At 42.2% G+C, this 223,303-nt stretch overlaps 4 protein-coding genes across 10 annotated transcripts; all 4 read right to left on the bottom strand.

Moving 5' to 3' along the window:
• Window positions 1–9,283: 9,283 nt before the first annotated feature.
• Window positions 9,284–131,135, bottom strand: EML1 (EMAP like 1). Of its 7 annotated transcripts, XM_066551512.1 has the most exons (24): window positions 88,802–89,016; window positions 61,166–61,348; window positions 55,873–56,005; window positions 50,221–50,268; window positions 46,826–46,960; window positions 40,456–40,484; window positions 39,034–39,060; window positions 35,820–35,949; window positions 31,502–31,651; window positions 30,415–30,484; window positions 28,493–28,603; window positions 26,680–26,775; window positions 26,031–26,165; window positions 24,476–24,575; window positions 22,245–22,399; window positions 20,864–20,989; window positions 20,471–20,602; window positions 19,086–19,153; window positions 17,482–17,570; window positions 16,853–16,950; window positions 16,641–16,728; window positions 16,362–16,457; window positions 11,117–11,247; window positions 9,284–10,833 (listed from the first exon to the last, which is right to left on the bottom strand). In XM_066551512.1, the coding sequence occupies exons 1-24, from the start codon at window positions 88,866–88,868 to the stop codon at window positions 10,708–10,710; spliced, it is 2,523 nt and encodes an 840-aa protein (XP_066407609.1). In that variant the 5' UTR covers window positions 88,869–89,016; the 3' UTR covers window positions 9,284–10,707. The 7 variants fall into 7 exon arrangements, with proteins under 7 accessions (XP_066407609.1, XP_066407604.1, XP_066407602.1 ...); XM_066551507.1 differs by lacking the exons at window positions 50,221–50,268; window positions 88,802–89,016 and adding an exon at window positions 131,003–131,135; XM_066551505.1 differs by lacking the exon at window positions 50,221–50,268.
• A 36,343-nt stretch (window positions 131,136–167,478) lies between these two features.
• On the bottom strand, window positions 167,479–178,120 carry LOC136558229 (extracellular tyrosine-protein kinase PKDCC-like). The gene is made up of 9 exons (XM_066552552.1): window positions 178,117–178,120; window positions 177,049–177,150; window positions 175,810–176,549; window positions 175,516–175,638; window positions 173,075–173,346; window positions 171,874–171,953; window positions 171,675–171,779; window positions 170,342–170,518; window positions 167,479–168,345 (listed from the first exon to the last, which is right to left on the bottom strand). Exons 1-9 carry the CDS (start codon window positions 178,118–178,120, stop codon window positions 168,242–168,244), a joined length of 1,707 nt encoding a protein of 568 aa, XP_066408649.1. The 3' UTR covers window positions 167,479–168,241.
• A 3,344-nt stretch (window positions 178,121–181,464) lies between these two features.
• CYP46A1 (cytochrome P450 family 46 subfamily A member 1) lies at window positions 181,465–195,170 on the bottom strand. Its single transcript, XM_066552597.1, has 15 exons — window positions 195,001–195,170; window positions 193,110–193,187; window positions 192,520–192,601; window positions 191,906–191,979; window positions 191,142–191,228; window positions 190,433–190,571; window positions 189,742–189,852; window positions 188,838–188,994; window positions 188,447–188,509; window positions 187,133–187,205; window positions 186,627–186,711; window positions 184,695–184,805; window positions 184,353–184,441; window positions 183,379–183,445; window positions 181,465–182,584 (listed from the first exon to the last, which is right to left on the bottom strand). Exons 1-15 carry the CDS (start codon window positions 195,126–195,128, stop codon window positions 182,423–182,425), a joined length of 1,506 nt encoding a protein of 501 aa, XP_066408694.1. The 5' UTR covers window positions 195,129–195,170; the 3' UTR covers window positions 181,465–182,422.
• Window positions 195,171–200,514: 5,344 nt separating this feature from the next.
• Window positions 200,515–222,168, bottom strand: HHIPL1 (HHIP like 1). The gene is made up of 9 exons (XM_066552551.1): window positions 221,902–222,168; window positions 216,612–217,258; window positions 214,118–214,261; window positions 212,340–212,668; window positions 210,003–210,129; window positions 209,555–209,700; window positions 206,643–206,724; window positions 204,713–204,795; window positions 200,515–201,997 (listed from the first exon to the last, which is right to left on the bottom strand). The coding sequence occupies exons 1-9, from the start codon at window positions 222,166–222,168 to the stop codon at window positions 201,432–201,434; spliced, it is 2,391 nt and encodes a 796-aa protein (XP_066408648.1). The 3' UTR covers window positions 200,515–201,431.
• Between the last annotated feature and the right edge of the window lie 1,135 nt (window positions 222,169–223,303).

The following is a 223,303-nucleotide window of genomic DNA, read 5'->3' as shown; positions in this document are numbered from 1 at the left end:
GGCTCCGCCGAGCTCCTCGGCCCGTGCCGGTGCGAGGTGCCGGGGCTTGGCCGTGCCGCGTCCCCGAACCGTTCCCGGCTGGAGCGGGGCAGTGCCGGGGTTGGAGACCTCCCCTCTGCACAGTGGTGTCCTGTGCAGGCACAGAACCGGTGCTTTTGTGGGTAGAAGCAGGAGCAGAAATGGCATTTCCAGCTGACACCGGAGGGCAGCTGTGGTTCCTGCTCCCTCACCCTTTCCCACTTGTCTCAAGGAGTGTCCTTGCGAGCTCTCTTGCCCTGCTCCCAGCCTCGTCCTTTCTCCACACTCACCACCCACCCCGGGAACCCTGCGCTGCCTCCAGCTCCTGTGCTTCTCCCACCCAAATCTCCTCCTCGCTCCACATCCCAGTGCCGTCCCTAACCCGCTGCCCTTCTCCTTCCAGGCGCCTCCTGCCAGCTCCCTTGTGCAGCCCAGCCTGTAGGGTGGTGATATTGACAAGGTCCAGAGCCTGGAACTTCCCTTGTTCCTCTCCATGTCTCTTCACCTCTTGCCATGCATCACCCAGTAGAAAAAAGATTATGTTGAAATTGGTATCACTTGAATGTCCTCAAGGATCTGCCATGATACGGGACAAAATTATGGAGTTGTTTCTCAGGTCTTCCATACATAGGTCACCATAACTTGTTTGCCATTTCTCAACAGTAAAGGCTCTTCACTCTGAGTCTGTGGATCATCTTCCACTGATCTCTCCCTGCTCTGCATTACCCAGTTTAGACACAAAAACCCCCAGACAACCATGTCATCCAAGAGCAGGCAGTGGCTTTCCAGGCAGCTGGCACATGTATGCACATGGTCTGTCTGGAATAGAAAAGGCTTTTGGTCCTCTCCTCTCTCCCCCTGTGTGTCTGTATCCCAATTAACACCATCCCCATCACTCCCTGAGACCCACCCACATCCATCCACGTGTGCTGTGAAGGGCAAGGGAGCTGTAGCCCCTGTCTTTGTGTGGGGGTGGCTTTGGGAAGGTGCAGCCAGTGTGGCTGGGAAAGGTGGGCTCTGGGCAGTGTGGCTGGGAGGGTGGGCTCTGGCAAGGTGGGCTCTGGCCAGTGCCTGTGGTGCCAAGTTGTGTGAGGGCTCAGGGGAATGTGCCCATGGTGCAGAGCAGACTGTGGGACTGCACAGGAGGCAACCAGCTGTGGCCCAGAACATGCAGGAGATGAAGAGCAAAGCAATAGGGGCCGTTTTCCACATAAATACTTTACATTTTTCTTTCAATTTCTCTGAAAAGTTTATATACTCATGCCAATACAACACTTACTTTTACTGTAGTGGTAACCTATGCCACCAGAATAAATGTTGCAAAAATCAAGCCCATAGATTTGATGCCCTACAGAGCTCTTTCACCACTGGCTTGTCAGGCTTTGCTGCTGTCCACTGCAGCTCCACACCAAATAAAATATACTACAATAACAACAACAAAAATATGACAGCAACAAACCCCATGGTAGTAATCACGTATACACCTTTTATTCAAGGCCATTCTTGTTTCTTGGTAGCTAATATATATATCTGCTATTTTCAATGATCATTAATATGTTAAAGAAATAATCAGAGACAGAGTTACTGAAGGGCTGGGGGAGGGAACCCCAGCACTCCTGTGCCTCACAAGCACAGCTCCCAGCTCGTGCTTTCCCTGTCCCACAGCAGGTCTGCTCCATCCTCCTCCCAAGCAACCCCACCAATGGAGCTAAGCTCACTTCAGATAGAGAGGGGCTCCTAAAGAAGCTGCTTCCCCTATATCTAAGAGGCCTCCTTGTTTGTTTGAAACCAAAACTTACAGTCCTTTCTTATTAGCAATTATCCTAAATCTCCTAGGATGCACAATATGTTGTTTGTGTAAAGGAACAATTGTGTCAGACCACAGATCTGATATGCAGTCTCCCCCAAGTGACAGTGGCTTGGAGAAACTCATTCACATAATTTGTGATGAGGTTGCTGAAGGTATTAAGCATATGAAGAAATAATGAGCAAAAATAAAACCTATTCTCTTATTACTATCATCTGACTAATCCTTTAGAGTGTGGGTCACTGACTAGCTCGTGGGACATATGGGAGACAGCATAAGGCAGGGAGGACACTTATTAAACTAGAGTTTCATGGTGACACTAGAATTTAAGACTTGATTAAAATAAAATACTCATATGTAATTTCACTGATAATCTGTTTTTTAAGAATATAATTTCCTTAAGATAGGATTACACAGGCATAAATCAAACAGGCAAATTTATGTAAATCATACTATGTTTGAAATATAAAACTACAATGTTTTGTTTTATAGAAGCAAAACTGTCTTCTGCAAAGTCTTTTATCTCTGCACCTTGGCTGCACAGCACAAAGGGGCACAAAGAGCTGAAATCACAGCCACCATGTGCCCCAGTACTGACACATCCAGCCCTGGCAGCTGCCCACAAGGGACTGCAAACCACTGGGTAAGGACAGGGGGGGCTTCTGCCACTCACCACTCTGTACCTGCACTGTCTCCTGAGCACAGCTATTCTCTGTCCCTGGGCAAGCTGCAACACCTCACTGGATATAAACTTGTGCAGCATCGACCCTTGCAAAGGGTTGGGAGGCTTAATTGCCCATGAGGTTGAGAAGTGATGCAGAAATGCAGTGAGGTTACTAGACTAGACAATTGTATTTGCTGTTTTATTTATTCTTACAGAAAGAAGCAAGAGAGGAATGACAGATACCAATCTTGCTGGCCACTAATGGCACAAAAATAGAACAGCATTAAAAATCTTTCTTGTATCAGAATCCATGAGGCTTCCTTATCAACATTCATTGGTTGGCCAGCAGATCACTGTGTTGACAGAAAGACATGACTGGACCGTGTAATAATTGCTTTGCTGGGACAAATCTGACATTACATTACAATCAGAACTGTATGTCTTCCAAGAGACTTAAAGCTGCAATTTGTATTGACAGTTATATAATCTTTGTTCTCTTGGTAATTCACCTGCTCTTTGCCCAAGGGGAAATCCTGACCCTCCAGTGTGATCTTGCTGGATTCATTGTGAGTGACTCCATCACTCTTCCCTCTTCCCATTGCACCTCTCTCTGTCTGCAAATTCTCCTGCAGAGCCCAGCACAGACCTGCACAAGAGAAGTACTGTCCCTACAACTGCACCTTTCCCAGCTGAGACCTCCTGCATGGCAAACCCTGATGGATCTGCTGCCAGGCCCCTGGGTCCTGTTGTAATAACTGCCCCAGGGCCTGCTCTGTTTGTTGTTTCAGAGATTTCATGTTAGGAGGGGAGGAGGAGGAAGAGGATGCCCTCCTTATGCAGTCACACAGCCTGGGGCAACATCCTCTGTAAACATCCTCCTATCAGGAGCTCAAGGTCATCCAGCTGTTTTTCTCAGACACTCCATGCCATGTCCAGGCTGGTGCAGCAAGAGCCCTGTGGTCATTTTTTCCCACTGAATTTGTCCAGTTCAGAGCCTTCTCTTGAAACTCTGGCACTTTCCTGTGGACTTGTCCACAAAACAACCTCTTTTCCCTTGAAAAGGGAAAACAAATGTCCACAATAGCTTGTTTTACACATTTATTACTGGAAGGCTCTTCCTAAGCAAGGAGGATTTAGCCTTGTGAAAGTCTCCCTTGGGAAGAATTAATTACATCAATTCATTATATCATATCCAGTAATATATATATGCTTTTATTCCTAAAAGAATTGTTCCTCAGACAGTAACATGACTCAGAACTTTTGCCAAAGATGAAGTTGTACAATTTCATAGACACTTCACTGAGAATGAAAGAACATGATTTCCAATTTCAGGTGCAAAGTGAGATTCAAAGATCCCCAAAATTCAGAGAGGTTCAGTCCTGGATGTTGGGTTTTCACCACCACCACATCCCTACGATCTTTGGCACCATTGGGCAAAGGTTCCACCTCAGGTTTGTGTGGCAGGCCAAAGGAGCCATGGTGAGGTCACTCGCTGTCTGCACCTGGATTCCCTTAGCAATACTTCATCCAGTTCTGCGATGAAGAAAAGATGAGAAGAGAGTGGAACAAAGAATCAAGTATCAGAAGAGTACAGCAGGTGCTAAAGGGAATAGGAAAATGGAGACTACAGAAAAATGAAGGAATTAGTAAGTTTGGAATTTTGATTTTTACAAGAAAAGGAGAGAAAAGGAAATTACATGAAAAGGAAAAATATGAAGAAATCATGAAGGGAAAGAAGTAATATAGGAAAGGGCAGAGAATAAGTAGGAAAAATTGACTGTTGATATACTTTAATTCTATTTTATTACACTTCCTCCAGTGAAGATGGGAGTCCAACTTTGCTTTCAGGGAGATGGTCAGTGCCTCCTCTTGGAAAGGGAGGAGCTCACTGGCACTTTTATTTTTCCTGTTATGCCTTCTGAGAGCAGGGTTTGCAATCACTGGGGAGGCTGGAGCAGGAAGCTGCAGACTTCCAGGCAGCAGGGAGGAGCTCTGCCTTGCAGGCAGACCCTGGGGACCTGTTCCAGGCCAAAGGTGACTTTCCCTCTCACCCAGAGCCAGAGGGAAGGGAGTTGGCACAGGGGTGGTGCTGTGCTCCCCGAGCCAGAGGCACTGGGGCTCTCCAGGCTGCTAAGGCTGCCTGTGGCCACGTTTTCTGCTGAGCAGGAGCTGCACATATGGGAAATGCCACAGGGCTTTTCACTGGGGCTGAGCCTCCTGTCAGCTCACTCTGCAACTGTTCGAGCTGTAGACAGAGACTCTCAGACAGAGCTCAGCTTCTGCTCTTTTTAGGTGCTGTAAAGAGGCCAAAACACTTGAACCTCTGGTGCAATAACTTTCCCTGTGGTTATACACTGATGTCATAAATTTGATGTTATAATGCCAATGAAAGCTGATGAAAAGGAGAAGCAGGGCAGGGAGGAAGGAACCCTAAAATGATGACATTTATCTCAATGAGAAACTGAATCCAGAAAGAACAGCCAGGCAATTGATTTTGTAGAGAGGAGCTCTCTTCAGGCTCGTGCAGACTGTTTCCCCTTCAGCACATCTCTGCAGTGCAAGGGCAAATCAAGGCAACAGCAAATTACAATAATCTAACGTGGCTGCAGAACTCACCCAGGCTTTTTATTTTCTTTCTAACCATAATGGCTGAACAGCCTGAAGGAGATTTCTTTATCCTACTACTTGGAATTTGGAGCAACTGTAGCTCGTGTAGCACGGACAGTATTCACAGAGCAGATGAATTTGCTTCCCTCTGGCTACATGCTTATTCTAGGTAATTCCAAAGGGCAGATTTAAAAAATGTTCACCTCTTACAAGCTCATGATAAAAACCTATTCAGTTGCATAGAGACCCAGAAAACAGGTCACCATTCCTATTGTTCTGAGCTCAGCACCTCAGACTAGACCCAAAAAGGCAGCCTTTAAGGACAGGTTTGTCCACTACAAACAAACAGAAATGTCTGAATTCCTTTAGTGTAGTCTGTAGTCAGCCAGAAGATGGTAGAATCAAACCTCTGTGAAGCTGGTGGGGAAGAACCCCTTGAGTCTAAAACATGAAGCTTTCCTAACGAGACAGACAAAATGTGAGGTCCAAAGGAGTGCCTACAGTGTTAGGTGACACTGACAGGACCTTTTGAAAGGAGGCCCCTTCTTCTACACTTGGCAGGAAAGGGGGGGATCCACAGTGCTGTGACCCATCCTGACTGACACAGGTCTCTGAAGTGGCTTTAGAACATTAGCCCATTGCTATTGCTGCTGACTCAAACAAGTTCTGTTGGACTCAGAGCTAGATGGCAGCTTTGGCTGCACTGCCATTCATACCTCCATGCAAATTATCACTTGGTCATCTGTCATTATTTAATGAATTCAGGGGGCAAAGTAGTTCCATTAAGAAAAATGAAATTGCCACAGAAGTTCATGACTAAGGAGAACCATAAATCTCTCCCAGCAAGAGCATGAACCGCTAATGTCCTCACTCAGCCAGCAGCCTCCATCCACAAGCAGACATCTGGGAGTGGCTCTGTCCTTGTTTCCCAGGAGCTGGCTCCTCATCTCCCATCCTCTGCATGAGGAGGTGCCCTGGCTTGGGGCAGCTCTTGTGCAGGGCAGGCTGCTGCAGCTGGGGCTGCATGGCAGTGACCAGACTGCCCTGGCACAGCTGTGAATCCCGGCCAGCAATGGGAGAAGAGGATTTCAGTTCAGGCTTCCCATAAGTCTGTTCTTTCCACAAGTAATTAAAGTGACATTTTCCTTGCCATCTGTAGGATTTTTTGAGGATGCAATTGAGTGATCTGTCAACATCCTGTTTCCAGTAGAAAACAGAGCAAAAGACTGCCTGCTTCCCTGAGCAGAACCAGAAGAAATTAAAAATGCCAACTCTTGCAAAAATGGGACTGTTTTGCCTTTGCAAGCTCTTGCACATGAATAATTCTGAAGGAAAAAAATATCCTCTAATATTAAATCTTCTGAAGAATAAAAATCATCCAAACATTTCACATAGGAAATCTGACCTTGAATTAACTAACCCCATATTAATTACAATAGTAAAAAATCCATTTTAACAAAATTTATTTGCTCCACAAGGAATTTTTAAAAAGAATTTGAAATGGTAGGATTTTTTAATTCACCAGCATTACAAAAATGATTTTCTTTTACATTTATCCCCTTCTTTGCTTTTTTTTTTAAACTTCTTTTTAATATAGTGACTGGTTTTTGTAGAGTTTGTCTGTTGGAAATTAGTAGTACCTCTCAGGTTTCACCAACCTGTCCAAACTGAGCACTATCAGAAACATTTATGTAATAATCATCTTCAAGGAAATAATTAAAATATTACATATTGGATTAAGTTGAAAAAGGCCATAGTTTTGATATCATACAAATATGCATCATTTGTGAGTAAAATAAATATATGAAGACAGACAGAAGAGGCAAACAAAATAATGAAAATCTCTACTTGGAATTGGGCAATGATCCTAAAAACCAGATTGAGTCTATGTTTATTTTATAAGTGTGTAAAAGAGGAAGAAGGAAGTATTTTGAGAGCATTTGTATTGTTTTCTGAATAACTTAAGACTGAAGAGAATAGATAGTACCAATTTTAGTAGCTAACCACTTTGAATGCACTCTAACAGAGAAGCATTACCCAAATACAGGCTCATCAGTCTGGACAAATATGACATAGTGTTGGAGTGAGTATAGGATCCCAAAATCCCTTTCCTGAATGCCACAGAACAGAGAAAAAAAATCCCTACCCTAAAAATATTTCAAAATCTATGTACATGATGCAAATTAGAAGCTGCCCACAGAGAGACAATCGAGAAACAACAGGACAGTGCTGGTCCCCTCAGTGTCCCCACTCAGGGAGGTGGCAGGGCAGGGAGAAGGGGCTGAAAGCAGATGCACTCACTGATATCCAAAGCACGAGTCACAGAAGAAGTGTGAACAGAAATACAATAAGGAACCAGGAACACAGCCCCAAAACTAGCAGAGAGGTAGTCAGGCCACTGGCTTTATGAGCAGGTAAGGGCAGCAACCTGTGCCAGTCATGGATGCAGTCCTGGGAGCTGAACAGCAATGCGAGAATGAAGGGAAGAAAAGCAAGAAATGGGAACTGAAACCAAAGGAAGTTGAAGGGGAATATCTGAATGCTTGGTAGACAATAGCAATACACGAAAGACATGAAAAGATGAGTCTTTTCTTCAAGAAACACTGCACTTCCTGCACTCAGGATGAGGGGAGGGAACAGACAGAAGCAGAAGCCCAGGAGTGTCTTCAGCCATGGACTCCAGACCAGCCTTATGCTCTGTGGCAAGGCAGGAAAAGACAGCTGCTGCAGACAGTGTGTCAGGTAAAGAATTCAGGTGGTTTTGAGAGAATAAAATACACAAAGCTCTTTCTTTATTTTATTTTGTTCTCTTTTTCTTGTAAAGTGAAAAAGAAGACACTCCTGAGAAAACAAATAAATGCAAGAACAAAGGAACAAGGATTGAAGAGAGGAGAGCTGAAGATTAGCTATAACAATGGCAAAATTGTGTAGAGTTTCCTGGATAAAGAAAGGAGAATAACAGTCATCAAACGGATATTTGGCTTAAGACATTACCCACCATTTGCCAATTCAGCTAATACATTTATCAGGTTTTCATAGAGGAACAAAGACACATTTAACAGCAAAAGTTAGAAACAGAGGAGCAGCAGAGGCACAGATGGGATGGGATTGTTGAAAAGCCCTTTGATCAGTAACCCTAGGGATGAACTTGCAGTATTCCTCATCTATTTCTTCTAAAGGATAACAGTTTAAAATGAAGAAAGGGATCACAAATGCTTTACTATATCCCAAGAGTAGCACCATGTGAGAAGGATAAAAGGGAATGAGCCAAGCCAATTTGCAACTACTGTTTTCTCTGCTGCATGTAATGACAAGTCACCTACAGTTCCAAAAGCAGAAAACCTGAAAGTACCCCATTTGCAAAAGCAAATTAAAAAAAAAAATCACCAGAAGGCATTGTGGATAACCAAGCATCCAGACACAATGAAAACCTGTCACTTGTGTGTTATGGACTCTTATGACTGAGTTAACCTTAGAAAGGGTAAGGGTATTATGCCTTAGCTTCACACACTTGAAGAAGAGGGAGATTAACATCAATATTAAAAAAAGTTGTTCCAGTGCTCCTTTGGCCATTTATTTTTCACATTGCACAGCTAGATCAGAAACTGAGGAAACAGGTTTTTTGTTTGCCTTAGTTGTTGTGTCCCAGCTGGGTTCTGCTTATGGCCACAATAACTCTTGTGCTGCTGCACGGGATCAGAGTAACCAGCTGGGATCAAGACCTCTGCCTTCAGTGACAGTGCCAGGTAACATCAGGGCAAAGTGACCCTGAAACCATGGCCTTCAAAGGTCTTGCCTGAGGACAAGTTCCTAACACAGAAATTGTCAGGAGCTCTTGCCACGAGCATAAATCTGAGCAGTGGAACAACATTCCACCAGCTGAGCACCCAGAAATGGGAGATGTGTACTGGGAGGCAGGACCAAGGCAGTTTGTAAGTGAGAGCATGTGGGGTATCCTTCCTGCTGCAAAGCTGGAGTTTCACTCTCCAGGTATAGATTGTCACCATGTCCCCAGGGTCATGGGCACACATAAAATTATGTATCCCAAAATCTAGATTTTACTGCCAAATATTTTCAAATGCATCTCTAATTGAGAAATCACAAATGTATGTTGTTAACTAAAAGCCTGTCTCTTTATCATGCTTAAACAAAGACACCTTACTAAACAAGAAGAATGCATTGAGAAGTCACTTTAATACATGTTTATTGGTGTCCTGCACTTTCAGTGTAGGAGGTTGGAGATGTAATAAAAAAGTTTCAAAATTTATTGGTTCAATTTCATTTAAATCACTCTAAACAACCAGTGCTTTAGAGTTCAGAGAATTAACATTTACTGTCCATTACAAGCAAAATTTTAATATTACTTTTTTCGAGTCCACTTAGAACTCTTCTTTTAAAATTCTTCAGATACATTCCTCATAGTAAACAATACATTTCAATCTGTGTCACAATCAACATTGATAAGGCCTTCTTAACCATTTTATACCACCTCCACTGTTACTTCATTGCAAAACACAATCTTATTTCATACTATAAATACCCATCCATGCACAAAACACAGGGGCCAGAAGTTACACATTAATATTTCATGTAGGCTTCCAAGTCTTCCTTTACCCTCTGCAGGTTTATGGTACACTTAAAAAGATATCTTTAGACTTGGTCTACTTGGTCTTAAAATACAAATATACAGTATCCATAAGCATAAAAAAGTAAAGCTAGATGGCCTTACCATTTGTTATGAACTGCTAAAATCTTATACATGTACAATATAGCATCATGCTGATTAATATACATATTAGTTAAATATATGAGCCAATAATGGGGATGTGGCCAAGCTTTATTGGTTTGTTTTCAAAAAGAAATTTTTCATATACAAGTAAAAAGATTTTTAATTTAAACTCATATGGACTACCTGAACCACACAGACATCTGTAAGCCCTGCTGAAAAATTCAGGTCAAACTGGGACAAAGCTTGCTGATTCATTGGAAAAGGAACACAACTCCTCATTGGTGACACCCACAGTGTGCTGTTACCAAGAGAATGCAAATTTACCAGCATTCACATTTTCAGGTCTAGAACACTAATTTTTGCATCTTAAATTGCAGTTTATACTTTATGTATCTATTCATCAGCCTCCAGCAGAAACAGTTCAGTACCTTGACATTGTCATAGATTTTTCTATATAAGTAGATATATAGTACAAAGTGTAGATAGTGAAACGAATAAGCACATATATACAGTCTTTGAAAGGCATTTTTGTGACCAGTTTAGCAGTGTTTATAGAAAACATTTAAGATAGTCACATTCTGCTGATACCACTGTATTGCAAACTGTCAAGCCACATTTCTTATATTAAACTTGTACTGCATTGTATATTGTACAACAGAGAACGATCAATCTTAAGGTGTGACACAATGAAAAAAAAATACTAGACTGAGTAAGGTAACCAGCACAGGGCTTAATTTTCCTGAGGTTTGTAAGAATTTTTTTAACAAAAATCACAGTGACCAGGCTAAACTGCAAACATACTGTTAAGTTTTAAATATACAGTTTATACATAAGTTCTGTGCATGGTCGACTCAACTGTGTATGTTCATGCTGCTGTTTCCTTTAAATGACTCGCCACTGCATAATACTTGTGTCCTTTCCTCCTGTGGAGATGAGGTGGGTGTCTTCACAGAGAAAATCTACATTAGTTACATGACTACTATGTCCACCGTACACATGGCTTGGAGCCTAGAAAACACCATATTAGTGAGAATAAAAGCATCTCATTAGAACATTCATGCAACAATCAAACCAAGGCATCACGTCATTCTCTTGAAGTATTTTAGTATTAAATTAACTTTTAAATTTTATTGTTGTCTCAATCAACTTTAAATAAGTCCCTTCGATATATAAACACTCCCATTCTTCCTGTTCTAATGTGTTTTGGGGATGGTTTTTTTTTGTTCAAAGGAAAACAACAATTAATGCATTTGTGCAAACTACAAGAATAAATTTTTGGGAAATACCTTACCCTAAACTGTGAGCATGGATAGGAGAAGAGATGTACTTTGCCAAAGTCATCTCCTGTTGACAGCAGTTTTCTCCCGTGGGATCGACAGACAGCGTTGATATCTGTGCCATCTGAACCTTCAGGCCACACACCTGAAACACAGAGGGACTAATTAAAGGCTTTTATAGAGGAAATAAAAGTGACAGCCTAAGTTTCTGTTAAAATATTAATAAAGGATTACTTGTTTAAGGAAAAGAAAAACATATAAAAATAACTGCATCTGAGTAAGAATGTGTACTGCCATACCACCTAAAGACCAAATCCTAAGAGGTAATCAAACACATAAAAAACGACTTTATTCCCTCTAGTCAGCAAAGTGCTTTGTACTCTGAGAAGATGCATTCTACTGAATTACAGTCACGTGTCTGAGCCTGAAAGAATTTTCATATGGTTATGTGGAAAAGTAACAGTTACTGCTTTTATTTTCCCTTCTCCTTATGTATGAGTTAACACACTTTTTTCATATTACATGGGTATGTTTTTTAAACTAGAATATGATCCAAAAGTAATCTCTTCATATTACTAAAGTCTAAAGTCTATGAAAAAAGACATTCTGTAGTTTAAATTATTATTTATTAATTAATAGATCTCTTGAAAAGGAACTGAACCTACTATAAGGTTTTTGAATGCTTTTGTTCTACTGTAAGTGCTTCTCTTCCTTCCCCACAGACTGTACTCTTTGCTGTTCATGCATGAAGTAGTGTCCTAAAATCAAACTGTAAGGTCAACAGTGCAGAGACCAAATCTGTACCACATCTTCAAAGCCTTTGAATACTTGCATGTAATAAATTGCAATTTTACTAAAATCCACCCAGTTATTGAAATTTCAGGATTTTGTATGCAGTACTGCAGGCTTTTTCTGGTTATGATTTTCTACTTTAGATTTTATCTAATCCCTACTCAACATAAAGGGCAGCAAGCTTTCAGAGACCACTGTCATCTTCAGTTATACTGCCTGTTCTGCCATCATGACTTGGCAAAACCCCTGCCCTGTCTTGGCTCTGTGACTTTCAGTGCCTGTCCCTGTGTCACCTGCCCTCTGCAGTGTGTCCCTGTGTCACCTGTCCCCTGCAGTGTGTCCTGTGTCACCTGTCCTGTGCAGTGTGTCCTGTGTTACCTGTCCTCTGCAGTGTGTCCCTGTGTCACCTGTCCCCTGCAGTGCGACTTGTGTGTCACCTGTCCCCTGAAGTGTGCCCTCTGTCACCTGTCCCCTGCAGTGTGTCCTGTGCCACCTGCCCTCTGCAGTGTGTCCTGTGTCACCTGTCCCCTGCAGTGTGTCCTGTGCCACCTGCCCTCTGCAGTGTGTCCTGTGTCACCTGTCCCCTGCAGTGTGTCCCTGTGTCACCTGCCCTGTGCAGTGTGTCCCTGTGTCACCTGCCCTCTGCAGTGTGCCCCTGTGTCACCTGCCCTCTGCAGTGTGTCCTGTGTCACCTGGCCTCTGCAGTGTGTCCCTGCAGCCCTGCCCACTCGAGGGCACGCTCCTCCTCTGCTGCTGCAGCTCAGGGTGAGAGAGTTCCTACTCCCCTAAGAACTCCCAAAGCACAGTCCAGTTCCTCCTTCTTTGGGACACTTCAAAACCCCACAGTGGGCACTTGCCATGCACTGTGGGAACAGCTATCCTTCAGTCACTGGGATTCTTCCCAAATACAGCCTTTGTATCACTGCACAGCAATTCACTACCAGGTCATTCCATGTCTTCATAAGGAATTACAAATTGCTGTAAATCAAATGCAAGGTCTGATTTGTAGACTGCTCTTAATTTCCCTGATATGTGTGGAAACACCACATTGCTAGATCAGGGATAGTAAAAGAGGCCCAAATAAATGGAAGCTGCAAAGAAAAATAATAATTGCTATTCCTGGAATTATGAATATGCAGAAAAAAGAGAAACAGAAAAATTTCCAATATCTGCTTTGACAAGAAGGAGGCTATATGAATATCAAATGCTAGCTGAAAAGAGGCAGGAGTCTTCCCAAGAGGTCACTATGACAAGCTGAATATTTAATATATATATCCCTGAATATAATATATTTTTATATACATATATATATATATATATATATATATCCCTGAAGGATAAATAACCCCTGAAGGAAATGGTTAAAGAAACAAGACTGCAATTTTGAAATGGGGAAAGGATAATAGCAGGATTTTTCTTTGAATCTCTTGGTTCTTTCAAAATTTGCCCCAGTGCCTCATTCAGGTTTTATGAATATGCAAAGTGAATCCCCCTTGCTGAAAAAGTAGTCCTTATTTTTTCCCATCCTCTGCAGGCCTGTAAAAGAGACCATTTCATTTCTCTCATTTGAAGACTGATGCCATGCTATTTTTTCCTCCTCTTCTCTAAAATTCATTCATTACATCTCTTCTCCCAGAACAATATTTAGATGGATAATTAATTATTCTTGCTAGTCAGCACATTATCTCTTGGTCCAATGTGCAAAACCAAGAAGCAGCCATTCTATCTGAAGCCAATACTGATAAATGGATGATTACTTTACATTTTGCATGGCAACCTTTTCATTACACATCTCACTAATGTATCTGCCCTTCCTACAACAGCATAATGCTGTTGACTCATGTTCAGTTTGTATGCAAAAGTAATCTGATCTTTCTGTGCAGATCTTGTCTCAGCTGTTCTGCATTTGTACAACTGGGTTCTGCCATTCTAGTGGGGAGCCTCCTCTTTGACTCTATTGAATTCCTTCCTTTTTTCATACCACTCCTCTGTTTCTCATGATAACTTGCTAATCCTGCAGCTTTACACCACCTACAAACTTTACATGCTGATTTATGATGCATGCTGTTAATGAAGATATTCAAACATAGTAATCCATTTCCAATGTTCTAGTCAGTTTTGAACCCAACCAGTCTGAGTTCTGCTTTGCTTGCAATGTTGTCAGGCTTTGTACAGTATCTTAGATTTCTTCTGTTTCTGTCCTTCACCTCAAATACAATTTTTTTCAAAATGGGCATGTGCTATGAACTGATACCTTACTTGTGTATCCAGCAGCACACGGCTCTTGAAAGAGCTTCTAGATCAGTAAGTGTTTTAAAGTCTTTGCTCCTTCACATTTATGTGTTTGTATCACTAAAACATTCCCCCTCAAGCACACTTCTTTACATGCTATTGACTTTCAGTTAAATCATCTCCAAACACTAGCAGGCTGACTAATCTGTTCCCATGCTCAAAGACAGGTGTTCAAGGGACCAGAGTTCCCTTTTCCCCCTGCATTGGTTATGCTGAGCTGTGGGTGCTATGCATAGTTTGGGATTTTTATGTTCTACCAGAGAGAGAAAATATCCCTGCCTTCAGTCAGCCACAGCTACTGAAAAATTAATATACTAGAAGCCACACATCCTGGATGCTGTGATTGCTGCTTCTGTGTCCATTGCTGCTTCTGTGTGCTGCTTCTGAGGCCATCCCAGCAAGCATGTGAAGACTGCTCCAACTGGCTGCTCTGAGGCCCTAAAGTACTGATTGACTTAGAATAAAAATGGACTGGTTTCCAGCTCATAATCTATGTGCTTCTTCAATTTGTTATTCTAGCCACTCACTTTGCACTTTAGCCTCTCCATATGGGCTCTGAAGGCATATATATGATTGTGCAGATATTGCTTTCATTCTCCAGTTGTTCAGTACTTTGCCTGTTCTCTGTGAGGTGTTGAAAATAAGTACTAATAGTCTCAAACTGACACTAACCAGTTGTTTTTACAGATACAACAAGGCTCATCACACTCAAATACTTTGAAAATACCTGACTTATTTCAACTTTCTAAACTACTCCTTCCCTACTGAAAGCAGTAGGCACTAACTGGGTTTGTCATTAAACTGTAGTAAGTCTGTTATTAAAGAAATATTTTTAAAAGCATTGGGCTTTGTAACACTCCAGCTTTAGCAGTGTCATGTCTCCTCCCCCCTCAGCAGATTATTTTGTCCCATGCTGTGGCTCAAGAAGCTGATCTGCTGCAAGAGGGAGATTCCCCCTCAAGTGTGACATGCCTCTCTCCTCTTTCAATGCATCAAAAGTAGCCCCAGACTCTAATAGGACTGTATTTTGCAGGAATCTGAACTAAAAAGTAAGGAACCCTCACAAAAAGTATTTAGTATCTCAGAGTATCTGAACCTGTGATGCTAAATGCAAGGACTTCGTAGCTTTGTAACTATGTGTAGGGTGTACTCAAACCCCAGAAATATTTTAATAGTTCCATAAGAGCCTCTATCCCTTAAATGAAACATACATCATGTCAACATGCAGCCAATCTTGCAGGATTTCCTGCTTTTACAAAATCTGTGTGCTGTGATATCCAAGTGCTATCCAAGCACTGCTTGTCAGCTAAATGACAGAAAACTTGAAGGTGTTTTCCCAGCATACTGCTACTGCCACAGCATCTTCAGGCCCTTGAAAATTGAAACCATGCCCTTTCTGTCTGCCTTCAAACACATCACTGCAATCTATTCTACTTGAAACATGGGTGCAAATATTCCTTGTTTACCACTTATACTAAACCAGACTCTGAACTTCTACCATGGCTTCCTATTTCCTCTTGAGGACTCAAGAATTTGAAGCTTCTTGTACTCATTTTTTGTAACCATCTGTCCAGTCCTGCACATATTGTAGAATGAGTACAAAGCTTCAGACTACATTGGGGAAAGTGGATTATTCAAAATTAGCAAAAGAGAAGTCCCATGGAAACAAACCACTGGATTTTGTTATGTTTTTCTTTTTGAATTTCTTTCACTCAATTTAATTGCTACAGACTCTATCACAATACATGATAAGTTCTTAATGAAGGAGACTATCATTCATTTTATGCTTGCACAATAACCAGAGCAAATGAAACCAGTTTTGGTAAGGGGAATCGACCCAGTAACTGCCTAAATACATGACAATTTCACAGAACTGGTACTTTAAATTAAACATTATGAGAAGCTGTCCACTGTGACAGAAAGAGCAGTATGTGATTTTTTCCTTATCTCCCACTTATGTTGTAATATGATATTTGTACTTGAAGCTAGCAAGAATATTAAATCAGAGTCTTTCTGGATTGAAATAAGGAGACAGATTGTAATAAAAATGGCATAACAGAAGTTCTGTATTTTTCCCTGAATTATGAATAGTCATGTTTCATAAGCAAAAGTTGGCATTCCAAGTGTTTGCTAATAAGAAGAATGGTAAGAACTTATAAGAGGAACTATACTTACCAAAAACATGGAATCCTAAAGTACAGGTGTAAGTGGCCCATTCTATATCCCTAGTTGTTTCAACGCTCACAACTTGTTTACAAGCAGAGGGGATCCCTAGAAAAGAAAAAAACCCACATAACAACATATTTAATTCTCAAATTGTATAGATTTCTGATTACACCAGATGAATTAAAACATATGGTTGATCTTGGCAGTTATATGGTCTCATTTAAATTTTAAATCTGTGTTAGACTGCATGAACTTTGCACAAAAGGACTAAATATAATTCTTACTCACAGTATAAGATTTCATAGTCTCCTGAATTAGACACGAGATATTGTGAATTAACAGACCAATCCAGATGAGTAATGAAGCTGGAATGACCCTACAAAGAGAAAATGCATTGTATCAACTGCACTAACAGTGTGCCACAATGTGACAGTATTAATACAGTGCTACAAAATACACTTTGGGTGTTGATACTGAACCAGGAAAAAAAGGTTACTTACTGAACACTTGCCAATTCTAGTGTACTTTCTTCCATTTTCACTTACACCATATATATAAATACAGTTGTCATGGGAACCTATTGCCAAGAAGTTTCCATCTATAAACAGAAAAGTGAAACTGCAATTATTCTGTAAGAAAGAACTTCGGCTAATTTTGAAAAGTTTGTTTGAAAAGTCACAGACAAGAGGAACTGTTCTTAAAGGCCTTGATACTGAAAAATGAATAAATGAAATTTTATTTTTAATTTTCCAGTTGCATATTAATGTATTTATCAAGACTAAAAACCAGCAATTTAATACTAACAAATATTACTGTTAAAAACACATGACATTTTTGGAAGCAGCTACAGTTCATTTAGGGCTAACCTGATTGCAATAACCAGCAGAGTTAAGTCTTTTTTTTCCCCCTTCTTCACAGTGAAACCATATTGAACATGTTGGGGAGGGAGGGAAAACAAAACCAGAGCTTCAGATACCACCCATAAAGTTCTGCCAATGTTTCATGGCACAGTTATTTTCAACTTCAGTGTGGCAAGCAGGGACTTATTATAAAACAAGCCAATCCCTAATTTAATAAAAAATAAAAAATTCAATGCCTTTTTTTTCCCAGTAAATAAATGCTCTCAAACCTGGTGAGTAACGCATTACAGACAGCTGTTCGTTTCCATCTGTGTGTACAGTGACCAAGTCTTTTGTTTCTGTGTCAAACACAAACCACCTGTTGTAAACACAGAAATAGGCCAATAAATCATTCCAAAAGGAATTTAAATCTAATGTAATCTTGACCAACTTTTCTTCTGTCAAAATAGCATAAGTTTTATACCAAGAAGAGAAAAACAGCAAATGCTACTCAGTTTGGTCTATTTTTACTTTAACAAAAGGATAACTTCTTTCACATGTTTTTTATCTGTAAAAATGCATGGGCATGGACCCCAATATTAGCCTTCAGATTTCAGTGTGTTTTAGTATGTCATGCATAAGAATAAAATAAGCATTGCTTGTGATGTCTCCTCCTTTAAAGACCTTCCTCTATGCTATGCTGATGTTTAAATTGATGGCTGCATTAAATCCTAGAGCAAGGGAAAACACAAACAGGCATCAGGACCATTCTCTTCTGATAGAAGAAAGAGATGAATTAATTTATTTTAAAGTGAATTAATTCATTATTTTTTCAGTAGTTTAGTTTAATTGATTAATTTTAATGAGCCAAAAATTAGTTTGTGAAAACATGTAGAAAGGACAAAGACAAAATCTGCATTTCAATACTTGCATCAGATTACTAAAGATAAAGAGAATATTCCTCTCAAAGTTTCTCCTTCTGTTTTACTTTATTTAGTAAAGTACATTCAGTAAAAAATGTAAGTCCTTTATTTAGGGTTGATATAAAATCTGAAATAAGCTTGCCTCATAACCTAAAAGCTTCCTGTATGTTCTCAGTGAACTGGAACTGTTTTCAGTACTAACAGCCAAGCCTGCCCTCAAGTGACACTAAAGGAGAGGGAGAAGTTAGGCAAAGGCAGTCCCTCCTGTGAGAGACAGCCACAGATAAACTCAGCAGCTGCCACTGATGTCACCAAGGGCTCAACCTGCTGCCTAAAATACTCTCCTGCACCTCAGTTTCCTCTGCCTTGTTTATCCCTCACACTCTGCAAGCAGAACAAGTCTCTTAATGTGCATTTTTACACTATGTCTAGCACAGTGGAACATTTGCCAATTTTTTTAAAACCTCTCTGGTTGTCACTGCATTAGAGATCATGAACCACTCACTGCATTTTCCAACACACAGAATTTTTCTATGGGATTTCCTCCATGCAGCCCTAAAGGCCTTGGAGGAAATCTCCCTCCACTACATCAAACTCCCCCTTTAGCCTCTCCTTTTTCCCAGTGGACACAAAGATTTAACATTTAGGTCACTGGTATGGTGAAAGTACTTCCCATGCCAGGTCTCACAGCTCATCTAGATTTTCTGCCCTCTCTAAATGTCCTCCCACTGATCTACACTGTCTCTCTCCCAGGGCAGAAACCATCCCTTTGCTCCTGCAACACTCAGCAAACACAGGGTGCTGGCCCAAGCCTAGGGTTTCTAAGGCAATACAAATAAATTTCACTGTGGAATTCAATAGAAATCAATAGTGAATGAAGATGTGTGATTGCATACATCTACATGAGCTTGGATGTGAGCTGGAAAAATCAGATTTTTTTGGTGCCCAAGGTGTAGCTCTGCACCTCTTACCTTCCAGTTAGTGTCCCTACTGCAACAACAGATGCTGAAGGATGAAAACCTGAAGACTGTGCTGGATCCTGAAATGTTTCAGAAAGAAGCATGATTTTTTACCAGTCCATGCTATCAAGTTATAACAAAAATACAATTCAATTATTTGCCTCTGGAACACAGTAAAACTATCTTGTTGATTTTTAGGGGTCATATTTTCTCTTTCAATATAAACTTGAGATGTAAAAAAGCATTTTTAACTAATTGAAATATTATCTAATTAACTTATCTTCCCTCTATACAAGGCCACTCTTTTCTTTTCCTTACTCTCTAAAAATAATTTGGCAAGTGATTTCATGACAAGAACATTGGCAATGGCAGCTTCTCAACAAATCCCAAAGAAATAAGAGATAAAAATAACTTCTTAAACTAGAGCTGACCTTAGAATTAAGCTTCAAAGCTGCAGTTTACCTGCAGTCTGAAGGACAAGCAAGTCCCTTACTCAACAAAGGTATGTGGCACTCTGCAGGAGGGGTAAAGCCTAACTCCTACACACCAACACCTTTTCTCCAGCACCTGCTAAGCTGCAGCTCAGTGGGAGATTAAGGGCATAAACTGGGTTTCTTATTTGGATGTGCAATTTTAAAACATTTTACCTTGTAAAACTCTAGTGTTTTTCTTGCAATTTAAACATATGCCTAAAAAAATAAGCATTTTCTTTCTAATACCTGTCCAGTTACAAAAAATGAGATCCAGAACTTTTCAGGTTATAGCAGAAAATACCAATATAGCTTTTTTTTTCCTTATACCATTAAAACATAATTTTAAAATGCAAGCAAAAAACCCAGCCCGGTGATCCATCTCATGGAAATGCTTGTGTCCTTAATTTTCTGTATTTTAAAACAGTATCACATTGTAGCTCTTTCAGTAAAGCTGCTGACATTTTTAGTAATTGGTCATTACAAGCCCTAGAGGGTAGGTGGAAAGGATATTCTCATTAATTATAAGCAAGTGACAAATTTAAAAGAATTACTAACTCTAAAGAAAATTTCAGAGAATTGTTGAGATCCAGGATTTCTATGCACAGTTTCTAAAACACTACAGCATTACAGAAAGGAAAATTTCCTAATGTTTTCAAAGTATAATTTCATAGCAAATGCAAAGATATTTTATTGAATAAGCCAGAGGTTCAAACAGTGCATTTAATCTAACTTTTACTCAGGATAGCTGCATTAAAAAGCTTTTACATTGATTTCTATAACAAAAATAGGTTAACATGAAATGATTTTTTTCTCACAAGTTAATATTTTAAGGTTTATATTTTAATTTTAAACAATAATCTTAAGAAAAAATGAAATAACTAGAGAATTTCTGTAACAGGAGAGCTGCATTTAATAAATGTATACCTCTATAATCTTGTTCCAGATAGGATGGTGAGTGGTTGCATCCCAGAGTGTAATGTGTTTGTCATGTCCACATGTGAAGAACTGAGGCTTAGAGGAATGGACTGCAAGTCCCCAAAGCTCATCGGTGTGGCCCTATGCAAGCAGAGATGGTTTTAGACAAGAAGGTCAGGCCATGAAAACTAAACATGTTTAAACAGTATTAAAATGACCAAAATATATATTAAAACATTCCAAAAATATGTTAGCTCTACATAGATACATATTTATAATTATTCTTACTGCTGAAAGTACTGTAATAATAAATCAGAAGCATATTTATGAAAATTAACTTTAAACAGGATATTTACTGCTCTTACACACTTAGAAGTGTTCCTGTAAGGAAACCCAGCTTACCTGGGTAATAGGGAAAAAGTCTCCTGACAGGGTGCCCTGTAGGACAAAGTTTCTGGTGGTTCCTATTAATACAACGTCCCCTTTTCCCTCTGCTACTGTTCTTATTGGACCAAACTGCTCTGGAATCTGTGGTCAGAACAGACAAAAGGACAGGAAAGTCAGACAATTTGTTAGGTATTGCCATTTTTAAAGTGGTAAATGTGTTTTAATAAATATTCCACAGCAAAGAAATGAAACAAATTAATATATGTGCCTGTCTTGCAAAATTTTATAACAACTTGCAGCTCAGTAACTTCTATAACACTGCAAGACAAGACATTCTTATCTACAGAATACTCAGCTAAATCAAGTATTTCAAGAAACACAAAAGGCTCCTTCATGCTGTGTTAATTCAATAGTATTTAATTGCAGCTGTGATATCAGAATAAGCATTTCTACTCTGAACATTTTCTGGCAATGAATGTTTCTTTAATTGCAGCCTAGGTTCTGAAAGAGCCAGTGCAAATCTCTAAAATAAAGTTCAAGGGAAGATGTAAAATAACAAGGAATACCAGAATATGAACAAATAAGAGAAAAAAGAAGGACAACACAGTTAGAAACAGCACAACAAGCATGTCCCTTGTACTGTGTTAAAAATTGAATTACAAAAAGAGACATATCAATTGCATATATATTTGCAACATTAAATATTATTAATATTATAAAGTTAATTACATAGTATTATTATTTAATTATTATTTAATATTATGTAGTAGAGTTGAAGCCCTTCCTCAGACTTTTCTGCTGATTCTTCTCTTACATTCAGTATGTAAACAAAGTGGTTCTGTCCAAACAAATTCTGCTTTAGTATTTTAAGTTCCTACATAGCAGCTGGAGTAATTTTCAAATTTTGTTTAAATTACATTTTAAAAACAACAACATCAACCAAGAAATAAATGAAATACTTTAAGTATTAAAACCCTAAAAAGATCCTGACATCATTCTGGGAAAGAGGAATGTATAAAACTACTTCAATACTGTAATACTCTGAAGTTAAACATTACCTCACATTATTAAATGCAAAGAAAGGAAGAAATGATATGGAAGATACACAAGATTTGTTTTCCAACTACCACAGACCTTAGAAAGGAAATATTATGTTAATGAATAGGCAGTCACAGGAATGACCTGAGGACTGAAGACTTGAGGTGTCGTGTGCAGGGCCAGGAGTTGGACTCCATGATCCTGATGGGTCCCTTCCAACTCAGCATATGAAAATACTGTATTTTACCACTGATTTGCTCTCCCATAGAACACAGATCCATAAGAAAAAAAAATTAAAAATATGCTCAGAGGACAAGACTTTTAAGTAGCAGAGTAATTTCAAGATAGGCAATATCACCTCAGTTTTGTGAATTTTTTGGTAGTTTCCATTCCAAGATATCAGCTTTCGGTCCTTTCCTCCCCCTGATACCAAAGTGCCATCTCGCAGCATACACAGGGCAAAGATTCCACCCTCGTGTGCTCCTTGAACTGCATGGCTTATTCTGTTGGTACCTGAATAGAAGGGAAAAAGGCATTATTACTGAAATACTCAGCTTAATAGCTCCTTTCCCCCTATTTTTTTTCTCCATTCCTCTACTGTTTCTCAAGGATTGCATTTAAACAATAACAGTGGGCATGGGGTGCTGGACCAAAACACACAGACCCACAGAAGTGGATGAATTAGTACATTTTATGATATATTCTCCCCAGCTCAAAAATGAAAATATACATACTCAGTCTAGGTCAAGAACAAAACAAAATAGGTTCATTTAAACCTTTCAAGGGCATTTAAGCAAAATAATTTGACATCAAATCTGACCACACACCTTATCAGCAAAAACCCATAAGCCAGTAACTTTTATCCTCCAGATATAAGATATTCTACAGCCTCCAGGTCCTGAACTTGTACCAAAATCTGAGTAAGCTAGAGGTCCTTGTATATCTAGTAGAATGTGCCGATCACTCTCCACTCTCTGTACTTCTTTACTGATGAACTTGGCTTGTTCAAGAAGCTTAGACTCAACACTGTCAAAACCAACTACATTAGATTAATTTGGTGAATTGTTACTATTATGAAGTACAAATAAATGATTACTGGTGATTCTATTACTGAAATGTGCACCTTGCATCAAAGCTTGGCTAACTTGATGTTTAGCCCAAGTGAGGGGCTGATGGAAGTTAGGAAAAACCAATTGCCTTTCCTTCATCCATGTCTATGGATATAATGTGTCAGGCACAACTGACTTCTATTAAGAGAAGGTTTTGCTAAGGGTACTCTGACCTGGTGGAAGCAGCCCTCTCTTGCACAGAGAGCTCTGAATCAAAAGTAGTGAAGGCAGAGCAAGTACACTGTACTGAGACAGAAAAACAAGAAAAATATTTTTGTTCAACTCTAAAGAGCTGGCAGAAGTTGAGATCATGAGCACACAGAGAATTCCCTTTTATTTCTGGGAGAAAGGGCAGAGGAGGCTGCTTGCAGTCAAGGCAAAAATTGATCTACCAGCATGATGGCAAACTGGCCCCTGAGCAGTGCACTGTCCCTGCCTCCCTTGTCTGCTGGCAGTCCAAAATAAGAATAAAGAACAAGGACATGGGACAGTGCAATTTCTAAAGTCAGTTTAGAAGGAAAAGTGTTGAAGTGCCTTGCTATAAATTACCATAGGAAAAAGGAAAGGGAAATAAATGAGAAGCCAAGTTACAAACACCATATCCACCCCTGTCCCCAGCAGTGTACTGGCCAAAGAGATAATTAGCTGACAGTCCTTGGTTGAAAAAGAAAAAACAAAACAACTCAGTAAGGCTCAGCTGTATAACTGATCCACTGTATTGTTTTCAGGATCTTATCCCTTTGAGTAGTATCTTGGGAGAAAGCACTGAGTAAATAGGAAAAAGCTGTCATCCATATCCCTCCTTCCTTTGCTAACAAGGCCTCCTTTAAGGGATCCTCCTTATCCCTATGCATGGCATCTCAGGCACTAAGCACACATTTAGGATATTGCTGCTGTTTGCCCTCTGGCAGGCATTGCCTTCTGCTGCCTCAAAAAAGGTCTCTTCTTACTAGAAAATGCCTTTTAAGGAGTTCTTCCTATCCATCTGTTCTTCTGGAATAAAGCTGAGGAATACAATTAGATCTGAATACATTTTAGCTTGACTTCCTAGGAAAACAAATACTGCTATTTGTTGTCTTTTTAAAAGCATGTGTCAATAGGCATAATTTCTGCAAACAGTAGAGAGGGACAGGATAGGAGACTGGAGATCACCAATTACATTAACAATGTTTCTTTCTGTACAGTGATTAAAGAAAGAATTTTTCTTGGCATCTCTTACATCAGCAGGAGCCCCACATGCTGGCATAGCTCTGTGATTCAGTATTTGACCATGGGAAACACATTTGACAGAATTTTGTGCTCTAGCAGTTAGGTACAGATATTCTTCAGCTTCTTGTAGAAAAGAATCCAGGCACAATCTGCTGGATTGTAGGAAAGAGCTCAAGATAAAATTTATTCTTCTTAAAATGAAGCTCTACATTCAAGTCTACACGCACAGTCTAATATTTAGATGGAAGTGAATAGTGAAATTTTATCTTACCTTTCCCCCAAACCAAAATGTTTCCACTTGAGTCTCCTGTAATAGTATCACCATTTTCAGAAAAGGTCACACACAGGACAAACTTTGGCTTCTCTTGTTTCTGCATGGTTATGAAAAATATACATTCACAGCAATGCACAACCCATGGATTTTAACTTTATGCATTTGGTTAATTTAGTTTAGTCTTATACAGCTCTATTATCACTTAAACATCTACAAGAGTTAAACACATTCCTACAGTCTAAACAGAATAATCTGTGCAAGGGCAGAAGATGCATCCCCTGAGGTTTGTGGCCCAATCCTGCACCCTTTAATTGCAAGCTGGGGACAGAGTGAGTGAGAAGGCCTGACAACATGTAACACATGACCAGGACTGCTCTGAGATAAATCCAATTCCCCAACTACTGCAGAATGCCAAAGACTTGGAGTATTTAGAAGTGGCCATAGTTTCAAACAAGCTTTATTATTATAATTCTTAACTCCAAAGTTTTTAGGAGAAAAAATAAAATATTACTAGAGAGTTTGGCCATAGTGTAAGAATGAAAGAATCATCTCTTGAAAGAAGCCCAAGTTTCAGTAATGAAACTCTGCATTTAAAACATTGACAGCAACAAAAAAATTAAAAGTGTAAGGGAACAAAAACATCACTGGTAACTTCTAAGGACATTATATATTCCTTGTTGGCAACCTGTGTGTATGATCCCTTTCTCCCCCAAACTAAGAGCTGTTCTATGCAAGGACCACAACCCTTTTCCAGCTCTAACCATCATCAAGACCAACAGAAACAGAAGAGGGAGAAAAATCCATTTAAAATGCATGAAAAATAAAATGTGACAAAATTTACATGCATTCTCTCAGCATCTCCTCCTGATTTCACACAAAGTATATGAACTGACATTGTAAATATTTGTTCTGGCTATCCTTGGGAGCCACGAGGAGCCTCCACAAGCAGTAAACTAGCACTCACTGGAGTTATCTGCAGTCACTGCAAACATCCCTCAGTTGTGCATACAAGTGCTGTACAGCTTAGTCTATATTCTACAACAAAACCAAATCAAACCTTGAAATGAAAATTATATTTACCAAATAGCGGCCAGCTCAATCTGTATTTGAATGACATATGTGCATGTGTCTGAGCAGAACAGAGGAAAAGGGAAGAAAATTCATACAGATGTATTTTTTATGGGGTCTTTCCTCTTATAAAATAAAAATCTCCTCCATCACACATTCTCTCTCTTTTTTTTTAATCATAGAGAGTTTTAAGGTAATTTTATTTTCCACAGGTTGTGAGTGGGAGAGTGGGGGTATGTAGCAAAAAGAATATAGGAAAAAGAATACAAGGAAAAATGGGCAATTGCATTTCAAAATTTCAGTGTGGAAGTTTTACCCATGGAAAAGTTCTCTGTGCCATACCATGGATGCCACCTGAGCTTCTGCAACATTTTGAGTTTAATAATACTCACTTCTTTTGATTTACTCAAACCTTATTAAACCTTATTTCTGTATGACTGTATCATTACTATAAACATCAAATTAGAGAAACATTTTATTTTACCTCAAATAATCCTTGCTTTTTAATAAGGGAATTTCCTTCTAGTGTCCAAAAATAAAGGTGTGATTTTCCACAGGTAACTATTATATTTGTATCAGTAGGGTGAAAATCTGCAGCAAATACAGCTTCATTAGAGCACTTGGAAGGAAAAAGAAAAACATTGTATCAAAATCTAAAATGCAAAGGAAGGAAAACAATATTACATGGTTCTCTAGTTAGGTAAACTGATACTTCTGATATAAGAATAATTCTGAGCTATTCATTTACTTACATAGACTGGATTACTTTGTAACCAAAACATGTTATGTCTTTATAAGTTAGTATCAAAATGTATCCCTAAAAATCATGTCAGATAATGAGCACTTCTACACAAAAGATTAGTTTTGGATCTTTTTCCTGCACATGCTCCTATCATTGCTGCCTAAAATTTTCTAACCAATTCTAGAATGACAACAAACAACAAAATTTTATAAAAACCTAAACTATTGGGATAATCTTAATGGAGAGAAAATATTCCCTTTCTTCATGTTCCTTGCCTTTTATACAGTGAAAGTGTTAAAAATGCACAAAAAGTTAAATACAGAAAGATATTTTATTACAAGAAACTAGATCTACATACAAGCAAGTAGTACAAAATATCTTATTGCAACACCTTGACATCTGCCAGCTTTTCTTCTTTCTGCCAGTCCCACACTGAAAGCACATGGTCATTGGAGTCATCCACAGAGCACAGGCTGCTTCCTCCATTCTGAGGCAAAACATGGGAAATATTAATGCATCATCCAAACAACAAGAGGAACATGTAAATACACATTCAAAATAATGAAATACTAATGTGTAAGTGAAGATATTTACACATATTTACTCTCTAACTGTTATACTTGTAGTTAGATCTCCATAAAATATAATAATTTATAGGGTCACACTAAAAAGGGACCTAGAAGAGAAACTCTTGCAAACTGCAGAGAAGTGTCAGGAATGTGGTAGATATCTCTTTACAAATATTCAGTAGTGGAAATTCCAAAGGCAAACTACACATCATTATCTATTTTATTAAGAAAGCTTTTCCTGATAACTGTACTGGATTTCTTTCTTTGCAATTTAAACCAATTATTTATTCTCAGATGTCTGTTAATACAGGAAACATTTTTATCCTTCATACTGGTATAATGGACCAAAATCAGAAAACATAGTAAGGAATTAGAAAACAACTTATTCTTGACAGGTGTCTTATAGTTATGACATTTATCACTCTTTCTAATCTCAATTACCCTAATTCCTTCATTCTTTCTTCATTCTTCAGGCCCAAAACAAGTGTCAGACACAGCTACAAAAACTGTGCCTTAGCAGCCCATGAGGTGGGGCAGAGGCAGGATTAAGGAACCTGAAGAGAGGGCATCTAAAGTGAGAGAGCTTCTGCTACTCAGTGGGAAGTGATGCTCAGAACAGGCCAAGCTGTGACCAAAATCACAGAGCAAACATATTAAATACTGGCTTTCTTCTGGCAAATGCCAATAGTGCTCCTGTGTTATTATGCATCTGTTTCCCTCCAGAGGGGTATTTACAGAGTGTTTGCTTAAGAATCCTTTTTATTTTTCCTTCAAAGTTGATGTCAAACTGTGTTAGCTTTCACCTTTGTATTCTTAACTAGTTCTCCCAGTACAGCCCTCTCTTTTCTACTTTCTAGAAACATAATTATCAATGGATTTCCAGTGTTTGTAGAAACTTTCACTGAAGTAAATTTTGTCTAGGGAATACAACAGGTAGTCTTCTCCTATCTAAAAATGCTGTCAGGACAACCAGACACCACCACATACACTGCTTACAGATTTGGTTGGGCACAGGGGGCTTTGCAGCTTGCACATGCCAGGTCACAGACTCAAGTTTTTATATGGGACTCAAATGCTGCCTTTATCAGCATGTAAATATTTCCTTTATCTCTGTGACAGATTAGAGTTCAAAGGATGGTGCCAAGAGGCAAACAACAGGATTTTACTATTTTACAGTCCTTTATTCATATGCCTTTGCTGCTTTTTAACAAAAGATTTTGATTCTCCTATGGGAGACTCAATTTTTAAAAAGTCTTTCATCAATCATTTTGGACACAGTGAGAGGATTAAAAGGTGCAGAGAGAGTAAATTTCTTATGCCGGGAGAAACAGAATAGGATGATTCAAGAAAAGTAGGGATGCTAAAATTTCAAGTACACAAGTATTTCTTTGACTGCCAAAGAAATTAATTGCAGTTTATTTTAAGTACATGGTAAATCTCAGAATGCTGAGATATTGTCAACTTTAATAGCAACCTACGCTGTTGGAAACAAATGGGCCACAAGCTTTGCTCCTCTACAGAAAAACATGGGAGAAAAGACAGCTTGGAAGTATGTTTTGGTCACCTAAATTTGAAAGATTTCAAAGATCTTTCCAGCAAACAGTCTTGATATGACTACTCATTTACTTTACTTACAGATTTAGAAAAAGCAATGCAAGTGACAGCTCGGTCAAAAAACCCCATTCCGATGACATGAAGGGTGTTCAGAGTCACAGAATCCCAGACACGCACGTGTGGTGGCAATTGCTATAAAACACACACAGAAAACATCAGCTCAAACAATGATGGAGAAAACCCAACAGGATTTGAAAAAATGAGAATGCATCTGAAAAAAAAAAATCATAATTGAAGGTATAAAAATTATCAGAACTTCTCTAGAGTCATCCATGTAACAGATACATCACAACAGATACATCACAAATGGTTTGCTGATTATTGTGCCTAGGACCAGTATCTGGAACTGACTATGCAGAGTGTACAGCATGTCAGATATCAGTTTGTTCACTAAAGTTCAGGGCCACTGAGGTACTCAGCATGAACTGAAAATTGTTGATGACTTTGTGACATGGGATTTACTGGTAGGCCCAGGTAGAATTTAAACAGTACCAACTGAGATAACTCTGGGAAATGTAAAAGGTAAAAATGTGAAAAGAAGCTCAGGAATTTTTAAAATGTAAATAATTTCAACATTATAAAATGGCTGGGGAAAATAACTTTATGTTCAAACTCTTCTTTACAACTGTAATCAGAATGAGATTGCATTTTGTAAATAAAATTCCAGATGTACATCCTGGCCCCAGATCAGCTCCTCCCCTCTGCCTTTGGCTCCGGGCGCCCCGCGATGCCCCCCAAGGCCACCAGGGGGCAGCCCCGGGCAGCTGGTGGAGTCCCGCGCTCACAAGCAGCGAAATCGTCCTTTAACATAAATAAATATATCTAAAACAACCCCAAGGGCGCAACAATACCTCAGTTATATTAGTGGCTTTTATATACCTATATGCTGTATTCCACTCAAACACAGACCTCAGACTTTTATGTTTTATTTCATAAATACATTGGTAAGTTAAAAAAAGCTCCAACACATAATAAAAATTAATAGTTTGTGTTACTCAGCTAAGTTATCTTTATATAAAACTTATACTGCATAGCTGGTATTTCCTTTTTTTTCCCCACTGTCCTGGTTTGGACTGGGATAGAGTTCATTTTCTTTTGAGTAGTTGGTGTAGAACAGTGTTTTGGACAAGAATAATGTGGATAACACAGATGTTTTGGCTGTTGCTGAGCAGTGCTCACCCTAAGTGAAGGACTCTCCAGTTTCCCATGCTCTGACAGTGAGGAGCAGATTTCAAGCCAGGAGGCAGCATGGTCCAGGCAGCTGATCTGAACTGTCCAAAGGGATATTCCACACCATAGAATATCATGCCCAGTACATAAACTGGGGAGTTGGCCAGGAGAAGCCAATTGCTGCTAGGTAGGGGATGAGCTGGCCATCAGTCAGTGAGCCATTGCATTGTACATCACTTTTCGTTCTTGGGTCTTATTTATCTCTTTTTGTTGTCTTTGTTGTTGTTATTATTATTTAATTAAAATGTAATAATAATAACAACAACCATACTTATTTCAATCCACAGGGTTTGTCCTTTTTCCAATCCTCTTTTTTTTTTCCAGCAAATAACTCAAACCTGTTCTTCATAGTTTGGTTTTGGTAGCTGTGATCAAAAATGACGTTGCACACTGTACAATTTAATGTCCTCCTTTCCTCCACATCCATCCACCCTCTCAGGTCTCCTTTGCAGCCTTACCCCTCCATTCCTCCCAGAGACCAGCTCCGAGTTTACCTTCAGTCTGTCATGGAACCAGAAACCATTGAGCACTCTTGATAATGGAGCTGGGTAACTCTGAGAGTGTGCAATAGGAACACTCAAATTATGTTTTGCTTCTGTTCAGTCCAAAAATGTAAGACCAATTACAGCAGGAAAAGAATACAGCATGTATCTTCTTAATAACCTGTTCTTATGAAATATAAACAATTATACATCATTAAAGAAGCCACTTACTTTCCCATCCTTGGATGTCCCTGCAACTTGACCTGTTGCTATAGTGATCCTATCAGGATGAACAGCCAGGCTACAAAAAAAAAAGAAGAGGCCAACTTTAATCTATTGACAATCTATTTCAACAAGCTATTACTTGAGATTGTAATAAATAGCCCTGTTTTAGTCATATAAAGCACACAGTACAAGTGTAAACTTTTAAAGAATATAAAACCAGAACTGACAAAACAATTGTCATACTCTTGTATTTTAAAGTCCTCTGAATTCTTTTTTCACTGCATCTGTTTTGCATGCCATTCTAAAGGCCAAGTACCCTACAAAAGGAACTGCTGCAATAATTCATTTAGCTTTACAAACCAGAAAGGCATCCTCTTTCCAGTAAACTTGATAGCTTTGAAATATCTAGAGACAGAAAATTTGAAAGAAGGAAATGAGATGGAACAGGTCCAAGGTAAAAATCTCCTTGTAAAACAACCAGATTATGCAAATAATTCAATTTATGAAACATCCTTACAATTCAAGCTGATTTGGTTATCAGGCCTATTTTTGGCTTTGAGGGACAATAGGTGTTTCATAATGCCTAATCTAAAGAAGGGATGTCAAACTCATTTCACCCATCAGATAACCCAGGTGCTCTTTTTCAGCTACACTGTGCAAACAGACTGATACCATCAAGATAAACCATATGTTTATTTAGATTTCAGTTTAATGATTCTGATATTTGCTGGTATCTAGTATCCTCTGATCTTCAACACACTTAAATCATTTTGAAGCCCAATCTGGGCTGTGTGCATGGCAGCAAACAAACCAGGTCTAGTTTACAGGCTATCTGCCATGGGTTCAGCATGCCTGAAGACTACCAGGAAGGCCACAGGTGAAATTTCTACTATTTTGCTGGTTAGGTTGAACCTAAAGGGACTGTACACCTGGTGAAGGGCAATAATTCAACCCTACTTAAAAAATGCAAGGAGAAGATTCTAAAGAAGAAGATAATGCTCAATCATCCTAAAAGAAGAGTAAGGAAAATGAGTGGCTCTCTCTCAAATAGATGTCTTATGAAGAAAAAAAGAACTGCTATTAGATGACTTACCACTTCACATCATCATTGTGACCAGTGTAATGTCTCTGGAGCTGCTCTTCCACGTTGAAGAGCACGACCACAGATGCGATGAAGTACACAGTCTCGCCCGTCGGCAGCAGGTACAGATTGCTGCGGCAGTCCCGACCCCTGTAGCCATAGCTAGAGTGCTGGTCAAGCTGCAATAACATCATCTACCCATGAAGAATGTTAAAAACAAGAAAGAAAAAAAAAAAAAAGGATTCTCTGTCCTTGTAGTTTGTAGTCTCTGTCCTAAAGTCTCCATCTCTTGGCTTGAGCACAGCTTTATTATTTGATAACCTTGAGAACTCTTTCCCTTACTACAGTAGAGAGTTTAAGCACTTTGCAGTTTTAAAACCTACATATCCTACAGAAAATACATAGCAAAGAATAGGGGAAATTTCAGATGTACTTTTCCTTCAGCATCCTCTAGAATTTGCTAAATACCAGACAAAGGCAATACTAGTTTTGTCCCAGGTGTATTTACTATTTACACTGCTTGACTAATTAAAATAAAAAATTAGACTTGATGGAAACACTGATAAGTCATTCAGCACATCTCCCTGCACTACACAAGGATTGATTGTATTATCCTGTGTGCAGGTTGATTCATTTCATTAATGTGGACATGACCTGCCAGATGGACAAAAACCATAAAAGGGTTACATCATCCATTCCAATTTATTTTTGTAGTATTTAAAAGGCAGTGGCTCAGATTCTGATGGTAGTCATATCAATATGAATGTAAAATTAATTCAATGAAATGACTGGAATAATAATCTCATTTAGACTGAAAGTTAAATCAGCCAAATTTTGTAGTTTTATTCTTCTGAAGAGTCATTAGGGACTACAACTATTTTGGCTTTCTTTTTTTTATGGGAACAGAAAGAAACAGCATTAGCAGAATCTTGGCAAAACAGAAGTGCATTCTAATGCAGTCTAGTGCATTCTAATGCAGCCAGGAGGAACTGGCTGTGAAAAATACATGGGCAGTTAATGAAACCCCATTTACATGATCTAAACAAGATACTTGTGCACTCTTCTGGATGGTCAATGACAAGCCACTCAAACTAAAATAGTCATTTAACGTTGTTGAAGTAATAAGGTCAATAGTTAACCTATAAAAATACCTATTTTAGAAGAAACAGCTTTCTGAGTTTTTCTTATAAATGCAATAGAACTAGTGCAGCATACCCAATTATTAAAGTGTGAATTCAGAAATAGAGCTTTTAGTCTTATAAACTATGTCAGCCAAACTTTCTTGAGATATTAAAGTGGGATGACATTGAAACAATCAATATCTTAAATTGGAAAGAATTTACTATCAATTTGAATCTGTCTGTGATGGTTGGTGTTACTACTCTAGATAGCTGGACAATGATTTACTTGTTTACATTCATTTTTCTCTCTAAGGCCAGAGAGCATTATGAATTGAAGCCAACATAATGTTTCCCTAGTTCAACAACATATAATCAAATTTATAGTGAACCAGCAGCTGAAGTTAGTGTAAGGAATTGAACATCTCAAAAAAGTGGAGAACATTACACAAACATGCATAAGTAACAAATCTCAGTGCACAAAAATAGCCATTAAATGGGAAAGATTACATTCTTTAGGGAAAAATCTCCTTTCTTTACTATTCTTCTTGCAGGGAACAATGCTGCATTCAACCCTTCACATGACTGCTGTTGTCGAACACTCAATTTCTTTCTATCAGCGTTTCTTCTCAAATGCAAACTCCTGGGGTTGATCCCTCCTTTTCCTCACTGTTTCCCACACTTGGATTTGGTGGCTTTGACTTGGATTTGGTGAGCTGGCATTTCAGGGAGTGTTACCTTGACCTTTTCTTTTCATTTGGCCTGCAGTTTTTGTTTCAAACCTCCTGCCTGCCAAGTGAGTTGCTCTTAAATGGATCTGGGAAGGCCACTGCTCCCACCCTGATGTCCCTAGTGCTGATTTCTCACTTGGATTTTGCACCTCTGCTCCAGCCCCCCTCACACTTCATCACTCACTGTTTTTGTTTTTTCATGTCCTAATATATATGATAATATATCAGAGGTGTGAACCTTTTTCAGCTTGCCCAGAGAACTGCTAAGGCGACTGTAATAACCCTTTATGGTTCTGGAATGCCCTGAAATCTGTACACATTAGATTTTCTTCCTGCTGTTTCTCATCATACTCTGCTTTCCTTTCCATTTGTCCACACCACCTCCAATATCTTGTTTCCCTATCCCCATTCTTACATTATAGAGCATTTCTGGCTGTACTCCCACAGCTGCACTCATTTATCTGTTACAAAGATGTTTTTTCCTATTCCAGTTCTGTTACCCTCCAATCAAGCAGTGCAGCTTCTCCAACTCAACTGGAATGAATGCCTGAAATATTGCTTGGTTTTCTTCTGTATTTGTTTTTCTTCTTAAATGATCTTATGCTCCTGCTCACAGTTTCTCTTCCCCTTGTTACAGTCTGTAAAGTGAGCATCACCTTCTCCTTTTTTTTTAAAAATTATTTTTAAAGTGTCTTTCTAAACCTTCCATATACCTAGTCATTGCTATAAATATTAAGTATGGATATCATGATTGGATTTAATTGCAAATAAATTAGAAACAGAAGAAGCTAGCAGAATATTTTTGGAAAAAACTACCTCCTCCTCAATACCATTTAGAATAACCATCTAGGGTTAGTTAGATTGTTTCATTAATTCACACCTCTTCTATTCTTAGACAACCTTAGACAGGATTCTGCTGGGTAAATGGACACACACCTGGAAGGACATATGAATATTCAAACTAAAAATAATAATCCATCTGGCAAATATTCAGTCATTCAAATAAGCTTAACTGAGAAACTAATGAGACTGAAATCATGACCTACTCTAATGATAATTTCTTATAATAGTCTGAAATATTGACGTCAGGTTCCACCTACATGCTGCTAATGACATTTTGCTTTGTGTCATGCTTGGGTGTTCTGTTGTTTCAGTGAGCTTTCTAACATTTCCTCCTTACCATCCTTAGGCCCCTTGAGTGAGGAGCTCCTTACAACTGCAAAAGACATCATTCAGTTCTGTGGTGATAAATAGTGAAAACCTGTAGAACTAGATGGTAAAGTGCTGCAAGCAGCTTTTATCACTGTAATCTCACCTGTTTTATTAATTTTATAAATTTTTTGTCTTTTTAACTCATCTTCACTTAGTTATGCATGCATTATCTATGCAGTTCCAGCAGAATGGGATAGAACATACAGGCTCAGCTGCAATAGGAATAATAAGAATAGTGTTACTAAATCTGTCATTAATCTCTTGTGAATACAAAGGGACTTTTGGAAACTCTCTGAACATTCTGAAACCACATGCAGTTCTATTTATACAACTTTGAAAAAGACTATGCAGTCTGTCTTCTTTTATGAAGTCAAAGTAATTTCCTATTTACACTGCAACCAGAAAAGAGATTTTTCTTTCAAGAGAAAACCTTATGATGATGTCATCTCTCTAAAGATAATAGATATTATAAATAAACTCAGATCTTCTTGTGTTTATATTTTATCTTGAATCATCTATTATATATAATAAGATTACATAAAAGTGAAATGTCTTTTTTTAAGTAAAGAATATATTCTATCATTATACTTAAATGTGAAACAGGAAAACTTTCATATGTCATGAAACACTGATTGCTTTCAAGTTAGATTTCTGCAATTGTGTCCACTCATAGAAGTCAGTGGAAAAATCTGGTTGTTCAGTATTTGTGGTGTTTAAGCCCCCTTAAGATACAAATCCAAATATTATTTTATATATTATATTGTATAAATTTTATGGCTAAGCACGTATCAGTTGCACAGCACTACTCAATTCAGGGCTTATTCCAGTTGAATGTACCATCCTCTTAAGGACAATGGTGTACATTTTATAAAACAGTTTAAAATGATAAATTACTCCTAAGAACTAAACGAATGATTTTACTGCTGAGAAAAAAAAACCTGAGCTTGTCTTATGCATATTATAATTAATTATCCCATCTCACTACATTCTTATGATATGCCTAGTTTAATCCTTGGCTAATTAGAATGCTTCAGACTTAACCTTCAGGCAACATTCAAGCAAAATCTTTCTTAAGCTGCCACCCTGTACTTTACAAGGTGAAGAACAGCAGTCTCAAGAAATTAACACCTATTTTCAATGGAATGTCACTTCAGCAATTAAATGAACCCTATGACCTTAATCCTGCTATACTTTAGCTCGAGAAGTTATTTAACCCAAATCATTATGGAATGATTGATTTCCAGTAGTCCTCCAGCACAGAAAGGATACACCCATTCCAGCTTAAGCCTCTTGGCTGGTAGTTCTACTTTTGCTTCCAAATTGTAAGATTCCACTTGCTCTTTGGGCATGTACATGGTAACAGGACGTCCACGAAGAAACATTTTTACGTATCCTTCCTCTACAAAAGGTCAGAAATGTTTAATGTTACACAAAAAAGCCATTGGGGAGAATTCCAGTGCTCCTCCATCCCTTCCCACATAACAGTTTGGTGCATTACAATTATAAAATGACATGCAATCTCAAACTTAGAAATTTAGCAGGTTTTTTTTTCCTAAATCATAATCACTAAGCAGACTTTTTAAAAAACATATGGAGTCCCTTCTTCCTCTAAATATTCTGAGTAGCAGAATTAGAACTAAACAATGTCATGAAGAACTACAAAACAGAAAGGTCTGAAATTGAATTTTTAAAAAAATGTTACAATATTATGGTTTTTAAATATTAAAAATGAAGGGGAATACATCAAAGATTACAATTAACGCAGAAATGCCACTTAAAATTAATTTTATTTTTTAATCAATGTTTACAGTTGAGCATCAGCATCTAAATTATTTTCCAACACTCAGTCGCATTCTTTGCATCCCAGTGTAAAGATATGCTTTACACTTGATACAGTGTTAGAGATACATTCGAAATAAGGAACACAAACAATTAGTAAGAGGAATCATGCTGATGTACATGCAGAAAAGATATGTGCTTTAAGAATTACTAAACATTGAGAAAAGAATGACAACATTGAGAGCACATTAAAAGAAAGGAAAATGACATACAGGAGAGAAGCTACAAAAACTCAATTGGCTGACAGAAGTAAACATTTCTAGAAGAAAATACTAAAAGTAATCTGTTGAACTGGTAAGAAATATTTTTGGGGCAGAGAAGCAGAGATTAATAACAGATCTGGAAGTACTGACTTGGGGACTTCATGGGGCTTATAAAACTAGGAGATCTGGGAAATGCCATGAAGGTCTGACTAGGACTTTTGGGAAGTGGCAAGGCCAAAGTGGGTGTCCTGTGAACTTCTGATGAAGTTTGTCCAGATTCAGAACGTGCTGGCTCTTGCTGCTCCATCGGCAGATCAAGGGGTTCAGCCTTGTTCGCATGCGAATCAAGCAGTTTTGGAGTCAGTGACATCTGTAGAGTTACTAGACAGAATAATCGTGGGCACAGAGGAAATGGAAGGGCAAAAGTAACAAAAATCATGTAAATGAAAAAAAAAGATACAATTTAGGACTTTTAAATTATGCTATGAATTTTTAAGTATCATTACAAATATACCACTATTTTTTAAATTTGTAAGCTAAGGCTTTATTTTAATTTGAAATATGCATATGCTACAAATCCTGACTAAATTAATAAGATTTATTGATTGAACAAATAAACATCATAGCAATGCTGTATTACCTAACTAGATGTGTATTTTGTCTTTACACTAAGTTATATGGGAAAGAGATCTACCTGACCTGTCAAAGTTACAGTTAGGTCTCTCTAGCTTCATTTACAGAACACATACATAAAGTGAAAGCAACAGAAAACTTAATGCTAAAAAGAAGAAATAATAATGATGAAATAATGGTGACAGAAGGTTGGAAGTTCAAGATGTTTGTTAAAATGATAGAATATTGGAATTGTTTTAAAAATCTACTCCAATATAGCTGTATTGGAAAATAAAATAGAGGGTAGAGCATTAAATAGCAAAGCATTACAGCACTATTTGTATGCGCATGCAGCATCTATTTAATGAGCTTCAAACACGTGCCAACACTGCTGATGCTGGTGCACTGGAAGTCAACAGATTTTCAGCAATGACAACTACTGGCTGCACTTATCAAAGGCTGTGAATGAACCAAAGTTTAATTCACCAAGCTGCTTTTCTCATCTGAAGCTTATGGGACTCATAAAACTTGCATTTAGCTATCTACAGCAGGAGCATTTGACCTAGTCACACCAGACTAGGAAAACAAACTACATCAAGTATATTACAACAAGTATATGAATTATGCCTTCAGAATGTGTATATGTCTCTCTCCTAACTGTAAAGAGGAACTTAGGCTGATTAGGTCAAGTACAGAGGTCATACTGTGTACTTATTTCTAACGTCTGGTAATATTCCATCTCTACTAGTTTTCATTCCTAACCCAAATACATTATCTACACAATCAATCTCCTCTTTTTCATACTTTTCTTAAGTAAGTTTATAAGACAGCAGAGTTCTAAATGTAAAGATACAGATGTAAAGACAGACAATCATCAAACTACAAAGACAGACAAAGAGTGAAACTTTTAGACAAATGTATCTTTTACATCTGCGGTTTTGTAAATTTCATATTGTTGTTGCATAAACGAACAGTTAATGAACTGAAATAAGAAGGACATCAATGCCAGTGGGATCTGCAGAGGAGACCACCACCGATTGCAGGTATAAATTTGTACAAAGAATACACAGAGGTAGAGACTCTCTAACAGACTTTGCTTTGAGAACAAACATTTTTGCTTTGTGAAATTCACATTTATTGCAAAGCTGAAAGACGCTGATTAGTGGAAAAACTGTTAGGATATAGCTATTTCTAAAAAGCACATAAATCTGTGATCAGATCACAGATATAAACATGCATCAAAAATGTGCATATTTACACTACAACTTAACTAAAGCTTTAGACACCAACGTGGTATGTTTACCAATGTAACTCTGCTTTATGACACTAAGCAAAAAGCAACGAGAAATTAGTTGTAGGCCTAGGTCTGTTTATTTAAGATTCAGAAAAATCTACAATCTACTCAATAAGTAAAAGCAAGAGAAAACAAAGGCTTCTATGATTATGTTAGGCTAACAGCAAACAGCCAACAAAGGGGCAAATTCTATACAAATTTCAGCAGAAGTGCAGAATGCCATTTCAAACACAGTGAACATCCACGTGTTGCCATATAGCTCTCTCAACATTTTTTTTTAAATTCAAATTCTTAGGACTAAGTCCGCAGGAATGTAAATTATAACCCGTTATTACAATTAAAGTGCACCTGAGGGTTATAATTCAGTAGATTATATAATAAATGATATAACATTTTGTTTCACTCAAAAGAACTAGAAAAGTTTTAACATTGCAAAATGCACACAAGTTAGAAAACAGCTGTATATATAGTGAGTTTTTATCCCACCAGAGCCATTTTGCTTTGAGAGCTATGAGGTTTTGGAAGTGAAGCCTACCTTTGCAGTGTGTCACACGGCGCTTCCCTTGTGATTACAGAGACAGAGACAGAAGGGCTAGATAAAGATGTGTTTGAATACAATAACTCTCTAAATACCTGCTCTAGAGGCTGTCCAGTCTTAGTCTGCTGCAGGCTAACCTGGGGCTTGACAAAACACTGAGCCATACACTGAGTAATTACATTCTAAACCTCCTTCCTCAGTTAGGGGCCTCTGATTCTACCATTAAAACACTGGCTTAAACTCCATTATGTAACCATATACTTAAGTAAAATACCAAGTATAACCTTCTTGGAAAAGTATTCATTTCAGTAGGAATTTTGTCTAGGTGAGAAGGACATCAATGTAGTGTCACATCTGTTTAATTACTGACTTTATCTATGGGAAAAGTGGCAGAAGAAAAAATATTACAACACCTTTTTTTACATGGTGTAACGGAAGGAGAAATATTAGGCAAGGAAAGCATATTATGTGCAAATCAGAAGTTTTCCTTTTCTAAACCATCAGTTTTTATGGAAGGGGCATGAACCATGAATATATTGTCACTAGAGATTAAAGTGCTTATTTAATTTCATGTATTTTTGACTTCAAAATCAGTTACATTAAACCTTGAAATATGGCTTAAAAGCTTTATTGGATGCTGATCAATCCGTGCAGTAAACAAAAGATCTCCAACTTTTTCAGCTTAATGTATGATTACTGTCACAGAACTATGCATAAAAATAATACAATACATCTGATAAATCAACACTTTTTCCCCCTTCCCTATTTTGCTAAAAGGAATCTTTATTTTAGTTATTGTTGACTTTTCAGAACAAAAATCACTGTGGTATACACTACTCAGCTTCATATTTTTATTAAGACTCTTCAAAACTTTTAACTGCTTAATGACAAGAACAAACACTGCTTTCACTTACACCTACTATTTCACTTTCAAAATCTTTCAGCAGGGATAATACCTAAGTTGGAAAAAATTGAAGTGCTTTTCAAATTAAAGAGAGATTACCAAAACTGTAGTAACAAACCACCTTTTTATTTGTAATTTGACAAATTACATTACAAGGCTTTGGGACAGATGTAGCAATCTTTAGAGGAAACTGTTTTATGATTAACATGAACTTGGCACTGCTTTAATTACCAAAACCTTAATATTGCTTTGAAAGAGAAAACATATATGGAGTAAGAAGACATGGTCTTTTTTGTCCTTGTCTTCTTACAAAGAATATCAACTGTAAAATAAATCTCTAGCATCAATAAAATCTAAAGTGAACTGATCAACTTTTTAATACTATATCAGCAGCAGCCTGTAAATATCATGTTTAGATTCCCAATACCAATTTCTAGGCAGCCACAGAAGAAAGGGGGCTAGTGGGGGAACCCAATCACAGTTACTATCTGCTTAAAAATTTGAAAAGTTCCTACCTGCACTGAACATTGGTTCCTTGGGTTTGCTGTGAAAATAATGAAGAAATTACTATTTTAAAAGCATGCACATACAGTCTGCACATGTATATGTATCAATATGACATAAAACTAAAAATAAAATAAATTTTTGTTGAATGTATGTATGAATAAAAATACTTTTTCAATTAAATTATTTACAAAGTAACTCCCCAGGCAAAAACAACTGAAAACAGTAAACATCCTTGATTGCACTTTATATTCAATTCTCATTACATTCTCAAAATTATAGATCTTCCTCTACTAACTACCAAATTCTCTTCTTCTGTGAAGTTAGTCAAATTACAGGAGAACACAGAAACTAGCCATGAGCAGCTGTATCATTTTTGGTTTCCAGCCTGAATTTAAGGAGCAAATCAAAGTCTGAATCCTGCTTTTTCCAAAGACTTCACATAAAACATGGAACTGCCCCGTTGTTCCTGGGTGAATGACAGTACTTGATAAAACACAGAAAGCACATAACCATGATTAAAATGTCTTCTATTTGTCACTGCACAGCTGCCTGCAAGACAACTGGAAATGGGTTTTTTCTTTTTGTCTTGAGAAAATATTTGGGAAAACTTGAGGGGAAAATACATACAGCATGTTGAGAAGCTCTCTGGATAGTATTACCCTGGCCAAAAGGAAAGAATCTTTGTCAAGAAATTTGTTTCTAGTCATTTGTTGTTTTTGCCCTTTGCCCCTGTAAATCAAGTTTGAAAATGTTGTTTCTGATGAAGAATGGAAGGGACACAAAGTTATATTATGCACTTATTTCTCTTCCCAGTTCCCTCTTTTTTAATGCAATAAAATTTTTGAAGTATAAGATAACTGCTCTAAGTTTCTTAGGGTGATCTCAAAATGGGTGAACCCCCCATCATTCTGATGGAGAAATGCTGAAGTATGGAGCATTCCTAGAGCTTGATGCCATCTCAACACCCTCTTCTAGACTGCAGTGGGCAGTAAGGAGAAATCAAAAAAAGAAACAAGACTGTGTCGGATTTTTGCACACAGGTTTTTTTAAGCATAAAAGATTCTCTCTCACTAAAATGAAAGATGTAGCAAATAATTCTATCGTATTTTTCCCTTTGCTTTAGTTTGACACTTATATTGAGAATAATATTTTACTTAATGATAAACCCAAAGCAAACCAAATTAATTCTGATTCTACTCCTGATTTAGCAACTTTCCATAATATCAGCCTTTGTGTTAATCATGCATCAAAATACATGCTTCAAGCTGGCATACACAGCCAATGTCATTTAGATAAATAGAATGATGTGCTGCCATTGTAAACACCAAGATGAACATTTTCTCTTACAAATGAATATATTTTTAGAAAACAAAAAAACTTTATGGGATGAAGCATTAGTCAGAAATGCTGCCATATTAGAGACCAAACAGTCCCTAGCTCTGAACAGACCGTGCTGACCTATTCAAGCTAATCAGGCAAATGTGAAAGGCTGATTCATGACAGTAATAAAGCAAATCATCTGTACTTCCTAATTATACAAACCCTAACCACACACAGCTCAGAGCTCTGACTACCCTTTTCCCTGAACTTGAGTCACATCCTACTTAACTAGCCCTCAGGAAGGCTTACTCCTGGCTGACAGCTACAGGAGTAGGGACACTTCACAGTAGCATGGGAGATTATGGTCATCTCCTTATGCTTAAAGCTTCTTGAAAGAGCTTTCTATAGCATTCTGGCTTTGCATAACAGCCTAAAACGCTACAGGCTTTCAAAAACAAAGTCATGGAATATCTCAAGCTGGAAGGGATGCAAAGGGCTCAAGGATACAAACAGACTGTGAGTAGATGGTCAGGTTAACACACTCTTCCTCACTCTTTCACACATACAGTCAGCTTTCAGGGACAGTCTTAGTCCCAGTGTACAGAATCATCTTTTTCCTTCCCATAACTCTTGCTTTGTATTTTGCATGGTTGCTCAGTTTCGAGAGGAAGCATGAGGCAAGTCTTTAGCCAGCCTCTTCCACAGGATAAGGACACTCATTCTTCAGGGAGGTGAAAGCTGGGGTGCTGAACAGGCTGCATGGGACAGAATGAGGGGAAAAGTCTCTAATCATACAACGACTGTTTTCACAGTGGTGCCAACATCACAAACACCAGTTGAGGTAATCTAACACGTGCTCTTGATTAGTTCCTTGGAATACTTGCACTTTATTTAACCATTGCATGCCTTGTGTGCTGGACCTTCTCCCCAAATCCTGAGTGATTTCAACCCTCTGTGGCCTAACAATTGCAAAATGACATAACCATTGAGTTTCTGTTGAAATAGTGTATAAAAATTAAAAATGCATCTCAAGTACAGCAGTCAACCTTAGAGGAAAACCAAAACATTTTGCAGATAACCATTATTTTGTTGCAATGTTTTTATTTGTCAGCTATTTTGGAATAAATTTTCAAGCATACAGTATATCTATATAGCTCATAGAAGTCATAGCTTTCCTTAATTTAAGTGAATAAACTAATAGTCTCACTTCACCTGTTTAGTAGCTTTAACATATAACTAATTTCATATAATTGTCACCTTAAACAGGTAGCAGGATCAGAGATATATCCATAAACCTGACTTTGCAAAGCACTGTATTGTTTTAGATTTTGACCTGTAGATCTTCCACTGCACAACACACACTGAATTCATCTTTTGGGCACTTGATTTAATGCAAGTTTTTATATAAAAATTTATATAAAAACACAGAGCAAGGACACTGTAAGATCATGTTTGTTAAAACTTTTACAAAAACTTTACTAAATTACTACAGCAAATTGGATAAGCAATGAGATTCCCCATTGGTAGGTGAAATAATCACTTTTCATATTCCAGAAAAAAGTCTACCCATCTAAGTATAGAAACTAGGTTTTTTAACAAAAACTATCCATAAGATGTTTGTTTTGTTTATAGGAGATAAAGTTATTTTAATCAACGAGGTAATCACATAATGGCTGTTGATACAATTTGATATGTGTGAGAGCAGAAAGTTATACACAGATATAATATAAAGATGTAATATACAGATGTAATATAAAAAGCAAAGCCTTAGGAAAAAAAATCCAACCATTTAAAGGAGATCAATACAGAAAACAGCAGCTCCATGCTAATAACTTCACCAAGGCAAAATAGCTGCATGAAGTTACACACTATTGCAACACTTCACAGAATTTGAAGCTTAAATTAGAGTGAGCTGGCTTTTTAGCTGTCCCTTCACTGGTCATTATGGATTTTGCTTGGTTTTGCCTTTCAAACCTTTCAGGCTCGCTTGTCCCCAAGATTGTTGATGCTTGGTTTGCTGATTCAGATGTGTGCAGATATACATTCTCTACAAGGGTAGAGAGATTTTGTTCAAATCTGCACATGCAGAGAGACACTTTGTTCCTAAGTAAACTAATAATAGATTGTTTTTCCTCTCAAAATTAATATTTATTTATGGATATTATGGATTGCTACAGTAAGTTTTTTTCAGTTACATTTGTCTTTTAGAAATCTTGAAGTACAAAAATCTTAGAAACAAAATAAAACCCACATCTATTAGTTATTTTTTCTTATAATTATCTTACAAAAATGTTAAGGGAAAAAAAATTCAGATGCTAAGATAGAGTCAAATTTCCATAAGTACCAGAAGGCCCAGTCCTTTGGAATTCTGTTGGCTTATCAAAACTTCATTCTCATGCATAGATGCAGAATGCAAAGAAGGTATTAATTTGCGTAAATATTACATCTTCCTTAGCTACAATTTAATAACATTTTCTCTGAGAGTATTTAAATTTTTTCATTATTCCTTTAATTTTCTAAGCCTTTCACTGAGTCACAGGTCAGGTTGGAAGGGATCACAGTTGTTCACCTGGTCCAACCTCCCTGAGCAAGCAAAGTTGTACCAGAGCACATGGCACAGAATTGTGTCCAGATAGTTCTCAGATACCTCCACTAAGGGAGACCCCACAATCTCTCTGGACAATCTTTTCTAGTGCTCAGTCAGTCACCCACATGGTAAAAACATTTTTCCTCCTATTTCTGTGCATCGGTTTCTGCCTATTGCCTCTACTTATTGCTTGGCATTACCAAGAAGAGCCTGGCTCCATCTTGACAGCCTCTGCTCAGATACTTGTAGACATCACTGAGGCTCCCTCTCAGTTGTCTTTTTGAGGCTGAACAGGTCCAGCTACCTCAGCCTTTCCTTGTAAGAGACCTGCTCCAGTTCCTTGATCAACTTTGTAGCCCTCTGCTGGACTCACTCCAGGAGCTCCATGTCCCTCTTGTATTGAGGAGCCCAGAACTGGACGCAGCACTCCAGATGTGCCTCACCAGGGCTGAGTAGAAGGGCGGAATTGGATGGTTGGACTTGATCATCTAAAAGGTCTCTTCCAACCTTGACAATTCATGATATTTTTTAATTGGATTGCCTCCCTCAAGCTGTGGGCAATGCTCTTCCTATTGCATCCTAGGATTCCACTGGCCTTCCTGGCCACAAGGATGCACTTGGACACGACCCATGGACAGCTTGTTGTCCACCAGAACACCTTCTCCTTTATCCATGCATGCAGGTCTATTGCCCACTTTTTCTGATTTCTTGCTTATCTGGATGCATGGTTCTTGAGCCTGGAGGAAGTGATCTTTGAATATCAGCCAACTCTCTTGGATCCCTCTTCCCTGCAGGTCCTGTTCCCATGGGATTCTTTCTAAGATTCTTGAGCAGGCTAAAGTTAACTCTTTTGAAGTCCATGGTTAAAATCTTACTTGCTGCCCTGCTTCATCCCCTCCTGGTACTGAACTCCAGCTCTTGGTCATGACAACTAAAGCTGCTTCCAACCGTCACATCTCCAACAGGGCCTTCCCTGCTTGTTATCACAAGGTCAGGCAGCACACTATTCCTTGTGGGATCTTCCACTACCTGTGACAGGAAGTTGTCATCAATGCTTTCCAGGAACCTCCTGGACTGTTTGTGCTTTGCTGTGTTGCTTCTCCAGCAGATGTCCAGGTAGATAAAGTCTCCCATAAGAACCAGGGCCTGTGACTTTGAGGCTGCTTCAAGCTGCCTGTAAAAGACCCCTTGCACTTCCTCCTGTTCAGGCAGCTTGTATCAAACAGCACAAAGAGCCACTCTTACTAGTCTGCCCTTTTATCCCAATCCATAACTTATTCTAAGTTCCATAGTTTGCACACTTGCTGTCTTGCTTCATAGCTGAAAACATAGGCCAGAAACCAAGCTATTAATAATGTAATCACCCATATTTGGGTTGTAAAATAGTACACAACCAGCTCAGTCACTCCTTACTCAAGCAAATATGCTAAAGGATCATTTTGTGCCACAACATTGACAATGACTCGTGTAATGGCATTGATGCCCAAAGGGAGCAGGTAAATTAAGTTATTAGTCAAGATTCATTAACAATGTGTTTTTGTGGCCACATCATCAGTGAGACAGTGAAACAGTACCATCAACACCATTTCTTGCAAAGGAAACTGCAATAGAACAGGTCAAGTGAAATGGCTGAAACTAAATTCTGACTAGGAAATACAGGAGAGAACTGCTTGCCCTATACTGACAATACTGATGAACCTCAATGAAACAGCTATTTGATCTAGGCTATCCTAAGTCTGAAACCCTCGGACAAGATATCCTCTTTTCTCTGTGCTGTCAGCAATACAGAGAAGCATGATCAAAGATACACAGAGATAGGCATCACTTCATTCTGCTTCATTGAACAGTACTTGCATGTAAACCTCTCTCTATGTTTATATTTCATCTGGCTGTCAGATCAAGGCATTCATAGTTCAGAGACTGGCTGGACATCAATCTACATGTGGGATGGGGTAACTGAATGCTTCTCAGCAATTGTTTTGGTTTTTCTTCCTCTTTCCTTCACTTCTTAAACTACCTTTATCTTGATTTATGAGTTTTCTCACTTCTGGTCTTCCTATTTTCTTCTCCCACTGGAGGACAGGAAGTGAATGGCTGTGTGATACCTAGATGCCAGCTGGGGTCAATGCACCATGATCAGAAACTCAAAGAAGTACTTGTCAGGAATATAAAGACCAAGGAAATCCATTAAGATATCAGAAAAGGCATGTTTAATAATTATGAACTTTCCTGGGAAACTCTAAGTTCTCACACTGTTTATAGTTTAGAAATAAGGCAAATAAATTTAATCTAAATATGAAAACCTGTTTTATTTCAAATGTTTTAATATATACTTTGGTCCAAGAATTGGAGCTTTGTAAAAAAAAAAGCTTCCAATATTTTAAACAAGAAAAACTAAGTTCACTAAAGAAACTAATTTCATTATTAGAGCAGGAGGCAGAGAAAGGGGATAGGTACTTAGATGACATTACCTTTCACTGTTCTTTTTACCACTAGATGAACTGCTGGTGGAACCAGTGCGGTTGCGACTCCCTTTGGAATCTCCATAGCTTTCCCTCCGACCTCCTGGGGACACACGCTCAGCTGAACTGGTTCTCTTAATGGTGCTAATAAAACAAGGAGCAAGTTTCACAGTGGCACTTGTAAAATTATATATTCTACAATAAATATTTATGAAAAATGTATCAAGTAGAACACTAACCCTAAAAAAATAACTATGATTTTAAAAAAAATCTTTACTTGATTTGGTAAAGAGCCTATGTAAGAATTTTGGTGAGTATCTCATGCAACAGAGACAAACATACTACTTTTTCCTTAATCATAAAACAGAAGATGGGCTAAACCAATTTCATAGAGTAGTTGCAATCACTTTTCTGAGTCACGTTTCAAATCTCTGACTTCCGCTCCATACTTCTGAACTTTTGGATTCTCTTACGAAGAAGTGAAAGATTTAAAGAGAAAGTATTGCCTGACATTTCCAGCCAGACTACAGAGAATGCCAAAAGTATGTCAAAATTTGAACACAAGCAAGCTAACTTTGGGTCTTCATCCAATATCAATTACTCTGTGGTTCAAAGCTAGTTTTAACATATTCCAAACTGCAATTAATGGCGAGCTAGCCTGCATTTTTTATTGTTGACAAAAATGTATGCTTCCTAGTTACATCTATGAATAGATTATATTCCCCACATGTCCTGACAGGAGGTTTCTCCAAGGCTTAAAGCTCACCCTACCCTCTCACTCTTCAACCATCCTTCCTGCCAAGATAGCTATCAAGGGAACTCCTCTGTGACTTTATGGCACCCCTTAGACACCCAGCTCTCTGTGATGGAAAAATGGGAGCCAAAACACAAGCAGTGCTACTTAGTAAATTAAAAGAAGCTCATTCAGAACTTACACCTTATAGGAGACAAATTATTGACCAAAGCACTTCTCCCTAAAGCAGTGCTTCCTAGCAAGAGAGGGAGCAGCTAAGGGTGAGGCCCCAAAGCAGGTAATGCTTTACAGGTTGCTGCAGGCCCTTTGCAGCACAGAGGCTCGGGCAGCAGTACCCAGACTGAGGCAGGAATCACCCCCATGGCAGCAGGCGAATGACAGGACTCAAGCATGGTCTCATTTCCCCCCATTTCAGTCCTGTACTATTTTCTCCTCTGCAGAAACAACAATGAAAATATCCCCTTTAAGTTATAAAATCCCCATGCTAAATAACCACCTTCAGCAGCTCTCTCACCCCAGAAACCAGGGACACAAATGATTGCTTTCCAGTTCACATCTCTCCACCTAAATCTCAACCACAACCTCCATCCCCCCACTGTGAAAACTTCAGTACTTGCTCCTTTAAGGCCAGCAGCATCCTAGTCACACTTTTTTTCATCCCCAGCCACCTTCTCCTTAGCCTCCATTCACCCTCAGGGATGTTCTGCTTACCAGAGTACTCATCTCATTCTTGAGGACTACTCCAAACCTCCCCAGCAGTCCCTAACAGCTATCCCTACCCTGTCATCTCAGTCAGCTCCTCTGGCTCTGTCCTACTTCATGTATGGTGTAAGTTGGCTCTCCATAACTAGAGGAACCAAGATAGACTTTTCTGTCTGATCAAAAAACACCTAGCTTAGCAACTGTACACTATCTGCTTTAAAAAACCCCAAACTTATTTCTGCTCCCCCATGTCTTTTTACCAGCAAGGAGGGGAATAATCAACTCAGACTCAGCTACAGAAACGATGGGAACACCTGAACCAGAGTCTTTCTGGAAAGAAATGGCTCTTCTGAAAAGAAGCCAGTGCCCATCCAGGGCGGATCTGCATGTTAAGGTGCATCTCAGGCAGCTTGACAAAAAAACCTTCTGGTACATGCGATGGTAGGACAGATGTTCAGTGCTGCATTCTTGTAATAAAAACAAGCTTCAAATGATTAGGCTGAAATTAAAAAAATAGTGTTTCTGTGGAGAAAGAAATGTAAGAGAGCAAGCAGAATGCAAAATTACACAAAGACAGAACAGAATACATTCATAGGGGAAGAGAAAAGGCAGCAATAAGAATTTAGTTCTGTCTTAATTTCAGAAGTGTACTTCCTACACTAAACTAACATTATCCAAGCCATCTCAATGTCAAATGCATGAAAAAACCTTCTCTAGTAAATTAAAGAATTTACTGTTAATATTTAACTATTCTTCCCACATCTCATAACATCATCCAATTTAATACTACTCCAGTTAAAAAATAAAATTTTGATGCTGAAAATGTTTATTCCAAATTAAATAGCTTTATTAGCATGTGCCTTCCACTATTAAATACATTAATTACAGAAACATCCTGTGTGATTTGTCAGGATCAAATCTTTATTTTGACATCCTTTCCTGGTTAGGAAAATTTCAGTGTAGGCTGATGTTGACGCATATTTTCTTCTTTAAGGATAAGAGGCGTCAACATCAGCCTACACCAAAATTAAATTAAGGACATTATCAAAGTATACTAATCTTAGAAAAAAAATAAGTTACAGAAACAATTTGAAACTAATTTTAATGTTGCTTGGGGTTTTATTTTTATAGCTGTCAACATTCAAAAGATGAAATGGAGGATAAGAAATGAAAGGGTGTGACTAAAATTTAGAAGTTTAATTCTATCTTCTTTCTGAATAATGAAGTCTCATATCAGTATAAAAAATACTTTAACCACAGGTGTAAAATTCTTTTAAACTGTAATGATTTATGTCCACCACTGCTTAAGCTAATTAGTAATCCTATCTTCTGACAAATTTTATTTTAAAATTTCAACAACAACAAAAGCCCAATGAAAAGTATTAGTGGTTGGAAACAAGGATTATAACTCCATTATATTAACTCAGTTTTGGCATTATACACATTTTGTTAGGTAGACTGTTAAACAGCAGTGATTATATCCACAGCTACAGTAGAGATACACTGTCACCCTAGAAAGAATTTTAAATGACAGAAAATACTCATTTAACTTACAGCTTTGTAAGAGTATAACTGGATCCCAGAATTTGACTTCCACATTAGTGATATGAAAGGAGAGCATTTGCAATTATTTAAGAAGATAACATTTAGTTGCACAATTTTTAACTTATTTGAGACAGCAATGTCGTCTAATACTCCCATAATAAAATTATGTTAGTATGAAATAATGCAGATACTGTCACTGACGTTATTATTATCTAAGTTGTGTGATGCATTTATCATTGATGAGAAAGTTTTAGACATGTATTTCTGGAAATGTTAAAAATGGCAATAATAATTACAGTTCTATCATGTTAATGCTTTTACTAAAACAGCCACTTTCTATGTGTTGAATGGAAAGGAAAAACAACTGAAATTCAACACTACAAAGCTATTAAGGATCCCTCACCTTAGAGCAGGCTTTTTCAGTTTGCATGCATTGAGAAGATTCACAGACCTGCTTAATCCAGATTGAGAGGTGCATAAACAAAGCAGAATAAAAAGTGAATGCAACGATAAAATGTGGAAACAAGACATTTACAAGACTTACATTAAAGGACAAAATTGCATGCTTTCAAGATATGAAGTCACGTGCAAGAGTAAACAACAAAGTGCTTATTGACTCAGTTAGATGTTTGATCATTTCAAACCATACATTTAAGAACACCAATGTATCTTTGAATGACAAAATCTCAGCAGTGCCCCAACAGACTGATCATTTGTAAAGCGACTCAAAAATAAAACTAAAAAAAAAAAAAAAAAAATCAAAGAGGCTATCTGAAGGAACACAACAGATGATCCAGCTAAAAGACAAAGACTATTAAAAAAGCAACAACAAAGACAAGAAAATAAATCCTCATATATACATACATATACCACTGCATAGCATGAATGTTTCAGGCAGTTGCATTACTGAATTGTGGTGAACAAATCTGGCCAAAATTAAAAAGATATATACCTTATTACTAAAATTACTTGGGAAAATATAAAAGCTTTTTAATAAAAGAAATTAAAAACCAGTGCACAATGCTCTTAAGACAGAAACTGATGGCATTAATATTTTGTCTAGCACTCATTCTGACCCTCATTTAAATCAATTAGAATGAACTCAGGAATAACATATGACGTTAATTTCATTGCGCCTCTGAGCAAAATGCACTAATAACTTTAATTGTTAGAGATATTGTGAAGTGGTGTAATAGTTTTCCCACCCTAAGTTCAATGGAGAGGGATTTCTTTTTTAATTTATATTCTAAATATTTTAAAACATTTTCTTTGAGAGATGAGTGTTACACAGAGCATTTAATTGAAGGTTTGATTCAGAATTTGTGTGTGTGCCAGTTACAAACCCTCACTGCCCCCCAACATTAATTCCAGGCGACTGAACAATTTCCTAGGGGCCATGTGTTTAGAGTTTAGAAGAACAGGAATTTATCATATTAAAGTATTTTATTCTCCCTGCAAAAACAGCTCTTTATGTTTTCTTTGTTCCTGCTTCTTCCTTTTGATCTCCATTGTCAGAGTTTTGTGCCATTGTAATACTTTGCAATCTACTGGAGGAGAAAGAATGACTGATTGTCTCCTTTTGAAAGGCAAAGTATGTGCAAGCCTGCAGCCTGCACCAGCATCCCTACTGGGAAAGGTACTGTCTGCATTCTCCTCTCTTACTTATTTTTTCCCCCTCAACTCTTGGAAACAAAGCTATCCTAGATGAGTCACAAAACCTTAGATTTTAATAAAGAACACAAAACACCACTACTACGCACTGGCCAAATTCCAAAGACAAATTTAGTGTTAAGCAGCAAACTTCAAGCCACATTAAATGCCAGAAAAAAAAGTGCAGGGGGAAGGGAAAGTTCTGCTCACAATACACTAATCTTATTCGGAATGAAAATTTCAAATAATTATTCTAAGCACAAAGTTTGGAATAAAACTATGGCAGCATTCAGAAAGCTGTTACTCAAAATAGCTCATATACTTCTAAATCACAGAATTAGTAAATATTTTAAAATTTCAATCAAATCCTCTGATGGAAGGTTTCTTGTGAAGATGACGTGGAAACACTTTTCAAAGCCAGGCAATTCTTGATTGTCCATCTGTGTCAGGTGATTGTTCAGCCCATCTCAGAATCACTCCAGCTCTCTGTTAGCTGGCTGGCACCCAGAGCTGTGTTCACATGGTCCCCAGAGCCTGAGTGCAGCAGCTCCTCTTGGTGCTTGACCACACTTTTTGGTCCCAGTATCACCAGCATCACCAAGCTTTCTATCTTGCACTCTATTACCACCATATACTTTTATAATCCAGTTGATCCATGTTTTGGATTTGTTCTTTTGTTTTATTCAAGGTATTTCAGTCCTTCCTTAACCTGGACAATTGGGTATTGACTGTGAGATCTGAATGCTGACGCAGGGTTTGGTGCCCTCAATTCTAATTGAACCTAGAGTCAGTTGAGGTTACTCAACGCTTTGCAAGATCTGGATCTAATTATCACATTAGGCCCTATAAGAACCTACTGATATCCAGAGATACATGTTTTACATAAGGAAAAGCAATATGCATAGAGGTTAAATGATTTGCATAAGGTCACTGAGAGAATATATGACAGAACTCAAATAAAAGCCTGCTAGTTCCACCCTTTCAGCCTCAAGCATTTTTTATTACCTCCAATTTTATATTCCTGCCAGAAGAAGTCATTTCCATTTCAAATATTAAATGGGAAATCAGAAAATGCAGTGAACTCTGAACCACATCTCCTTGGTAATCCAGCAAGGCAGATAAGCCATATACCAACCTGTGGGTTCAAATGAGTTAACCAGCACATTTAATACAGCTATTGTATGAAATGAGATTGTGTCTGCAGACATACCAGTAAATACTTCTATCTCTAAGCAGGAGAATGTATGGATGTACACTTAGTCCCCATGCAGACTATTTGCGTATATTTACATAAATAATGCACAACAAACTGTTTCAAGGGACAGACTGATGTCATTTCAATTGGACATCACACAGTCTCAACCCTAACAGTGCCAAGTGTAGGAGAAGAGAGGAATCAGAAGATATTTGATTGTAAGCTCTCTTTTCATAAGGCAGTAAAACATTTGGTAAAGACTCAATTCACCTGCACTTTCTCTTGCATATATGGTCACAGGTAATAAAAAAAAATGGAAGATGCTATTTTTTACTATTTATTTTCTAGAAGATATTTGTCAGTCTCAACAGCAGATCAAAAGTTTAGAAGATGACTCAGCAAAAAATATTTTTTCCCTTTCTACTGTTGTTTTTAACTTTCATTTTTCAAACTCCACCACCTTTTCAATTGTGCATCTGTGTTGTATGGAAAAACTATTAAAAGCATTCACGTAAAAATTAAGTTTAAAAACATTTATAAACACTTAATACTATTTACAGCTGCTGTGTCACATGATCATACTTTGGGCTAGACAATACCTACACAACAAATTAGCCACCGTTCTGGAAGCAGTTATAAGAAAAGAGCACTGCCTAGCAGAAATCAGAACTAAAAAAACCTTGAAATTTCCCACCATCTGTAAACTGTGCAACATGGAGAGAAGCTTCCAATACAAATAAACAAGTCCTACCCCTTGAAAAGGAAGCTCTTTGATTTTGCTGATGTATTTCCATTACTGTTTTATGCATAAACACATGCATTTCCTGAAGGTAAAAGGGTCCAGTATAAATACAAAGTATGATTGAATTCATCATCAAGAATGCATAATGAATTATTCTACTTGACTGTATATAAGAAAGATATTTGGAGCACTTACTGTATTATCTTTGAATACTGAATATGTGGAATACCATTTACTATACCATTTACTATAAAACCCTGAAATCCAACCAGTTATTTCAAGGTTCTCTATTAAACGATTACAGAATAATTTACCAAAAAAATGTTTTGTACAGTAATTAATCAATGAGGTTCTTACCGCTCCACTTTATTCCTCTTGAAGTACATTTATAGGCAAAGCATAGAAATGCGCTTTAATATAGTTTAATAAAGGTAACAATAAAGTACATTTTCACATTAAAGACACCAATACAGAATTTTAGAGCATTTGAAAGGAGCAATAATTGTACAGCACCTGAATTTACAACTGCTTTTTCCAGGACATGAAACAATCCCACCCTCCTAAGCACTCTTAATAAGTGCTCACCTATTTCAGCAAAACTGTCCATATATTTTTTTCTTTTCCAAAAATGAATACACATTTTCATGCTGCATATTTAAAGCACCTTCAGCCTAGCTTCTTCAGCAATGTGAAGAGACAAAGCATAATAAAAGGACACTAAATACTTGGCCTGTGGAAGAATTTCTCACACAGGAATCAAGACAGTCTAAAAATACTCCCTAATGATGCTCTCTAAGGACTTTCTCACTGGCATTCTGGGTATCCAGGCTGCACGTGGGTCAGGTGGAAGGGATACAGGCTGCTACTTATCTACAAGGTCCTAAGCTAGGATAATGCCTACAAGGCAACACCAGATGAAACACCTGAACTACATAAAGGCCTCCATGAATAGAGAAAGCATGAGTATGGTCCTGAGCTGCACTTCATCCACCCTACTCTGGGGCAGAAAGTCCCATGCTGAGACCTAGAGACAGAGCACAGACTCAGGAATCACACCCTCTGTACACAGGTGAAGTCTCCCAATTCTCGTATGTTTTATAACCACTAGTTGAAACTTAATTAGGAGAATGAAATTATGATAATTATTAAGAAAAAATAATTTGTGAAGAACAAATGTGGTTTAAAATTCAGCACGTACTAAATAGTACTCCTTTGTAAACATTAATATCTCCCTTTTCTAAAAGGAAAATCTTTCACCCATCTTCAAACTTCTACAAATCTAATAACGGAACAGCTTGGACAGTATTTGATTTCCTTCTCTTCTGTTAAGGGCTGATTCAGACCAGCCTGCCAAAGCCTACAGCTGCAGTAAGCTCCAGCTCATAGGAGCTGACAGGAGTTCATTTTTGTGACATAAACAAATATGGTATTTTCCAATTTTAATTGTGCACAATGTAACTTCTCTCTACTCTACAATAACAGAACCTGGAGTTTCTTGAAAATCAGTCTCTTTCAACACAGTAACAAAAACTGGCATATCCTTAGCCACCATTTCCCCTTTGAGGAAAAAATCTTTTTAAGAGAGAGACCTCAGATCTTAGCAGGTTAATGCTCCCATCGCTACAACTTACCCTCCCTCAGAGCTGACAGCATCATCACTATAAAAAGATGAGGAGACACACAAAAGAAATGTACAAAAAAATCCCCCAACCTAAACCCCAAACCCCACACTATTATCTTTTACACACATACCACACAGCAGATTAGCACCACAATTACTGCCACATATAACTTGAACTTGCTTCACCCAATCCACTCCATTCCTTATAACCCAAATATATAAAACATTTAGTATATTTAAAAACAGCTACACACAAAGCAAATTGGGACAGAGCAGTAATTTTTAAAAGGGCTTAATACATGCTAATGATAAGATATCTAAAGATGGATGTTTCCATTTGCATAAATATGTGCTAGGCATAGAATTTTCCTCCTCCCTAAGATGCTGCTAACCCTGTGCATGCAGTTTATATGATAATTTTGTTAGTGAGAGAAAACCACCAAAGATAACATACTGATTTGCAATGATAACACTGTTTTTCTGCACACTATATATTTTCTACTAGCTACTCGAAGAATTCTTGCACCACTTTTCACATTGTGTTGGGGAGCAGCACAGTAGAAATGCTTTATTCTCTCTATGCTAAATGCTTAAAAGCAAGAAATGTACACAAACCAGTAAGACCAAGCATTGTGCATTCTTTCAATACTCATGGCAAAAACCTTAATTGTAATTAGAATGAATAAATTAAAAGCCTCTTAGAATGAAATCCATCTCCTTTTCTTTCCAAACTAAATATTTAGTTTGCTGCTTTGCAAGTAAGAAAACCTACATATCTAGCAGGTTAAGACAGGAGCTATACCATGTTTTCAATTCCATGGTTCTAAGGTTTCCCATGGACACCTACCTTTTTGCTGCTGGTGTTACAGTCTCCTTTCTGCTTCCTGATGGAGAAGGTAAAGAGCCACTTGGTTTCTTTGGTAATACAGTTCCATTGTTAACTGTAGTCCTTAAAGGCAGGGTTTGAACCAGTGGTCTTGCTGTAAAACAAGTGTAAGATGAAATCATTGCCTTCATTTTCCTTTCTGTGTTTTTTCTTCAGCAAACAACACTAAAATATTTTACATTTTCCATGTAGTGTGCCGTTTTTGTGTCACTATGGCCAAATTCAGCATAGATGAGGGTTTTAACATTGAGGAATTTAAAAACAATATTATTATTATTATTATTCATAATAATAATAGTCCTATCAAGTAAAAACTCTGTCCTAGATTAAGGAGCTTAGTGGTAAGCACAAAAGTAGTTGTTGTCCTCAAAACCAATCCTGCTCTGTCAAAAGAGCATCAGTCTCTTGCCCACCTGGATAGCATCCAGAGGAGTGCTAGAAATGAAGGCAAGTTGTCACCCCAGAAATTCCTGCTCTGTGTCCCTCAGTCTTCTTGGAGGTTTTCCATAAGCAAATTATCTATTAAGAAATTTCTACTTCCCCCAAAAGGTCTTTTTTCAAACAAGGTGGGCTTATGTTTGACAGAAAGGATTTGTACCCTTTATTCAGAAAAAGCTACTGAAATCAGCAGAGGAGTGAAGGTAATAAGCTGGCATTATCTACCTACATTCTTCTGATCAAATGTTGGCTCAAAAAAAGGATCTGTGTGTCATAGCTGTAATTAACATTAGAATAACAGAACAGTCCAATTCAAGTAGTTAGAAGTTAGTTGCAAAAACAGTGTTTAAAACTGCAAGCAATAAGTACCAACACAAATACTACTGTGGATCATAGCCTTGAAACACAAACATGACTAGTGCTCTCTCTGCAGCAGAGAAAAAAGCTTGAATCACTTGAAATTTGACAGGATTTTGTATTACAAGACATTGTAAAGATGCCAAAAGCCTCTGGGTTCAGAGAAACACCACCTGAGAGAAGGCAGCAGTAACAAGTCACTTTAGGAACATAAAATTTCATTGAACTTGGAGAGGATGGCAGGGAGAATACCTATGAAATGTTCTTCAAAAAGATTGCCAAGGATAAAAGAAATAAAAGTCTAAACTGAAACAGTACCAATTGTATACAATTATAGGTCATATTGTAAAAACATCTTATTGGAGCACTGAGCATTTATTGACTTGTTCACCCTAAGTTCACCCATACTGAACAAAAAGATAGATGTGAAAAACTGTGCCTTCAGAAGATTGTCAGTATATATGGTCTACTAGAGAATGCAACTTGCAAGACAAACTTTGTCTTGAAACTTTGTTAGATTACACATTTGTTATCTATTTGTCGTTTATTTGTTCAGAGGAGAGAAATTCAGAAAACAACCTATAAGGGAAATACTGAAGGAATGAGGCTTATTTGGCTTAGAAGAGTGAAGTATGACAGGAAACAAAGTCAACAAAGGAGATAAAAAGAAAATTTTCTCCATGCTCACTGAGGGTGCCTTCCAGCCCCACCTTCCCAAGTAAACTCTATTTATTTTTTTAATTAATGAATTCAGATATAATTCTATTTACTTCTCCTTTATTATTTTTTTTATATTAAATTCTTTTTACAGTTTTGTGCTGGAAGCTCTGCTGCTTCTTTCCTAATTGCTGCAATCCTGCAATTAATCCATGTATAATCCATATGATTCTGTTGCGTTCTACAGAATCACAGGTAACTACAGTTGAGAACTTGTGGACCTGTCTCCTTGCAAGCTTTCTGTAGCTCACAAAACTTTAATGAACTTTGAAAAGACAATTAGAACAGCAATAGACGTTTAAAAAAATTATTAAAATATTTTTCTTATTTGTAGTTATTTTAAAAGAATGCCTACTAAAGAGCAGCTGGAGTGAACTAGCTGGAGTCTATTTACTCTCCTAACCTTATGAAATCAAAACTAGCAGCAGCCAGGAATAAACCCTGCAACCTTTAACAGAAGTTTTGCTTCAGATCCAGCACCAATCCACAACCCACACTTCTGGAAACAGATTTAAATGGTCAGCTATTGAAGAAAGCAACACCATGAAACTCTTGCAAAACATAGAGAAAAACTGTGCATTATTGAATAAATCCACTGTTTACTCAGGAGCTATTTAGTTTTACTTACAAGAGCTAGTTCACACCAGTGGTAACTGGCATCACAGTCACACAATCCCAAACTTGTCATTGCTGTTAGAAGTCAGTAACACACCATTACTGCTTTGTCAGTAATGTTTATTTTTGAAGTTCTGGTGCTTCAAGGTCTTACCTGTGGCAGCAGGACTGACAAGTTTATCAGCCTCAGCAGCAGCTTTTTTAATCATACTCTGATCTATGGATTAATAGGGCTGTTAAGTTTACAAACAAACCAATAATTGCAAAAGGAAAGAACAACAAACACAAGTAAAACAAAGGCAGGAAGCCATACTGAAACTCCACCAAGTAGTAGAATTAAATAAGGAAAGGGAAAAAAAAACCCAAACAACTAAACAAAAACTCAAAACACCATTAGGGAAGGAGCTCCACAAATGGACAAGATAAGCCGCTCCCTTTCCATGATGTATGCTGCTTTTAAGCTGCTTAGCTCAAGTTTAGAACAAGAACACAAAGACTGAAAACAAGCTCAAGATTTTTCCATTATAGATTTGAAAGTTTGAAACTTGAAATCTTTAAATTAATTTTAAATATGAGGTACTCAGAAAAAATGAAGGTATTTGTCCCATGAAGATTATTATTGCAGACTTTATACAGTACTGGGGTGATGCTGTTTTTCCAAAGGCACAGACCTCCCCCAGCACACACACACTTAATCCTGATCTACTTCATCTATAGATCAAATGATAACAGCAGCATACAGTATGCTTCAAGCCCCAGTTTGCATGGACACAATTTCTGTGACATTCTGTGGGATCAAATTCCACTTTTTAAAATTTCAAATGTGGAATTAGTAATTAAACAATATAGGGAGAATAAACACAGGTTCAGTCCATGCAGCCCAAGGGATATAAGAAGCCACCACTCCAGCTCCTCCCATGTTTAACAAAGCTCCTCTCCTAACGATATCCATCAGAAGCCTTCATAATGCTATTCCAAACTAAAATCAATCTTGCACACAATTTTTAATAAGGTAATTGTGCCTACTAAGGAATAATAGGTGATTATGTGAAATAGACCATATTTGACAGAACATCTGGGAAAAAACAAGTATTCTGAATACTTCAGATTCTCTTTCATGTTTATAATTCATGTTTAATAAGATTGACTATACACTAAATGATACAGCTGATGTACAGCAAAGTGAAAGTTCTTTACATAAACAGTCACAGTACTCATCTACAGAAATTAGGTGGGTTTTGTTGGCAAATATCAGGACTTATTCTGGTAATTTGCAGTGGAGGAGCAATTGACACCTGTAGTCCTCTATTTGCATTATTACAGTAAATGTTCTACTACTGTAATTTCACACACACATTAAGAACCAGGCATGCCATACATACATTAAAAAAACCTCCAAACCACACACACACACAAATCCCACAAACAAACAAACAAACCCCTACAAAACCAGCCATAAAAGACAGGGGGATAGGCTTACAGCAGTTTTTCTTCAATGTACATTGAACTATGGCTCTAATGGTCTGCCATGACCAAGAAAACCTCTCCTGACGTAGAGTTCAACTCTGCTCACAGAATCCATGAAAATCTGGTTTATATTTTGCTAAGTAAAGCCAGCAGGCATGAAGAACAGATTTGATTACAACTCAGTAATAATTACTAGACTTTATTTCCTCCATGCATCAGATAATATCTGTTTTACAGGCAACATGAAGCCTCTTAATCCCTTGTAAAACCAGATTTGATGGAACATTTTATCACAGTAGAGGCTATCTTTAGTAACATTTAACTTATCTGATATTTTAATTTTTTTCTCAATAAAACAAAGACAAAATAAGAAGATTACAACAGAAAGAGAAGAGAACATGAAGACAAGATCTCAGATATTTTAGTGTCTATTTCATCTGACAACTAACATGAGACACAACCAACTCATTATTTGGCTCTCTAATTCTGTCCCTTTCAGCTTTCCTCATCTCCTGACACAAAACTTTGTAATGAACATGTCATCTCAGTTAGCAAATTAAGTAGTTCCTACCAAGTCTGTTAAATCAGTGACTAGAACTAAATATTTGTTGCAGGGTCACAAATATATAACAGAGATTAAAGGAAGTCCTAACTTTAAAGTGAGAAAATTATGAATCCATAAATATGTAGCATAATTCTCATGTAAAGTAAGGTTTTAATTAATATTAATACATATCAGGATCCCCAAAAAAACAACTTCCTAAGTTAGACAACAGAGAGCCTGTGAAGTCAGTACTTCTTTCCACATCTAGGTTGCCACCACTCTTACTCCTAAGACCTAAAATACCTTGTGTGTTTCTCTAAGTAGCACACAGGCAGCCTCCCAGGCCTCTACATCCTCACACACTCCAGTAAATCACATTGCTTGGGTTCTACTAAACCTTTGCCCCTATGAAGTGCTCAAGTTCAGCTTTTCTGAATTGTGCACAGAAAACCCATTCCTGTAGAGCAGGAGCCACAGGAGAGCACACTGTGGCCCGTGGGCACAGCACAGAATTCTGCCAAGCAGTGACATCTGTCACACCTTGTACTCACTGGCTCTGGCTCAGCTGCTCTGGAACATGGTCAGGTAACAAGCACAGCTCTGCCTTTCTTTTGTAGCTGAGCAGCTGGTGTTGTACCATCTCCTCAGTCATGTCAACTCTGTGCTAGCTTAGAGCTCTGTCTTCTGTCTGTATGATCCACAGACACTTAAGACGTTTTAAATTAAATTTAAATTACATTTTACTTAAGTTTAATTATTTTTTTAGGATAAAAACACCCCAACCTATTAGGAGTTTCACTCACAGAAGACAATACTTTCCCTAAAGAGTTTATAAAATATCGTGATCAGAAGTAGGTTGGTTAAATGTAGATTGTGGATTAAGCATTAAGAAAATGCAAATGCTTTGCTGGTTCATGTAAACTGTAGAAGGTTCACAGATTTAATCATCTGGATTTCTATGTGTTCTTTTTAACAGGTTGACTGTCAAATGTATTTTATTTAGAGTTTGATTTGTAAATTTTGAATATTTCAAGATCTAATGAACAACCTATTTTAATACATATGAAACACTCATTGAACTGCACTATCTATTTTACATCTGTCTGAAATGCAAACCTTTGGTAGGTCCTTTCTTGTTCTGCATGGCCTGCTGCTCCTCTGTGATATTCAAGCGTCGGACCACATCAGCAAGGGCAGATTTGAGCAGCTGGATGTCATCCTCCTGCATCTGCACACGCTGCTCCAGAGAGGCAATGCGATCTGTGACCTCCATACTGCTTGCAGCAGAGGCACTGTCATCTAAACAAAGCAGCAGAAAAAAAAAAGTATTATCAATAATGGATAGCCATCCAAAAGTACTCTATGCAAGGCTTTTCTCAGACTTGATGACTTCTTGAGGAGGAAAGTTTTTGAGCGACCAAAAGGAAGAGATGGAAATAAAAATAAATAAATAAAAGATACATACTTAAGTAAGATGTTATGATGATGTTGGCTTCAGGGCCAGTTTTTAATTGGGTTCCACTACCAATTATCTGCATGTCAGAACTGCAGTGATCAATCATCACCCTTCACTGTTCTGCTCAACACAACATTCTGACACTGCTGGGCATTCACACAGAGAGCTACATTTTCTGATATGCACACACCCTTCCAGAGTTTTCTGTCTCACATAGGTCATAGAGATACTTTACAAATACATAAGTAACAGATAGGCTTACACTTTTTCAAGCTACTATACACAGGCTGAAGAACAGATATTGACCCAATCTGCTAACCCCTAGTTTATACCAGCAGCTTTGAGAACATTCCCTCTAACTGAAATAAAACCCCAAATAAGTTCAGAATTACTCAGTAACTATACTCTAAGCCTGCAAATTATTAAAAGGGTCATTACTTTGATACAATTCACCCATTATTTGGAAGTAACCCATAGAAGCTTCACAACTGCGAATCCATGATGAGGAGTACACGTTCTTTCCACTCAAAATTAGTAATAAGAATATTTTTCCTAAATGAGCACTTTTGTTCGTATCACATAGAAACACTGTCTCTTTTTACAATATTAAGTTAGGAGAAATAAGAAGAAAGCAGCACCAAAGACATCAAAGTCTGTATCAAATAGGAAAATAATGCACAGTTTTTAAAGAGAATTGCAAAGTTTTATTTAACTAGGTTTTGAAACCTAAAAAAAAAAGCTAGTATCTAACTTACTGGATGATCTTCAGTAATGTTAGTCAAGGATCATAGCTTTCAACTCATGACTTAGTAAGTCATACTGTTGCAAAAATGGATACTTATGCTGCTATCTGCAATCATAATTGACTTCTCCTTCATTCCCAATGCAAGCCTGTAGCCTTTATTTCTTTATTCCTTCTTTATTTCTTAAAGCTGAGCTCTCTTTGTGAAGAAGGTGGTATTTGTTTTCATTTCTTGTGTTCTTAATTCTCCTCTGTTCCAAACCAGAGTTTTCCACTTCTTTTGTAAAAGGGCACAATGTGAAAGTTAAATAGTTTGTGTAAAATAATAACTCCTCTTGAATCTTAAAACAAAGTTAAGTGTTTAAAAAAGGAAAACAACTGTTTCTGAGTACATCTAAAAGCATATCCAAAAATGCTAATGCATACAAACTTTTAATCATAACCGTCTAGGAAAAAAAGGCATTAAAATTTTTAACAAAAAATCTATTGATCTCCAAACCACTCCAATACAGACTGGTTTTAAAATCTGTTCATCAGATCAATTTTGGCTTCCTCATCTCTCACACCCCCAATAGCTATCTGTGGTTATCAAAAGCTGAATTAGCATAACTAAGAAACAATGTAACAATATTGAGAGTCCAGAAATAGCTACAGACTACTATAGTTTAAAATGCTTGTTAATTCTGTTATAGGATTTTCAGACCTTATTTAAAATATCACCATTAGGATATTATTAGACTGAATATAGTAGTAATGCAAGTATCTGGTTCTGAATGAACTAAATCAGAGCTCAAGTTCCTGAAAAATATTAAAAAACTTTCCCCATGACAAAGCTTCCCAAACTTTGGCCTAATCAGACTTCTGCTCAACACAGGACTCTGTCCTGTAGCTATTACAGGTAATTAGTCCCCAAACTCAGATTAGCAGCTATGCTGGCAGCAGTAAGAGCTGCCTGCAGAACTTAACCTTTCCTCTGCAAACAAAAGCCCCACGCTGCTCTAATGACTTTACACTTTAACTCAGCTGGAAATAACATGGATTAGCATACTGGACAATAGGCAACCAAATCAAAAGCTTGATTTAACCAATACAAGCCAAATTCAAGCTTCAGCCATTCTTCCAAATTCAGTATCATCAGGAATAGTTTTCCTCTGAATTCAGTCAACAAGAAATAGCCAAATCCCAAAACCAGGGCAGCAAAGGAAACCCAGGGGAAAATCAGTTGGTGTTGAAAGGATCTACATTTGCTACAAAGGAAAACATCCTCATTGAAGTATCTATTTCACTAATTTTTAAGTGTGTGGAAACAGTAATTTCACCCAGACATTAATCTTCAAGTGGTAAATCAGTGGCACTGGTTTATTTACAGTCCTGTAAGAAATCAGTCCCACTAATAACTATTAAGATGCACAGTTCTGTCCCTTCTTCCCCCTCCTCCCATCTGTCACTGTGACTCTTCCCCTCACACCCTCACTGACCAACAGGCCCCAGCAAACCCTTTCTTGGACACAACATCTGTATCTTCCACTATAATCATTTTTGTAGGGTCCTGGCAACATAACCCTCATCCTTGCTGTAACCTACAGTTTGTTTGGTTTTTATGGTGGTTACTTCACTGGGTGCAGTTCCTTCCAAGGATGCAGAAAAAAAATAAAATTTTAACAGCTTTCTGTAAGATTGCAGCTGGAGACAAGATTGCTCACAGTCCAGTACCATTTCACATTACCTCCTCTTTGCATGCATGTACAAGTAAGCTAGAAAAGAGACACAGAATACAACAAAACTACATTTCATGAAGAATGCAAAGTTCAATTATTAAATAAGCATAACCTGTTTGTTATGCAAGTTGAGGGTGGAATATTTTTGCCATTGAGATCATTACATCCCAGTATGTTGAGCAATAAAGTTGCACCTTCAACACAGCCAAATAAGTGAAATGGTACAGTATCAGAAGAGAAAAAAAACAATTAATGCTATAAACTAACAATAGAACAACTAAAATGTCACTGCAGATGTCACCTATTCTGTCCACACATGCAAGAGTGGTATTGTTAGCCTAATTTGTGACCTGCCTCAGCAGTGTACCATTCATCCTCACAGCAAAGGACATCTGCAAGGAATATTTTAGCACACATTTGTAATGAAATTTGGAAAGGCATATGAAGGAGACTGCAAATCCAGACAAATTGCCTTTAAGTATTAGATCTCCTTATCAGTCACTACCACCCCTTGCCCACGGATGGGCAGAACAGACATCACACTGCCTACATGGGCAGCATCAATAGCACAACAGAATTAATCTTTACCTTTTTTCATCAATGGGAAGAAAAAGGACTTTACAGTGAAATTTATGCAACATGTTTTTAGAAACCTGAAACCTGAGTCACTTTCTACAATATTAGTTTCTTTTCACCAATTTTGAGGCAAGTCTAAATCATTGTCTCTAACATGTAAATCATAGAATGGTTTTGGTGGGGAGGGACCTTAAAGATTCTGCCCATCTGCAATGGGCAGGGAATTAATCTACATCTCATGAAATAAATGCCACCTACAATGTCCAAAATTAGATAAAACAATGAGGTATCAATTCAGATGCCGCATTTTTCATTGCAATAGGCATTTCTGGTAAAACTTGGAAAAAAGAGTCATTTATCATTTTTGCTTTGCTGAGATTCTGCAAGTTTCAAAGGAAAGGCAGCAAAAAAGGGGAATGTACTACATGCTTCTCTAAATTGTCCAACCAGCTAATCCATGATCTCATAGATTGGAAAGATTTCTTATGGCAAACTAAAAGACAATACTGAGTCAAATGATTAATCTGCTTCCAGAGCATATTCCAGTTTTACAGCAATTTAGTACTTGAGCTTAGCCAAACGTGAAGAAATAGCTGAAGCAAAGCCAACAACAGGATGTGTATGCTGTTTACAAGAGTGATTTCAATACTATTTCATTGTATGTGGGCTAAAGCTAAATTACATACTTACACCATTAGTTAGAAGGAAGCCTATTAGATGCATACTATTTTCTATAGAAAAACCTAAACCTTCTGAAAAACCTAAATCTTACCTGTATGTTAATGTGTATGAAATAATTAAAAAAGGACTTGGCATTCTCCCCCCTAGAAGAACTACTTTATTAAACATATTCCACCTTTGCATTATGCAGACATTAATTTTGAGGCTATCTTGTCCAGCTCAGACCACAGCAGTTGACCATGCAGTGCAAATATTAGGTACTGATCTCAAAAGACTGGCAAACAAATTTGAATTTATTCAATCTACATGGCATATTTGGAGCACCAATTAACAGGATAAAACTGTACATGAAGTACTTCCAAAACTGATTGCAAATGTGGTTGCTAGACACTTTCTTTATAATACATTTTAAAAGTGGCATCTCAAAGTCTTTGCAGAGTTGTTCTTGCATTTAGACACTCTGCAGGACATCAGGAAAGAAAATGCAAGCCTTCTGAGGACAGCAAATGCCAGCAGAGGTCTTTGGCAAAAACTAAAGATAACCCACATGATGGAAAACATGGCAAGGGATGGCAGAGGAAAGGCAGCATCACCCGCACACAGAGCAGCTCTTCTTCGAGCATAAAGACATAGATTGTGCCAGCAAGCCTGAATTGAGCTCAACTGGCAGGAATACTTTCTGTCACTGAGAGATTTCATTAAGTGTATCACGTTCTGTACTTGTCCTGAAATCAGTTGGTACAAGTATTTACATTCCTTGGAAATAACTATGAACTTCAGGGCCACTACTACAGCCTTATGAAAATGTACATGGACAGAAGGGAATTCTGCATCCTCAGCATGCAGCTAACTCTATAGCAGAACATAGCAGCTGCTGAGAAAGACATGCCATCAAAGGAGAAAGAAAGTTAAAAACAGTAGTTATGAAAAAATAAGCAAACAAAAAAAAAAAAGCACAATCCTGCAATCCTGCAGATTAGGAGATCCATAGCCTGAATTTGACCCAGTATAGTAGCAAGCAATTAAGAACACTGAAGATCCTACACTTCCAGAAACTAACTGCAAAGTTGTCAGATGTGGCACATGTCACTCAGCATGTCACACATTTGGCAAGTTCCCCTTCTCCTGCCCACATCACCACTGAGATCTCATGCAAGTAACTGAGATACTTCAACAACTTCCTTCAAGCATCCTGGGAATAACACTACCACTAACTTTCAAATGACCTCTCTGCTTCACCTCTCTTGATACCATGTTTAGCTTAACACTCTAAGAGAGCAGAAAAATATCTCTCTGTGGCAGGCCTCTCCTACACCTTCCAAATCCTGCCCTCCCTATTTGGTTCATTTCATGCATCTTTGGGTCTGGGTCACAGAAGTCAGGCAGACAAGCTATTGGATAGAAACAGTTTCTCTGAGTTGACAGCAACAAAGAGAAAAAAAAAAAATTGGAAGAGAGACAATCATCCAACTTTTCTCAGAATAAAAACAGGCAATTTACTGTAGCACAGAAACAGGGGAATGCAGGCTCAACATTGTTGCCAGGCTTTGAAGCAAGATTGGAAAGTACCAAGTATTCTCCTTGTATCAGTTTCTGTGGCATAATATCAGTGGTCATTCGCAGACCAGAGCCTCTGTGCAAGGGAACAATGGGAAAATAAAACAGCAGGTTTAGTTTCCTTTGACAACACCACGCCAGGCTCCTTTGTTTAAAAGATTAATGTCAACAGTATTTCACAGACTAAATATCTTTCCTCTGCTCACTTTTCTAATGCAAAACACTGTACCATACCTGAAACACAGCAGCAGCCCTCCAGGCTTGTCTCCTGGGGACAATGACAACACATATGGGCAACAGCTTATCATAAAGTCTGGTACATACTAGACTGGTCTGCCAGATTAGAGCTTTCCACTGTGAGAAGCAAGTGGATTTAAAGCCCAAAATAATGTTATCCTATTTAATCTTGTTACTTTGTGTGGTTAGGGGAAAAAACCAGGCAGAATCTTTTAACTACAGGTAAAACTGTAAACATTGTTGCTTTATGTGAAGTTTTGGAAATCAAAACTTGTTGCCAGCTGAATGTCTAATCCTCTAACTGTATTTTGCTATAAATGTATATATAATAGGATAAAAGTGCAAGCATCATATATACTTTTTGAGATGGAAAATTTGATCATGAGGAACAAGAAATCATATCTAATATTTAAATCCAATAGCCACAGGAACAATGCCATGCCTATCTATAAGCTTATGTATGTACACACACATACCATTTTTGAACAGGTAGGACAACTTTTCAGTTCATTCTGTATTCTGATGCATGTTCTTAAGATAAGAGTGATTAGCAATGTAAGGAGATGCCCTAGTTGGGTACAATCAGGTACATCTCACATTAAGTAATCTGAACAGCCCAGATTAGTTTTTCCATGTCCTCACACGATATGTATGTGTAGGAGGAAATGGAAAGAAAACTCTGCCCCACACATCTGCCTAATGCCCTACTCTGGATGTGCTGGGAACCACAGTAGCAGAAAAGTAAAGCATCATCTTATGAGAACAGATCGCTTCTAAACCATTTTAATTAAAAAAAAAAACAAACCAAACCAAAAAAAAACCCAAATATTTTTGTCAACTAATATGGACTACAGATGGTTGTTTTTGTGAACAGTATTTTCCTCCTCTAATACAGCTAGCTATTGCAACCCAGTACTTTTATTACTTTATTTCCCAACACTCACTGAGGAATAACTTGTCCTTTTACAGTTTCACCACTAGAAACCTAAAGACAGGGAATATAATTTCCTAAAATTAGAGGCAGAATTTGAAAGGATAAATCCATAATAGCAATCATCACTCAGGGCCTCACAGCTGGGAGCACTGCATTCATTAACAAAATGGGAGAGAAGAAAATGATCTAACAGAACATTTTCAGAAAGCTCCTCGTGGCTAATTAGTTAGGAATCACTGCAGCAAAATTATAAGCATGTGCCCTTGACCTGCCTGTAGCTGTCAAGCTATAGCCAGCAGCTTACTATTTTTTCCCAAGCAGATGGTAAATGAGCTTCTACTTGGAAATCAACCAGTTAAAAATTATCTTCCCCAATAGCACTTTAGAAGAAGACGGAAGAAATTTTTGACACACCAATAAATTAGAGGAATTTTACTCAGAAGAGGTCTATCAACATAAATGCTTTAACAGTTCAGAGCTACTGTCTTGGCTCTGTTGAACACAGAAGCCAATAGAAAATGTTTTAGCTAGTTATGATTCCTCCACATTATGCTGGGATCAGCCCATACCATTGAAAAAAAACCTTAAACCCCAACATTGCAAACAGAAACCAGGAGGGTAAAGATAATATTCTGTAGCATAATATGAATGCAAGGATAGTAGCTTGAAAAGGAAGGGACTCCATGGTACCTGCCTGGAGTTAAGAAACTGAAGATGCAGCCTAACAAGAACTTGCTAATGAAGGAACCAGTAGGGTAATTAAGCTATTAGGGCAGAATAGCTGGGCTGTGTTTTACTGCCTTATATTCTCAGTGATGTGCTGAGACCTGTATCAAGAGACCTGTATCAATCTTATATTCTCAATGATGTGCTGAGACCTGTATCAAGACCTTAAAACAAGAGAAGAAAAATAGATTGTGGAACATGGGAGAACATCTCCAATGACTCTCCATCTCCATGTCACAGCTATGGCTAAATGTCCAAGTCATCCAACAACAGCTAGGAAGGAATGAATGCAAATTCACCACGTGATGTAAGGCAAAAAGCCTTCAGCTTTTGTTTAGCACTACTAGACAAAAAGAACCAATTCAGAAGAGATTTGCTTCTCCTAAATATACTTTAAACCACATGCAAATAGACACCACACATCAGTTCACAAAAAACTTTCTCCTTGAAACTTTAGAGTGTTTAATTCAATACTTTTTCACTGCTGTAAAAAACTGGATGTCTCCATTTCATTCTTCAACTATGCCATATGCATAAAAGCAGAAAGATTTACTTTTACTTGCAGTGAGGAGAGATTCCAAAGGCAAGAAAACTGATTTTAAACACCTTTTAAAAGTTATTGATGTTAGCCAGTGGTAATGCATTACAAGCCAATTTTTTTTTTTTCTTCTTTGTTGTGTTTTTAAGTCATTTTAAAAAAGAAAAGTTGATTCATAGTCTCAATAAACCCTAAGATACATCAGCCAGTAGCTGATCTGCAGTTAAATGCATCCCTTATGTTACATTAGAGACAGGAGCATTTAAGCACTTCAGAAACTACTTGGGTCAGCATACATTTTGTCATTTTCCTAATTTCCATATTCAATATTAAAATGACAACTGATCCTCAAATTTACTTGGACTATTAGCTTTTTACCTATATTTTTTTATAATCTACAGTTAAATGAAAATTATAATCTTACATATCTATGTTTATTTAAAAATAAATTGAAAACACTATTAAACTTTAGAAATACATAATAAATTAAAGACTTTTCCACTTAAGAAATTACAAATTTACTAAACTGAGACTACATCAACAGCAAGTAATCCATAATTATCAATTTGAAATAGTTTATGTTTTATCTTATTTCATAAGTGTATCCTCTGAGAAATAAGAATTGGAAAATCTCAGCCTCTAATCAATAGCATTTATTTGTAAAATAAATACCACTTCCATTCTACATTTACATTTCTTAAAGGCTAATCAGCTTTATTAATTATTTTCTGTAGACTCAAACTAAGGGACACAATACAAAGAGAATAAAAGATTCCTCCTGCACCTGCAGAAGGGGCCATTGATGTCTAAAGCAGATTTATCACTTTCACAGATTCTGGCTACTTGCTCTCAGCTAATGGCTTTACTTTCAGCAGCGGTCTGACTTTTCTTTAGAACTCTGTACCTCGTGAATATTTTAGTTTCTGAAATTAATGCAGTGTTAGGCTTCATTACAGGTTGTCACAAAGACAAATCACAATCTAAATATTTAAAGGAAAAAATATTTCAAATTTAGAAAACTATTAAAAGTCATCTTTTAAAACCTGTCTTGTTCAGTACTGTCTCTAACAGAAATACAAAATTTTTTACTAGAATAGGCAGTAATCTAGTGCATGTGAGAAGTACTTGAATTAACTAGTGATAGCCTTGCTTGGATGGTAGAAGTAAAAAAGCATCCAGAATGCCCATAACTGAATGGAATTTTACCCACACTGTCCATCCTCATCTTCAGTTAGGATTAAGTCTTCCCTTCATTTAAGTCTGGCAAATATAATACGATATAATAATATAATTATTAGCAATATACTTTCTTACTGTAAACTCTTCCCAATACATATTCCCATTCTCCAGCAAAAAAATCTTTGCTGACATAAATGCAGAAAGAACAAACTGCCCTTGCCAAGGACTCAAACATAGCCAGAGATACCATATTTGAAACAATATTTGATGTCCTGGCATTAACCAGGAAGATGACGGCATTAAGGCTATTTAGGAGAAGGAAGAAAAAAACCCCTTTATTTGCTATCCTTAAATAAAAAATGAATTCAGGTTTATTTCAGGAAACAGAGAAGCACACATAATCTGAAAAATTATTTGGTTAAAAATGCGACTCTTCTAATTTCCATTAGGGACAATTCCATTAGAAGACAATTTCCACTCTTTTTATTTTTAATTGGGTTCCCTAGCATGAGATCATATTCTTATTTCACCACAATAGGGTGCACAGCATTGTCACAAATGTCACCCAGCTGCGATGCCATTCCCAGCACGTTGTGAAGTGTGGTCCTGCCACCCTGTGAGAATGAATGAGTTGTATTCTAAGGCTTGCCCCATCCTCTGCAGTACTTGGCAATGCCACAGCATTCACATTGCCTATTTTTGAAAGAAATTCAGGCTTTCATGGAGGAGGAGACAGAGATAAACTATTTTATATCTTTCATATTGAGTGAAAAAAGTTTAGAAATACGCTTTGATCAATGAATGCAATATTGTCTCTCCCCAGGGCTATGGAGAGCCCTCAGTAAAAGTGACAGAGTCAGCAGATGTCTGGTCTGCCCTTGGCTGGGAACAAGCCCCAGGCCAAGGTCCAAGCTGAGCCTGGCTCATGACTGTTCCTCTCCTTCAAGGACTTTGTGGGACTGATTTCCTTCTGGCGGCAGCCAGTACTTCTGTATGAGTTTTCACTCGAGAGATTAGATGGATGACGGCTGTGCAGAGTAAATCCTTTCCCAAAAGCCATCTCCTAATAGCACTGTGCTGAAGGACTAGTGTGAACAAACCCTGCAGAAAGCCTGGCTGATAAGGCTCTTGGAGCCCTGTGATTATGGGAATCTGAGCCTCAGCCTTCATGATAAGGTGGAGCCTATCAGCAAAGACAAACCTTTAAGGCTAATATGGCCATTCAGTTTTAGGGCAAGAGCTCTCTTATGCTTTCTTAGCTCTGGATGTGGGTGGAAAGCACATAAGTCAGACTTCTGTATGCAAGAGTACAGGCACAAGTTAGGTCAAGTGCACCCACTTGAATTAAATGGGTTTAGCATTTTAAAGGCACTGTTTAACAATACAATCTTTACTTACAATTCAAGAAGGAACATTTTTAAAGTGGTCCTGAACATAGATTCGTGGTCTACAAGTATGTAAAGATTATTGCAATGATAAGATTTGCCCTAAACAACATTCAGATACAGTAAATTTCCTCAATACAGCACAGAGCAGTGATTTCCATGGGCTGTAAACTGAGCACCACATTGAACTTGAAAATCACTAGATTTACAAGAGACAGAAAAAAGTTGAAACTGGTTGGAAGACATTTCTCCCAACTCCACTGAAGAGATAGTTCAGAAAACAATATCTGCTCACATCACATCAACTTTTTTACGTCAGCCAGGAGATGCCTTTTTCAAAATATCCTTCATTTTAGCATGAGAGAGTCAAGATTAAAGCCTAGTACAGTACAGCTTCTTCACAAAAATATTTAGTTACATAAAAGCAGCAGGCTTAATACATAGGCTCATGCTAAGATACACAGATCTCCATGGCAGAGGTTACAGCGTCCCTGAGCCAGTGACCCAACACCTCCCTCTCAATGGCCTTATTTGTAACAGTTTCCAAATGTTGATTCTTCACCAAAAGCAAAAGCATTCAGTATTTGCAAAGGCAAAAGTTGAAAAGAAAGGAAAAATGATCCAGTTGATCAGGAATCCTGTTACACTTAAGCCAACAAGCAACTGCTCTAGCGGCGAGTGCCACTAAGACAAAGGGGTCACACAGTCAAGTAAATCTATCCACAACTCTCTTTTTCTTCCTTTTAGATGGGAACAAGACAGCTTTGTAGGCCCAAGTAAAAATAACCAACGAAACAAAACCCAAAGCAAAGAAACAAACAAGTTGCTCCTCAAAAGATCCACACAAGAATAAACCCAAACCCAAATAGTTAACTGAAAACTACATTTTGAGAAGTCATTCACAGAGTGTGATAGTTCCTGCTTTCCTAATCATTAAAAAAGAAAAATATTTTTTACTACTGTATTGCAAAGTAGCTCAATACCCTACTAGCTCCCCTTGCATGAAAAAGAGGCTTTTGAACTGGACATCAAATTTACTGGTTTCATATTTACTGCATTTCAAAATCACATTAAATACACTTATCAGATTTATCTGATGCCAGGAAAGTCTGTCTTCTGAAAGGAATGAGGCCTAATTCCTACAAAAATTATACGGAATGATTAAATAATTAAAAAAAAACTTATAAAAATGAATAAAACAGTTTTGTTTTAAGTTTCATTATTCAGACTTAGTTCATACATTTTCTTACTCCCCAGAGCTTAAAAAAGCAAGCCTAATAATTTTTCTAGAGGTGCTAGAACTTTCTATCTGTTTGACATTTCACCAACAAAACAACCAACAACCAGGAAAGTGCATTGGCATCCATGGATCTGTACCAGATGATTTTAAAAAAACCATTTTGTTTCATGGACAACTGCTTACAGCAGAAAAAAGGCAAGTCCCAAGAATTTCAAAGCATTTCCTCACAAACTCTGCAGGAGGCTACCCTCTCATGGTGCAGGTTCTGGAGTCTTCTTCTCTTCATCTGCTCAGTGGCTGGTGGGGCACCAGCACAGAGAAGCTCCAGATGCTCCATTATTAGAAATGTTCAAGGTCAGGCTGGATGGGATTTTGAGAAACCTGATCTAATGGAAGGTGTCCCCTAGCTCTATCATCAGTGAAATCTACCCAGCCCTAGTCCTGCAGCCCTCAGTCAGGGCTGTCCTGTGGGGATAAAGACTACTCAGTCAGGCATGGCAAAGGCTGGAGGACATTCAGCTGTGCTGCTGAGACCTGTGCACAAAGCCTGATCAGCATCAGTGCTGTGAGAGATTACAGCACACTCAGCAGAAACATCTGCTATTTTGGCAGCTCCCCTCTGATTTCTGAAGGACTTGGATGCTGGCAAACAGGATAGAGCAGCAGTGGGGTGGGAAAAGGGTCCCCCCAACAGTGCTGATCATCCAGAACTCAGCCTGACCTTCTCTAAGGAAATCAAAATGGTACTAAAAATCTGCAAAGAAAATAATATCGAAAAACTGCCAGCATATACCAGGCCCTCACAACTGCCTCTTGACTGCCCACAGACAAGTGCCTGCACACAGGCAGCTGTGGCTGCTCCCTCCTTCATGGAAGAGATTGCCCCATATCTCAAGTCAGTACATGCAGGGATACCTTCACATCTGAGCTGCACTCGGGAGTCGTGGTCCCAGGGCACAGGGTGAGTGACCATCACCACCAGATACTGGAGAGAGCTGGCAGCACTGCCAGGCTGGGAGCTCAGGGGTCTTCAGCAGGTAGGAGTGGGTCTCTGTTTGTTGTGGGAAAGAGCTGGGATCCACTGTGCAGGTGGAAAGTACAGAATCAGGCTCCCAGATGGCACAGGACACAGAACATGGACAAAGTCCAATGCAAGCAGCCAGAAACATGGCAATAGGAGAGGGGCAGTCGCCTGAACCCAATTCTGCTGCCACCAGTACATTTGGCCTGCTGATGACACCCTGCCAAATTAAGCTGAAGATCCCCAAATCCCACAGGAATACTAAATGCCATGTATTTTCTTCTGCCTTATGTGTATCTCCCCATATATAACTTTCCTGTGGACTAATCACAAAATTCATACACTATAGGTAGGTCAAGGCCCTGCTTTGTCTTCACTCCTTCCCATTCCTCCTTTTCAATGCAAATTACAAAAATCACCTTCTCCTTTAGCTTTTTTCCTGCATCCTTGACAGGTTGTAAAGGCAGTAAGGGTAATGTTCAGAACATACAGTGCAAGAAAAAAGCTTATTATTTCTGAAAGTTAATTTGAAAGTGAATAAATAAGACACTTGGTAAGCCAATGCACACAGTTCTAAGATTATACCCATAATATGCTGTATTAAGAACTTCTTAATGAGGCAAAAAGTTATTCAGAAAAAGAGTGCCAGTAGCTTTCCATAGCTTCCCTTGAATTATTTCAAATGGATACAATCCATTTTCACTTTAAAACCTCTGCTTTACACAACTGTTCAGAGGCTTCATCTTCAGCACAACATTGCTTAAAGAGAAATGGATACGAACATGCATATCATTCATATCTAATGCAACCCACACCTTCTTTTTACTATCTAATTATCATGTGCAAGCCTGTCAAAAGTGTCAAAAGCTTTTTTTTTAAGCTGCTACTTTTATCATGTGAAAGATGTCATCACTTTAACAACACTCATTTGTTTCCCAAGGTTTGTGCCTCCAAAAGGTCAGAAGAATTCCCTGGACCTCACTGCACTGCACCAGTCACCTTGGGAGGAGCCTTGAGGGACTGAGTTTATTTGACTGCTTCCCATTTCTACTCCCGCAGCTGTGGAAGTGGGAATTCTGCTCATACAGATTGCACAATATGATAACTGACATTTAGTATGCAGTGCTCAACCACAGCTTGCTAAAGGACAGGTAACATGGACTTGTAAGAACAACATGTCAATTTTCCCCAGTCATAACTGGAAAAGGGAAGATTTCACAACTGTGCAAGTTGCTGACTTGTCAGCAGAGTTACAGAATTGCTGTTTGCAGCACAAAGTGACTTTAAATTTTTATATAGGTCTACCTATTTATGCAGCAGAAGAAAAAGTACTCCAATAAACTGCATGTAAAACCAGATAATTTACACTTCTTAAAATAAATTAAGTTTCTACAAAAAAAATCTTACTACTACATTTACAGTAAAGATAAAGCTTCCACAGTGCACAGTCTTTGCAGCACAGAGGAACACAGCTTGGTAAACTGAGCAATGGCTGCATGACACCAATTGTTTTAAAATCACTGTATGTACTTTAGCCACTACTAAATCTAGAAAACCTAGTTAATACAAACCAGTGTAGTGTCAGAAGTGCTCTGTGCCAGAAACAGCTGGAAACACCCAAACAGAAAGAGTTTCACCATGCCATAATCAAGATGTTTGAAATAGCTTTTTTCCCTCCCTGATGTATTGTCCTACTTCTTATTCTGTACAACAAGACACTTCTTTTAAGGGAGCCAGACTGGAAGAAGTTAGGAGTAGCCAGGAGAAGGTGGCCTGTATCTATTTCGTTCTTGGGGGAAGTACAGGAGCAGTGCTGGGACTGAGCCTTGCTCAGAAGGTGAAGGTGCTCACTCTTTGGGATACAGACTGCCATGGACTTGGCAATTGGTTGCCCACTGAGCATGGGGCTGGCAGACGCCACACAGAACCAGAATTACAAAGAGAGAGAAACTTCTGCTGGGGTTTTTGCCCCCACCCAAATATCTCTCTTTGCCTTTTCTGGTATTTGTCAATGGTCCATTGGGCAACATCTAAGATGTTGGGCTGGGCTGCAACATCTCCCTCTTGAATCTCTTGTTCCACTTAAATGGATTAACCAGTTCCTAATGCCAGATATTAAAACACTGACAAAATGCATGTGGCTTTCCACACCACTGATTTTAGCAATTGTTCTAAATTAAAACCAAACCACAAAAGAGACAATCTTAGCAATTCTGTAATTTTAGAGTCTTTACTAAAAATCAGCTGTTTCACTTCTGTTAAAATATCTGCATGACAGAAAGAAAGAAAATGTCAAAACTTTATTATCCTTCTCCTTGCCTCCAGAGAGGCTTCAGCCAGGCAACAGCTACTTCAAAGCTTCACATGACACATGCCTAGAGATTTGAACCAAGAGAAGCAACTGCCAAATTCAGGAGGCAGTAAAAGGCTTAGATTTTGAGGGCTCCCTGAGGCTAAATATTTTTTAAAACTAAAAACTCAAATATAAAATCTAGAAAGGAGGAAAATCCCTGAAGTTACCTTCTAGAACAATATGCACACAAATCTCTCATAACCTTCTGAGTCACAACTATCAAGGTTAATAACCCAGCATCAACAAAATGGTTTCTGGGCTTCACAAAATCCTACATAGCCTTGCAGGAATCACTGGAGCTGCTTTAGGCCCATTTAATCTTCTTGGAAACAACAAAGAGTAAACAAACAAAAGAGTAAACTCTCTCTCAAGCACAAAATTTTTAATCCAGGCCTTCCTATATGGGACTGCCAAAGATGATTACTAGCTCCTGCAAGAGTATTTGTGTTTAAATTCCTCAATGCACAGAGATCTTGTGGACCTTCCTCTTCTCTTTGCAATGATTCTCCTGTAATCAAAAGAATGCCCAGATTTGGTTCTGAGAACACAGCAGCAGCATCACACTGATGATGTTTGTTACTGATTAATTCTGGTTTTAGGTTATGTCTTTTCCTGAAAAGTTATGGAATAATCTGATGAGCACACCCCTGAAACAAGTATGTTCCCAAGTAAAGTAATGTAAGAAAGAAGAGATTATTGTTCTTTTGATAAAAATTTCACTTCTATCTCAAAACTATGAAGGAAAATTCTAAGAAATACAAAGCTAAAAGTTTCCAAAGTGCAAGAAAAAAGGTAGGTGATATTCAATTACTAATTAAAATTTCAGTTAAAAAAATATTGAGTACACCTGTGTGCCTGGGGCTAACTATGATTCTTTTTTTAATTGAATGTGATGTCATATTCTGAAGAGCACATTAAAAGGATTACAAAAAAAATTGAGGTCTGTCGTTTCCAGGGAGGGAAAAAAACCAACAAAACTCACACAGACACACATGAAAAGCAATGACAAAACCAAAACATTCACCAAAGAAAGAGAGGAATCTTAATGGTAAAAAATTTATGTTCATTCACTCTGCTTAGAATGGGTTAGGTGGATGGAAATTAAATTTATGATGCATAGGTAATTTTCTACTTCTATGTACCTTAATTCAATTTTCAATCATATTTCCAGCAGTCAAAAAGTAGTTTCCCTCTTTATTGGTCCTCAGCAGCTGCATGTCTCTCCCTTGTACTGCCATATGCACTGTTTTAAAAGTTTGCCTACCACCACTATGCCTGGCACAAGACAGAAAGAAGGGGATCACTTCTACCTGCTACAATACATAACAGATGGGCAACACTTCTAACTTGGGTTAATTTATTGATGCTGTGCAACACATGGTGCCACAAGCAGCTGCAATGACAAAAGCAAGGGTCCAGTTCCACAAGACACAATGGCCATTCTAGAAGCCCCCAGCCTGCCTGCAGCACCCTCTCTCCTACAATTTATCTTTTGCTGCCTCTGGAAACTGATTTAATTCTCCAACTTGGCAGAAAACTAACCCAGGAAAAACAAAACCAAAATACCACACACAGATACTGCCTGGTTTAAATTTTTTTTCTGTTAGGTTAGCATGTTAAACTAACTCCTGACAATTTAGTCCATCAAGTAGGTAAAACCACAGACAGCAAGTGAGGGAAGGGGAAATGAGACCTTCCTTCAGCAGCTGCACACTGTGGTGTGGTTTATCAGCCCCAGGTGAAAATGGAAATGGGCAGTGGGGCAGGGACAACAGGTTTGCCCTCAAGATCAGAATCCACTTAACCTCTGTCTTCTGAATTTTACAGTGCTATCTTCCAGCTCCCACAGCTCTCTGGTTTATTAACCTTTACTCCTAAGGAACACTATACACCCTCTTATCACATAACATCTGAAGGACTGAGCCTGTCATCTTTAACATCCCTTTGTCTCCCCATCTATGTTACTTTGTATCCTTTCATTTCATTGAACCAGTTGAAACATTATCACATAGTATTACTCATCTTCAAAGTTAGAAAAATGATTGTATTTCATCCCTATGCATCAGAAACAAGGTACATTTTATTTTAAAAGGGCAGATGAAAGGAGAAAGAGTTCTTTTGATTCATCTTGTCCCTGTGGGAGCGTGGGAAGTGGTAGGTTGCCCTGCTATAGACTCCCCCTATCTAAACAAAATTTAGAAATAAACAGGTCAATCACTCAGGGGTATGTGCTCACAGAAGAAGCTAAAATACAAGCAACAGTATCTTACCCAGAACTGACAGCTACAGAACAGAATCTCTCAAATAATTTACACATGAGGCAATGCTGGAATAAACCACACTGCTGTAAAGTTTCACCCTAATGCCTAAAACCCTCTGCTCCATAAAAAACGAGTGAGTAGATACAAATATATTGCTCTCGTGAGACCACACCAACAAATGTGTTTTCCAACTTCCATGAATTTTAGTTACAAAGCATTCACTTAATACAACAGCAACCATTTTTCAATTCCATAGCTGAACATTTAATCCCACAACTCAGTTTTTTAACTCTTTCCTAAAACCAAAACAAAGCCTCCAGATCATAAAAGAAAGCTGAAATACCATCCAAATAACTAACGATGTAATTCAGCTATAAATTTGTTCTGAAATACTACTGGTGTGATAGTCAGAACCATATTTTTTCAGGTTTGCACAGATAACATGCTTATCCTAAGTCTTTCAAACAACAGGTCATCCAATACAGCAAAAACTAACTAAGCAAAAGCCATCACACAATAATCAGCCACAATCTGGGGAGGGAACCCCATAACCAAAACCCTTATGATTTGCATCCTGTTTATTCAGCTTTAAAACCAGAGATGGAAACACCAAGCTATTAAATAATAAAAAGGACAGGTAGACTGATACACCCATATTCCTTCCCCTCTTTCTGCCTTAAAAATGACTGGGCTTAGATTTTTCAGTAAAGCAGAACAATTGTAAATGCAAAGCCTTAATTTTAGCTCTGTCTGATCCATTAAAACTTGCTCAAAATAAAGAAGTCCAGAGTTTTCAATTTTTTGTTCTGAACATGATCAACACTCATAGTGATCTTTCTGACAGAGAAACCATTTAAAAAAATCTTCAGACCTAAGGAAGTGCTCAAGACCAACACAAGTCCTGTTGTCCCTTGTTCACAATATTAAAAATCTCTTCTCAAGAAAACCAGGACAGAACATCAAGGAAGCAACTTCTATGTTGGTGTACTGACCATGTTATTTCCCAAATCAGAATGAACAATGGTTAAAGACTAGAGAGTGGGAGAAAACATCTCTAAAAGACTATGACAATTCAACTGCCCCAGCTCTAGCTGCCACAGCTCCCTATACATATTTCAGTTTGTTCCCAAAGATGATTATTCAGTGTTTGTCACCCATCGCCCCTCTTTGGCTCATAGAGAGGTCAAGTCTTGGGAGAGCACTCCAGCAACACAGCTCCAGTGCTGAGGTGTGTTTGGTACATGGCATTAGGTTAGAGCTAGCCCACAGTGAATGCAGAGACACTGGATACCCCAGCCCTCACCACAAACTGTTTTGCTTTACAGATTTCTTTCTCTTGTCCCACAGTTCCTGCTAAGGTAGACATAGCAGGTGCTGAAGTGCAGCATCACGGAGCCAGTGCACCTTATTGCTCTTTTAAGAATGCAGCCCTTCAGCTGCAAGAGCCTGCAGTACACCAGTCAAGAAAAGGCTTATCTGTATGCCCCTGCACCAGGGGTCTGCTGGACCACACACCACCCCCCCAAGTTTATAAATGGATCTTTTCTCACTTCTCAGTAGAGAAAGACCTCGAGCCTTGCAAAACATAGAAATGCTTAACTTAAAAATCGTGTAAAATGTTTAGTTCCAAAGGACCCCTCATTAGTTCATTAAAACCTCTGAACACAAGGGAGATCACTTATTTCCAAACTGAAATACAGCTACCACAAGGACTTCTCACACTATCTAGCATGAAAGGGAGAAAAAGCAAGAACCTACCCTCACACCTCCTTCCCTGCATGGCATTTACAGAGTTCACTAAATTACAATAGATACATATTTTACTACGAGAACCAAAATTTCTAAGACTACTCATTTTTTTAGATTCAACTGGACTTTGCCATGATCATTTCCAGAGTTTCAAAGTTCAGTCCTACTGAAGTCCACAATTAAATTTCTATCACCTGCATGTTGTCTGGATTTTGCTTCTTACCCCATCATCACATCAGTAATTATTTACTGTGTTACACTGAGGTTTATTACACTGCCTCATATAATACATGGATAGAAACTCATTAAATTCAATTTTAAAATTTAATTAATTCAAAATTCAATGTTTAGGTTCACAGTTAGTAACCTAAAAACGATGGCTTGATTTTTCAGATCATTTAAGCATAGTCCTGTCTGCCATTGCCCCATAAGTTTGGCTTGCATTTGGAAGCTGTAAAGCAAAAAGGCAGGAATGCAGACACTGGCTTGAATAAAGACTGGCCTGAGCCTCAGAATATGCTAATGCCTGTAAGGTTTTTATCAGTTTAGATAAAGACCTCGTTGCCCCCTGTGGCCCAGCCAGCCTTGCTGGACCACCCATGTAGCCACAGAGCTCGGTCACCTCCAAGAAGCCACCCTGGGGCACCGTGCTGTTCATGGGGCACTGAGCGCTGGGACAACGTGGGTAACGCACACTGTACCTGCTCCAGGGCCAGCACAGGGACCCACCTGCCACATCCTGCAAGCTCTGTAAAGCAGCATCTCCACGTGGGAGATGGAAGGATGCTTTCCAGGCAGCAACAGGTCTGGGTAAAACAGCTTGTGAAATGCTGCATAGGGAAGGGGAAAAGGAAGCAACAAACAGTAATTGATTTTGGTAAGCATAAAATAAATATGATACTCTCTGTCAGGATCTTTCTCAGGTTTCACAGGGATTTTTTTTCACCAAAGGAAAAAAATAAAGTAAGAGCTGCTCCTAATGCTTCTGACTTCAGGGTACAGAAATCTTTAACAACCTCAAGGAAATTCTAGACACCAGTGCCCAGTTAGCCTCACTTGAGTGTACAAGAGATGCACTGGGAAATGTCAAAGGCTGTTTCAGTCTGCTGTTTTTCAACACAGTTGTAAGAAACAGAAAGATGTAATTTTCATAAAACACAAGGTTCATGACAAAGTTTAATTTGAAAATATTTGCCTTTACTAGCTTGAAACAAAGATTGTTTCTCTATTTACATATCAAAATGTGTTCATCTATTCTGCATCTTAGGAACCTCACTTTTCAAAGCTTAGCTTAGGCTCCTGTTCACACTCTATTCTCAGATGACTAAAAGCCAGTAGCAATGCTTCACATATTGGCCTGCAACAGATTATAGAAGTCATACTTAAATCCAGAAAACATTTCTTCATTCCTGTTTGCAGGAATCTTGATGTAAGTTTCCAATCAAATACTGGGCCTATACTGTTAAGAATGCAAACCACTTTTATCACAATGAAGTGTTTATTTCAGATTTTAAATCCAAAAAGGCGATTAGTTTCTACATTCCACAATACCTAAAAACAGTGCTAGAGGTCTCCAATGCTAGTTTTCAAATGAATATAATATATTTATTCAACAATCAGTCATTTCAAAGCAAGATGAGAATATGATGGACCATGTCAGATTTTACCCTTTGGAAGTAATGGAGTGTGGACAATCTCACTTAATTACTTTCTAAAGGATTAATTTAGTGAAATCATGTTAACATATCATTATCCCCACCCCATCTCCCTAAAAAACCTCAGGGAGCTACTTCCACATTTTAATTATGTAATGGGCGAACATTTTAAATTGTGATTCATGGAAGAAGAGCATCATCCACAGCTCCTTTTGCACTCCCTTTAAGCTTTCACAAGTCCTTATGGTTGCCCAATTAGTGTCATTTGCAAAGAGCAAGCACCCAACATAAAATGTACTCATTACACCATTTCATACAACCTTCCTACTTATTCTCTCTCATCATCCCCAAGATTTTAGAGATCAAAAGACAGGTTCTTTATTACAGCTTCACAAAACTTCTCTTGACAAAAGAACTGCACACCAACTTTAAAATTTTCATCTTAAATTCCTAAGGAAAGGAGAAAGAAGAGGGAAGTCAGAATAAAACCTATTAAAATGTATGTCACTGACTGGTGCACTCCCTTACTGTCTCCTCACGTATATTCACTTTTTAATAATGCACTTTTAATATAATATTAATCTTATTTGAATTATTTGCATGTGTTTTAAGGTTCAATAAAGGAATTTCAAATTTGCTACTTTTAATTAGAACTTAAAACATATATTTTACCAGCTCCGTAAAGTACTATTAAATTTTTTAAAAACTCCTTGAAGATCAGATAAAGCATGTTTTTCTGCTGAGAGCCCAATGCTTTAATTTGCAATTCTGTATGTTGTTTTATTCATGATAAAATACTTGATACTTGTAGTTTCTCTCCATATTGCTAACACTGACACAGATTCTCTGTTGAGGTTTAACTATCACTAGAGGATTCTCTCATGACTGGTCTACATTTTCATTTGTTTTTAGAAGCTTAGTTAAAAAAAGAAAAAAAGGAAAAAAAATTAAATTCCAGTAACTATAATTAACACCACTCATGACTAGCACAAGTATTAATAATTCATGTTTTGGAAATAAATAGCTAATTAAAGGGCAACAAATTCAGTTTACTTATATAGTGTCTTATTAGCAATAATATTTTGAGCTCTAATAGGCTAACAATATATATTGTGCAAGTGTCCATTGCAGCAAGTTATTTTTAATTCATAGCATACTGATTTATTCTGCATTCAATTACTGCACATACCAACAAAAAAAGTGTTTCTGTATGCCACCTCTCCCTCCCCTTTACTCCAGTAGCGAAGAAAATTATTCTAGAACCAATTCCACTCCGTATAGCCCAAAATGCATAAAACTGACACTTAATGTAGAGTCCAATTCAGCATTTCCTTTAAGAGCTTGACTGCAAGAGCCAGAACAAATCTCACTGAAAGAAAAATTAAGAAAATGCTGTCTAAGCAATGCTGTCTAAGGTAATAAAATCTTCTGTCCTACAAAACTGGTAGACACTTCAAGTGGAGCATGGCCTCCATTCCTGAGTTCAAAACATGCTGCTGTTCTGGAGAGAAGAGGTCTAGAGATGAAACATGGGAAAGCCTGATTTGTTTCTCTGACTGTGTTGTTTTTGAACTTCTGAGAAAAACAACATGAGTAATGCTATTAACATATTTGCAACATCTTTTTGAACATGCTTGCAACACCTTTTCCTACACAGAGTGCGTGAATCTGCCCAGTGAACACTGAATTAAATCCAATTTTGTTTTGCCTTATTGCTAGGAAGTGATCACAGTAAAACAAATTCCAGTCTCTTCCAGCCCTTGACAGATTTGAACTGGTGCCCTGAAAGCTACAAGGCTCAACTTACCATTGTTCCTTCCCTAACCCATTCCATATTGTGTGACTTTGGTCCAGCTGTAGGAAGATGTGGCTGCATTTAGGAAGGTTAAGGAGAGGAAGTGTGAGAGTCGAATGGGAAAAAAGAGACAACCACCAGAATAATACTGTCCATACAGATTTCCTGTTTGTGGTACTCACTTCCTCGCTGACAGGCACTGCTCCACTTGCAGATACAGGAGTCAGAGGGAAGAGGTACACATGTTCAATTTGTTTTCAGGAATGGAGGAGATTCAAGAAATCTTCAGAAACAGAAGATTCAAACCATAAATAGACTGGAAAGAACTGAGTCACACAATTTACTTTTCGTGACTTAAGTGTGACTGACAGTTATCAAAGCTACTACCTGTCAAAAATCTTAATGTGATTTTGGGGGGAGGGAGCCAAAAGGAGCCATTAATTTTTAAGAAGTTTTTTATTATTGGTCTATTCAGCCTGGAGAACAGGAGACTGAGACCTCATCACAGTCTACAACTTCCTCATGAGGGCAAGAGGACAGGCAGCCACTGCAGTGAGCAGCGTCAGAACCAGAGGGCAGAGCCTGGAGTTGTGTCAAGGGAAGTTTGGTTGGATATCAGGGAAAGGTTCTTCACCCAGAGGGTGGCTGGGCACTGGAACAGGCTCCCCAGGAGCCTGACAAAGTTCAAGAAGTGCCTGGACAATGCTCTTGGCACATGGTGTGGCTCTTGGGGATGGTCCTGTGCAGGACTAAGAGTTGGATGATCAGTGATCCTTGTGAGGCCCTTCCAGCTCTACATATTCTGTGATTATTCTGCTCTTTTAAAAAGATAAATTACAGCATAGTTTGTATCAACTTAAATTTTTCTCTAAATTTTTTACTAACAATTAAACTTCATGTAATCTGTTAAACAGAACTGTAATTAATATTATGGAGTCCCTTGCCAAATATATAAATTTCATTTAGAAATAATGTTTCACACTTTTTTTTACTGCTTTACCCAGATACTCTGAAGTTGAAGCTTCTGTCAAACAAGGTAATTGTAGTTGCAGGAATGGCCATTTGACAGCTATGATTTTCCCAGTAGCTACATGAAGGACATTTAAAAGATGCTACAAGTTCCAAAGAAATCATGGATAAATTTTCACTTCCATCTTTAAGTCTACCGAGGCATTTTGCAGGAATCTCAGATTTCACCCTTTACATTTCAAATACCTAATAATCCTGCCCAGAGCAATTACTGTGCTGAAGGCTGTGTAAATAGATGGAGAATAGATAGATAGGGATTTGTGGTCAGAGCACCCACAAAACTCTGCCCACACCCTTCGTGTCTTCCCAACCTGTCTGTAATCAGTACTGATCACAGCTGCAGCTTAGTAAAGCAGCTGGGGGTGAGATGAGCACTGTCTCTAATTCCAGTATGTGTCTTGTTTGGCAGTGTTTCATGTCCACCATGGTTCTCTCCACCAGTTTTTAAGCAGATGCTAAAAACCTCAACACTATCTTGCCTTATCAGTATCCTTCCACTTTTACCTTCAGCTTAAATAACACATGACTAACAACCTGATTGACTGTAGATAAACATACTGGCTTTCTACCTAAAAGTAACTTCTATACCAAGAAAGGTATCTATAACCAGGCACACTTAATATTATCTAAGCTTTATTTTACAACATGCAAAATAAACCAACAGAGTCCTTCATTACCTGGAAAGTGACAAGTAAGTTGAGAACTGTCCTTGAGCTTTAAGAGGAGTTATTTTAGTGTCTTTCTTAAAAATAAACAGAACAGGCAGAGCAACTAACAAAACATTCTGTGCATCTGAAGACTGTCCTCTGAAACTGAAGAGGGAGATACCAAACTAATCAATAAATATGATAAACTCCTCCAGAACAGGCATGTACTTTCTGCTTAGTTTACAACTAAGGAAACTAAGGCATCAATAATGAAATAAATTGCCTAAAATCACACTGGAAGTTTGTATTTCTTGCTTTGATGTTATCTCAGACTGACACTTGTGTTCATTAACACAATGTTTCTCCAATGCCAACTGTAGCTTTACTATTCTGTAAAAAGGAGTTTGAAGAAAGTAGGAGTCTTTGAACTAGCTGTGCTAAATATTTGCCCTAGATTTTAGACATGCAGCTCAAAACTAACATATTTGCTTCACCCTCTTTCTTCTCTCCCTTCTTTCTCCATTTACCTTCTTTTTTACACATCACAAGCCGTAAAAACACATTACTAAATAATCATGCAAACTAAATCTGCATATGAGTGAAGACCCAAATTCTTCTCCTGAACCCAGTGCCCTTTCTAGAAAGACAGGAGCAACTCTGGGGCAAGTCTGCTCTTGTATTAACTTTTTTCTCCCTGACCAGGCCTTCCACCAGTCAAGGTCCTGCTCCCTCATCCCCATCACAGCCTCCTGCCCATTACTGCTCCCTCCCTCCCTGTCCCCTCTTGGGCTCCCACCCACTCCAAACAAGGAGAATGTACTGACAAGTGGGAGAAGCTGCAGCCATCCTTGGCCCAGGACAGACCTTGCTTACTACCCTAGAGGTGACCCACTGATATTTTTTCAGGAGCACAGCCTTTACATCCTCATCTTTTGAAACAATACATACGGGCAATCTCTTTATCTTTTATTCTGTTTGAGAGCACCAGAAAATTCCATCATGTCTTTTCTTGTACAACTAAAATTAATCCTATTCAGAACAGGAACCTTTACAGCATACAACAGTGACCACTTTGAGTGCTTATCAGCCATTCTGTATGTCACTTTACCATATACTAAAATCATATTGTCTTTCTATCTCTACCACTCACTTGCTTTGTTTGGTTTCTTCTGTATGTCTGCCCCACTCCCAACTTCACATCATTTTTCATACTGCCCATTATACATGCAAGAGCTTTCTACTTTCCTGTAATGCAATTTTATTTACCACTTTTCAACCTCAAAACCCTCACTGGCATCTTCTATTTGTATTTTCTTCCTCATGGGTCATGTGTGAAACACCTGATTACCTCAAGGCTGTATTCAAAGGCTTGATTATCTTTTATTTCTCATCTCATTTAATATAGTCTCACTAAGGGTAACTTGCAAAATGAAGGGCTTCTGAACTCAACCACTTTCTTTTATAAGCAGAGAATAATACAAACTTACAACAGCCCTTGAGGTCGCTATCTACAATGAGACAAAGCTAAGCAAGTGATTTGTTCTAGAAACAAATTCCAAAATATAATAATAATGAATTTGCTAAGATTTTAAAAACTATGTACAGTATAAATACATATGGTTTATTTCCATCAAGTATAATAGGTGCTCAGAGTTACCAAATCAACATGAGGGACAGTCCACAGGAATAAGCTACTCTATTTTTCAAACTATTTAGAAAGTGATGCAACTCTTCTTCTGCTCCCACATGCAGGCTACTATCATGACCACTGTAAAAGCAAAGCCCAGGGATTTTGGTAGGAAGATAGCTTGCTTATAAATGGATTAGAGTATAAACTTTGAAATACATTGCTGTATGCTTCCTCATTAAAAACACTTACAATGAAATATTTATTAAGTTTAGGCAAAACAGGCATCTGCTATTAGTGTACAACCCCCATACATAGTCATAGTTTTCTCTCCTGAGGAGCTCCAAAAATAGGGTGTCACTGCACAATGCCCACACACACAACTCCTGCTGCCCTAAAAAAACTGCTCCCACAATCTCCAGGTCCACACATATCAGAGTTTTCTGCAAATCTGTCCCTTTATTGCACCACACCACAAAGAAAATAATGTGAAATTTGTCATCTTCACAGCTTCCAAGGAAAGAGGCAGCTATGTCTGATGCAGTTGCTGTCATGAAGCAATTTTGTATGAACCTGACTCCAGCTGTTCAGACAGCAGTAGAAAGCAGAGACCAGTACTGAAATGTAGAGCAATAAGAGATCCACAAATATGAAATATGAGATTATGAATGCTCACAATTTTGCTGCTAGAAAGCAGTAACTCGTACCAAAGTAAGGTATTTTGAGATTACAGTTTACCATGAAGAACTCTCTGTAATATTTAGAATAGCTGATTTATTTCCCTCAAGGAAAATATCAGCTACTTGAATAATCCCAAGTACTATGCAGGCCAATCTCCAATACTGCCTGTGAGGACACTTGCAGTTCCTCATCTCCTTGCTATTTTATGACCCATCACTGCAGCCTGGCAGCTCCCCTGTCATGCTGCCACCCAGGTGACGCCACCACTCCAATAACCCCTACCTTAAAAAACAGCAGAAAGAAAAATCAGTAAGTGCAGGCCAACTCCGGTAACTCCACACAGGCACCTCGCACCTCCACACCGCCCTTCCCTTCGCCGGTGAGAGCGGCGCCGGGTGGGCTCCGGGAGCGGGGGCTGAAGGACACCTGCGTCCCACTGCGCCCCCGGGGTCACGGGCAGCTCGGCCCTACACATGCATGTAAATACAAGTCTTATACACATAGATATATGTTTATTTGTATATATGTACATATATATATTTATATGTATATGTGTGTATGTTGGCATACGCGCAACGGAGACACGCAGCGGTGGGCGATCGCTTGAGCTGCCGGATCTGCCTTTGGGGAAGATGCACACAGACATCTCTACCGTCCACACACGCACACGTATCTCCGCGTATTCCCATGAAGGAGGTGCAGAAGTTGCTCGCAGAGGCGCCCCGAGGGCTGGCAGGTTTCCCGCCGAATAACGGGGGAGGCTGAAGGGGGTGAAGTTTCCTCCCTCCTCCTCCTCCTCTCCCCGAGCTGCGCCGCGGAGCCGGGCGGCCCTGGGCGGCGGAGACGCCGCCGGCAGCCCCGGACCAGGCCCGCTCCCGGCGCTGCCTTCCCCGCGCCGGCCTCCGCCTCCGCCCCGCCGGAGCGCCGGGACCCCGCCGCTCGCCGGGGCCGGCCCCCGCCCTTACCGTTGCAGAACTGGAGCAGCGAGGAGGTGTCGTAGAGGCTGCTGTAGCTGGAGAAGCCGTCCTCCATCCTGCCGCTGCGCTCCCGGCGTCCCCTCGGCTGTCCCGGCGGCCGCCCGCTGCCTGCTCGCCCACACGCTGCGGAGCGGAGGCGGCTGGGGCCGCGGCGGCCTCGCTGCCTGCCTCACTCAGTTGCCATGGCAACCCATTCACTCTGCCGCGGCTGGGGCGGCGGCCGCTCCGCTCCGCTCGCCGCCGAGCGCGGGGGGAGAGCCACGGGGCGGGCCGGGGCGGGCCGGGGCGGGGCGGCCGCCGGCACGGCGCGGCCCGGGAGGCGGGGGGACCCCGGGGCGGCGGGGCGAGAGCGGAGCCGCGTCTCTCGGCCGGCTCGGCCGTCTCTCCTCGGCGGAGCCGCCGGCTCCGGGCCGCGGCTGAGAGAAGGACGAGCTGCCGAGTCCCTCTGCCTTGCCCGGGGCCGGACGCGAGGCCCGGCGAGACCGGGTGTCCCGATCGGGCCGGGGCGGAGCAGAGACGCTGCCCGACCCTGCGGCGGGAGATGCCCGCCCATAACCCGGGGATTAACCCGAAGTACCACCGTGGATGGGCTCGGTCAGGGCGGAATGCGGGGCAGGGGTTTTGCAGTGCAGCCGGGCAGCCCCGCGGACACAGCCTCAGCATCCCTCCCTGCTGCCTCTGCACTCGGCTGCCTAAGCCCTCCTCTCGTTTCTTCCTCTGAAGCAACAGCCTGCCTGTATTTGCACCTTATGCCCTCCGCTGATGTCAGCGGCGATTCTCCTGGCTACAGGATGGAGCTGTCACGATAACATTGTAGTTGATACTCTCTTACAAAACCAAAAAGAATTATACACACTGTAATTCCTTATGCCACAGTTTAAACTATGTAGTTCGAAGAGTGATACCCTTTCCCAATACAGGATACTAAAATAGCTTTCACTATTAAAAATATTTTTGTCTAGGTATATTCATAATGTCCGTTTGTGTTGAGGTGAAGTGGTGGTCCAAAACTGGTGGCTAGTAATATTGTAAAATTATTTGATGCATTTTGGGCTTCAGTTTCTGTGCCAAGAATGTTGAATTGTCCAGAGACTGAAAGACATTTTTCGTCCAAGCTCCTCAAGAGACACAAGAGAAATAGTTCATTGCACATGTATAGCACCTTTCAGCTTGAAAAATGCCAAAGCACTTAACACATCATGCCTTCAGTCCCCAGTCCTTCCAGGAGCTTTTTGCACGGCAGTTCCATCATGTGGATCCACTTACAGGCGTGGGTTTGGTATATGTGAGTCTTTTCACCAACCACTAAACCATGGCAGTGCTAACACAAAAGTATGCTATAAAATTAGGCAGAGATATCAGTTCCATGTTAAAGCAGAGTGAAAAGTGCTCCCTCCTGAATTGCCAGTGCCAATACTGGTAGAGTTGAAGTCATCTCCAGCACAAGCACTTACCCAGCCTGATGTGCTTAAACTGTATCAGACAAAACCAACTGCATTTTATAGCTGTGAGCTATAAATAACAGAAAATTGTGGTAGTTTGGTGTTATATTTAACAAAAAAATCAAAACCAGAGATTTAAAAAAAATAGAAAATTACTTCAAAAATACAAAAGCATATAGGTAACCTTAGTGTTTTAAATGTCATGATTCATTCTAATCTTGAAAATTAATACTGAGTATTTAGGTTTTCTCATGACCTTTTCATTCATAAGCCATCAAATGTTTCAAAGATGCTATATTATTCTAAAACACTGTACACACACAGAAAGACATATGGGATTTTTGGTAGACAAGTTGCAACAAAAGAAAACTGAAGTTCATTTTCAGTAAAAATTCTGATTAAGAATTTCCTTCATTTTAAAACATTATTGCCATCATTTGGATATTATTTTTGAGGTTGAGAAATGTTTTAATGTGCTTATTTTCCACCATCTTGAGACAAGATGTGTGCTTGGCATAAGATGTCAATGTTACTTTAACCTCTACCTCCCTCTGATGTGTAAGGTTTGGAAAACAAAAATATTTAACCAATGCTATCTAAAAGTATTATGTTTGTAGTAAAAACTGTGTTGTCAGAGAGATTGCTACAAAGATAAGAGAAGGTAATGCCCAGTAACTTTTATGAGATTTGTCAAAGTAGGATAAAGGCCAGAAAGAGGCAATGCGGCTCCATTTCAGAGAGTAGAAATTGAAAGTCACTTAGAAACTCAAATCTAATCTCTTCTTAGAGAGAGATGCAACATGTAAAACCTTGCAATAGATTTCCCACTGAAATTAACAGTGATGGTGTCTGTGAAGCCTTTCAGCTCAGCGTGCTGCAAATCAGCTCAGAGATGTGACAGAAAATGGTCTCAGCTCCAATCTCCAGATGCTGTTATGATTCCATTATACTATAAGAGCAAGGGTTAGAAGAGGAAACACTTTCATAATTTAATGATTTTGAGACCTGTAACAATCTCATTATACTAAACTGCACCACAAGGCACGAAATGAAAAAGAAATTCTGTCTGGCTGTGGGAACAATGGGACAATAGATTGGAAGGATGCACTGATGTCTCTGGGAATTCTTCTGGTATGGTGAAACAACAAAAAAACTTCTAGTTGTCCATTTTTCAGTATACTGTGGCCTTCCTAATTTGTACATTTCAAAGGCAGTTCTGTGGTAAGTGTGCAACCATAAAGGTGGGGATGTGGCATCCTGAGCAGTACAGTGAGGCTGGTGTATTGGGAAAGGATTTGTTGCTGTACACTCGTGCACACTGACTGCTGGCAGTCAGAAACTCCATGATGTTACATTTTAGAAAGCTGTATTTTACACCTAATGATTTAACTTTTGTTCATCTTCAGTAGTGTAATGCAAATAACTATTAGCTAAGTGAGAATAAAAGAGCTTTCACCCATCCCTCAATGAATTTTCAAGAGTTAATATACTCCAATATTAGGACAAAGAAGACTTGCTTTCACTTCCTGTTAATATGCTGTAGTCAAATATCACTGAATCACAGAATATTCTGAGTTGGGAGGGGTTCACTAGGATCTACTGAAGTCCAACTCCTGAAAATTTTGATATTCCATTTATCTCTTCCTGAAAACAGGATCAGGCTGCTTTCACCATGTGGTGGTAGCTGGACAGCCTGGCCTTCATAGCTGCCCCCTGGGTGTGTGCTGAATGCCACTGCTTCCAGGAGGCTTGTGTGGGGACAGATGATGGCACTGGCTGTGGGAAGGACGCTGGGATTTGGCTGTCAGTGGCAAAGCCTGCTGTGCAGAGCTGCTGCTGAGCCCTTCTGTGCAGAGTTTACAGGAGGTGAAGGCTCAGTTCACCACAGACACTGGAGGGCTCTTCTTTCAGGTCAGTGCAAAGCCTGTCTGCTGAACAGATCAGGGAAGCTTGGATGGCAGCTGTGCACACTGAGTGTACATTGTAACTAGAGAAATCTTCATCAGGCAAAGCATCTAGCACCATCAGCAAATGTGCTGGTTTTGCTAAAATTTATCAGTGGATATAATTATAGCATCTATTTTACCATGACTAACTTTTGAAGATCCCCTCAAGCTCTTTAGCAATCATTTGATAGGTCACGTTTACTGCAGCATGATCAAAGGGAGCTAAGCTCATTTCTGTAGCTCACTGTGTTTCCATTTAACATGTAAAAGTCCATTTCACCATTCATAGTCACCTAATGCAGCAGTTGGTCTCTGTTTGAGCCTGGAAGCTTTTCAATTGGAAAAATTCAAATGGAATGCTTGTTCAAGGTTTGCTTTTCCTCTGTGAGTCAGAAGTTTCATCTATTAAAAAGCTGAAGCACTGCAACACTTGGTGCCTGGGCCCAGACTGCAATCCAAAACACAAGGTACCATGTGTGTGCTTCTCCCTGAATCATCTCATTCAAAACAGAAGAAATGGGCATGTTTTCCAGCTGTTCATCCCCAGCACTGAGAGTTAGATGGTCTGAAAGCTGGCATCATAGCACAGACACAGTGCCCTGCCTCAGCATTGGACACACAGAGCTTTGACAGAAGCTGGGGGCCAGGGCTGAGCAGCACAATGCCCAGCAGCAGCAGCAGCAGCAGCAGCAGCAGCAGGAGCAAGCTGCACACAGCAGGAGCCCTGGAGAAGGAGGAGCCAATGCATGGTATAGGAACTAGCAGGGTGAGACCAGCACGTAGCAGAGAGAAGCTCTGGGGTTAAGTTTTGGATTTAGCTTCCTGAAATCTGATGAAATCCTGATTTATACTGATTTTTTAAAAAAACCAAACCCTGTTTATTTGTTTTCCCTTTCTATTCAGAAAGCAGCATGAATGTTTGGGTTTTTTAAGAGAATTTCATGCAGTGAATATATTGTCTTTATTTTGCAGAAGTGGCTTTTTCTCACTGCTAAAACTATCTGCAGGTACTGGCTATCAGGATCTCATCATAGGCTCAAATAAGGATTTCCTCTCCCAGTGTGGTAGGAAAGGAAGAAGTGCCTTGCTGCCCAGTCTCCTTTGTGAGAACACTTCAACCACTGGAATAATCATTCATTCTAAATAGCAGGACTCCAGTGTTTCAGCCACAGCAGGGAGCTTCATGAATGTCACTACAAAGCAGACTTCATGCATGTGGGAAAGATGGGGTATAAGAGGAGGATCACCATTATACCAGCACAGTCTGAGTGCATTAAAAATACAGTATAGCAAATGTGGGATGAAACCATCAAAGCTATGCAGGTTTAATAATCCAAATGAAAATATGTTGCAATATTTCTGCATATATCATGTTCTTTTGAACTACATGTATTGGAACTATGGAAGTTTCCCTATAGTTAAAATGAATAGTCATAATCATATTGTCCTGAAAAAAAACACTGTTTTGCAGATTGGTTAATTTGTAAATACAAAGAGAATACTTTGAAGATGAAAAGAATAATGCTTTCCACATCTATGACTCTTCCTATTCAAAGAGGGGACGGTGCTCAGCAAACACTGATGCTTTCAGATTTGCACCACCTTTTTGAAATAAATGTTGGCTTTATTTGCTTGTTTGGAAAATGGGAAGAAAAACATGACACAGCCAAGGTCATGCTGGGAAGTCTGTGACAGAATCAAGCCAAAATAACTACCAGTTATTGCACCAACTGCAATATGAGTCTACTGAGAATATCCTGCCTGTAAACACTGAAGATACTACTTGTATGGTTTGTTATGAAATGCTTTCAAGCACAGTGCCTGTGGTAGAAATACTCTTATTTTTGCAAGGCCCCCTAACATGTTGGGTTCAATGCACATCAATGTATGTAATGGCCGAGTGCAGCCTTACTACATCCACAGCTGTGACATTGAGATTTGAAACTGATGAGAAGCAGAATGTATTACAGACACACAGGAATGCAGCTCCTGTTCCATATTCCATTGCAATCTGCAGATGGGAACAGCACTTCTGAGATATTAATACTCTGTGAGATTGATGTGAAGAGGCACAGTGATGGATAGCATCACACAAAATGATCCATCCACCCTTCAAAATTACTCCTTAGAAGTTTTCAGTTATAACTCAGTTCTGCAACCCTATTTTTGGTGGCTGCAGCTCCCAACAGAGCCTGAAAGTTTCTGCTAGCAGAGCTCTATGAGATCTATGTACCCAGGGGCACAAATCCTACCTCCTGTGAGAGGGGCATCTCTGGTTCCAGCTACAATAGCTTTGGCACAGGTTCACTGGTTCAGGGCACAGGAGGATCATCCCTACAGGTCTGTGTCACTTCCCAGAGGGAATTCCCTCCCAGCAGAAGGATCTTTCCTGCACCCACTGGAACCTCAGGGAGCCTCCAGAATGTAGGTATGGGGAAATGCTTTCAGCAAGTATGAAAAAGTGATGCTTCTGTGTGGCTTGCAGCACACTGACACCCTTCTGCACATGGCTGAGATGAGTAGTTTTGTTTTAATTTCTATGCTATGATTATAAAGATGTTACTGCAACAGTATATATTCCAGAGATCTATTTTATGCATATATTTAAATAATATTTTTTTTAAATTTAATGTCTGAGTTGTTATACAAAGCCACAGCTACATAAATCTGTGCCTTCTGAATTATATTAGAGAAGAATGAGACTAGAGTAAGCTATAATAAAGACATATTTCTTTAAAATTATATTTAAATAACAGCATAGTAAGTTGATAATTTAAGATGTCCACAAAAATTGCCATTTTTATACAAAGTGGTTCTACAGAACCCATTCTATTCATCCTTTAGAAGGAGCATTTTAACTGGATTGTAACAATTCACATGAACATGTAAAACCCAGACTTACAAAACAGGATATTTGTCCAAAGGACACATCAGCTACACTGTGAGAAAGAAATCTCTCTCTTCTGCAAACAGGTACCCACAGTGCCTATGATGAGAGGGAAGGATCTCAGCACTCTATTTTATATTCCCTGGCCAGTAGGATGGTGGTTTAAACCTGTGCTTTACCAGAACTGATATTGAAATTTTCCCAATTTCCCGTGTCACTGTTTCACTGGCTTTGGGATCCAGCACAATCAAGGGCATCTCATGGGAACTGATGTGTACCAGGAGAATTTACTGTCAGCCATGTAGATAACAAAGCACACATAAAAATGTATGGGTAAGACAAAGCACCATGTTGGTTCAATATATTAATTTTAGAAGGGTCTAGACAATCTCATTTACTGCACTTTCTACATTTGCAGTTATGTTACTGGAAATTTGCCCAGATATGGAAAATAAATGATGGCAAATGTCTTCTGAGAGATAGCTGGAAAAAATAATGTATTTCTTCGGGCAATTTCATATGTTATGCTTGCTTTTAGTGAGTGATTTATTGGAAAAACTGATTTGTGCTAATAAACAAGTAATAGGAAATAACTGCAGAGAGTTTACCTGTAATTTTAACTCCTGTCATCACATAAGCCCATTTACCACTTCAACTAACTTAACTTCAAGTTTTACTTATCCATCCACCTGTATCTTTCACCAAATATAATATTAATTATGCTGAAAGAGGTAGGGAAGAAAGAAGACAGTATTTCATTTGTATGGTGTGGGTTATTTCTGCAGGGGACCATACCAGCTCCACTGGTTCAAACTCATTGAATTTCCATGAGCTTTCCTTGAGTGGGTGGAGGAACAGGAGAGTGGATTGCAGTGTGACCTACAAGGGCTAGGCAGGAATTCCAATCCACTACACTTGCAGATTCCTTTGATATCTTACAGAGCCCAAGACCACCTACATTGAGACCTTCATCCCTCCACTGCTTTTGCTGCCACAGCTTATTTCTGCTTTCCCAGGTCAAGATCCCAAGACACAACCTGGGGATGGAAGGAAACAGTTAAATCATCAGCTAATCTAAGCTTGCCTGGCTGGAGAAACAAGCAATAGGAAATAATCCTTTCCTACAGTTTTCAAGATTACTTTACACTGATTTCCAGCATAGGCTGCAGCTTTTATTTTTTGTGGGTAACTACAGTTCTGAATTAAACTTTTTTATTTACTTTGGAACAGAATTTGCCTTGGAAGGAACTTTTTTTTGTTCTGGTCTGTGCAATCACCCAAGGCCCACAATGTGATCAAAGCAATTCTGTGTTAAATATGTTTATTCAAAGTAATTTCTTTCTGCAGGTTCATAGCAAGTGCATCCAGAAATTTAGATAAATTTCACTTTTGAACTCCTTTGAACATATAAAATGTAAGAAATAAAATACAAGAAAGGAAGTGGTTGAACCAAAGAAACCTTCACTGAATTGCCCAGGAGCATAAATAGGCATTAGGATTTACATGGCAGGATCAAGTCCATACATTAATAAAATGTTTGGCTTTGGTGAAAGAATTCTGGTTGTTCTTAAAACACCTCTGCCACCCAGTGCAAGGTGTAGGATTACTAATCCTCCTCAGGGTAAGCCATGCGTGGCATTCTTCTTTGGTGCTGGCATTCAAGAGAGTCCTGGAGGAGGAAAAAGTAATAGGGGCAATAATGGCAGTGTCTGAATGAAGCCCTGAGAGCCAGCCCAGCCCTGCTGCCTGGCTGCCAGCCATCCAAGATGAAGAACAATCGTACATTTGTCTCAGATACCAAGTTACCTAATTTTCAAAACGTTTCCTGATGCAGCCCTTTAATTCTTAAGTATTTCACCACCTGACGTTTCTCTCTCAAGCTTTCAAAGAAGCAAGAGAAAACCAGAACTACAGATAACTGAAAGAAGAAAAACTAAAATGATTTTTTCATTAGCAGCCACAATTTAAGGAAAAAAGGGCAAGAAGACAAGTTCTTTTCTGCTTTTCAATGCTGGATAACCCCTCATTGTCCCACTCACTTTCTGACAGAATAAATGCTAGGATAAATAATAGAGCGAATCTCAAAAGAAAAATATGTATTGTGTGCCATAAATTATACAAGCAGATGCAGCCATGAACAAGAGAATTAGGAACATAAAACCCCTGCAGTGTACACGGGCTGGTGAAGGGCTGGGAGTTGCCAAGGGATGCTCTGTGACCACCGTGCAGTCCAAGCTAAGGACTTACCCTAAACATCAGCCTGCAGCCCTGTTATGCAGGGGTCTGCCACCTTTTCCGTTGCATTCTTCCTCTTAAACAGCTCTTTTTTTTCTTTTTTCTTTTTTTTTTTTTTTAATATCAGTAGCTGTTTAATGATTATTTTGGCTCTAACCAGCTTATGGTATATTTTACAATGTCCAAGAAATCTTGCCCTGAAGAATTTTGCATCTTCTGCCCAAACTAACCCTTCAAAGATTCCCATATTAAGGTGAGTTTCCCTAAACTAAGGGGTGGGTAGAATAGGTCAAGGGCCAGCTCTTCATGTGTAACCTTGCAGAGCACCATCAGCTTCTGCTGAATTCTTGGTTTCATTCCTTTTTATTTATTAGAAAAAGTGCTACATAATTTTTGGGACTCTAAACAGAAATAATTACAAATAACCTAGCTGCTAAATGTTCATCAGAGACTCCATTCAATTAAACAGTCCTTTGGCAAAGTCAAATTCTGGATCCAGATTTTTCAGATTTAAGCATCCTTAAAATCTTCTTGTTCTTTCATGACATCTTTTCAAGACATCAGCAGATATTTTTCATTCAGCACTCATTTCAGCAGGGGAAAAAGAGTTTTGCAATATTGATGCAATTTATTTTTGTGTGACCAATTAAGAAAATAAAAACATTTCAAAGAAGTTGATGTCATTAATTTCAGATAAGTAAGATGTTTCACAGAAAACCCACACAAGACTGTGGTAAAGGACTTTTTTCCAACTTCACAAATGACATTAAATGCCATTTTATGACCATCCAAGAGTAAGGAGTAAATAATACTTTATGCTGGAAAAGAATACATGTGACTCATGATTTACAGCTGTTGTAGATGTGAACTTGTGGAAAATGATGCAATTAGAGGCCAGAGGCAGAGCAAAATATCTATTCAGCTCTGCTGAGCAGATCAGAACTGCTGAAGGGCTGCAGAAAAAAATGTCATTTTCTCTTTTGCTCATGTCCTCCATAGGCTACATTCTGCTTGGAGTTACTTCATATTCAAGCAGTACAGTTAAGGGATAGTCTTGATATGATTTAGCATTTTTTATGTTTTCCATTTGTCTGATGAAGAGTGCTTGCTCTGTCATTCATTCACCATTTCCTTCCATGTGAAATTAGGAAATATGGCATATGAAATCTGAAACCCAGGTTTTTTCCATCTCTGCATGTTTTCCCTTGGAGCTCAGAAACTCAAGTTCTGCCAGTGTAGAGGAAGGAGAGGAAATGTAGCAATAAAGTTCCTGGCTTCATCACAAGCCCCTTTCTGACCTGACCAGGGGAAAGTGTGTGGAAAGGGACTGAACTATCCAGGATATAGATGAATGGCAGAAGTATGTTCATGTGAAATCAGAAAGGAAAACCCACAAAATAAGATCTAAGCAGGGACAGTGAGGCTACAAGATGTCATGCTACAAATGCAGAGGAGGAAGGCCAGGAGAGTGCTGGTTCAGCACTCAGGGTGCAGCTCATGACAGATGATGTGAGCAATGTACAAGTCATTGATGACTTTTTGGTATCTGTCTTCAGTAATGCTGTATTTCAACAAACATAGTAAGACAATCCTATTGCTGATAAACATAGCTACACCTTTCTTGCTTCATTCCACTCCCTGACTGCTTTCCTTCATCCCTCAGTCACAGGGATCTGTAACGGTGTGCAGAGATCTGGATGGGGAACTGCTCCAGCTGAAAATTAATCCAACAAATAGGTGGTAGTTACTAAGTTCAATTAGTTCAAGCAGTTTGATCCATCTCTTAGCTCCACCACAATCAATGTTTTATTTTAAGTTACCTAGATGTATTAACTTCATCCTCTCATGCTTAAAGGGCAGACTGATTAAGTTTCTGAGTGACTGGATGTTTAATGTGTGAGAGGATCAGAAGTAGGAAAGCATGGGACATGTAGTTTAAATTGGGAAAAAAAGAGTAGTAGATTATTGATCAGTTGATTAAATTAAATTTCTGCTCCAAAGTTTAGGATTTTTTAGACATACATGCTATGAGTGTTATGTAATAAAAGGGAAGTGAGTAGCATTCAGTTTTCATTGTAAGAACAAAGTCTGTCAAACCAGCTTAGTTCTTCCTGTGCCTGTATTGTGCTGTGGAAAGGGAGTTGGTGTCATGTAACTCAACTTCCATAAGGCTTTCTGCACACTCATGACAAATCCTCTGATCGTAGAGGATCAAGATCAGAAGCTTGATCCTCTAGAAGCAAATGAGGAAACACAGCCTTGCTGACCCCACTACACCTGTTCAAACAGGTCTAAGACTGTTGAGGTAACCATACCTAAATAGTGGCACAAAATGGAAGTAGGTATGAAATATGATCCTGCACCATCTTCCACCTTAGTACCACTACAATCCACTTTTTCATTAGTGACTGAAAAAGGAAGCAGGAGACATACTCAGTAAATGTGCTGGTTGCAGCTCCGCTGATGTTTTCACATGAGGTTCACAAGTAATAGTCTGGTGCACCTCAAATAATACCAATTTACTTAAAAAAAAAGAAATCTCAATTGCTATGGAACTAAAATATAAATTACAATATTGTTCCATTGGTTTTTGTGTGTCCTGAGGAGATAAATTTTTCCCCATTTAAGTCATTGGTAATATATTCTTACCACCTCCAAGAGCAGGTGGTGAAGAAAACAGTTTAGTTTACAACAGACCAGAAAACAAAGTTTATATACCAAAAGACAAGTCACTTTACTGAGTACTCGTGTGCAGTGCTACTATTGTGAGGGCTAGTGATGGAGAATCAGCCTTTCTTCTCTCAGTCACTGGTGTGTGTCAGGTCAGGCCAACAAGAAGCAACCACAATCCACTAGTGCTTGTTATAAAATGAGATAATGACTCTTTCATTCTTGTGTGTATACAAAGCAGAGTCAAAACTTGGCCCAAAAAATCACTATCACAGTTGCAACAGTGAAATGCCAAAAGCCTGAGCAGGTATTAGGACTGAGGTGCCCTCATTATCTGCTTCCCTAGCAGTACATGGGATGCCTAGGATTTCATTTTTCTACTCTGTTCCCTTTTTTGGATCCACTCCTTTAATGCTCCTGCGGACAAGCTGATGAAGTGGAAAGGCAATTCACACTGACTGAAGTATTTGTTTTCAGTTAAAAGCCACTATTTGCTGCTTAGCAGGCAAACACAAACACCTATGGAAAGAAGAGCTGTCGTGGCATTTGAGGCTCCTGAGCATCTGTAATCAGCACATCTGAAAATATTTTATAGTGAGTTTAGCCTATATATGTCTTCATATCACAAAGTACTGCTAGGGACAGAATTGGATGTTGGATGTGTTTGTATTACTCCCTTGTATGAAATGAAAGGCATTTATGCATCTCTTTTATCTGCATTCACACACACCTACACATAAAGGCATTCTGTCCTCCCTTTCCCTTATAAAGAGTGATGACCTAGTATGATTTATATCTTAGTGACACAATCTCCTAAACAGGCACTGAAAATGATTATTTACCTCGAGGCTAGACTATCTAATTCCTGTACTTGTACTTTGCAGTACTAACAGAAGTCTTTTCTATAAGATAATTTTGGCTTTTGCATTATCTAAGACACACTTTTAAAACAATTAAATATATTAATCTTTTATATATTTCTGAACCTAAACCACTGTGGTTAAAATCATATCTTCACACTTTAAAAAACTCAGGTTCTGATTGGGTGTAGTAATGTGACATTTGAGAAAGCTGTGGCATTTGGATCTATGTCCAACAGAGGGAGGTGTTCAGAAACACGGCTCTGGTCCAAACTCTTTCTAAGAGTAAGGAATTCAGCAGCAGGGGAGAGAAGGACACGGGCAGATGCATGTGAGCAATACATGCTTTACTACTGCAACTCAATTCCTTTAGCTGCTCTCTGACAACTCATGTGTGGGGTCACTGCTGCTTACAGATTCAGACCTGCTCAGAAGATTTAAGATCAGAGGATTTTTAGATCAGACAGGTGACAATATCACCTCTGCTTTGAAAGGGAACTATGAAGCTCTTAAAAAGAAAAAACACTACTCATTTCATATCAACCTCTTGATGTAAGATAAACTCAAGCAGAGGTCCAGTCTGGCAGGCACTTTGGGCTCAGTAAAAACCTGAGGTTACTCGGCTGTGCTTTCCTCACAGGCTGTCTCTATGGCAATGGGAAAATATTGTGAGGTATAGGAATGAAGGGAATATGACTCAGAGAGTACAGAAAAAGGAACATTCAGAAACATAATTCCCAATAGGCACAGAGTACACTTTTCAAAATACACACAAATCAAAGAGAATCTGCCTCTGCTTTGCCCCGGTGTTTTTACTGGAGAATGCAATTAATAAATAAGGAGCTGTAGTGCTGCTTGTTTTCATTCCCTCTATTATCAGAGGGAAACAGAAGCTGGTGGTGGAGGAAACAGCAGGACTCTGCTCTGCTCCTTTGAGTTGTGCAGCATTCTCCACAGGGCTGCCATGTGGCTGGAAGTGTGTTTATCAGTAAGGGACAGGTTTGGACAGACTCCCCCTAGTCAGTGTGGTACTTCCATGGCCTTTCCAAGTGGAAAGGCTCCTCCTTTCACTTCTGAAACCACAGAGGCCACAGGAAGCTCCTGTGTGAAGTCCCCTGTCTCACTGACCTGGGTCCCACCAAAATGGGATTTGGCCCAAATAAAAAGGCAGTAGCCCAAGGCAAGAGCCATCCTGCAGGGAGACACCCCTACAGAGCATTGCATGAGCAAGAACTCCCAGGCTAACCCAGACCTGTGCTCTGACTGGCCCAGTACCAGATGGGCTTCAGCTTGCCACACAACAGGCATTGATAAACAACTTTCCTCCCCAGTTTTCATCTTTAGATATTTAGTCCCAGAAAACAAACAAACAAACAAAAAAAAAAACCAAAAACAAAAAAAAACCCAAAACAAAACAAAAAAAAACCCCCAAAATATATATATGTATATTATATATATAGACACATATATATACACACATATATACACATATATATGTACATATATATACACATATATATACATATATATATATGAGACAAACTCAAGTGGATATATTTATATCCATATTTTTTTCCTTGCTTAAAAATATCTCCTACCTCTTGCAGCTAATGATGATTTCGTGGGCCTGTATTAGCACTAGTCATTCTCTAAATCATTTATGCTTTTGGCCTCAGTAGCACTCTGACATACTTAGTCCCACAGGTCAGTTGTGCATTGTGCAAAAGCCTGTCTTTTAATCAAATTTATATACTTAGTTTAATGACACTTTATCCTTGAACTCCAAGAAGATCAGATTAAATGCTCTCTCTATAGCATTCATTTTTTTCCTACATCTGTCTTAAGCTTCCCTTCCAATTTAACTCAACTCCTTCAATCATTTCTGCCCTGAAGGAGGTGAGAGCTTCCTTCCTTCTGGGACCCGTGGAATTTTGGGACTGTCCCTAAGGTTCCCCTCCTGACCTGCAAGTGCTGCTTCTCCATGAGAAATGCAGTGAGCTGATGCAGTCCTGGGCACCCTCTGATCCTGCTCCCCTGAGTTTCACTGGGGGAGTCCTGAGGCACCAACATGATTATACTGTATTCCCTCACTTTAAAAGTGCTGGCCACCAGTATTGTTGCCCAGCAACATGAAACTGTGTGTCACTGCTGGCTTCATTAAACTTTAAAAATATTTTTCCTTGCCAAGTTGAATGAATAATTGACGATGATTTCACTGTATATTTAGCATGTCCATTCAAATTCCAGTATGGAGGTAAAACAGTTTCATATACCTAGAATTAAGAAGAAATGACTAATACTGGCTGTAAAATAAGATGCATGGCAGAAAAATACTTGCACTTAGAAAGCAATCTGTATATTGCTCAAAGCTGCTGTATCAAATAAATGTCCAAACCCTGTAATTATTTCTTTATTGAACATGCTGCGCCTTCCTTTTTTGCAAAGATTATTAAATCTTACTTTATACTTTCTCTCTAGAAAAGACTGCAACAACTAACCTTTTAACTACTTTATTATACTATTTATTTGCTATACTGTGCCTATATTTGCTACCATAGGCAATTGAACACATTAAAAAAGCATAAATAGAGAAGAACAGATTTCAACACTGATATTTTCTGGTTGAGTAATAGTGCCTGGGGTTATTCAAAGAGAATGGGTTGTAAAACTCAAGTGTACTTTCTGTCATCTGACTGATGGATTGCTTGTTACTCACCTCTAGCAGTCCAGCTAAAATAAATTGCTGCAACCCTTATCAGTAGTTTCTTTTCTATTATATGTGAGAAGTCCCAATTTTATCTAATTGGTGGCATTACCAGAACATTTTTCTGCAAATGTGGAATCTTCCTGGTAAAATGCAATTGCTACTTCAACCCATGAGAAGTGCAGTTAGATGTGTATCTGTGAGCAGAATGGAGAGGACCTAAGCTGGGAGCTTTGGAGATCTCCAAGCTAAATGACTGCCAAAATAAACATGACTGGAGATAGAGGGATTAATCCTGTAATCCTCACTTAAGCAAAATTCCTGCTATCTTCAGTGAGATTCTCACTGGGGAACAGCTGTAAAAATTGGCCTAAATGAAGCAGAAATGAGAAAGGCCAAATTCTGCCTCTGGGTGTGAGCGTGTGACTTCAGCAAAACCTGAAGTGTGACACCATGGATCTGGGATAATCAGCACATAAATTCTCACCAAGCTCTATAGTATCAAGACTTTTCTTGGTATAAATATGAGGCACATCCATAACCCCACAGGGAAATGTTTTTATCCAAGGTTCACTAAAAAGTGAGAATACAAGTGAGAATACAAGTACAAACTAACATTCAGAAAGAAAATGTTAATTTTATTAAAAACTATCTTACATTTTAACCAATCCTAGGAGTGTTTAGAGCATTTTTCTTCACTGAACTCAGAATTATTGCCCCCATTTTCTATCTGGGGTGGAAAAACAACATGCAAAGTTATGTGATTTTCCACAGACCACACAGCAAGTGATTAGTATCATGGGGATGAATTAATCTTGGGTGTAAATCCATAAAGATTAATGGAGCTCTAACAGGGATTAATTTGGCCCATCATCTCTAAGGATAGCAAAACCAATTAGATGATGTCATTAATCTTCTGGTTTGTAAAGGACTGTTTCTTAAGCAATACTGAAAGAAAGGCAATAAAACAGGAATGACCAGAGGATCCACTGTAACAGATGAATTGGTTGTTCCTTGGCAGAGGATTCCCAGCAGGAGCCTTAAACTGTGAGAGCAGCCTCGAGGTGCCCTCAGGCTCCATCCCAGCTGAGATGCTCTGGGGCAGTCATTTATTTGAGGGTTGGAGAGTCAGCCCAGACTGCAGTCACTGATTAGGTTCATGTCTTTTCTTAGGGCATGACTTCCACACGACTGATTTGGAGTCAAATATATTTATTACGGCCCTGGGAGCCCCAAATCTTTGGAAAATACCAAGTGCTTAATGTCCTATGGAAAGTAGCACTTGAAAGATTCATAAATTTTAAAGCTTCCACTTTTGAGCTTACAAAATGTGAACAATCCCATTAGAAAGAAGCCAGTAAGAAGAAATCTATCCAAAATCTGTAAAACTGACTTGTTCTGAGATTTGGGGGAAAAAATTCTTCTCATTCACTGGTTGTGACAATACACATTTTCTCATCTTAAATTCTGAAGATGTTCCTGATGCTTGCAAAAGGGTCAAAATTGGCCCACAGCAGAGTAGAATCTTTCTACAATTGGCCTCAGAAATTTTATTTTAAAAAGAAGGGAAACAGAAATGTTTTTGTTAAGGGGTAATGACCAGCTATAAAAGATGCACACAAAGCAGTGATGAACAGAACAACAAAAACCACAGCTTCTAGACCATGGTTGATGGAATATATGGAAAAAGAACATCTGTGACATTGGCAAGGTCTAGCATGAGGACATTGAATAGGAGATAGCGAATTTGTGCCTGAAAGTTGTGTGCATTACCTAATAGGCCTGGTAAAAATGTTCCACTGGAATGCTGAAAGCAAATCTTGGCAACAGTGAGATCATTAAAACCCTACTGCCTAGAAGCCTTCATTCAAAATGTAACAATATGCATCAGGTTTTTCATTATTATTATGAGAAAGAATATTCAAGCTGTAATAGGGATCTTCCCATCAATAGTTCTGCTTGAGTAAGTATTGAATGGCAGAGATTTCTTAATCAGTGAAATTACTTAACACTCCTTTCATGGGGATGTTCTTGGATAGAATAAAACCTCTCCTCATTTTCTATACTGCAGGAGTTCAAATGAGGTGATGTGCTTGGGCTGAGAGTGCAGCTCCATTCCCGAGGGGCAATGTTGTGACATTCCCTGGCACTGTGGTACAGGAGCAGGGCTGGGAGGAACGGGGGTTCTCAGCTTCCTCCCCATCCTACTCACCCCCAGCACTTTTCAGGAATGAAATGACACACTGCTGCATCTATGTGTGAACAAAGAACATGGTAAAAGCACCTAATGAGACTATGAAAGAAACCTAATTTTGGCAAGGAGACTTGAGTAGGGAAGATGGAGGGGGGATGATAATGTTTGATAATCTTTCTGAGTTAGTGCTGGTGATGTGATTACACTTAGGAGTTGGTACTGCTAAGTACTGGTGCACATATGCCTAAAAAGTGTGATGTATAGAATTTAATCAGCCAAAAATAAAGAAAATGTAAATAAAAAGTAAATAAATGTATCAAGGAATGTTCCTACATGGTATCATGTATGTTTCAGAAGAGTAATGAAAACAACAGGAAATGTGCTTCAGAAAAAGGTGTCATCTTAGACCCATTAGATAGATAGATAGATAGACAGACAGACCGATAGATAGATAGATAGATAGATAGATAGATAGATAGATAGATAGATAGATAATGCCCATTTTAACATCTTCCTTTGACAGATGGATCTAAAGAACTATTCTGAGAAATGCTTCAACACAAGCCTATGTTTCCAGAACACTTTTCAGACTATAAAATGAAAATATTTCTGTTTCTTTTTTTCCTTTCAATTATAGTCAATGACTATTAGAGGAAGAAATAATAAAAAATATTCTTTTCATAAGTAGACATTATATTTAACATTTTAATTTCTAGGCAGAAAGAAAATTGTGTATGTAGATGGTTTTATTTTTGTAGACTAGCTAGCTTAATCCTGATTTCCTTTCATTTTAGGCCAGCTTTTTCATTTGTGATTAGGGAAAATGGATAATGATCACATCACCACTTATCCAAGCTTTCTAAAGTGCAAATTTGCCTACAGCACAAATACACCTGCAGTGCTATAAGCACAAGACCATGTAAAGCCAGACAGTAAATGTAAAACTGTGTAAAAGCTCTGCAAATTGCAGTAAATATAAACCTGGTCATACTCTCAGCCCTGGTATGGCCAATGTAGGAGCTGGATACAGATAGCTTATCTCATCTTCTGCAGCTAATGTTTGTGGTAGAAACAATATAGCAACAAACACTGCATCACAGATATTAGCTTTATGCAAATAAACTTATATTAAAAACCCTATTTACTTACCATTAAAGAATTGATTGACAAAATCAATACTTTAATGAAGCAATGAGCACCACAGTAAAAATACCTGTGAGTCAACAATTACAGCCCATCTAGTTCATATATGTTTGTTGCCTTACCTTAAAGATGTTCCAGAAATAATTTATGAGGGAAGATATATGCACATTCACAGTAACTACTGCTTCACAAGTCCAGTTGTATATCTTAAAGAACTTGGAGAATATCAGAAAAAAAGTAGTGATGGCAACTGTTTCTAAGCAGTTGTGAAGCTGAGTGGTGCCCAGACTTCGTCCTGTAAACAGTGTTAGCTCTTTGCTGATCATCTGATTGGCATGGCCACTGCTGATTTCACTGGCAAATTAGCTCTGGGTGTGTTTTAAGAGCAGAGTTTCACGCACCTTGAAATGAATATATTTATGGAAGTCTTTTATGTTGTAGTTTGAATATATTTGATACTATTCAGAGGATTACTGGGGTCTTTGTTTCAGACTGTAAGCACAACAATGGAAACATTTATTCCTTGCCTTGCATAGACATTTACTGCTGTGTATATGGACTGTGGAGACACTAATGAAAAACTTGGCTTACATCACCAGTGACATGTCATTTTCACATATGAATTTTACTTCCTTTTTACAGCAAACTAACAACATCCTTGCAAAGAAGCAAGGAGCTTCAGCTGCAGTGGCAGCTTGTTCCCTTCAGAGGTACCATCTCAATCACTTGCTGCTGTGCCCTGAGGGATATAAAATATCATCCCTTAAAATACCCTGGAAGATAATACCAGCAGAAGCAGATAGCACAGGTCTGCCCCTGCCAGGCCTCCAGGGAAGGTACCACCTTGAGCCCTGTTTTGGAGAGAGAACAGTGCCCAGAAAACAGGAAAGGGAATTTTGGTGTCCCAGAAATTCAAGACAGATGCAGTCCCCTTGCTTCAGGCACACAGCTGTCAAGGGAGTAAACAGGGAGATGAGACAGACCATGGTCTGAAGTACATCCCACAGAGTTGGTGTCCTTAAAGCATGAGCAGCTGGTTAATCTGATTAGAGGAGATGGAAAAACATCTTGAGGATGACATGGCCAGGAGGAGAACATCAGGATGCAATAAAAGCCAGATAAGTGCCTGGGTGCACGCATGGCTCAGTGTCGACACCAGAAGATGTGCAGGAGGCAACCCAGCCTGACCATTCCCTGCACAGCTTTGTGGTACCTCCAAAATCCACTGTCCCCACCTCCCATGGGTCCCCTGCATGCTGGAGATTCCCATCCCACACATGCTGGGCAATGTGATCTCCAGAAGTACGATAAAAGTAGTATGATTTATCCACACCTAGCTATTTTATTTCTTTATTTTGAGCACAGAAGAACCCACGAGGATGGATTCATCACACTATCTATTATAAACTACTTTTGTTAAAAATGTAAATTATCTGATCTTCTACAAACCCTAGCATTCAAGCTCCCATCTGGATAGCTTCAGATAGCTGTTGAGATCTCAGTGTACTTCCGCCTTTCAATAGCTCCTGGGTGTGTGCCAGCATAAAATGTCAGGGCTCTCCAACAGATCTCCTCCATCCTCAGTGTGCCTCTTCCACATGATCAAGCATAACATTTTTGTGAAGCTTGCTCTGAGCAGAGCAGCCAGCTCCAAAAGCATCTTTTGACCTGGGCTATCTCAGCTGCTCACAGTTAATGAGTCTCATGCCATGAAATGCAGCAGTGGGGCTGTCAGAAGGACAGGTCTGAGCCTGTTCTCACTGCTCAGGGCCCAGGGTTGGTCTGTGACACAGATAAAACCCCTTGCTGCTGGGGTGCCCATTGCCAGGCTCAGGCAGTTCTGTGGGTTCCCGTGCTGGGAAGGGCACCAGCAGTACCCAGCAGCCACTGACAGCACCTGCAGGGTCACACCTGCAGAGCACCAAGGCACTGCCACGTCCTTACAGTCACTGCACCCTGCTGCAGGAGAGCTGGTGTTTCCAGTCTGGGGCAGAAATGCAACACATCCTTCTGTTTTAAATCTGGTTTGGGGGTGTGCTGTAATCTACACAGATTAGACTCTGCATGAACTCTAGTCTTGGATTTTCTTGTCTAGATCTCAGATGTGGATTACTTTTCTTAATGGGTAAAATAAAAAAAAAATCTACTATTTCTACTATTTAGGACAATTACATTTATTTAAAATTAATTATATTCATAGCTTATCTTGTTATTTTTTTCCCTTACTTATTGAAAGCAGTTATATATAATGTCAAGCTAGTAAGCAACAAATCCTTTCTTATTAAAGTAACTTAAACCATTAATGGCATTATAGCTTGCTTTAGATTTGTAGTCTTTTTTTTTTTTTTTTTTACTGCCACCTGTCTTCTTTCCAGTTTGTACTGGAGGAAAAAGAAAGCTATTTTCTGTTTTACACTCAGACTAAATTAGCCACCATGATCAGGTAATACTTATAAAGAACATATGATCAGAACAATTCTTCTTACTGTAGTATGGTATTTAAAATCAGACTATACAGAAATGACACAGTAGTGCATCCAGACCCCAGAAATCATCATTGTACTATCCCTGTCTACTTACTACTTAACAGCAAGCCCCCATCACAATTAAAGAAAATGAATTACTTTGTAAATTAAGTTAAAATCCCAGCTGTTATAAAATATAAGTCAATCATCATTTCAACATCAACGTGAGTTTAAGTAAAGGAGGAAACAAATGACCTGCACAGAACTCTGGTGCTCCACTGTGGTCTGCCTGGGCTGGTTCCTCAGGGATGGATTTCATGTTCCTCAGTGATGCCCCTGGAGCAGCTGGGGGGTTATGGCCAGGACTCAAAGGGCTCTGCATGAGAGGCAGCTGAGTGCCTGCTCTTCTTTTTATTTATGTGGATGTTACAATGGCAGCAGACAGCAATGCACAGACACTAAATTAATTAAGCTGTTTTTAAGCCACAGCATTAAGGTGATGTCATAAGAACATGCCTAGGATGGCAAGGTCACTGGAAAGGGAGAGTACATGTCCTGCAGTAAAAGACTGTAGTTTGGAGGGCTTGTGTTGGATGCCTACTATGTATTTGTCAAATTTTTTCTCAAACCTGGCACCACCTGGAGGAATACTTTTTCTATCCACTGAAATATGCAACAGCATCTCTGATTTAACATGGGGAAGAGCTGCTACACCTGCTTCAGCTCTGAGCAATGCACACTATATGCTCAGAAATGCATAAATTAGATATATTTGGAAACACGGAGAGCTGGGAAAATATTTTGATGCAAGATTACATAGTTCTTCTAATTGATGTCAGACTGACTTTGTGTTTGCATACAAGCATACTTAGAGAGGCTCATGTTGGGCGACCAGAAATCTGCTCATCTTACTGCTTCCATTGACATGGCATTGCATTGCCATTTTGCATTGGTACTCTGATGATGTTGTACAACTGAGCTAGAGATTTTTCTTCTATTTCTTAAGTAGTTTTGTAAAATCAAGAACACCAACAGTTCATTTTTGTTTCATTGCAGCTTTACAAAACCCCAAAATCTTTAGCAAGACTTTAACAGAAGAAATAAAACAGATGCTGATACATTGCAAACTTAATGGTGCTGTTGCTTGACTGTGAAATATTTTAACTAGGAAATGTTGAGCATCTGAACAGTAGCCATAATCCTCTCATAGAGAAGCCTTTTCTGCAGCTTGTCCAGGGTAAGTGCAAGCCTGTGTCTTCAGCGTTAATGGGATCAGCTGCAATGAGTAATGCTTTGTGTATGCTAAGGCTGTGATCCTGGCCACGTGGTGCAAAGATGGCAGTGCTGGTTTTTCTAAGCAGTCAGTCCCACACGAGGTGAAGTGAGTCAGAGCATTCGAGATGGATGAGCAGCTCTCAGAAAGGAGCTTTTGTTCCTCATCTCCAGTCTCTAGCAGCCACTGTGAAATTGTCTCTACCATCTACCTATTAGCATCAGCATCACTGGGGCTCTTTGCATGACAAACTCTTGTGCATATAAGCAAAGGTCACTCAAGGAGACTCTTGAATCAGGATTTATTTTGTAGCAAGCTTAAAATGACCACACTGATGACCCATCACTGCCTCCCATAAGGAAAAGCTGGAGGCAGCTAGAGACACAAATGGGGATCAATTTTTCACTGAGAGCTTTACAGTTACAACTATTTATCCTTGTCTGCAGCGTTCATACAAGCAAATGAGAAACAATTCTACTCACTACGTGAGTCTCCTAACCTTTCTTTAGCTGTTAGTTGTAATTGCAGCAAGAATAATATCCTAAGGGCTTTATGCTGATCTGCTGGATTTGAACACCAGCCTCTCAACTTACAGTCTCTATATCCCCCACCACCAGAAAAGTACACACTGTTTTGCTATCCAATAAAAGCTTGGGGAGCAAGCTTAGACCTGCATAGATTTTACCACCAATTGCATACAAATAATTGAATGCAAAATCGACTTGGTAATCGTGCAAAAGGGGAAGGCAGATTAACTCCATTCCCCCCTCAATGTCACAGGGCACATCCTGTCCTGCTTTGTGGATGACACAGCTGTGCTGCAGGCAGGGAGCTGTGCATGGCCTGGCAGTGAGTGCCAAAGAGGGGATGTGCTCTCCTAAGTGTGACTTCTTGTAGCATCTCAGTGCTTCCCAGTGCTCCAAGGTTATGTGCTAGCTGTGCTTCAGTGGTGCAGAAAAGCACTTTCCATCCAAAGTGAACACTCATCAAAGAATAGAGAAAATTGTTATGTGCTGTCAATGGAAACATCTTGGCTGTTTTTATGGATGTGTTAATGGAATGCCCTGCCACAAATCAAAGGGGCTTTGCAGCCTGTGACTTCCAAGTGGTGAACATAATGACAAAACCAAATACTCTGTTACCAGCTGGTTTCTATTATGGGGCTAAATTGTTGGATTAAATCATGATCCTTACAGCTGAAGTCAAAGGACTTTCCCCAGAGCACTGATTGGGATATCAGAAGGTGCCATCTCCCTGATCCCCACAGAGGAGCTGAGGGGAAGCATGGAAGTGGAGGCTGTCAGCACAAAGGGTGCCTGAGGACTCCCACTCTGGTGATGATGTGTGTTGGGAGAGTGTACTGATACTCCATGGAGACACCTCCCCTCACATCCATCCATCTATCTATCTATCTATCTATCTATCTATCTATCTATCTATCTATCTATATCTATCTATCTATCTATCTATCTATCTATCTATCTATCTACCTATCTATCTATCTATCTCTGTAGGTCCACTGCACAGCCAGGCCAAAAGCACTCTGAGTCCAGCCCACCTGTCCAAGGAAGCCCAGCATTGCCCTGCATGGATTTTTAGCATCTCCTATCTGGTGCTTCACAGTTTTCTCAATGTAAAAGGCAAAAGTAACATAGACACTGCTGCTAAAAATAGCCACTTATGCCCTGGATGATTCATTTGTTGGTGGGGAATACCCATAAGTGCCTCTATCTAAACATTCTGTTCGCTGTCTCAGTATCTCCGCTGCCAGCTTGTATATGTCTCTCCAGTCTTGTTCAGTCTGTTTTCCTATGGGTTACATATTCTTTAGCTAAATATGTTCATTTGTTTATCTCCCTCCATGCAGCAAGACCCAAGCGTGGCTTCCTCCTGCTGTAGGAATTTCATAAATAAATCACTGTCTATTATTTCCCTGGGAGCATACAACATTGTAAAAAAAACCCAAAAAACCAAACAAAACCACCCACCAATAAAACCCTGCCCCCCCCCAACCCCCCCAATTAAAAATAATAAGAAAATAAGCCCCAACAAATAAAGCCAAGGAATTTTCCCTTTCTTAGGTTGTATGTTAGAATAATAACAGAAACAGGAGTATGCTGCTAAACTTCAGTAGCAAACCTCTTCGGATTGTTCTGGTCTATGCAAGAAATAAATAATTGCACTGGATGATTTCTAGAACTACAGCTAAGAAAGGCATCATGTGAGAAGGAAAGCTTCATGTGACTTAAATTCCCAGCCCCCAAACGTACCTACTTAGGGTGATGACCAGGTTTTAAATCAGAGTCCTGTAAATTGTCATGGACTGGGAGGAAATTAAATTGGGCTCTTTGGTGACATCCTTGTAGTTCAAGTGATGATTTATAAATGTGTAACTGAGCTTATTGATAGGCATTTTGAACCTGAAATGGGCTGTGTTTGGATTTTTTGCTATCTGTTGGATTTTTTGCTATCTGTTAAAATATCACTATATTCTTGGAGGTATCTTTTATTTTTTGTATGCAAATTCTCCCCACAAGTAACACTAGGAAGAATGATGGAACATGATGCTTCTTTAGTTGCCCAATGGTTTTCCTTATGTCTGCTCCAATGTGAGGGGCAGGTAAATCAGAGGTGTTTAGCTGGGAGGGCAGGACAATGAGTGTATGTTGATGTTACTGATGTGAGCCCCAAGCACAGAGGAGCCAAAACCTGCTTTTCCTCCAGAGCATCCCTGCAGCTGCACATGGCTGAGTCAGGCCTTTCCTGGAGCTGAAACTACCACTCAGTAATCAGTGTGCCCATGAACACCATCTTGGGAATGAATCTGGGATGCTAGGGTTAATGGCTTTTCCTTTTTCCTTTCCTTTTTCCTTTCCTTTTTCCTTTCCTTTCCTTTCCTTTTTCCTTTCCTTTCCTTTCCTTTCCTTTCCTTTCCTTTCCTTTCCTTTCCTTTCCTTTCCTTTCCTTTCCTTCCCATCTTTTGATGAGCAGATTCACTGGTAACTAATAAAACACAGCTGGTTTTAATTTTTGCTGCTAAGGACTGTTTTGTGAGGTATTTAAGTTGCAGTAGGATAACTGGGGAATAATGAATGAGTCCTTTGGGCAGTTATACTTAGTTCATAGAACCATAGAATTGTTTGGGTTGGAAGGAATCTTATTTACCAACAATCAGTTGGTCCCTTCAGTTTAGACAAGCCATGTAACCAGATTTTTACGGTTTTTTGTAACAAACTAGTATTTTCTTGATACATTCACTGATATTATTTGGCAGCCACCTCTTTTATTTTTCCCTGTAGGCACAATCTGTCTTTGTTAGGAAACACTGTTATCCCTGGCAAAGGCAGTGATGTCTTCAGGCAATCTGCACATAATACTGCATGTCCTTACTGGAGCACAACTGGAGATACCAGCATATTCATCTTCCAATTTGTCAAAGTTTCCCCAAACATTTTCCCTTCCAACAGCATGTTAATGACTGCACATGCTTATGCCATACATATTATTTTAACAAGGTAACTTTGGAAAACTCGTGATTTATCCCTGTTTTCCTTCAAGAGCTGGGCGTGCACAGTTCCACACTCACAGAGGAAAACTGTTGGCTCCCAGCAGCCAAAAAGCCAAGCAAGACTCAAGTGCTGCAGTTCCCTCTTAATGAGTAAGCAGCTGAAAATAATACCTCCTGCATTTTCTTTGGCAACAAGGCTTATAGGCAATATTTATCCTTCTTTTTAAATTTTCTGTAAACCAACTAGTGCAAGATCACAGGAAACAACTGGAATGCAGACTCCAGTTTGTAGTGCTGTAGCTGGCTCCATCTCCAGCAGAGCAGCTTTGAAATGCTGGTAAATTAATCCATGAGCTATTCTGCTCTCTTCTGCATAGTAGTGGATTTTGCAGCTAGTGTTTCTCCTTTCATGTAATCTGACCCTATCTTGGTCCCTCTCATAATGCTCCTCACCATCAGCCAAGGCATTAATCTTGAGAATGTGTCCTAAATCAGTTCCTGGAAAGGCAGTGGAAGTAGGCATCAGTCATATTTTTCAGTTCAGCCAGTACATGCCATAAAGATTACAGTTGTACAAGGCACAACAAGACAAAGATACACTTGTCAGCTGATGCATTTTTGGATCAAAAAACTTCCAAGAAAAATAAAATAGATGAGACCTTGAGGTTTTAGGAGCATGAGTTCAGCCCGAGCAGTAGGTCCAAGCTGAGCTCCCTGAAATCAGTGAAAAATATGAGGAATGAGAGAGACCAGCATGAATATTTCTAGATGGGAATGCAAACCAGCTCCAGACATCCTGCAACAGATAATTTCTGCTGGTAGCAATGACACGTAGCACAGTTCAATGGCCTTTAGGGGTCGTGCTTATCCAGTGATGAACATTTGGAGTGTATCTCCTGCAAGAGACTCTCTGGGATTGATTCCCAAGTGGTGAAGTAGCAGGCTGTCCCACTGGAGGGCATTAGGAGGAAAGGGCAGCAACAGCTGGGACAAGAAGCAGAGACCCAAGCAATTCCAATAGAAAATAACAGAATTAGAAAATATCTGTGAGTTGGGCCCTTAAGGTAATTAACAGCTGAAGAATGGCATTTTAAACCAGAGCCTTCATTGCCCAAGCCCACAAAATGAACTCTCTGAACTGATCTCTGAACCTTGTGGGATAGTTTTGATGCTTGCAGTAGATGAAAAATCATTTTACTGTTTGCTGCTCCACATACCTGGCACATTTACAGTGAGATCTATTCAAATCAAGAAGATTATGATTGGATGCCTTTTTGTCTAACTGTTAAGTGAGTAAGTGAACTTCATGGACACCTTTATTTTCCCCCTTTCCAGAAAAAGTAAAAAACCTCTAACAGCCTCAAAAAAGTTGGTCTTTTTCCCCAGGTATCATCACTCATGGAGAGTGGAGCACAGAGGGCAGAGGAGACCTCATCTGCATCTCATGCTGCACCCCAGCCAAGCAGGGCTGCCAGGGGCCCAGCAGCCCTTCCCAGCACAGCCTCAGGCATTGCCAGGGAAAAGGTCAAGGTTGGTGTGGAAGGTCGAGCAGAGGTTCTGCCCTGCTCCCTAATGCTGCTCCAGCCCTCCTGTGCACAGCACCCAGCCCAGGAAGCCAGGATGCCTCTGCTGGGTGGATCAGCCTGGATGGGTGGACAGCCCTGGATCCTCTCAGGAGGCTGCAGGATAAGCACCAGAACTTATCTGCTCATCAGTGTCAAGGCTCAGGCATTTGTGTGTACACACAGGAGTGTCAAGTTCTCCGGAAAGGTCTGAACCAGCCCTTTTATCAGAGTTCTGGCACATGTTCTGGCTCTGAGACTCAGGTACCCAAACCTTTGCTCCTCCCTTGGATTCTGGACAGTCTGTGGGCTTAAAGTGGCTCAGCAGCCTGTGATTTGCTCACAAACCATGAAAGACCCCAGAGGCTCAATTCCAGCCATCCTGTGAGAGCCATCCTGGTTGGAGCAGGCCAGCTGGGCCACCCTTTTTCACCGACTGGAGAGAGGTGTAAGTATCTCTTAAAATTGGCCTCTGTCCTTATTCAGGGAAACCTTCCTTTCATTTCAATATTTCATATCTGTGTAAGGGCACAAAACCCCAAAACAAAGCCCAAATAAGGATTGAGTTCATTAACCACTAATACTGTTCATTACTGGTATTTGTACAGTAGCATTTGCACTCATGAAACTCCAATACAAATGAAAATACATTCCTCCTTCACATGTTTCATCACCTCATTTATATGCAATGTAGCTTGTCAAGAGATGGCAAACAAAAGACCTGGGAGGATGAGGATTTACTCTGGATAAGCTCATAGCTACAAATGATTTTGAATCATACTAGAATTAAGTAACTTAGTGCCACTAATGCCACTGGCACTGCTACTAGCCTTGACACTACTGAGAGACTTAATCTAAAAGGCTCTTTTGATTTCTCAGAGGCTCTTAATGGTTGATTTTCTATTCATTTTCCTTTTTTTTATTTCTCCTTCTTTAAGGCTTGTCAGACAGAAAGGCTGATATGTGAAAGAATCTAAGCTAGGCTAGGCTTAGGTTATGATAGGCAAGGAGATGAGAAACAAAATAGGAGCAGGGCAGAAAATATATCTTGCAGTTTGTCTGAGCCACTAATATTTGCTAATTGCAATAAATATAGTACTGCACAGAAGCTCCTAATAAGCTTATATAAAGCATTTTAATGGGATGCTGTCAGGTTAAACACTGTGTTTAAAAATATAAATATTCTTAATAACTCCAAATTAAAGAAAATGAAGTTTGACTACCCAAATACTTTTCTCCTTTCATGCCAGAGTCTGAACTGCATTTCACACAACTCAGCCACTGAAAATAGGCAGGGCTTTATTCTGCTGCTGTTGGCCTGGAGCACACCTGGATCACACAGGAGAGGACAGTGCAGGGATGTGCCAGGCAGTGCTGGAGATGCAGCTGCAGGGATTGAGGGGCCATGTTATGTCCTAGCTCACCAGGCTGACTGGGCAGCTCTTGTTACCTCTGGCCCAGCCTTGGACTTCCAAGACAGCAACTCTGGGGCTTGCATGAGGGTTGTCCCCATGAGACAGCAGCTCTGGGGCTTGCAGAATGATTTCCACCCCAGGATGGCAGCTATGGGGCTTGCAGGAGGGTTTCTACCTATAAGAACAGCTTTGGGGCTTGCAGGAGAGTTTCCCCACTGAACAACAGCATGTTGGGGTTTTCCTTCCATCATGGCAGCTCTGGGGCTTGCAAGAGGTTTTTGCCTGGCTGTTGATGGGGCCATTGCAGCTCCAGGATCAGCCCAGGGGTCCTCACACAGCACTGGATGCAGCTTCATTTTCTTCTTTTAGCAAATGACTTAAATGTTTCCATGTTTAGATTTTAGGCCTTTCAGGGCACAGTTTAAATCCAGAGCAGTGACTATGTTGAGTTTAACTGAAATTGAAAGAAAGAGCATGTGGAAACTTCTTAACAAAGAAGTTTTGTAAACAATGTCTTGATGCTATGGTGATGGGTCCTTAGAACTGCCGACTCCATTTTTCTTTCTCTTCAATCCCTTATTTTTCTTCCAAACATTCCAATTTTAGTCCTGTCTACATGGCAGTGTTGATTGTACATTTCTGTGCATCTAACAAGTGCCAAGGAAATCAAACTTAGGGAACAGCAGTGCTGGATCTACTTCTCAGCTGACTCTCTCACAGAAAGTGTTGGAGAGAGCCAAATGCCTTTCTCTGTCTTAGTATTCTCCAGGGGCCTCTGGATGTACTCATTTACTCTGGATTTGGGTAAACCACAAAGGATGGTCCAAATCTGAGAAGGGTGAGAGTGCAATGTCTGAACAAGAAAATCCCCTTCCAGACCAAAGGGCTCGACTAGGCTGATGTGGAAGCAACACTTAGGACATGCCTGGGGCCATGTCCTCTGCTGTTTGCATCACCTGCCTGCTGAAGGCTCCCCTTGGTGCTGGCCCTGCAGTCTGCAGCCCACCCTCTCACCAGGATGAGCCTGAAGATGCTGCCTGCAATGCGAAGAGCTGGACTGAGCTGGCAATTTGAGCTTTGCCTGTGGCTTACAGGATGTCTGATCCCAAAAGCCCCTGGGTTCCAGGGCACCATCACCCAGAGCCTGTCTGGGCAGGAGCAGCCAGCCCTGAGCATTTGATGCTTCTGGGTGCTTCTATTCACTCTCACCAAAAAGACACTGCAGCAAATACAGGGGCTGCTGCATTTGCTATCTAGCAAATTCTCCTCTCCCAGGTGAGATCTCCTCTGCTTCTTTTACACTGAAAAAAAAAAAGAGAAAAAATCTGCCAAATAACTCACAGTCTGGATGGCTTCAACAGAAGCAAGGAGAAGCACTTGGAGTGTGATAGAAGGATTACTGTCATCAATACTGTGGTCTGTGGGAGGACAAGCCTGATGTGCTGGGAGCTTTGTAAACATCTCAGACTGCTTAGGGAATCTACAACACAAGCTGAAATGTTTGAAAATGTATTTTTCCTAACCAATACATTTCCCTAATGGGTACAGACAAATTCAGGTCTGGAAGAAATCCAGTGAACATGGTGAACTACCATTAAAGAAGAGCAGATGCAATTGTTTTGTGCCTCTCTCTCCCTAAAGGAATGATGCAATATCTCCTAAATTCCATGGCAGGGAAAATAGAAGGAAAAAGCCTATGCAATGTAATAAGGATGAAAAGTTTGTTCCAATTTTCTCAGCCTCCACGCCTGGGCACAAACCTGTGTCTGCTCTATACTGCAGTCTCATGGCCTGGCTGAGTGAGTGTTTTCTGTTTACCTCTTTTTGCAATCTCTTCTGTAAGCCAAAGATAAAGCCAGTACAGCTCCAGCTGTACTTTTGAACCCGTGCTTAAATGGGGTGGAAATAAATCTTAATGAGATTGTCCAGCCCTATTACCTTAAGTAGTATACCTCAAATGAACCCTGCTGAAGGCTGTAATTCCCCTCTGAGGTTTCAGTGACAGGAGCAAGTGGATCATATTTCACTATTGTAGTTTGTGTCATCATTGGATACTTGGTAGAATTCCATGTTTATCACATAAGAACTGGAGAAACACACCTTTATCAAAGATGCAAAAATAGTAGAAGGTGCTTTCTATTAATAAGTACAAAGAATTTTCTCATGCTCTTCATTGCAAACAGAAAATTGCTTTGCATTTCTACTTCATGAGTATTCAGATGCAAAAACATTACTCCCATGAATTCTTACAATTGGTGTTTTGATGTTCCCTCTTTCCTCTCTGGATAAAATCAAGGTATTTTCCCAAGGCTTGCTGGTGGGCAGAACAAGGAAGGCAGCAGCAGATGGGCAGGACTCGAAGAACTGAAGAAAGGCCAGAGAGGTCTCAGGGGAAATGTCTCCAGGGAGCACCACACTGCAGCACAGATATAATTTATTTAGGCTCTCCTGAGGTCCCCATACACAGCTGAAGAGAGAATTTTTAAGTGCCTGTCTTAGGTAACATGTAGGAAAGAAAAAGGTGATCCTGACTCTTTGGAAACCCACAGCAGCATCCCTCAGGGCACAAGGCACATGCCCTTCACATGAAGGGCACGTGGAGCTCTGATAGGTAGCAAGAAGAAATCAATTTTCCAGCCCTAACCCACTTGGCTGTGCAGCAAATGGGATTTTAACTCACATTGTGCCTGCAGCATTCAGTGAGTAACCCACAAATGAAGGTCCAGAGGAGAAGAATCTCCTCCTTGTCTAAATTTAGCATAAGGCCTTGAAAGTACAGACAAGGCAGCCAAACATCATCTGTAGCTACAGAATTTAGACAAGGAAGATAACTCAGTTCTGGTAAGTGGTTTTGGGAAATAATGGAAGGAGAAACAGGGATCTAATAACCCCTTACTGAACTAAAGTTAACCTCCCTCTCTGGGCAGGAGCCTGGGACTATCTCTGACCATAGTCTGAGCTCAGTAATTAGCACTGCTGCTGATTTTTGCACCTTTTATAGATCAACACAGAAATTCGAGTATATGGGCTCATCAGATGCTATGAACTGTTGAGAGGACAGGTGTGGGACTCATTGCAGGTAACAAGTGATTTTGCACAGAAGAACAAGGCCAAGCCTGCAGAAGCTGTACTGGAGGGTGCCTGCCCAGCTGCCTTCACTCCTTGGCACTCTCCAGGACTGGTGAGCAGGGTGGCCCATGGCAAGGCACTGTGTCAAGTAGTGGAAAATAAATTAGATCTCCTTGTGCTGGCCCTTCACTACAAACAGCTCCACTGGGGATTGCTCTGAGAGCCCAGGCACTCCAGGTGGCACAGAGCAGCTCTTTGGGTGGGCCTGGGGCCGTGCTGGGATGGACAATGTTCCTGCTACAGCCTTCTCTCACTCTCTGTGGAACTCATTAAAACATCCACTTGCCTCCAGTTCTCCACGGTCCCTCAAGGCAGCTTGACGAACAAGGCAGATTGTCAATTGAGCAATCATCTCAGAACAAGGAAATCTTTAAAGATTTGGCACCATTATTTAGGACAACCCAGCTGCTGAACTTCAGTAGGAAAAGGAAGCAAATGCACGTGGCCAACTCTGAGGCATAACTCTGTGAGAGAAAATAAAATCAGTTCAGTACAAACAAGTATTTTCTAATCCTGTATCATCCCCTCGGACAAAACTGAGATGTTCAGCTCCTGGCTGGCTGTGTCTCATAGCCAGAGTGAGTTTTCTCCTGCTTTTTTGGGTGCTCTTCTTTCTCCCTTTCTCTGCGGGGACCCCTGACCTTGAGAATGAGAGATGTGGCACAGGAGCACTTGTGCTCCCTCAGGAGCTGGCTTTGTCCTGCTGAAATCCCAAAGGCAGAATGAAGCAGGGAGATGCTCTTGCTCAGGGTCTGATGATCCCTCTGCATCCCCAAAGCAAGAAATGGTGCTGCATCCTTGCTGGCGTTGGTTATGTTTTGAATGGCCTGAGCACAGACACTCCCACAGTAGGGAATGAGACTCACCATGCCTCAACAAAAATGTGCCATCTGGTCAATTTTCAGTGGTTTTCTCCTTCCAGTGTAGTGGGAGAATAGTGAAAATGTCTTCCTACTCTTCCCACTTTATTGGACATCCGAGTAGGCAGGGAATAGTAAAGGACAGCAAAAAGACTCTCCAGCTCCTCTGTGTGCCAGGAGAAACCAAATAATTGTAGGAGAGGAGTTTGCTGAGAAAACAAACACTCCTCCTGTGAACAACTGTGAGCAGATTGAATGCTTTCCCTGGAGTTTTCCAATTTTTTTATTAAATGATTCAAAATGAAAACACACAGAAATGTGGTTGGTATTTAGAAAGACAGCTTTTGTTAGAGAAACATTATTCTCCATCCTCCACATGTGAGCACTGTATGCTTCAGTCTACCATATCTGTTCCAGACATTGCAGATTCTCTCACACTTTCCCACATGATGCTTCTCCTTAAGCCTTGGATATTTGAATACCTGACCAAAACATCTTTGCAAATAAATCCCCAATCTCCAGTGGCATAACAAGCCCCATGTGCTGCTGACTGTGTGAAAACAGACAGTGCATAGACATTTTGACAGCCACCAAAAAATCATGACCCAAGAAACCTGGCTTTAGGAAAAAAAAAAATTAAAACAAGTCTTAAGAGGCTCATGATAAACATCAAAGAGTTGGCAGCACTAAGAATAATCAAACAGTTTAGATGAGGTTTCCCAGATAAATTGTTTCCATTTCATCAATGCGCTGTCTGGTTTGGAACACTTATGCCTGAATATACCATTTGGAATTTATGGTAGATGCAGGAAATAACAGTTTCCTTCTCAAAATCCTTCCACATGTGGTCCATATGCCTCCAGCACAAAGAGACTGCAATATCATGCCTAAGTCATATGGGTGTCAGAAGGTCAGCTGACTATCACAGCAACAAGATGAACCAGGAAACCTCTGATTTGAGATAAAGAGCTGCAGAAAATTACAGATTTAGTGTCCCAAAGACAGGTTTCCTGTATCAGAAGTGTTTGTGTGTAAGGCTATTGACATTGCAGAGCATCTCCAAGCAATTGCTGAAATATCAAGTTATAATTACAACAGGTATACTCATTGCTAGAGATCTAGTCATGAGGTGTCCAAGTATCTTGTATTCATGACATATGTGTTTCCAATATGCTGTTTATCATAACATCCCAGCTTCACCTCTAGAAGATATTGAACATGGTAAAGTATAGCATTCTGGGAAGATCAAGGACAATTTCAGGTTAAGTTAGCTTGAAAAGTTCTGCTAGGAACTGCATTGCATCTGTGTTGCAGCCACAGAGCAGCCCTTGAAGGGAGAAGTTGGTCCATGGAGCAGCTGTGGGAACCCAGGGTTTCCTGAATCATCACTAATGGCAGGTTCCTCATCTCCTCATGCTGGACCAGAGACCACAGGTCTGATTTATGGACATGCCCATGCTCACAGCTGCCAATGGAGCTTGAATACCTGAAATACAGTGGTGTGCTGGGTGCTCTGAAAGAGGAGCTCCTTGGCATCTCCAATTACACACCCACAGCACTGGGAACTGGTTTTGGCTTAATCTTGATGTGCCTCAGTCTCTCACTTACAAACTCTGAATAATTCTGCAGCCATGGCTCTTTGTGGGACATTGCTGAGTCATATCTAGCAATGTTTCAGTAGGGGAAGTATGAAACATTCACTAAGTTTTGATTAGTGCAAATATAAATACATTTCTCTGAGCAATTGTGCTGGGACAAAGTATGAGTAATGCCTGGTGCTTCCCATGCACCAGGAGTGCTTGCTGGTGGGGCCTCACCCAGCAAATCTCACCAACCAACAGCACAGGGCTCAGGCTGCTGCTCTGAGGAGTACAACTGAACTGACCCAGCCACAATTTGTACTGGTGGGTCAGGGGGATGAAGATATTGCTGACATTTCTGAGAGCTGTGATCCTAATTCATTGGACTGAATGGAAAGGTTTGATTTCAAAGAATCTGGGTCATGGTCCCAAAGCATGAGTGGGAGATGTGCAAATTATAAGTTTAACCTGAAGTCAGGTCCTTCATAATCACATGATCAAGTGCAACCTGAGATGCTCAGCTTGCTGTCACTGCTTTAGATTTTTTTTTTTTTGAGTCTCTGCAAAAAATTACTCAGGTGTTCAGAGGTGTTACACACAGCTCTTTTTGTGTGTGTGTGGTTTTCTTCCTTTCCTTTCCTTTCCTTTCCTTTCCTTTCCTTTCCTTTCCTTTCCTTTCCTTTCCTTTCCTTTCCTTTCCTTTCCTTTCCTTTCCTTTCCTTTCCTTTCCTTTCCTTTCCTTTCCTTTCCTTTCCTTTCCTTTCCTTTCCTTTCCTTTCCTTTCCTTTCCTTTCCTTTCCTTTCCTTTCCTTTCCTTTCCTTTCCTCAGCAGACCTCTTCAGGCAAGTTGTCTGCCAAGAGTTTCCACCTTGTGGTCCAGCAGTAAGGATTTTACCATTTTCACAGTAACTATGTTAGTCACTGGGAAGTGTCCTGGGTGCACAGTGTGATTGTAAAGCCAGAGCACATCCTGCAGCTCCACAAAGAACACATCACAAAGTATATGTGTGTAAGTGTGCATTTATCTGCAAGATAAATCCCCTTCCAGATGGTGAGAATCACAGGAAATGCCAAGTTTGCAGGTAGTATCAATGGATTTTGAGGGGATTTTGGACCTTTCAATCATCTCTCCAAACTTAATTTCATGCCTTCATAATACTTCATGGGGATGAGCCTGTGTTCTCCCAAGGAGCACTGAAGTGGTGGAAACTTGAGCCATACAAACAGTGCTGAGAGCAGTGATGTGGGGCTGGGGGGTTCCCACCTGGGCAGTGTGGAAAAACTGCCTGAGATAAATCAGCCATTGGCACCTCTCTGAAATGCTCTGGGTTTTGTGATGGAGACAGCATTGTACTTCCCAAAGTCTTCTCAGAATTTGTGGTGATTCCTCCAGGATCACAACCATCTATCTCTCTGAGCCTAGCTTGGAGTCCTCTGAGCAAGGGCTTGCTTTTCTTCCCCGAGCAATTTGTGTGAGTGACAGACCATGTGCAGAAGCAAAGAGCAGCTCTGCCAGTCCCTGTGTGCCCTGCTGACTCAAGGGTGACTTCAGCTGCTCCATGAAACCCAGGACTCCTGCAGGGAACTGAGCCTGGGCACTATGAATGTGTCCATGCCAGCACCTGGCATCTGACAGGAGCCCATTCCTCTGCCCCAGAGTTTCTTTCCCACAAGGAAGAAAGCATTTGAGGGATCTTGACAGTCTTTTATGTGAGTTTTAGAGGAGGACTGAGATGTGAGGTAATCCCTAATGTTACAAATTTAATTGTGGAAGCCACAAGTGTGTGGAGAGGGAGCTGATCACAGTCTGTAAGGAAAGAAATAACAGGGACAGAGAAGGAGCTGAATATGATGATGAGAGACTGGGCACTGGCCAGGTTTTCTGGGAGGGCACACTGAGCATTCAGTTTGCAGTCTGAATGGCAAAGGAAGGGAAGGGGGCCCCACCCTCTAAATTACTGCCTGTATAACAGGTCTGCAGCAAGAGAAGGCTCCAGACATTGTTAAATGCAATTATGGCTTCTAAATGCTGATGGCTTAACACAGAATGTGTTGGCAATACTGCAGATGTTATGAGGGATGGAGGAGAGGAAGAGAAAAAACAGTCTGGTTCTCTTTTGCATGCCTTAAGTTCCTGCAAACATTATGGAATAAGACTGTTCAGAAATGTGCAGCATAGCAAGTGCTCTTGCTCACAGACCCTGGGACAAACTACAGCTTCCAAGTATTTCTGCAGATAAGGAAAATCCTCCCATTGGGATGGGGGAGGAGGGGAGGAGCACTTAGGAAAGATATAGCATCTTCTGTATTTCCTAACTAGATCCTTAACCACCAGCAGAAAATGTTCATGCAAACTTCTACTGCCTCTACTGACTGCCTGAAAGAGCTCTCCTCCTTCTGCACCCCTCCTCAAAGAAAGAAAACCAACCAACCAACAAACAAACCAATATTTTCTTGTGAAAATGGGTGTTAATGTGTCTGCTAGGTCAAATACTCCACTTGGAGCCTCTGCAGCACACAGCACACATACTCACATTCTGCTTCAGAAAAGCAGTGAACTGGCACAGGCTCTGCTTGCCAGCTGAATAGTTAGACTAGTCCAGTAGTCTGGTTCTAGTCCAGTTAGTCTAGAAGGAAACCTCACCTGCTACTTTAAAGGCAGAGGTTGGAGATGAAGACTAACCCAGTGCCTGTGCTCAGGACACTCCTGGAACATAGTCAGCTCCCACAGAACCACCACCAGGCCTAAGGGGCAGGACATCCATGCTGGAGGAGAAAAACAGAGCTAACAACAGAGACTGCCATTTTTTTAATTCCAGAAGTTGCAAACTTTTAAGCTGGTTGTCAGAAATATGTCACTTACGAGTGGCACAGGGGTGTTGTACTACCCAGCTATGTACAGGTACACTAAATTTGCTTAAGCTAGGCTGAACCCCTATTGAGAACTCCCTAAGACTGGAATGCAACAGAGATCACCTTCCTTCATCTTTGCTTTTGGTGACAAAGAACTAGCTTTGCCATGTGTGGCATTTTGCCCAAGTGCAAATGTGGAGTTGCTCCTTGCTCTCTGTCTCTCTCCCAGCTCTCTCCCTTTCTCAGCACTGAAATGCTTTGTGATCTGGGAGGCCTCAGATCTCTCCCAGATGGAAAAGCCCTTTTGCCCTCAACAAACACCTAAGGAGGTGCATGGGAAGAGAGCACAGCTGAGCCATACAGCCCCAAGGCTTTGAAAGCCCTGTCTGAAGGTGGGAACCCCTCCCCAGCAGGCTCTTTAACCCAGGCTCAGCCCTCACCAGGTGAAGGCTGCACCCAGGTGATTTTAACCCTTCAAGGACAGTAAGCTGGATATCTTGACTCATGGGGCTGTATTAAAGTACTGTATGAACAGAGATGGCTTTCCAGGCACACCTCTGGCAGGCTCCAACCTGGTGTCTCCATGGGGCTTGCTCATCACCAAAAATCTACTCCTGGGGTTTTTCTTGCAAAACATGGATTTATGGGGCACCAGAGTCATTAAATTTTTCCTTGTGTGGTTGTCTGACCTTCGTGTTCCAAACCCTCTCTAAAGCTTTAAACTATGATTGCTTCATCATCATCATCATCATCATCATCATCATCATCAGTGTTTGCCCCCTGAATGCACAGCCCCTGCTGCTCGAGGCAATGCTTGCACAGACTGAGGACACATGGAATTTCTGGAGGAGCAGCAGAGCTGGTCAGAAGGAGAATTCCCATTTGCCAAGATAATTCTGGTATTTCTGTTCCATTTTCATCAAACTGGGGCAATACTCCCAGATATTTGATTTGATTTTATTTTACCTGAGCATCCCAAGGCTTTCTGTCTTGCTCCCGCTCAATTTCAATTTTCAAAGATATGGTCTTTAGAAATGTGCTAATATATTGTCATTGTCAACAAAATGTTGCATTTTGAATTAGTAACATTTGTATTTTGTGATGAAAGAACACTCTATTGGAAAATGGGTGACTGCTTCTAACAGCTAGCATTCATCTCCTAAGCTGACTTCCCAAATGCAGAAGGAAATGAGTTTGCCAAGGGGTCCATACACTAAGATTAGAGTTTCTGTGAAGTGTTTATCCATCCCAAACCCTGATAAATGATACAGATATTTGCCAGGTCCTCATCACCCCAGCACCCTGGGCTCACCTTCCCCTGGCAGGGGGATGCTCCTGGGGAGCTCTGAGCATGCAAGCCAGTGCTGGTGGGGTTAGTGCAGTCAGGAGCTATGGTTCATCCTGCAGACCCCTCTCTTGAGATGCTCCAGTCATTCCATTTCATTCCTAAACTACAGCACTGGCTTGATATGCTGGAGAAACCTTCCCTCTTCTCTGCTTATCCCTGAGCACTAGCTGCAGTCTGCACAGCCACTCTGCAAGGGGATTTCAGCCTTTGCCTCTCACTGAGGGTCTCACCCTGCAAACTGTGATGCAAAAGTGGTGCTCCACCACTTTATCTGCAAAAAGATAGACATTATTTACCAAATCTAATGAAATGTGAATTTCAAGCATAGTCCTATGCCAATACGAGTATGTGAAAGTAGGAAAATTTTATTTGACAAGAGTAGTGCTCATGCGTGTGCTGGGTCATGATTGTTTGTTACAGAAATGCATATGGGCCATATTTTTTATTCCCAGTAGCTGTTAGAGACAGTCCAGCGTGGGAGCTGGAGGCCTTGCTCACTAACAGCCTCTCTGGCTGAGATAAATGGACTCTCCATGACAGTGCAGAATGTGTTGAATTTCAGGAAATCTAAATTCCCATATTTTTCTGGGATATCCTAGTTCTGAAAACACTAATTTTATCAACTGGCTCCAGTCTGTCTTAAAGACATGTTTGAAACATGTAATTTTAGCTCTGAAAGGAAGTATTTAGCTAAAGAGTCAGGAACATATTTCAGATGAAAAGTCTTGCTTCCTCCTCTACTGAAACAAGGCCAGTAAAAGGTTGTGAGGAATTTTAAGGAAATTTGGTTAGATTCGCATGCCACCTGCTGCAGAACAAGCTACATCAATCCTGTTTCTTCCCTTCTCAGCCCTGTTGCAGTAAATAACAGAGAAAGTATGCATATATGAGACTCCTGGTGTTCTTCTTCAGCATTATAATCTTCATCTGTTATGGCTCAATACCCTGTGTTATTTCAACAGTGGTGTTATGCACAAGAAGTTACCCATGCTATTCAAAGTCAGTCTGTGGCTGAAAGGGGAAAGAAAGAAAAGAGGCACTTGAAGAACCCTTGCATGACTTCAGAGATTTTTCTGAAGTCAAAAGGTTTGTGTTAAGAAGCAGAACCATCATGACTCATATATTCCTAATCAAAATGCTGGGTGCGTGAAAAGCTGTTCAGTCATTCAGAGACTGAACCACGACTCCTTACAAGAGGAAAATAATACACACAAGGGGAAGCACTTAAATAATTGATGTGCTTTTCTTTTATCTGCTTGTAGGAGTGACAAGAAATCTATGTAGCTGGCACTAATGGATAGCATCTGTATGTCAATAATTGCTAATGAGGAAGAAATAGGAGTGCATTTGTCTTGAAGTGACTGATCTTTCTTTCTTTATCTCCCTGTGTTACAATGGGAAATTATTAGTGTAAATTTTAGAATTCTGTTCACTTTCAAATCTCAAAAGGTTTTCAATTGTCATGTTTTTTTGATAGGAATTCAATCCAGAATTGAACTGTACACTTGCTTACATGTAATCTGAATTCTGGCATTTAAGATCCTATTTTAATATCTTCTGTACTACATCCAAACAACAAAATAAAACTTTGTTTGCATCACATGTTCAATTTTCCATTCCACAACAGTGAAAGGGTGCAGCCATGCTGGAATTGAACAGGAACCAGTAATTTAAAAACACCCAATGCTTTCATCATGAAAAATTGCATAACCATTTCCAGCACTGAAGTAGGATACTCTTACTGAATAAAGTCTCTTTAAAAATTATTGGCGTATCAAGCTGTTCATATCCAGCTATTTAAGTCAAAGATTATATTCAGCCATTCCCCCCAAGTTGCTTTTCTGAGGGAACAATTACACAGCTGTTCCTGCTACATTCTTGTGTAGGCTGCAAGCAGTCTAAAAACTCTGGCATTAATTTCCTGTAACTACAAAGTGCAACTCTCCAGGTTGTTCGTGAGGCATACCCTTTGCAAAGAGGTTACTGAAGCACTCCATACACTTGACACTAATATTGAGCTTTGGCTACACTTATTTATAGCCCTGTGCATGTGTATACACGGGCACATGCATGGGGCTGTAGGGTTTGTGTTCAAAGCAGGGCCCTGGACTGCAGCCACATTGCAGTGCTAATGATATCTGTCACTGCACCAACTTTTTGTAGCTGTATTATCTGGCTGCATTCAAAACCAAGAATTGTGGATGTACAGTTCCAGCCTTGCTGTGCTCATTGGATTCAGCAAAGGGGCATTTCTGCACTAGTGAACACTAAGCAGCGTATTAGAAGGTTTGATAATGACTTTTTGCAACTCCTTTTATGGAGTGTTAAGTTTTAAATGGTTAAAGTTTTAAACTTTGACCTAGCTTGTCAAAGAGCAATAGCCACGAAGATAATTATTTCAAAATTTCCTTGACATGAAAAGCAAGCTGTCAGCAGCTGGTTCACTAAGATTGCTTAATAACTCTGATGGAGTACTACCATTCCTCTGTCCACTGCTGGTTTGATGCACATTTTTATATTAATATAATGCATCCACATGTCTGTAAGTACAGGATATTTTGCCAGGTCCATGAAGCAGGTGTCCCTTGGGACAGGTTCCCCTGGCATGGGGCAAGGTGAGCTCTGCTTCCTGGGAGCAGGCCTGGAAGCAGCATGGGAGAATTATTGGGAGAACAGAGAGAAATAAACCTTTGCTCTGTTTCTGGCACATTCCTAATCCATGACTATACATCACTTTATTTTTCATTCCTGTCCTTAGGAAATTGCTTCCTTGCCTCAATGCATCCATGAATGTTTTTCTGGAAGAAAACTCGAAGGTCCTTTCAGCAGTATAGGTAATTGAGATATCAGTAATTTCTGCACACAAGATGCCACGCACTCTCAATATCAGTTTCATCATTAATATCAGATGCCAGCTGATACTGATACTGTCACCCTGAAATATCCCACCCCCAACTCAGAGTGCTTAATAAGCAAACTGGGGCCAGGCCCTTAAAATCAAAGCCTGTAGAAGTGAAACTTTGCTAGTTAACAGTTCGCCCATTTGAGCAGATAGGCAGGAAATACTCATTTTCATCTCTCCTGTCTTTAGCTGATAGCAACAACCCATGGAATTGTGCATGGTGCAGACCACTCTGCACCATATACATAATTAATATTTTTCCACTCTAGTTATGACTGATCCGTTTTGGACTTGGGATTTCCTCTGTAAAATGGAAGCAGAGAGAGGAGGAAAGAAGAAAAACACTGCAGCAGCCTTCTCCTTCCCCAGCCACACTTTTTAGCCCAGAACCTCATCTTTGATGCACAGCCTCCACAGACCAATGGAACAGGAGTGCCACACAGTACATGTTGCATATACATATTCATGTTAAAAGACAAATGCTTGCCATGGTAAGATAGAAAATAAAAGGCATTTCCAGTAGTCCATCTCTTTATTAGTAAAATACCTTGGCAGAGAATAAGGCTATCATTTTGACAAGTTTCCTTTTCTACAGGCAGCCTAGATAATATTTACAGTTCCTATAGAAGTTTTTAAAAAAACAGCTGAGAAACATGCTTCTTGCTGATGTGCTCTTCTGCTCAGTGAAGTTTGACAGATACAGCCCTAAGCCCTAGTACAGGATTCCTTCCCAGATGCAGACAAAGTGTGCAATGCCCTTATTTTAACAACAATGCACATTTCTGTTTCCTTTCAGCAAATAAACCCTTTGCATTACATTTATCTGCCCTGGCTGTGTCCGTTACCATCCGGGAAGGTTTATCAAGGAACAAACAGGACCCACACACAGCGCCTGCTCCTGCAGCACCCATCCCCACAAACTCTCCTCGGTGAGCTCAAGACATCGATACCATCATCCCTGCGGATAGCGACCCTCCAGTCCTTCATCAGCCTGAATTCCAGAACCCTTCCTCCTGCCCAGCCGCTGTTCCTGCGGAGAAAATCCAGGCAGTGCCACCCTCCCACCCTCCGCACGGACTCTGAGCACCGCACCAGGACCTGCGCTGGTTTCGGGGACTTTCTGCTCGCCCCGCTGCGGCTCCGCGTGTGCCTTTGCAATCTGAGAATGTGAGCCAGTCGCAGGACTCGGGGTAAATATAAATCTGGCGCTTACCCACAGGCAGTCCCTCGCAGTCTGACATGGTGTGGGCAGTCCTCCTCACCGGGGGCTTAGGAAAGAAACCACTGCGGGACCGCAAGCGCGGGTCCTTCTCTTTGCAAAGGCAAGGGGGGAGAAAATACCAAACAGTTTACAGCCACCCTTCCCCTGCACTGCACATCTACCCACCCAGAGAGCTGTAGCAACAGTCCCGTCCCTGCCTTCTCATTATGGGATGCAAAGATAAGAATGTGCTTTTGTGCCAAAAGAGTGTGCTATTGGTGGATAAATTTGTTGTCATCCCTCCCCTTCGCAGAGTTTCCTCTTTAATGTCACAGAGGCACATTACCCTGTCGGAAAGGCCATCGAATATTTATGAAACGGCTTTTAAGGGCTAAGCCGCAAATCCTGGCGGGAGACCAGAGCTAATTGCTGTGCGCCGGGGCTGGGAGCCACCCGCAGGGCGCTCCTGCTTCCCGGGGGGCTCGGGGAGCTCTGGGCTGGGGGAGAGGCTCTGGCAGCTTCCTCTGCACCTTCTCCTCCTGCAGGGGCCGGGTACAAGCGCTGCTGGAAAAGGGGGCAGAAGCCAGGGTGTATCTCTTTAAGGAGGAAGGAGAAAAAAAAGGTCTTTGTTTATATTGTAATATCTGAGAAATTGTTTTGTGATACTGTTACTAAAGGCTGTTTCGTGGTTTATAATAATATTGCGAGTGCAGATTTCTCTGTAACTTCATGGCTTTTCTTGCTTAAAACATGCCACTTTAATGCCAGTTTAGTGGCTGCTCCTACAACTTACATTTTTAATCTTTGGAAATGTTTATGTGGGATTTGTTGGATATGAGGTTCCCAGACTCACATAGTCAGTGCAGAGTACCCCTGCACACTGGTGTGCTCATTAGGCACCTTAATGAAGTGCCAGCAAAGGCTCTGGCAGCGTTAGAGCCAGGCTGGGCTTGGCAGAGACGCGTGCGGGACCTGGTGGGAGCCTCGGCACCCGGGGGGCGCTGATCTGCGGCCGCTTCTTGTCCTGGGAACAGTCAGGAGCAGCCTGGGCTTGGCCTTACTCAGACCCTCAGTGTCTGAGCCCTCCACAAATGCCGGGATTTCAGACCCAGAAGCGGAGGAGGCAAGGGGGAGATCCATGGTCCTTGGGAAGCACTTCCAGATCCATGTGGCCAGAGACAGCCCCTGGGGAAATGAGCTATCGGGAACATCTTTCTTCAAAATGCCTCGAAGAAAAAAAAAAAGCATAAATTACATGAAGTATACTAGGAGCTCAGGGTGCCCAGCACCTCTGAAAAGTGTGGGCTGTTTTTACTCAGATGCTTCAGCTTAAGCACCCAAAGGCTGGCTCTGCTGGCTCCGCCTGAGCTCTCTCTGAAGAGAAGCCTTTTTATACTCTGCTGGTTACTCAGCAGCACAGCTAGCCATGGATTCAATTCAGGATGTCAGGCCTCTGACTAAGAAGCAAAAATAGCTGCAAAAGTAGATTGTGACGTGTTCCCAAAACCATTCCTCGGGTTGCCTACACAGGGCTGGGCAAGCAGAGCCAGAAGTGTCTGGCCAGCCTGAGGATCTGTTGGCACAGTTCTGTCAGGACAGCCCTTGTCAGTGCCTGCTCCTCTATCTGCTCATGCAGCACACATGGAAATATTCACTGGTGTGAGGCTCACCTGGAGCACAGCTCTGAGAGAAGCAGAGCCTCAGGCTGTGCTCTCTGCCGAAGAGGCTGTGCAAGGAGGAGAAGTGCAGGGCACCGTGCCTAACCTCTCCATCGTGCTGCCAGCCACAGAGCCAGGGAGTGGCCACTAGCTGCTCTGGCAGCCAGGGAGGTGTCTGGTCTCGATCTCAGCATACAGCTGGGAAAGGAAGAAGGCCTAAAGCAGACTGGGGGACTTTTCTTGCAGTGACATCTGCCTGCAGAGACATATTGCTCCAATGTGTGAGAATCAAAGCTTTCTTAGCTTGATCCTGTGCAAACGCAGGCTCCCAGCTCTGCAGCATTTACGTGCCAATTTCACTTCAAGCCCCACTGAAGTTCCTGGAACTGCTCACAGTTATAAACACATGCATGAGTATTTGCAGGATTAAGGGCCCACCAGTCCTCCTTGTATTCAGAGCAAACAGCTGCAGCTGAAGTTCCCTCTCACAGCTGTGTGCTGGTGCTCCTCCACTGGAGGTTAGAGCCCTCTAGCAGAGCTGGACAAGTGCCTGCAGGGAAGGCATGCCAAATCCAGACTGGTGTCTCAGCTCTGCCTCATCCTCCAGGGGAATCCAAGAAGTCTCTGCCTCAGTAACCCCCACTATTGACCATGGCCATGTCTGCTGCAGGTGGTCAGCATCTTCTGGGAGAGGGGCAGAGAGGACTGAGGGGGAAGGACAAATACATCTTAAACAACTACAGCAAAGTTGGCAAGAGCTCATCTGCCAGAGCCCTTACTAGGATTTGGCCTTGGGAGAGCTCTTCAGTGAAACACTAAAGCAGGTCAAAAGTTGAACAGATCAGACCTAATTATTACAACAATACTCACAAACAAACATCTTCTTTTGATGTGGATACTTCAATCAAAAAATTACCTTTGATCCCTGGATACTTTACTTATAATGCTGGGTTTTGATAAATTATAAGACTTTTTTTTTTCTTTGATTAAAACAGAGTATTTCTTTTAGCTTCCCCCATTTCTCAGCCTGAAAAGAGCCATGTTTGCTCCTGGAAAAAGGCCAAAAAAAGGCCTGGAAAATTTAAGGCTGACAGAGAAAATTTTGAACATTTATGAATTAGCCTGGTGTCTGTCAGGGCAAAAAAGGCAAAAGTCAAAAACTGAAATAATGGGTGAGAGGTAAAGCACAAATTATTTCAGCAGGTATTACACTAACAGGTGAAATGGGCTAAATATTTGCCAAAAACTGCGCTCACTTAGGCTTTCCAAGGAACCTGAAGGATGCTTATCCCTCAGCATGCAGAGAGAACCATTTATAAATCTCCCTGCTTCATTCTACTCCCTGGCAGACAGCTGTAAAATATAAATCCATAAATCAGCATAAATCCATGATGAGTGCCATGAGTGGGGTAGTACATGCAACATGTGGAAGGAAGTCACTGGAATATTTCCTAAAGAAGATTCTCCTGGACCATTTAGTCTCCTGTGGAAGACAGTTACATTTTCCTGCTGCATCTTGGAATACTTAAGCAGCTGCTGTGGTGTCCTCCCCTCTCCGGAGATTTCCAGGAAGAATTATCTGCCCAGGAATGTTGTGGATGTCCCATCCCTGGACACGTCCAAGGCCAGTCCTGACAGTGCCAAGGGCTTTTGAGATACAAAAGGCCTGGAACTGAGCTGATTTGCCTGAGGAAAGAGGGAATATTTGGGAAGCCTGGGTACAGGGCACAGATATACAATTGCCTTAGAGCCCAAATACTGTCACCCACACGAGTAAGACATGTAGTGGGACTTTTTTTCTCATCTACATGTTTACACATCCCATCTGACCTGTGCCTGATCTAAGTGCTTAAATATCGTGGAAAACCTGGGCTTTAGGATTTTAAATCCCATGGGGAGGTCATAATTTTCCCCACAACATGACTGACCCAGCAACCTGACTTTGAAAAGAGCCGGATCCACCTGAAAGCTCCCAGCTGAGCCAGAGCTTTTGCTGCTGCTGACTTGCCTCTTGCTCAGCCCTGGATGGAGCCAGCCTCACCCAAAGCTCTCAGGAAAGCAGGGAGCCGTGCAGCCCAGGCTGGGATCTCAGCCCTACCTGCTGGCCTTACAGCTTTGCTAAGCTCTGTGCTGTGCAGGGGCACGGCTGAGCTGTTCTGCTGCCCTCTGCCTTTCTCTCTCCTGACAGAGGGAAATCGTGAGACGTGAGAATTATTTCTTTAGCTAACCAAGCCAGATCTGATTACTAAATCTGCAATTTTCCATGAGATTGCAGCAAGCTCCTTGCTGCCCGCTCGGGCAGGCGTTTCTATCTGCCATCAGCGTGATTTGCACGCCGTTTATAGAGAGAATGCCTGAAATGCGCTTCTCCCCTCTAATTTATGCAAATTCCCTCGGGTTTTTCCTGCCCTGTGAAGAGATTCCTGACTGTTGTGTACGGAGGATTCACAGCCCAGGGAGGGGGAAGGGAAAGAAAGGGCCAGAAGAGAAACTGCAGGCTGCTATAAGCAGGTTGGCATCAGGATGGGGGTGACCTTCTCTCAGAGCCCTGAAGAGCCCAAAATGTTAGGAATTTGGTAGCTGAGACACGTTTTTCCCCCTTGAAAAGCCCTGCAGTGGTGGGGATAGAATGTGCCTTCCTGCCCTCTAATATAAGGGGTAAAATCAACCCCAGCTTTTGGATTGCACCCAGCTAAAGGGCAGAGAAGCAAGAGGGGAGCCCCCACTATCAGCCCCACCTCCCCTGAGTCACTGCCAGGGCCTTGGTGAGGTCCCAGAGGTACCTGTGGGACCAGTGGGCCAAAGCCAGGGCCAGTGGGATGCTGTGCCATGAGGACATGAGGAAGAGGAGGGAGCTGCTGCTCAGATGTGCTGGAACCTCTGTACAGCAACCAGCAGAAGGAAAAGCAGCCCTTCAGTGAGAGGCGGAGTGCCCAGGAAGTCCCAATTATTGGAATTTTATTTCATCATTGTTTTCTGACACATTCTCTTTGCATTTCAACTTGATGGATGGGGGGTGTAATGATGCAACTCCAAGAGGAGCTGGTGCTCTGACAAGATCTGATGTGGATTCATCCAGAGAAGGAAAAGTGAGTCAAAATAGGCAAGCTGGCAGCTAAAACAGCCCTCTAGGAAACAACAAATACAAGAGTAATAGCAGCCCCCCAAAATAACTAGGCATGTCATAATTTTGCGTTTATCTCTATTTTTTATGTTATTAGCAAGATTTTCACTAATAAAAATTGAATCTGAGCTTTGTATTCAAGAAAGGAAATGTCTCCATCATCTCCTCTGATGTCACCCCAGAGAGAAGATTAGAAGATTAACTATGTCAGGTGACACAAATCCAGCAGCCAGGGAAAATAATTTTGCACATTCAAAAAGAAAATGGGGAAGAAATTCCTGCTGTCTCCAAGAAATGTGAACCTTACCAGTGATAATTGCTGGCTCACAGAGAAAATACTTTATGCGAATGTGCAAATATACATTAAATAAGAAGATCAAAGATTCAGAAGAGGATTTATCTTAAAGAATAAATTAATTGATAGTCTGAATCTTGGTGGCATTTTCATCCCATCTAATTTATAAAAGGTTACATTCTCTGGGGGGAAGTTATGAAAGGCTACTGCAATGATGTGAAGAAACAAAAAAAACTACATTTGAAAGAGAAAACTGGCTTCTGAGCTGCCACAGCTCTTGCTAACCATGTCCTCTGACACACTGAGCCAAAATGAGCCAGCTGTGGCACTCAGGTGAGATGCATTTGCACAAGGTTGGAGAAAAGGTGAGCATGACAGCATGAGGCCAGATTTTGGCATCTGCTGACAAACATGAGTGACTCTCTGCTGGGCAGCTCTGCAGGAGCCACCCAGAACAGGGGACATAGCCCAAAGCTCTTTTCCCATCAATACATGGTAGATTTTCATGCTGTAATTACAGTTATTAGCAGTTCCCTCTGCAGAGGTTTCAGGTGCTACTGGATTGTCTCCCAGTGAACATGAAAAGCCAAGAGAAATGATATGTTTCAGTCTGATCTTGCTGCTTTTGGTTTTAGGGGCATTATTGCTGCTTATTTCACTGGGTTTGAGTCTTGCACAGATGGGTGAGGCTGCATTTGCTCTGCACAGATCTGGTAGGAAAAAGTGTCGAGCCCTGAATGTAAATATTGCAGTATCATGTGGTGGGTTTGAGGAGAAGGTGAGAGTCTTGCAAACCTGATTTGGCAGCTGCAGAAATAGCACTCAGGCAAACAGATGGCCTCTGCAAGGAGGGAAGTCTTCAAAAGATTCACAGATTAATGAGCTCTGCCAGGCTTTTAGTGGTTCCTACCAAAATTCCTATAAATCTGTCTGACTGGGCAGGGAGGAGGTGGGGACAAGAGGAATCAATAACTCCCCCAGACAGCTTGTGTATCCAAGGTTAGCTGACAAAGGCTTCAGAGCTGGAAATCTCGAGAGCAATGACAGAGGCAGAGTGTCATCCTTTAGGGAGGCAAGAGCCACAGTGCTCATCATGTACTGTCAGTGCTCTGGGGACTAATTGCAGCTGTCTGTGATCAAGGATATCAGTTTGGTGATAAAGGAAGGTGAGGTGTCAGCCACACTGAGTTATTGGCTCATCCTAGGAACTCTGAAATTTGTTTTGAGGCACTGAAAGCATCCTCTATCCACTGCAGTCAGAGAGAGATCACACCTTCACCTGCCTGTGCTAGAGGCAGCCCCAGAGAGCACCAAACCAAGGCAGAATATTTACAGCAGGCAAACACAGCCCTGCCTTCAGACAAATTACATCTCATTTCCATTCTCATCCCCAAGACTTTATCCCTGCTCTGTGCTATGTCAAGCATAGAAAGATGTTTTCACCAAGCTGAAGATAAGATATTAAAATTATCACTGGCCAAGGTTGGCCGCAACAGGTAACCAAGAGATCAGGCTTTCATCCCAAATTTGGAACAGGAGCAAACTGTGCTTTTGGGAATGACCAGCAACAGAAACAGAGGATCAGAGAGATCTGATCTGATAATTGTCCAGCTGATCATCTGTCCAGCTGATTTTCTCTAGCAAAGCAACTGCTGTCCCCAGAGCACTGAGTGAAGGTCTGCCATGCCAGGAGACAGAATTGATTAAGAAGCTGATAATGGAATCAGAGGCAAACAGCAGGGAAAATTATTCATTGGAGTGCCTGTGAAGTTTGTAACATGGTGCCCTTTACACCCCACTTTCATTTGCTTTTCTGCAAACATTTTTCCCCAGTGTTTGACAGCAGGACTGATCTGGGAGGAGTTTCCATCCTCACTCGCTGGAGCCGCCTGGGTCTATAATAAACACAGGCACAATGAACGGAAGTGCTGACCTTGTTGGCAATTTCTGCAAAGAGGACAAGACTCCTTGGGAATAGTGAATTAAGCAGATTATTACCACTTAAGTAACCTCTCTCAGTCACGTTGTGGGTGAGGCATGTTGCTGGGGTTAAAAGGAAAGCTTGCTTGGGACTGCTTAAGTAGCACACAAGTACTTTTTGCCAACAGTTTTCATTGAAAACAGGACAGATTTGGTTTAGGTTTTCTGATGTTGATGTTTTTCACTACAGGCATCTCTAGCTATCTCATGAAGAAATTCAAGACTGCCTTGGTGTGGTGAGACTCTTGGGTTGGGGGGTGGCAAGCCTGGGCTAAGATGCAGAGCAGGGACTGCCTTGGGGCTGAGCTCAGGCTCCTGACAGGAATCAGAATCCCCCCTGCCGGCAGGGAGATGAGGAAACCCTGGAAGGGGGTTAAGTGACCTCCTTGGGGTCATCCTGTGAGTCTGTGGCACAAAGGGAGAGGAGGTAAAGGAAGGAATTCACTAAATCAGTCAGTTTGGAGTGCTGCCTGCAAATATGGAAGTCTAATTTGCTTATTGTTATACAAAATAAAATAGAAAAAAAATCTGTTTCCATTCAATGCTCATGAAAGGTGTAAAAACCTTTCTTCTCCTTTTTTATTAAAAGCGAAGAAGATGAATGTATGGAAAATATTTTTGTGGGATGGGCTGATCTGGTACTGATCTCTTGGGGTTTTGGACAGGTACAGCTGCTGCAGGACTGCTGGAAATGAGGCTTTAAGCGTGTGACACCCTCTCACTTAGCCCAAACCTCTGCCTCAGTGTACTAAAGTGCTGCAGCTGGTCCAGGAGTGCCCTTTGGACACTTGCCAGCCTGGCTGCAGGTGCTGCATCCCCACAGAGCTGTGGCAGCTTTTGATTTGCTTGGTGTCCACCTGGCTGCTCTCTGGTGAGCTGCAATCACTTCTGTGGCTGAAATATCTTACAACCATTCCTGAGACACACAGCAGCCCAGCACCAAGGGCTTCTTTCAACATATGAGCAAATGTCCCAGCCTGCTCTGGGAGCTGGAGGCATTCAGGAAGTCCAGATCAAACATTTTATGCTTTAAAATTGGAGGGACAAGCTTCCTTGCAGTTTCTTAATTTGATGCATGGAGCTGCTTTTTCCTTCTTCCTCTCCAATTGTGATCCAGGGAGAATGTGGGGATGGAACTTCCCCTCTGCCTTTCCTGCACCCGGGCAGAGTGCCCTCCCTGGAGCAGTGAGGCCAATGCCAGCATTCTCACATGCAGTTAAACAAACCCAAGGGCTCTCATCTCAGGCAGAGCCAGGGCTGTTTCTGCCTCTCCACATTCCCCAGGGCTGCCTCTTGCAGTTCTCAGAGATGCCTTGTCCATCCTGTGCCTTTACTCTCCTCCAGCACAAACCCGAGCCAATAGTTCTGCTTTATCCCAGATCCATTCCTCATCAATCTTTTTATTAATCCACAGAAATGACAGGAATTAGAAGTAGCAGGTGAATGCTTGCCTCTGAAAACCTGGTTTACAGCTAATCAACAGGGCTGGCACATGAAATCATCATTATATGTGCAGAGCAGGTCCAGATGTGCTGAAGGGCCATCCCCAGGCCATCACTGCAGCAGCTCATGTGCACTAATCAGGGATCCTGGCCTTCTTCATCAGTCTATAGTTAGTTACATTTTATTACAATATTATACTGAAAAGGTACTAAACCTTATTAATGGCAAGATGTTAAACTTGGTGTGGAATAGACCAGAGAATCCCAAAGTCTGCAGAGCTGAGAATAAAGCCACCACTGATATTCTTTTCCTTTAATTTAGAAAGCAGCAGAAGCCCAAGAGAAATTTGTCTTGTAGCAGAGCCCACATCTAAGGAAATTCCTCGTGTGGTCAAATGTCAAATTGTTTCTCTTGCAAAGGGCAATGTGGCAATTGTATTTCCATTTGCAGAGAAGTTTTTTCCTTTGAGCTGGGGTTTTCAGAGGGGGAAGGGAAGGGAGAGAAAGCAAAGTGAGTTTTCCTTTCAGCACACATGCATTCAGAAATCTGGCTGCTCATCTTTAAAAGGTCATGGCTCCCTTCCTCACTCCTCCCTGTGGCCCAGCCAGGCCAACCACACCTTTGCCAGATAAAAGTTGAGCCCATGGAAAGGCTCACAGTGCTTGGCACTGAAATAACCAGGACTCCCACCCACCTGTCTAGAGGCAGATGTTGTCCCAGTGCTTTCTTGCCATTTAAATATTCTTTTCCATTGCTGTTTCCTCAAGAAACAAGATTTGCACAGTGCCTTTGGTAATAAATCCTCACTCCATGTCCCTAGTTCCAAGTAAAAATGAGGTTCACTGGACATGAAAGTTCCTACAGCTTCCAGGAAGCATCTGGGACTCCTTAAAGAGGGGAAATGGGAGTGGTGGAGGATCACACTTGTCCGTACTGTGAAGAGGCAGGTGGCAGCGTGAGCCGAAGTGACTGAGTGCGGCCAGGGTGGCCGTGCAGCACACGCAGAGCCCGGAGCTGCCCTGCAGTGCCACCTCTGTCCTGCCAGCAGCACAGGCAGCGTTACGCAGGCGCAAGGGGAAGGTGGGGGTCCAAACCGGGAGGCTGCAGTGTCAGGCAGGACTGCAGTGGAGGCTCCTGGAGGGGCCATGGGGACTGCTGTGATGTGCTGGGCATGCTAGAGAGTCTAGGGTGGAAAAAAGGAGTCATTGCAGCTGAGAAACACAGGGAGAAGTGAGCCGGTGTTCCCCAGCACTGCAGGCTCCGGGGGCTGCTCCCAGCCAGCTGCCCAGGGCCCACAGGTGCCCTGAGCCACAGGCAGGGCTGCACCCCAGCCCTGCAGGGCTCTGCCCTCTCAGGAGGAACCTTAAACACATCTCTTTGCTTCTCAAAGCCACCTTTATCCTCCTCACCTTCCTGCCTCCACTGTCCCCCTCCTGCCCTGCTCAGAGAGGGGAGGCACAGCTTCCCCAGCTGTGGGTCCTCCTCCCTGGCTGTCTCACTGCTCTGCCAGGTCATCACCAGTCCCAGAGGAGAGCCCCAGCTCTCCCTGCCCTGCTTTCCACTCTCCCTGCTGGCTGCTATTTATTGCTCAGGGTGCTGGGGGAGGAATGCAGCCTGTCCCAGGGAAGGGCTGCTGCTGCCAGGACTCAGCAGGCTAAGTTTAGTTCCTGCCTCTGCCAGGGATCACCTCTCCAGCACTAATCAAAGATTAGATTTCTCCCTGCCTCAGTTTCCCTCTGCAGACAGCAAAGTTCCCAGTTGTAACCTGCCTGGGGTGGGAATTTATTCAATTCTGCAGCTTGTTCACACTGCTCCTGTCTCTGGAGCTCCTGCCCTGGCTGAGATCTTGGGGTGCTTCTGTAGCCAGTACAGTCATGGTCTGTTCTCATCCAAGGTCTTGTTACACTTGTGGTATGAAACACAAAAATTCTAACTAGAGCCTAATTATAGCTCTTCACAATATGCTTTTTTAATTTTGGATGCAGTTCCATTTAATTAGTTGTAATTCTCTAACAAATAACATTACTTTGGGATTACTCTCATAGTTGTGAATATTGATGTGAGAGCTGATGTGGCCACAGACAGTCTCTCAGTGTTAGAGCCCTTCTTCCCAGGAAGAAGTCAGTCTTTGGAGGTGTAACCAGCACTGCTCTTTCATTGCAGGTATGAAATGAGAAGAGTCTGTGAGCAACAAGAGAAGAAAACCCTCTGTGTGAAGAGAAGGCTTGGCTTGATGCTGTCTCTTTAAAAATTTGCTCAAATCATACATTAAAAGGCAAAGCTCTTCTATCACTTACATATTTCATCTGCACCTTGGAACTGTAATTAATGGCACAGGAGGCTTCATTTGACAAGCTGTCCTCAGGGCAGACTTTTTACTTCTATCTACATCAGCAGTGCTCTCTGCTACTGTTTCCTGTGGCAAAACTGCTCAGCCTCACCCTGCTCCATAGCAGGGAGGAGAGCAGATGTGAGGCTAATCCACATTTCTCTCTCCATTGATGAATACTTCCCTCAGATACAATAGGAATAAAGAGAATAATTTTTCAAAGATGGAAGAAGCCGTGTGGGGAGGCACACAGCAGGAGGCGAAGAGAAAACTCCTGTTTGTAAAGCCTGCCTGCTGTGTGAAATGATCAATGCTAATTCCAGCTGAATGCGATCGAAATGAAACACCAAGGGCCAAATTAGTCCCTGGTGCAGCACCAGTAACCCAAAGGCAGATGATTTGATTTCACTGAGCTTATGCCAGGAGTGAACTTGACCCCCAGCCTTACGTGGCATCCAACAGTACGGCCAAGATCCCTGAAATACATCACAGGCATCCAAACAGAGGTGCTCTGGCTGTGGCTGCTGATCCAGTGTGTGTAGAGTTTTCAGTTCTTGAGCACTGTCATCCCTGACAGCTATTTCTGGTGGTCATTTACCCCATGCTTTTCATAGCAGTGATGGTCATTTACCTTTGTCTTTATGAAAAAGTTGCAGAATTTGTAAAAATACAAATTAGCAGTTAGGTTTATGTACTTACCAGATATTGGACAAGCTGTATTTTTTTCTAACCAAATCAATTGGGAAAAACAAAAAGGGAACAAAAAGTGGTAACCTTTCTGGAAGGTCTGTCTGGTGTAACACATGCTCAAATGATGTGTACTGAATCCATCACACAGCAAGTCAGCCTGCAGCAGGATGGAGATGCACTGACATTAACTCCAGGAAGAACTGAGTGATCTGAACCACAGGATCCCAAGGGCTCTCAAACACTGCTTTATGGATCTTGGGTTTTGAGCAGGAAAGAATACAGGTTTCACTTTTCCCATCATTTTTGCAGCATGTGGAAGCTGAGGCTGCTGAGCCTGGTTTCTCTGTCTGAGGGGCCATGGGGTGCTGCAGTGCTGCCCAGCACTCTCTGCAGGGACACATTTCCAGGCTCTGCCCAGCCTGTTTGCACAGACTCTGCCTGTCCAGGGCCTGGGCAGCCACCCAGCAGCTGGGCAAGGAAGAGCTGAGCTCACTGGGAGATTTGCCACCAGCTCCCAGGGTACTGGGCCAATCCCCAATATTGGGTAATACAGCCTGGTTAGAGACCAGGTACATTCCCCTGAAGATTTTTAATACCCAAAAGTAGAATTTCATGTTTGGTGTTCTGTCTCTAGAGTTTATCCTGCTGATCATTTGCATTGTATTGAGCTTTTTCATCTGGAATCTGGCAGTAGCTAGCACTGCTATGTGTCCTTACCAGTGATTCAGACACATACACACATTGCCAGGTTGGATGGGGCCCTGAGCAATCTGGCCTAGTGAAAAGTGTCCTTGTCCATGGCAGGGCAGAGGGAACTAGATTATTTTTAAGGTCCCTTCCAACTCTAATCATTCTATGATTCTATAAAATCTCAGACTTGGGGTGGCTCTGCAAGCTCAAACTATTGGATGAGATTTTATGTAACCATAGCAAAAACTTGGCTTTTTATCTGGCTCTCTTTCTAGATTGCATCTGGGTTTAATTTGTTTTTTGGATCTTCCAAAGAAGGATTTAATTATTTTGGTTGACTTATCCACACCTTGTTATCCACTACCTACATGTCTCTTACTATATAATTTTATACTGCAAAACACTTCTTCAAGCTCATATCTATAGCCCTAGAAATAGTTCTTTTGAGTAGCATCATTGATCTTTTCAGTACTAAATGCTGCAAGGTATAAAACACACAAGAATAAGGGAAACTATCAAACTTTGAAATTTTGGGACTCATACAGATGCCTGATGTTTCCAAAATGACTCTGAAAGCACAGGCACTAATACAACTCCATGGTGAGGTGACACAGGCTATTGAGTCAGTGACAAAGGACACATAACAGAGACAGAAACATCAGTCTTGGACATGGGGAGCTCAGAGGACAGAGCAGTAAGTCAACAGAAGCACATGATTTCAGGATAGGAAAGGCCATTTGGATCTGGTCCCCAACAAGGTGTCAATCTGTTAACGTGTAACCACCTTGTGCTGAAGAGAAATGAAGATGTAGGGAAATAATGAAAGCAGTGACAAGCTATGAGAACTTCAGTAAGAGTTCAAAGTCTCACACTTTTATAGCTCAGGGGATGTGGCTCTGGTCACCCTGGGGATGCTGGACTCACAGCTGGAGAGTCAAGGAGATCCCTTGCATGGTGCACAGAGGGAGAAGCCCCTAGGACAGGGGAGGAGCCTTGAGAGAGCCCTGCCACTGCCCTTACCCTCTCAGGCTTGACACTCTTGAGTGATTTAGGCACCGTGCCTGCTTCTGAGGGGACCAGAGGTGCTGATACCCTGAAGCAAGCTGCACACTGCAGGCCTGGAGGGAGCTGGACAGGACATCCTGTCTATGCAGCTCCTGTTGCCTTGAGTGGACCTTAGAGGGTGAGGTTTGCAACCATGCATGAGGATTTGAGAATCTCTGTGAATGCAGTGCCACCTGTAGAGCCATCAGTGCTTGTGCTTGTGAGGATGATGGGGGAGAGGGAAGGCTGGGACACCCCTGCCTGGTGGTGGCATGGCCTGTGTGACCTCCTGGAGAATGTTCACCATTCAGCCCAGCAGTGCTGCAGCTGAAATGGCAGGACAACAGCTGGATCTGCTCCTCTGGTGGGTGCCAGCAATGGTGGTTGTGGATCTGGGGACAGGGCTCAGCTCTCTCCACGTGAGCAGGGGTTTCTCTCCCCACTCATCCTCTCCTTGCTGCACTCACCTCACCCATGTCACACACCACCACACAATCCTGCAAATCCCTGCATCACCTGCTGGAAAAGAACAGCAACGCCAGTGTGATTAAAGATAATGAGCTGCTGATTAGTACTGGGAAACACAACTGAAAACATTTCATTTCAATTGCCTTTCTTGTTGAGTTAATTAATATAAAACACAAAGCCTCTCAGCTATATTACCATGCCTGCTTGCCACTAAGCACTTTGACTGAGCAGGTTTGCAATTAATATTTTTTGTTGACTTGCATCTTCCATTAGCACAACAAAATAGATTAATAGCACCTTTCAGATGATTCCCAGTGATGTAACTGCTCCTGAGCTATTACCCACTTGCTGTGGGGATGCTTGACCTGCAGGGAAGGTGCAGCACTGTCCTTCTTCCCCAAGCACAAGATTTCCTGAAGAAGCCATGCTAAAGAGAAATGCCCATGGATCACTGCTTCACAGTATTTAAATTTGCCTTTGTGCAATGCTTCAATGTCTGTCAGCTGCTTGAAGAGGCATCCTTCAGGAGGTGAGAGAAAACTTCTGGCTGTAACATCGGGGAGAGTATTTTTGATCCCAGACTGATGGTTTGGAAAGTTCAGGACTGTGTTTTAGTCTGAACTGCAATCAGTAAGGCCATGAAAGCAGAAATGAATGTTCATATTTGTTAGGTTACCCTATATATGCTCTGGGTTTACAAATAGCTTGTAAACCCTGTGGACATATCTGACTGCCCTCTCCTGGAACATGATGGAGTTGCTATTGCATTCTTCCAACCAGCTGAACATTAGACCTATGGAAATTACTTTTTTTTTGCTATTTTAGAGTTATATGTATAGGACCTGTGTGTAACACATTTATATGTATATAGCATGTAAATAAAAACTGTATGCTATATGTGTAACATACACTGCACACATATCTATGCACCAAAGGCATAAATACATTAATTTTCTGCTATCCTAAGAGCATGGTTATAACTGATCTACTTCTTCATGCAAGAATTCATAAGTATACCTGCTCTTTTTATAGCTACTAATATTATCATCTTACCAGATTTACTAAAAAACATTTTATAACTGATTCAGGTATATCCATCTCTAAGCTACATTCCCTCTCTTCTGTATATATTACATTAATCATAGCAATAATTGAGAATAAATCAAGGATACACATAGATTTATTGTGCTTTTTCAGATTGCCATTGCCACCTATTTTTTAGCACTTTCAGCAAAAAGCTGAACATAGGATCTGACTCTGTAAAGAATTGAGTAATTAATACAATGGGTTTTTAACAAAAAGCAAATTTCATATTTTTATAAGTGTTAATTGTTTAGAGAAGATTGCACTAGTTTCTGTCTAAATTCACTTTTCAGGAGTTCCTTATAACCAGGTAATAAGAGATCACCCAGAGCAGTAAAGGTTCATATTGTTGCCACCAAGCATCATTGTTCTGTGCAGATAATGAGCTTTTCTTCTGGGCAACTCAGAATCCCACAGTCACAGAATGGCCTGGGTTCAAAGAGACCTTAAAAATCATCTGGTTCCACCCCTCCTACAAAGGACAGGGACATGTTCCACCAGAGCAGGCTGCTCTAATCCCCATCCAAACACCTGGAGAGCAGAAAAGTCGGGTTTCATCACATCATATCAAAATATCTGGCCTCGTTTTGACTGCTGTATTAAAATGCTTAATTTGTCTCCATTGTGGGAAAGAGGATGTGTAATTAATCATTTAGGAGGCTCATTAGGTTTGCCCCATATTCAGTATTACATTGGCTGAGCTCTTTAGGTACCTGGAAGTGTCTTGCAACATCTTCTGCAGACAGATTAGCACCTCTCAGCAGCACTGGGTGAGGCAATAAAACCAATCAAATTCATTATCCCTCCTTTATGTTGGTACTACTCCATTAATTTTAACAGCCTCCCTTGACACACAGAGGTATAAAGGAATACCAGACACCTGCTTTGCTATTTTTGAAAGCTGACTTCAATACAGGAAGGTCAGAAAAGCATGTGTGGGTTTATTTAAACATTCTTTTTTTTAGCCTTCCAAATTTTTTTATTTACAGTAACTCATTTTAAGGCATTTTACTGAAGAAAAAACCTAAAGCAGATTTATCTGCTTTAATAGAAAAGAGCATCATATTTTAAAATTAATGCTAGGAAACAATTCAATGAGGATTAGGGGCCTGGCTGTGTCTTAGGTTTATGCATGTTTTTAAAAGTTGGCATTGATACTGCAGGGACTAACAGAAGAACAAATTCACTAAAAGAGGAAGGGGTGAGCTGCAATCATTCTTTGCTATTAATAGAGGTAGAGAGGCTGACACCCATAGGGTGGGAGAGCAGATGTAGCCCTTTCCCTGCCACCACCTAAACCACTGCTGTGCTGGGAAAGCTCCTTGGTGTTCACTGATGCTGTGAGCACTGGTGACTGGGAAGGGACAGGACACCATGGTCATGCTCTGAGAGCCTAATGGATGTGTTACATAGGACTCCTCTGTGGTTTAGTCATCCTTACAGGAAAAAAAAAAAAAAAACAATGAAACAAAAAAATAAATGCAATAAAATCCCCAAAAATTAACTCTACACTATGTGGAACTGTTGTAAGAAGAATATTTTAAACAAAGAACACTGTGTAACATAACAGTGCCAGCTTGTGGCATCATACCAAGAATGGTTGGTTGGTCAAGGTAACACAGGAGAAATTGCCATAGTCACCAATGCTATATCCAGCTTTTCTCTCTGCAGGCCCAGAAAGACTTAAAGAACATCTCATGCTCTACAAAGCAGCTGAATAAACCTCTGCTGAATGATGAACATGCCAGCACATTGAAATCTCTTGCCTAATCAAACTAATCTCTCGAGCAGGTAGTCATCAAAACCCAGCATTCTTCTGCAGCTGTGAGGAGCTACTCTGCAAAGAGGGCTTGGAGTGAGATGAAAATGGGCCAATCACCTCTCCTGGGCAGTATCACTGGAATCAGCAGGGGGAAAAGTGAACACCAAAAATGCACAGCAAAAGCAAACCATGAGAGTGGGCAGATGTAAGATCCATTAGCTCATTAAGGGTGGAGCTGTTGGCCTGCTGGGAAATTATTGTCCATTTTATGTCTCGATATTGGAAAAAGATTAACTAAAAGAGCCAAGGCAGTTTTAGCACTTGAGCTGCTTAATTATGCCTTTTAAAGTTGTCTTTGAAGCCATGGAGCAAAGGATGAAGGAAATGCTCTCTGAATGTCCTTATTAGTCGTTCCCTTCTCTGATGGCAATAATAATTACATTGTCCTGCACTGGAAGGAGTGTTCCCAGCAAGTCCCCATACTCCATGATAACCTTTCCAGCAGGGCAGGCTGAGATAATGACATGGGTAATTAGAGCTCTGGCTGCAGGGTAGGGGAGCTAGGATGGTGAGCTGTGAATGTCCCTCCTGGACAGAGCATCCTAGCCTCACCTCCCAAGGCTTAGGCCAGAGGAGAAAATCCTGCGGCTGAGGGGAACCCCTGCTCAAATGATTTGACTCCTCCTATGTGTGTGGACTCCAAAGGAATTTCCTCCCTTATTGTTGTGGCTGCAAACAAAACGGTAGGTGAGATTTTTGTTAGATTTGATTTTTGTTAGGTTTTAACCACTAGAAACCCAATTATTGTCCTTCAGTTTGTGTGCTGCATGATGTACCACAGAAGCTGCTAATGAATATCCTGACTCTATTAAACATTGAAACCTATTCCCTAATGGCAAAAGAGACCCATAAAAAGGCAGTGGTATCTGAGCAGCACTTTTATGCCATTGATGCTTCATCTGGTATTTGCACAGCGAAACTGCCCAGAAATTGCATCCCTGGAGCATCTGCACCTGTGGCAGCAGCAGGCAGGCAATGGCAGATTGCAGTGGGACCTTCCCTGGCAGCACCTGACACGGGCATGAATAATGGAGGGACTCAATCATTTACAGAATAGCTGTTCCTGTGGATTCATCAGTATTAGAGACTCATGTTGAAGTCTTTCTCTTTTGATCCCACTGAGCATTTCTGAGCTTGGCAAGGTCATGCTGTCCCTAGGATGGAAAAAGTCACACCAGGAGAGGGTTTTGCAGCCCATATCTCATCCACTCTGAGATCCCTGCCCAAGCCCACAAATCACAGCGCTTCCAAGTACACCATGAACCTAAAGGGATGTGCACTCTTAAACAACAAGACAAAGTGAAAGGAAGTGGGAAAAAAAATTAAATGGAAAGTTTAAAACTGTTTTAAAATGTACCTGTTCCTCCCATCCATCCCTGCTTGGCAGCTGTCCCCAGCTCCCCTGCCCCGCCGCGCTGTCCGGGCAGCCCCAGCCGCGCTCGGCTGCACCGGCCGCTCCCGGCCGCAGGAGGGGAGCGCAGCCGCACGCACCGGGCGGCCCCGGGCCCTCCTGATGGGAACGGGGCTGTGTCCGGCCCCGCACCGCGGGATGGAGGAGCTCCTGATGGGAACAGCGCTGTGCCCGGCCCCGCACCGCGGGATGGAGGAGCTCCTGATGGGACAGGGCTGTGCCCAGCCCCGCACCGCGGGATGGGGGCACCGGCAGAGCCCCGGGCCGGGGCTGCAGGGAGGACGGAGCGGCCGGGACGCCCCGGTGCCCTCAGCACAGCGGGGCCATCCTCACATGGCGTGTGACAAAGTGCGGGCAGCCCGAGCCGACGCCGTGACCCGAGCGAGAGCCGGGGCTGTCCCGGCCGCGGGCTGTGCCACGCGTGGCGTGCGGCTCCCAGCCGGTCACACCTGCCCGGAGCCCGAACGCGCGTCCGGATCTCGCTGTGCTCGTGGCAGTGCACAGCGCACTGGGGAAGGGACGATGCGCTGGGATTTCACGCTTCTGGAGCTTTTGTCCTGGCTAATGCTCCTCTTCAGAGAATTGTCGCCCTGATTTTTTAAGATTTTCTAAGCCTTCTGATGTTTACACTCTTGTAACGAACTTTCTCACACACTTTCTGTAACTCATTGTTTTGCATTCCTTTATGGAGGAGGAGAAATTGGATGGACTGTTGGTTTGTCCAGTGTCATTGAAGAGGTGGCACTGTCACCCTCCAATCTATGTCACTTTTGGAAAACTATAAATGTTGGGGTCAGAAAATAAACTTCCCTTTTTTCTTCACCTTGAGGGCAGCAGTGTGTGCTTGTGTTCTTTCATGTCCTATAGTGACAGAGAGAACATAAAAAAAAAAAAAAGGTATTTTTTTCTTTTTTTAAATCCCTCCTTAATGTACATACAGACATACAGTTGTTTTTCTGGTTTGGCTGGACTTTTCTAGATGCTTCTTAGCTCGAGCAGGGCATGGTGTGCCTGCTCTGATCACTGCCTGCCTGTAGGAATACAGCGCTCAGCAGCTTAATCAGAGGTGGGGAACTGTGGCTTCAAGGCAAATATTGGGCTGGATCTGAAGCTTGTTGAAGTCAACAGAGCTCCCACAGGGATTTTTAATCAGGCCTATCATTAATTCCCTAATGAAGTTAGCCGCTTATCTTTATTAGATGGACTCTTCAATGAATTGATTTAATCTAGAAGACTTCTCCTCCCTGACAGCTTTTCAGAGCCCCATGCGCTCCTGCTTCTGCGCAGAGCCCAGCCTGCCCTCACAGCCGTGCTCTGCTTCCCAAGGAGCTAATCAGCTGGCCCATCTCCTCTCAATCAATAAGCATTTATTCTAATTGAAACCAACATCGGCTGGATACCAACCAGGAATGTGAAATGCTCCATAAATAATGTGCATGAGCTGGAGCCTGGGAGCTGGCAGTGGCAGGGCTGTCAGTGGGAGTGCTAATGGGGGGGACACATGCCACCCAGCGATCTGTCACTCTCCCAATGCCCTATTTACAGCTCTCACCAGGGAGCTCCCTGACTCGCTTTGATGATGAATTAGCTTCCTCTGATGGATCAACCTCCCAGTCCCCCATTGCAACACCTTGCAGAATGCATTGCCTAAAGAGAATTCCTCATTAACATATAAATCATGATGTATTTCTTTTTGGCACCCCAGGCAAAACAATGGGCCAAGAGCTCCCCCCCATCAAGCTTTTCCCTGGAGGGAGAACTTTCATTGATTGCTAAATGGAAGGTGGAAAGAGTGAAATCATTTAATTGAATGACTCCTCTGATGTGCTGAAGTGTAGGCTTTAAGTGTATGACTTCCCCAGCAAGGATGCTTTCTCCACACTTTATTGCAGGGCACGGTATGATTCCTCTCTGTCATAACCACTTGCTGTAGTAGGTGTTCAAGTGTTACTTTACCAGCAACACCAGGGTTTTTTGGATACCCCACCTGCAATGGGGATAAAACCTAAATTCACAAATAAGGCTTAAGACCAGAAATCAATGATACCTGTACAATCTTTTGTAGACAGACCTGTTTCCTCCATGCCACATGGTGCAAGGACACAAGGTGTCTGTGAGTCAGGAGATGAGCAGCCCCTGCCAGCGCTGCTCTGTGCTGAAGTTAATAAACACTTCTCATAGTCAGTCTGGGAAACACCAGCAAAAATACCTTGAGGCATTTGGTGGTTTATATCTAGCTCTGCTACAAACTCGTGGGGTGATGGTAGGTGACTGCCTGTATGGACAAGTTAGGATCATCTGAATTAGTGAATTTTCAGTTCACTCACTAGAGTGAATAAAGAAATTGCCCTAAACTACTCCTACTTCTCATTGGTTGGTCTGTGCAGAAACTCATTTCTGATTCTGTATTTTCATGTGGGTACACCATGTCAAATCTGGCTTGAAAGTGAAGACAGGAAGCACCACATTGTCCCCTGAATCAGATGAAACTTGGAGAGGGATAGCACATTGTGGCTCCACCTCAAGCCTTATCAGTGTGTCCAGGAAATGGACCAGCTTGGCACAGCAAGCAGCAGCACAGGAAGGAGATGTTGAGTTCTGGAGCTGCAGTGCAGCCCCCTTGAAGCATCCTCTCCTTCCTCTGGAGCTGCCCCAGGGATGGCACACAGAGCCTGCCTACCAAACCCATCACCAGCATCGTGCCAGTCCCTGGAGAAGTCATGAGCACTTTGATGCAGTTAATTTTGGATGAATGGCAGGGAAACATTCTCATCCTGTGTGCTCTTCTGGCTTCCACACCAGTGGCACAGCCCACGTAATCTGTCCTTCCCTCAGTGTCAGGGAAGCCTCTCCTGGGGCTTCTCCCATTCCCTGGCATGTCTCCCCTAATCAAACTTCCATATGGTGCTTTTGGCAAGAAGTGCCTGTCTGGAGAGCACAGCAGATGGTCTTTAAGGAGCAAGACCACGATAGCTCATCCCAGACAGCAGCAGAAAGCCTGTGAGTGTCTACTTTCCAGTTCATAGATGTACCTTTTACTGGGGTCTCCATGGTCTTAGGGCAGCAGCAGAGAGAGAAAAGCTGAAATACCCAGCACCTGAGACCAAGGTGAGAAGCATCTCCCAGAGTGTGATCATTGCCAGGGCAGGATCTACAGCATTTCCCACCACGTCCTTCCAGGCAGCAATCTGCCATCCCCTGAGCACAGGCAGCCCAGCCTCTGCCCAAAGCATCACCAGTGCTGCCCTGCCCCTTCCTCTCCTGCCTCCTTCCACCCTCATCTCTTTCCCCACCTGCACTCCTCAGGTCGAGGATAAATGCAGTAAACCAGCACAGGCACCATCTTCTTTTCTCCACTCACCTCTTCTGGGAAACTTTCTAATTTCACACTAAAATCCATAGACAACTGACATTTTGGCTGTTTCAACAAGAATAATAAGAATGATTTCACTGTCACAAATTTGCCTTTTTGCTGTCCTACCTTCTGCCAACGCTAGGCAGCAGCTTTCCTGCCTTTACATCAAACACTGCGTGCAGCCTCCAAATTTAAGCACCTGCAAGCCAGCTCACCCTCCCTTGCCCTTGTGTTTACCATCCATTTGCTGCATTACACAGGATTTAAAGCAAGGATACATTTTTTTCTTGTTTTGTGTTTACATTAGAGATTGCTATCAGTTTAATTAAATCACCTCACAATGATTTCGTAGCAGGCACAGCTTTCCTTGTGCAGCCAGCAGCAGAGCAGGGAGCCATGCAGCTCCATGCAGCTCTGCTGGGCAGGACTGAGCCAGCTGGGCAAGGAGGGGAGCAGCAAAGCAGCTCGGGGCCATTGTCTCCACAGCACTGCCAGGGGGAGAACTTGGAAATTCCAGCAACTCTTCTTGGAAGGGCCTCCTTTGTTAACATGCAGGAACACCAAAAGGGGGCCTGATGCCATTGCTGAAAGGCAGGCTGAAAAATAGGGCACAGAAGGCAGGTTTCTCCTAAATCCCAGTGCTTTTTTGCTGTTTATGCATCACTACATCCATGAGTTTTATTTGTGCAGAGTGCTATTTTCAGTTTTCCAACTTTTTTGAGGTGCTTTTCCCATACTGGTACACTAGTGTTAATCCACAGCTGTCCTGGCACCACCTGCTGATCCTGATGGATCCTCCCCTTTTTATTTTTTTTTCCTTATGTTTTTCAGAAATTAGTAGAGAGGCCTGGAGTTCTGATTGTTTTAACTCCTGAACATTTCCTTCATGATTTTTAGCTGTGGGCTTGAGTCATGGCTGTGGCTTCTCTTCTACTGACTCATATTGAGGGGAAGGATTCATCTCCATTGAAAGGCTGAATGGTCAAAATTATTTGTATCCATCATGGTTTCAAATTTACCCTGTGTCACACAGACCCAAATTGTAAATGTCTTGTGAGGAAATGAAACCCATGAAGAGTGGTTTTGAGCATGCCTCAGAAATCTGAGTTCTCAGGGAGCCTCAGCTGCCCCCAGTCCTGGGAGAGCTGTTGGAAGATGCACCACAGTGACAAAGCTGCCACTGGCTGCCACCAGCAAGGGTGACAGAGGGCTGAAACAAGCCAAAAGGAGACATGATCATGTACGCTGGCTTTGGCTGGGGTAGAGTTACCTTTCTTCCCAGTGGCTGTTATGGGGCTTTGTTTTGTATTTGTGCTGAATACAGGGCTGGTAATAGAGATGTCTTGTTATGGCTGGGTAGGGCTGACACAGAGCCAAGGCCTTTTCTCCTTTCTGTACTGCCATGCAGGGAAGCTGGAGGTGCCTGGAAGGCTGGGAGGGGACACAGCCAGGACAGGTGACCCCAAATGACCAAAGGGATATTCCAGATCATATGCAGGCTATAAAGCAGAGGGAAGAAGGAGGAAGAGGGGTCATTTGGAGTGGTGTTTTTGTTCCCAAGTCACCATCACGTGTGATGGGGCTCTGCTCCCCTGGAGGTGGCTGAACACCTGCCTGCCCATGGGAAGCAGTGAATTCATTCCTTGCTGTGCTTTGCTTGTTTGTGCAGCCTTTGCTGCCCCAGCTGAACTGTCTTTATTTCAAATCAAGAGTTTTCTACCTTTTACCTTTCTGATTCTCTCCCCAGTCCCACTGTGGGGGAGTGAGCAAGTGGCTGCCTGGGGCTTGGCTGCTGGCTGGGGTGGGACACAGCCCCATGGGAGCCTGGCTCCCACAGTGAGCACAGAAAGGGCTCGTGCAGAACTCTGCCCTTTCTTAGAAGAAAGCTCCCAGCAGCATGGAGCAGTGCAGTAACCAGGGTATGAAGCACTCAGGGGCTCATGGGACCTTCTCTGGGGTTCACCAAGGGCAGTGCATGACAGCCCCTTCCCCAACAGCCATCACCTCAGCCTGGCAGAGCCCCCACAGCTGGGGAAGCTGAGGAAGGGGGTGCAGCTCTTGTGAGAGAGCAGATTCCTGCCACCAGTAATCAGGCCAAGAGTCAAGACAAAGGAGATGCAACTCTTATACCTGGAGTCATGCAAAATGCTTAGCACTGCTGCCATCCTGGCCTTACTCACTGTGCTTTCATAATCCAAGTTAATGGGTCTGCAGAATCCCTTTGGGCAGTCTTGTATTTAGAGATTTGGGGTTTCTGAGGCCAAGAGCTTTGCTACCACTTACTTGAACTGTGCAAGCTGTAGTTGCACAATAGTTAAACATCAGTAGCCAAGTGTTTCATCTGGTGTGCTGTCCCAGTCCCTCCTGTATACCCAGTTACTGGCATGATGCTTATCTGACCATGGGGTAAGGCAGCTCAGGAAATTAAACAAGCAGAAAACTGACCTGGCAAAAAAAAAGAATTACTTTCTGCTAGGTAAGCTCCTGCACTGGCTCACTGCAGTGTCTGGGGATGGGAGTGCCTCTCAGGGTGTATCTCCATTTGGGCAGGTATTTCCATTAGGCAAGAGGGGGACCATGCCAGTGCTGACCAAAGTAATTTTAAAGCAAAGTGACAGAGATATTCAGCTGCCCTATCACACAATGGGACAACTAGACAGAGGAGTCCAGGCAGGGTGATGAAATGCAGTATCTCACAAGTTCAGATTTGAGATCTTCCCTGAAATCCCTTGTAGAAGAGAGCTGATGAGCACTTGTGCTGTTCACATTGTGTTTGCATTTGTTTGGGGAGGTTGTGGAATCTCTCTCTTTGGAGATAATCAAAAACCACCTAGGTTCAATCCTGTGCAATTGGCTGTAAGTGACCCTGCTTCAGCAGGGAGGTTGGACAGGATGACCTCCAGAGATCCCTTCCAAACTCAACCATTCTGTGGTTATTCTGTGTCCCATTAAAGCAGTTCAGAAGCAGCTGTAAGCACACAAGCCTCAGGGTGGAAGGCCCAGCCCCAGGGAGGAGAGCCAGAGGGCAGCATCTTAATGAAGGTTAGTCAGTCTCAGTCTGCACTGAGGATGGATGGATGGATGGATGGATGGATGGATGGATGGATGGATGGATGGATGGATGGATGGATGGATGGATGGATGGATGGATGGATGGATGGATGGAAAAGTGGGGTTTGTGCAGCTCCCTGGTTCTGGCACCCACGTTCTCCTGCCTCCCTGGCCTCCAGACCACACTCATGAACCACAGGTTCACAGCAGGGAGCTCCCTGGCTTAGCACTAATGCCTGCTTGAGGCTCATTTCTGTCTCTAATGCCTGCTACAGGTTCAATTCTGTCTCTCTAATGCTTGTTGGTCTGGCTGGCTGTGAAGCAGCCTCGCTGCAGGGGATGGTGCAAGGGAAGTGGTGGTAAACACCACTTTCCAGAAACACAGATTAATATTTGCTTTAGTGGAGCACAAAACCACAAGGGCAATGCTCCTGTACCATGGTGCTTCCACCTGCCACAGCTCTGCCCTTTCTCCTTTTATGTCCCCCTGCCCTTTCTCCAGCCTCTCTTTACCAATATATTCCAATCCATCGGCAACTTTCCTCTTCCTCTGGCACTTATCCAGACAGGTTTTTTTCTCACTAACTTCATACACTAATTTTAATTTATTTTCTCAGAAAATTCTCTGCCATTTTAACGGGTGAAATTGGTTTTCAGGGAGCAGGAGCTCAAGGTACCTGGCAGAAGCACAGTCAAGGGCAGGCAAGGAGTTTGTGAGACCCTTTTAGCAATAATGAGGTGCTGCTTTGGCTTGATGGACTGAAGTCAGGTGTTCTCTCTCTCCAATATAGTTATTTTTGTTTTTTCCTCCCTGTACTGATAAAAATGGAGGGTTTTTTATGTGAATTTGGCTTGTAAATGTAGTCACTTTTCTTCCCCCCAGCCTCTGAACCAATCCATTTAACAGCTCCCTAACTCGACATGTATGCCATTAATGGCTGCAGTGTGGATAAACAGTAAGTTGATAGCAGGGTGGAGATGCAAATCTACAGATAACATTTTACTTCAAGGGCAGAGGATCTCAGAAGTCCTGGCTGTGCTCTACCTCAGGGGCAGCCCTGAAGAAGCAGAGGAGCTGACAAGAAATCCCTTCCCATTCTGTCCTCATGTTTAAATGCAAACAAATACTGAGAACAGAAAATTATATATATATATATATTCCTGCCATTCTTTGCATGCTATTAATCCTCTTTTCCTCTACCAGAGAATATATTAGTGAGAGTAGGCTAATAATGCAGAGACATCTGGCTGAGACCAGAAAGAGTAGCATGTTTATGCATTATTAATGTGTCAGAAAAAACAGACTTCTGTGGCCTGACTGTGTGTATTGGATCAGTATGGAATGGCCTTTACAGGAGAGTTAGCACTGATAATTGGTCCATTTTGCTTATCTTTTGCAATGGAACAATCTCCCGGAAGAGGCATGTTTATTTTGTCAAACAATGAAAGAGATTAAGTTTTGAAATAGCCTTTACTGAGCAGTTAGAGCACAGCACTACTTCTTTATTCCTAAAAGAGGGAATGTGATCTGGGAAGCAATGCAGGGTGGGCAGAGTAGGGAAAATGCAAATTTCCACCTTAGCCCATGTGTAATCACAAACTGAGTCTTTGGGGATCCTTGGCTGTCTGTGAACAGCCGTGCTCCAGTCCCACAAGTGAGCCAGAACCTTTGAGGGGAGCACAGAATTGCAGTGGAGCTTCCTCAGGCACAACTTTGGCACACAGGAGATGCATTTTGTTGTCTGGTTTATATCTTGACAAATACAACACAAGGAGGCTAAAACCCCAAATCTGGTGCAGTAGGGTGGGGGCCATTGGGGCTGCCCAGGTGGGAGACACAATGATCAGTTTTATCTTCCAGCTTTGTTTCTTCAGTTTATTGGTTGGATGTGTGATGGTAAAATCAGCAAGAAACTGGAGGAGGCCCTGACCTTGGAAAGAGAGAGCTGCATGCATTCATGTGCTGCTCCCTTCCAAAGGATGGAGTCACTCTGTTAGCATCTAGCTCATAAATCAGGGAGCAAGGAGACAGCCTGGCTCCTGCTCCCCAGCCTCTGACATCTGAGCACCTTGGCTCAGCAGCAGGGTAGGGTCACATTTCCAGCAGCACAGGGAGTGCACCAGCCCTTTCTCTAAGCTTATACAGACAAGCATTGGCACCAAGCTCCTGGAGTGGGATTCATTTCACAAGTCTGTGTCTGAACTGGTCGCCCTGGGCTGCTCCTACAATCAATAGGTGCTCTGAGGATGTAACTCACCCTGTGCAGGAGTAGATATCTAATAGGGGTCAAATGCATTGCCCCAGCAAGGGCCCATTGCTCTCTGCTGAGTGCAAGGAGTGCTGAGCCCGCTGCCTCTGCCACAGCTGCCCACAAAGCACTGCTGAGATGTCCCTGCTGTGCAGAGGGGTCTGGGCACAGCACCTGCAGCTTGGTACTGCCACAACACTGTGGTGTTCACATGCCCTCTGAGCAGAGAGAAGCTGTGACACAAGCAGAGAAGAAAGAAAACACAATTCTTGTCTCACTTGCTGTGCCTGTGTTGTGCTAAAGTAGAATGCAATGTGGAGACTGTTTACCCAAAGTGAGGGTGTTTTGTTCCCTTGGCCTAGCAGGACCAAGAAGTGTGGGGGTGTGTGTGTGTGTCTGTGTGTGTGTCTGTGTGTCTATGTGTGTGTGTCTGTGTGTGTGTGTGTCTGTGTGTGTGTGTGTGTCTGTGTGTGTGTGTGTCTGTGTCTGTGTGTGTGTGTTTCTGTCTGTCTGTGTGTGTGTGTGTCTGTGTGTCTATGTGTGTGTGTCTGTGTGTCTGTGTGTGTCTGTGTGTCTGTGTGTGTGTGTGTCTGTGTGTGTGTCTGTGTGTCTGTGTGTGTGTGTGTGTCTGTGTGTCTGTGTGTGTCTGTGTGTCTGTGTCTGTGTGTGTCTGTGTGTCTGTGTGTCTGTGTGTCTGTGTGTGTGTCTGTGTGTCTGTGTGTGTCTGTGTGTGTCTGTGTGTCTGTGTGTGTGTGTGTCTGTGTGTGTGTCTGTGTGTCTGTGTGTGTGTGTGTGTGTCTGTGTGTCTGTGTGTGTCTGTGTGTCTGTGTGTCTGTGTGTGTGTGTGTCTGTGTCTGTGTGTGTGTCTGTGTGTGTGTCTGTGTGTGTGTGTGTGTGTGTGTGTCTGTGTGTGTCTGTGTGTGTGTCTGTGTGTCTGTGTGTGTGTGTCTCTGTGTGTGTGTGTGTGTCTGTGTGTGTGTCTGTGTGTGTGTGTGTCTGTGTGTGTGTGTGTCTGTGTGTGTCTGTGTGTGTGTGTGTGTGTGTGTGTGTGTGTCTGTGTGTGTGTGTGTGTCTGTGTGTCTGTGTGTCTGTGTGTGTATGTGTCTGTGTGTGTGTGTGTGTGTGTGTCTGTGTGTGTGTGTGTGTGTGTGTGTGTGTGTGTCTGTGTGTGTGTCTGTGTGTCTGTGTGTGTGTGTGTCTGTGTGTGTGTGTGTGTGTCTCTGTGTGTGTCTGTGTGTCTGTGTGTGTGTCTGTGTGTGTGTGTGTGTCTGTGTGTCTGTGTGTGTCTGTGTGTGTGTGTGTGTGTCTGTGTGTCTGTGTGTGTGTCTGTGTGTCTGTGTGTGTCTGTGTGTTTGTGTGTGTGTCTGTGTGTGTCTGTGTGTGTGTCTGTGTGTCTGTGTGTGTGTGTGTGTCTGTGTGTGTGTCTGTGTGTGTCTGTGTGTCTGTGTGTGTCTGTGTGTGTGTGTCTCTGTGTGTGTGTGTCTGTGTGTCTGTGTGTGTCTGTGTCTGTGTCTGTGTCTGTGTCTGTGTCTGTGTCTGTGTCTGTGTGTGTGTCTGTGTGTGTGTCTGTGTCTGTCTGCGTCTGTGTGTGTGTGTCTGTGTGTGTGTGTGTGTCTGTGTGTGTGTGTGTCTGTGTGTCTGTGTGTGTGTGTCTGTGTGTGTCTGTGTGTGTCTGTGTGTCTGTGTGTCTGTGTGTGTGTGTCTGTCTGGTGTCTGTGTGTCTCTGTGTGTGTGTGTGTGTCTGTGTGTCTGTGTGTCTGTGTGTCTGTGTGTCTCTGTGTCTCTGTGTGTCTGTGTGTCTGTGTGTCTGTGTCTGTCTGTGTGTCTGTGTGTGACTGTCACGGGACAGTCAGGAGAGCATCAGAGATGAGTGCAGTTCTGTGCAGTGCTGAGCAAGAGTGAGTGCAGGGCAGATTCAGTTTAGATACAATGTACACAGTGTAGTATAATTAGGTCATTAATTAGCCTTCTGATGTTGGAGTCAGAGGCATCTTTCTCTCTCCCTCACCAACAACAGAGTCACCTTTGATTGACAACACAACACAGGGCCATGGGCACGTGGCTGTGGAGCGCCTCAGCTTCCTCACAGAGACAGCCCTGGAGCCCAGCTTGGTGGCACCCAGGCAGCTGCCCTTGGCCAAGCTGGCTCACAGGAAGGCCCCAGTGGCTGCTCAGGAGCTGGGGTACACGTGGAACCTGTTCCTCTCAGGGAACCTGCACAGGTAGCTGGTGCATATCCGAGGCATCTTGAAATCCCAGCTGAAGCTGGGGCTCTGCTGAAGCAACAATGGAACATGCATGAAATAGGATGTCTGGGCTAGGCTGAAGCAAGGTGCACCCTTCCAGCACCAACTGCTAAGCTGGCTTAAGAAACAGAGAAACAGCCTCGTCTGGAGATGCCAAATGCATGGGCACCAATCTGCACTGATCCAGCAGATTGAGGCAGGGCAGAGCTGTTGTGCCCATCCAAGGGATGTGCAGGCAGGCAATAACTCCAGATGCTCTTGGAATGGGCCATGGCAGGTGTGCAGACACCAACTCACTGCCAGGACTCTATGGATAGCTGTGCCACACTTGGAATGCTAAAAAACAACCAGATATTTGTCTTTTGAAAATAAATGTCTTTCTGGAAAGCAACAAACAGCACTAAAACAGTGACTCGGAAGCCTGTCACTTTTCAAGTCCATAGGCATGGTGCAGCTGGACAGCAGCTCCCAGGCAGAGCCCAGCAGATGCATTCACCTTGCTGAGCCCTGGGATCGGGGTGAGGCTTGGGGACAGCACAAGACCCAGCCATGGCTGTGGGAAGCACGGAGGCAAAACCCCCCAGTGTGAGATTCACACCCAATGTGTGGGGTTTGACAGGTCTGCTACTTTGCAGAGCCAGGCTCTGGCCCCTGGTGAATACAATGACAAAAGGACAGATGCTGCCAGACTGCTTGGCCTTGCAATGGCAATGACACTCGACTCAGAAACTTGGCAGCTCTGGAAGAGAAGTCCTAGTTCCTTGTCCTGCCCACAGGACTGTGGCTCTTCCCCAAAAGCATGAGACCATCTGGGTTTCTTGATGATATTTCCAGTCCCAAGAGAAAGAAGAAGCCCCAGGAAATGCTGGTTTTGAAACGCATTTGAAATAAGTTTGCACCTCTCTGGTTGGGAGAGTTTGAATATTTTGGCCACACATTTGCAGTGCCTGACCCCCCCCCACACACCTGGGGGGGGTCAGGCATCCTGCATCTTTCCCCCCTTCAGAGCCCCTTTTGCTCAGAGTGGGGAAGGGAAACAGTCTGACTTGGCAAATAACTTGCTATGAAAATGATGAATTCAAGAGCATGTGGAGCTTGTGGTTGAAAAAACCCGTCTGATCAGCAGAACTTTCCACTCTCAGCATCTAAGGGCAGATTTAGTCTCAAGGCCAAGCTGCCATGTGGTTATAAAATAGAAGCAGGCCTGAAGAACTGATCTAACTTTCTTCAATTGTCTGTGTATCTTTAATCATGTTCACCACTTAAAATGCAGCAGAGCTGGCAGCTGATAATTAGACTGAGCCTGCAGCAGCATGGCCACTGGCCAGATCACATGGCTCCTTTCATCTGCATATTTATGCATTTGAAGGAGAGGAAAACTTTCATAACATTTTAATAACTAGGTTTTTCTGAAACCATAAATCCAGTCCTCTGGGCTTAGCCTACACTCTCCTTCTGATCTCACATGAGTGGAAGAGGGTGGGGTGTTTTGTTTGTTCTCCCTATTCTTTTCCTGAGCATGAACGTGCAAAGCTCAGCCTCTCCAGCGTGGGGTCCTCCGCAGGGTGGGAGGGTCAGGCAAGGTAAAACTGCACTTCTAAGCATGAAGGCAAAACTTTGATTTGGTTCCTGGCGTGGGAACAATTCCCCTTTCCCAAGATAGCTCATCTACAGACTAGCAGGAATGAAGCTGCTTTGCTAAACAATGGCTCCAAACAAAGAATTCCTGATATCTGTATTTCAAACAGAAGCTCCAGCACATGTTGGCTGATGCTTTTCTTAGCACATCACCATCAGATTCAGGCCTAGGACAGTGATCCTTCAGATCATGAGCTGAAAAGATGTCAAAGCACGGGGAGCTGGTCCCAGTCCCACCCACCCCTGGCTCTGTGGCTGCAGGAGCTCTGTTTCCATGCACGCTGCCAGAGACAGCCATGGGTGGGCTGAGTCCCACCATGAGGGGCCTCCACTCCTCCATGGACAGATCCCAGTCACTGCCTGCAGCCACTGCCTTATCTCTTGCTGGGGAAGAGTCAGGGCAATGCTGTGAGGTGCTGTCATGGGGGTGCTGGGTCCATCTCCTCTGCCTAAGGGTGGCAGCTCCCTTGACAGCCTTGGTGACATCCTGCAGGGTCCTGCAGTGAGGCTTTGCAGACCATCCTCCCTCTCCCTGGAGGCATCACTGGCATGTGCACATGGGCTTTTCCATTAGCATGAAATGACAGCTTCTATCAGCACAAAAACAGAAGGTGAGGATGGGAGACTGATCCTTATGCTTCTGTGTTGTCTTAGTAAGATGGAGGAAGCACTGTTAAAATAACACTGATTCACAGTTTTCTTTCAAAGATGAAACACTCTGTTAAAATAAAATTTAAAACTCTTTAATGAGATGCAGTTACATTACACCACTACATTTTTAGGAAAAGTTAATAATTCTATGCTGAAAGCAGCTTCTACCAAAGGTTCTGTGGGTGAATCAAACAATATGTTGCTGATTTATAAGGGTCTTGATAGAGGTTTTAGTTGTTTTCATATAACAAGCAAACAAACAAATCAATTTCAATGATTAGGCAATTTCCAGAGTACATCTTAACCTGCTCTTTAGCAGTGGCAGTAAAACTGTGGGTTTTGACACAACTCTGGGGTTCAAGTGAATTTAGGTGGGTGCCACTGCTTCATTTCAGAGGTAATGTTAATTGATATAGTTATGTAACAACAGTTTTGCTGGACAAACTGAAAGAGTCAAGCCCAGAAAAATGCAAACCATGGCATTAACTCCACTGGGAGGGACAATGGTTTGTTTCTTGTGTTTTTAAAGAATCAGAGCAAACAAACAAGATTAATTAGGAGTGGGAGTAAATGACTCCCTCCCCAAGTGAATGAGGAACAGCACTGGACAGGACAGAGCAGCAGTGCCAAAATATTTCTTGACATTTTCCACTGGAGGTCCAAGAGAATTTCCTTTGTGCTCCAGTGTTTCCAACACATTCATAAAGCACCTCTCCATCTATCTGTTGTGATGATAAACTTGTGTCCTTAGGTTGCATTATCAAGTTTTTAATCTAAACCTGAGCTCTCTGATCTGTCATCTGAAGTAGTGAGGGAATTTGCAGCAGGGTTTTTCCCAGCAAAGAAAAACAATTCACTTGCTAAAGATACAAGAATCTGAAAATTTGGGTGTTTGTTTTGTAATTTTGGGGGTTGCTGGTCTTTAGCTTAGTTTTGAGGCAATATCTTACATTTCCAGTACTGGAAGTAGGACAACAGACTTTAGCCAAAAAGTCCACTTGAGACTCCTATTGATTTTGATGAGGTTTGAGGATAAATGCTGACAAATGTAACATAATATCAGAATTTGCATTTTCCTAAGCTTTCTCTAGACTTGGATTTGGAGGGTGGGATGCACCATGTGACATGCAATGTAGTTAAGGCAATGTGATTTTAATGGACAGCTTTAAGTTGGTTGTTTTTCAGGAAGTTATTACTACATTGTATTTAGCACTTGCTAATTTACAAACCATCGATGGTAAACGAAAAGAGAGGTTACAAATCAAAGGCAGGCTGATCTTGTGGTTGCACCTTTCAGATGTGGCCTACTGCTGCACACAGGGCTATTTCACCTCTGACAGAACAGAAATAAGGGCTCTTAAATAGAATAATAGGGCTCTCAAATAGAAATAAGGGTTCTCAAAATAGAAATAAGCCCTATATGGTACTACTTCCTCAGAGAAGAGGTGGAATCACTGTCCCTGGAAGTGTTAAAACACATGTGACACCTAGGGACATGGTTTAGTAGTGGACCTGGCAGTGCTGGGTCAATAGCTGGGCTTAAGATGACCTTAGAGGTCTTTCCCAACCTCAATGATTCTGTGATTCCATGTGTTGGCTGTAAGAGGCAGTGGGGCCATGTGTGGGTTTTGAGGGTGTGGGTCTACAGGGGGTTAACAAGTAGGTGTGCTGGGATGGCACATGGGGAGCAGGAGTGAATGACAGGACAGAGACATTGAGTGTGCAGGCTTCAGGCACAGATTTGGGCTTGGGGGAGAGCAGTGGTTGTGGTCCCTGGGAGCAGTGAGGATGAGGCTGCTGTGGCAGTGGGTGCACTGAAGGGACATCATCCTGTGCTCAGAAAGTCCCAGCATATGAATTTCTTAAAATACTACCAGCATCTCCAGCTCCTCCACAGCTATGCCAAGAAGTCTTCTCTACCAGTAACCCCAGAACTTTTGCCATCTGGGTTGGCCAGCTAGGCAGGCTGAGGCTCTGAAGGCACAAGCCCTTGCCTGGAGCTCTCACACAGAGCCAGAAGCTGAATTCCAAGCAGAGGAGTCTGACAGCTGTTCCCTTCAGCTATCACCCATCCTTGGTACACCCAGACCTGTTTGATGGAACCTGATACATTTTCCCATTAGCCAAGAACTATAATTCAGGGAAAATCCACCATCCTGAACTAAGCAGATGCTGCAGAGGAGGCAGAGGGGCTCACAGTTACTTCTCATAAAATTCTCTTCTGTGAATTTTCCCATCTCCACATTGCTGGTGGTGACATGTTGATACTCTGGGACAGTGGGACCAAGGGGAAAGATTGCTCCAAGTACTACAGTTAGCAGGAATTGTCCACTGTGAAGTCCTGCCAATCCATCATGAGGGGCCATTCTGGATACTGGAGTTACACTTCACTCATTACTCAAACTGGAGCCCAAACCCAGCCCTTTCAACCCAGCAGAACCAAAGTGCTCTGACTTCCAGCCACAAAATTCAGTGCTTGGTACACCAATTTATAGATGTCCTCACAGAAATCAGTGTTAATCCAGATGTGTCATTTGGGCCTCCAGCTGACTGTGACAGACTTCTCTTTTCTTTCCCTAAATTAATTTGAAATTTCATCTTAGTGTTGTTAAGAGCATCAAAGTTTGCAGAATATGCCATGTCAAAAGAGAGGTATGACACTCATTGGTACTTGAACCCTGCCTGATGTATCAAGAGTTGATTTTTCATTACTGGGCTCTGTGTCCCTCACTCTGCTTTTCAATCTGTCATGCAGTCCCTGGTCATGTAAATGTCTGTGCAAACATACTGAACATGAGTAATGCACCATCTGTTATTACAATACAGAATTAATTAAGAGTATGAAAGTTTTTGTCTAAAAAAAATACCTATGGAGGAAACATTTTCATGTCCATTCTCTCCTAAAGGCAGCATCCTTTGGGAAGATGTGATAGACACATTTAGGTAAATATCATTCCTCCAGCACACATGGTTTCCATTGCAATTGATCCCCTGCTGTTTCCTTCCAAGCACTTTCCTCTGTTACATAATTCCACAATGGTGACTGAAATACTGATCAGTGATAGAGAGAAAAATGGACTCCAGCATCTGGGAGTTTTAAGGGAAGTAAATGTTTATATCTGAGGTTTTAGGTACTGTAGTTTCTGAAATACAGTTTTTAGGCATGAACTGAAATTTTCAGTGGCATTGAAAGTCTGAAGTTGCTTGAGTTATAATTTAGTGAAGGGGTAGAATGAATAAAGGCTGACTGAGTGAGATGAGACTTAAAGACAGTGCACTACAAAGCAGCCACATGGGCCCAAAAGCTCTGTAGAAGATGCTTCCTCCTGTAGCCTCCCCTTAGGGCTGGGAACAGCTTGGGTGCTTCACACAGACCCAGCACTGAGCCATGTGTGAGCTGTCTGAAACTTGGGGGTCACAAGCTTCTCACTGCAAAATAGCAGAGAAAAAATCCTACATGCTTTTAAACTGGCACAACCATTGGTAAAAGTTTCTCAGCAGAAAATAACAGCAAGAAGCTGGGAAAAAGCAGAGTGGGAATTGCTTTTCCCAGTGACTGTTTCCTCAAATGCATGTCAAACACAGCTTTAGATGTGGCAACTTCTTAGTGTCTAGCACATGAACAGCATTGGTCATAAAGGTATGCTTGTGCCCTGGCTACTTTGTTGCAGCCAGATGAATAAGGGTTCATGCTGTAAGAATGTGCTTTGCACAGGGTGGTCTAAATGTCCTACAAAAGCTACTTTCTATGGCAACAGCAAACCAAGCACTGTAATTCTTTAAAGCCTAGCTTCCCTTTTTCTTTACTGTTTTATTAATATTATTGTTTGTTAATCACTGTGTGCTCAAAACCTTCAGGACATGATCAGTGGTCTCTTGTGCCGGGCTCTAACTGCAGGTCTGATGCTGGAAGCTGCATTTATGCAAGTGACACTGGCATTCCCTGCAACTTCACCATCTGCTGAGGGGCTGCACGTGACTGGCAGCACCCCTGCAAGGAGTACTTGACAGAGAAACCCACCACGTGAAAGAAGCATCACACGACTGAAATACACAATGTTCTTTTTACCAGGAGAAATTTTTAAGATGGGAATGTCTTTCTAACACAAACTGGAACCACTTCAACTTTTGCATTTTGTTTCTTCCTCTCTGAAACGACCCCAGGTTGGCCCTTGCATGGCCCTGCTTTGGGGGAAGTACTTCTGCTGTGTATCTCAGGAGGCTGGGAGACATGGAATAATAAACCCCCTTTACCTCTTGCTAGTGTAGAGCACAGCAGGTGTCTGAAGCCCTGCTCACTGGGTCGGTGTCAAACAATAGCAGCCCCCTGGCAGGACCTTCCCTTCAACTTCCACAGGACCCACTGGAATGGAGAGAGGGGTCTGCCCCTGCCCATTTAAAAAGCCTTGCTGTCACAAAGCCTCCAGCAATGTCATCACAAGAGCCTTCTTGCTGTGCTAACTAGGAATTCTCACTAATTGATATCACCATCGAGTCCCCCAGCCCCAGAGTAAGCAGCAGGGGTTCAGTGCATGAGAAAGACACCATGCAAAGGCATTGCTGTGGGTTAATCAAGTACTAATGAGCTGAAAGATGGGCTCCTGCACTAGGAGAGACCATCAAAAACACAGCACGACTCCAGGCAAGAGCTGCAGCATCTTCAGTGCAGGGGTGCCCCAGCTGCAGCAAGGTCCCACGCAGAAATGGCTGCACGGTTCCTGCCGTGTCCCAAAAGCTGCAATTTCCCCTGTGGGACAAGCAGAAAGCAATGTGGCATCACACTGTTTGTTGTAGTGTGGCTCCTCTGCACAAAGCTAGGGACCTTCCCTAGGAGGCATGAGGTCAGTGGTGATTTAGGCTTTCCCTCCAGAAGAGGTCCTGGACAGTCACTGCTCCCAGGGACTCCCAGCAGTGGCACATTACACTGTCATCTCTTTTAGTCTGAAATTATACTAACCCCAGCTATTTTTCAGAGGCCACATCTACAGTTTTAGCAAAGAGCAGTTGCAGGAGGCTCTTGGGACCCCACTGTCTCCTCTATGCTCAGAAGCCTGCAAGTACAGCCACAGTGTCCTTCAGGACCGACGTGTCCAAGGGGGCTCAGGAACATTCATAGACTGCTTGGAGCACTCACAGGCTGGCCTCAGGAGTGGGTAACAATGCTAGGTGAGCTGAAGGTAGGAAACACTGGCATTTCTTCATTTGGTTACAGTAAAGACTTAGGCAATTAAAAAAAAACCAAAAAACTTCTCACAGCATACTTAGAATAAACAGTCATTCTTTATCATACAAAGTCACATCTTACATATAAATAATTTGAATGTCTCGCTCTTTCATGGAAAGTAACAGAGAAAAACCTTCAAGGTTGATACATGGGAGCTGGTATTAGAAATCACATAGGATCAACCCCAAATCCTGCATCCAAACACAGAGATATTTGGGTCCAGTGTTGACCTGTACACCACTTCCCTCCCCTGCATGGAAGGAACTGAATCAGGACCCTCCTTGGAGGACCACCCCCATCATCAACCTCTGGGTACAGATCCCAACCCTGCAACCTTGGCCTCATCACTGAAATCCAGTCCTTATTACATTTGCAGTAGTAAGAAAACCCAGTTTGTAGCTGCAGAAAGAGCTGTTGCCTTCTCCAAAGTGCATCATCTGTAGATTTTTGGAGGTGACTGAAATAACTAAGCCTACCCAAGCCGGATCCCTTGCAGCTATTTCTATTTCTTAGCTGACAAGCTGGCCAAAGCAGCAAAGCTAAGTATTGCACAGTCTAGCAACATCTGACTAAAACTGAGACCATTTATGTGGAACAGCAGTGTGGGAACAGAAAAGAAGCTAGTGGAGCAGCAAAGAGAAATTTGAGCTTTGATCAAGGAGACAGCAGCATTTGACTCTATCTGAGCTGGCAAGCAGATCCCATGCCAAAGCAAAATAAAACATGTCATTCTTTCCAGCAGATGAAATCTGCCCAGCAGTTTGTTCCTCCCAGGATCATTTTATGTGATCTCATTGTCTTTAAAGTCTTTCCCCTGAGGAAGCTGAACGTTTAATATAGACCACGGCGTTAGTATCCGGTACTAAATCAGTCCAGCTACTCTGGAATGAGGCGAGTGGGCGTCCTGGAAAGGAAATAAAAATGCAAGTTTAATAGAGGAGAGAGGTTCACCTTGACCCATGCTATTGATTGCAAAAGGCACAGGAACACACTGCTTGCTCAATGGAGGGTCACTCTGCCCTGCCATAGATGTGTTTTGCACTCCCAGTAAATTCCAGATGCTCAGAGTGTGCACAAGGAATGCATCATCCAACCCCAGAGGCTTTTACATCTTGCTTTGCTTTACCAAGCAGCCTTAGGAGAGACCAGCACATTCCCACAGCTCTCATTAATCCAGCTGGAAAACTTAGGCACTTGGCATTTCAGCCACACAGTTCTGGCATCCTTGGCTGCAAAGATGAGCCATGAAACTGCAAGGAAGAAAAAAGTCAGGAAGGAAAGCACTAAAAACCTCAGGCAGGGTGCAGGATGTCAGGGATCAGCACCCTAGCAAGGCACTGCAGAAAGGGACCCTGTCCCAGTGCTTCTCCTGCATCCTCACCATGGTTTCAAGCAGGATTCCTTCCAGGCAGGCACTGCACAGAGCACTAAGAGCTGCCCTGTGAGGAAGCCAGATGTCCTGTGTTAGGCACAACTCACACAATCCATTGCTGGTGTGGAACTTGGTGGCTCAAAGAGATTTATGTTGCATCCATGTAAACGCTCTTATGTAACTAGTTTGCCACATGCCAGTTGCAGACAAGCCCTCAGAAAAGCTGCATTTTTGATAGTTTAGGGGGTTTTTTAAAATGTCATGTGAACTGACAAAACATGATCCTTCAGCATCATTGTGAGTGAAAACACTCATTTACCTCATTTAGTGTTTTACTTCAAGAAACAATTTAGCCCACGCTTGAAGTGTCAGCTAAATGAGATAATTTAAAATAATTCTGAAAACATGCTAACTGTAAGAGGCTATAATCAGAGTTAATTACAGGGACATTCTGGAAATCCCTTGGCTTGGGGCTTTCGTTTTGATAAAGGGGATAACAACTTGTAAGCTATGATTCTTTTAATTATAACAATAGTAACCACCTTCTTTTACACAGCCTCTTTCATCTCTAAAATCCCCACAGCTCTGCAAACTATACATACCACAGGGATTGTTTAGCCTAACAGCAAAGTGAAGCCATCTCTGCAAGAAACGAGTAAGTGTTTAACAATACCTGGCAGTCCTGAGCAAAATTTGTAGAGGAAAAAAGGTGCAGAGGGAGAACATAATTGCTCTTGTGTCTCCTTACAAACACTCAGGGGATTTCTGGATGCCCACAGTGGCAGCCATCTGAGCTTGAGGATAAGGAAGGCAGCTTTTAGATGTGCCTGTAGGCTCAAGGCACTATGGAGGAAGGCAGCAGCACCTCGTGGCAGCACCCTGTCACCCTGCCTGTCGGGACTCAGGACATCCCTCTGGGTGTCCAGACTTGCTGGGAGCCCTGCCAGGGGGCTCAGAGACCCTGGCACACAGCCCAGAACACCTGTGGGTTTGATTATGACCCATGGAGCAAATTGCCAGCTTTGTATGAAGACCTGAAAGCCATAGAAGTTTAATAATAAAGTTATCACTGGGATTTTGGGATTTTTGGGATTTTTAGAGTGGGGGTTTTGGGAACAAGATGGAAGGACTTGGGCGTGTCTAGTCTTTCTTCTTCTTCTTCTCTACCTCCATCTTCCTCCATCTTCTGCTGTGATGCTGGCACTTTGGGATTGGTTTAGAATAGAATCCCACTGTCTAACACAGGTGATAGGTATTGGAAAGTGATTGTAAATATGTTATATGTAGTTTGTAGTATAAAGAGACAACACCTCCCCAAGGGCGGTCAGAGTGCCACTGGCTGTCCTGCTGAGCGGACCTTGGCTGGGCAGCAGAAAAACTTTTATAGATAAGATACAATAAACAACTCTGAGAGCGAAAACTGAAGAGCTCCGACTCATTCTTCGAATGCACGGGCCGCAACAGAGACTTTTCACATATCTCAGGGCTGCAATTAACTGCAGCACTCCCGAGACTTGCCCAAGCTCACCTGTCCAGGTCCTGTGCTGGGTGACAATGAAGCTCTGACAGTGCAGCTGGGAGTTACAGATGGCAGCGGCCTCCTCGGCGCTGTGGATGGACAGCAGGCAGCCCAGGTGGCTGTAGGAGGGCCAGCACTTGTGGCCTTCTCCTTCCACCGTCCGGAAACCCTTCAGGGAGATGTAGTCTGGGGACAGAAAAAGGGTGTTTGGGAAAACACTCCAGGTGCACTCTCAGAAGCCAGCCTCCAAACAGCCTCTCCCACACCCCAGCCTCAAGAGCAGAAGCTTGTCACAGATCCAGCACCAAGCTACATGGGGCACAGACTGACCCCCCCATCACGGTGCCACCCACAGAAACAGGAGACTGAGGAACCCCACTGGGGGAAAGGGAGGCCTGATCCTGCTCCTGACAAAAGACCTGACAAAGAGACCTGACAAGCCTGAGCAGGTGCTGTTCAGGCTATTGTTCACTGACTGCTAGGAGTCTCTCCCCACCTTCCCACACCTCTAGGATGGTGATCATTTTGGCACAGTACGAAGCCAATAGACAGGTGTTGTTGGAACATACCAGTAATTCCTGTTAAAGCTGCTGGTCCTTCCATGCAAATGACCAGATATTTTTGCTCATAACAGTGCAAATTATAGTTCTTTCACATGTAAAGAGATTTCCTTCTGCAAGCCACCATCACCCACCACCTCATGTGAATGCTCAGGAAAACACAAGCCACAGTAACCACTGGATTTTTGAAACTTCCTTTTGATCAGCCTCATCTCTACCACTGAATGGGTCCTTTTCAGAGGAATGAACCTCATAAAGGCACATTTATCCATCCACAGGTCCAACAGAAAGATCTTCAGAGAAAAGGAACTTAGAGGGCATGAAGGCTCCAGATAACCTGCCACACTCATCTTGGTGCTGTCACCTCCCCACTCTACGTTTCCATAATCTGTGCTCAGCAGACAAAAGCCACACAGTCAAATTGGAAGTTTGAATATCAGCCCAGAAAACTGACCTGTTGGTCCAAAGGATAAGGATATCCCAAGACAGAAGCTACTCAGTTTGCTATCCCAGAACACTGATGTTCATTATGAGAAGAGTATTTAGAAGCAGTGCAAATACATGTCCATGCAGATTGTCTGCACTGCTTTTACTTTGCAAAGCAGCACAACCATGCATAGCTTCCATGGGAAAAAACCAGCAAAAGCCTGATCAAAAAAAGACACTTTTGGTGCTTTTTCTAGTGACTATAAACTACCTAAACCTAGGAGAGATCAGAATTTGACCAGTTACCAAGCGCCTCGCTCCCTCAGTAGTTACTTAGAGCATTCAAAATCAACTACCTTTTAAAAGAAGAGGTCTTTTCTGAAGATAGAGCCCAGACTTGTACAGATATAAAACCTTTTCAAAAGCTCTCAGGGTTTCATTTATTCCATATCGTAAATCACCTACATTTAAGGAAAAAGATGACAAAGATAAACAATTCCACAAAATACCATTTGGAGACTTCTAATAAAAAAGTTTATAAATATTAGCTGGTACCTGTTGCATTCAGAATATCACTCAAAAGAGGCTGCAAAGCTGGTGGTGCAGAGTGTGGCAAAAGATAGGTGAAAAAATACCTGCAAAAAATCCCAAAGGCTGATTAGAATACAGTGCCTTCATTTCCCTGGTGATTAAGTTGTCTACATTTTCCCGTGACTTGATTATCCATATGCAGCTAGTAAGTCTGCTTTGGTTACAAAGTTATGTTTGAGCACATCTTGGTGCCTCAGATGGTTCCTGTGAGTTGGGCTGAAAGCCTGGTCCTTGCTGCATGAAATCTACCTTGCAAAGCTTCATGTAATAAAGCTTCCCCTCATTCCCCTGGGCCATTTTTGTATACTAAGAAATGTATTTCCCACCAAAAAAAAAAAAAAAAAAAAGACCTGTATAAAAGAAGACTCACACAAGATCCTTCTCTTGCCCTGAAAAGGTTTGACCTTCTTATTGCCCCTGAAAAGTCAGGATGACTCATTTCCTGACCCTTCCACAAAATTCTTGTCCTAGGGAACAAGTGCACAAGAGACAGGGGCAACTGCAAGGCTGCAATAATCTATGTAGGGATTTACCCTTTAGCACTGAATCCTGGAAATCCAGGCTCCCTTGCTAAGTCCTTCTGTGCAAATATCCAGCTGCCAAGGCTTCCCTCCAGGATGTGACCTGCCAAGCATCAGTGGTGAGCAAAAGTCCATGAGTTTTCAGCTGTTGGCCCACGTGAAGTGCTGCAGCAGCCTCACCCCCTTGCCTTTACCTGCCCCCTGCTCTCCCATAGGAGCCCACAGAGAGATTTGGAGATGAAGGGAAGCACTGGCCAGCCTGTTCCCAACAACAGGACTCAAAGCTGGTGGGGTTTGGCAGGTAGCCTGCACTGCCACTGCTTTCAGCAAGCACAGCCCGTGGATGTCAAGCACCAGGGTTTGTTTGGCAAACAGCAAATTTACAGGTGCAAGCTCTGGGGCAAGTTTTTAGAGGGCGTTGGGGAAAGGGAGCAGCAGAAGAAAGATGCCTTCATTCCCACCAGACAACAACTGTACTATTTTCCTGCCTTATAAGGAAAATAACTTGCTTCAAAGTGATTCTTAACAACCCTTTGACAGAGGTGAGGGGAATCACCACATGGAAGAAGAACAAGGTGCTAGAGGCTACATGGCAGGGCATGAGCTCAGCCACCCCAAATCTTCCCCCATGCAGCTGGACATACCGATATGCATTGAACAAATTCTTCTTTTCATTTATTCCTTCACATTTCCCAGCCATGGAGCACTTGAGAGGAAAACTTTTGGTAGGGAAGTCTATTGTGCAGTCATTATCTTCCTTGCAAGACAGCTCCTCGGTGCTGGCATCATCCATGTCTGTCACTTTTAGGTTTCCATCCACCATAACAAACTGCCTTGGCTGGAAATCCAAGAGGGCTATTGAACCCAGGGGGGAATGTGCCAAGTAAAACAGCAGTTTCACAAGACTCAGGCAAATCTGAGAAAGAGAAGATGAATATGCATGGAAAAAAACCAGATGAAAAACAGCTATTAAATTGGAAGTAGAACAAAGGGGAGGGCATTCAATTAAATTAAAAGAGAAAAAACACATACAGAACTTAAAAGGTAATTATATGTATGCTACAAAATTTATTATCAACATTGCCACAGGATTTGACTGGTAAGTAGTTTAGCAACATTTTTTAAAAATGTGTGTACACAAAAAGAGACATTTACAGTTAGAAGAGCTAGAGGAGAAAGCTGTGAGGAAAACAATAGCAGCCTTCATGTTTCAGGAGCTATATTGATTTGCCAGTTGAAATCAGAAGAGTTTTTCCCAGTCTGGTATAAAATTAATAGATTCCCCTCCCTTCCCCCATGCTGCTCAATACAGACTGAGGCTCCATGGTCATTAATACCAGATTCATGCCTTGCTGCACCCCTCAGCAGTATGAATTTGGGCACACAATCATGCTTCTGAAGAATTAGTCAAGGCTTGCAATGTATTAATTGCCAGCTTTTTTGCTTTTATGACAACTTTCTGGCAGCAGTGAAAGGCCAGACAATACCTGACCCAGCAGAAAGCTTGGTAAACTATTTTTAAAAAAACAGAGCTAGAGAAGTGCATTTATACTGCACCAGCACTTTGCTCAAGCAGCTTTTTGCAGCAGTTTTCATTCAGTATCAGGAGCCCTGGCATCAGACAAAGTGCATCCTCAGCTGGGTGTGCCAGGCAGCCGCACGTCACCCCTCGCCACTGCCGATAGCGATCTGTGCAGGCGCGAGGGATTTTTCCCTTGGAACAGCTCGCACCATCCCTGGTATCTGATGTGGCTCATAACAAGGGAATCCCGTATGTTTAGACACCCTAATTAGGAAACAGGACTAGACAGTGCCAGGGTAAATTCTGAGTTAGTGTCTTCTGCAGTCAAGAGATTGTTAAAATCTCTAATGCCGCCATACCAAACTTTACCACCAGCTAATCCAGCGTCATGGGAGACTTTGGCACGCTTAAGAAGATGAGGTGCTAGGAAAGCTATGTAGAAGCCAGTATGAAGAATTGAATTGTAAGAAAGTAAAACTCCCCAAGTTTTACTTGGGAATTGAAGAAAGTAAAACTCCCCAAGCCAAGAGAAATGACTGTGGAAGCTCTGATGCTATTTTAACTTGTTTAGGGAATCAATCATAAGAATCCCAGCTTTGCATCCTACAGCTGAGCGAGCAGTTGCCACACTCCCCCGCTGGCTCAGATGGCACGGCTCCCCTTCAACATTCAGGACCACATGCAGACAGAAATTTTATTTTAGGACTTTTGTTGTGCTTTTATTTTGCCTAAAGCGTTTCTTGCTGACACTAAGATACCCTTGCTTTTTTACATGATGCTTTTTTTTTGCCTCCTGGCACCCAAACAAGTAGTATTGAACCCCCAACTGAGCCCTTGAGGCAAACTGTAAAACAAGCTATAACCAAAGTAAGTGTCATGTCTCAAGTCATTCATATTCCTGGGGAGCATATGGGTCCCCGTGCAGGATGCCTAGGAGATGAGGCAGATCTCACTAGAAGGGCTGCAATCCTAGCACCTGCAGCAGGACGAAAGCAATTTAGTAGCGATTTTACTACAATTCCTAAAGGGCCAAAATCAGAAACACCACATAAACACATGGTGAGGGTCAGCTTGCTCAGCTTGTTGCCTGGAACAGGTAACATACAGCAAACCACAGACTCGGAGCGTGGTGATGTGGCTTTCCCAAGTCAGACTCGGGTAGCCGAAGGGCATCCTGACCAAAGCCCTTCTGCATATATATATGTATATATATGTATATATATGTATAGGGAATATAAAGGCAAAACGAAGGTTATCGCGTAATCGAAGGTATTAACCACCGCCCCAGCACCGAGTAGAATTTCGTGCCTATCTCCTCCCAGATGAAGTTCTTTTAACACCGCTCTACGGAGAAAGAAACTAACCGTGAGACACCAAGCTAGGGCTGTGTTAATGTGATTTTAAAGGAATGAAAGGAAACGATTTACAGACAATTTGCGGGATCAAACAGAGTGTCAGCAGGAGAATCCCGTTTGTCCCAGCGGTCACCACCGGCTCTTCGCCGGTTTGCCCAGTTTGTGGTCTAAAAGCGACTGATAAAACTCCTTTGCTTTGTTTTCTTACTTTAAATCTTTCCTCCCAGGGAGTCTGCAGGAGCTGAATCATCTCCAGCGGGGATCCCAGCTCCAGCATGGCTGTGACCCGTAGCTCAGCATCTCCGCTGTTGTCATAGCATTGGCCGTGCAGCTGCGGGAGAGCAGAAGCCACGGTCGGGGCGATGTCGCTGCCACTGCCAGCAGATCTCAGCCGCCCGAGGACAGCGCGGGCACCACGGGCGGACCGGCTCAGCCCCGGCAGCGACTCCCCCGCCCCGCCGTGGCAGCGCCTCCCGCATCCCCCCGCCCCGCCGTGCCGTACCTTGACGATGCCGGGGTGCTGCAGGCGCTGCAGCAGCGTCACCTCCTTGAGCAGCTTGTAGGCGGCCAGGCGGCGGCAGCCGGCCGGAGCCCCGTACCGCTGCACGCAGCGCCGCACCTCCCGGCCCGCCCCGTGCACCGACTTGAGCGCCACGGTGCCTCCGCCCGCCAGCGCCGCCCGCGCCACCACCTTGGTGAAGCCCCAGCCCAGCACGCTGACGGCCGTGGCCCGGCTCAGGTCGCCGCAGCCCAGCCCCGCCGCGGCCGCCGCCTCCCCGCCGCCCGCCACCGCCTCCAGCCGCCGCAGGTCGCGCCGCCTCTGCCGCAGCTCCTCCCGCAAGCCCGGCGGCAGCAGCAGCGGCGGCGAGAAGCCCGGCTGCGCCTCACCGCCACCGCGGCCGGCCGGCAGCGCCGGGAGCGCCAGCAGCGCCAGCAGCGCCAGGGCCGGCAGCGCCAGCAGCGCGGCCGCGCTCAGCCGAGCTCCGCGCCGCGCCCGCCCCGCCGCTGCCGCCATGGAGAGCGGGGCTGCCCGCCCGGCTCCCGCCGCTGCGCGCCCGGCTCTGCCGCTCTGCCGCCCGCGCTCCGCCGCGCCGGCAAGCCGAGCGCCACCGAGGGGGCGTGTCGGGCCCCCGGCGCCCCCACCCCGCCCGCCCGGCCCGGCCCGGCCCGGCCCGGCCCCGCGGGCGCACGGGGCAGCGGCGGCACGGACCGCCCAGGGAGGGGAGGCGGCGGTGGAGCAGCCTTAGCGGTTCTAGAGGAGGTGGCCCGGGGTGGGAACCGGAGCTGCCGGGTGCGAGCGGCACATCCCCGCAGACACCCGGCCACGCTCCAGCGACGGCTGTTCATAGCAGAACACGCGGGTTTCACGGGCGTGAATGTCGTCAGCCCTGCTAGAGGGTACCGCAGATTACAGCCGAGGGATGTACGACGGGTTAAAATCAGTGAGAACTGGGATATCGCGTCTCCCTGCCGCTTAAAACTCTCAGGTTCGGTTTCTAAGAAGCGCAAACACTGGCACTTTCTCTTATTAGAAGGATAAACCCCATGAGGTTGAGTCAGTAATACACTGTCTGAGCACGGAATTGGAATTTTTTCCAGGGGTAAAAAAAATCAAACCGAACCCGTCCTCCAGCAAAGCCAGCCAATGCAGGCAGAAAACACACATCTGTCACTTGTGGCGCGATGAGATCGATCGGCGCGGTGACACAGCTCAGGGTTGCCTTCTGTGGCACACGTGTACCTGCGCGGGACAGGAAAGTTTCCGACGCGGGTGCGAGAAGCAGGACAGGTCCCTGCCGCGGCTCTGTCACTGGTTTTGGACACGTGTCTGCACCGGGCTCTGCTGTGCAGAAAGCCAGTCAGGTTAGCTTAGGGCAAAGGCAGATGCGGTTTGTCTGCTTCTAATTTAGGCAATACGCAGTTAACTCTTCTCACTGAGCAGCTCGAAACAACAGCCAAGTGGGTGGATTCAGTTTTTTATTTATGTTTATGCTACCGAGTTAGAAATTAAAATAATAGTCTGCCTCTCCACCTGGTCTACTTCATTTTCTGCCCCAATGTTTTCAGTGGCATAACTACTAGACCCTCCCCAGAGAGGGAGCAGGTGATGCATGGCACAGATGGGGCTGGAAGATGCTGCTGCCCTGTTCCTGTGACACGGCCCTGCTGAGAGCCTGCAGCTTCTGGCAGGTCACACACGGGCACACAGTGGGTGAGATTGCACAGGGTGTGCCCTGGCTGTGATCAAGCAGTGGGGCCTCAGTCCTGCAGTGCTGCACTGCCCTTGGGCACATCTGCTGCATCTTCCCCCCTCCATGCACAGCAGTGCCAGTACCTCTCTCCTGGCTCAGTTATAACTCTCTGTCTGCACTGCTGGGGCCACGGCCACAAGTCACCCCTGCAAAGGAACCTTTGTGAAACATCCCTGAGAAATTCAACTTCAATGTCATGGCCAGTGGGATGGAGATTTCAGAGATTACAGCAAGTCAGCCAGCTATCATGACTGCTGATCTCCAAGGCTATTTTAATAAAAATAATGTACATAAATGATTATTTTTAAATAGCTTCCTTCCCAAAAGCCTGCAGAAAGTTTCCCTTTCACTTCTTGTTGGTTCAATACAACTGGAGCAGCCAATGAGACAGAGTAAAGTACCTCAGCAGAGCACAGCTGTTCAGTAAGAGAGCAGGAGAAATGAACTCTGAACTCAGGTCATTTCCAGATAGCAGAGTTTGAGGAGGGACAGCAAAACAAAAGGTCTGCCTACATGTAAAATAATCAAGTGGAAAATCTCAGGCCTCCTGTGCTTACCCATGCACAGACAGGTCAGAAGCTGATCCCAGAGCAGCTCTTTCAGTAGCTGAATTTCCTTTGTTGCTTTTTAACCTTAATAGCTCTTTAATTACTGTTCTTATTTTCAAATCAAGTATACATCTGTGTCATAGTAATGAATATTCATTGTCACTGGGGAGGTATTAAATACATTTTTACCTGTGTTTCCAAGGGAATAGATGCCAGCTGTGTGTACTATTATCTAATTTCAGCCTGTCCTCAACAAAACCTATTAGAGAAGACTCACAGATACATAAAAAAATAACAACACATGATTATTTACTTGCTCTACAGTAGTACTTAGGGATTCCTGCCAAGACCACGGCTCTGCTGTGCAAGGCTTTTTGCAGACTATGGCACAAGAGGTTGCCTTGCTTGACATAGCTGACACCTGAAATGGGAAACACAGCAAAGTGCTGCAGCAGGATGTAGCAGTGGAGTATGTGGTCATTTGAGTGTCTTTTAGCTTTTAGTCTTTTAGTTCCTTGGAGGTTTCTGCCTGAATTTACTGCCTTTGATAGCATGTGAGCTCTGTGTGGAGCAGATGGATACATGCTGCAGATATCTGCTTTGTCATTGTCTGGTCTCAGCAGCAGAGGCTGCTTAAACCCAGGGAAGGCCTCCTGTTGCAGCTCTCATCATACAACCCCTCCAAGTGCAAATCCACACCTGGTTAACCTGTGTGATCCCCTAGGCCCACCAGTATCTTACACTTTCTTATCTACATTCATTCCTTTACAGGCTATAGATGGAGCAGAAGGCTGTCCACTGTTCAGAAAATATCACACTGTGCTATAATTTCAATAAGTGTGATTGAATCCCATGCTTCTTAGCTTTTTCTGGCTTCCAGTAAGGGCTGGAATGAGATTCCTCACATGAAAAAATGTCCTGGCACTAATGCTAGCTGGGCTTCTTTCTCAAAACATGATGAGTCTGTACATGAAGTGTAGATGAAAATTTGGGAGTCTCCTGTGCTCCAGACTAACTGGAGTGAGAAAGCATCCCATTTTCCCATGCCAACACTGAGTGTTTGCCTTCTGACAGACAGACACCTCTGGGTACAATTTCCCTAGCTAGTTCCCTCCTATCCCAAGAGATCTAGGCACGAGCACTTCCCTGTTTCTTGTCTCTGACACTGATCTAGAAGGGAAAGGATCAAGCTCTTGGGTTAGCATAAAAAACCTGGGGAGAAATCCTGGGGGGAAAGTTTTCACTCTGAGCACATACATGAAAGTCCTGGGCATCAGTCCAGAAGAGAGAGGCCAGGAGTTTATAGGTCTGGGAGAGGGATCAAAGAAACCTGCAGCAGCCACTTCAGAACAGGAGGAAGCCTTAGACAGCTCTAATAAAGACTCTTGGGAATGCATGTCATCACTGGTGCCCTTGCCTTTGAGGGCAGCAGTTACCCTGACTCCTGCCAGCTGAGCTCCTGTCTGCCTCCAGACAGTTCCTGTCCAGCTGCAAGTGTGCACATCTGAGGCAGGGTGAAAGCCAGAGGAGCTGCTGGAGGGCAGGCACTTACCTGCAGAGTGCAGGGGCAGCCTGAGCAGCCTGGCTTTGCACTCCCATGTCAACTGAGAAAGCTTCTTGCATCCAGCCTCCAGGCATGCAACACTGGCCTGACTGGCCTGTGTGTGGCCATGCCTGGGTGGCACCCGGGAAAAAACCACCCCAGCAGCCATTTCCAGATTTCTCTTTGTATTGCCCAAGAGCCAGGAAAAGGGTAAGAAGAAAGTCAGATACAGGTGTGATACCTTCCTACAAGCAAGTGAACTAAGGAGACAGACCTTGCTCTCCTTTTTTGCCTTACCAGCCAGGAACCCCAGCCAAGGGCTTGATGCAATAATGATTGCCCTAGAACTGAAATTATGTTTCTCTTCCCCAGCAGGAAGAAAAACTGTGCTTTTCTGTGGTGTCCAAGACAGCTGCAGTGCAGCTCCCAGGTGTTTTTACAGCCCATGGCAGGCACAGCTGTCTCCCTAGGCACTTCAGGTCCCAGGTTTATCAACAGGGTTTAGCAAAGCTGATGCCAGCACCCAGTTGGCATATAGGGCACTAGGAAGCAGCTTTCCTGAACTTGCTTGTTTTGGGGGTTTTTTGGATTGCTTGTTTTGGTTTGGGTTTTTTGGGGTTTTTTTTTGGGTTTTTTTTGTGAGGTATTTTTGGGGGTTTTTTGGGCTGGTTTTTTTTTTGGTTTTTTTGGTCAGATGAAGGATGACCTCCTGGCTAGAGGTGCAGGATAAAACCATGAGAACACTGAAATGCATTTGCATGGCCCCACAGGCCACCATCTCCTCCAGTATGAGGAGAGCCTGACTTAAGAGAGGAGCTGTGAAGGCTGAGGAGTGCTGCTGCAGTTGGGTGCACCAGCATTGAGTGCTTGCCATCTGCTGGGAGGAAATCAGCCTGACAGGAGACACTCCTGGATGCAGGAAAAAGAGCAAGGCCTTGGCCAGTGGTCCTGTAAGAGCTGGATGGCATTTGGGCTTGCAGAGAGAGCAGGGAGAGTTCCTCTGAGGAGGGTAAGCACAAAGCAGTCAGGAAGCTCCAGTCTTGGGCATGTGAGGGCTGACAGAACTCACTGCAGAATTTTAACATGCTTACACCCTGTGAGCCCTCCTTGGAGGTGCCTGACCTCACTGCAGAGGTGGCAGAAGGCAGTTAGGTGTGTGTAACTAATGGATCTGAGCTAGTTCATTGCTGGCACTGAGCAGAGCCCTGGTGTGGTGGCATCTCACATTTCCACAGCACAATTTGCCAGGGTCTGTTGAGCTGTCTGTGTGCTGTTCATAGCATATGCCACTCCTGTCACAGCTTCCCCCCAACTCCCCACAGTCCCAAGACACTGCCCTGCCTTTGACATATTCCCAGGATTCAAGCATTTGTTATGCCACCAGCACATCCAGCCTGCCTGACATGGGACATCCTGCATCAGCTGCTGGGAACACATGTCCAGCTGAAGAGTCCTCAGCCTTCCCAATGAGCTTTCATTAATGTCTGGGAGGATATAATCAGATTTCCAGCACAAGGTCTTGAAGAGCTGGTCTATTGATAGATAGATTAAACTTTCCCTTGCAATACAGGTACTGGTACCCCAGGTGAAAGTCGTATTATTACATTGTGAGGTGTTGATTGTATTACCAAAAGCAGCATCAACCTTCTGGGCCTGCTATCCCACTGCTGCACTGAATGAAATGGTGCATAACAGCAGCAAGGTCAGGAAAAGCTCTGGGATGTTGCCCTCCTAGTATGGAAACCACCACAGGAACCTGACAGTGTACAGACTGTGTTCTTACTCTTTTAATTCACAAAGATATGAAACAAAAGTGGCAGCATCAAATGCCTTTAATTCTCTTAATTTCATGATAGAGGAGGCCCAACTCCTATTAGGTATGCACATTTCTGGAAGGCAGCATTTTCAAATGATAGTTTTTTCTCCCTAGCAGGGCCTGCCTGCAAGCCTACATGCAGTGTTCACAGACACATCTTCAGGCACATCTGCAGGAGAAGGGGATGCAGGACCTTCCTGTCTCTGGCTCAAATTGCAGACACATTTCTTCAGTGGCAAGATCATTTTAAGCAGCATTTAGTTCAGGCACTTATTTCCAGCCCTCCTGTACCTACTAGACCATCTGGTCTAAGTGTTACTGTAGCTTTGTGGCAAACAATATGGGGAAAATCCAGGTTAAAATAAACACAGCAACACTCTTTCACCACAAAGAAGAGTGTTCTCAGATGAATGAGCACAGGCTGTGTGGAGGGGTAGAAGGAAGCAGGATAGTCCCTTTCTACAGTGTGGACAGGGAATCTATGCTTTGCATACTATCAAAAGAAAAGCAGAAGAGACTCAATAAAAATCAGGCAGTAGCATGAGGAAAAAGTAGTGGCCTCGGACTCTGATGTTTTGAGGTTTTTTTCAGATTATTGCTATCAATTGTTATTCACATTTGGAGCAGGGATAGAAAAATTGCTTTGACCAAGAGACTATCTCCAAACATCTCTTTCTAAATTCAGCCCAAATCTATGCTCTACTCTTTCCTGATTTTATTGTGTAAGTAAGAAACTCCCCAAACAAGGGCTTACTTAGACCATGTTGTGTTGTATATAAGCTTAGTGGAAACCATGAGCTAGGTTTTCTTCAGTAAATTATAAGGAAGTTTAGACATAATTTCAATCTAGTGGTCCTCTAAAGGGGTCTACAAAATCTAACCTTTGATTAGTGCCAAGATTTCCAAAATCAGAAGAAACACTACCAGTAGCATGCCACACTCCCCTCCCTGAGCAGTCATGCCTGGCAGCGTCTTGCAGAGCTCCTTGGCTTTAATTTACATATTACTCCATCTAGTGGCTTTAAGGTTCCAGCCTCGATGAGTTGAAAATTCTGCCCTGGCACCAGCTGTATTTCAAACCTCTGCAGCAGCTTTGCCATCACCACTTTTACTTCCATCTGTTAAGAAGAAAATAGAAGTCAGTGACAGCAAATACAGCTTAAAGTCACTCTACTATCTTATACTGCTTTGTCAATACAGAGATTTGAAAGTTAAATGTTACTCTGTTCATGCAGCTGGTTGGGCAGGAAACCTGGGACGTCCTGGATTTGAAGGCAACTGACAGGCAGTAAGATCAGTCTTTCTGTTTATGTCTTAAACCCATTTTGGAAATCAAACTGTAAAACTAAAGCACTCTGAGCACTGGTGCTTAGATGAGCTCACAGCACAGACCCAAAGCACTGGCCTCTGGCTGTCCTGAAATGCTCTCTGCCACGCTCACACACATTAAATTGTTCCTTCTGTCCATGTCGCCCCTTCCTCACCTTCTCTGTGCCAGTTCTGGATTGTGTCCTCCTCCAGCTGATGTTTTCCCTGCCTTGATTCTGTCAGTGGCAGCCATGAGATGATCCCCAAGACTCCCTGCACATTCCCTATGTGCTTGACCTTGGCTGGAATGTTGACTGTGATTCCCATTAAGGGGTTTGGATTTGAGCAGGCTGGCCCAGGAAAGTTTGGAAGGAGTGCAGCCTGCTGCTCCTCCCTGCAGACACCTTGGCTGCATGGATGTCTGCTCCTGTGACAGCATTTGAGAGACATGCCTGTCATGGGAATGGGGGGAGATCTTCCCTCTGAGAAGAAGAGGGGCGGTGCACATCAGTGTGGCCTCTGGTGCCCACCACCACCCATGGTCAGCACACCCTGAGCTGGCCCAGTGCTTGCTAACCAAGTGTTGTTCCAGGCCTCTACTCACCTGTGCAAACACCTGCCCGATGCAGGATCGGGGTCCCAGAGAGAATGGAAAATAGCAGTAATACGGCCTGCAAAGAAAAATGTTCAAAACTGTCACTCTTACAACTTGGTTGTAAAGAAGCAAGCAAATATTTCATCACAGCAGCAAGGAAATGACCTAAATATCCCCTCACCTATTGGACTTGTTAAAGCAGTCTCCAAACTAACTCTTTTTTGCTTCAGAGCAGCAATACGGCTCAGCAGCACCTTTCCTTGTCATTTCTTTACTGCATGGCTCAGCTGCCAGAGCTGTTTTGATGCAAGCCAGCCTTATTTCAAAGCTGAATGTCAAGCACACTCTAAATGCTCTTCAGCCTGTCATGAGGACATCACAATCTGCCCAATTATTGCTCCTTTGGGCAGCTCTGAACCATGTGAGTGAGGGGATGCTTTGGTTTAGGAGACCAGACTAACTCTAGGCTGAAGGAAAACTCCTGGCTCATGAAGTAGCTGGTGCTGATCTCTGCATCTGTTTAGTCACTCACTGGTTCCTTCTATTGCACTCCTGAACACTGACTAGACTTAGGCTGCCTGCCCACGTGGCTGAACAGCATCTTCTCTCCCTCAGCCCTTTCTCCCCTGTCTAATATGGAGACATTTAAAGCACCCTGGGACCAGGGCTGTCATGCATTAAATGCTTACAATGTACTAAGGCATTCAACATATTTAACCTGGTTTGGGCCCAAAGCTTTGACCTCAATATCAACATTTAATAACAATAACATTGGTCTTTTTTTTTTGTAAGGTAACATGTGGTCTAAAGAATTCTTGAACAAAAGCTGTGCATTATTGCTCTCTATTTACATTTGGATGGTTTAGTTTTACTCATACTGGAATGGAAAAATAATTTTATTCTACTTTTCTTTCCCTTAAAATATCTTCCTTTAATGGTTTCTTAATACATATTTAATAACATGGGAATAAAAAGAAGCTCACTTAGGTGCATCTTTGCTGAATCGATCTGGATCAAAAGTAAGTGGATCCTTGAAAAACTTTTCCATCCTTCCCATCACGTAAGTGTTGAGCTGCCAAAAAAGAGTTTATTTTTGCTAGTCAGGAGCAACACACTGAAAATGCATCTTTGCTGTCAGAGGTATAAAACCATAAATGCCTTCCACTCTCCAGTCCCAACTGAGAGTCTTAATCCATACCCCAATTTTGGTCAAAATTTTAGAGAAGCAAGTATAAATATGCCCAGGGAAGATTTTGACCCTCTCATCCACAGGTCTGTTACATCTGGATTAAGTGAGGCAGCTCCTGCAGGTGGATGGGACTCACAAAGACTGTGGTGTTGGCAGGAATTCTGATGCCATCGATGACGTGATCCTTCTGCAGCCTGCGGAGCGTCCCCGAGACGGGCGGGTACAGCCGCAGCGACTCCTTCAGAACCTAGGGCAGCAAAAAGCACAAGAGGTCAGTTAGTTATACACTGCAGGAAGCAGAAGTAAAATTAATTACCTCCCTGTGGCCTTTCACTTCTGCTAAATGGGAAATTATGACTTTTGAAACAGATACTGGTCTATCTGCCTTGGACTCCTGTAGGCAAAGTATATGGCTAAGTCTCCTTCAGGCCTGGTTCTTTCTTACACCTGGTAAAATAGAGAGAAAAAGACACAAAACCCAGAAGAGATCCTGGAACAGATCTAACACCTCAAGTTAGATGAACAACTAAGCGAAAAAGTATTAGGAAGCAAACTCAGAGGGAATATCTAAGAGTGAAGTCTCCTGTCCCTGATGAGCAGCACTGGCTGCCATGAGGATGGGTGATTGCCCCCGCCTCCTTCCCAGCCTCAGTCCTGCCTTTGTCTGCTTCTGCCTTTGCTTCTGCTGCTTGAGGAGCTGAGCCAGGTCAGAGCCCCAAAAGGACAAAAAACAACCTGGCAAAGGAAAATGAATAGGGAATGTTGAGAAAAAAAATGGAACAAGACCACTTCTTTTGGTGTCAGTGAGCTGTAAGAATGGTTTATTTCATCAAAGTGAACCTAATTAACAGTGCACATGAGCATCGCACTGAAAATGCAATTAACAGTGTGCATGCACGAGTGGACTAATGAAAAAGAAGCCTGGACAAAAGGATTCAGGATTGCCTGAACAACAGGAGACGAGCCCCATAGTCTCTGATACTCCAGTGATGGACTGGCTCTGAGCAAGGGTGACTGATTTTGATTGTACAGATCCAAGATTGTGCTGTTAAATAAATTGTTTGCTTTGAGGAGCTCTCATGTGATCTGTTTTAAAACTCAAAGGCTTAGATACCTCATCCTAATTGGAGTGGTATAATTGTGATGGCGTTTGGAGAAGCCTAAGGAAGCCTGCTGCTTTCTGTAATCACATAGAATTGCCTTTTCCTTATGAGAAATAGATCTATGAAATCTATCTGCTATCCATGCACAGTAATTTGTGGGATGGGATATGCCAAATGGTAAAACACTGTTGCTCACCTCAGCAGGGCAGTTTAAAACAAAAAGGATCATGGTGGACTACTAAAATCACAGGGCAATTTATGCAGAACAGCTGCCAGGATTGTGATTCAGCCTCTCCTGAGGGCTACTGGTGTCCCCCATGTTGTGAAGAAAGGAAATGCAACACAAACACTGGCTAATAGCCAACACTGGCTTTGCAGTTCATTGCCAACCAGCACTTTTATACATAAGACCTCTTTTAGGACCAAACTCTTTCCCCCACCACCCCTGAGTGACTGAAGAGGATTTCAAGATTGAATAATGAAAAATTGACACTAGAAAACCAAGCCATTATTTTTGGCTATCCTCAAATCCCACTTTATTGCATATGGTGAGATCATAGCTGGAAATGCTTAAACAATAATCAAACAAAAATGGAGCAATGAATTAGGAAAGTGTCCAAGATTCATATACAGGTTGGGCTCAAATTTGCACACCTCTCTTAAAATTACAGCAATTGTTTCACCTTAAACAGACAGGGATTATGCAACTCTAGTCTAGCTTCCAGACTGGAAATAATTAAGGAAAGCAGTGAAGGAATCTGTACATTTGAGGAGCATCTTCCCAATAAGTCTGGGCTGCTGCAAATGTGTCAGGCTACCTGCTGGCTGACTCTCTGGGGACAAACACTATCAGGATAAAATATTAGCATAGTTTTTAAAATTTTAGAAGTGTGAGGCTCCTCCATGACATGTCAGAGGTGCTACCAAACAGCTCTGCCTGGTACCTTACCTCACTCCTACAGTACCTGGGATAAGTAGGTGAGCTTGCCAAGATCCTCATAGTCAACGTCTCTCTTGGCACCAAGAACCTCATCCACTTCAGCCTGAGCCCTGCAGGTCAGTTAAAACTTGTGAGATGCAAATGCCTGTTTCTTGCGAGGCAAGTTGATAAATCACATTATTTTACGTTCCAGACACTGAGTTGGATTTAAACACCCATCCTCAGGCAAAATGCCAACCAATTGCCATCCAGGCTTCCTGAACTTTTACCTCATATCAGGATGAGGCAATGTGCATACAAGGCAGCTGAATCAGGGGGCATTTGGGACCTGCATGTATAAAGGCTTCAAAAAAAATCACCTAGGTGAAACTGAAATAATCCATTGTACCATTTTGGATATAATGGTACTAGGAAACTGTTTATTTTGGAAGGGAGGCTAGAATTTAATGATCCTATCTTTTTAATAACCTTACAATTAAGTTCACCGTGAAATTAACATCTAGCTGGGTCTGAAAATTGGAGCACACATACCTTTCCAGTATTTCAGGATGCTGACCCAGTGCCATTACTGTAAATGTCATCTGATTGGCACTGGTTTCATGACCTAATGATAACAAAAACCAGTTTAAAAGTTAGTATGAAATAATAACATGATACAAAGGTGGTCTACAAAGTGTTTGTGAATTGGAAGCTCTAAACATCAAACCCCAAATGTTTTATTTTAAATATGCTAGAAAATAAAGGAAATAATAATAGGTATGTAAAGTCTACATAAAGAGCTTTCAACAATGACAAGAAAAGGACATAGCTGGCAAAGATATGACCCATCATGCCTAAGCAAAGCTGCAATGGTTGCATGCAGCGCCTACTGGTCATGAGCTCCCTAAAAGGAGGGCCAGTGAGGTCCAAGATTTGCCTTGTCGTATTATGGGACACACAGTGCTGCCAAAAAGGAAGGATTTGCTGGTTTTGAGGGAAAACAGAGCTTCTTATCATCTTTCTTTGAAAGGTCTGCTTTACATGTTAGGATGACCCTGCTTGAGCAGGGAGTTTGGACCAGAAGACCCTTCCAACCTTACCCACTTTGTGACTCTCTGATGTGGACACTTTTCCCTTTTTTTCATGGATAGACATATGTACTATTTTTAAGCATTACAGAAAACAGAGTTCTGCAAAGATGTTTGCTACAATAACATCTTTCTTGCTAAAGAACAGCATTTTGACCACACCTTCTTGTGAACCTAAATCATCTTGAACTGCAAGATCTGCAAAAAAACCCCAACTATCTCATATAATTACTCAGCCCATTCATTTTCTGATTGGCTCGACAGTGCCTTCTTCTACTTAGGCAAGAATGGCATTTAATCATGTGGATGAGGTGATGCAAAGACACATTGAACATGTAAAAGATGTTTTTGGTGGGGTTTAGTGGGAGCTGGGTGGTTTAGTGGGATCTGGGTAGAAGGGCCAGAACCCCCTAAGGAACAGCCTTGCACCCCAGTGGGCAGTGGAAAGACAGAGGCTGGAACAGAGAGTGGGAAGCTGTGGTTGGAAAACAGCAACCTGGCATTATTTGCTGTGTTGGTAGCACTGAAAGAGGACAATATATCATTTGCCTGTTAAATGAAGAATTCTCTTCAGACCTCACCCAGGTGGTCCTATGCCAGTGTAATACTTGGTCTTCCAACCAAGAGATTCCTGGTTGCAGCATCATCACATGGAGTGATGATGTTAATAATGATGTTAATTATGATTAAAAAGGATGTTAATCTTAACCTTGTAGACAGCTCAAGAATGAGTACAGCTTCCCACATGACATACCCAAGCATTAAAATAGCTACCAACCTGCAACAAAGAAAGTCATAAAGTTATCCAGAATGTTTTCATCATCTCTAGTCTCCTCCAGAGCTGTTAAGATAGAAAAACAAATTAAATCAGAAAATGTCCCTGTGCCCCAGTTGGACCAGCCAGAATGCTCTGCCCTGTTGGGCACATATTGGCTGAGGTGGCATCAAGAGAGGATGCTGAGTGGGCATTTCAGTGGTGACTCGTGACCAGTACTTGATCCAAAACAAAGAAACAGGGAATTTTCAAAGCAACTCTCACTATCTTCAGTGTGAAAACAACTTTAAAGGAAGATCCAAGTTTAGATCCCCTAAACAATCCTCCCTGAATTTCACAGCAAAAAATACCACAGAGAAATTCACTCAAACAGTGATAGCAAGGTGTCTCTTACCATCTCCTTTCAGTATCTGTGTAAGAATATCCATTGAGGCTTCTTTCCCATTCTGGATGGCTGCTCTCCTCTGGTCAATGCACTGCTTCCCCACACGTCTCAACAGCCTCACACTCTCCCTGGTCTCCTTTAGCATCTTCTGCTTTCCTGGCATGAACTGAATACAGAATTTCTTTTGTCATTTTATTCCTTTTGTTGGTAAAAATAATGTCAGTGTTATTTTACATGTGAGCACCTTGTTTTGCACTAAATGACACTTGTCACAGAAACATTTGCTCTCCATGCAACAAACTGAATGCCTGGGGGATGAAGGGTTTGGGCTGAAATAAGAAATATTTCAATCTGTGCATGCTGATGTCGTGTCTCATCAGAGTCAGAGCTGATGTTTTGGGCACTGTGAGCAAAATTCATCACCTCCCAAACTGCAGCATGCAATGCAGAATCTCACCTCTGGTCTCAAAAAGGAAAACAGGAGCTCTAAAAGCCTGAACTACAGCTTTCATGAGACACTGGAATAATTCTTTACTTAAACATTTCATATTACATCCATCATGTCCTAGCAGGTGAATTTGGTAGATGAATTTGGGTTGAAAATATAATTTTTTCACAGCAAGAATGCTCTTCCACTCTGAGTGAAGGCTGCCATCCTTCATGGACAAATGGCAAAAATCTCAATTTTTAATAGGTACAAGAGCATAAAACTGTATCAGAAGGAGACACATGCAGGGGGGAACAAAATTAATTTCTGAGTTTTTTAAAGCAGTAATGAATTTTATCTTGATGCCCATTGGAGGGAAAGATCTACAGATGACTGTTTCCCTGATACATATGGACACAGCTCCATGAACTCAAGGAGGAGCAGCTGAATGCGAGGAGAGGGGACTGAAGTGAGGGGAGTACAGACCCTTATGAAGGGGTCGCGGGCCTTGTTCAGTCCCTCCATGATCTTAGTCACAGCGTTGGGTAAAGGTGTCTGGTCATCACTCAGGGCATTCAATTCCAGCCCAAAGGCTGCCTGAAAAGCAGGAGAGAAAAGGGCAACTTGCTGAGGTGGGGGTGAAAGAGCAGGATAGCCTCACAGCACTGCCTTTTCCCCTAAAAATATCTCAGGCTGGATCCTACCTTGCAGGAGGCTGCGAGGGGCGGCCAATATCAACATTATGTTTTCTCCTTATTTGAGTGGATTAATAATTTACCACTATTCTCCATTCCTCCCAAACAGGCTTGCATAGAAAGGGAAAAGGCAGCATAAGGCAGCCTTCCTGCTGACATGCAATGGCAATAATACAACCTCCAACCATGGGAGAGCCCTGGTGTGTCCCTTTTGGTATGGAGGGGTGGGAGGCATGAGGCTGAAGACTTTTGCAACGTGTCCCCATCCTGCAGGCCATACCTAGACTATGCATACCCTTCCCTACCTGCCCTTTCCCATGGACTGAATGGAAGTGGCACTATTAGTCCTGCAGGTCTTCTGGCACTGCTGGGTAAAGGTCTTTCTCCCTGCCTCCAGCTCCTGATCCCATCCTGCTGCTGGTAGGCATCACTTCCATCCCTTCCTGCCAGTTGAGAGGAAACAAGAAAGGGATAGCTGGTACCTTTCCAATGACATCCATAGTCACCCGGCTCATCATTGACAGCATGCTAAACTCTGTTTTTCCATCTGCCTTTTCCTCCAGCTTCTCCATCAGCTCCTCTGCTTTTTCATTAAAAGTTTCCATCAGACCAATCAGGTAGCTGAACAATCAATAAAGATGAGTAATGGGGGCTCTGATCTTTGCTCAGTCAAAAGAACCTTTGTTATTTTCCATAGAAAGTAGTCAAGTTTTTTAAAATTTATAATTAATTTGCCTTAATGCATTAAAAAGCAAGCTTATAGAATGAGCTACATTCTTCTTACATCGGTCCTGCTCTGCCCTGCCATGTAATTAACATGTGTCATGGCAAAGGGCAGTGGCCTGTGCCCTTTGCACATAGACTTTATCTTTGGACCCTATACACAATGCATCAAACCAGACCAACCCTCTGCCTTCTCTTTTCCAACAGGACCAGGCAGCCATAACCATGCTCCAGGATACACAACCTTGGGACCTTTCTGCCGTTGCTAAGTTCACGGGTGTCACTGCTCTGTGGGAAGTCTGGTCAAATTATACTTAGCATGGGAATGGAGTGCTGGATTCTATGTTAAATATGATTTTGGCACTGAATGTTGGGGTCTTTTTCATCCAAATATCAAATAATGACAGGGAGAAGCATGACAACACAGTAGAAGTAACAGTTTGAAGGTCCCAGAAGTATTTGCCTTACCTTCGGCTGAAAGCTGGGTCCATTATCCTCCGCTGCTTGTGCCAGTGCTCATGGTTGCAAACAGTTACCAAGCTATTCCCTAGAAACCTAGCACACAGGAAAACAAGGAAGGGAGCAGGTTTATGCAAAGGAGCCTGCTGAACCCCATGTAGTCACAAATGTAAGTCTTTCACATCTATTTTCTTCAATTTTTCCATGTGTAAGGAGCACCTTTGAGTATGCAACCATTGCATCGCTGTGGATGACAACCAAAACACAGATTTTTTTTCTCCAGGTGGGTGTGGACTGCTGAGTCCAATAAGATGCTGGTTCATTACACCTGTTATGTAAATAATAAATATTATAACTGGATTATTTTATTTTTAAAAGCTTCAGACTAACAAAGAAAAATTCTCTTTTTTTGGAATTGAATTTAGAAGTTGCAAACTTCCATGCCTTATGGAGTGCTCTAAAATCAGTGCTCTAAAATCTGAGAACTTTGATGATGGTCTTTAGCAGACTGCTCTGAGACTAACTGGACATCCCCAGGGGGAAAAAGGATACATGATCAAGGTAAAACAAAATCCAACATATCCTCCTCCCTGACTGGAAGGACATTTGACTTGACATATAGTTTAATAGGTACATGCTGCTTATGTGTGTCTGGAATCAGAAATTAATCCCCACACTAAGGTAAATGGTCTGAGTCAAAATGACATGCCTTTGATATTATTAATCTTGCATTTATTTTCAGATCACAGTGGCTTCAGATGGGTTTTGCCTACCTCTCACCAAACAGGCTGAAGAGACTACCATACACTGTCGGATCCTTTGGGTGCTGTGGTGACATCAAGAACTCCTAAAATCAAACCTCAGGTCAGTGAATACTGTGTGCAATCTGTTTCCCAGACAAAACACAAAATTTCACTCACACATATCTACTCTCCTCTTCTGCAGCTATAGTCTGAAGAGTAGATTAATTATTTGGCATGCCCTGATTCCCCAGTTCCTGTGCTGCTAGCTTGCTTTGCATCCCTCTAGCACTTTTTTGCCCAATGACCTGAAATCTCACTCTGTTGTAATTGCAAAGATTTAGAGAAAGAAATTTGGTCTCTTGTGCCCCATTCATTTGAGATACTAAGCTCTTGTAGACAGCCTGCTTTTCACAAATGGAAAATGTTTGCTATATGTGCTGTTTAAATAAAAGTAACAAAATAAATTAACTGATCAAGGAAAAAAATCAGGACAGCCTGGAGAGCCAAGCACTTCATCCTCCTAACCTAGCCAGAGGCAAGCACGGATTGACTGCTCTGTGCTGCTCTGATCATCAGGCACCAGCTCTCCTGTTATGGAGGGATGGGCCTATCCCCACCATTGATTTGGCTTTATTTTTCAGTACCTTCACTCCTTCAGGACACACAATCAATACTGAGATTCTGTGAAAGGCATTAATTCGTACAACAGGTCCATATTTCTCTGCCCTGTAAGATGAGAAAATTTAAAAAAGAGAATTATGGTACAAACTACCAACACGTAACAGCTCAGACCTAATAACCTTGAAGGACCAGAGCACATTGCAGTGGGAACTACTGCAGTCCCCAGCCAATAAAGCCATTAAGAGAGAATCACAGGACAGAATAATCAAAGTTGGAAGAGTCCTTCAAGATCATCTGATCCAACCATCAACCTATCACCACCATAATCACCCCTAAACCATATCCTCAAGTGCCACATCCAAATGCCTCTTGAACATTTTCATGAAGTTACTCCACCACTATCCTTATTCCGATGGCTAACCATTCTTCCAGTGAAAAAGTTTTTTCTAATATCTAATCAGATCTGAAAGATCAATACTCTCTCTCTCTAGCTCCTTTGCCAACCTTCTCAATGATGCTAATTATGTAATTCTGTAAGGGTCTTTGTGCCTTGATTTCTCCATATGTGCTACAGGACTACCCCATTCAATGTTATTGATGTGCCTCAACTTACCACCGCAGCAAGACATCTGGTGTGAACTCCTGTTTCCTCACCATTCTCCATATGATTGGCAGGTGTCCAAATAAAAAGCTGCAGAATATGAAGGTTAAGAGTGTCATGAGGATGCCAGCATAGGGTTTTGCATGGATTGTAATCCTGGTTGCTCATGTTTTCCTCGTAAGGGAAGATGAAAATAACTCTGAGCTGTGCCAATGCCCAGCCCTCACCAAGCTGGTGAACTGGGCACCAAAGACAGGCTGGCGCTCACGTGCAGCCAGGAAGACCAGCACAGAGATGAAGGATGAGATCTTTTTCTTATGCTGTGTTGTAGGAGATGTTTGGGTCTGGATGGAAACCCCATGAACTGCTTTGCTCTTTGCCTGTCTGAGTGAATCCTAACTGCAGCTATTACCTTGCTGTACATGAAAGAGATATTTGCATTAAATGCTCCTTAATACATGCTTATCCCTGGTAAGTGTAACTTCATTTCTGTCAAAGGATTTCTGTTAAGGGAAATTAGGAATCATCTCTTTCTGTCCCAAACTGCATAATTTCAAATACTGAGGAGGATAATTACTGGTTAATATTGAAATTGAAGAAATTAATAAAAAATGTTAACTCTTCAAATATAGCTGCATTAAAACTTAGAGATAAATTCCTTCTTTCAGCTGTGAATGGTGAATTCCCAGTGGCTTTGTATAAATCTGAGGGAAGATTTGGCCAAGCTCCTCTCTAAATGAAGCAAGCTGCACTCAAGATCTGTTTTCCATTTGAGAGACAGAGAGCCATGTTATCATCCTTTATAGTATAAATAAACTATGGGGAAAAACAGGCTCTTATTTTATTACTGTTGGAACTGGGAGGCATTTAAAATAACAAGAACTCTACAAAGTTACTCAACATCTACAGAAACTTTTAATCCTCCACTTGTTTGACTTTTCCTTTGTAATTGTATCCCAAAAAAGATGTGAAAGCCTGAAACACAACACAGAAGTTTCCTTTTTTAGCTCTGGAAACTGCTCTATCTGCAGCACAGGAAACAAGGTACCACTTGTGGCTCCTCTGGTGTGCCATCACACCACGGTGTTACTTCACACCTCAAAATGAACCCAAGGATGAGCAGGTTCAGGTATGACAAGATCATCCTCTTTCTACTTTTGGTGTCTGACCCTGATTACACAAGGAGGCTGAAGCCTGGAGGTGGGCAGGAGAGAGTGGTGTCCCTGTCAGGCTGTGTACGAGTGCTGGTGTCTCTTCCTGTGGCATGGTAGGGAGGACATGTGCACCCACAGGTGAGGTTAAGTGGGGAGCTCACACACTCCTGCAGGGGCTATGACTCCTCGTGACAGCGCTGCCACTGCCTTGCTGGCAGCTTTCTTATCACCCCTTATCACTTACGACATTTTTATTTATTTTTGGCAGAAGCTAAACACCCGGCTTACGAAGGAGGGCACGTAAGGTGACTGCTGGAGTTAGTGTCAGCGTGGCTCCAGGCGCACTGAGGGACGGGGGCGGTGCGGTCCCTCCTGCGCGGCTGACGCTGCTGTCGGGTCCCTCTGCAGGGTCAGGAGCAATGGCGCAGCTCCTGCGGGCGGCTCTGAAGCGCCCCTTCGTGCCGCTGCGGCCATGTAGGTCAGGACACGCAGCCCCGGCCGGCCAGGCCGTGCTGCTGAGCAGGATGCGGGATCCCCGGCGGTGCCGGCGCTGCCCGGGAAGCGGGCACCCACCAGCGCTGTGCCCAGGCTGCGTGACCCCTCGCCGCTGCCGCTGCCCTTGCCCGGCCCTCGCACGGACAGCGGCTGGAGGGATGATTTTCTGCTCTGAGGCCGCCTCACGGCTCCGGTCTGCCAGCGGAGCCACCGAGCCTGCCCGCCGCCGCCGCGCCTGCCCGGCCGGCCCTTACCTCTCCCGCGGCGCGCCGGGGATGTAGTCGTACTTGGCGTGGATGTAGTGCACGTAGCAGCAGTACAGCACGAAAGCCAGGAGGGCCAGCGCCAGCAGGAGCCCCCCCGCCGCCCAGAGCACCTCCATCCCCGCCGGCTGACAGAGTCTCCCCCGTCCCGAGAAGCAAAGGGCGGGCGGGCCGGGCCAGGCCTCGGGGCGGGCGGGGACGGCCCTGTTTAAAGAGCCCGGCGGCAGCGGCCTATGCTGGGGCGCGGTGCTTGTAAAACACAGGCGCACGGTGTGTGTCGATGGGTGTGCGGTGCGTGCGTGGGTGTGTGTGGCGGGGGGGGGGGGGGGGTGGGTGTGCGTGTGTGTGTGTGTGTGTGTCTGTCTGTCTGTCTGTCTGTGTGTGTGCACGTGTGTAGATGTGGATGTGGTCCAGAGGAACACACGAAGATGCTCACAGAGCTGGAGCACTTTTCCTATGAAGAAAGGCTGAGACAGTCAGAGCTGTTCAGCCCACAGAATAAGAAGGTTCAGGAGAGACCTTATTGCTGGGGCTGCAAAAGAGCCTGTTACAAGGGCGTGTAGTGGTATGACAAGGGGAAATGTCCTTGAACTTAAAGAATGCAGATCTAGATTAGATATTAGGAATAAATTCTTTACTATGAGGATAGTGAGGCACTGGGACAGGTTGTCCAGAGGAGTTGTGGATGCCACATCCCTGGAAGTGTTCAAGACCAAGTTTTTATCATTATATGCAGGCACTGCATATAATGATAACATGGTATGAGTATCCATCACTAGCAAAGATATAGCTGATAGCAAGAATAGCATCACCCAGACAAAGTTTAAAAACTAAAACTAGCTGATGTTTAAAAACCAAAGCTAGCCGATGAAATCATGGTTTTAAAGACATTCAATGAACTTCCTGATGAAACATTGGTTTTCAGAGTGTCATCAATGTTTTTTCAGCATACTTCAAGAATAGATCATAACTATGTGTAAGTTGTTGTTTCATTTGGAATCAGTCTCAGAATAATTCCTGTGAAAAAGTCCTGCTTGTACCTTGTTTACCTGTGAGCAGCTAACTGGGAGGTGATAAACTATTTTGTATTTTATACATTTTTATGGGAAAGAGAGGCTATGTGATACAGTTCTAATCCCCGAATAAATCAGGTACACTCTCACAATCTCAGGTAAATATAATTATCCTGATAACTCGCCTAAGTATTCAGCCTGGATACACTGCAGAAATATCTTATTTTTCATGCTTTAAAGATGAACTTCAATAAAAGCTTTTGTTTTTGTTCCAACAAACTTTAATACAACCCTTTGTATTCTAACGTGTTTCTATATCCCCGAGTGAAGGACATGATCCCAAGACACTCCTGTGTTTATGATCTGCCCGGCAGCCCCACGCTGCGCTGGGAGGAAGGAGCAAGGCTGGGCTGGGCTGGGCTGGGCTGAGCTGGGCTGAGCTTTCCCCCGTGTCCCCTTGCTGCTGGGGACTGAACTGCCACCGCGTGGACATTCTGCCAACCTGCACATTCCCGGGAAAAGACGAGGAGCGAGAGAGATCTGGGAGCCGACCACAAGAGCAGAGAACTGGGAACTGTTAACAGGTGAAGTTCCAAGGCGAATTTGAAAAGCTAGTGAAACATAGGGTTGGTCCGAACTCCTGCTCTCTTTTGCATGGCGTTGCATGGCTGTCTAGGTTTGAAAACATTCTGTTCTCTCTCTGAAAGTGCAGCATTGTTTAAGTTGTAAGTGAGGACAGCAAGGAGAAGGCAGAGCATAGGCAGCTCTTGTGCTGGGAAATGCCTTCAGCAGCACACAAATAGCCAGAGACCTGGGTGTCCTGGTCACTCAGAATTTACCACGGCAGATGTGGACAGGAAAACTCTAATAACAAGTTAGTAATGATAATAATGATAAATTAGCTGATCTAAAATCAGACCTCTAGCCACAGGTTGATATAGCTGGGTATAGGAGTCAAAACAAAACCTGCAGTGGATTAGGTATTACTTACCCAGCATTGCCAAATACAGACCTTTGCAGTGATTTTCACCCTGAGTCAGTTGTCCCCCAGCCCTTATATACTGAGGTTCTGATCATTCTTAGTCAATAAAAATTTCCAGCATGGAGTGGACAAGTGACTGGCAAGATGTTATTACTAACAGGAACAGTATAAGCATTTAGTGATTGCCAACAGCTAATGCCCCTGAGGAACAAACTACTTGAGGTGATACTTGTACAACTGACTGAACATTACAGCTTTTTTTTTTTTTGGTTAAAAATAGCATCCCTATTTACCACATTATTGCAAAGGAATGATTGCCATTTCCATCATAGCTGCTTTTCTGACAATGTTGAAACATTGCTCGAGGCAGCTCTATATCTGCATCTGTGCCCCAGACATGAGAGCCTTGGGAAAGTCATGTACAAGGCAGCAAGGTATGAACACACATCAAATGGGCTCCATGTTTTGTTGGTTTACAGAGGAAAAAAACCTATGTTTTCTTAAAGCTTTACATTTGGAATACAGTTAGTAGTTATCAAAAGATGCTTACATCTCTTTTCATAGAGAAAAATATGATTTTATGTCTTAAAGTATCTAAGGGGGCCAATGCATCTCGCATGCCAAGCTGACCTTCAGAGAGGACTTACTGGCATGTTTCCAATACAAAATCAGACTTGGATATTGATACTTATGACTGTTTTTGTCCTCTGTGCTTCTGAATTTCTATGTTGACCACACCCAAACAGCAAGAGGCTGAGCTCTCCTACGGAGGGATGGATTTGTGCTGGGGACTGTCCCCCAAAGCTGCATCAATGCTAACTCGTGAAACAGGCAGGCTGAGCTGGCACAGCCCTGGGAGTGGTTTGCTGGCTTTGGGCCCTGGGGCAGGGCAGGCATTCAAGAGCTGCTGTTTCCCCTTGGCCATCATAAAGCCCAACACAAAGGTCTAACTGGTGAGAGGCTGATAGGGGAGATAAAGGCAAGACAAACACGATGGCAGCACGATGGCAGCACGTGAAGCTGGGGCCCCAGGCTCACCTTTGCACCCTGTGCCAGTGCCACCCACAGTGCCACCACTGAGCTTTCTGAACTTGAGCCATGTCTTCAGTACAATTTCAATGTCAATGGATTTCTCTTTGCTTATTTAATGTGATACATGTGCCTCATGCTGTTCATACCCTGCAGCCTGACCTGGGCAGAGCCAAAACTCCCCTGACATGGAGGATATCTTCATGGCATTCTCCAGCCAGGGCTCAGCTCCAGGAGAGTTTTGCCAGCATTTGAGTGAGAGCCCCTGATACAACACCCTACCTATTTCAGTATCCCTCCACTGCTTGAGCAGCAAGCTCTAAAGATTATTCCTCAATAGGTTGGGAAGATTTATCTATTGGATTTCTTGGAAAGAGCGTGGTAAGTTCAAATGAAGATAATGTCAATACTGCAGACTGCAACACAGCGTGGCAGTGAGTGCTCAGGCTGGATGCTGGGCACCACAAGGATGTAAGTGAAAAATCCTGAGTTCTGGGCAGAGCTACCCTGCCTTGGAGGTAGAGAAAAAGACATGGAAAGGTTGAGTTTACATTGTTCCCTTAGAGATATGGTGGGTCCTCTATGTGATGCAGGTGTGCTAACTTAAGGAAAGCTATGTAAGGAAAAATGCAGGTGCTCTAGTTTCAGTCACAGAGTTGAATCAGGAGTCAAGGCAATAAATGATATTGCTACTAGACAAAACTTTGGGACTGCCACATAAGGAAGTACATGAGGAAGTCTGGTTGCACTGTGGGCTAGTTTAAGATTTATCCTGAATTAGCCTCCAGGAGTTATACTGTCATGTTCAAGTGTAGCAGCAGGGCTTATTGGTTTATCTAATGCTTACTTGGTGTGACATCCTGCTATTTAAAAATGATATCATTAAGAATCCTATTAAACAACAGATGAGATAGCAGGTATTTAAATGCATGTGTACTTGTGTGCTTTAAATAGTACAGGCTCATCATTTAAGTACCAGTGAACTAGACTGACAGATACCAGGAGTTAGAACAGATATATTTTAAGCTTGGAAGGGACCACAATGGTCAGAAATACTTTGCCAGGTCATAGCAGTGCACTGAGCTGGCAGGCACAGACATGCACACACAGCCACGTGTGCTGAGCTGGCTCGATCCTATTTGAACACCTTCCCCACTCAGTGCAGGCTGGGAGAAGGGATAAGAGGGAAAAAACCCCTTTACTTAACAAGTCTTGTCTCTTTCTCTGCTAATAAATATTTGCCTGTGGAGCTGGCAGCACCCATGTAGCAGCATCACAAACACCTCACCAGCAAACACGGGGTGCAGGGCTCTGTGCCAGCACTGCCAGGCACAGCTGCTCCCACCCAGAGCTGGCTCCCCTGTGCCCCTGGCTGCCACCAGAGCCTGTGTGTCACCCTGCCTGCCAGCCAGGGGTGCTGGAAATCCCCACCAGCAATGTCCAAGATGTACTTGGCCTCTGCTTGTTCTCAGGATGTTCAAACGGACTAAAGCAGGTGCAGAATAACTAACAGTTAAATTAGAAAAAGAATACTTAATAGTTAGGAAATGCTGGTGAAATTCCTGCCTAATTTGTCTGTGGCAGACATCCTGGAATCACCTCAATTCCTTTAGGGTAACTTTTATTGTGCAGGTCTTTTTTTCTACCTAGAAGTTTTCAAGTATAACTATGACCAAGGTTCTCTTTAGAATGTCTCAGACAGAGGGAGCTGAAATTTGGCTAAGGAGCCAAAAGAAGTGGAATAGGAATTTGGAAAAAGAATGATTGTATCTTCACCTTCCATTTTCTTCCAGCCCTCTAGTTCCACCAGCTCAGTAGGTTCCAACTCTTTTAACAGAAGAATTTACAAAGTTTACAAAGGACTCTTCCGTTCCCTGAACACTTTGAAGTGAATTTCTGCACTTGAAACAAATAAGTTTACAACTTCACTGCAAAGGGAAAGGCCTGATAACAGTCTGGTGTGTGATGGCATTTGTAGGTTTTCAAATGAAATGAGAGTAGTACTTCTCAAAAGGCACTTTATGCATCTGTTCTTCCTTTATACTTCATAAGAAGTAAGGGGAAATACTTTTTTTTAATCATCTGATTCTGTGTGTTGAAGGTGTTCTTTAACACCAAAAACAATTTAATGAGAATTTATCAGAAAGATAAATTCAGGAAAAATATTTAAACCAGATTAATTTACCCTATATATGTTTTAGGCTTAAGAAGATACTGTCAACTTGAAATTGGGTTAAATTAAATATCCACAGTAAGGTCTCTAGATACAAGGTTTTTCTTGTGAACTTTTCTAGACACACTGGTCATTTTACATTTGAGGAGGTTTAGATTTTTTTTATCTTTTTGTCTTTCTCATGTTCTTGTGTAAGCAGCAGGACAAAACCTATCCTGATTACAGCAGGGAAAACAACCAGGCCAAATTCTTTAATAAGACAGGTGTCTCCCATTGCCACTCAGGTGAAAAACACATTTCAGACAAAATAGGGTTGCTTTTGTTTGCTTTTTTTTTAATATCCTCTAAAAAGGGGTAAATATTACTGGATTATTGCCCCAGTGCATTACCTCTTGTCTAGTCATTCACACCTGTGAAAAACTGAATGGAAAAACATGTACATGTTATAAAGTTTGGGAAAGTGGAAAAACATGTACAAAAATATCTTCAGAACTGGATAATGATTCTGTGCATCTAAAAAGGGACAGATTTTCAATCCTGTTCATGTAAAAGGGGTTCTTTTCACTTAGGCTAATATAAACTGCAGAAATATTCTCCATGCAGTACACTATGGTTTCTTCTAAACCACCTGATTTTGCTTATCCTTGATGAGCAATAGGTTTATACCAATAAAAAGCATTACAGAAAAATAATTTTCCTTTAAACTAGTGAGTGGAAGGTTAAAAAAATATATATACTTTTGTAATTTGCAAAGAAAGGCACAGATTTAGAAAGGCACGTCCTTAGAAACCTCAGCTTAGAGCTGCAGGTGGCAAAGCAAGGCAAACAATGCAAATGCTTCCATAAGAGTGAAACACAGTCATTTGGGAACTTATTTTTTGGCAAAACATTGTGATGCACAGCTGAAGAATGCTGTATTTTGAAATGGGAAAGGGCAACAGGATGCATCTCTTTTCTGGTCTGTAAAGGCTGATGCTTGGGGGTTTCTTCCTACAAAAAACCTCAAAGAAATGCAGCCCCTGCCCCCAACATAATTCAGTGCTTCATTTTTCTTTTTTTTTTTTTTCCTCTGAGGCAAATGCGTGGGGACGAACATGAAGAAAACGTAAAATTACTTAGAACAGATACAGCATCCCCATGGCAGGGCATACCCTCCTCAATACTGCAGCTGGTTTAGAGGGTTGGGCAAGGGAGGGATGTCTCCAAGTCCCTCAGCTGGCTGTTGTCACCAGTCTGTCACCTCCTCCCGGCTGCACACCACGCCAGCATCCTCCTCGTGCTTGCAGTTGTGCGTGCCCACCCCGGCGTGGGAGCATTCCAGCAGCGTCCTCTCCTGCCCGGAGCACTGCACATCATCCAGGAGGATGCGGAGCGAGCTCCCTTCCCCGAACTCCGCCTTCTTGGCGGCCCGCACGGCGTGGGGGAAGCCGAGCTGGCGGCACACCACGGCGGCGGCGGGCAGGCTCCAGCCATCGTCGCACACCGTGCCCCACTCGCCGTCGATGAACACCTCCAGCCTGCCCCGGCCGCGCCCGCGCCGGCCCTGCCGCATCAGCCGCACCGCGCCATTGCCGGGGCGCTGCTTCTTCTTCTTCTTCTTCCTGCGCTGCCCCTTCTCCTCCTCCGGCCCCTTCCCCGGCCCGGGGGCTCTGCCGCTGGGAGATGCTGGGCTGCCCAGCCCGGGTCGGGTCCGTGGCGGCGCTGGGGTCCGCGGCTCTGGGGCGCCTCCCCACGGAGCCTCGGTGGTGGTCTGCAGGCGGGGATGTGGTGGCGGTGTTTTCATAATAAACTCTGTCGGGCGAAAAGGCAGAGAACCGTGTCTGTCACTCTCTGGGCAATGCTTGAAACCAACTATACCAAACTCCTTTTGACTTGTACAACTAATTTCTTGGAATTTGTCTACTTGGTCCTGTTGGGAAGCAACGACACCCTTAGGGACCCGATATTTCCTCAGTGAAAATGTCGGCTGGTGTTAGCTAGCAGAGAGGACTGCAGGACTCAATGCCAACCGAGTCTCTCCCAAAAAGGAAGCTCCAAGAGGTTTCTTGGCAAATGTCAGGCTGGCCCTTAAAGGGTCGGTGCTGGAGCTTCACAGTCAGGAGAGGAGCTCTACACCACATCCCGGTGAAGAGCCACCGAAAGCATTTTACAGACAGGCTCTGTTTCTGCTCTTCTCTTCATTACTGGGGGTTGGATCGTTACCAGAGGAGAGCGTGGCCTCCCCACTGGGCCAGATGCTTTATTCAGAGGAGCTGAAATCAGGAACATTCAAAATCAATTCTCTCTGGCAACTGGAATGTGCAAGAGGAACAGAGTTGCCAGGACAACATATAAAACAGGATTTGGGGTTGGGTTTGTTCTTCCTTATGAAAAAAAAGGAAAAAAAATAAAAGAGCCTTGAACTCTGAAGAGATGAAAATTCTTTGCTGTCACAGTTTCCAGGTGTTACTGGATTTACTTATTCACATGTGTTTCATTTTTAGCTTAAAAATAAGTTTTAGTTTGCCAGAAGGAAGCAATTCAGAATTTCATGGAATAACATTCAACAGAGCTGGAACAGTGTCACAGACATTTGCAAAGACATAATGACTTTGAATTATATCCCAGATTTATGCATCCTCATTCAACATTTCTTGGTAGTACAGAGAGGAGGAAAAATATCACTGTCTTATTTGTGCTTAGTATCTATTGTCCCCAAAAGACAAACCCTCACAGGGGTCCATGTTTTTCCAAATAAGGTCTTTAAAAAGGAAATGTGTTCATGACATGAAAATATTTCCTTCCTTTGAAAGCTGCGGTTCTCAAGGCAAGAAACAGATTTGAAGGCCTTACCTGTGCACAGCTCATTTGCTGGAGCCTGGTCTGGCAAAGCACTTGAAACCTCTGGGACTGATTGAATACTGTGTAGGACTGCATGACAGCTAATGGTCACCTGGGAGTGCTTTTCACCTCACTGGATCAAATTGTCATTATATAATACTCTCTATTAAACTCTTTATTAAGTACACTTCCAAAAAATGCACTCATAGCTAATACAAGGCACATGCCCTGGTGATTCTGTTGCATTCAGACTAAATACTAACCAAAATAAAAAACTAAATAACAGACTAAATACTAACCAAAACAATAAATATTTACAGCTACACATCCTTGTTTGCATGCTTCTGAAGCAAAATGGCCATGATTATTTTTCACCAAAAAGAGAGTGTAGCTCTTGACACACTAGGTAGAATCTCTCCCACCATTTCTAAGTTTTAATTTATGACAAAAGCTACCTTTTAAACAAGCCCAAAAGATTTAGTTATATGTATAGTTTAAATACCTGAACTTTGGACTTGCGTAGAGAATAATGCATAAGCAGAAACAGACAAAAATGGTTGAACATGAATCAAGTTACAAATATTTGGAAGCTGCCTGCACAGCTAAAAAAGGGGAACATCTCTGAAGATACTGAGTGCTCAGGCATGTCAGCAGTCAATAATTAGCCTTAGAGTTTGTTCCACCTTAAAGACTCAGTGTTGCAAGGTGCTGAGTGCCCTCATTATTCCCTGAAGCCAAAGCTGTAGGAACTGTTAGTGACTCAAAAGCAATGTAACGTGATTAATGTAATTAAAAATTAAATAAAAGTACCCTGACTTTGTAGTTCCTGCAGTACCATTAGTTTTGTTCATGGACTATGAAAATTCATGGACTACACTGAGTTGGAAGGGAATTTGTTGGGGTGCTGCCTAGGTACCTACATGTGTAAATTAAAAGCACAGGGGAAAAGAACAGTGATACTGCCTAGTCTACTTTTGAGATCCTAATATTGTGTTTAGGTTTTTGTACCTCACATAAAGAGTACTTGGCTTGCTGCAGATTCAGCTCTGCTGACTATTCCAGCTTTAGCAGTACAATACTTCATGCAGCATGAAGCACCAAAAGGCCCTGGAGGGTTTGGGTAAGCCAAAAGTTCACCTCAGTGTGTGATCACTGATTCTTTTGGGAGCATTTTCTCATCCCATATTTTCTCACTTTCAACTAACAATGACTCAGCTCTCATCTTGCTCTATGAGCTGCTTCCCAACCCTTTACCCATCATATCCTCTCCACTACATGAAGCTACTGCAAAAAATCACTTGTCACTGAAAAGCACCATTGAGCAGAGGGTCTCTGGACAGGCACAGTTACAGGGAAACCAAGCAGAGGGTCTCTGGACAGGCACAGTTACAGGGAAACCAAGCTGGTGGTAATGAAACGTGTAAAATGTAGCATGAAAAAGGGAAAATGAACAGGGTCAGAAACTACAAAGGAAATTTCACATGGCCAGGAAAGGGGAAATACTGTATGACTTATTTGAACCAACTCCTCAGATCCAAAACACCTGGAAATATTTAATTTTGAGGATACCCTGAAGAGTGAAGTTCTGGGTAGTTTCCACATATGTGGACAGATAGTGCAGGTCTGGAGTTTGTATCTACTGCCAGCTAACTTGAACCAATAATAAACAGCAAGAGTTGCACTCACTCTCCTTTGGCACAAATGGGATGCGCTTGCTTTTGACTTTCACTGGCGATGGCTCAACTCGGCATTTTCCTGGTGGTGCTGTCCTTGAAAGAAAGGGACACATACACTGCACAATTAATTCCTTTCCTCTGGCATTGCAACACTTTGCTCACTTTGCTTCCCATTGTTTTTCTAAGAACATAATTCTTATTGGGGGAAAAAAAAAAAGTCTGTTTAAATGATGCAACTAATCTCTTACAATAGAAAACATAACCAAAGAATCACAGATCACTATTGATGAAAGTCCAAATATTCACAAGGCAGTGGAGTCCTCTGTCTGTGTTTTCAGTTGACACTATTGAAGCCATTAAGGAAATAAAACATTGGCAGGTTCAAGCACGACAGAAAGAGATTAATCAAAATGAAAATAAAAATTACAAAACTAGATAGTATATGTTGAACATCTGACACAAAGGTTATGTGTATGCAAGATTTCAGACTGTTTTCACGGAAGCAAAATAACACACTATTATTCATACAGAAAGCCCAAACAAGTGTCGTGCCAAAAATGCATTAGTTTCAGAAAAGAACTCTGAATGTCTCCTCAGAGGCTTTGTCTTCGTATGGTGCTTTATCTTGACACAATTTGTTTGCCACAGAGATGTATCTCACTTCTGGGAAGCCACATCCAGCTCATCACCACTTTTTCCTATGACAGCCATCTTGGTAATCCTCAGACTTCTTCAGAGGTTTTTTAATTGGTTCTAAAATGCACGATGTTTGCATTTGGAGGGTACAGCTCCTGGGCAATTGGGATTGTTTGCATTTGCACTTCTGTGGAAGGCAGAGAGCTTCTCTCTCCACTGTCTATACAAGGATGTTCCCTACTTTTATGAACTTTCCAATTACTTTTTTTGGTACTCTGAACATGAATGAAGCTTTTTTTAAAAGTTAAACTCACGGCTGGTGTTTGACTCCTGCTTTCTCTATTTCTGCACAGGTTGCGTAATAGCAGCTCCTTCATACACAGTTTACAGGAACTCTTCTGCTGCATTAGATAATGGAAAATGCTCCTGACAGAGGAGAGTTGGAGGAAACACATTACAGATCTGGGGGCTTTTTAATTTTGGGGACTGGTTTCATAAAACATAAAACTAGACAAGTGGCTTGGTTCAAAATCCTCAGTTAGCTAAAGCTGTAAATTTAATCCATTAAAAAGAAAAGCTATAAAAAATTTCACTCTCCGTCTCTGGCTGAAAGTAGCTTGGTGTTCAGCCAATAATAGTAACACTTTAAAAACAGGAAGATGGAAAAAACAGCTGTAAGTCTTCCCATAAAACACAGCTCTTCCCTGCCTTGCCCAGTCTCAGATACAGGCAGATGGAATCCAGGAGGTGTAATGATGGTCCTTTTTTCCTGTTCAATCCATATAGCCCTTTGAAACATTAAGAAGAATGTACTTTTTGATTTTCATGTCTGGTTTGCCCAAGAAAGCACTGCAGGTCATGCTGATCCAGCTTTGGCTATCATGGTCTGGGGGAACAGGGCTCTTGTGGGAGATGAAAAAAGGATGGAGAGGAACTCAGAAAAAACACCTTGAGAAGAAGTGCCTTCTTTTGGGCAGAAATCTAGAGAAACTTTGCCAAAGAAAGACAAGCCACCCATAAAATACTTCTTTAGCATTCAGGAAATCTCCAAACCTACATATCACCAACAAGCCCCATGAAAGTTTGGCACCAGGCATGTAGACCCCCACGACTGCAGTGGCAAAGCAGACCTGCAAAGGGTTGCTCCAGATGTTCCTTGACTGAATTCCCCAGAAGAGCCCAGCATGGGAGAAGAGTTAATTAGTCAGCCAACATGATTCATCACATCACACCATCACATCCACACCATCCATGCCAGGACTCACTGCACCATCACCAGGCCTTGCAACAAGAACATCTCATACCTGGAGGTGTCCACCACTTTGTACACCACTCCATTGGGAGCTGTGGCACTTGGTACACCAGTAGATAGGAAGTACAATTCCCCTGATAAAGATAAAAAAACAGACACACCCATGAAAACTGTCCATGGAGTTTCTGTCCTTTACAGCACAAAGGCATTAACTCTGCATCACAGGTCTGAGAGCTTATCTGCAGTCCATTGGCATAAAATACTCCTAGTGAGTGGCAGCTTTTACAAATTGTCATGAATTACTATTTGGACAAATTTCTGCTGCAGGTTCACCTGCCCAGACCTTCCTTGTCATCTCATTATGATCTGTGTCCTTTGACTTCTCTAATGTAAAACAGGTAAACCCTGAATTACTTTTGTTGAAATGAAAGGAAAGGAAATTAAGAAAGTTCACTGTCTTGTGCTCATTTGGATGAAGTGCTCCTTTGGGGTGAATTACAGGAGAACAAGATTTTGCTTTTGCTTTCTTTAGCACACTCACAGGGTGAGACATATCAGACAAAAGGCATTTGATTCATCACAGCTCTGTCAGGTCACATGTGCAGGGCTCAACCTTCAACCAAACAATGTCCATAACCCTTTATTTGACTTATTTTCTCTTAACTGCATTTCTATCCTTCTCCTGTTGTGCAGGGGAGACTGGGACAAACAGTCTTTCTGGCACTATTTTGAGAGCTCAAGTGCTTGAGAAGTGCAACAAAAAGGATCAGAGAGAAAAAATATACTTGCAATATTTAAAAAATGAGAGAAAATAGAAAAAGAGGCTCTGTGGACTTGCTTAGTGGATAAGGGAGATTTTTTTGGGTGTTCTATGGGTAATCCAGAGGAAAGAGGGGAAGGAACAGAGAGATCAGTGTGAGCAAAGGAATGTGTAGGCAGTTGGTGGCAGCTGAGGCTGAGTCTCCATCCTCCTTCCTGCTCTCCTGTGCTGCCCTGGGCTGAGCTCCTGGATCATCCCAGGGCAGAAACCCTTGGCTACTCCTGGCTGGTGGCTTAATTTTTCTGGTCAGCTTCATTAATGACAGGCCAGAGGAAACCTTGGTCCAAATGGGGATGGGAAACAGCTGGCACTGAGTTTTGTGGGGATGTGTGTTTTACATCCTGCCCCTCTTTCCTGGAAGTTACTAGCAGGAGTTTGGATGCTCAGGCCATGAAGCACACAGGCTACACACATGTGACCCATAGACAGAGTGCCTGGGGTGTCTCTGACAGGTTCTGCTGGCCAGGGATGGGGCTGATGGCTTTATAATTGCAATGAGCCATAAATAGAGCTCTCCCCACAACATTTGCACACCCACTGCAGCAGGTAGATTAACATCCATCAGAGCAACAACTCCAAAACTTCAGTGCTTCTGTGAAGAAAACCCTGCTAAAATAAACTGTGTGGCAAACTTGTAAAACATGAGATTCCTAGTACACAAAAAAGGTACAAGAGAAGACTGTTCACGGCAGATAAAGCAACCTCACCACACTGTTATCAACAGATTTCTTTCCATTACTATAAAGCAAACACAAGGCAATTAACTGCCTCTGAAAAAAGACTGCAGCCCAAATCTCCACTCAGCTCTACCATACTTATGCAAGGCACAGTGTAGGGCAAAATGGTGGCAGCATTTCACCCCTGCTATGTCCAGACTCTGTGGACAAGCACAGGATGAGGGAGGTCATCCTCATGTGCATGAGCAAGGGTTGCAATCAACAGCTTGATATTGCACTTGGCACAAAGCTGATTTGAACTAAGTTATTTGATTGTAGGTTAAGATATCCTTCTCACTACAGCACTGTGAAATAGCTGTAAATTCTATGAATATTAACCATTAAAGAAAATTGAATTTAACTCTAAAAAAAGAGTCAAACTTTCAAGCTAATACTTAACTTGGAGGATTTGCATTCACAAGAAAAAATTTGCATTTATATGATTTGAGCAACATCCAAACTTGACATAATCTGCAGGAAAAAACAGATGTTTAAAAGCTGGGGCATTCTGGAAGCAGGTGCTTGTGACCACGAGCCAAGACCTCCCTGGAGCAGGGCAGAGCACAACTCCTGCACTGCTGGCTCACACATGAAGCACACATTGTGGGGCTCATCCTCTGTCTGCCCCCAGCCAGGGGCTGCATGAGCTGTACATTCTGCAGTGCTTGTACAAACAGTGTACAGACACCACCAGCTTGCACCCCAGGACTCTTTATTTCCTCCTCTTCAAATCACAGCAGCAGCTCCCTTCCAGAAATCAAAATGTCTGCAGTCATGAAAACACAGCAAAGCTCTACTGAGATCCTTCAGTCCTATGCAAAGCAAAATCCCAGCTGGCACTAATAAAATATGGACTTAAAGACTCTTTTGCTGATGCCTCATGCAAGGCATAACACAGACTTTTGTTCTGCTTCATCTTGAGAGGTACAAATACCCCAGCCCAGGTGAGCAGATAAATAATTGCTGTTCTTGACATCTGCTTCCCTGTACCCATTAATAATGCCCACAGCCTTCTTGACTAGACAAGAGGATAGACTTGCTCTCCCTTGGGTCTCAGCTTCTCAGGCTCCCAGGCCTGCATTCCCCTTGGCATGGCACTGTGATGAATGAGGTTTCTTTTCCAAGTTTGTTTTATTCTCCTTGCCCCCCTCTGCTCCCTATTCTCCAGAGGGAAGGGCAGCAGCATGTCCAGCACACCAGACTCAGTCCCAAGGCAACTGACTCTCCATCTCCCACTGCAGGCACTGCATGGCACTCAGACCTCAAAATTAGCATTGTAACTTTGGTTTGGTATTTGGGAGGTGCTGGGAATTGGCACTTTAAAGATTTGTGCTGTGCCTCTCCACAACCTGCTGCCCTCTCTGATCCCTTCTCTGGTGTTTTGTTCTGAAACATGCCATTCAGTGTGACACAAAGTTAAAAGATTACCTGCTTCATCTTCAGCAAAGGAGATGATGTATTGGTAGTAGTTATTGATAAGCCCAGGGAACATGCACGTTTGTCCTGTCCCCATGCAGATTTCACTGTACTGCCACTCTCCAGTAGCATGATCCTCCTTCAAAGACATCAGGCGTCTGCAAGGCAAAAGAACATTTCTACAGCCTGACCCAGATGATTTATGAAAGCTAGCATGGACACCTGAATGGATATTTAATTCTTCCTACCCACACTAGCTGCAATAGGAACTGCAGTTTCTCTGAGTGAAAGATTGTTTAATATTAACCTAAATGTATGATACACACTGCAAGCCCTTGCCTTCAAGGGCAGCACAAGCCCATGAAAAAACAAGAGGGGAGGGCTGAGGGACTATCAGGCCATTTTGGGGGGTATTTTGGCTGGGGGTACAACTTTGTGAGTGCCCTAAGTGTTTACTTACCCACTCATAAAATCACCAAATATGTATAGGCCATTCAGGTTTGGAGACTCACAACCTCGATAGACGTAGCCTCCTGTAACAGACTTCCCCATTTTGTGTGGATATGCATAAATTGGAAGCACATCATCTGTAAGGCAGAAAAGATCTGTGACTTATTTTGCACATGCTGCAGAATAGCTCTTTATCTAGATTGTTGTGAGACTGGCAGAGTACAATCAGGTTCCCTGGTGCATCTTCTACTTAAATGAATTGCCAATGGAGTTGTATTTAGTTTGATTTTCACCTTTTCAGAATCACATTTGATTGCCCTGCCCCTCACCAAGACACTTCAGCATTCTCCTGAGCCCTTCTCCTCCCACTACAATCCATCTCTGTTAGTGCCGCTTCTGGCACATTTCTACAGAGCTTGTCTGGTTTAGCTGCAAATTCACAGGTCACTCCTAGAGCCACTGCACCCATGCAGGAAATGTTTGCCCAATGCAGCTTTGTCTAAGTGGTGAAAGGAAAAAAAGAGATGGGTGACTCCAGACTGCAGGCACTGATGAAAAGATATGTCAGATGTCAGCACAAATAGCTTCTGCTCCTCTGAGATGGAGAAGCAACTTGAAAGGGCCATCAAATATTTATGGGATGGCAGAGGCATGAATGATGTAGTACTGGCATATTCATTGGGAAATATAAGTTAAAACATAAGACAAATGTAAAATGGAGTAAAATAAGATGTCCTGATTTTGAGGGTCTTCATTAGATACTTCCTCCCCTTTCCTTTGAAACTCCTGACTCACAGGTATCTCATGGTACCCTTTCCTCCTCATCCTCATGGCCTTTCTCCCTGCCCATGTAGCAGATGCTGCAGGTAGCAAACCCAGCAGCTCTGCCAGCAAGGAATTTGCACCAGGGGAATTTCCTCTAAAGCAGGTGTTTTCCACACTTCGCTGTACTTATCATTCTAAAGGGGCTCTGACATTTCACTGTTCTAACAAAGGGTCTCTAAAGTCATCAAAAATTGCTCTGAATCCCTGGGGACCTCAGTAAAGTGTCTGCCTTGAATGCTCATGTGGGTATTGTCACACAGGAGAGCAATAAATGAGCTCTCTGACAACTGCTTCAGCAAAGGGAGTGCAAAAAATCTGCTCCCTGCTCTTGACATTTTTATAAAAAAATAGTTAATCACTTGTACTTATATCAAAGCTAATAAAAGGAAGGAATTTAAACTGAGTTAATATTAGGAAGAAAATTAAACAACAACACACAGCACTTGGAAGAGAAAGGAATCAGAATCTCAGCTAATGTAAATCAGTGTCAGCCCACTCCACCTCCCCCCTGGACCTCTGAGAAGAGGTTCCAGCACAAGACATGGTCCACATAAGCCCTTGCAATTCAATATGTTCTGACTTCACATGTTCACTGGAATTTAGCCAGCCAGCAAACACCCTCAATCCAGTTTTGAACAGTTTAAAGAAATTAAAATAAAATGAGGTTTTCCTTTGTAGCACAGCTAAAAGAAATGAAAATACACCATATATTCAGTTACCTGCAGAGCAGGCAGTATGCATAAGGGTTGATCAGTCAATGTTTTTCTCTGTTTTTTTAAAATAAGGGTGAGTTATGGAGAAAAATACAATTCCTCCAAATTTTTCTTGCTTCTGCACAAAAGCTTATTTTATGTGGCAAAGATGAAATTGTCCTTCTAAACCACAGAATCACAAAGTAATTTCACTAACAACACCAATCACCTAGAAAAACAACAGCTAGCATGTTTCACTTTCCTCCTAACTCAGAAACAGCAACATTTGTACTTTCAGTATTTATGCCCAAGCCAGCTCCCTTCTAGAGGGACAGCAGAGGTTTACACCTCAAAAAGGTGTGTTTGCCACCAAGCAGCCAGGCTTTGAAGGCAGGAATTAAAAAATGTATTGATTCAGGGTGACCCCAATGTATATAATGTGCTCTGACTCTATGATTTCAGAAGGCTGAACAAATGCTTTATTAAGCTATATTGTATTACACTAATACTATATTATAACTATACAAAAGAGATATTAAAGAAAAACCCATGACTGTCTCCAGACAGTCACAACACAGCTTTGACTCAATTGGCCAATCAAAAACAACCATCACTGGTGTCCAATTAACAAATCCCTCTCGCTAAACAATCTCCATAACACATTGTACACGTGCCAAACAACAGGAGCAGCAAGCAGAGATAAGAATTGTTTTCTCTTCTCGCTCTGTGCTTCTCACTGCTTTCCCCGGGAAAAATCCTGGGAGAGAGAATTATGCCTCTCTCTGTTCAGAGAATGTGAATACCGCAAAAATGAGAGCGCATCTATTTACCCAAGGAAGAATTGGTGCAAAGTTTCTTATCGTAACAGCTGAACCCTTCCCTCGCCCTCCAGCCGTAATTTTTCCCTTTCTCCACGATGTCGACTTCTTCATATTTATTCTGCCCCACATCTCCACAGAAAAGCCTCCCCTTCCCTTCCTTGGTGTGAGGGTCCCCCCTGTCGAAGGAGCAGCGCCACATGTTCCTCACACCGTAGGCGTAGACCTCGGGGCGCGCCACGGGGTCGCTGACGAAGGGGTTGTCGGGGGGAATTCGGTACAGGGGCCCGCGGTCGTTGTTGTTCACATCGATCCGCAGCACTTTGCCCAGCAGGGCTGATCTGTATTGCGAGAAGAAATGAAAATGGTAAATGAAAATGTCATATATGGTAGGGATAATTCATGTATTAATGTATGGTATAAAAGATTTGTAAAAATCCAAACATATGTCTCTGACCACCTCGGCCCAAGAGCAGCTGTATATTCAGATTACAACGAATTCCTGGACACAAGCTAAGATAACAATTGATGCTATAACATAAGAATAGAAGCTTCCAGGGCAATGATGACCGGTATCTCGAGTTGTTGGGAACCACCTAAAAGCGATTATCACCTTGCCGACTGCATCAATCAAGATAGTCAGCCATCAACGCTGAGTGCACACCTGGACCCAACCTTTGTCCAGCTCTGCACATTGAAAAGAACAGCGATGAATGTGAAGAGTTACAAAAGAAATTTGGACACCTTTGCCTCAGGCACAATAAACTGTATAAAATCTTGCCAAATTTGGACACCTTTGCCTCAGGCACAATAAACTGTATAAAACCTTGCCGCAAGAAGCGGCATTCATGAACGGGGGGGACTCTGACGCGGTAGAGGTCAGGTCCAGGTTCACCCAGCACCGACCCCGGGCTCAATGCTGTCTCTTTGGCTGTAGTGGTCTCGGAGACCGAAATTCGGTCGCGCAGATAGATTAATAAATCTTTTCGAAAGTTTTGATAATTTGGCTCACGATTGATCATTTATTAAAAAAACTTGGGAAAAAGTTAGAGCATGGGGGGGAGGGTAGGGTTGGAAAGTCTAGGGTTTCACAGCATTGATTTCCCACACCCTGGAGCTGCCATAGGGATGGATCCACTCTGTTGCCTTGTGATTTCAGGGTTTACCTCAGAACCTCGGGTCCCTCCCTGGATAATTCCATCCCAGGTGTGTCAGTCACCTCTCCTTTCCCCTCCCAGCACTGTCTGTCAATCCTGGAATTCCAGAGTGATTGGTAGATTCAAAGGATGTCCTCTATCCCTGGGGAGGGGGGCATTGGGCCACCCAGGTGTCCTTTGTCCCTTAAGACCTCCTTCTATGTACCCGGTTGGTGGGATCCCTACCCCTTCCCTCCCCCTCTCCCCGGGGTTAAGAGAGCCAGCAACCGCAAGGTTTGGCGAGTTATGTTGGAGCTGTTGCTGGATTCAGAGGCCTGTGGGCCAGGAATAAAGTTCTGGACCAAAACCCTCTATCAGAACCGATTCCTTTCCTTCACCATTGCCTTAAAGCTTCTCTGCCAGAGGTAAACCCAAGGAGCAGACCCTGTTATGGGGGGAAGCTCTATCCACAGCCACCGGAGCTCCTGCATGCCTGGACTTGCCTGCACGTGCCCAGCTGCAGCACCCAGCCAGCCCAAAGTGTCTCTGGGGTGAAAACGCCACAGTTGCTGCCATTGGGTTCAGCACCAGGGGCCAGACAAGCTTAGGCACGTCCTTTCCAGCTATACTGGTATTATTCCAATACACTCTTACTTGTTCTGGGCATTTCCAAAGGTGCCAAAAGGATCCCCAGCCATGCCTCCATCTCCAGTGAAGATGTAGAGATACTCATCATCTCCAAAGAGCAGCTCTCCTCCGTTATGGTTGGAAGCAGGTTCTTCTATTTCAAGGATTATCCTAAGTGAAAACAGGGAGAAAGCAATTTCCTACTGCACAAGCACTATGCATAGGGCAGAGCAATGTCATGACAGTGTAGATCTTGACAGATGGAAGCAGCCACAGATTGGTTTTGATACAAATTCCTCCATATCCTAGTTACTGAATTTTTCTTGGGCATAGCTGATTTTCTAACCTTAAATAGTTTCAACATATTTTCCAGATTACAGAAACACTAAATTGTGTAATATGGAAAGTCTGGGAAATCACATGACAAAATATACTTTTAATTGCTTAAACTTTTCCTCTGATTCTTTCTTCCTCCTTGTTAATCTTCTTTTTTATTTTTCTTTATAACTTATTAAAGAAGAGGCATCTGAGCTTATAACCAATTGGAAATTGTAAGAGAAAGGACTCCAGTCCATCTGTGCATCTGTGCAGCTTTTGTCACAGTCCTGCCAGGTGCTTTCAAGGCGAACATAAAACTTCTCAAACATTAAGGAATAGTTAAATTCTTAAAGAGAGAAGAATCCTTGAATGATAATTACACACTCAGGATCTTTTGAGTTTAAAGAGCAGTTAAAAGCAGCCTCAACAACAAACTGAATTTACCAAAGGCTATTTAAAGAAGTACCAACAAAATTTACCTTAATTTTAACCCCACAGCCTTTATTTTATTTGTTTATTTTATGCTTTTGGAATACCTTCCATAGCATGAAAGGGGAAAAATACATAAATTATAATTTTATAGAATGGTAAAGCCACAAATACATGCAGTGGAGGTTCCCAAGTATAACAACTGAAGTTTATTATTTCCAGATTCTAAAAGAGTCCAGATTTCATCTGGCAGTGCATCTTAATAGCTACAAAAGCAAATTATAACATTTACTTAAAGCATCTCATTTTTAGACATCTTTTTTCGATTCTGAAATGTTGATAGTTATTGTGAGTTGTGGGAAGGAACCCAGCTCTGGAGTTACTGTCACCTCCTGTTAAATGTCAGCACCTCTGTGACAAGGTAACTGTACAAGAGTGCACAGGTTCCAGCTGACAGGAGGAGTGAGGGAGGATCCTGTACGGACACAAAGGTGAATCTTCCTCAGCCCCCCAAAGAAGATGGAAAAAACCAAAATTCATTGAGAAACATCTGAGGTTAAACAGACACATGCATTTGAGCCAAGGCAGTGCACAGCACATGTCAGCCTGAGCTCCCTCTTGGGCAGCAGCTCAGGGTGAAGTCAGTGGGCCCTGAGCCTACACAAGCACAGTAGGACCACAAGCTTGTTTTCTTAAGCTTTTGCTGTACTAACCATAAGCTAAGTAAGCACAGAAATTGTTACAAACATAGAGCCTGAGGATTCTTAAACAAGACAGCTCATGGGCTGTTGATACCTGCAGGTTTCTGATTCGCTTTCCTGAGTGCCACGTTGTAATTCCCCCTACCTGTCATCTACAGGGCTGTTTACACTGGATTGCTGTAAATGCTTTATAAACCAGTATCCCCTCTCTATCATTAGGCTATGTGCATTTTTGAGCTAGAATCATCCACAGCTGGGTGTTGGAAAGCCCCTAATAAAATCCAAATAATGAAGAAAAAATCTTTGAATTAGTAATATCCAAGGGTCTCTTAAAACAGTGGTTCTATAACTATATACATATATAGTTACATATATACATATTATACATAGCTAACATATAGAACAGTGGTTCTATATGTTGTAGAACATAGTTCTGCAACAGGTTATAAATCTGTGAGCCTGATTCTACAAACAAGTCTCTCATCATCTGTGCATATTAGTGTGGAACAACTGCAAGACCAGAGTCAAACAAATTACGTGTCCAATTAAAATGCACTCGATAATAATATGGTGACTTGTGTTTTATTTAATTTGATATTAAATTTGTAATATCAAAGGGTTGAGTTGTTCAGATAAAGAAACATGGGACCAAATCCATCTTTGGTCTGGTATCACTTAGTTTGTTTATACTAATTTTGGAAATCTTTGGCTTTGGAAAGAATTTCACTCATTCTTTGCAGAAGTCTGTTTTAAAGGGTAATCACAAAAGTACAAAACAAACAAACTTTAAAGCCCCACCCAACAATAACCTCAAAACACAAACTATAAATAATGTTTAATCCATGTTTAGTTAAAGCCTCTGACATGCCAGAATTAAGAACTGTACATGTTTTACCCCTGCACACTTGCAGTTCAGCCATGGAGGACACACAGCTTCTGTACCTCAATACACTAGACATGGACTTGGACTAACTTTGGAATGCAGAAACATGAAGCTAAGTCTCATTCATTAATGATCTTTAAAAATGCACAAGTGGCCTTCTAGGATCTTAAAAAAAATGTGTGTACAATACCTTTCAGAACCATGGTCCAAGGCATTCATGTCAGTAGGAGAAATTCTGAACTCACTGATTCGGATCCTCTCTTCATAATGAACTTCAACTGAATAGTAGACGTACACTTTACCATTAACTTTGAATTTAGGATGGAAGACAATACACAGAAACCCTCTCTCATCTCCTTCCCAAGGCGAGGTGAGCACAGCCTCGCTGATGTTCAGGAATGGCTTTTCAAGCCTGGATCCATCAGGAAGGTAGGCCCACACCAGGCCGACCTGCTCGGCGATGAAGAAGCGGTGGGTGCCATCGTTGGCGTGCACCATGGCCACGGGGTTGCGCAGCCCGTTGGCCACCTCCAGCAGGCACAGCTGCAGGCAGCCCTCGGCGTCAGCCGTCACCAGCCCCAGGTTCTGGTTCAGGTGCTGGTTGGCCAGCAGGTGGGGGAAGCAGTAGTCGGTGTCCTCCAGGGACAGGTAGCGGCAGAGCTTTGCCGCGTTGTTTTCCAGCGCCGTTAGCTCCGGGTCTGCGGAGAGGGCGCGGAAGATGGAGCGGCAGCTGTGCCACAGCTGCGTGCAGTAGTCCTGGCACAGCCCTGGGATCGTCCGCACAGGGGTGGAGGGGTCCTCAGCGTCATACAAGTGAGCCGCATATGGAGAGCACTCCTAGAGGGAGGGAGAAAAAGGTTCAAGTCATTTATTGGATCAGATTTGAAACAGCTGAGCAGTGATGCTAATTGGAGATATTTCATCTTAATTACAAGATATGTTGTGGTTTATTCGGAAGATATGTTAACAGAGGGAAAGATCTTAGAGAGGGGGTTTGTCTCAGCACTCATGGAAATTATCTTCAGCTTTCCTGGTGAAAGCTGACTTCCTCAAGCTGTTACTCATTTATTCTAACCACAGAGCTCTTCAAAAAACCCTGCAATGACGCCTATGTTGCTATATCACCCTAGCAGACCGTACTGGGGAAAAAGAGACTTTTCTTCCTTGGATGCTCTGACTCTATCTATGAAATAATAAGAATAATCACAGAGCAGAAGTGAAACCAAAGAATTAGCTGAGAAGATTCAGGCCCTGCACACTGATGATAGAATGGGAAAGGCCATCAGGGTCAAAGCCTGGGACATTCATACCTCATCATCTGATAATCCAGCCATGGACCTCAAACATGGATATGGTTTACAGCTTGGAAGGAGTGGGATGTGAAAGTGGAGGAGGAGGGGAGGACACCATTCTTGCTTGGGTCCAGCTGCCTTTGCTGGTGGACCTTTGCCTACAGATAGTTTACATCCCCAGCCAGGAGTGGGGAAAGGCATCTCATGTCTCATGATCATGACATGGGTCACCAAGTTCTGCAAGGGATGCTGAGGTTACAGGATTTCAGACAGTGAGCACAAAGAGCCATAATCCAGGCAAGGTCCTGGCAGCAGCTGCAGCTCAACCCTTGTTTATGGAAGGTGCAGCCTTGGAAATCTGCTTAAGGACTGGATCAAGTTCACACAGCTCATTGAAATCTCCATGATGAGAACTCCTACAGACACATTTTCCTTATGAAAAAGCTGCAATTCAGTAAAACTGTCTGTAAATTACAAACTGACCAAAGTGACTCAGTTCTGTTTTGCAAGGGTTTTTGCTTGTAATAAACACAATATTTTCCAGTTATAATGCATCTTCCCAACAAGCACCTCAAAAGTGCTCTTCAAATAATGCAACATGACTCTGTGGAGGCTCAATTATTTTCAAAGTTATATTTCAGTAAATACCTGAGGCAACAAAGGTCAGAAGAGAAACCACTATGTAAATAAATTCTGTATTCTTTAATTCCTATCTGGCATTGCTTCTTTTACTAAGCAAAACCAGCTTAATAAAAAAAAAAATAGGGAGCTGTTTCTAGATCTATAGGGAGACATTTATTAATGCAGATCACAACTCTATTCAATAGCTGAAAAGATGTAACATCTGAGATTCTGAACTGTTTAAATTAGCTGATGAGCATACACAATATTTAATTTTTATTTTATTTTCCATTACATACCATAATAAACTGAGAGGCCATATAACAGATCATTAGTGTATAATAAGCTTTCCTCCTGGAATGTCAAGCCATTCATTGCAAAATGAAGGTTATTAAGCTTCCAAATGAGCAGCAATTATTGTGGTAAAAAGAAGATTGCTTGTGAAACAAAACACCGAAATTACACAGGCAGATTGGGTAACACACTTGGCTTGGTTACACGAGGTGTGCCGGGGACAGAAAGAGACAGAGCATTTGTCAATTCACTTGTAATGACTGAAAAAATTGCCTTAGAAGACAAATTGAAATGAGATAGAAAGAGAATTTGATGGGAGGGCTGGGTGGGAGCTCAATCTGTTGTTGCCTATGGAGGTTTCCCATTCAGAGAGATGAGCCTCTCTCTTGAGTACTCAGGTGTACCTCATTCTGTGAAAGCCTCTTTCAAAGCAAGCAGTGATCTTATGCATTACAAAGCAATGCCCTGGCTTCAGCATCAGAATTTAAAATAGCCCAGAGACAAGGATTCCCTGTGTCTGCCATTGCAGGCTGCTCACCACGGCCTCAGCTGTGTCTGAATAGAAGCTGGGGGCAACTTCTTCCCTCCTTACAACATTCCTGGTGGCATACAGCTAATTACAGCAGCATTACACTGGCAGTGAAATTCAGAGATCTATCACTAGCCTGAAAGTACCTAAGCATGTCCTTGGGTATTTTCAAGACATGTGAAATATTTTCCAAATTTTATTCTGGAAGAGATGGAGCCTCATGCCTTTTGCTGAATTTCTCTGCTTAGAAAGCAAATGTTGTGGTCCTTCAGCCTTCACATCATCCTGTCATGTTCACATAACTCAAAATGCCAAGAAGCTCTACCCGTAGTCAGAGCCCAGAATCAATATTAGATCTAAATTGTAATTTCCAAATGATGCTGTCTGCTCATTAATTTTAAACTATGATGAGGTCCAGAGACTGAGGAAACTACTGGGCAGATGATCAGTTACTTCAGTAGGGCTGGAACAAGTTTGTACTATGAAAATAACTCATCAGAAAACAAAACAAGTCACATTAAGACAGGCTAACCAAATGCATCCTGTCTGTTCCAGGAATTCAGTGGCAGCTCCTTATCTGGGGAATTCCAACAGTCTGATGGAACACCCACATCAGGCAATGTCTTATTTACTGCTGCTATCAGCCTGGAGGAAGCAACAGGACTCCTCAGAAAAGCATTTAACCTCCACATTATCCCTGACATTCCTTGACCGCCTCATCTGGAAACTCAAGCCTTTAAGCAAGCTGTTCCCTGAGAAGCAGAGTGAGGCACCTGCTCTTGCAGTTTGGTGGAGAAGAGAAGGCTCCAAGGTAACCTTATGGCACCTTCCACACGAGAGCTGGAGAGGGATGATTTACAGGGAGGTGTAGTGATAGGACAAGAGATAATGGCTTTAAACTGGAGGAGGGTCAACACAGATCAGATTTAAGACAGAAGTTGTTTACAATGAGGGTGGAAATACTATAACTATATAGAAGGTTGCCAAGAGAGGGGATAGAAGCCCTATCCCTGGAAACATTCAGGTTGAGTAACCTGATCCAGTTGAAGCTGCCCCTGCTCATTGCAGGGGAGGTTGGACTAGGTCCTTTCCAAATCAAACTGTTCTATTATTTTATGAATTCAGGAAAAGGCAGGGATCCACAAGTACAAACTGAGACACTTGTCAAAATAATTTGATCACATTTGAGAGAAATCATGAATTGTGAGCAGAAAGAGACAGAAGTGTGCTGAGTCACAGGTAATTCAGGTCTAGGATATAAATTGTATATATAATGAATAAATAGAAGCAGAATGTTTCTAGAGTGTTTGCAATGACTGAAGTTCTGTGACATGCTTATGTTTCTAGAGTGTTTGCAATGACTGAAGTTCTGTGACATGCTTGTGCAGTCAGAGGCAGTGGTGTGTAGCCACATCTGGGCTGGTGATGCACTGAGCTCATCAGAACATTTTCAGTGAATCATTGCTCCCACATGGAAATATTTCTCTGCTGCTGAAGACATTTTCAATGGTTGGCTTTCTGACAAACACAGGAGACTTAGTTATCACTTCCAGAAGCAGGAGTGCTTAGCACACATTGCTAATTGGTGTCCTATCTGCAAATGGACTCTGAGACAACACTTGTTGTAGGAATATATTCAAATGTTTTTTGCTTCCAGTACAACGTGAGATGAAATAGAAGCCAATTCTATAGATCCTGGTGTGGAAAAGTGTTGTCTTTCTCTTCACACTTTAAGGAACCCAAGAGGTACTGGCAAAACGCCAAGAGCAGGATTTCTGAAAAGCCATTTTGATCCCATCTGAGCACAGCAGACAAGACTCCACTGTCTGAATTAATTTAAGGTTTACACTTGCACAGTGCTGAGCTGCTCTGTCTTAGGGGCATTTTCATACATGCGAGCCTCCACTGATGATAGGGTGAGACACTTTGCTCTGTGCAGACTGTGATCATCCCATTATCATACCTGGCCCCAGAACATCAGCTCTGAGTGGAAATTCCCCCTTGTGCAGGATGGCCACCACAGAGGTTCCTAGGCCACATCCACAGGCATTGCTCTGCACCCATCACCAGGACTATTAGCCCCTGGCACCTGCTAAAAGTGCTGTAACCCAATACAAAAAAAAAAGCACCTGACCCCATCAGCTGGTCATAACAAGGAGCAAGATTTGTACAGACAGGTACCCTGTGGGTTTCTTCACCAGATCTGATATCCTAACCCTGGGAGGGGAGGAGAGTGTGCAAACTGAAATGCCCACTTACCTATCTCAGAGACTTCTGCTCCTAAACTAAAGAAGAACAACATCCCTGTTCCTCTTTTAGACAACTGCCAAAGAACAAAAAGTCCACTGGGATACTTGATGATGGACAGTCACTCCTTCCAGTGCCTAGGAGCACATGCCCAGGCTGCTGTGCTATCCCTGATGCACTGATGTGTGGGCTGATGTACCCATGCCTGTGCCCAGGTGCCAATGCCATGGCTGATGTGCCTGTGGCTGGGTACTCCAGTCTGGGCTTGGGAATTCACATCATGGCTCACACTCCCCTGGACTGTCCAAAGTTCCTGTGCCTGGATCAGTGCACCCATGGGATCAATGCACCCCCGTCTGGGCCAAAGCATCCCCACCCGGGATGGGGCAGAAGCATCCATGCCCACACCAGAGCTCCGTGCGGGGCTGACCGGCCCCGTGTGGCCGAGCCCACGCGGCGGGGTACCCGCAGTGCAGAGGGGCTCCCGGAGGTCTCACCTGGCACAGCAGCTCCTGCAGGTGCCCGGCGCAGGCGGCGTAGGTGCGCTCGTCGAGGCTGGCGCTGAGGCGGTAGAAGCGCTGCAGCAGGGCGCTGTCGCGGCGCGGGTCGCAGCAGCCGAACTCGCCGTAGCGGCGGCAGAAGGCGAGGCCCCGCGGCGGCCGGAACGGCGGCTTGAAGTCCAGGCACTGCGGGTGCGGCCGCGCCGGGCGCGGGGCGAGCGCCGCCGCCAGCAGCAGCGCCAGGGCCGCCCGCGGGCCCCGCATGGCTCTGCCCGGGCGCCGCCGGGGCACGGCCGGCCGGGGCAGCGCTGCCCCCGCCCCGCTCCGCCCGGCCCCGCTCCGCCCGCGGCCCCGGCAGCGCCCGCACGGGCGGCACCGCCGCTCGCCGCACCCGCGGGTCTCCGCCGTGCCTCTGGACCGGAGGTTTTATTTCGATTCCGTCCAGAGAGCAGCCGGGCAGGTGCTTGGCTGGACAGCCGTCACAGGGTGTCACACAGCACCGCAGCGGATCCCTACTGGGAACCGATTCCTTAGACCGACTCCTCGAGGGATGTCTGCTGGACTCGGCTCTGCCGCTGAGACTTTTGTGTGATCCAGGCACGACAGAATAATAGCACTCGGAGTTTATGCGGGTGATGGACTTGTTTAATAACAAGATGTTTAATGTTTAATAACAAGAAAACCCAAGTTCAGTACAACTAGTGCTTCTGCATCCCTTGTCAATCTCATCCTGGGCAGAGACCGATTAGATTTAGCTTTGAGGCTGGAAAGCAGTCTGGTGTAGTCTTTACACCGTGTGGCCCTAAGCAACCCAGGTGACATACTTGGCTCTGTGAAGCACTCAGAATGATGCTCCCTTGCCCGAGGAAAACTGCTGAGGACACTTTCCTTACCCTAAAGCTCCTCATGGCACACCTCAGGAAGATAGTCACTCCACATGCACATGGTATATAGCCATATCATATGTGGTGCTATCAGCTAGTAAGATCTAGTCCCTGGCAGATGGCTATTTTTGCTGTTAAACACAGCTAGCCAAAGTGTATTGTGTATTTTAATACTAACACACTGACTGCCCCTCAAAGACAAAGAATGGAATTCATGCTGATATACTATTTCTGACTCCTACTTTGAGACCAAAGAACCACTGTACAGTGCACGTGGACTATAAAATCACTGCATGGCTTGCAGCATCCTGTCAGGAGACCATATGTATTACACATTTAATACAAGTTTATTTTCTCTCCCTATGCTTATGTAACTGCTGTTAAGGTCACTCAAAACTCTCCAAATGTGCAGGCAACCAGAATACCCAATGATCTCAGCTGAGAATTCTTTGCCCTTTTATTTTTGGTCACTTAAAACCACTTTTTTCACAGACAACATTTGCAAGGGCTTTGGA

Source organism: Molothrus aeneus, chromosome 6, assembly GCF_037042795.1.
Source record: "Molothrus aeneus isolate 106 chromosome 6, BPBGC_Maene_1.0, whole genome shotgun sequence".
NCBI lineage: Eukaryota > Metazoa > Chordata > Aves > Passeriformes > Icteridae > Molothrus > Molothrus aeneus.
Note: the sequence above shows the minus strand (reverse complement) of the source record. Positions and strands in the feature narration are given on the sequence as shown.

What these genes read in the sequence shown, in the direction of transcription:
- EML1 (XM_066551512.1), bottom strand. Translation starts at nt 88,868, where the DNA reads ATGGAGGACGGCTTCTCCAGCTACAGCAGCCTCTACGACACCTCCTCG. An exon ending in GCTGCTCCAGTTCTGCAACG is followed by an intron (nt 61,349 to 88,801) that starts GTAAGGGCGGGG and finishes TGCTTTGTTTAG; the next exon opens with ATGACAGTGCCTCTGCTGCA. An exon ending in AGACTATGAAATCTTATACT is followed by an intron (nt 16,458 to 16,640) that starts GTGAGTAAGAAT and finishes TTTCTTTTCTAG; the next exon opens with GGATCCCCTCTGCTTGTAAA.
- LOC136558229 (XM_066552552.1), bottom strand. An exon ending in AGCACCCCGGCATCGTCAAG is followed by an intron (nt 175,639 to 175,809) that starts GTACGGCACGGC and finishes GCTCTCCCGCAG; the next exon opens with CTGCACGGCCAATGCTATGA. An exon ending in CCTGGGAGGAAAGATTTAAA is followed by an intron (nt 173,347 to 175,515) that starts GTAAGAAAACAA and finishes TCTCTTTCTCAG; the next exon opens with ATTTGCCTGAGTCTTGTGAA.
- CYP46A1 (XM_066552597.1), bottom strand. Translation starts at nt 195,128, where the DNA reads ATGGAGGTGCTCTGGGCGGCGGGGGGGCTCCTGCTGGCGCTGGCCCTC. An exon ending in AGCTCACCTACTTATCCCAG is followed by an intron (nt 184,806 to 186,626) that starts GTACTGTAGGAG and finishes TTGCTGCCCTAG; the next exon opens with GTTCTGAAGGAGTCGCTGCG. An exon ending in TCGGGCAGGTGTTTGCACAG is followed by an intron (nt 182,585 to 183,378) that starts GTGAGTAGAGGC and finishes TCTTCTTAACAG; the next exon opens with ATGGAAGTAAAAGTGGTGAT.
- HHIPL1 (XM_066552551.1), bottom strand. Translation starts at nt 222,168, where the DNA reads ATGCGGGGCCCGCGGGCGGCCCTGGCGCTGCTGCTGGCGGCGGCGCTC. An exon ending in TTTGGAAATGCCCAGAACAA is followed by an intron (nt 212,669 to 214,117) that starts GTAAGAGTGTAT and finishes CTCGCAATACAG; the next exon opens with ATCAGCCCTGCTGGGCAAAG. An exon ending in CTTTGCTGAAGATGAAGCAG is followed by an intron (nt 206,725 to 209,554) that starts GTAATCTTTTAA and finishes TATCTTTATCAG; the next exon opens with GGGAATTGTACTTCCTATCT.